A 288,358-nucleotide genomic window follows, 5' to 3' on the forward strand; every position below is an offset into this window, starting at 1 on the left:
TCAGCCTCTCAAGTAGCTGGGATTACAGGCATGCACCACCACACCCATTCAAATTTTGTGTTTTTAGTAGAGACAGGGTTTCACTATGTTGGCCAGGCTGGTCTCGAACTCCTGGCCTCAAGTGATCCACACGCCTTGGCCTCCCAAAGTGCTGGGATAACAGGCGTGAGCCACCACACCTGGCCTGTTTCTGTTTTTTAATTGGACCAAGTGAAAGCACATCATTTGAACTCTATCCATTGGTCATCTCTCATCCCCTTCTCCCATCACCATAGAAACACACATACCCACAAACTTGGTTCAAGAAGATTTATAATACAGGAGAAAACAGAAATGTTAATACTGCCTTGGGATTTCTAGGGCGGGGACTGCTCACCGACTCCCAGCTCTGAAAATATTTCCACTTTGGAGTCCCAGACAATTTATCTACACCTTCTCTGTTATCTCCTCCATCGACAAAATGGAAAAATTCCACCAGAGATTAATTCTTGCCTGCATGGCACTTTAAAGATTAAAATGCACTACATTAAAAAAGCCAAGTATAAACCATAGGGAGGAATAGACAAAATCACCAAGGGAAGAGGTAATAACAAGTGAATCAACCAGAAGGTAAGCCTTTACTAAAAATGAGCTACACGATTGCTATAAACTTAGATTTCCTGTCTTGATCCCTTGAGTATCTGTAGTTTGCCTGATTGAGACTTAACTGAAATCAAAATTCCAGGCAAAGATGTTGTGTTTATATAAAAGGAAAAGCCAGTTTTTTTAAATTAAAAAATCCAAGATAAGTTATTTCTTAGGTGAATATTGGGGCTCTCTCTCTTTATTTCTCTCTCTCTGTGTGTGTGTGTGTGTGTGTGTGTGTGTCTTTCTTTCATTTGTTGGGCCTCACACATTCAAACATGTCACAGTTGATGGCATCATAAGTCATGGATGGATACAGCTAAATGTCTACCCGTGAAAAGCTTTTCCTCTACTGCCAAAAATTTGAGAAAACACTATCAGGTACTAATATAGACTCTTGTCTATATTGGAATCACTGCATCTTTCCTGGAAGTCCTGCCCACCACAGGACCCAGAAGCTTTCCATGTATCTTTAAGCTGGAATGGACAAGTGCCACCAGGTGACACCAAACTGTGGCCAGGACCAGGATGGACGTAGACGGCACAGACCGTTGCATCTCCCAGATGGTTGGCTAGTTGGGCAACCTCACTCTAGTTATTTCATTAACATCAGATTTTAAGCCAGTGAATTTTCTGGATTATGCTTTTCTCATTATGGAGAGAGTTTTACTCTACTATTTCTTCTCAATTCTATACCATATTATTTTTAAATTTGTATGTTTTAACCCTCAACCAAATTGCAAGTCCACCGAGAGGAAGAATCATGCGTTCTGTGGCTCTTGCATACCTCAAGCCCAAAGCATCTAGTGTGGAATGGATAAAGGAGAGATACTCAACAGCTGCGGGTTTCATTGCTTGTTGAAGCTTTAGTGCACTATGCAGTATCTCAACACAGATTTCTTTAACTGCCCCGAAATAAACCTGTCTGCCACAGATACTCCTTCCTGAAATATACCCCTATATACACAGGAGGCTCTTGCAGTTAGCTCCATTATTGGCCAGACGTTCAGAATACAAGTAGTACATTCCTTTATCAGAGAAGTAAACAAAAGTACAAAATATCTTTGTGATTCAATTGCTTGGTTATAAATACAGGCATCAACTTTTTCTGATTATCTGGTTTTCCACATAGCTACTTATGAAACCTCTATTTATTTTTTCTGTCTATGCTAAGGGACTAGGGAAATAGAACATCCCCCGCACCACACCCCCCCAACACACACACTAGTAGTGTGTCCTTCTCAGGGGGAGCCACCAGCATAAAAGTCTGGAATGTGCTTGGCTTTGCACCCATCACAGCAAGGCATTAGAAATATTGGATTTAGTGTTGTGCGTCCACAGATATAAAATTAGGCCGACAGAAGTCTGGATCTGGGCCTCGCTCCATACTGCTAACTTGTAGAGCACCAGTAGCCAAAAGGGTTTGGAACGGTTGCCTCTCTACAGATGCTGCCATTCATTTCTGTGGGAACAAGACCACTTACATCTAATTACAGTTTCTGCTTAAATTAACAGGACAGATATGACAGCAAAAACTTCTTCAGACTAACTGGTGGGGAGACCTTTAGCTGACACAGCTTATGAAGTAGTTGGCTTGCAGCAAAGCAATGTCAATTTTTAAAAGTAATTTAGAATTCATATGATTCCACCCAGCAATTTGTGGCAGCCAAATACTTGGGGTGGGGAGGTGGGGCGGTAGGTGGGCAGGCAGGCACACACAGCCTTTTAGAAAGAAGAATAGACTATCTTACAGAGTAGATGATTTTAGAAAGATTGGGTTATTTTATATATTACCATTACACACTAATAAGTGGTGGAGCTGCCATTTGAACCCTGAGAGCTGGACGGCGGAGCTCTTGCTTTTAACCTTGACTGCCTCCAGGGATACCTCAACCCATAGCGCACGTTGAAAATGCCACTAACAAACAATTAAAGGAGATTCTGTGCTTAATACTGGTTTGATGACAGTTTTACCGGCGTTCATTCTGGCCAGTCCACTTTATTCTATGGAATCCAAGGTGAACTGGATCCCTCAGGAACCTACAAATCCCTAGAATGGGTCACTGCATAACCCTCAGGATAGTCATTATGAAAGCCTGCCTCCAGCCAGGAAATGGTGCCAGGGCACCTTTGCAAAGCGATATCCCAAAAGACATGAAATTCAGGGTTCACAGAATTTGCCTCTGAACTGCTCTCTTATCAGTATTATACCTTGTTCCATCTTCCTTCTTTCAGTTTGCTAAACCTCTCTTATCCATCTACCTAACTTGTCCATTTGATAGCCCTTACCAGACTCCAGTTCTTGCATTCATGACCTGGGCTGTGATTACCGTCTCTTTACTTTGATCAAACAACCAAGCAAACAACCACTTCGGCAGGGGGCAGTCTTAGCACGACAGATACCCACATGCTGCCCTGTGGACAGCTCTCACCTGGAGCCGACCAACTCTGGAATCAGACATATGGTGGATTTGGGATGTTTGTTTCACTTGGTGCCTAGAGAAGGACAAGGAGGGACCCAGTCTTGTTATTTGCGAATGTAGCTAACAAAAATAAAGTTTGCAAAAGTGATTATAGAGTTTCCAGCATATTAGACAGGTATATTTTCGAAGTATAGATAACTGTATACAATGGAGATATATACATAAACATGCACATATGTAATACATTTTTTATGAGAAACAAACCCCATTTAAAAGTTGTATTTTTAAACGAATCACTTAAAATTCTCTTAATCACTCATTCTAATTCCTAATTCAGGAGCAGGAAGTCTCTCTTTTTAAAGTATAGTTCTGGAGACTGAATCACAGGAGTCAGAGTTGTGAAGTGATAGCTTCTTGTCTACAGCTGACTGACCTTCATATTTTTCCTCCAGTGCAGAATAATGTAACAAATTTACCCGAAGAAATTCTTAGATTAGAAGTCAGCAAACCATGGCCCTTGGGCCAAAATCTAGCCCACTGCTTTTCTTTATAAATAATGTTTTACTGGGACACAGCCATTCTCCTTTATTTATATATTGTCTACAGCTACTTTTGCACTACAGTGACTGAGTTGAGCAGTTGTGACAGAGGCCTTATGGCCCGCAAAACCTAATATATTTACTATCTGACCTTTTATAGAAAAAGTTTGCTTATCCCTGTCCTAGATGAAAAATATGGGACAGAGCTTGCAACATGGATTTTTATTATCAAAAAGAAGCTTCTTAGTAGGTCTACTCTAAGCCTAACGAAAACACTACACTTGACGTACGGAACTCAGGACACACTGTTCTAAACAGTTGATTTTTTATTCCTGTACTTTAAAGTCAAATCATTGAAAACTCAACCTTGAACTTAGATACTAAGATATTTTTACCAGTTTACTTTCTCCAGAGTGTACTCAAGTCATAAGATCAAAGCATTCATTCTTCATTCCCACAGTCTCAGACTAGAAAGATTAATATTTTCCTGGTTGATTTAAATAATAAAAAATAAATGAAGAAAAGCAATTAACAGGTTAATATAAACCTTGGCTAGGCGCAGTAGCCTGTAATCCAAGTACTTTGGGAGGGTGAGGTGGGAGGATCATTTGAGCCCAGGAGTTCAAGATCAGCCTAGTCAACATGGTGAGGCCCAGTCTCTATGAAAAATTAAAAAATTAGCCAGGCATGGTGGTACACACCCGTAGTCCCAGCTACTCAGGAGGCTGAGGTGGGAAGATTGCTTGAGCCTGGGAAGTCAAGGCTGTAGTGAGCCCTGGCCGTGCCACTGCATTCCAGCCTGGGTGACAGAGTGAGACTTCAACTTAAAAAAAAAAAAAAAACAAAACTCCATTTCTTTGAAGGTGAAGATAAAATAATTGGGGAAAGAAATAGTGATAAAATTGATTCTTCCTTAGAGGAAAAAAAATACTGCTTTTGACTACTTTAAATAATTGCTCGTTTAAATAGCATTTGGCTATGTAATAATGAGACAGTTTAATGGTTTCCAATCCATTCCAATCTCTCCTGGACACAAAATAATTTCAAAACATTCTCAATAAACAAAATGAAACACATCTTTACCTATGAACTTAAAGAGGGTAACAAGGAGGACTTCCTGAGGTTGAAGCATACTGGGGTTGAAGAAGCAAAGCTTGGGAAGTTACAAAAGCATGTGCTGGGCTCATGGCCATGAATAAAACCATCTCTGAAACTTTGGGCACATACAAAATCTGTCATCTTTTGAGTCCAATTTATGTTTGTTATTTTAACAAGGTATTTCTGTTTTTATTAATGCTAGACCATTGTTTGGATTACTTCTTTGTGTGGGGGAAGAGAAAAAAATGGTCAGCATCTCACCTATATAACTGACATGCTGCCTGACATTCATTGCTTCAAGGTACAGGTCGAAAAGGATTTGGGCTAATCAAAAGCAGTGACTCTTATCTCCACTGCTGTCTTGCTGTGTGATCTTGGACAAGCCATTTGCCTATTCTGTGCCTCAGGTTCCTCATCTGAAAAAAAGGAGATCATGAAAACCGCCCCAACCCACCATCATGTAAAGCTGCAACAAGAAAATGAGGTAGAGAATAAATTAAAAGTTTCATGAAAATTAGAATTTTTCTTTCAGAAGTATGTTACTTGTATTTGCAACTCAATTTAAACATAACTTAAGCATTTTCTTACTTCTAGTTGTGCTAGCAGTCTAAATAGAGAAAGCCCTTATTAGTTCGAATATACCAGGATTGGCAATTGGGTCCTGTCTTCCCCCAGCTCTCATGCTCAGATGGGCCTGGGCAAAGTTCTTATGTTCCCTAGGATGAGGGTGAGGCCTCAGGGAAAAACTCTGGGAAGCAGGGACATAGAGAGTGGGACCCCACCTTCCAGGAGCCTCCCAGGCCAATCTCAGTACTGGCCGAAGAAAGGAGAGGCAATTATCTGGGAGAATTTTGGAATTGCTGTCATTGTCCTGTCAGTCCTAGACAGTCACCAGACCTAGAATGATTTCTATTGATAACATAAGCCAGAGTGAAAAAATCACCACAGGTGGTGCCAACCAAAGTTGGCAAAGGGATGGATTTAGATGTCATTTTTAGTACTCAGCAGCTAGTCGAACAAGCTTGCTCTGGCCCTTTTCTTGCAACCCTGTGACCCATATTTTAGCCAATTTATTTTTTTCAGCCCCCACTTGTCACATTATAATGGGTAATGATGACAAAAGAAAGGCTTAAAATGGGGTAAAAGCCAGAGATCACTGTCTCTCTCCCTTAAATATTTGTTGGCGAGGAAATGAAAGAATCTAGCATTTTCACTTTACCATTAAAACTTTGATACAGGGCTTGTTACCACACAGCAGAGTCTTGAGTTCATTATTAAATGAAGAGGGAAATCTTACTTAGTCTTGGACTTATCTCATAGAATCTTAGAGTTGAATAACATTCAGAAACTGCCTTTGAATTTGTGGGTCCTGAATATCTCTTTGTCTTATCAATTAGAACCTGAGAAACAATCTTTTAGGGCTCAAGAACGGTAATAAAGTAAGAAAAGTGTTTTTCCTATGCCTCCCTAATGTGACCAGTCAGATATTAATATCAGAGGGGTGATCATATGCAAAACAAGAAAACATACATTACTAGCTATTGCTAAAAAGTGCCATTTTACTCAGATCTCTAGTGCATTCTGAAAGCAGAAACTGACACAGAGCCCTACTTAGAGAGAGAATATGACCAGCAGTCCTTCAGATAGCCACTCCAGTGGGTAAAGAAAAAGTGATAGAAATGGAAATTTTAGCCTTCAGCACACTGGTACTATCCTCCTTCAGGCCACCAATATGCGTTATGATCAAAGGAAAGGCAATTTAAATTTGTTGGGCAGAATATTTTTTCCCAGCCTATGGGCAAGGCTGTTTTATTTGCTTGACCCTCTCTACTCCTAAAACTATTTATGGTCAGATATTACCAAACGTGTGAAGAGCCACAGAACAAAATTACATTTCTTTTAACCAAGGGTAGGGGAAATAAGTTAATTTCATGCTATTTCTTGAGGTCAGATGACAAAATGCACATTTACCCAGGAAGAGAAATCATAGGCTTTTCTTCCCAAAATTGTGAGTCCTGAAAGTAAAAGCAGCTGAACCCAGGAAGTTGATGAAACGACACTCTGAGAGAACCGCTCCTCAGATGGAGAATCCTATGGCAGCCAGTCAGGCTGCTTCCAGAGCACAGGGCGTTGATCACAGCTCCTTCATTGGCCATTAGGGCTCTGGCAGGCAAGCCGCGTGTGGCTCTGCGATGGATGTCCACTGCTGGGCCTCTGAAGGCTGCTGTGACAAGCCAACCCTTGGAGCCACCACACAGGACTGAGGGTCTTTGTGCACCTCTCGCCACATTTAAACATGATTCATTGTAAGAAAAAGGATGTGGTGAAAAGGTGAGATCAAATGGTTTGTGCCATTAAGAGGAAAGCAGACAACTGAGATGAGTACCAAGTGCTTTTGGGATATGGAGGAATTAATCCATGAACTTCAGAGCTGGAAGAGAGACCTGAGGGATCATGGAGTCAAACCCCTTTTTGCAATTGTGAGAACAAAGGTCCAGAGAGCTGCCTTGCCCACGATAGACAGCAAGCCTGTAGGAAGGCAGGACTAGAACACATGGCTCTGCACACAAGTCAGTCCTCTTTCTCCTAAGTTACATTGTCTCCAGTTCAGGGAGGTTAAAGTGACTTTAAAAATAAAGGAAATGCTTTCCATGTGTGTAACATTCTGATCAGAAATTAAACTCAACTAGGCAGGCTGTCCTGGTCTCTGTTCTTTACATGTCTAAACCTTGGAACTGAATCAAAATTATGACTCTATTGGTGGGAATGCCCAGGGCTGTTAATTATTAATATTCCTTACTGGGGGAAGAATTCAGCAATATTTCTCTTACCCGTTTTTGGTAATAAGAGAAATGTGGCTCTGTTCTGCCGGGCCCACAGGCAGCCAGACTTTAAGTTTATCTCCCTTGTTCCCTGAAAATCGCTGTTATCCTGTTCTTAAGGTGCCCAGATTTCATATTGTTCAAACACACATGCTTTACAAACAATTTGTGCAGTTAACGCAATCATCACAGGGTCCTGAGACGACATACATCCTCAGCTTACGAAGATGATGGGATTAAGAGATTAAAGTAAAGACAGGCATAGGAAATTATAAGAGTATCGATTGGGGAAGTGATGAATGTCCATGAAATCTTCACAACTTACGTTCTTCTGTCACAGCTTCAGCAGGTCCCTCTGTTCGGGGTCCCTGACTTCCCACAACAGGAATGTAAACTGCTAAAGCCATCGTGGAAAACTGTATAGATATTCCTCAAAAAATTAAAAATAGAATTATCATGTGATCCAGCAATCCCAATGGACATTTACCCGGAAGATTTTAAATCAGTATGTGGAAGAGATGCCTGCATCCCATGTTCAGCGTAGCACTACTCACAACAGCCAAGTTATGGAATCAACCTAAGTGTCCATCAACAGATGAATGGTTAAAGAAAATGTGGCAGATATAGACAATGCAATGCTATTCAGCCTTAAAAAAGAGAAATGTTATCATTTGCAACAAAATCGATGAAATCGGAGAACATTATGCTAAATGAAAAGAGCCAGGCACAGAAAGCTAAATGCCACATGTTCTCACTTACACGTGGAGTCTAAAACAATCAAACTCATAGAAGCAGAGAGTAGAATGGTGGTTACCAGGGGTGAGGGGATGGGGGAAATGGGGAGCGGATGGTCAAAGGGTACAAAGCCTCAGTTAGATATGATGAATAAGTTATTTTCTTTTGAGATCTATTGCATAGTGTGGTGAATTTCAAAATTGCTCAGAGTAAATTTCAAATGTTCTCATCACAAAAGTAATAAGTATTTGAAGTGCTGGATATGTTACTTAGTTTCACTTAATGATTCCACATTGTATTCATAAATCACAACATCACTTTGTACTGCATAAATATATACAACTATAAATTAGATCCATTTATAATAAAAATAAATTAACTAACTTAAAAAAACATTTTTTTTGAAACACAGTCTCGCTCTGTCCCTCCCAGTTCAAGTTATTCTCCTGCCTCAGCTTCCCAAGTAGATGGGATTACAGGTGCGTGCCACCACTCCCAGCTAATTTTTGTATTTTTGGTAGAGACAGAGTTTCACCATGTTGGCCAGACTGGTCTCAAACTCCTGACCTCATGTGATCCGCCTGCCTCAGTCTCTCAAAGTGCTGGGATTACAGGCCTGAGCCACCATGCCTGGCCTAAAAAACAATTTATGACTCTAATCAAACCAGTCCTTTGTCACAGCCAACTATCTAGGTAAACAGGACCCACAGCTTCTTACTTCTTCTCTGGCATCCCAATCATCCTCCCACTCCTCAATGGATTCATTCGTGAACTACAGAATTCCAGACAATGCGTCATTTTACCCTCCTAATACTGTCTTCCTCTCCCTCTAATACCAACCAGGCTGAAAGTTTTGCCCCGGGATTCACTGGATTAAAAGAATCGAGGTAGACTCTAAGAAAAGACATAGTTTGCAAATTCAAGTAGTTTACAACTTTTTATCAGTATAGTAGACAGCAACCAATATATTTCAAATAAAGCTTAATTCCCCAAGGGGGTGACTATAATGAAGGTACCTGAGAGAACCCCCTGAAGATCATCATCCCTACTTCTAAAGAACCAAAAGAAAACACAGGTGGCCACAGTTTCTAGATCAGTGCTTCTCAAACTTTAATAAGCATCAGCATCACCTGGACGGTTTGCTGAACACAGATAGCTGAGCCTTACCCTCAGTGTTTGTAATTCAAGAGATCTGGGGTGGGGCCAGTGATTTATTTGCATTTCTAACACATTCTCTTGATGTTGGTGCTGATGTTGATGCTGATACTGCTTGGCCTGGGCATCATACTTTGAGAATCACTGCTCTTTCAGATCAACACTAGGAAAGCCTTGGAATGGGAAAATATAAACTCCTGTTTCCTCCTGAATTGTATTTACATGTCAGATTCCATCACGTAATATTGATGAACAACCGCAAATCCTAACAATAAAGCTCTTGCTTGAAGTTTGCTTTTGATCGATGCCTTGGTAGACTCTCATATCCCCAGGGAGTTATATATCAAGAATGGGGTCCTTTAAGGGCTGAGAGATGAGTAGACTACAGCTAAGATGTTGATTCTAAGAGGAAACTCTGGTCCGACATCCTCAAAATCTACACAGCTCACTGTCTGATTATCACAAGCTAGACTGACTTAATCTAGAACCCTACCTAAAGTGAGATCAACAAAACCCAGTAGCCCATACAAATCTGATGCCAGATTCTGGGGCAGAGCATCCAGTGGATGATGTTCCCAGAGGCTGGTGCCAATGACCCATGAGCTGTGACCTCAGGCAAGCTAGAGGATGATCTCAGTAATTCTGTTCTGAAATGCTGCATAGACCAGGAGCTGATGCCATAAAAATATCCCCAAATAGTCTAGCCTTTTTCATGTGCTTCTGAAGAACTTTAACAGTTCTTCCCCATGGGATGGGCCAATGAAGGGGGAGAAAAATCCCTTGCACAGCATGCTGTGGTTGACAGAGTAATTTTCATATGTATTCTCATTCAATTCTTACAATTCTGTGAGTGTTAGTATTAGTATCATTCCCATTTTACAGATGAGGAAATGGAAATCCAATAAAGTTTGCCCAAGGTCAAAGAATCGAGATTCAAACCCAGGCCGCACAAGCTCGATGCATGATGCCACACTGCCTCTCAGAGGCCGAGGAACAGATGTACAACAGCAGCCCTGAGAAATGGTTCTGAACAAAAGTCAGGAGGGCAACCAACAAAACTCATTAAAATTCTTCATGCCAAGCAAAGTAACAAGACAACAGGGCAAGGGGCAAGCTGTTTGGCCAGCAAACGATGGAGAAGCAAACAAAAACAAGATATAACTGGAATGTTCTTTTTAAAAAAAAAAAAAACAGATAAGTTTACATAGTCATTTCACAATAACAGATTGAGACTTATTTCTCTGAGAGCACACTTGAAGGTTCTTACATAAACTATCCTGAGAGATCCTTAAGCAGAACACTCACCACTCTCCCAGAGACATATTTTAATTCTCCATCTTGCTAAATTTTTTATTTTAGAGTTATCCAGGAAGAACAAGTGCTATAGGAACTAAAACTGCTTTAGTTGAAGGTGGTCAGTTTCCAGTGTCGGAAACTCAAAGAATAATTAAGAGAATTCTTATTGAGAGACAGATTTAAACATGTATTCATGGCTTGGAGCAGGGGGTCAGTCCTGTAATCCCAGCACTTTGGGAGGCTGAGGCAGGTGGATCACCTGAAGTCAGGAGTTTGAGACCAGCCTGGCCAACCTGGTGAAACCCCATCTCTACCAAAAATACAAAGATTAGTTGAGCATGGTGGTGGGTGCCTGTAATCCCAGCTATTCAGGAGGCTGAGACAGGAGAATCACTTGAACCCAGGAGGCGGATGTTGCAGTGAGCCGAGATTGCACCATTGCACTCCAGCCTGGGCGACAGAATGAGACTCCCTCTCAAAAAAGAAAAAAAAATGTATTTATGAAGATGCACTTTTCTCATAAGCTGATTCTCCTCCTTGCTTCTTATCGCTATTATGTCCTGAGTCAGAGCCAGCCCTAGGCAAAACTGACAAATAAAAGTTTATTTTCAGCACTACCTCTCTTCCTAATCTCCACTTTCCCCATCTCCTATAAAAATCCCAGGTACTTCTTCCTACCTCCTTTTGGCTAAAGACTCAGTTTTCTTTCCTTCCCAATCAAAATCTGCCCTCCAGGAAGAATACGATGTTTTCCACACTCTAGACCAATGGATCCTAACTTTGGCTGCATATTAAAAATCACCTTAAAACAACAACAACAAAACAATGTCCAGGCTCCACCCTAAACTAGTTAAATCAGAATCTCTGACAGTGAAGCTCTAGCATCAGTATTTAAAAACAAACAAACAAAAACAACTCCTCTCCTCCAAGTGATTCTAACATGTAGCCAGGGTTGGAAATCACTATACATACATTCATGAGAAGGCTTATTACTCTTTCCCAAAATATTTGTATTTTATATCATAACAAGCCTTAGTAGTGGGACATTTAGGCAGGCTACATGATCGACGAAGAAAAGAGGAAGAGTTAGAGAGAGAAGAGAAGACTCCTTTGTTGAAATTACTCCCTGCAGAGGTGGATGTCATCTTAATTAGTGAGCTTCATGGGTTCAGCAATGAGGTCATTCAGACACCTGCATTTGGTTTAGAATCACTCTGTCTCATGGTTTCCCTTTCAGACACACCATCCTTTGACTGGTGTTCATGTTGGTGGCAAATAGATCCTTCAGTTATTTCTTTTTTCTCTCCATGATGGCAGGTTTTTTTCCTTCTTAGGTCTGACTAAATCCCTGTCTATAACTTTCAGCATTCAGCTAAGGGAGCAAAGTGCCCTGATTTATTTAGCAGAGCAAATGCTTTGGAGATGCTTCCCAGGTCATTCTTTACAAAAGATGACCTGGGATGGCTGTCCTTTTCTTGACAAGCCTCATAGGATGGCAATTTGTTAGGATCACTGAGAAAGCAAGGTCTGGTTCTCAGTTTTGCAGGCTCTGAACCAGAGTTTTATTACTGCACCAGAGGGTGATCAGGCCCTCATGAGCTGGCGCATACTAATCTACCACATAAATTATAACCCTGCCATACTCAGTTTTACTGAGATCTTTGACTGTCAAATGGACTACTTCTCTTGGCCAGCCTAACACCTTAGCTTACAAAGTCAGGAGCTCTCTTTGTGAGAATAAGGATGGAGCAAATGTACATATCAAAAAAGTGCCTCCACAAAATCTTCCAGAGGTCCCATCTAGAACTTCTAGGAAACCAGAGAGTCCTACATTTTAGCTGTACTCACTACACTCCCTTCTTCTTGCCTTTGAAACAGAGGTCTGCTTACTGAGAGTTAGGCTTCGAGAGTGGCAGAAAGAGCAGTCCTAGATGATACCTTCGTTGAAAGGAAATTGCCGAAAAGAGTCAGTTATTCCACGTCTGATGCAGTCTCTTCAAACAGACCAGTGGTTCTTAAACTCTTCTGCACATTAGAATCACCTGGGAGCTTTCAAGAGTCCTGATACCTGGGCCACACCCCAAATCAATTGGATCAGAATCACCAGGGATGGGAGCCCGTGGCATCAATATCTTAGGAATGCTAAAAATACCACAGAAATGTGTTGCCAATGAACTCAGATTATGGTTTTTGCGGATTAGTTTTTAAACTACCACAGGTGATTCCAATAAAAAGCCAAATTTGTGAAACCACTGAATAGGTCTCTGCAAATGATTTGCATAGCCACAGTCAGATTCTGCTCTCCCCCAGACAAGGCTGGAAATAAATCTTTACTGTCTTTTTCTATCTGCCATCCTAATTAGGGGGTTTCAAGGTAAGGAAGGTTTGTATTTATATTTATATGCCAGACACAGAAGAGGCCTGTATGTACTTTGTCTCCTTAGTTCTGGACACAGTCTTCTCATCCCGATTCATAGGACTGAGCTACTTTAAAGTACATGTGTCAACCACAACCCTCCAGTTCTCCTTAATCAGAAACTCTGAGATTGGATGCTGGGTATCTGAAGATTTTTTAAATTCCCCAAATGAGCTGATTCAAAACTAGGGCTAAGAATCTCTGAGCCAAGTAGATCACTGGCATTTGAGACATTTTGTGGCACTTGTCATAATATCATTCTTTATTCAAGGCCAGATTATAGGGTGGTTCAATCAGACAAATACCTGTGGCACTTATATATTAGAAATGCTCAAACAAACCAAAACAAAACAAAAACAAAAACCATGGAAATATGTTGTCAGTGAACTCAGTTCTTTGTCTATGCATCCTAACATAAAGGACAAAATATAACATGGTTCCATTTCTACTAAAGTAGATCACCTTTCAGAAGAGATTAAAATGGAGAAGGGAAAAGAAAAGAAAACAGGCCTGGCGCGGTGGCTCACGCCTGTAATCCCAGCACTTTGGGAGGCCGAGGCGGGTGGATCACGAGGACAGGAGACTGAGACCATCCTGGCTAACACGGTGAAACCCCGTCTCTACTAAAAATATCAAAAAATTAGCCAGGCGTGGTGGCGGGCGCCTGTAGTCCCAGCTACTCGGGAGGCTGAGGCAGGAGAATGGTGTGAACCCGGGAGGCGGAGCTTGCAGTGAGCCGAGATCGCGCCACTGTGCTCTAGCCTGGGCGACAGAGCAAGACTGCATCTCAAAAAATAAAAATAAATAAATAAAAACAAAACAAAACAAAGCAAGACAAAACATCCTTGCCAGTATTGATCACTCCTCACTAAACAAATGTTGAACCATGATTTTCAACACACTTGGTGCTTGCATATCTCAATCCAGCCCTAATACCATGTCTTATTTTCAGTGATGCTATTTGGATTGGTCATTCTGAGGGAGACCGTATGATAAAATAACAAAGCCAATAGCATTGCCATTTATTGAGCACTTGCTGTGCACCTGGTGGTAGGTGCTTACTGTAACTTCTTACTTACCATAGCTTCTTTCATAGAGGGGAAGCATTCATCCACTCATTCATTCAAGTATTGACTGCCTCCTATAGAAAATGGCAGTAGATTATTTAATATTGCCAAGTACATAGGCTTTGGAATGAGACAGCATGGGTTTGATGCCTGCCCTGTGAGCTATTGGTTGTTACCTCTTCTGTAAAATATGGATAGCAGTAAGATTACCATAAATGAGTGATTCATTAAAGCACTGAATGCAATGTCTGATAACTATTCAGTAAAAGTAATAACATCAGAGATGGTCATTGCTCCTATGTGTACTATGTGCTAGACACATGCTGGGTGGTGGGTACCCTTATCTCATGAGCAAATTCAACCATCCGTTTGTTTATTCATCTATTTTAGTAAGTCATTCAGTCAACAAACCATTTTTTAATGCTGTGCTAGACTGTGAGAGCTCACTAGACTACAGGTAAGGAGGAGACAGACAGTAAACAAATCATGGAAACTAGAGGTGATGAGAGCTGCGTGGAGGGGTGTGTGTGTGTGTGTGTGTGTGTGTGTGTGTGTGTAGTGCCCTGGCAGTGGAGAGGAAGGGGCCAGGACCTTGGGGAGGAGGCAGTAGCCAAAAGCTTCATGGAGACACTTGAGCAGTTTCTGGAAGGAAGAGCTGCAGTGCGAGACCTGAGGGTGGGAAGTAGGTAGGAGAAGAGCATTCCAGGCAGAGGAAAAACCGTGCAACAGTGTAGGTTTCTGGGATGATAGCCATCGCTGGCTGGAGAGAAAGGGCCTTGACTTTTCTCTGGATTTGACAGTCTAAGGGGTTAGGATTTGATTTTTGAGCTGCAGATTTAGATCCAACTACTATACTCCTCTATATCCAATCTTCATTAAGATTTAATGAATTACCTATGTAGTCCTTATGAATTAATTGAGCAAAGCTGTAGGCAAGTAGTGTTTTCACTGTAGCAATCACTCAGTCATTTACTGGCAAGAAACTATGAGTACAAAGGCAAAAACAAAATTTGGTTTGAAGAACTATTTTGCAATGAATGTATCAATAAAATTTTCCTACTATCTATCAGTTGGATTCATTAGCTTTTAAATATCAAATGCATGATTCTACAGCAAAACGGGCTTTTGAAATGTTAACAGAAAGAGGTATTATCAACATGCACTTATTAGGTTAGAGTATATTCTAAACACAAAGGATCCCATCCCTGGGGTTTTCATAGAAAGCTCTGCTGACACAGCTTACAAAATACAGACCAAACCTGTAGCAGGTTGTGTCACTCACCCGACTCCAGAGGAACCCACTTTGAATGCTTCTACACACTCCTAGCAGCCAGGATGTCTCCTGGGAAGTACATTTTAGCCCTTAAATCTAAATCCTTGCAACAAAATATAAGAAAAAAAATAGAAGACGATGCCCAATAGTGACTGTTGGGAATGAAGGTAATGTTTATTTTCTTTTCATACTTTTCTGTACTTTCCAAATTTTCTGTAATGAATGTATTTAACTTCTTAAACATTCTCCAAAAACTACATAATTTAAAACATCATGAGAATACAGGAAAGACACTTGGGCTTCACATGTAGTCTATTTCGCTTTGTCGAATGGAACTGTGACAAAGACATTGACCACAGTGCTTAAGTGCCTCAAAAAAATTACTCCTGTTTCTGCTGTAAAATTCGTTAACTTTCACTCCTGTATATTTTCCTTTCTTAATGACATCTTGTTTTGGAGTTTATGATTTAACTAATTTTATTTTAATGTGTGATTTTAAATCAAATGATTGTCACAGCTGATAAAACAATTGTAATATAATGGCTTAACATTGATCTATTCCTTAGAAAAGCTTTGCAAGAAACCTAATAGGAGCAAGAGACTTGGAGGTAATTCATTAAAATTTCTCCAAAGAACTTATACTGAAGCACATGAAGTCAATAATGACAACATTTTAATCATTTATAAATACCAATAGCTAATATCATAATTTGATAATCAAATCAGGATTAATATAATCTTACAGACTGCTTCTTAAGAAATGAAATTATACAGAAAAAAGTCATCTCCTGGTCATACTCTTACACAGCAAGAAATATTTTAATTGTAAATGTGCCTTTTAGAACCTTTAAATTTCAAAAAGATGAGGAGGAGGACAGATCCTGTGTACTTACTAATCTGTAAATAGAGTACCAGGCCAAGAATCAATTCTGAAATGCGGCATCAATTGCACAGGCTTCCACTTAGTTTTAGTTGAATAAAAGCCCTACTAGATACGCAAATAACATCAAACTTGCCGGATTAAAGAGAGGCCCCTCATACTCTAAATCATGATTGTCAATCATCACCCAGGATTAAGGGATATATTTTTAAAACCTAAAAGCAAGCGCTTCCTTTTAACTTCTGCCTACTGCGCATTTTGGATTATCGCCCAGAAATAGTATTACTTGAAACAAGACTGCCTCCCTCCTACCATCTATGAGAAGTGCATTGTTACCATCTGCTGTTGTCTATTTGGAATAAAACTCAGCAAGGCATGCAGCTTAATGTTCAGAGCCCTTCAGCAGACTATGCTTGTGTTTAGAACGCAACTTCACATTTAAATGGAGCCGATTTTCGATTTAGTCAGTGTTTTCTCAAATTGCTATCCTCCCCACCAGAAAGAAGCAAATTAGTCTAAGAACTAAGACGACCACAACATATTTACATTGTAAAGTGGAAACTTCCTTTAAACCCTGCAGTGACCAGTGAAGCTTTACTTGTAAACTCTCCAGGTTTATTCAGGTGAATAATTTCCCCATTTTGTATTTTCTCATTAGCATTACCCTCTCCAGGCATCCATATTACTTTCACTATTAGAAAATATTCTTTTAAAAAGCATGTGTTCTTAGGAAATAAGACTCAAAAGATGTAATCATCAAAGGGCCTTGAAACAGTTGAGGCCCTTGTAGGCCAGTAGTTAAGTGCAAATAATATCTCTAAAGTATCCACAACAAACTGATAACAGGTTTCTTCATCTAGAGGTAGGAGGAGACAGAAAGTTTGGAGGGGGAAAGACATTTTACTTGCCTCTTATTTTCTTGTGCTTTTTATTGACATGTAAATGTATTAATATTTTTAAATGTATTAAACCTTTTTTAGTTATAACCAATAAGAATATTTAAAATTGTGAAAAAGAAAGAAAATATATACTGGTTCTTTAAATTTAAAAAAATCACATTCCAGGACTAATCTTATCAAGAAATAACTTTTTAATAAGATTATTAAAACAAAGTATTAATTTCTGAAAAGTTCAGCATTCTATTAAAGTACTAACAAAACACTGAATTACAACCCAACAGGTTGCTTCATTGAATTCATTCATCTGCTCCTGGCAAAGACATTCCAAATTTGAACTTAATTAATATTCCTTCTCCTGGTTTCCATAGTTTCTTTTTAAACATGAGTACCAGCAGAAACTGGCGGTAACTTTACCCATATTCTCAATAATAACCCCCTCTGGCTGTCAATATGTAGGAAAAGGAAAATTTTTTCCATACCCAGAAGAGCCGCCATTTTCATGCCTTTTGTTTAAAAATATACTGGTAACATTTCTTTCTCTCTCTTTGTTATTTCACATATGCAGTTTGACATACTTAATTCTTTCCCTGCCTGTGGCTCACTCAATGCTCAGATAAACAATAAATACTTAAGAGTAGTGTTGCAATTCCTGGATCTGAACAACACCCTCCCATTCTACCTTTCCATACCCTCAGATCTGCAGGGGTCTGCAAAACTGGGGCCTGATAATTAAATGTCCTGGTTGGAATCAATATTATGGCTTGAAAGTTAGTTGGGTATGGAACATTTCTTTGTTTCTATTCTAACATCCGAATGAAGATTTTGGCCACCATAAACAAAGGAATAAATTGGTAAGAATAATATCTGTATGAGTAAATGACAGGTGGATTCACTAAAGTGATTGGTTTAGGCACCACTAAAACACTATATTCCATACATTTTCTCTAATGCTAGGTATTTTCTCCTAGCCCAGAGTGGATAGAGTCAGTCTCAGACCTAGTCTTGGGCTTCCCCTCTGTGCCTCTCCTCCTCTCGTATCCCTGCTTGTCCTACCCTGGCTGATTGCTTTCGTGAATTACTATGCTGGAGGGCTGTAGCAGCATACTAAGCATTTCTGTATCCACTTCATTTTAGTCTAGAATGTCCATGTCTTTCTGCCATGATGCTGTTGCTCTTATTTTTCATCTAGCTTTCCCATCTCTGTGCCTTGACACATTCTACACTGCCGATGCAAAATATTTCTGCCAAGTAAATGTGTCTGTTGTGGGTTACAATAAGGTTTACAGCCTTGATCTGGCATGAGCTCCATTTCCTCTGGTTTGCACAAATCAGGTCTGGGCCACACATCACATCAGCCTTTGTGGCCCCTGCTTGTGCTGCTTTTAGCATTCCCTCCTCACTGGCCATCAGTGTCAAAAGTACATATGTAGACCCCACCCAAGAGGCCACAAGGTCAGTGACCTCTCTGGTTACTTCTCTTTGGTCTTGCTGACAACCATGGCTATAAGAAGAAGTAACCACACAGGGTAGTCTGTTCTCACGGCCAGTACTGGCCTTGTCTTATCCATTGCTACTCTATGAAACTCTCTGATCCCTTTTCCTCTGAAAGGTTTTCAGTGAAAAAAATAAACTTGCAAGCAAAGGTCAATTAGAAAGACAACATGCCAGGAAACAATAGACTACTTTGTTTCTCATTGTATATTTCTCCAAAACTTTCTTTCTCCCCCTATGATTATATGTCAAAGGACAAAATGCCTGTTTTTAATATGAAAAAGATGGGGCTTGCATTGAAACAACTGTTTCCTAAAGTCCTAAGAATAAACCCAAATGGAATTTTTTGTTTATCAATTTAATTTATTATTATTATTATTATTTTGAGACAGAGTCTTGCTTGCTCTGTCACCCAGGCTGGAGTGCAGCAGTGTAATCCCCACTCACTGCAACCTCCACCTCCTGAGTTCAAGCCATTCTCCTGCCTCAGCCTCCTGAGCAGCTGGGACTACAGGTGCGTGCGCTACTGTGCCTGGCTAATTTTTGAATTTTTAGTAGAGACAGGGTTTCACCATGTTGGCCAGGATGGTTTCAAACTCCTGACCTCAGGTGATCCACCCACCTCAGCCTCCCAAAGTGCTGGAATTACAGGTGTGAGCCACCGTTCCCAGCCCCAAATAGGATTTAAATTCAAATAAATTTAAAATGTGCTTACCTTAAATTTTGAAAAATCTAAATAATATCACTGAAGAACATAAAACCAGATGAAAAGCTATACTATGTTCTGTGATAGAAATAACTTAATATTATAAAAATACCAATCTCCTCCAAATGAATATACCAATGCAATGTAGTTTCAATTAGAATGTCAGCCAACATGGCAGACATGCATACTGTGCATATCTCCTCTGCTTGCTTACATTCTTCATTGTCCCATCAGATTTCATTTAGCAGAACACAATTTCAAAGATAAAATTATCAAGAATTGCAAGACATTCAATTCTTGCAATTAATTCAGGGCATTAAACCAAATATAGACTCTTCTGGAGGCTAGTGAGCCCTGGGCAACTGCACAGGTCACACAAATATAAAGCTTACCCTGCCATTCTGGCCATCATATTTAAAACTGAAACTCTTTCTCATCAACTCTTCTTTTTCTCTGTTCCTTGATCTATTTTCCCCTCCCCAAACACTTATCACTTTCTAATGTATTGTAGAATTGGTTTATTAATTATGTTGATTGTCTGCTTTCAGCTGCTAGGATGTAAGCTCAGCAATGTCTGGAGTCTTGTTCATTGATGTACCTCACATGCCTAGGACAGTGCATAGTAGGTGCTCAATAAATATTTACTGAATTGAACAAATGACAAGATAAACCCTTGAACGCTAATTGGGCATCTATCCTAGGATAATAAGAACTTGTGAGGTAGAGTCTTGTGGTGATGGTTAACTGGAAATGTGTGCATTGACTTCTGAACTTTGGGCACCCTTCCATGGAGAGCAAAGGAGACACTGGGGGCTTTACACACACACACACACACACACACACACACACCTTGTTTTGTTGCTCATTTGCTGGTTTGTCAGATAACTGAGTAAAAGCAACCTTATACTAGGGCCAAGTTGTCATTATCACTCATCTTTAAACTTGGACCAAGCTTGAGGGTCTGGCAAACTAATAAAGCAAACTTCAGATCAGGCTCTGGGGCTGGCCTAGTCCAACATTCAGGCAACATTATTACCTACTAGCCCATTAATTCTTACCCACTAGCTCAGAAAGGGTGTACTCTCTAAGTAAGGAAAGGCTTACTCCCTAAACTCTACATGTTTGTGCAGGTGTTTCTAACCTCTGCTCATGCTATGAAGGGCCAACATTGGTATTAAACATGCTGCATATTTAAGCATGAAAAGTATGGATTTTCCAAGAGTAAGGAAGAGTTTTGGAAGCTATGTCAATCAAAATTTGTGGCACGACTAAACAGGGTTCAGCTCTGAGGGGCAGGATTATTGGGATTTTTCACTTTTAAAATTTTGTTTAAGTGATCTGCTTTTTAGGGGATTGCTGGATAGTTTGGGCTTCTGATAGTAGATACATCCATTATATTCTGAGAAGTTCAGTTTGTTTGAGGACACTTATCCAGAATAGGCTCTTTTGTTATACAAAATAAATTTATTAATTTCATCAGTTGATCTTGAAGGAATATGTGAAGTCACAGAAAATCCAAATCCCAAAATTACAATCTGAGCAACTGATTTTGCAAATGCAGCAAAGTGTTCAATAGAACAGGTGCCAATGTTTGACTGCCCATGTTCAATCCTCTACCTGGGTGGATTCGCATTGGGTTTTACCTTCTTGTACCTGGGTGGATTTGCATTGGGTTTCTCCATGCCTCAACTGATGATAATAATGTTTGCATCTACCTCATAGAATTTTTATGTAGATAGAATATGAAATCATTAAAATAGCATCTGGCACAGAGTAAATGCTCCATGAGTGTTAGCTGTCCTCATTAGGAGTTCCATTTAGTACCTGGATATGGAGTTGGCTGTGCTGGGCTCTTGAAGCTCTGGAGATGTGCTTTCCTATGTGTAGATTTAGATAGTGTTCCTATGTGGTGATATTAAAATGAACTAACTTGAGATATGAGAAACCCACTCTACTGTGACTGACCTTCTGGTCCCATCTCAATCATTTTAAGGCAGAAAAATGAACGGGTCTTGAAATCAGGACTAATGGGGTAGGGCAGAAAGAGCTTCTCTGAGTCTGGATTTGGAGCATAAAAGTTCTCAGAGAGTTATATTGGTGGGCATTAAGTTGACCTCAACATCTGGAGCCTGACAGAAACTCCAGAGGGTCCCTGATATTAAATTTGGGGCTGTTGAACCTAAGAAAAATCATTGCCAATGGCAAAGTAAATCACTTTGGAGGTATACTGTGGTTATCCCCCAAGCATGCAGTAAAACTTTATTAACCACTAAAACCTTAGGTTTAGGGGGAATTCAAGGTGTTGGATTGGAGTTGTTACAGTTTTAATATTTGTTTAAAAATTGACCTTTTATAGCCCAAGCCAATAAAGCAGGAATACACTACACTATCTATTTCTGGTTATACTATACTGCATATTTCTATAATGTTTGGAGTATTTATAGCATGTATAATGAAAGGATAACAGGAAAAAATATATTATTAATACAAAAATATTATATATACATATGTTTTAACCCGTCTACAGGAATTACTACAATAGTTCTTATGCTTTGAGGTCAAATTATGTTAATTATTAACAAGCAGTACAAGCTAGAAGTTGTATTATATCCAGAAAGTTCTAGAAAATGTGCCTTTAGGTTCTATAGTATTTTTTACAGCACCATTAATGGCTATGAATAAAAAACTGAAGTAGTTATGTTTCAGTTACTTTTTTAAAATAACCCTTTTATTAGAATGTAACTTAAATTAATAAGTGAACAAATTGTAAATGTATTATCAATGAATTATTATCAACTGAACACACTCATGTAACTCTGCTCAGATCAACAAATAAAACATCCTAGAAGCTACCATCTTGCCATCCTCAGACACCATCCTTCTTTTCAAAGGAAAGAGTGGAATTGCTGGGTATGCATATGCAGTAGAAACAAACATAGTTATCCAAATAGCAATATATCTATCTATTCTCACCAGAAACATATATGAGTTCCACTTGCTTCACATTTACAAACACGTGGAATTGTTAGGGCTTCTTATTTTTTGCCATTCTGGGGATGTGTAATGGCATCTCACTGTGGTTTTAATTTGTAATTCTCTGGTGACCAGTGAGGTTGAGGACCTTTTCATATGTCCATTGGGCATTGGATATTCTCTTTTGTGGATCAAGTCTCAAATGTTTTGCCCATTTTCTATTGGATTATATTTTTCTTACTGACATATACATTTTTCATATGTTTTGGATATGAATCTTTTGGCAACTATATTTTATATTGCAAATACTTGTTTTGCCTTTCAATTCTTAAACTCCTATCAACAAAACTTTTCAAGAGTCTTTATACCTCTAAATCCAGTTACCCAACCTCTTGGCCCCAAAGATTCAGAGGCTCTTTTGCTCCTACTTCTTCACTCTTAATTCCAAAGTCTATTCATTTTCTGCCTTAGGATAACTGGTAGTGGGAATATTTTTTTCCTTCCAGATGAAAGCTTCTGTCCTACCCACTCAGAGGGGGATCTGATTCCCACAGTCCAAACGGTAAAATTCTACCATAGCAGAAGGGATTTCTCAAAGCCCAGATAAGTCCACAAATTGATTTAAGCAGAAGTTCCTAATTTTAATTTAATTTACAGTTTTGTTGTTTTTGTTACCTATAAAGATATCTTTGCTTACACCATCATGAAGATATTTGCCTATGTCATCTTCTAGAAGCTTTATTGTTTCATCTTTCATATTTAAGTGCATTATTCACCTAGAATTTATTTTTGTGTATGCTATTAAGAGGGGTCAAGATCTAGAGTGAGAGACAGTAGACCATTTTTTAAAAACTGCCTCTCCCCCACTACTCTGCAGTGCCAATTATGTATGTCATAAATCAAGTATCTGTGCATTTGTCAGTCTATTTCTGGACTTCCTATTTTGCTCTATAGTTTTCTTTCTTTTTCCTTGGCCAACATCAAATTGTTTTAATTATTGTAACTTTTAAATAAGTGTTGGTATCCAGTGGCTATTATTGGACCTTTGCATTTTCATATGAATTTTAGAATCAGCTTGTCAATTCCCATGACGAACCTGCTGATTTTAATCAGGATTTTATTAAATGTTTGGGTCACTTGGTGGAGAACTGACTTATAATATTGAGTCTTTCAATTCATGAATATGGCCTTTCACTCCCTTAATTTCTCTCAACGATATTTTACAGTTTTTCACAAACCTATATATTTGATGTTTTGGTGCTTTTGTAATTGGTATTTTTTAAATTTTATTTTCAAATTGTTTATTGCTGGTGTAAAGAAATAATTAGTTTCTTGTATATTGATTCTGTATCCAGCAACCTTGCTAAATTCATTTAATAGTTTATCTTATATGAACTTCCTATGTACACAATCATACCTGCAAATAATGAGTTTTATTTCTTACTTTCTGCCTTATTGCATTGGCGAGGATCTTCAGTACATTGCTAAGCAGAGGTGATAGCAAGGATCCTTGCTTCATTACTGACTTCTGGAAGAAAGCTTTCAATATTTCACCATTATAATAATGTTTGCCATATATTTTTTGCAGATACTTTGGCATATTAAAGAAATTCCTTTTAATTCCTAATTTGCTATGTTTCTTTAAAATAATAAATGGATATTGAACTTCACTACCTACTTTTTTCCTGCTTCTATTGAGATGATTTTTTCCTAATTCTTTAAATATGGTAAATTTCATTGACTTTCAAGTGTCTAATCAACCTACTTTTGAAGTAAGTCTGATATGGTTGCAATGTATTCTCTATTTTACATACTACTGGGTTTGGGTTGCTAATATTTTGTTCAGGATGTTTACATCTATGTTCACGAGAGAGACTGTTCTGTAATTTTCGTTTCTTGTAATGTCTTTGTTAATTTTTCACATCAAGGTTATGCTGGTTTCATAAAATGTGTTGGGATGTTCTCTCTCCTTTACTACTTTCTGAAAGAGTTTAACAATATTGGTATTATTTTTCCCTTTAATGTTTGGAGGAATTTATCAGGAAAGTCATTGGAGCCTAAGTTTTCTTCATAGGAAAGTCTTTAATTATGGATTCACTATTTTTGACATAGACTGTTAATATTTTCTAGTTTTATCTTATATCGATGTTGGTAAATTAAACCTTTTTTTGAAATAAAATAACCACTTAATCTATTATTTATGTTTGGTGGCAAGAGTTGGCGATAACCTTTTTTCTTTTTAATATCTGTAGAACAAATGGAAGCTTCCATTCTTATTCCTGAGGTTGGTTGTGCTTTCTCTTTTTTTTTCTTGGTCAGTCTTGCCAGAGGTTTATCAGTTTTATTAGTCTTCACCAAAATAATAATAATAATAACCTTTGGTTTCTCCTTTCTATTTGTTTTTGTTTATATTTTATATTTGTTTATATTTTATTATTTTGTTCTAGTTTTTGTTTCCTTCCTTCTTTCCTTCCTTAATGTTTAATTTGAAAGTTTAATATTGAAGTGGATACTTAAATAATTGCTTTCAGCTTTCCTTTTTTCCTAATATATGCATTTTGCATCCCACAAGTTTTGATAAATTGCATTTTATAATTTTTTCAAATTTTTTAAAATTGAAATTCAAATTGAAATTGAAATTCAATTTAAAATTGAAAAATTCAAATATTTTAAAATTTCCATTGTAATTTCTTCACTCCTAGGTTAAAATTGCATTAATTCCCTAATTATAAAAAACTTCGGTAAGCTTTTTGTTATTTTTGGCTTAATTCCATTGCAGTCACTGGAACACTCTGAATAATTTCAAATTTTTAAAAACTGTTAGGACACTATGGTCCAGCACATAATTTTGTAAATTTCCATGTACACTTGAAATGAATGTGTATTCTGTGGATATGTGTGACATTTTTAGTTTTATATAATCTCCGTCACAGAAAAATAAAAAATTAAAATCTAAACATGTTTCTGTTTACTAACAAAAGTTATACATTAAAATTAAAATATTGACTAAATTTATTTTCAGAATTTTAATGAAGTTTGTATCTATAACTTTTAGCTATTAAAATATTCAACATTCTGTAAATGCTCTTTTGGTCAAAGCCATTAGTAATCACACCAAAAATTATTTCATTTTGTTGTATGAATATAATTCTTAAAGTAGAATAGAAACCATAGGCAATGTAAGAATGACAATGTGGGATATTTTCCAACTAGATCTGAAAATAAAATTACCTCCAGAGTAATCTGGTAATCCTTTGGTTAACTAGCAGCCTGCTTTAAATAACCTGATTATGTTAAACCTCTAAAGGATTTTTTTTTTTTTTTTTAGACAGAGTCTTGCTCTGTTGCCCAGGCTGGAGTGCAGTGGCGTGATCTCACCTCACTCCAACCTCTACCTCCCAGATTCAAGTGATTTTCCTGCCTCAGTCTCTGGAGTAGCTGGGATTACAAGTGCCCACCACCATGCCCGGCTTATTTTTCTATTTTTAGTAGAGGTGGGGTTACACCATCTTGGCCAGGTTGGTCTTGAACTCCTGACCTCATGATCCACCCGCCTCGGCCTCCCAAAGTGCTGGGATTACAGGCGTGATACATGATTTTTTTTAAGTGTACTTTCAAAACCCCTATCTGAAATCCATGAAGTCAAAGGAAATGAGTTTGTGGTATATCCATAATGTGTCATTACACTTCCCACATAATATTGCCAAGGAGTCATTTTGTTGACCTTACTGAGATAAACATGCAACCTATGGGATCACAGTTAAAATATAATGGCTGATAATTGTGTTCTAGATCTGCAGGGTCTCAAGGTCTGCAGTATCTTCCTGGAAGAGACTACTTGATGTCCTAAGTGATAAAGTGGAAGATTTTGGCTTAGAATTTGAATCAGAATGTAAAGCATTCCTAGCATGTGAATAATCCAACCAGAGAAAATCATATTTAGACCTTCCAGTGTACACTCTCTAAAGGACTGACATCAAAAAGGGCAACCGGTGTTATTCCATTTGAGTCTACCCATTATATTCGAGCACTAAAATGTTGGAAAGCTTCTTAATTCTTTTTTTTTTTTTTTTTGCTTTAAGTAAAAAACAATGCAAACAATTACATATAAAAATCAAATTACATACCATTAAAATTTAAAAATCATTCTCCTATTTTCAAAGCCATAGATGGAGTTTTTTTTCTCCTGCCACAACTTCTAGCAGATTATGAAGTTTAAATTTTTTGCATGACCTGAACCAAGTTCTGGCAAAAGAGATGTTCTTTCAGTAGTCAGTGGCATTCCTCCTAGACCTACTTTTCCTAATGTATATATTTTAAGTCCATAGTGTTGGTATTCACCAAGATATGTAAACTAAGAATCTCGGAATCATCTTTGATTCCTTTTCTTGCTTACCCCCCACATCTAATAAAGCAACAATTAATAAGTCCTATTGGTTTAATCTTCCAAATATTCCCTGAATCCATCACCTCCTCTTCATTCCTGTGCTACTCCCCCAGTTCAGCCTTTCACCAGATTAATGCAGTAGCCTGGTTTCTGCCCTCTTTTCTCCTTTAGTCCACTGCATACATTCTGACCAGTTATCTTTTTCTAAAACACAGAATTGTTCATGTCATTCACTTACTTAATTCTCAATAGTTTTCTGGTTTTATGATAAAGCCTAAATTAATTGGGATACCATTTTAAAGACTTTGTTTTTGAGACTAAGTTTTGCTCTGTCACCCAGGCTGGAGTGCAATGGCACAATCTCGGCTCACTGCAACCTCCGCCTCCTGGGTTCAAGCGATTCTCCCACCTCAGCCTCCCGAGTAGCTGGGATTACAGGCACCCGCCATTTGTATTTTTGTAGAGACGGGGTTTCACCATGTTGGCCAGGCTGGTCTCGAACTCCTGACCTCAAGTGATCCACCCGCCTTGGCCTCCCAAAGTGCTCGGATTATAGGCATGAGCGACCACGCCCGGCCTAAAGGCTCTAAATAAGCTAACCCCAATCCAAATATTCGTTTTAACTTGCCCTTTTTGATGGACCCCACACATTGAGCTCTACTCACACAGCAGTTTTTCCATTCAGTGATATACCAGTGACTCATGCCTCCACACCCTGCAAGTATAAGTTACTTCTGCCTAGAATTCCCCTTCTCCTCCACCACTGATGAAATGCTACTTGCCTTTTTAAAGCTCAGCTGAAATGTGACCTCTTTTATGAAATCTTCTTAGAGGTAACAGAGCAAAGTGGTTAAAACATAGGCTATAGAAGCCTAAGGATGTAAGTTTGAATTCTATTACTTTTTAGATATATAATTTTGGTGAAGTTATTTAACTTCTTTGTGCCTCCATTTGACTCCTATTTCACATTGTTTATTGTAACATCTATTATAATAGATCCAGCCCAGAGACTCCTTTCTCACATGAAGTCTATCCTTCTTAGCATATATATTTTTTAATGGCCTACAAAAACAACAATTGTATGATCATTTTTCCTTTGAACTTTATTAGTAAAAATATCCTATTGGTATTCAGAGCTTAATGGTCAGGTTTCCATTCATACAGTTTCTCTGATGCACTCTTATTAAATAGCAATTACAGTAGCAAGGAGATTGTATAATAGAAAACATACGGTATGCATTTCAAATTTAATTCTTTCAAAATGTAAGTTCTGTGTCTTGGGCATAACACTTTACCCCCTCCTCAATTCAGCTTTACTAATTTGCTCACTACATTAAAAAAAAAAAAAAAAAAAACTTCCACCAAAAATAGTTGTTTCTGCGTGATAAAATTGTAATTTTTAAATTTAATATTTTAAAATTTTTACATGATTTCTGCAATGACCATTCTTATTCCCTCAATTTGGTCCTAAAGCCAAAACTTCAAGAGCTATGTGAGATGAGGATGGTCTCCTCCTGAGAGAGGGGAAGCCCAGTATGGAGTATGGAAGCTCAAGTGAGGTGAGGAAGATGTTGCAGAGGGGAGCATGGGTGAGGGTGTATATTTAAAATAGGCGTGAGTGTGTGTGTGTGTGTATGCACACATAAAGCCCCCTAGCATTATCTATTGAGAAAGAGTAGGGTGAGACATCTCAATAATAATAAGCACATCTCATGCACAAATCTTGATTTCTAACTGCCAATTTCACTAAAAGGTGGAGGAATGGCTGATTCCAGAGCTGGGGCAAGGCAAGTACAAGATGAACTTGGAAAATCCTGTTGTGCCCAGAATAAAGTGCTGTAAAAATGATGGGAACATGCCAAAACGACACAGGAGACAACCTGAAGAGGCTACTTCTGACCAAATTTGGGATAATTTGAGATTTGGTAAAATGACAGATTATAATTAGTTGAACAGAAAACTATGAATACATAGTGATATCAAGAGAATTCTGATTAGTATATACACACACACGTGTATAAACACACGTGTATATACACACACATGTATATATATACACACACACCACACACATATACATATATTTTTATATATATTTATATTATATATATATATATATAAAGGATGGCTGGTTAAGGTGGCTCACACCTGTAATCCCAGGACTTTGGGAGGTTGAGGTGGGCAGATCACTTAAGGCTAGGAGTTTGACACCAGCCTGACCAACACGGCAAAACCCCATTTCTACTACAAATAGAAAAATTGGCCAGGCATGGTGGCATGTGCCTGTAGTCCTAGCTACTTGGGGGGCTGAGGTGGGAGAATCGCTTGAACCCAGGAGGCAGAGGTTGCAGTGAGCTGAGATCACGCCACCGCACTCCAGCTTGGGCAACAGAGCGAGACTCTGTCTCCAAATAAATAAATAAGGGGGACCTATATATGTCTGTATCTATTAATATGTATCTACCTCCAAAATATTTACAAAGGGAAAAGTAATAGTTTTAAAGTGGAGAAGCCTGGTAAATAGTACCTTAAGAAAGTGATAAAAATGAACATCATCAGAAATGGGGCAAATTGAAATTGTGTACTATGTGATAGGATGCAACAATAACAGAGAGTTGCATCCATGGTATGTCTGCCAAAAAGCACAACCAGAATCTAATTACGGGGAAACAGAAATCCAAATGTAGGGGTGTTTTACAAAGTAACTACCCTATAATCTATAAAAATGTCCAGAGTCACAAAAGTCAAGGAAAGACTGTGGAACTGTGTCAGAATGAATGAGACTAGAGACACTACAACCTAAAGCAACACATGATTTTGAACTGAGATCCTTAAAAGGAATTAGGACAGCTAGTAAAACGACTGGTGTCTGAGGATTAGATAGTAGTAATATGTCAATGTTAACTTCCCAATTTTCATGTATTGTAGTTATACTGAAGCATTCTTTCTTCTTGGAAATACAAAAGTATTGGAGGGTGATGCAGCATCATGACAGCGACTTATTCTCAAAAGGGAAAAATTTTATTTGTACAGTATTTACAACCCTTCTGTTAAGTCTGATTGTTTCAAAAATTTTTCTTTAAAAAGCAGAATGTAGAACACTAATCAGTAGATTCTTATTAGAGTTGATAAAGGAATTCAATGTGATATATAAGAAAACATAATGTTAATCATGGTAAACTTTGTTCAATTCCTGTGTCCACTGTGCACGTTCTTCAAAACTGTTTTGGTTTTGTTATTAATTTCCTTTGAAATTTTTCTCATGCAAGACTTTCAGAATCTTGTTTACACACATGCACACACACACACATAATTGGGATAGCAAAATGTTCATAGATGCTGTAAAGTTGTGTGAATTCTATTTTTAAAATAAAAAAACGTACATATTACTATAAAAATAACTTCTCCCCCTTGTGGCAAAAATTGAAAATACATTCTACTGGAGAACTGTAAGAGAGGCACTTAGGTATTATTCCTTATAAAATATTTTCACATAACTTCATGTGAATCCCCCATGTTATCCTCTAAATGGTACACAGTATTCACAAACAATATGCTTAGAGGTAGCTTCACAGTTTTCTTTACATCCAGCATTGTCCAGACTCTATTTGGATATTTTCTATAGCAAAAAGCTAAAGGTTATATTTATTTTTCTAAAAACAGGGACTCACTATGTTGCCCAGAGTGGTCTTGAACTCCTAGGTTCAAGTGTTCTTCCCACCTCAGCCTCCCAAGTAGCTGGGAAGCTGCAGACTTGATAAAAGTGCTACAATAAAAGGCCAGAGTTGAAAGGAACCAGTTACAGTATAAAGATTAAAATGATAGGCAGGCAAAGAGGGATGGCCTCACTTAGAGGCACCTGCCAATTTAAGATTACAGGGGCATCAGGAAGGCTTCTCACCTCTCAAAGTTTAATCTCAAAACTCTGGAAGTCCACCATTGGAGACTAATTTCTTTGTTAGTTCTATCCAAACTTCACTTAGTTTATTAACATAAAGATAACTGGAAGGGATATGACACTTTCTTCATTTAAGATTCCCAGTGGTGAAAACAAAGAAAGTCACTCATTGGAACTATAAATGAAACTTAGCTTTCTTATTCCAGGTTCCTACTTCCTTCCTTAACCCTCCATATTTCCTCCTATTAAGTCACTAGGCACTTATAATTCTACATTTTACTGACCTTTCACTGATTATAAAGTAATTTAAGTGATTTTTGAAAGTAAACTTAATTCCAGTTTCAGACTTATAAATTAAAAGTGGCTCAGTTGGATACTGTCTCTTAAACACAGTAATATAAATATTAGTATCTTGGCTAAAATGAATTATTGACAATTTTAATACATGTTGCACAGTACATATTAATATAGAAAAATACATGTTATCAGCAGCATAATGTTGACCATGTTCTAATCCATTCCACCTGCTCAAATATTAGTGCAAATAATTATATATTTGTAATGCATCACTGCTGTCTAGCAAAATCTATGCCTTCTGAATAAATGACTTTCCTCTGAGGTTGACTGCTGTGTGAAGCATGATGTGATATATTCCTATTTAAACTGGCTTTGTATGGTGAGGCAGACTGCAACCTTCTAAACCACTTAGAAAATGGGCGAGTGTGTTTAATTACTCATCTTTCCCCCCCAAAAGTCGATAATCACAAAACAAAGGTTAATGGTACCTATCAAATAATAATGATAAAATACCTCGGGTCTAGTTCAAAAATAGGAATTTTGTTAAGCCCAGGGGCAGCCTAGCTGCTCTAATTTGGCAATTAAAATTTCTGTTCTCTAAATGTCAGGTTTCTGTCCCCTATACATTTGAACAGTTGTTTCCTCCCTAAATTTGTAAAGAGAAATGATTGATCACTGGTAAAAATAAAAGGTAAGAGTTATGACAGCTTTTAAAACCCTTAACATGCAATTCTGATTACATGAAAATGACTATCTACTGTTAATATACTAAATATTTTGCCTTACATTTTCACTCCAGCATTAGTCATTTAAAAACTACCAATGTACTAAACAGTTAACACAATTGGCAAGCCTATGACATTTAAAATAGTTTTTGAACATAAAAACACTGATTTCTTCATATCTTCCAAGGTAGAGTTGTCATTTACTTCTATGTCACAAAATATAGTACAAAATATTTGGTCTCTTTCTATTGTGAAAATTATCAAGCTGGAAAAGTATATAAAATAACACCAATAAAGATTTGTGATAGACATATTTCTATTAGGTACAAACTTAACATTAAAATTTCATGACCACTTATAAAATTTAAAAAATCAAATTTAAAAAGTATGACCATACATTGAACATATTAAGAAAAACACAACAGTAAATTAGATATTGACCCTGTATGCCAACTTTGTAATATAAATACTACAATAAAAATCATATTGGAAGCAACGATTAAGCAAAACTAATGAACCTATCAAACTAAAGGATCTATTTAACGTTACGTAAGGAGAATAGCATATAGAACCTAAAAGTGAGTGAGAAAAGATTTAGGTTTCAATCTGAGCATTTTACTAGCTGTAGACCTTGACTGGTCTACTTACCTTTCTATGCATTAGGTTTTTCATCTGTCAAATGGAAATAATAGTACCCAAATCCTAGGGTTGCTCTAGAATCCAACAATATGTGCAAAGGACTTATTAGCACAGTGTGTGAGACTTAAATCAATACATGTAACTATAATTATCTTTATTATGCAGCAAAATTTTTTAAATTGCTAACTTTTAACTTCATGTAGAATTATTCAGTCTAACAATATGAACTGATCTTTTCTTCTAAAGTATATAATAATGTATTACAGGATAGATCAGAGAGAAATAATACAGAAACTGAATATAGTTAAACTAATTGAATGAAAGCACAAAATGCTTTGTATGTAAAATTCAACAATATATGGGTAATGTGCAGAATATTTTTGCGTTAAAAAAAGTTAATCTCCCAGATGTGAGCTTTGTTAGTCACCAACAAATCATGTACTGACTGAACTGCTGTCTCTCAAACACAGTTCAAGCATGCCTTAGCCACTACTTTAGGTACTTGACCACTTTAAGGGGTTTTGTGGCATTTCAAAAATCAAAATCTCTTTATCCAGATCCTTGTAAATATTCACCATTACAGGTAAGAAAAACGCATTTTAGGGAAGCAGTGAATTCTCCACTTGGAATCAATCTACTGATTGATAATTAAATTATTTCACTGTGAACCAGAAGGCTAGTACTTAGAAAGCAAAATATTTAGAAGTGAAAGAGGGGGAAAAAAAGAATGATCTACAATGTAATATAAATTAACCTAATTTAAATTAGATTTTAATTTAACCTACTTTGACAGTTTTTTAAAACAAGGAAGATCCTAAGGACTTGCAACTATGGCAATCCTCAAAATGGGACCAAAAATTGTCCTGGAATGGTCAGGTGGTCATCCATCTAAAGATCCATCCAGCTACTATTTAATAATTCTTCATAAGGACACTTCATCTACTCTGGTTGACTGTCATTTTCAACATCATAATTTACATAAGGTAGGCTTCCTTTATTAAATTCGTATTCTGTATTTCAGATATTTCTCAATTTTAGAAAAACAATGCACAGTGTGTTAAGAGCATATTTTCAACTTCATTCAATGCATTACCTAAATACTGCATATTAGCTCATGCGGTATTGTGTAATACTGCAAAGACCGTACTTACGTAAATGTTGGTTAAAGTTACCAATTATACAAAGCTCCACTCTCTACCTAAAATTTTACCATGTGCAAAACGAAAAACATTTTAGTTATTGATCATCTCTTCTGAGCCATACACTTTGGGCAAAATTTTGTGATGGCTATAAATATGAAAACACTTAAAAAATCAGAATACAAAGAATGCATATTGCCTCACATGACACATTTTTTTTTTTCCCTCAGAGAAAGATCATCTGTTTAGGATAAATTTCCAGTCTTGCTTATATAGTCAAGTATTTTTTGCTAAAAAAGAAAATGAGAAGACCTGTGCTGTGAAAAATTTTAAAAATCTCAAATTTTTAAATAAAAAATCATTTATAAAATTCAGGATGGATGGCTCTAAAATATAAAAAGAGTGAAATAAAAAAAACAACTGCAGGGAATTTGTTTATTGAGCATTAATGTTAACACTTTTAAATTAAGTATTCACTTACGAATTTTGTCACTGTCCTATCAACGGACATAATAGAAAATATTGCACAGAACTCAAACATGAAAATAATCAACAAAATAACTAAGCAACAAGTATATGCTTTACATTTTAAAAATTAATCCAAACAAAATAATTTGAAGCACTTCTCTGATTTGGAAGTCTTAAAATGTTATCTCATGTTTTATTTGAGATTTTTTTTCGTTTTTTCTTTTTTACAAATTGACACTGTACAAAGAGCTTAAATGGCCAGTAAAACTACTGCCTTAAAATTGTTGGCTTTAAGTAACAGAGGTAAAATTTGAATTCACATCAGAGCTTTCTAAAATGGCAATAGTACAAGCATATGACTTTCTCTAGTATCCAAAACCTGAGCTGGCTCTCCCTTGGCTAGAAACAAGACAGCCTTCTAAAGCTGCCATAATGTCCTAAAATGCTCTGAAAGAAGTTGGTATACTTCATTCCCTAGCTTACCTTGGTAACACTGGACTAAACAGAAAATGAAGAAAATTCAGTCAATAGTAACTTAAACAGTACTAAGTTAGCTCTGGACTTAGAAGGTTTGGTAAAGTTGATGACATTCAGAATAAGGTTCTCAGAAGAAAAGCAGTTTTCCAAAAATAGGCTAAAAAGCCTATATTAAAGAAAAAATGCCAAGAGTGAATTGAATACTTAAGTTTATCTGTTCCTAGAAGACTATGAACACCACAATGGGAGCTGAAACACTATATATAATTTAGAATGCATTCTCCCAGAGCAAGTTTATAAGGTTTATAGAATAGTAATAGCCTTTCTAAATTTTCACTTGATATTTAAAATTTTATAAGTGATTTATTATGTCATCAAATTAAGCCAATTCCATTAACTATATCCAAGTAGGAATAACTTCAGAAATGCTTTGAAAAAGGACAATGACAGACCTATAGACATGAAAAGCAAACAGCCTTTGCAAAGCTCATCTCCAAATCTATCAATTCTCAATTCTTCTTAAAATAAAAGACTAACCACATGTTCAGCCATTCCATCTTATTCAAGTTTAGCATTACGACAGAAATCTTAAAGGGCTGCATGTTGCTAAACACTGTCAGTATTTCTTATATGCACCATTTAGACTATACCTCACTTTTTTTCACTTCCCTTATATTAAAATAATGAATAAATATGGTCCTTTAGTTAAGGTCCTCCACCTTAAGTGAAATACAAAATAAGGTAGTTTTATTAATTTCTTACTAGAATTGGCTTAAAATCTATTTACCAAATAAGAAATAGTAAACTTTTAAGTTTTACCCAGAAAGCAGAAGTATTCCGATCCACTCCTAATGTCTACATAAAATATTTCATCATTTTAGTTCAGTTTATGACATTTTTTGGACTAGTATTAAGCTGTACCTCAGAAAAAAATCCAATCAACCAACTGCAGAAAGTATGCTTAATTGTTAACCTTTTGAAAGAGGCAAAAAAATTATTTACGAAAACCTAAAATAATCTGATTAACAATTGATGCTGAAAAGGTCATTAAAAACTGAGGAATAACAAATGTAGTTTTCCTGTATTTCACCTATTATTAATGGAAAACAGAATGGCAAAATTTCTAAATGGAATATGTTAAAAGTACAAGAACCGAAAACACTGGTAACATTTCCTTTGCCTTCTGACAGCAACATTTTCTAGGATAAAAACAGTGACATGTAGTTTTAGAGAATCTGAAATTTCTACATTCAAGAATGGAATTAAAATTCAATGTGAGGGGAAAAAAGCAAAATATAGCTAGTGGTATCCAAACTTTAAATAAAACCTCAAAGGTAAGTATGGCTGCTGTTTTGTTCCAGTCATTGTTTCACAAAATGTTGGCTGTGTCATAAGGTATCTCCTGTGCTTTCTATCAACCGAGGGCTGCTGAAGTATAAGACATTCCTCTGTAAAGGAACTGACACTGAATTCCTTTGTAAATTCAATCTCAGCTGAAGTGTCGAGCAAGGCGGGCAGATCTATAATCAGCACGAAGTTGTACGAAGGAGTGAAGTATATTCTTGTCCAGATTAGCAAGTTGTTCTCCTGAGCAGACTTGCTTTAAATTATCTGGGGCAACTACCAGAAGATTGCAAAGAGCATGCAGAGTATCAAAAAGATGTAATACCATTGGAATCTGAATTGAGAGAAGAAAAAAAGTAACATTGAAACAAAACAATTTCCAGTTTTACAATTAGCTTGTAACTTTTTACATACTGTCAGGTGGGACTTACTAGTGTGGGTGAAGTTCAACATATTAGAATTTTTTAAAGATCACAATGCATTAAAACTTAAAGATTTCAGTAGTTAAATAAACTTGCTATATTTCAAAAAGATTCATGTGTCAATTCTCTTCAATAGTAACAATCATATATACTTCGGAGGACTAAAACTAGTTATTAACATACAGCATTTTTCATAATTTAAATGTTACAGAAATATTCAGGGGGACATAAATGAAGACAACATTATTTTCCTAATGTGTGACATATATAACATTAGTCATGGATGTCAATAAGTCAAAGACTGTGGAACTGAAAATACACCATAAAGCAAAAATGGGTTTAATATTAAATATATGGGCCAGATGTGGTGGCTCATTCCTGTAAACCCAGCACTTTGGGAAGCTGAGGCAGCAGATCACTTGAGCCCAGGAGTAAGAGACCAGCCTGGGCAACATCATGAAACTCTTTGGAAAAAAAATAAATAAAAATTTAAAATTTAAAATTAAAAAAAATAATAATTGGAACAACACTGTTTCAGGTAGAATGTGATAATCTATCTCATACAATATCAACAAAAGTTATAAACCTTTCACTAATTATAAGTAAATAATGATTTTTAATAATCTGACTTATGCTCCTGGGCCTATTTGCAAGTTTGATGTTTTTGTGTACACCATACCTTGAAGTCTTTGGCACACTTCCTATATTCGGCTACATCACAAATTGCCAACATGCCACCCATACAACTGTAGGAATATTGTTGAAGATGCTCATAGATAAGTCGATGAAAACGTACTCCAAGTTCCATCAAAACTGTGTCCACATTCTTCCCATCCATGGAATTTTTAATCTTCTCCACTTGTTTTCTTACGTAAGCACAGACTTTTACACAGGCCTATAAAAGTTTTTCTACACTCATTACACAGGAATGTATACCAGCTTAGCTAAAGAGGAAATACAGTTTCTCATTAATCTTTAAGTATAAAAGAAAAAAATCTAGGGCACAGTAGGATACACCAATGAAAATGTTAACAAAGTATTAACAAACTGAATGATTTTACTCACATTAGTATATTGAATCAAAACATTGTTTTCATCTTCTGGCTTAAAATCTGTTTTCTTCTGTTCTGCAGCCAAAATATGCTTCATCTGTCCAATCATACAATTTAATGTCCTAGAGAATTGAGAATACAACATTCTTTAACCCATCTAACTTACTCTATGTTTATGTTTAATTATATTATTTATGCTAAATTAAATCAGTTATTTGATTTCCTATCACCATAAAACTCTTTTACTATTGGTAAACTTTAGATATTAGAAAAAGTCAGCTCTAGGTCTTAATACGAAAGAGCTCTTGGTTTTATTATCTGTCTGCTCAAAACAGAGGGCAAAAATTCTTTGTGCAATACTTCAAGATTCAAAGATCTCAGAAGTCTGTCATTAATTTAATTCCTTAACAACTAAGGATTTTCAAAGGCAAAACCATATACAAGTTGAGTATCCCTTTCTCAAAATTCTTGGGACCAGAAGTGTTTTGGATTTTGAAATTTTTCAGATTTTGGAATATTTGTACATACATAATAAGATATCTTGGGGATGGGACCCATTCTAAACACAAAATTCATCTATGTTTCATATATATCTTATACATGTAGACTGACAGTAATTTTATAAAATATTTTAATAGTTTTGTACATGAAATGTTTATGTTCATTGAGCCATCAGAAAGCATAGATGTCACTATCTCAGACACCCATGTGGACAATCCGTGGCTGTCTGGCATTTCCATCACTCCTGACTCTGAATTTATATGCTACCAATAAGCAATCATTTTCTTATACTCACTCACACATAAGTACTTAACAGTAAAAAAGATGACATGTCATTCATACAGAGAAAAAATAAGATATTTAAGGTAACCAAACAGCACAGTAACATCACCACAATACCTGTTTGCCTGTTAAACAACAACAATGTAGCAGGTTTTCAGTCTCCACCTACCATGCTGTGCTTTCATGAAAAGGTTACTCTATCCTATATTTTATTTTTTTAGGTGACAAGAAACAACAGAAGCAATTGAGAGACCAGAAAGCAGGACCTCTTTGGATGAGGAGATATTCTGCTGGATGGCTTCTTAAAAGTTTCCTCTGGAGTTATCTGCCTCATTAATAATGGTTTTTGTCTTAGAAGTCTCTGTTTGATTTTGTAAACTGATATGACTTATTGTTCTGTTATGAATGTACACTGCTGTACCTTTAATAAGTCCATTGCACATTTTCACCATGTAATCTATAGGCATTTTTTCTGCAGTGTTAGCAACGTTACCTTGTCACTATTATCACAGTCACCTTGATTTGGAACCATTTTGGCTATTTCACTACCAGTCCATGAATGAGCAACTGGAGTCTCACTGATGTTAAAAAATTCTTTTGATATTCACTTCATCCAACTTACTGATGGACTCTAAATGTATTATTTTTTGTATATGTAAGAAGTCAGACGTCACTTTTTTCTCACTTGAAATATCGAAATCTTCAAAGTCACCACCTTGTTCATCCTCTTCACTGAACATAGTTGAAGGCCAGAGGTTGTGCCAGGCATGCATAACTGTCTTTAGTCACTGTGTTCCAAGCATTGGCAACAGCATATACAGCATCTTTCATGCTCAGCTCATTCTGAAAACCTTCCATACTCCTGCCTCTGTTCACCGTTGCTAGTATGCTGTTCAAGAAAGTGTTCTAAGAGGCCGAGGTGGGAGGATCACTTGAGGGCAGGAGTTCGAGACCAGACTGGCCAACATGGTGAAACCCCGTCTCTACTAAAAATACAAAAATTAGCCAGCCATGGTGGTGGGTGCCAGTAGTCCCAGCTACTCAGGAGGCTGAGGCAGAAGAATTGCTTGACCCGGGAAGATGAAGTTGCAGTGAGCTGAGATGGCATCACTGCACTCCAGCCTGGGCAAGACTCTGTCTCCAAAAAAAAAGTGTTCTGAGACAGGGTCTCACTCCATCACCAGGCTGGAATGCAGTGTGATGATTGCTCACTGCAGCCTGGACCTACCAGGCTCAAGTGATCCACCTACCTCAGCCTCCTGAGTAGCTGGGACTACAGGCACATGCCAGAACACCTGTCTAATTCTTAAATTTTTTGTGTGTAGAGACAGGGTCTCACTATGTTGCCTTAGGCTGGTCCCAAACTCCTGGGCTCAAGTGATCCTCCTGCCTCAGCCTCCCAAAGTGTTGGGATTATAGGCCTGAGTCACCATGCCCACCCAAGAAAGTGTTTCTATATTTACTCTTCATTGATCTAAAGAAACCTTGGTCAGAAGACTGAATAAAGTCACATTGGGAAAGAGTATGACACGAACAGTTGTCAAGGAATAACAAAATCTTGTAGTTGTTATCCAGTCCAGCTTCCCTGCAGTATGTGTAAGCCACTAGTATAAAATGTTTGTAAAACCAATCAGAAAAGACATCCCTGGTTATCCATGCCTTTTTGTTAGCATAACGGTGGACCCAACAAGAAATTCCCTCCTTTGAAACAATGAAGATGCAAGCTTTAGCCTATTACAGCAAGCTTACACTTATACATGCCTGCTGCATTAGCACACTCTAGCACAGTTACTCTGTCCTTGGCATCCTCAATTTCTGTAGGAGCCATCTTATCACCTGTATTGTCAGTGTCTTCTTGGGGCAGTAATGCCAAAATAGTGGTGTTTCATCAACATTATAGACTTATTCTCACACCATATTTTCATCAGCAACAACCCTGGCAAACTCATTAAGGAATTTCTCTGCTGCTTCATGACCAGCAGATGCTTTATCACAACAAACCTTTAAAAACATAACGCTGTGTCTGTTCTTAACTTTTGGCAAACGGCCCATTGAACAGCCACGATTCCCTTCCATTTTCAATTCATCATGATAGATCTTTGCTTGTTTCATGATCACCATACCATTAAGTAGCAATGTATTCATTGCAATGCTGACAGATCCACTCTTTCGATACATAATCAAGACCTTCACTTTTAACTTTATGCAGTGTTTTTATATTTTTCATTAACTTCTGTTCATCACTTTCAGCACAGAGTTTCTCCTTCTGTTTCTTCAGGTAATATATGGTGGTCATTCCAATACCATACTCTTCTGTAAGACATTTCACACACTTACACCGCCATCCTGTTTGTCCAGCAGCTTTGATAAACGTAAGTGCTGCTAGGCATGGTGACTCACACCTGTAATCCCAGCACTTTGTGAGGCTGAAGTGGGAGGATCACTTGAGCCCAGGAATTCAAGAACAGCCTGGGCAACATAATGAGACCCTATCTCTACATATAAAAAAAAAATGGCTGGGTATGGTGGTGTGCAGCTGTGGTCCTAGCTACTCAAGAAGCTGAGGTGAACCCAGGAGTTCAAAGTTGCAGTGAACTATGATTGCGCCACTGCACACCAGCCTGGGTAACAGAGCAAGATCATATCTCTAAACAAATTTTTTTTTATTTTTATATATTTATTTATTTTTTTGAGACACAGTTCTGCTCCTGTTACCCAGTCTGGAGTGCAGTGGCGTGATCTTGGCTCACTGCAACCTCTGACTGCCAGGTTCAAGCAATTCCCCTGCCTCAGCCTCCCGAGTAGCTGGGATTACAGGCTCCTGCCACCATGCCCGACCAATTTTTGTATTTTTAGTAGAGATGGGGTTTCACCATGTTGGCCAGGGTGGTCTCAGTTCGAGACTGAGCCACTGTGCCTGGCCACCAAAAAAATTTTAAAGATAAACAGGCTGAGTACAGTAGTTCACGCCTGTAATCCCAGCACTTTGGGAGGCTGAGGTGGGTGGATCACTTGAGGCCAGGAGTTTGAGACCAGCCTGGCCAACATGGCAAAACCCTGTCTCCACTAAACATACAAAAAATTAGCTGGGCATGGTGGCGCGCACCTGTAGTCCCAGCTACTCGGGAGGCTGAGGCAGGAGAATCGCTTGAACCCAGGAGGCATGGATTGAAGACAGCCAAGATCACACCACTGCACTCCAGCCTGGGCGACAGAGTGAGACTCCACCTCAAAAAACAAAAACAAACAAAAAGATAAACATAAAGTTTCCTCTTGTTCTTATCACTGTTAACCTCAGGGGTATCTGTAGGCCTTTTTGAGATTCCACAACATCTTTATACCACAGAGCACAGAATAAGGAGAAAAAAAAGCACACACACAGGTCTTGGCTGCACGTGGGGCATTGTGAGCCACCTACCATTGGCATGTCCAGCCTACACACATGCCATTTTATTATTCTTTGTAGGCATGCTTGTTGTAGGGGGGGATTTGGACATGCACAGAAAATATTTATCACAGCTGAAGAGGGTTGGGTGGGTCTTTTTTCCCTTGTGGATACTCAAATAAACCGTGTGCTGTGCATCTGTATTTTGACTGTGCCCTGTCACATGAGGTCAGGTGTAAAATTTTCCACTTGTAGGGTAATGTCAGCACTCAAAAAGTTTCAAGTTTCAAATTTTGAAGCATTTTTATTTTGGATTTTTGGATTAGGGGTGCTGAATGCGTACAGAATGCTTCCGGTGGAGATAGGGAACTTATGAAGAATGGCCAAGGTTGGGAAAAACAGGTAGGAGCAACACTGAGTCTCACAGTGTAAGGACAATCAGAAGGATGGATAAGCAGTACTAAAGATCCAACTGAGAAATGAGAGCATAGATTTGCAGTGGTACCAATAACGTACATGTTATGTGATATTCTCCAACAGTGAGGAGTCAACCAGTTATGGGAATAAAAGAGACTGCATCTATCAGAGGTTAGGGTCTGTAAGACAGTTGTGATTGAAGGAAATGTACTTTAGGGTATTTCAAGAAAGTAATTCAAAAGATGGACCAAGTGATATAAGCACAATAACTAAAGAAATAAAGCTAGGAAAAGGATAATAGATTGGCATAAGATGAAGAGATTAACAGACAGAGGTCCTGCTGAAGTCAGAAAAATCCCAGGACCAGATGGCCTTACTAGTGAATTCTACCCAACATGAAGAGAAGAATCGGCTGGGCGCAGTGACTCACACCTGTAAGCCCAGCACTTTGGGAGGCTGAGGCGGGTGGACTGCCTGAGGTCAGGAGTTCAAGACCAGTCTGGCTAACACAGTAAAACCATGTCTCTACTAAAAATACAAAAAAATTAGCTGGGTGTGGTGGTGTGTGCCTGTAATTCCAGCTATTTGGGAGGGTGAGGCAGGGGAACTGCTTGAACCAGGGAGGTGGAGGTTGCAGTGAGCCAAGATCGTGCCACTGGACTCCAGCCTGGGCAACAGAGGGAGACTCCGTCTCAAAAAAAAAAAGAAGAAGAAGAATTAACACCAATCGTTCTCAAACTTTTTCAAACAATGGAAGAACTGATTACACTTTCAAACTCATTTTACAAAGACAGCATTACAGCGATACCAAAGCCAGAGAAGGACAATACAGGAAAGAAAATTACAGGCCAATATCCCTGATGAATAAAGATGTAAAAAAAAAAAACTAGCAAACTGAATTCAATAGCACACTGAAAGGATCATACACCATAACCAAACAGAGTTTATCCCTGAGATTCAAGGATGGTTCAGCATATGCAGATCTATAAATGTGACAGACCACATTAACAGAATGAAGGATAAAAATCACATAATTGTCTGATGATGTGAAAAAAAAAAACGCTTCTGGTAAAATTCAACACTCTTTCATGACAAAGACTTACAAACAAATTAGGTTTGAAGGAATATACCTAAAGATAATAAAGATCATATACGACAAGCCCACAACTAATATCAAAGTGTGAAAAGCTCAAAGTGAAAAGCTCAAAGCTTTTCCTCTAACATCAAGAACAAGAACAAGGATGTCCACTCTCACTACTTCTATTCAACACAGTAGTGGATGTCCCAGCCAGAGCAGTTAGGCAAGAAAAAGAAATAAAAGACATCTAAATTGGAAAGAAAGAATTAAAACTGTCTCTTTGCAGATGATATGATCTTAGATAGAGAAAACTCTAAAGACTCCATCAAAAAATAGAACTAATAAACAAATTTAGTAAAGTTGCAAGACAGAAAATCATCATACAAAAATCAGTTGTTTTTATACATTATCAGCAAACTATCCAAAAAAGAAAGAAAAAAAATCCCATTTACAATAGCATGAAAAAGAATAAAATATTTAGGAATTAACCAAGGAAGTAAAAGACTTATACACTGAAAACCATAGAACACTGCCAAAAGAAACAAGTAAATGGAAACATATCCCGTGTTTAGAGCTTGAAAGAGTATTGTTAACCTGTCCATACTACTCAAAGCAATTCAATGCATTCCCAATCAAAATTCCAAAGGCATTTTTCACAGAAATAGAAAAAAAAAAAAACACTAAAATTCTTATGGAACCAGAAAAAATCCTGAATAGCCACAGCAATTTTGAGAAAGAACAAAACTGGAAGCATCGTACTTCTTGGTTAGAAAATATATCATACAGCTACAGTAATTAATGCAGTATGGCACTGGCATAAAAACAGATACACAGCCCAATGGAACAGGATACAGAGCCCAGAAATAAATCCATCCATTTATGGTCAACTGCTCTTTAACAAGGGTGCCAAGAACACACAATAGGGAAAGGATAGTCTCCTCTATAAATGGTTCTGGAAAACTGGATATCTACACACAGGAAAATGAAATGACACCTTTATCTTATACTCTACACAAAAAAAACCAACTCAAAATGGATTAAATTTAATATAAGACCCACAACTATAAAACTAGTAGAAGAAAACGTAAGAAAAAAGTTTCTTGACATTGATGTTGGCAACGACCTTTTGGATATGGCCTCAAAAGCACAGGCAACAGAAACAAAGACAAATGAGACTGCATCAAACTAAAGAGCTTCCGCACAGCAAAGAAAACCATCAACAGCCTATGAAATGGAAGGAAATATTTGTAAACCATAAATCTCAGAGGTGTTTAACACTCCAAACATATAAGGAACTCAAACAACTCAATAGCAAAAAACTAAATGATCCAATGATTAAAGGCAAAGAACCTGAATAAAAATTTTTGAAAGAAGACATACAGATGGCTAACAGGTATATGAAAAGGTGCTCAACATCACTAGTCATCAGGAAAATGCAATCAGTTATCACTTCACACCCATTAGGATGGCTCTTTTCAAAAAGGCAATAGATAACAAGCGTTGTCAAGAATGCAGGTAAAAGAGGACATTTGTACACTGTTGATGGGGATGTAAATTGGTACAGCCATTAAGGAAAAGTACAGAAATTCCTCAAAAACTTAAAAACAGAGCTACTATATGATCCAACAACCCCATTTCTGAATATCCAGGCATACCTTGTTTTATTCTGCTTTGTTTGACTGTGTTTCACAGATACTGTGGTTTGTTTTGTTTTTTTACAAGTTGCAGGCTTATGGCAACGCAAGTCTATCCGTGCCACTTTTCCAACAGCATGTGTTCACTTTGTGTTTCTGTGTCACATTTTGGTAATCCTTACAATATTTCAAACTTTTTCATTACTGCTAAATCTGTTATGGTGATCTGTGATCACTGATCTTTGATGTTACTATTTTAATTGTTTTGGGGTACCATACCCATATAAGACAGTGAACCTAATTGACAAATGTAGTGTGTGTTCTGACTACTCCAGTTAATGGCTGTTTCCCTGTCTCTCTGCCTCTCCGTGGGCCTCCCTATTCCTTGAAACACAGTAACATTGCAATTAGGACAATCAATAATCCTACAATGGCCTCTAAGTGTTCAACTGAAAAAGTCACATATTTCTCACTTTAAATCAAAAGCTAGAAATGATTAAGCTTAGTGAGGAAGGCATGTTAAATGCCAAGATAGTCCAAAGTAAAAAACTTCAGGATCCAATAAAAACAACACTCTAATAAGGATGAAGGCAATATGTAAAAATAAAATCAAACGCAGCAATATGGTGGAATTAAGATAAATATTTTCCTTCTCTACAAAGTATTTTCATGCTGCTATAATATGGTGTTTTTATAATTTAAAAAAATGCAAGATACAAAACCAACAACTTGCCTATCAATGCCAGTATCCAATTTCATCTCCATTTGTTCAATTATTTCTTTTTTCTTCTGAAGGCATTCAGATAACTTAGGAGAAGAGCTATTGTATATTTAAAAGGGAAAAAGAATCATATTAATAGTCTAATATTTTCTAAAAGTTTTTCATACACCTATGTGTATTACATTATATACATTTATAAATATATCCATATATACACATTAATATTGTTAACAAATCCAAGAAGCATATAAGCAGCAAAGTAATTATTTAGCATTCACTATGCCCAATTCATTATAATAGACTAAAAACAACCGATTAAAAGGGAAGGAAGAGGACCACTTAAATTTGTTATTTTGATCTCTGAAGAGACATCTCTCAAGAATATAAATGTGACTTTAAAATTTTGGAATTATTTGGTTTTCTTTATAAACAAATATCTAGTGTAATACCAAGAAAAGTTATAGACTATCATCACCAGAGTTTTAAGAATACAGTAAATCATACTATAAAATTTGGAGGGTAACAGCCAATCCAGTTGTACTTTTAAAAACCAGACAACCATATTTGCCTTCTGAATGCTATCAGAATGTCAAAACATTCAAAATATTAAGAAATAGGCAACCCTAATAATTGTGTGAATTCTCTGCTTTGTGGCATAACAGCTCTTAAAAAGTAAATTTCCTTTCAAAGTATGATTCAGGGATTACAAGTGACTGTTATCTTTGAGACTGTTTCTGGACTAGTCTTGGCATATCAATGTTTACAACAAAATGTCAAAAAATTTTATATGAGTATTTTTCCTCTTACATAATAGTGTTAAACAGATAATTCTGTAAAGCACGTTCACATATACACCATCTTATTTAATTCTCAAATGCTTTATAAGTTCACATAAATTGATATGAAGATATAAACCAAACCTTACTCTAATGCCTCATTAAAATCTGTCCCATTAATCTCACAAAATTTTTTGTATGTATCTTTACATTATAACAAGTGGGTACATGGACTTTGTCTATCGGATCTTTTAAAAGATGTCAAATTTGCTGAGTTTCACTAAGCTGGAGGTCCTCTTTCACATGAGATTTCAGTTTTAGGTTTGTGACAGATTAAATCTTTTGAAATACACCAAAATTAATAATATAGTGGAAAGAGAAAACAGAAATGCAAGAAGAAACAGTATCTAATGTTTTATTTCCTAAGAACTTTTATATTTTTATTTCATTTCACTTGTCCAGTTTGACATTTTTTGTGAAAATGTACTTTTTAAATTTAATGAAAGAATATATAGATTATGTAGAATGCTATAATAGTCACTGAAATATCAATGAAAATCAGATAATTTGACTAACCTTATTAGTGGCATAAGGTGATCATTAAACTGTTTGTCAAAAAGATGAAAAATAGTATTGGCCTGTTGCACAACGTCCAAAAAATAAAGATTTGCATTCCTAGAATCTGAAGAGGGAATTCCTAAAACCAGAAAGCATACATATGTTAGAATCATCCTTGAAGAAATTCATCTTGGCAACAGAAAAAAAGAATGTGGTTTTTAAATCTGTAACATAAAATAAATGACACCACTATTTTAATACATCAATAATGACTTCTGTGGACAGAAGAGGAAAATCAAGCTTAAACTTATACTAGTAAAACTCATCCAAAGTTATTTTTATGCCCAGTGTTCACCATCTACTCAGCCTTCATGATTCACGTGAGCCATGAATACACCTCCACATATTTCTTATAACCAGGCCTCTTTATCTCTGATAACAGTTCGAATAATTTTCTCATTGGTCTTCCTCATTCAAGTCTCTTTACCTTTTATCCTAGATACTGCTGCCATAGTAATATCTCTAAACTGACACATTTCACTTACTGTGCTCTACACTATTTCCTCAAAAATACTCAAAATGTCCTATCTACAGATTACATTCCTGATTTTATTCTGGAATTTATTCAGAATAAAATAAAAAGGGAATCAAGCCACTCCATATTCTGACCTCAAAATGTCAGCTGACCTCTCTGGATTTCCATTTCCTCCTTTTTGTAAAGAATAACAGATGAACTCTAAGGTCCTAGATGTTTATGTTTCTAGCTAAAAGTAAAAGACTTAAGAGACTAAAGAAAATATGCATAGCTAATGAGAAAATACAGGCTTGACACATAGAGTTCTTTATAGAACAATGATTTTTTTTTTTTCTTAATAATGGAAAACAAAGGTGTTTCCCTCTGCCCCCCTGCCCCCGCAAGTAAAAGACAAGATTACCAACTGGTAAGAAAATTGAAGGCTTGAATAACAAATGAACTTTACAAGAGAAAAAAACAAAATCAATACATATGTAGAAAATATGAATCATTGTTATTAATGAAAGACATAAAAATTAAGGCAATATTGATGTACTTTTTTTCTTTATAGGCATCAGAACTCAGCTACAGTGTAAGTTTTTAACCACGAAATTAAAATTTTTAAAGAATATTCAATAATTACAGAAAAACTGGCACACACAAACAGTCCAGCAGCGGCATAAGTTACTGGGAAAAGAAACCTTTAGGAAAATAGCTTAAATCAAAACAAAAAATTCTTGGGAGGCTGAGGAGGGAGGATCGCTTGGAGCCAAGAGTTCAAAAACAGCCTAGGCAACAAAGCAAGACCCCAACTCTACAAAAAAAGAAAAAATTAGCTAGGTGCAGTGGCATGCACCTGTAGTTATAGCTACTCAGGAGGCTGAGGTAGGAGTATTGCTTGAGCCCAGGAGTTCAAAGTTGCCATGAGCCATGACTGTGCCACTGCACTCTAGCCTGGGTGACAGAGCGAGATTCTGTCTCAAAAATAAAAATAAAAATAGGGGCATATCAAAATTATTATATATACACACTTTTTTAAATTTTTTAATCCCTTACTCAGTTTTACTTTTCTTCATTGCACTTTCTAATCATTTGTCTATCTTCTCCATAAGAATATAAACTCCACAAGTACAGGAGTAGGCATTTAATAAGCATGTGTTAAATGAATGAATTCCGATGAGTGGTGGCAGACATTAACAGATAAAAATTTCATTGTGATAAGTGCTATAAAAAAATTTAATGCAATGAGAAGATAATAAGGATAACTGGGCTGGGAGAAGAGGGCTACTTTAGCTAGGGTGATGATCAGCAATGCCTCTCTGAGAAGACAACATCTTAGTTGAGATCAGATGACTGAAAAGCCAGCCATGAGAAAAGCTGAGGCAAAAGGATTTTGGGGATAGGGAAACACCAAGTGCAAAGAGACTAAGCAAGGAAAAACAATAAGGGTCAGAGTGACTGGGCAGTGAGAAGAAATGCAATGAGAGATGATCAATACATACCAGGCCAGATAAAAAGTCATGCTTCTCTACAGTTTGCTGTTGTTTTCCCCTTAAGAGTAATAGGAAACCACCACAGAGTTTTAAATAAGGAAATAATTAAACTGGCTGTTACACGAAGTCAGTAATGTGGAGAGGCAAGAATGTACACAGGGAGACCAGTTACAAGTAGACAGAGATAATGGTGTTTAAATTAGGGTGGCATCGGTGAAGATGGAGAAGAGTACATGAATTTGACTTATGCCTGGAAGTATACTGACAGGATTTGCTGATGGATTGGCTATCAGGATTGATTTCTGAAAAGGAGGAATTGAGGAACTCCTGGGTTTTGTTGAGGATTGAGCAAGTGGGAAATGGTAATGCCTTTTAAAAAACTGACATACAATAATCACGCATATTGGTAATGCCTTTTAATGACAAGGGAAGAATGGGAAAGGAACAGGTTTAGAGGGAAGATAAAGAGTTTCATTTTGGATATGTTAAGTTTGAGATGACCATTGAACAGGTGAAGTAGACAACTGAATTAATGAGACAGGACTCAGGTCATTATTATGCTACCAATACTAACTACTAAGACCAAAAGACCAAAAGCAAAATAAGAATTTTAATTTGAATCTATTTTTTCCAGACTTAGTTTTTAATACTTCTCTTTCTAAATTTTACATTACTCAATTCCCCAATCAGAATTGTTTTCGCCTTCATTTTGCTCCTCGACATTTTCTAACTTACAGCATTGTAAGACATTGTGTCATACATTGTAGTGACTTAGGTAGCTTATTATTCTATTATGCCATATGTAAACAATATGAGAGAACCATTCTGTATAGCTTTCAGCACCTGGCAAATCCTTGCATTATAAAAGCTCAAACTTCATTGCACTGAACTGAATTTGAGACACAGAGATGATTATAAGCAAAACAACATTATGCATATAGTTTAACCAAGCAGAATCAAAAGAATTTAACACAAGTGTAACACAAATATACTTACCAGCAAGTCCTGTTTCCAAAGCATAATCAATATGCTCAATACATAAAAATTCCACAAGAATGGTAAAAATTCTGAAGGCATTCCTTGGTAAGTCAGAAGGATCAGAGAGCTTAAAAACAAAAACCAAACAATATCACTCCTCAAGTCTACCTTTTGAAAATGCCAATTTTTTTTAAGCAATCAATTTTTTATAGGATGTAGTCAGTGTTTCAGGTATGAAAATAACTCACAGCTCCCCCCATACTGCGCGTGCATGCACAAATACACACACACACAATTACAATGCTCCATATTTATCTACAACTCTCCTGACTTAGAGCAATGTTTTTCAAACTTGGATTGCAATCCATTAGTGAAATCCAAGTATACTTTCATAAAATGTATACCCATATATATATATATATATATATATATATATATATACACCCCATATATGTATATATACACACACACACACACACATATATATATATATGTATACACACACACACACACACACACATACATACATACACAGGGCTAACATGTAAAATGCATTTCTTACTGTGGGCCAAAGAGGTTTGAGAGCCACTGATTGAGCAAAGAACAGTCTAGTAAAACTCAGAACAAAAAGAATTCTTTGTTTTACTGGGGAGTAAAGATGGAGAAATTAATAATGGATGCACCATAAAATATAACTGGTTCAAATAATGGTTTTACCATTTCCTGATTAAGTGAACCTTTGAGATGTTATTTAACCCCACCATGCCTCAATTTCTTCATTTGTAAGATGGGAATAGTATTAACAGTACTTACATTCTAGCCTTGAGGTAAGAATAAATACGAAAATAAGCATAAAGTGTTTTTAGCACAGTATTTGCACATAGTGAGCTTACAATATTCATTTTGGTGCTGCTGTTGCTGTTAAACTAGCTATTTAGTAAAATTATTAGTTATGCTGGGAAAATAAAATCCTTTTTTAACAGTCAGCAAATTACTCTTGACTTCTTATAATTGCTTTCTATATTATTTATACATTGATTTCTGCTTCTGTCAAACCTATTTGTAGTCTTAATTCATGTGTCCTCTTGGGGTTAATACTTATTATCTGATGTATCAAATTAGAAGTTGATAGGAATTCTATAACCCCCTTTGAATTCCCACTGATTATAAATACTGATTTGGTATTACTCAGCTTCCTTCCTGGTCTTATTAATACTACCCAACCTTTACCCCTCCCTCATCAGTCTCTCTACTCCAATATTCACCCTCCTCCTCTAATCACTGATGCTCAAAAAATGCTCTTACCTTCTTCACAAGCTATTCTTACATTCCTCCTATTTACATCCAAACATCCATGAATAATAGACAGAAGAGGCAGATGGAAAATTGGTAAGGATATAGAAGACTTGAACAACATAATCAACTAAGCCTAACTGACATTATACAATACTCCATCCAACAACATCAGGATATATATTTTTTTCAAGTGCATACAAAAAAGATGGACCATATTCTGGGCTAAAAAAACCACAAGTCTTAATAAATTTAAAATGGGTTCACATCATACAAAGTACATTCTCTGACCACAACGGAATCAAATTTAAAATCAGTAACAGAAAGACATCTAACAAATTCCTAAATATTTGGAAACTAAATAACATATTTCTAAATCACGTTTGGGCCAGAACAAATCAAAAGCAACATTAAAAGGATTTGAACTGAATAAAAATAAAACACAACATACAAAAATTCTGGGGATGCAGCTAAAGTAGTATTTACAGGGAAATTTGTAAGACAAAACACCCGCATTAGATTAGGAAAGAAAGTTCTCAAATCAATGACCTCAGCTTCCACCTTAGAAAACTAAAAAAACAGGGGGTTTGGGGTGAGGGGTGGGGATAAAACTCAAGTAAGCAGAATAACAGAAGTAATAAAGAGTAGAAATTGATGAATACAAAACAGAAAAACAACAGGTAAAAATTAATGAAACCAAAAGCTGGTTCTTCGGGGGGAAATAAATCAGTAAAATGAATAAATCTCTAGCCAGATTGATCAGAAAAAAAAATAACACAAATTACTATCATTAGGAAAGTGGTGACATCACTGTACGCATTCTACAGATATTAAAAGGATAAGAAAATATCATGAATATAATTTTATTCCAATAAATTCAACAACTTATGTGAACTACACAAATGCTTAAAACATACAAACTACCAAAGTGGACTTAAAAAGAAGTGGATAACCTGAATTGTTCTGTATCTACTAAAGAAGTTGAATTTGTAGTTTAAAATCCTCACACACACAAAAATTCAGGCCCAAATGACTTCACTTGTGACTTTTACCAAAGAAAGAAAGAAAGAATACCAATTCTACTCAAACTCTTCCAGAAAATTGAGAGGGGTGGTGGAAATATTTCCCAACACATCCTATGAGGCCAACATTACCCTGATACTAAAACCAGACAAAGACATAAAAAGGAAAAAAAGCTGGGCGTGGTGGCTCACACCTGTAATCTCAGCACTTTGGGAAGCCGAGGCGGGCAGATCACCTGAGGTCAGAGGTTCAAGACCACCCTGGCCAACATGGTGAAACCCTGTCTCTACTAAAAATACAAAACTCAGCCGGGCATGGTGGTGGGCGCCTGTAGTCCCAGCTAGTTGGGAGGCTGAGGCAGGAGAATCGCTTGGACTGAAGAGGGGGAGGTTGCAGTGAGCCGAGATCGTGCCACTGCACTCCAGCCTGGGCGTCAGAGTGAGACTCCGTCTCCAAAAAAAAAAAGGAAAAAAAAAAAAGGCCAATATCCCTCATGAACACAGATGTTAAAATTCTTTACAAAAGTTTAGCTAACTTAATCCAACAATATATAAATATGACAAAAGGTCAAAGGTCAATTGACCAACTGGAGTTTATCAAAGAAGAAATGCAAGGCCAACATTTGAAAATCAATCACTATAATTTACCATATTAACAGAATAAAAAAGTTTTGCATAACATCTAACATCTAATCCTCATAGAACCACTCAGCTAAGTAGGATAAAATAATTTTCTCAATCTGAAAAAGAACATCTATGAAAAACCCAATTAGTATCATACTTAATGGTGAACGATTAAATGATTTATTCTTAAGATCAGAAATAATGCAAAGTGTTCACTCTCATCACTTCTATTCAGCACTGTACTAGAAGTCTGGCCAGTACAATAAGGCAAAATAACAAATAAAAGACATCTATATTGGAAAAAATAAGTAAAACTGTATTTACGGGCTGATAATATGATAATCTACACAGAAAAGCCAGTGGAATCTACAAAAAAAAAAAAAAAAAGGCAAATAGAACTAATAAGTGAGTTTAGTTAGGTTGCAGGTCTGAACCCAAAAGTATCTGAGACAAGTCTCAATCAATTTGGAAAGTTTATTTTGCTAAGGTTAAGGACATTTCCATGACACAGTCTCAGGAGGTCCCGCCAACACATGCCCACCTAAGTTGGTAGGGGCACAGCTTGGTTTTACACATTTTTGGGAGACATGAGACATCAATCAATAGGTGTTATGTACAGTGGTTCTGTCCGGAAAGGTGGGACAACTTGAAGGGGTGAGAAGGTGCTTCCAGGTTACAGGCAGATAAGAGACAAACAGTCGTATTCTTTTGTCTTTGACCACCCTTTCACTGAATATACAATTTGCATATCAGAAGTGGGTAGAGGAATAATCACTTGTGCCTTAATCTGGCTCAGTGAATCTACATTTTTACATAAACAATAGGACAGAGGAAGCAATCAGATATGCATTTCTCTCAGGTGAGCTGAGGGATGACTTGAGTTCTCTCCTTTGTCCTGCAACTGTGAAGATAAGTTATAAATTTACATTGCCAAGGTGAAATTCAATAAAACTGTTTTAGGGGAAAGATCTTGAGGCCCACAAGGAATTCCTATCTTACTTAGGAATAAAATGGGAGGCAGGTTTGCCTGATGCATTTCCCAACTTGAGTTTTCCCTTTGGCTTAGTGATTTGGGGGTCCAGAGATTTATTTTCCGTTCACACAGGATATAAGAGCAATATATAGAAATCAACTGTATTTCTATAGACTAAGTTAAACTAGAAATTAAATATAAATCTTAAAAAGACCATTTACATATGCTTATAATGGCATCAAAATATGTGAGTTCTCCCCAAATAGAACTACAGAGTCAATGTAATTCCAATCAAAATCTCAGACTTTTTCAGAAACAGACAAGCTATTATAAGACATAATACAAAATGATTTATATAAAAATGTTAGAGGACTTAGGACTTACACTACCCGATTCAAGACTTATTATAAAGTTACAGCAATCAAGACAGTACAGTACAGGCATAAAGACAGACCAATGGAACACAAGAGTCCAGAAACAGACCCACATATAAATGGTCCATTGATTTTTGACAAAGGTTCTAGAGTAATTCAGTGCGGAAAGGATAGTCTTTTCAATAAATGAAACTGAAACAACTGGATGTCTAATTATAAAATTATGAACTTTGATCCACAATACTGTATAACTTAACTCAAAATTGATTATACATCTTAACATAAAGCCTCAAACTATAAAAGAAGAAAACATAGGAGGAAAACTTTGTAACCTTTGGTTAGGCAAAGACTTCTTATATATGACACCAAAATATATGACACCAAAATCACCATCGAGAACAGAAAAGTATTATTAAATTGGATGTCATCAAAATTAAGAACATCTGTCCTTAGAAATACTGATGAGAATAAAAAGATAAGCCACAGGCAGAAAAAAAATGTGCAAATCATATCTGATAAATTGTAACAATATAGAGTGCTCCAAAAATAAGAAAACACACGATTGATTTAAAAATGCACAAAAGATCTGAACAAACACTTCACCAGAGAGTATATATTGACGGCAAATAAGCACATGAAAAGATGCTCAACATGAATCATCATTGCATTAGGAAAATGAAAACTAAAACTATAATCAAATATCACTACACACTATTAGTTTGGCAGCTTCCTAAAAAAAAAACCATATGATTCAGTCATATCAATACTAAGTATTTTTGAGATTTATTCATGTTGACACATGTAACTCTACTTCACTCATTTAAATTGTTGTATAGTTTTCTACTGTATGAAAAACACCAGTTTAACAATTCTCTTTTTCATGGACACTGAGAGTTTGCTTTTAATTTTTCACCATGAAAAAAATGCTGTTATGATGTTATACATATCACATGAACCTATGAGTTTCTCTAAGAAACTGCCAAATTAATCCTCAAAATAACGGTACCAATTTCACTCCCATTGGCGGTGTGTGACAACTGCTTATTGCTCCACTTCCTTAACAACACTTGGTCATCAGACTTCTTAATTTATCCCAACCTAATGAATAAGTTGCATTTCCCTATTAGTGAGACTGAGTATTGTACTAGTGATTTACATTTTCTTTTTGTAAACTGCGTATGCGTATTCTTTGACTTGTTTTCTATTGATTTATATTCACATGTATAATTTACTGTCTCAATATAAATACAGATTATATACATCAACATAAATAATTAAGACTGCCTCAACTCTCAATCCACTACCTAAAATCCAAGTATCTCAGTTCTTTATTTGCAAACTAACAACCTCACAGGGTGGTTATATGATGAAATAAGTTTACATACATATATATATATATATACACACACACACGTATGTAAACAACATACAAACAAGATATATATACATACACACACACACACACACTTAAAATGCTTAGAAGAGTGGCACTTCTCAAAAGAAGACATTTATGCAGTTAACAAACATGAAAAAAAGCTCATCATCACTGGTCATGAGAGAAATGCAAATCAAAACCACAATGAGATACCATCTCACGCCAGTTAGAATGGCAATCATTAAACAGTCAGGAAACAACAAATGCTGGAGAGGATCTGGAGAAATAGGAATGCTTCTACACTGCTGGTGGGAGTGTAAACTAGTACAACCATTGTGGAAGACAGTGTGATGATTCCTCAAGGATCTAGAACCAGAATTACCATTTGACCCAGCAATCTCATTACTGGGGTATATACCCAAAGGATTACAAATCATTCTACTATTAAGACACATGCACACGTATGTTTACTGCAGCACTATTCACGACAGCAAAGACTTGGAACCAACCCAAATGCCCATCAATGATAGACTGGATAAAGAAAATGTGGCACATATATGCCATGGAATACTATGCAGCCATCAAAAAGGATGGGTTCATGTCCTTTGCAGGGACACAGATGAAGCTAGAAACCACTATTCTCAGCAAACTAGCACAGGAAGAGAAAATCAAACACCGCATGTTCTCACTCATTAAGTGTGAGTTGAACAATGAGAACACATGGACACAGGGAGGGGAACATCACACACTGGGGCCTGTTGGGGGGGTGGGGGACTAAGGGAGGAATAGCATTAGGAGAAATACCTAATGTAGATGAGGGGTTGATGGGTGCAGCAAACCACCATGGCACGTGTATGCCTATGTAACAAACCTGCATGCTCTGCACACGTATCCCAGAACTTAAAGCATAATTAAAAAAAAAAAAAAAGGAGTGTCTGGAACATATTATGTACTATAAAATTATTAGCTACTATTATTTGCTTCATACAATCTTTTGCTAGTAGTATCATTTACAAATACTTTATCACTCTGACTTATCTGTTTATTTTGCTAAACTGTGTTTATTAGAGAGGAAAATCTAAGTTTTAATGGAGCCAAATCTTCACTCTTTCCCTTTGATGTTGATGCTCTTAAAACATTGTTCTTTCCCTGATGCACCATTTCTTCATGAGAAAAGTCTAACTGTCCCTTTCACATCTTCATTTAATCCTACATAACAAAAATTTGATCTGCTAAACTTTAATTTAAAGTTATATTCACATTTATTCCTAATTTTAAAATTATTCTGTTCTCCAAAATAAAAATCCTATCTTTTATTACAAAAAATAGTTGTTCCTAATCAGAGTAAATTTATATCTTAGTAAAACAAGGTAAGACTTAAAATACAACTACATAGTCAATTCTCTCTATCTGTAAGTTCTGTATCTGTGGGTTCTGCATCAGCAGATTCAACCAGCCACAGATTAAAAAATATTCAAGAAAAAAAAAGAGAATGGTTGCATCTGTACTGAATATGTACTGTCATCATCCCCTAAACACTAAAGTTACAACTATTTACAGAGATTTACGTTGCACTAGGTAATGTAATAATATATATAAATAATTATAAGTAATCTAGAGATGAATTAAAGTATAAAGGAGGATGTGCATAGAATATATGCAAATACTACACACTTTATATAACAGACTTGAGCATCCACGATTTTGGTATCCTCGGAGGTTCTGGAATCAATTCCCCACAGATATCAAGGAACAACTGTATATGTAAAATAAATTTACAATCACTCTTACCCTATGACATCTTTCAAAGGCTTGTTTGGTTTCTTGTAAAAGATTAACCACCACTTCTTGGGATAGAAAAGTCTCCCCATGAGTATCGATACTTGGCCCAAGTGGTAAGTTGGTACGCTGTCTAATTCTTTCCTTCAAATCTTGAATACTAGTACATCATAAAGACAAGTGAAAAAAAGAAAACATTTTACTCAGATTTCAACTTTGAGTACTTCCAAACTTAGTATATATCAACAACAACAACAAAAATGGACCAATAGCCAAGAGACCTAATTTCTAATTCCAATAACTAGTTTTGTGAAATAAAGTTAGCCCTGATCTCTAAACGGAAGATTTTCATCTGATAAATGAGTAGATTTGGACTTCTAATTTCTGAAGTCGCTTTACAATTCAGCCTTACAATTCTGACTCAATAGTAAAACTTGCTGGGTTTCCTTAGAAAGTGAGCTATTCCAAATAGGTTGGCATTCTAAATAACGAAATAGTCCTGTTTAAAAAGAAACCTTTAAAAGTTTAACAATTTTAAAATATAGTCACTTTAAGATTATGCACATTTATTCATGATATTAAAGAAGATATATTAAACATAATTTAGCTATTCTTAATTACTGAGGGTCACCTGAAACACTTATATGGGGTATCTTTGGAAGGTTAAACTTTTTTTGCTCTTAGGATATGTAACTTGAGACTACCGTAAACACACACACACACACACACACACACACACACACACACACAAATTCCTATTATTCATTAGTTTTCCTCTTCCCTTCCTTGCTACTACCTTTCAGGTATTACCTCTTACTACTAATTTTAACTCTCTCTAATCATTATTTAATACACAACAAAATGGGAAATAAGAAAACTGGTTTCGATATATACGTGTGGGGATTCTGGACTTTGAGTCCACCAATGTCATTCTGTCTCTTTTTAGAATCTGGGTTCCAGGCAGTTAAAGCCTGGTAGCTAAGATGCCAACTATTCTTGGAGCAAGATATTTTCTTCTAGTCTGTAAATAATTGTAGGCATTAAGGTATTAATTTAATAGTTTTTTATGCTAAAGTCTCTGAACAAAACTCATCAATTCAAGGTACTTAAACTACAAACTATTTTCTATTTTTTTCACACCTGCAACAGTAACAAAAAAAAGATGCGTTTCCTGGTCAATAACCTGGAACTTATTCTATCTAGAAAAAAAAAAAATGAAAGAAACGATGGAACTTTTTATATTACTAGTGTTCTGCTCGATAGTTTTAAAACATTATTTTTTAATTGACAAATATCTGCTTTACTTTTTTTTTTTTTTTGACACGGAGTCTTGCTGTGTCGCCCAGGCTGGAGTGCAGTGGCGTAATCTTGGCTCACTGTAACCTCCGCCTCCCAGGTTCAAGTGATTCTCCTGCTTCAGCCTCCTGAATGGCTGGGATTACAGGTGTCTGCCACCACGCCCAGCTAATTTTTGTGTTTTTAGTAGAGATGGGGTTTCACCACGTTGGCCAGGCTGGTCTCGAACTCCAGACCTCAGGTGATCAGCCCATCTCGGCCTCCCAAAGTGCTGCGATTACAGGAGTGAGTTACCACGCCCGGCTTACATTTCAATCATGTTATGTTAGGTCATTTCAACATGTGGTTTAAGAACAAGATTTGATCAATAATATAACAATCTGGATTAAAAGAACTCTTCACAGAAAATTCTAATGATAGTCAACATTTGATAATTTGCCCAAATATAATGAAGTTATTAATGTCTTCAGTTTTAACAGAAGTGTTTAACAAAAATACTCACCCTCCTGTGCCAATGGATCTCTTTTGATGGTTTTTCGAATCATAATAGCGCTGTAGGATCATAGCACTTCTGCTTTTCAAATATCCAGTCTCCACCTCAATATAGTTCTCCAAATAGGAAATGAAAATGGATTTGATAAGCTTAGACAAGAAAGTCTGTTTATCAGTACCTAAATTAAATTCCATCAGCTTGCTGGAAAGATTGGTGGTTCTTTTCATGAAAAAGGGGGAGAAAAAGATTAATATACGTTTTAGGTATAGTAACAATATTAAGGAATACAAATTTTTACAACGTGACTTTCATGACTTATGTTAAGCCACCATTTCTTAAACTCTGGGAGAGTACTAATGATGCAGAGATCAACTCTACAGGGCTACATATAAATACAGTGAAATATTACGAACAACTTTACGGTTTTGAGAACTGTTATAAATTCCTAGGAAAAGAACTTGTGAGGCAATGAACTAGTCCAGAAATGGCGACAGTGGCAGATTGGCCTCAAGTATGTCTAATGCCATTCATCACATGGGACCCAAAACAGAGTACTGAGAGATCTACTGTCTGTTCACCCTCTTTTGTTTTGTCCTTGTGGACTTTCCCTCTAATTTTCTATTTCCCATTGCTGAAGATAGGGTCATAACAGTGTTGTTGTTGAGATGGACTTCCTCATTATGGTAACTTTGGAAAAACCTTCTCCCAAAATGAAGACACTGAAGAAGAGTAATAGGGTTGGGAAAAGTCAAGGAAAAAAAAAACCCCACAAGACTCCATATGAAGCTTCTGAGACAATCTCTAAGAGTAACACTGACATTTACAAAAGCACAAGACAAATTCCTACAGAAGATTTAGAGCTGAAATTGTCATTTGTTAAGATTACATCACTTCCTTTTGCAGTTTCTAAAGTTTTGACTGCAGATAAATGTAATTACACTAATGCTTAGAGAAAAAATAAAGCATAACATCCAATTCCTGACGTTAATGTATTAAGAATGTTGTACAATACAGTCTTGTACAATATAACTAGTCTATACAGCTAAGCATTTAATGCTAAAACGTAAACTGGCGACAAACTTATTCAAAAATACCTGAATACTTCCTTGTTTTTTATCAAAAAAATTAAAAAAATCTGTTATCTATTATTTTCTTAATCATTAAAAATTTACCTTGTATACAGATCATAGAGATTTTTGAGATATTGCTCTGCATCAGACTTCCTACATTCTTCTAACTGCTCTTTCACAAAACTCTAAAAGAAAAAGGTTAACATTCTGTTAATTAGGTAAATATTAAATTCTACAACTTCTCAACATATTTTTCTTTTAAAATTCACTCCACAGTTTTGAACCTTTCTGACTTACAATCCAATCAAAAAGGCAATGTACAGAAAACAAACCAATCATAAAATATTTTAAAACAGGTTTTTACATTTTACCACTTCTCATATTTACCTGTAGAGGATCTTTATCAGTCTTAGGAATAATACCTTTTCTGTTAAATTGGCCTATTCTGCTCTGTGAGGTGCATCAAAAAAACAAAACTGAGAGTACAAACAATAGAGTCAATTCCTTAAGGCAGCATCTCCCAAACTGAGTTCCAGGTAACACTAGTGTTCCTTCAGATGTCTATAGGCATTACTCCAAAACAGGGTTTCTTAGACAGTAAATGTGTGAAATGCTGTACATTACATCCCCACTTCTAGAGAATGACAATACTATCAAAATTCCTGAATTGTGTTAAAAAAAAAAAAAACAAACACTTATTGAATGTTGTTTAATCCAGTTGTAAACAGCTTAGGAAATGTTATCTGAAAGTACAGTGATATGGGGGTAAATTAAATTTCTGTGTTTTCCCTTTTCAGGTTAGTACCAAATTATTAAAAATTCTACAGACTGCTCTTGTAATTCTTGTTCAGTTTCACAAATGACATCTACTGGTGAAGGCAGGGACCAAAAAAAAGAAAAATCTTCAAGGCTATCTTACCACAATATATTATACTACTACTACGAATACTACACAAATTTCAAGCATGTTCTCTGATGATACTTATTGATTAGCACTTTCTTCTTGGTGAATACAAAACATTTTTTAAAAAGCATGAGGATTCCTTTCTCCTTAACTAGATTACTATTTCTAAGGTCATTACATAAGTAAACTAAATTTTAAAAATACTTTTAAAATATAGGGAAAAAATTACATATTGCCTTAAGAACTATTTAATTTGTTACTATTTAAAATTACCTGTAGTTTGATTTCAAATACATTTTGAATAAGTTTAGCCAGGACTGTTTCTGGATTACTGAAGATATCTCCAACTTGTTTGTTCACTCTTTGACAGAGTATTCCAGCATCTTCAAATATATCATTTCTCAAATAAGCACCCTAAACAGCAGAGACATTTTACACAGTGAACATATAATTTCTACATGATTTTAAAACACCAATTAGCATAAAATAATATCCAACAAAGTGTACTGTTATGTTACCTCCTGGCACTGCTTTATATAAACATCAACACAATGGGAATAACCCTACAAGGAAGAAACACATTGTTATTATTCTGATTCAATTATAATAATTATTATTTCAAAAAAAGAAGTGTTATATGTCATAAAGCTATGACTATTTACCAGTAAATGGCCAATAGCAACACCTGTTGGACTTAAATAAAATTAACTGCAGAAAACCAGTAACTTGATAAAGGTATCGTCTCCCTAGTCACTTTCTATGATAAAATTTATCAGTTGGTACATATCCTTGTTGAACTTTAGACTAAAACAAGAAAGATGAAGTATGTAACTGAGTTCTTTAGAGTAATTTTTGTCCTATGATCATCTAGCCATCTCCTTCAACTCCAAAACACACCCACTCACACCCACCCACACGCATACACACAAACACACACATACACAGAGAGTCAAGGTCTTGGGAAAAGGTTTTACATATATATATGTATGTGTTTTATATACATATAAAAATATTTATATATATTAAAAAGTGTGTGTATATATACGTGTGTGTGTGTGTATATATATATATGTGTATATATATATTTCTTTTTTTTTTTTTTGAGACAGGATTTCACTCCTGTCACCCAGGCTGGAATGCAATGGTGTCATCTTGGCTAACTACAACCTCTGCCTCCCAGGCTCATGCGATCCTCCTGCTGTAGCCTCCCGAGTAGCTGGGACTACAGGCACATGCCTCCCCTCCGGCTAATTTTTGAATTTTCTGTAGAGACAGGGTCTCACCATGTTGCCTAAGCTGATCTCGAACTCCTGAGCTAAACTGATCCACCCGCCTCGGCCTCCCAAAATACTAGGATTACAGGAGTGAGCCATTGCGCCTGGCCTTCTCTAGCATTTGGTTTTCCTTGCAAGAATCTGGACAGTTGTATTCAGCTGGTAGTTTGGAAATTTACTTTTTAAACTAAATGTATTTTAATAAAATGTGTTTAAAACAAACTGATTTGTCATTAAGCTCACCATAATGAGATTTTTGCCTATTAATAAATCATACATAAAAACCAGTAAGGAAAGCAATATAAAGTGCACTACTGTCTCAAGAGCCATTCTCAATACTCATTCAGATTTTACCAAAATGAAAAGTCCAACAAATAGCTTCCCCTTCCCTAATCTGATACAAATCAAAGAAACAGATTGAAGGAAGAACCATTTCTTTAAGCACTTTCTTTGCAGAAATATACTCCTACACAGGGATTCTCTCCCCAGTTCAAATTCTAGGAAAACAATTCCGTAATACAAAATTCTTTTGTATTACCTCCTGAGGTCCCCTGGATTTAAGTCTCTTACTAGTCATGTTCCATCTACTCTCTGGTTCCTATATCCTACAGATATTTACGGTCGCGTTTTCTTTCTTTTCACCTATATTATAATATGTGAAAGCAAAAAGGCAGACAATATGATTTTCTTTATCAAAGTATAAAAATTCATCAATATTTAATTGATCAATTAATTTTAATTCAATATTAATATTGAATATAAAACCTTAAATATTAAATATATAACATTCAATACCATTTACAGAGTATCAAATGTACAAATTACTCAAAACAGTGAAAATTATCACTGTGATAGTTACATAATGAATGCGGGAAATCAGAGACTATAATATATAGAACTTACACAATTTCCATAGCCTTGAACACTATTCATTTTTAATTCCTACTATTTACCTTAAAATGAAGTAAAACTGCTGCTACTTCTCTCATTCTGGAGATTTCACCTCTTCTTTGAGCACTGGTAAACTCCTGAATCAGCTGGCATTCTAAATCATGGTATTTACCTAAAAATAAAGTCATTCAGCTACACTGAGGCATACAAAGCATCCACGTTATTTAAGAGTATCTACATTATTTACAAATATAATGACTATGAATATAGCTTTCTTTTGAAGGAATTACAAAAACAAATGAGATTATAGGCCGTGAACCTAGCCCCTGTAATATACTGTGGCATATAAATCTATATTTTCAAGACAAAAAACTTCCAAACTGGCAAAATTACTGAGCTTTCCAGGGTCTGACTGTCATATGCCACTGTTACTTAAACCAGTAGCTGACTGGAAAAAATCCTCCAGATGCTATTTCTGATAGCAACGCACATGAAAAATCCTACACATGGAAAGGGTGAAGAGGACTACAGAACTCTTTACTAGAGTTCTGATGCCTCTACCTAGAACAATAGTGGACTGATGACTGAACACCAAATCTCATCCTGATAATATGCAGTATTTATATTTTTTTCATTTTCTTTCTTTTTTTTTTTTTCGAGACAGTTTCTCTGTGTCACCCAGTCAAAGTGCAGTGGCGCGATCTCGGCTCACTGCAACCTCCACCTGCTGGGTTCAAGCGATTCTCCTGCCTCAGCCTCCTGAGTAGCTAGGATTATAGACACCCATTACCACACCCAGCTAATTTTTGTATTTTTAATAGAGACGGGGTTTCACTATGTTGGCCAAGCTGGTCTCGAACTCCTGACCTCAGGTGATCCACCCGCCTCGGCCTCCCAAAGTGCTGGGATTACAGGTGCGAACCACCATGTCTGGCCCTATTCACTATATTCTTGAGGCTAGTATGGTTCTTAACGAACACCTGAACTTCAGACTAATCTATTGTGATCAAAAATATTCCCAGGAAGTCTAACTAGCTGTGTCATCCTTATTCTAAGACTTTTTGGGAATATAGGTGAATCTTTGAATCTTCTATGCAGTGGCCTACTCTAAATAGTGACCCCAGCTACCACGGAACCTGCAAATTTAGTGGTCTTTTCAAAAACCTAGAATGATCTAACCTAAACTAAAATCCGAGACTGGCAAGAACCAAACTAATCATGTAAGGAGTTAAATAAATACTGAAATGCTTATATAATCTTAAAAAAAAAAAAGAGAGAATCTTATTCAGAGATAGATGTATGGAAAGCACAGGATTTCCAAAATGCACTATTAAATTAAAAATGCAAGGTATAAAGCTATTTATATAGTATGGTAGCAATTATTTAAAAATAAATGAGGATAGAAGTACATATAAATATCTATACATACACATACATATGTACACACACACATATATAGAATTTATGTCTTATGCTTGTATATCCATAGATTATTCTGCAAGAATATCCAAAAAACTGGTAATGGTTGTTTTGAGGGAAGAGAAATCAAACTCAGGGATCTTCTATGCAGTAGCCTACTAGGGTAGGAAGATGACATTGTTCCTGCTTTTTCTCCTTTTGCTGTTTTATTTTTACACAAGTAGTTTTTTTACTTATTAAAAAAAAGGTAAAATAAATACATCACTTACTTGCAATTTTGGATTTAACTTCTGAAAATCTGAAAGACAAAAACCAACGATGAGGTTTGTTAGTTGTGACAAACATCCTATGGCAATGTAAGATGCTAACCAAATGGGAAACTGGGTGCAGGAGATACGAGAACCATCTGTACTATCTTTGCAACTTTTCTGTAAATCCAAAACCATTATAAAGTTAAAAGGTTATTGTAAAAAGAAAAAAGACAAAATCAGAGGAGAGAATTCTGATAGGAAGCATGCCAGGTGATAAAACTTAATGTAGGTAGGTAGCTGGTTCTCATTTAGGAAATTCACATTGAAAATCAATTCTCTTTTTAAAGAATCAACTGCTCTGCATAAGACACTAACAACCCAGCCAGTCCCAAAACTGACTTACTGTTCTTACTTTTATTTGCTGGTATTTTAAATACACTTGATTATTTGTCTCCCTCCCCATTCCCATGGTTGGTATTTTTAAAAATAAAGTTCCATCATTATTATTCAAAAGAAAAAGATGATCAAATAATATATTATATGATGATATATTAATGACAAATGATAAGACCCAGCAATGTGCCTAGCAGAGTAGCCATTCAATCTTTACAAATTAAAAAACTAAAATACCACATAGTAGAATTTTTTCAAATCTCAAATATCTAAGTGAAATGCATAGCATGAAAAAGAAATATTTTAAGATTGTGTGCAATTGTTTGAAGAGAGAGGAGAGTGGCTGGCAAAAGAGATGCCAAAGACAAATGAAGAAGGAAACAAAAATCTAGAGTGTTATACAAAAATGATGTATCAAAGTCACAGTAGATCAGATCACATATAAGGCCATATTAATCTGTGTGAAAAAATTGAATCTATTTAGGATATATATTCAACTCCACATATATATATACACACACACACACACACACACTCATATTCACCACCACTCGGGTACATACTTCTCTTATGGTTTTGTTTTGGCCTCTTCACCAAGCCTTGGAGTTGAATATATATCCTAATTAGACATATATATATACACACACACACACACACATATTCATATTCATATATATATATGTATATATGCATGTGTGTTCTGGAGTGGAAAAATAGGATGAAGATAGGGTAGGGGGATGCAGTCAATAATTATTATGAGCCTATTTTGAGCTAGACATTTTACCCATTTAAGTAAATAGTCCAATTCTGAAATGACATAAAGTTAAAGAGAAGTTTTGGTGGGTGACTTTAAAAAGTATTACAGTAAGTTAAATCATAATGCTGGGCAACTACCAGATTATTATTAAGAATGATAGATGATCATTATTGCTAATTCTTCATGATAATCAGAGTTGAGAATAAAATAGATACATTTTTAGGGGGAATTCATTACATGTTTGGGAGATAATGGTTAAGCTAAGTATAGCAATATATCCATATTTTACCTGTTCCTGAAGATCTTCAAGTATGAACAAAAATAACATATTATATGTCTATTACTATGTATCATTTGTAATATATTAAATCATATTTCTTTCAAATATTCACATGGAGGAAGTACTATTTTACCAACAGTTTATTAAAGAGTCTGACATTCCATACACTAGAAGAAATCATGAAAAAATTTCCTTCTCAGTGGATAGTTTATTTTAGGATGAAATCTAACTTAGTAATGGCTCTGGGGCCTTGCATTTTAAAAAAAAGGGGTTCTTAACCTGAAGTCCCTAGGAAGAGTTCTGTGGATAGGCTAGAGTCTAAAACTCCATGAAATTGTATACAATAATCTGTGTGTATCTTAATTTCCTGAAGAAAGGTGATAGCGTTCATCAGCTTTTCAAAGGTGTCCAAGGCCTCCAAAAGCCTAAGAACCTTCATCAGGAAATAGGAAAAGTGTTCTCTCTATCCCCTACCTGGTTCTCAAAGTCCAAAATATGAAAATCCAAATTTAACCTCAGTCGATTTCAAAATTCTCCTTCATCAAATTTTTTTTCAGGAGACAGGGACTGAAATTATTTCAAGGCCTATCATTAAATTTAGATATTAAGAAGAGACTGTATTTTTTCAATAAACTATTTTACACTGCATCTTGTACAAAGTGAATAAACTAGCAAGTAAATGAACCAGCAAGTGCTCAATAAATTTCCGTTTAATTAATGGGCAAAGAAAATCATACAGGAAAAGATACTATTTTATTTTATAAATTATACCATATATTCAAATTAGCTCTTGAGAAATGAACTTGCCTATCAAAAGGTAACTCTTGGGCAATTAGGTGCAACTTCTGAATGATGTCTGCTGCTTCCTTTATCTATGAAAAAATAAATAAAAGCAATAATTTAAAAAACTTTTAGGCATATCAAAAAATAATTATATATCTGAAATTAGTAATATCTCCCTGCATATGCCCACAGTCCCTTCCCTAAAAAAATTTCCTTTAAAAATCCACAACAAATAAAACTTTATGAGCAACAAGAATACATTTGGGGTGTTACCAATAATGAGTCAATAATAACATAAACATTTAGCTTTCTGGTACTGAAATTCTGTGATTTTTTTGATGCCACAATCCGTTCCCAATGAAACCTGTAGTTCAAGTTTATTCCAAAGAAATTTAAATCATTGCTTGCTGAAAGCCAAGTGTAAATCTCAGAATTCTAAGTTTATGAACCCGAAAAGGATAAACGAGATTTATAAAAATAATTTAGAGCATACTGCCACATATATCCTACTGTAAGTTAAATGCCTGTCATTACTGATCATATGAATTTATAACACTTGTTCTAAAAGAAAATATAAAGTTTAATGTAAAGCCCCATGATGAAATATAATATAGAAATGTGTATATTTCTTTTCTTTCTGTCTTTTTTTTTTTTGAGACAGAGTTTCACTCTTGTGGCCCAGATATCTCTTAAGGCCACAGATATCTTGTGGCCTAGATATCTCTTGTGTGTAAAGCACAGATATCTCTTAAGGCTGGAGTGCAATGGCGCGATATCTGCTCACTGCAACCTCCGCCTCCTGGGTTCAAGTGATTCTCCTGTCTCAGCCTCCCGAGTAGCTGGGATTACAGGCGCATGCCACCATGCCCGGCTAATTTTTGTATTTTTAGTAGACACGGGGTTTCTTTATATTGGTCAGGCTGGTCTTGAACTCCTGACCTTAGGTGATCCGCCTACCTTGGCCTCCCAAAGTGCTGGGATTACAGGCGTGAGCCACCGAGCCCAGCCAGAAATGTGTAAATTTATTCAAGTTGTGGAACTAAGGAACTTAGGCAAGAGTTCTAAAATTCTTTAATGCAGATATCTGTGCTTATTTACACAACAGTTCAGGGGAGTTTACAATGTTCATTTATTCTTTAAATCTAAAATTAGTTCTCAGTTTTACTTTGGCACAATTTTAATAATTCATTTTATGAAGATTCATTTTCTTTTACATTTGAAAAAACAGTGAGACTCATAAATATGAAGGAAGAGCTAAGAACATCAATATAGATTTTTTTTCTCTTTTTTTTGAGACAGAGTCTTGCTCGGTCACTCAGACTGGAGTGCAGTGGCATGATCTTGGCTCACTACAATCTCCACCTCCTGGGTTCAAGCAATGCTCATGCCTCAGCCTCCCAAGTAGCTGGGATTATAGGCATGCACCACCACACCCGCTAATTTTGGTATTTTTTTAGTAGAGACGGGGTTTCGCCATGTTAGCCAGGCTGGTCTTGAACACCTGGCCTCAAGTGATCTGCCCACCTTGGCTTTCCAAAGTGCTGGGATTACAGGCTTGAGACACCACGCCCTGCCCAATATAGATTTTTCTAAGTAGGCATGTGAACTCTGACAAGCAACTGTGAATAACAACAGCAGAGCCTCTTCTCCCTTCTTGCTCCAAATTATAGTGAATATAGCATTTCTGCTTCAATCATCCCTTTTCTCCTAGTCAGGTCACTGTCATTTTCAACTACCAAACACTCACTCTGTCCTCTTGTATATGGGCACAAATATCACTGCAGTATCTGTCCTCACCATGCCATTTAGTTGTATTAGCAAAATCCATCATTTTCTCCTCACCAATACCCCCTTCAGAAATAATATACTTGGCACACAGCCTGCTCTATGCTTCCCTAAGGAGTTTTTGTTCTTTTAAGAAGTCATCATCATCATTGTGCTATTGCAAACTTTGTTTAATGTACTAACTAGTATAGGGGTAAATGGCACTTGTTTATATTGAATTTCCATAGCAAATTATTTTATAAAAATTGTGTAAAGCACAGATATCTCTTAAGGTTACAATATACAACATTTAGTCAGTTAAAACATACTACAACAATAAGTAACAAAAGCTGGCAAAACTATATTCTAATAGTTATTGACATTTGGGGGAGGTGAGAGACTACCCTTGCTAATAGTGTTAAAGATAATCACAGTCATCAAGTATTATCCACATGAGCAACAATAAGCTGCCATTCTAGGTAAAAAAGAAAAACAGACCAGGTGCGGTGGCTCACGCCTGTAATCCCAGCACTTTGGGAGGCCGAGGTGGGCGGATCACGAGGTCAGTAGATGGAGACCATCCTGGCTAACATGGTGAAACCCCATCTCTACTAAAAATACAAAAAATTAGCCGGGTATGGTGGCAGGCGCCTGTGGTCCCAGCTACTCAGGAGGCTGAGGCAGGAGAATGGCGTGAACCCAGGAGGCGGAGGTTGCAGTGAGCCGAGATTGCGCCACTGCACTCCAGCCTGGGGGACAGAGCGAGACTCCGTCTGAAAAAAAAAAAAAGAAAAAAAAGAAAAAAAAACAAAAACCAACATATGTGTAAGGACAGAGGTAAACACATAATAGGGTTTTTTTGTTTTTGTCTTTGTTTTTGTTTTCAGAATATGAGAAGATTCTTTTTTTTCTTGAGACAGGGTCTATCTGTCACCCAGGCTGGAGTGCAGTGTGGCAGTCACAGCTCATTGCAGCCTCAACCTCTGGGGCTCAAGCAATCCTCCTGCCTCAGCCTCCTGAGTGCTAGGATCTATGGACATGTGCCACAACGGTCAGCTAATTTTTTTTTTTTTGGTAGAGATGCAGTTTCACCATGTTGCCCGGGCTGGTTTCAAACTCCTAAGCCCAAGCAATCGTCCTGCCTTGGCCTCCTAAAGTGCTGGGATTGCAGGCCTGAGCCACCACACCCAGCCAAGATGCCAAAAAAGAACAATTAAAAAAACAAAAATGACTAGGGGGAAAGAAGGAAAAGAATATGATGTGTTGATATCTTATCCCATTCTAATTCCTCCCACAATCACACACTGGTCTAGCTCTGTGGGTGCTTTTTCCTTTTCTTTCCATTGGGAAGGTGATTGGTACAGAGTCCAGAAATTGAGACAGCTAGGAGTTTATCTAATAATTGGCAATCTAATACTATATGAGTTCTTAAGGATGGCTAACTGGTAGAACTAGGCCAAAAATTAATTCAACTGCAAAGATATGGAACCAACCTAAGTGCCCATCAACCAACGAGCAGATAAAGATAAATATGGTACGTTTACACCATGGAAAACTACTCAGCCACAAAAAGGAACAAAATAATGTCTTTTGCAGCAACTTGGATAGAGCGGGAGGCCATTACTCTAAATGAAGTTACTCAGGAATGGAAAACCAAATACCATATGCTCTCATTTAAAAGCGGGAGCTAAGCTATGAGGACACAAAAACATACACAGTGATATAATGGACTTTGGGGGCTCTAAAGGCGGAAGTTGAGAGGGGAATAAGGGGTACAAGACTACATATTGGATACAGTGTACAATGTTTGGGTGACAGGTACACTAAAATCTCAGAATTTAACACTAAAGAACTCATTCTTATAACCAAAAAACCACCTGTACTTGAAAAACTAAATTTTTCAAAAACACCTTTTCTTTAGAGGAATTATCTGTACACACATAACTATTTTCCAAAGAACTCTAAAAATTATAAATTCTATAACCCTATAGAGTTCTATTAAAAAAAAGTGTTGCTTAATTCAAAGTGAGTGTCAATAATACTTAGCTTTTACATTCCACTATCTGAAATATTCTATGGAGTAAATCTGGAATAATTCAGGAAGACTGTATTCAATATGAGTGGACAATGTTGCTATGTACATACAAGATCCATAAGAATGTCCATTTTCTCGCACATTTTGATTTTTTTTTTCCCCTGAGGGGAAGAAAGTGAGCTAAATTACCTTCTTTCAAGATTGTAGAGCAGCCAATACCATGTACCCTTAGACCAGGAGTAAGTGACTAGTGCTATGAAAAGGATTAACATAAACAATTAATTCAGAATTTTTTTCAGCTCTCCTTGGTCCAAACTGCTTTAATTCTTTATAAGAGATCTTTATTCAAGTAATAAAAACCAGAAGTTCTGAATTCTTTATTGCTTTACAGAAAAGCATCTCAGCTTATCAATGATTTAGGTCAGACCACCCCACCACCACCCAATGGACTGTCACTATTTAAAAACTATAGAAATTCTGTTAATATTGAAAGAAATCTAAGGTAAAGAGATATTTATGAACACAGCTACCACAGCATTTTTAAGCCACAAAAAATTTCATTAAAAAAATGCCAGGAAACCCAATTAAACATCTCAATATTAACACTTCATCAGCAATCTACAAGAAACTGTATTAGTTTACATTTCAGAACAATAAAAACTTTTAATAAGTCAGCTACTCAGTGATTTGAAGTCTAACTCTGGAAAGCAATTATTGCAGCTCATAATTAGGGCACTGTTATTAATGCTGTGATTTGGTTTTATCCTCTGACAGCACTTACCTTTTCAGAATTTGTAAAAACATCAGATTTCAATTCTCCATCTAGAAACTCATTAAAGTATTTCATCAATTTCTGAGCCTCCACTGCCCGTTGTCTGGGTGTGTTTACCCCCTCTAACTGGTCTCCAAGGTGACAGACTTTAGTTGCTACATAGCTAATGTGCTCATCTAGCTCTTGGAAATGTTGGAAGGCAACCTAGGAAAAATGTGCATAAGCATAAAATACAATCAGTGTGCTCAGTTTATAATCTAAACTACTACTCTTATTGCTACTAACTAAAGATAACAGAAGTTATATATGAGATGATCTACAAAATTCATGCCATTAGTGTGACATGATCTGAAAATCTGTTAACCAAACTGCAAACTTTTATACCATTAACTATTAAAATAATATTTATCGTGAGTACATTAATCAACAAAAAAGCAAACAAAAAAAGCTGTTTACTCCTCATCCTGTTTTAAAAAAACACTCAACACCATTTAGCCCCAAATAATGATTCTGAAAACAATTAGCTAAGTATGAAAAGGACCAGACATCTAAAGAGCTCTCTTGCTACTAAACTGAAAAGAATAAAAAATATGTCAGTAGGAGGCCGAGGGAGGCAGATCACTTGAGGTCAGGAGTTCAAGACCAGCCTGGCCAACATGGTAAAACCCAATCTCTACTAAAAATACAAACATTAGCTGGGTTTGGTGGTGGGCCCTGCAACCCCAGCTAGCTGGGAGGCTGAGGCAGGAGAATCGCTTGAACTCAGGAGGCAGAGGTTGCAGTGAGCTGAGATTGCACCACTGCAGTCCAGCCTAGGTAACAGAGTAAAACTCTGCCTCAAAAAAAAAAAAAAGTCAGTGGTAAAATATACCAATTGATTTTAAATATTTAAAAAGTGATGTTTATATATAAAGTAAAATAGTTCTTTCCCAGTTTTGAAAACAGAAAAGTAGCAATTATTCTACTAAGGCAAAGGTATATTACTTTCTAGAATATTCTTTCCCTTCTCCCAGGGTACACTGATTGTCCTGTGGCATATGGAAATTGAATGCAATGAATGCCTTGTAATTGCCAACAGTGGAATTGCTGATAATCTAGTGTGGGACTTTTTTCCAACCTTAAACTGAGGTGGGGAAGAGCTCTAAACATTTATTAAGGACTTTCTCTGTGCTAGACTAGACACTGTTCTAAGCATATTACATGCATTTACTTATATAATTCTCTCAACAACACACTTTACAGATTAAAAAAAAACCTGAGCCATGAAAAGGTTAAATTGCTTGAGATTACAGTTCATAAGCGGCAGAGCTGAAACTCAAACTCAGGCAGACTTGTCCCAGAGTTTATTAGCTTAACTATTATTATTATTACCAAGGGAAAACTGCATTAAAAGTATTCAGAAACTGTCACCTTAACTCTTAAAAATGCATTCCTTATCTTAAATTACTGACTTCCTTATTTCTCATAGCCACATATGTTTAAGAAAAGGAATCTAAAAAATTGAAACTTTAGCAGCAATCAGTTTGCTAATCCCTAACACTAAAGAACTAATGATCCCTGGGAGGCAGCAAAGCTAAACAATATTCCAAACTACACTAAGGGCAATCAAGGCCAGGAGCAGTAGCTCACACCTGTAATCCTAGCACTGTGGGAGGCCGAGGCAGGCGGATCACCTGAGGTCAGGAGTTCAAGACAAACCTGGCCAACATAGCAAAATCTCTACTAAAAATACAAAAAAATTAGCTGGGTGTGGTAGCATGTGCATGTAATCCTACCTACTCGGGAGGCTGAGACAGGAGAATCACTTGAACTTGGGAGGTGGAGGTTGCAGTGAGCCAAGAACACACCACTGCACTCCAGCCTGGGCGACAGAGTAAAACTCTGTCTTAAAAAAAAAAGGGGGGAATCAAATTCCAGATAAGGCCCAGCCTGTGAATGGGATTCAGAGGTTCCAGATTAAGTCTAGGACCTAAGAGTGACTAAGAAGTTTGGCCTGCTTAGCCCCAGGACCAATCTAGTGATTTGGTTTTACTCCAAAACAGATCAAGGCAGTTTTTCCTACAGTTACACTAGAATTCTCATTGGAGCATACCCTCATGACTTTTGTGAAACTTCCCAGACCAGGTTTTCTCTAGGGAAAACCTAATTCAGACAATAGCTGCTTTCATATTACTTTGTTTTACGATTAAAGAGAAAGCAAATGACTACCTAAATATCCAAGCTAATAAAGAGTTCCTACAACTAGGGGTCTACTGAAGTGTCATTCTTCAAAGTTCGCATTGTTAGAGGAGAATCAAGGACCACACTAAACTGGATACCACTCTATCCTAAGAAGAGTACTGTGATCCTAAACCAACACTCTGTGGAAAGCCAATGCCAAGAGTACTTGATAACAATTCATTAACATTTTACCCCATGGGACTAAAGCAGTAGAAAGAAATCTTGACAGTTACTATCATCTGACTAGACTTTTTTAAGAGCTTAAAACTGGAAGAAAATAAAGATATTATAGCCTATATAAAATACCCATTTCTTAACAAAATGTTTACCTGATTGCTTTTCTGCAGCTCTTGTACCTTCTTGGCAAATTCCTTGGCTTCTTTCTGACATTGTTGCTCTAGTTTCTCTACTTTCCTCTGAATCCTTTCATCCATTATCTGGAGTTCCTGAATATGATTTACAAATTCTTCTAATAATCTAACAGAGGAAAGTTTGAATATGTATCAATCTACCTATTATTAATCCTTAGGAACTGACCAGTTAACTTATAATCATAGTCTTAATAAGAAGAGTTCCTTGAGCTTGAAATGATCATGTTAATTTTTTCTATAGCATCTTGTTAGAAATTTCTTCATCAAAAGATAAAGTCTTTCTGTAATTTCATAACTTCCTCATAGTTTTGTCCAGGCCACATGGCTTTAAAGCAAACATGACATTTGAAAATATAGCCAGGCTTTAACTATTGACTTTTTGGTGGATCATCTCAGAGGTGAATGAAAACCTCATCCAGAATCCCCAATAAACCCCTAGAATAGAAATACACTTTATAGCCTACTTAAAATAGTCAAGAAGGCAAATGTACTATATAAAAATAATAATATACATTCCAGAGTTCAGTGACTTTGTTCCCCCAATTTACAACTATATTTAAAACAATGTATTTAATGTTTTTATTTTAGAAGTATAATCATTTCTAGTTTATGACTCATTAGAAGAAATGTCAAATTCTTATACTCAATAAAATTACTTCCTGCATACCAGTTAAATTGCTTCTTTAAAAGAATGTCAAAGAAAAAACAAAATCTCAAACTTTTAATGCTCTGTTGTATTGTCTTTTATTGGCCAACTGTTAACTAAAATCCTTGTAGAGGAATGCTGAAAGCAATCTCAACAGTCATCTCTATTCTAACACTAATGTGTACCAGATTAGATCTGTGGGGAAAAAAATTTTTTTATTTCACCTTTTAGGATCAAAAGCTTCAGGTCCACCTCTAGAGCCTCCTCCTGGGGTTCTCCATACAAGACGTTCAATATATTCATCTGCCACAAAAGGCTCCTAGTTTACAAAAAAACACGCTTTAACAAAGTTTCATACACAAGTACTTAATATTACTTATAAAATTAAAACAGCTTCTACTAGGTAAAAACTTAAAATGAAATTACTAATTGTTTAAATACATCTATATTATTAAAATGTACAGATTTTTTCAATTAAAAAATCTTCAATAAACAAAACAAATTACTTAATGAAAATTGGGATATTAAAATACTAGAACAGTATTAATGACCAACTGGAACAACTCAACAGAAAAATGAGCAAAGTAAACAAACAAGTAATTTGTAGAAGAAATAAAATGGTCAAAAAAATTATTTTTAATGTACAGCCTTACTAGTAATCAAATAAGATCAAATTATCCTTTTTTAAAAATCTCACAAACTGACAAAGTTTTTTTTTTTTTAATTATAATGAGCAAGGCAAGAAAGGATAAACTGAAATTTATACTCTCAGTATTGTTAGAAATGTCAACAGGTACAATCTTTTTGGAGGCCAACAAGTAAGTATTAGGTAACATCAGTGTGTTACAAATGCTCGTATACCCTAACAGTAATTCCATTTTTAAAATCTAAGGGAAAAGCATATATGAATGCAAAAATCTCTGCAGAATGTTCATTGAGCATTATGTATATTACTAAGAAATTGTTTACATAAATATTCACAATGCCATAATTGACAAATTAGGGTAAACTTACAGGATGAAAAACAATGTTCCTTTTAAAATCATGATCATGTAAAAAGTTTAGAAATGAGAAAAAAGTCTAACATATGATAGCTGATGAAAAAAGCAGGATACAAAATCTTTTAATTTTCTTAAAAAAATTGTTTAAAAAAGGATATTAGAGAAGGCTCAATCAAGAAAATAAAATTTCAAATGTTCACCATCAACAGATAATACATTTTTTAGACTAATACACGCTAATTTACATACTTTTCATACTACCCTCTTTCATGTAAATGGATACCACATATTGCCTCCTACCTAGCATGTAACTTAAACTAGTTGGTGATTACAATTTGAACTTTTATATCTGCAAAGTTTTTTCTTAAACCTTTAAAGATATAAAGTGCTGACATGTTTGAGAATTAAGTCCCAAGGATGAATTAATATCCTTCAAAGTAAAAAATATGCCACCCTGAAATACAATGAACTCATTTAGCAACATATTTAGATAATCAGCCTCTAGTCTGCCTCACTTCTGTCGAAACAAGAGTGGATGCGAATCTAAAGATTTTTAACGTCATCTAAAATTGAGAAATATTGACTCAAGATGAACTTATATTTAGAGCTACTTAGAACTTTAGAAACTAAGCTACTTAAAAATTTTAGAAAACTTGACCATCACATGAAATACCCCTATATAATGAAATGGTGACGACAGCTAAAATGTTTTAAGTACTTACTATGTGCCAGGCATTGCCTAGTATTTTACATACTTTATCATATTCAATATGTACTATGGTAAGTAGTAAGTCTACAAGGTAGGTTCTATTAATACCAATTCAATTTACAGTTGTGAAATTACCTTAGGAAGTAGTCAGCCCTTTCAAATATCTACAGTACTTCCATTAAAAAACTTCATATAGTAATCATATCCCTTTCCCTATCATTTTCTTGGCATACACATTAGTATAAATACTTAATAATCTTAGTTCTTATGTGTTATTAATTTTATGTGTTAAGTAATCATAGTTTTCAATTAAACACGTTATACTGTTCATCAATTTTAATATATTAGTTTTATTAAATGACATACACTAAAGACTTATAAATAGCAGGTATTTACTGACAAAAAATTAAGGATTTTTTCATACAAAATATTTTCAATTACCTGAAAATATAGTATTCCTTCATTCAGCAAATATTAATTGAGGACCTACTACGTGCTAGAGACTATTCTAAATATCCAGGAAATAGTAAAAAAAGGAGGGAAAAATCTCTGCTCCTCTGGATCTAGTGGAGGAGAGTGACAGATAAACGAGCACAAAAAATGATACAGCAAGAAGAACCATGAAGAAAATGAAAGAGGATACAGAATGATGGATAAGAGTGGGATGATGATTGTTGCCCAGGCTGGAGGCATGATCTCGGCTCACTCAACCTCCACCTCCTGGGTTCAAGCAATTCTCCTGCCTCAGCCTTCCTGAGTAGCTGGGATTATAGGCATGCACCACTATGCCTGGCTAATTTTGTAGTTTTAGTAGAAACGGGGTTTCTCCATGTTGGTCAGGCTGGTCTCAAACTCCTGACCTCAGATGATCCGCCCGCCTCAGCCTCCCAAAGTGCTGAGATTACAGGCATGAGCCACCAGGCCTGGCCAGAGTGAGATTATCTTTGAAAGAAGTCACCAGGCAAGGCCTTTCTAAGAAAATAAATTTTGAGCAAAGATCTGTATGCAGCTAAGTAATAAGCTATCTGCGGGAGGTAGACTCTAAGCACAGGGAACACTCTTGGTATACAATCCATGAAAAGAGGCCAGTGTGACTAAAAGAGAGTGAATGCAGGGGAGAATAATTGTGGATGAGGTCAAGAGAGGTAATGAGACTCCAGAGTTTATACCAAAGTCTTATAGGATGTACTATGATATATTCCCTGTTATTGACTGAAGAAAAGGCCAGGTTCTCAAGAAGATAAGGTATTACCTTCTTCTTGGGAATGCCTATACACAATAATAATTCTCCTATTCCTTCTCCCAAAAGGAGCTACAACCATTTACTTTAGTACACTAAGGAAAGAAAAATATGCAAATATTTTGAAGTCTATTGGATATACGGTGCTAGTTGGCACTGGCACTTGATTGACCCAAAGCATCATGGACCGTGTCAGAGTGAGAACACACAGGGGCCAGGTAATAGATTCCTGGCCAAGATCTAGCAGAGTCAAACCAATATGTCCATGAGCATACCTAGTGGTCATTTCTGCAGTCTACAAATGTTTAACAGGTATAGACACACTTAGTGGCTGATACGGGTCTACAGAATAAGAACTATTATAATGAGGAAGCCCAGGTAAAAATCCTAAAGTCGCCCCTGTCCAGTTGAGGTAGCTAATCATGCAGGATGGCAAAAATTAATGCTACCCTTAAGAATATAAAGTAGAGATCTACAATGTTTTTCTTAAAAGACCAGATAGCTAGTATTTTAGGTTTGCAGACCGTACAGTCTCTGTTACAACTATTCAACTCTGCCACTGTGGTGCAAATGCAAACATACACAACACATGAATGAGCATGGTTGTGTATCAATAAAACAGACAGGATTCTGGGAAGATGGTGGAGTAAATCTGTCTCTCCATCTAGGTAACAACTGCACTCGCAGAATCTTTCTATTTTGGAACTCTGTAGGCTAGTGAAGGCTTATATCTTCCCAGGGGAAGGCTTAGACAAGAAAATGTGGTAATTTTGGTCAATTTCAGCTCTTAGCACAATAGCAGCTACCCAGGTCCCACCCTAGCCCTGTGGCAGAGTGCTGTCCAAAAATTCCTGGAACAACCTGCACACAGCTTGTAGGGGCCAGCATGTCCAAAAAGGACCCTGTCCTCCAAATATCTGAGATCCCTGCTCTGAGGGCTAATTGCTGCTTCAGACCACAGAGGCATAAAGAGGCTGGTGGCCTTTCTTGTTGCACCTTCCCCATTTTTGCAAGCTCCTCTCCCTCTGGATAAAGTGACTGTCAGAGGATTTAAGTAAATGGATCAAAGAAGAAATTACAAGGGAAATTATAAAATACTTATGAATGAAAATAAAAACACAACATACAAAAACATAGGACACAGTGAAGGCAGTGCTAAGGAGTAAATTTGCAACTAGAAACATTTATATTAAAAAATAAAGATCTCAAATCAACACAACTTTAAAACTTAAGTTATTAGAAAAAGAAGTATAAACTTAAGTAACAAGAAAAAAAAGAAAAACTAAAGCCAAAGCTGGCAGAAGGAAGGAAATAATAAAAACTGGAGCAGAAATTAACAAATTAGAGAATAAAGAAACAATAGGAAAAAAATTAATGAAACCAGAAGTTGGTTTTCCGAAAAGATCAACAAAATTGAAAAGCCTTTAGCTAAACAGACTAAGAAAAAAAGGGAGAAGGCTCAAATTACTAAAATCACAAATGAAAATGAAGACATTACTACCAATTTTATAGAAAGAAAAAGGATTATAAGACAGCATTACAAACAATTGCATACCAATGAATTTGATAACCTAGATGAAATAGAAAAACTCCTAGAAACATAAAATCTACCAAGGCTAAATCCTGAAAAAACAGATAAAATGAATACACCTATAGCCAGTACGGGGACTGAATCAGTAATCAAAAATCTCCCAACAGAGAAAAGCCCTGGAACTCATGCCTTCACTGTTGAATTTTGCTAAACATTTTACAAAACTAACACCAAGCCTTCTCAAACTTTTCCAAAAAACTGAGGAAGAGGAAACACTTCCTAATTCACTGTATGAGGCCAGCATTACCCTGATACACGAAAGCCATACAAAGACTGTACAAGGAAACTACAGACTAATATCCCTTTATAAACATTCATGCAGAAATCCTCAACAAAGTATCAGCAAGCCAAATTCCATAGCATTATTAACATGATTACATACAACCCACAGAACAGGAGAAAATATCTACAAACTATACATCTGATAAGGGGTTTATCTAAAATACATAAGGAACTCAACTCAATAGGAAGAAAACAACCTGGATTTTAAAAATGTGTGAAGGGCAGAAACAGACATTTCTCAAAAGAAGACACATAAATGGCCAACAAGTGTACGAAAAAATGCTCAACACCATTAATCATCAGGGAAATGCAAATTAAAACCTCAGTAAGGTATCACCTCACACCTATTAGAATGGCTATTATCAAAAAGACAAAAGATAAGTGTTGGTGAAAATGTGGAGAAAAAGGGAACCCTTGCACACTGTTGGTGGGAATGTAAATTACCACAGCCATTACAAAAAATGTTATGGCGGTTCCTGAAAAAATTAAAAACAGAAATACCATAATGATCCAGCAATCATACTACTAAATATATATCCAAAGGAAATGAAATCAGTATGTCAGAGATATCTGCACCACCATGTTTACTGCAGCATTATTCACAAAAGCTGAGATATGGAATCAATCTAAGCGTCCATCAGTGGATGAATGGATAAAGAAAATACAGCATATATTCACAAGGGAATACTACTCAGCCATTAAAAAGAAGGAAATCCCGTCATTTGCAAAAATATGGATGAACCAGAAGAACATTATATTAAGTAAAATAAGCCAGGAATAGAAAGACAAATACCACATGACCTCACTCATATGTGGAATTTTAAAAATTTGATCTCACAGAAGTAAGAGTGGATTGGTGGTTACCAAAGGCTGGGAAGGGTAAAGCGGAGGCAGGGAGCAAGAAGAGAGCCTGATTAACAGACACAAATACGTAGTTAGATACAAGAAAAACTGAAAAATTAGTTGCCATTTCTATATACTAACAATGAACAATCTAAAAAGGAAATTATAAAAACAATTCCATTTACAACAGCACCAAAAAGAACAAAGTATTTAGGAATAAAATAAGAATTAACAAAGGAGGCTAAAGACCTGTACAGTGCAAACTATAATACTTCGAAAGAAATCAAAGAAGTCACAAATAAATGGAAACACATCCTATGTTTACAAACTGGAAGACTTAATATTGTTACAACGTCAATACTACCCAAAGTGATCTACAGATTCAACTCAATCCTTGTGAATATCCCAATGACTTTGTTTTATTCAAAAATAGACAAACCCCGAAGAGCACAAAACAATCTTGAAAAAGAACAGAGCAGCAGGACTCACACCTTCTAATTTCAAAACTTACTACAAAGCTACACTGATCAAGACAGTATATGGTACTGGCATAAAGACAGACATACAGAACAAGTGAACAGAATAGAAAGCCTAGAAAAAAAACCCTCACATATTTGGTCAAACAATTTTTGACAAGGGTGCCAAGACCATTCAAAACAGAAAGGACAGTCTTTTCAGCAAATAATGCTGGGAAAACTGGGTATTCAAATGCAAAAGCATCCTTACCTAACACCAAACAAAAATTAACTAAAGACGTCTCAAAGACTTACTTGTAATACCTAAAACTATAAAACCCTTAGAAGAAAATACAGGGTAAAGCTTCTAGATACTGGATTTGGCAATGACTTCTTGAATATGATACCAAAGCACAGGCAACAAAAGAAAAAAATAGACCAATCAGACTTAATGAAAAATTTTAAATTCTGGACTAGAAAGAACTCCTAAAATTTAATAAAAACAAGTAATCCAATTCAAAAATGGGCTAAGGACTGAACAGATGTTTCTCCAAAGATATATAAATGGCCAATAAGCACATGAAAAGATGCCCAACACTGGCTGGGCGCAGTGGCTCACACCTGTAATCCCAGCACTTTGGGAGGCAGAGGCAGGCAGATCTCTTGAGGTCAGGAGTTCGAGGCCAGGATGGCAAACACAGCAAAGCCCTGTCTCTACTAAAAACACAAAAATTAGCTCGGTGTGGTGGCGAGTGCCTGTAGTCCCAGCTCTTTGGGAGTCTGAGACAGGAGAATCACTTGAACTCGCGAGGCAGAAGTTGCAGTGAGCCCAGATCACTCTACTGCACTCCAGCCTGGGTAACAGAGTGAGTGAATCTGTCCGAAAAAAAAAAAAATGCCCAACATTACTAATATTTAGGGAAATGCAAATCAAAACTACCATGAGATGCCACCTTACACAGGAAATGGCAAAGGGCCTAGCTATCAGAGAAGTAAGTTAAGATTGGAAGACCAAGGACAAGAAAGTCTGGAGTAGAGAGGCATATGGACTATACAATGAAAGAACTGTCCTCCCAAAATTCATAGGTTGAAGACTTAACTCCCAATGTGATGGTATTTGGGGATGGGACCTTTGGGGAGGTAATCAGTGTTAGATGAGGTCACAAGGTACAGGCACTCATTATGGGATTAATGTTCTTCAGGAAAAAGAAATCTCTCTCTGCACAAAGAAGAGATTCGTGAGCACAAAGTGAGACGGTGGTGCCTACAAGCTAAGAGAAGAGGCCTCAGCATGATAACTACCTTGCTGGCACTTTGATCTTGGACTTCTCAGCCCCCAGAACACTGAGAAATAAATTTCTGTTGTTGAAGCCATCCAGTCTATGGAATTTTGTTATGGAAGCCTGAGCTGACTAAGACAGACAGATACATGAAACTGGATGCAAAGTATGAAGTTCTTTGTATAACATGTTAGCACCAGAGAACATATACCATGAAAGAGGAACTAAGCAACCAAGTAGAAAAAATGACTTTGCTTGGCATTAGCACTCTGAGCACATGAACAAAGCAGACACAGTACAGACAACATGGCCCCAACTGCAAGGGGTCCTACTTACCAAGGCTGATCCAGCTACTGTGAAACCAAATATCTAGCCTAACAGTGACAGAGACCAACTCTAAGCCCCTAAAATAGCCCCATTCAAGACTAATCACATGGTTGGCAAGTTGACTACACTGGGCCCTTTCTACCCTAGAAAAAAGAATATTTTACTTTGATAGAAGGAGAAACATTTGAGTTGGATTTGCCTTTCCTCAGAGGCAGTGTTTGTTCCTCTGGCACAGGACTCCACATACCATATCACACCAAAGGACCCAGGCACCCAGTTTACAGCAAAGGAGGTAACCATGGGATTCACTGGTCATATCATAAACCACACCAACCAGAGGTAGGCAGACTAACAGAGCACTGGAACAGCCTGATGAAGGCACAGCTGAAGCACCAGTTCAGAGGGCATACTCTATTAAAATGATGCACTGATCGGGTGTGGTGGCTCAGGCCGGAGCTCAGGAGTTCGAGACCAGCCTGGGCAATACAGTGAAACCCTGTCTCTACTAAAATACAAAAAATTAGCTGGGTTGGTGGTGGGCACCTGTAGTCCTAGCTACTCGGGAAGCTGAGGTAGGAGAATTGCTTCAACCCAGGAGGGAGAAGTTGCAGTGAGCCAAGATCACACCATTGTACTCCAGCCTGGGCGACTGAGCAAGACTCCGTCTCCAAAAGCAAAAAAAAAAAAAAAAAGGAAGCACTATTCTCCAAGATGCAGTATATATTCTGAATTAAAAGGCTTTATATGATGCTGTGACTCCCATAGGAAAAACACATGAGTCTGGCAACAAGAGGTAAAAGCAGAAAGTGGGTTCACTTATCATGACTCCCAGTTTGTGCTTGGGATCCCTGTAACTCTAGGTTCTTCCGGAATAGTCTTGGTCCCCAAAGAAGGAACACTTTTGCCTACGAACATAGTAAGAGTGTCATTAAACTATAACTACAAGTACTGCCTGGTCATACTGTCTCTTTATATCTAGGGAATAAGAAGAGGAGTGATCATCTTTGGCTAGGGCAATCAACCATAATGATCAGGATGAGGCAGGGCTGCTAATACACAATGGGGGCAGAGAGCAGTATGTTTGGCACACAGATGATCCTCTCAGGGATCTCTTAACACCCCCTCAACCAATTCTGAAAATGTACGGACAAGTGTTACAACCCTGGCCTAAAAAGGGTATTATAACCAGTTAAGATACCAAGAACATCAGAGGTACCAGTTGAAGGTAAGGCAGAGTTACAATCGATAGTAGAGGTGAGAGACAGTGAATATCAGTTGCAACTCCGAGACCAGCTATAGCAGTGGGGGCCACAGTTCATCTCACTAGCCTTCTTCTTCTAATTTTCCTCCAGGATGAGACCCAACCAGAATGTCAGAAGAGCTGCTCCCCAAATGTATATGAAGAAGTAAAGTCTAATAGTGGAACAAGGGTTGTCTGTGGTGAACACAATAATGTGCCATCCAGATTGCCCTTCAACAAGGGACTTGCTCTAACTGCTAATAGTGCTGTCAACAAAAAGCCTTCATGGGCAGATTTTCAGGGACCTCATCAGATGCAAAGAGACACTTCACCCAATGTCATGTCTTTCCCAATGTGATCCATACCCAATGACTGATTAAGATGGGAGTATAAGGGCCAGACCACTTTGGTCCAAAGCAGGACAACTCTGACAGGTCATTTTAGTTTCAGACCCCCCCACAGGAGCCATCAACACTGCCACTGGACGAAAACTGTAACTCTACTTCTCCACATGCTCAATCTTGTATCCTTGCTCTGCCCCTCATAAATGTTCATCCAAGGTTACTTCCTAATAAATATTCTGCATACTAAACTGTCTCAAAGTCTGCTTCCCAAAAGACCCAACCTGCAACACCTTAGTAGTCCATTCAAGAGATGGCAGTGACTCAGATGAAAGTGGCAGTGGATGAGGTGCTGAGAAATAGGTTCATGACGTTTTAAGGCATGCATTCATATAAGTTGCTGATAGACTGGATATGTGGAGAAAGAAAAAAAAGGAATAAAAGATTACTCATTGAGGTAGAGGTTTGCAGCCAGGACAACTTTGTGAATGGTGGTGCTAATTACTGAGATGGGAAGATCAGGGAAGGAGATGGATGAGGGAGCAGTGAAACAAGAGTTTTGTTCCACATATGTTAAAGTGTAGACGCCTATTAGATATGTAAGAGAAATATAGAGCACATAGATGGAAAAACAAATTTTTACTACATGGAAGAAGCTGGAGCTTCACAAAATTTGAATCATCAACATGTAGATGGTTACTTAAGGACTGGTTGAGATCTAGGAGGAAGAAAGGCATGCCAAGATTTGGAGATAAGAGGAGGAAAACAATCCAACAAAAGAAAGCAAGAGGCACCAGTGTAGGTGGAAGAAAATAAGAGGTCAGTGTCCTGGAAGCAAAGTACACATTTTATCCTCAGAGACAAATTATCACAAGGGTTTACGAGAAGTCAGCAATTGATCCCCAAGGGATGGAAGTTCCAAAAAAGCAAAAAATAAAAAATAAATAAATAAATAAAAATTTAAAAATTCTGCTTATATAAGCAAATAAATCCTAATGCCTTGCTTTCTAATACTTTATCTTGCTGCAAAGGCGCTTACAGTGACAAAAAGCCAAATTAACAAATCCTAAGACCTCCAAATGACCAAGTCCTCCCAAAAGACTTCTCAAACAATTCCCTGTAATACAAATACCTGTAAAAAAATTTTTAAATCCTTCAGAATTTTATAAGGCTGATAAAGGTTTAGCTTCACTGTTTTGCTATAGTAATCAAAAGCAAAAATTACCAAGCCAAAACAAAAATCTAGAACTATGCACTAAGATACTATCATATGAAATTTAGCTTTACATAATTGGTTGTTATATTGCTCCATTAAACTGATTTTATATGCTTTACAAATGTTACCAATTGTAACATTAAAATATGATGTTTGTCATTGTGGGAGACAGTGTGGCGATTCCTCAAGGATCTAGAATCAGAAATACCATTTGACCCAGCAATCCCATTACTGGGTATATACCCAAAAGATTACAAATCATTCTACTATAAAGACACATGCACACGTACGTTTACTGCAGCACTATTCATAATAGCAAAGATTTGGAACCAACCCAAATGCCCATCAATGACAGACTGGATAAAGAAAATGTGGCACATATATACCATGGAATGCTATGCAGCCATAAAAAAGGATGAGTTCATATCCACTGCAGAGACATGGATGAAACTGGAAACCATCATTCTCAGCAAACTCACACAGGAACAGAAAACCAAACACTGCATGTTCTCACTCATAAGTGGAAGCTGAAAAATGAGAATACATGGACACAGGGAGGGGAACATCACACACCAGGGCCTGTCAGAGGGTAATGGACTAGGGGAGGGACAGCATTAGGAGAAATACCTAATGTAAATGAGGGGTTGATGGGTGCAGCAAACCACCGTGGCATGTGTATACCTACGTAACAAACCTGTACGTTATGAACATGTATCCCAGAACTTAATGGTATTTGTGGTCATTGCTACTGAAAAATCTCTTGGATGTCAATCCCTTGGACAGGAACATAAATCCCTAATTAAATAATGTTGCTTCCTTGACACAAATTCAATTTTTATATTTTCTTGTATCTCCATTCCCAAAAGCAGATCCAATACAATGTGTTGGAACCACCCAAAAACTCAAAGAAACTAGGATATTTCCCCCAGCCTAGGTAAAAAAAATAAAGTAAGTCTCAGATCGTTTCAGAGAGATATTTCTGTATCTTGTTAAACCAACTAACCCATCGGTTCAAAAGTACTGCCTATCATGTATTTTCCTTAAATTTATTATGGATACCACTGTCTAACAAATCATTAAAACACTACCTCCTTTTAGTGAGAAACTTCCCTATATAATTCCTACTACACTATCAAATTCACACACGCTTTTCTTTTTTTTTTTTTTTTGAGATACAGTCTCACTCTGTCACCCAGTCTGCAATGCAGTGGTACAATCTCGGCTCCGCCTCCTGGGTTCAAGCAAGTCTCATGTCTCAGCCTCCTGAGTAGCTGGTATTACAAGTGTGCGCCATCACATCCGGCTAATTTTTATATTTTTAGTAGAGATGGGGTTTTGCCATGTTGGCCAGGCTGGTCTCTAACTGCTGGCCTCAAGTGATCTGCCCGCCTCAGTCTCTGGAACTGCTCGGATTACAGGTGTGAGTCACCACATGCAGCCAAGTTCACACTCTTATATCTACCCTTTAGGGTTCTTATCTTGTACCACCTACCCAAATTTCTCTGTACCTCAAAACAAACAGCCACACTTCCGTCAGACTATTCCAGTCTTCTTTTCAAGCCCATGCTACTCCTGCTTCCTAACCTGTGGCCAGGTAACTCACCCCACCAAGTATGCCCTTTCTCCTCCAACAATTCAAACACTGCTATACCATTACTCGAAGCCTAGCTCTATTCCCGTTTATTCTTTGAAGGGTTCCTTCCTTACATGGTCTCCATTAATTTCTCCACTCTTAAACCCCTATGAAGCTTAAAAATTCAAATCCCAACACAGAACATTACTAATTGTCATTTTGTCATTTATTGATTTAGAATCATTTTCATAAGTTTCACTCTTTTCTCCATACTTAAATTGAAAGCAAGGGGACGCTGTGTCATACATTTCTCTTGCTTTCCAGCTGTAGTCAACAGAACAATGCTGAGCATACCAAAACACTAGCTAGTTGGGGCCATGGCTGAAACCCCTGCAGAGGGTCTTGAAAGTCATGCTCTTGATCCATACATCCAAAACCAAAAAGGCAGGACCACCACCCCACAACCCAGAAATAAAGAACAGGCATTACATGGTACTATCAATCGAAGATTCTAACAGAAACCAAATATGAGCCTAATACAATTCTGGCACTACAAAGAACCAAAAGAATTTTATAATATTCGGCCTCTACTTTCTAACCCCATTTTCTTTGATTTTTCAGTGAGATTCTTTACGTGTTTTCTGTATATTAATAAATAAGTTATATTTATTGAATACCGAGTTTTTAAAAAAGCACGACAAAATATTTTGTCTCAGGCTAGCAAAATGGATTTCAAAGGTAGTATGAAAAGGTAGAAAAATAAAGCTCATTAAGACACTAATATAACTAAAGCAAACTTTGAAAAAGTATTTTGAAAACTACTTGCACAAACACTACAAAATAAATAATTTTACTTTTTAAAATTAGTCAATGTTAACATTCAATCTTGAAGCCCTTTAAACTATGAAATTAGCCAATTAATCATGTTATCAAAATTGTTTTGAAGACTATTTAAACGATGGTAGTTTAGAATCTTACAAAATATTTTAGATTCTCTTAAGCAAAATATTTTTCCAGGATAGAATATATCTCATTTCGAACAGTAAAGTTATATATATTATGTCTACGTCCAAAAGGGAGAGGTAACAAATGTCACAATTCCTGTTACACTAGTCTCAGCAGAATCATATAATTAGATTTAAAATTCGTAATGCAAGAATGTTCTTTAAATATCATCACAGCCCAGCTCTTTCATCTCATTTTTATAAATAAAGAAACTGAGGAAATGAAATTTAAGTCTTATCAAGGTACTAAACCAGTATTCTAACCCAGATATTTTTCCCACTCTATTATAGTGCCTTTAACATTTACAGACTGTGAAATTACTTTAAATATTTAATAAAATCTGCCATTAGCATTTCAAATCAAATTAAGTGTATTGCCAAATATACACGTTAAATATTCTTACAGGCATTTAATAGACACCTTGGAAATGAAATTAAACAAGTGAAGGAATCATTTGCTTCTTTCGTTTATTATATCTTGAATAAGCAAAGATATGTAAATAACTATATTTTCTCATTTTCAAATTTCGGCTTCAAGGAAGTAACATCAGAAAAGTTTGCTAAGTTTTAAAAATATATACATACATAAACTATTGACAATCAAACTTTTAAATTATTTATCACTCAACTAGAACTTTTAATTTGTAGGTTATGTTTATTTGCACGGTGTTACATGAAATTGCAATCCACTTTTAAGAGAACAAGGCAATCAATCACTCTTTCAAATCTCTCTCACACATGTGGGCACACACACACCTCAACTATCTCATTTCCTGGGAACACCAGGGACTCAGTATTTTAGATTAATTACACACATGTGCAGTCTATAATACTGTCCTCAATTTAATGACTTGCTTATTCCAAAAGTTCACTTCCAAGTTGCTTGGACTGGAGAACTCCAAAGCATAAAATACTTAAATGGAACTCTATTACTCTTAAGCATCAACCTCTACCTCTACCACTGTCTCCACTAAGACCAGCAGAAGGCTATTAGATCTTGGTGCAGGTAAGAAATTGATCGGCCTCTGTTACAGTGATCTATTGCTGCCTAACAACCACTCAAATAGTTAGTGGCCTAAAATAACAATAATCATACTGTTCACAAATCTGATTGGAGGAGGGCTCAGCAGGGAAACCTGGTCTCTGCTCCACATGAAATAAGCTGGGGCTGCTCAACTTGGCTAGAAGATAGTCTTCCAAGATGGCAAGTTGGTGTTTACTGTTAGCTGGGAGTTCAGCCAGAGCCAAAGGGCAAAGGGCCTTGGTTCTTTCAAAGGGCTGCATGGGCTTTCTCTTGGCATGGCTGCTAGAGTCCAAGAGGTTACCTAACCTTGCAAATCACTACATAGCATCACTTCTATAGTCATAGGCCTGTACAGATTCAAGAAGTGAACATAGACCCTACTTCCTATGGGAGGGGCATAAACATCACAATGTAGGATGGCAGATCTTGTGACCATCCTGAAAAATACAACCTTCCACAGCCCCTTTTTGTAATCCTCTCCTACTATAATCTCCTACTTCTTGGATCATTTACTCTGAGTCAACTGAGACTGAGAAGGCTGAAGTGTTCCCTCCCTGATAGATCTCTAATCTAGTTCTCATCTCAATCCACTTAAATTGAAAGTGGCCGACACCTAATTTTTTAAAATGGATACTACTCTCTTAATAGTATGCTTCTAAGCAATTTAAATTTCTCAACTCAATTTAGTCATCAAAAAAACCTTCTGAAGTAGATACCATTATTTCCCCCATTTTACAGATGAGAAAACTGAGGTACAAAGAGGTTGGGTAACTTGCCAAGATCACACAACTAGTAAGAGGCAGAGCTGAGAGATGTCTTCCACCTCCTGGCTAAATTACCACCCACATAAAGTGATACTTCCTAAACTGCTATGTCTAACTGTGATCTCTTTCTGAGTTACTAATTCATATTTCCATTTGCCTTGTGGACTTCTTTACCAGGATGTCTTGCTAAAAACTCAAAGTGTAAATACGTGTGTGTGTGTGTGTGTGTATATATATATACGTATATATATACATATATATTAAGTATATATACATATATGTATATATATTAAGTATATATACATATATACATAAGTATATATACATTAAGTATATATGTATATACGTAATATATATACACACATATATATATACTTAATGAATATATTATTTCTTCCCCCTGCAAGGGTCCTTCTAATTTTCTCTGTCACAGTTAATGAATCACCAACCACCTACTTTTCAAAGTTTACAAATTTGGAATTTTAACTCCTCAGTAATCAAATTCTTTTAATTCTTCCTCCAAAATTCTTTTCAAATTTCTTCTCTGTTGCCATTGAATTAGGTTAGACTTTCATCTGACCAGATTAATCAGTCAACAGATAATTCTGGAACACTTACCAAATGACAAGAACTATGTCAGGTTGCCCACGATCCCTATTTTCCCAGCTAACAATTTCTTCCCCCATAGAAGGCGATTCTTCACACTAACGTTAAAATTGTCTGTCTCCCTGACCCTTACCCAAAAAAAGTAAGGTCAGCCCTCTTGCATGAGCTATAAAAAGCCTTCTTAGAACTTCCCCCAGGCTGGGCCCAGTGGCTCATGCCTATAATCCCAGCACCTTGGGAGGCCCTAGGTGGGAGGACCACTTGTGTCCTGGAGTTCGAGACTAGCCTGGGCAATACAATGAGACCCCGTCCCTACAAAAAATAAAAAATTAGCCAAGCATGGTGGCACATGCCTGTAGTCCCAGCTACTCAGGAGGCTGAGGTGGGAGGATCGCTTTTGCCTAGGAGGTCGACGCTGCAGTGAGCTGTGATTACACTACTGCACTCCAGCCTGGGTGACAGAGCAAAACCCTGTCTCAAAAAACAAAAAAACTGGCCAGGCACGGTGGCTCACGCTTGTAATCCCAGCACTTTGGGAGGCCGAGGCAGGTCGATCATGAGGTCAGGAGTTCGAGACCAGCCTGGCCAACACAGCGAAAGCCCATCTCTACTAAAAATAAAAAAATTAGCCGGGCATGGTGGCAGACACCTATAATCCCAGCTACCCAGGAGGCTGAGGCAGGAGAATCGCTTGAAACCAGAGGCAGAGGTTACAGTGAGCTGAGATCACGCCAATGTACTCCAGCCTAAAAAAAAAAAAAAAAAAGCAAAAAAACAAAAAAACTGCCCTCGAACTCCTATGGTCTCAATGCCTTGCCACCACTCCCTATTCTTAAAATATGCACATACACATCCTAACTCTTCTCAACTGCCTCACCTTACAACAAACTGGAGCCATCTTGTGTCTCTGCCTTGGAATGCCCTTCTCCTGTTTGAAAAATCTCTACTCATCCATCAACATCCAATTTCTATATGCCATTACTAAATGAAACCTTTCCTAATAATCCCTGGAAAAGATTCTATACTCCCACTGCGCTGTATTAATGTATTAACATGTCTGTCTTCCTCAACCAGATGCTTAACTCAACATCTTTTAACTCTAGTACCTGGAATGTCTGGCCTACAGATTCATTCAATGTTTGCAGAATGAATACATTCTATCATATCCATGATACTACAATTGGTAGCCAAGGTCTATAAACACTTAACAACTAATATGGTTAAAATAAATAGCATTTCAGCACCTTGACAGTAACGGGGTGCTCCTTACTTGTGTATCTCATGTTCGTTAGTATATACCTGGCTAGCTAATTGAACAAGAGACATCATTTTCAACAACTCTAACTAGCTTTTGTAATTTAGTTTGAAAAATTAAGAGACAAATAAATGTGGGAAAAGGTGTTCTTCAATATTCATACTCTAATTTGGAAGTCAAACAGCCATTGCTATCATAGCCAAATTACCTGACCTCAAGCACTATTATCAAGGAACCTATATTTACAGAAAGAAAAAAAAATGAATTTTTAATCCTGGCATTTAGGACCTCCAAAATTAAACCCCAATTTACCTTACATGCCACTCCTCCTCTTTATGTGTGCTATATATACTCCAGCCAAAATGAACGTTCCCCTTATCTCCAGGGCCTACAACCCTCCCTTTATGTCTTAGCTTTTATTGTCTGCTTTACTGAAAAGTCCCTCCATCCAGTTCCACAAACTCAAATCTAATTTATCCTCTGTAGGTAATTCAAATGCCACCTTCTAATCCTTTCTTTCTTCTAGAGGTAACCTTCCCATCCTCTCAACACCTATGGCACATCTAGACCTCTTTGAAACCATTTATAACCTTATTTTTAAGAGTATAGAATCATATATCCACCTTCTCTCCCTCTATTTGATAAGGACAGGTTCTATACTTAATTCTATTTTCCAAAATATGTACCTTGTAATTCACAAAATTAAGTTAACAAGCAGTAGAAAATAAGTCTCTTTAAAAAAGAAAGAAAACAGTCTCATGGTGAAAAAAGTTGGGGAAATGGACTTCTCATCATCTTTAACATATTAAGGCATACTGCAAATCTCCAACGAAACAGACTATGCTAATTTCCATAACTTACTTGGTCACTGAACCCTTTTTTTTTTTTTTTTTTTTGCGACACATCTCATAGGATTAATATTTCTACGGCATGCCCTTTGAGACATGCAGCCTCGTTAATTTCAGAACTTTATCTTGAACTTAATAAGTACTCAACAAATATTTGTAGAATGAATGAATAATTAACCCTAGTTACTAACCAAGAACTCTCCCATAATGGTAGCCCAAACAGAGAAAAGCGAAGATTCTTGAAGAATTATGGGGGAAAAAATTAAGCAAATGAGGAAAGAATGTCCTCAGTAGCACAATAAAAGGAGAGAGGAACATTTGCAACAACATAAAAAGAACTGGCGGGGCACGGTGGCTCACACCTGTAATCCCAGCACCTTGTGGGGCCAAGGTGGGCAGATTGTTTAAGCCCAGGAGATCAAGACCAGCCTGGGCAACATGGTAAAACCTTGTTTCTGCAAAAAATTTTTAAAAATCAGCTGGGCATGGAGGCAGGCACCTCTAGTCCCAGGTACTCTGGAGGCTAAGGTGGGCAGATGGATTGTGCCAGGAGGGTAGAGGCTGCAGCGAGCAGTGATTACCCAACTGCACTCCAGCCTGTGCGATAGAGCAAGACCCTGTCTCAAAAACAAAGAAAAGAAAATTTAAAAAGGAATTTCTGAGCCCAGCCACTTTGTATATGTAGAAGATACAATTTATCTACACCACATAAGAATCCTTACTCAGAATGTCTATCCTGAGGAGATTTAAAAACACTGTACATGGATCTTTTCAGAAAGATCTGTCAACAAAAGTTGAAACTAAGAAGGTATTCTGAGAAACTTCCAGGATATACACTATTACAATAGCCAAATCATCTATTACTAAATCATTTCGGTCAACTGAGGAAATATATTACAGTTTGATTTTGTTATATGAAGTTGTTTTCATTGAGAGTCATGGGACCAATAAGATTTTAAAAGAAGCAGAGTTAACATAATGAAATTTCATGGATTCAAAAGCTTAATTTTGTTTTCATTTAACTTCTCCTAACATGAAAAGTGAAAGCATAATTCTATTTAACAGTGCATGAAAATCAGGATGCATAAAAACCAAACATCCTTGACTACATCCTGCCTTCCGTTTTCCACAGTTCTCCAGCTGGGACTAAGAAAGGGAAGCAGGAGAAAAAGATACTTCCCGTGACTTGTACTACAACCTAGATGCTATGGCAGTAGCTACAGGAAACTGAGCAGTGACAGGATTTTTTTTCCTCCTCCCTCCAAGGCCAAGAGATCAACTTTTCACTTGGGGATGAAAACTTACTCAAGAGTAGAGTCCACTGTAGGGCTGGATTCATAGCAGTACCAGAAAAGATAAATGCACTTCTTAATTATAACTATTGAAACTTAATTGTAACTATTATACTTTTAATTATGATGAAGCAACAAGCTACATATAGTCAAGAAAAAAAGTCACGTCAGTTTTAAGATCTATAAATACGTTTAAATTTGTCTTAAAAACCCTCTGGCCTAAGGGTAGTCTAAGGGCTACTGTCTCTATTATCACAGAATCTTACTGGCTACCATGTAACTAGAGTCACTAAATTACGTTATATATATATATGTTATATATACTTATATATATGTGTGTGTGTGTATATATATATATATATATAAAACGTATACATATACTACTTAACCTAATGGCAGGATCCCAGAAAGCAAAATATATATTTCCCCACCTCCTCCCCTTCCCCGCTAGGGAGAGGGGAAAAAAAAATCAAACATATTTCCAAATAAGTTACTGAAATCATGTGGTCAAACATTTAAATAAAAATATACATAAGATGGTCCAAGGTACAACTGGAACTGTCAAGCAGGATTAACTCAAAGGATAATGTCTTATGAACCGTATGACAACATATATAACAGTTTTCAGTTAAGAGCTGGCTTGCCGGCAAATACCTTAATTAAAGATCTCATACAACTTCATCGTTTTCTCCCTTTTTAAGATGTGAAAAATAAAACAAGGAACCACAGCACTACTTAGTACCTAGGGACACAGTAAAAGTTCCTAGCAGGAAAAATGTCTCCCCGTTCTTGTGTCAATAAACAGATGGCACAATTTTGGAATTACAGAAATTAATGTAGCATATCTCCCAACACTTAAGTGAGAAAATACAATATCTCTGAAGTCTTTCTTGTAATTACAATCCTTCATTCACAAATTACTGTCTTATTACAACTTATTATAACAATAACATATATTACTCCTCTCAAAAAAAGCATTATCTATCCAAAAGCTGACTGATATGCAAAATATAGTAACAATAACAAATGTAAATTTCCATTTGTTATTAAAACTGTGGCATTCAAATTGTAAGCCACAAAAACTGCTGAATCTTACGCAGAAAAAGGATACCATTTTCACTTATGGAGAAGTTCCCTATTGTGGATTACAGTCTTCTCAATTATTACACTTTTGTTACTCAATGTGAAACACAAGCACACACACAAAAAAGGGGTCTTTCTTTCCTTTTTCTTATCCGTTTTCATTTCTTTCACACAAGGAGATGCTTTATACGTGTCATTGTTTTGTAGCCTAATTAGAGTTTTCCTATTCTATTATCTCAAACTTTTATCACAGCTTCTTACAACGGACTTCACGAAATTAAATTTTAAGGTTTAAATACTGTAAACGCTCGAGGAAAGACATTAGTATTCTCACTATTACATATTAAGGATTCTCTAGCTTGCAGTTAGGTGATTTTATAATACACGTAAATGCATATAATACACTTAAGGTGCATTATATACATGAAACGAAGTGTTCGTTTTATTTTATAAACGTTTTTTTATTTTATAATACACGTAAATGCCTCGAGTGTATTATTATGTATTACATGAAATAAAGTGTTCACTTGAATTTTGCCTCCCTTCAGTCTATCTCTCTTCAGTCGAAAGAGATAAGTAGGCCTTTATTGTCCAAAAAAAAAAAAAAAAAAAAATTGTCCCAGCCTTTTCAAATGTCAGGTTAAACTGGCAGTCCTATAAATGCCACCTGCAACCTTACTAATGGAATAATTATTCAAAAACGAGAAGCCCCCAAGAGTCCCGATCTCAAGTGGCTTCCTCCTATTATTCCCGCGAGGACCCCAGCGACAAGACTCGCCCAACCTGAGGCTCCTGGCTCTCTTTCCTCGTCCTGAGTCAGCTCTTCCCACTACTCATCCGGAGTAGACATCTTCCAACACCCGAACCTTCCAGACTTTCCCTCTTGCCCCCACAAACAAAAGCAACCCTCCTCCCTTGGGACACCCGGCTTCCCCTCTCTGCCGACCGGCCGCCCAGCCCACCTCGGCCCCAAGCACCCCTCCCCCATTTCACGCTCCGCCCGCGCTGACACGGAGCTGCCACCCCAACCCTTCAGTTTCGCACCTCTCTCCCGAGGGCTCCTCCTGGGCAGCCAGCAAACGCCCGCTCCTCGGCCCGCCCACCCAGCTGCCTGCAAACCCCGGGCCTGCCACTCCCTGTAGAGCCGCCGGGGCCCACCTCGAAGAGCTCGGCCGTGGTAGCCATCCCGGCCGGCTGAGAGGCTCGCCCCCCACTGGATGCCGTCTCCGCTTCACATGCTGCGCCTCAGAGGCGCGGCGCACAGGTCTCCGCTCGGCTCGCCAGCTCCGGCTCCGGGCCGCTGCGGGCTCCCCAGCTCCCCACAGATCCCAGGAGGGGCGGGAGAGCGGCCATGAAGCGAAGCCGCAAACGCTTGTCAGCTGCCTCCCGGCGCCGCCCGCGCTGCTCCCATTGTCACCGCCTCATACGCCGGAAGTGGAACTGCGCGCGCCAGGGAGGTTGTCGGGAGGGGCCGGCGAAGAAAACGAGCGGCGGGCGAACCGAAAAAAGGCTCGACGCTACCGTGTATGAGGAACTTTGATCCTTGCGGGCCACCATTCCGGAAGTAGAATTTAGAGGAAGAAAATACCGGAGTTGCAGGGTATAGGTAAATTTCTCAAGGTTATAGGTTGGGGTTCTTAGAACTTTTTGTGGTGTGTGTTGGCCTAGAGCGACTCAGAAGCGTTAGTGACTTCACCTAAAAAAGCTAACCTCTCTGCTGAGCGCGACCGGTGTGCGGCGCAGGATGAGCCTCAGGGCTTCTGTTAAGAGTCCGTCTGAGAAAGCCGGTCTGCGCTGTTCCTCGGTGGCGACCTTAATTATGAGATGAGCTAATGCTTTACTGACTTAACCATGGCGCAGCGGGCAGTGTGGCTCATAAGCCACGAACCGGGAACTCCACTTTGTGGCACCGTGAGATTCTCCAGGTAAATGCAAATCTGAATCCTCAGGGATGATGGATCAGAAGATCGATGAAGTAGCATAGTTTTGTGGTGCTTCGTGGCCCAGGTTTGCCACGAATAGCTGCGTGACCTTGGGCTAGCCAGTTAACAGACCTCTGTTTCGTCTGTTAAATGGAGATTTTAATAGTCCTACCTTACAGTGTTGTGAGAATTGAGTTGATGACTGGTACATATTATTTACGGTATATGTTTTCTATTAGTATTGTATTTTAAAATGACCTCCGTCTGCTTAGAATTAAAATGGAGATGACTAAGGGAACGGTAGAAAATTTACTGAGCACTAAACGTTTTCAGATTTTTCAACATGCATTGACAAAATCGTTCAAGAACATTTTAACTTATTCTACTGAAAAATCCATGCTAAGTTATATCAGACTTTTATTTTTTCGTTTTTATTTTTTTGAGACGGAGTCTCGCTCTGTTCCCCAGGCTAGAGTGCAGTGGTGCGATCTCCGCTCACTGCAAGCTCCGCCTCCCGGGTTCATGCCGTTCTCCTGCCTCAGCCTCCCGAGTAGCTGGGACTACAGGCACCCGCCACCACGCCCGGCTAATTTTTTGTATTTTTGGTAGAGAGGGGCTTTCACCGTGTTAGCCAGGATAGTCTTGATCTCCTGACCTCGTGATCCGCCCGCCTTGGCTCTCAAAGTGCTGGGATTACAGGCAGGAGCCACCGCGCCCCGCCCAGGCTTTTATTTTTATCTTGTTAATATGTGTCATTGGTAGAAATCATCAGTTTACAGTTCCTAATTGTTGAAGAAAATAGAAACCCAAAAAAACCTTAACACTTTTTCATATATTGTGTTAAGTTGATCTGGTCCCACTATTAGAATTTGCCCTGTGTAATCAAATTAGCTCTGTTAAGGGAATTGTACAGTAACTCATTGTAAAATGTTGGTGGCAATCGAGTGGGTCTATTTCACCTTTTATTCTCTGGCCATTGATAGTTCTTTTTTGTCACAATTCGTTCTTCCCTGAAGAAAGCTTATAGTGAAGTAGTACCATAGTAGAATTGAGATTGAGGCAGAAAAAAAAGATTTTAATTTTAAATGAAAATTGGTTGGCAATGGGGATATGAAAAATTCCTTCTTTGCAACCTTAACAGTTTTTGTTCCTGAGGGCATCAGAGTTGGAGTTTACCATTTCCCCCCAGGATTTCTGGCTGACACTAACCCCAACATTTGTTGTTGGACCTCAAATACAGGAGATTAATAATATTCTTTAGTACGTGGTTTTACCAGGCGCATCAGTCCGTACAAAGTATCTCTCATTTTACTTATATTCCCTTTGGTTACCTATTTCTAACTGCCGTTCCCTTCCCACTGACAGGTAACTCTTAACATCTTCGATGTTACTCTTTTTCATTGTATGCATTTTTCAAATTACATAATTAAGTGTGCTTTAGACTTCACTTCCTAATGTTACATTTGTCACATTTCTCGACACTATTTTAAAGAAACATCCATGATACTTTGTGTTCATCTAAGGCAGCATGTCCAATAGAATTCTCTATGATGATGGAAAGGAGAAATGTTCTTAATCTGTACTGGCTAATACTGTAGCCACTAGCCACAAGTACCTATTGAGCTTTTGAGCTGCAGCTAGCATAACTGAGGAACTCAATTGTTAATTTTGGGTAATGTTAATTGATTTTTATTTAAGTTTAAATAGCCACATGTGGGTAGTTCTACTATGTTGGACAGTGCAAATCTAGGCCATTGTTTCTTCTTGCTCTGTAGTACTCATGGTTCACATCCTACACATTTACCTGTCCCCTTTACCTAGTGATGACCTCTCCCAAATTTGCCTCCAAAGAACACTGCCAAAGTATGCATCCTCAAATCTGTCCATGGGGCATGTCTATGCCGATTTTGACTAAAGACTGCCAAATAATCTGCTCCACAGAATGCTTTCAGCCACCTACGCACTCACTAGCAGCAAGAAGGGGTTCCCGTATCTCCATTCTTTCCTAACATGTATTTTTGCCAATAAAGAACATCTTATTTTCGTTTGCATTTCTGTATGTAGCAATGATTGTTAGTCCTTTAAGTTTCCTCTACTGTGAATTGCCTGTACATGTCTTGTCCTTTTTTTCTTTGAAAGTTGCTTATTTTTTCCTCTGAATTTGTAGGAGTTTGTTTTGTATTCTTGGTATTAGTCCTATGTCATTTTTAGATAGTACAGATATTTTCTTTAATTTACCATTGTCAATTTATGTTGCCCTTGGTTAAACAGAAATCACTAATTTTGATGCAATCAAAGTAGTTAATTGCTTTTGGGAATTTGTTGAAGTTTTTTCTCACCCATATTTCCCAAAAATATCTTCCTACATTGTCTTCTCTTTATAATTTCATCTGCTACATTTAGGTCTTTAACCCATATGTAGTCCATCTTTGGATATGATGTTAAGTAGGAATCCCATTTCGGTTTTCTCTGTAGTGTGGGTCAGTTTTTCTGACATCATCTTTTAAGCAGTATGTCATGTCTTCATTAATTTGTGAGGCTACTGGTAGTGTTAGTTATGTCCCCTCATATAAATGTTGGTCTGTCTCAGTTCTAGTACTTTGTCTTTCTTGTACCAATACCATATCTGTTGCTTTGTAGCTTATCTTAATATTTCATAGAGGTGAACTTTTTACTGCTTAAGAAAATAAGTTTCTTAAATCCTAGTTTTCAGAATGTTTTTTCACTGTGTTCAGGATATTATTTCAGAATAAAAAGTCAGATATGTTTGGATGGGCTTTTCAATACATTTATGGAGGTAGCAAGTTGTGTTCAAATAATTTAATTCTGTATCATTGAATGACTTAGTTAAATTTTATTATATTTTCAGTTTTCTAACCTCTTGGGGGAGGTGTTAGAGCTACACAGATAGGCACTGACACTTTATAAGTGTCAGTAAGTGGCCAATATTTAAGATTTAAGAAGGCAAATGATGTTTTCTCTATCTAAGTACTTATTTCCTATAACAAAACTTGGTTAAGATTCTGGTTTAAAGGTTTGCTTTCCAGATAATAATAGCATCAGCTTACATCTGGCTTAGGTCGGTATCATACCCCATGGTTGTAGGCCCATTTAAGCCTTGAATCCTGTTTTAGAAAAAGCATATAATAAATTAGAAATGATAGGTTGAGTCATCCAACAAAATATTTATTGAACACATATTGGGGTGTTGTGTAAGTTCCCAGATTAACTTATCTTCAGAGTCAATTGTGAAATTTTTATACTTAAGAACTTTAATTACCCTCTGGAAAACTAGATAATAAGAGATTGGACTAGAGTTTAGTCCAGAGATCTCTACTATTCATATACAGAGATTTAGAGAAATAAATGGCATTTACCTGCTATGCCATGCCATTACTGGTGTGCTACCTGATTCTTCCCCTTTCTTAATCAAGAAAATGCATCAGAATGTAGGTGATATTTACCTACACATGGGTAACTGCTTTTGGGTTTTTTGTTTGTTTGCTTGCTTGCTTGGTGTTTTTCTTTTTGTTTGTTGGTTTTTTGAGATGGAGTCTCACTCTGTTGCCCAGGGTGGAGTGCAGTGTTACAATCTCGGCTCGGCTCAGCTCATTGCAACCTCCACCTCCCGGGTTCAAGATTCTCCTGCCTCAGCCTCCCGAGTAGCCGGGATCACAGGCGTGCACCACCACAACCAGCTAATTTGTGTATTTTTAGTAAAGTCAGGGTTTCACCGTGTTGGCCAGGCTGGTCTCAAACTCCTGCCCTCAAGTGATCTGCCCACCTCAGCTTTCTGAAGTGCTGGATTAGCCATTGCACCTAATCTACATATGGATAACTTTGAATACATTCTTACTTATATTTTTTTTAAATATTAGTAAACATCAGTATTTTTTAATAAAAAACTGTTTTAGCCAGGTATGTTTTTGACTGTTGGTAAAAACTGCTGATTTGTTGCCACCCCTTTATTTACAAACGAGAAAATAGGCAAAGGGAAGTTAAGTGATTTACTCAAAAGTTAACAGCTGATAAATGACATTGTTCTGGACTTTGGAGTGGAGGCAGAAGGAATGAGGAAAAGTACATATTTTGGAATTGAGAAACTGTGATCTAACAGATTTCTGTAAATAAGCAAAAGCATCTTCTGTTTCCAAGCAAAGAAAAGATAAATTAGTAACTGCTTACAGTTCAACTCAGAATATGCAAAAACATTCTGATTTTATTCTTTTTTATTATCTAAAAGTATCTTCCAGGGCCATAGAGATAAACCATTATTACTAAAATGATCTTCCATGTTTTTGTAGGGATTGGCAAGAAGACTCAGGGTACCTGTCATTCACTATAAGTTAAGTAGAATAGAACATTCCTTTTAAAATTGTACCATCTCAACTAATGAATCCAAAATTATGGAGGGTTAAATTGAACCATTTTGTTAGCCCTACTCTAGCTACTAAGATAGAATCAGAAGAAAAAAAATTCTTACAGATGCCTAAAACGGTTCAAGTATATACTCCTTGCTGACCAAGATGGTATCTGAGTGGCTGAGAGACAAGGATTTTGAATTAGAATCATGTACTCTACCTAAACTAGATAACTAAATTGAATTAAGCATTTTGAATAACAGATTATATACCAAATATGAAACAGTCACTCTAATAGTAACTTAATGGGCATTATAATTTTTTGGTTGTTGGCTTTTATGGATGTGTGTATATATTTGTTTCTCGTGTATTTTATTGTTATTACTGTTTGCCTTATATTTGAGAGTTTTAAAAAAATTCTTTCATCTTGATTTTACTTGGAAGAATCATTTATAATGTTTCTGTTTCCATAATGCAGACGGTATCCAACTGTTGAAAAACGAGCCAGAGTCTTCAATGGAGCAAGTTATGTGCCTGTTCCTGAAGATGGTCCCTTTCTTAAAGCACTGCTCTTTGAACTTAGATTATTGGATGATGATAAAGACTTCATTGAGAGTCGTGATAGCTGTTCACGCATCAATAAAACATCCATTTATGGACTCCTGATAGGAGGTGAAGAACTCTGGCCAGTTGTTGCTTTTCTGAAGAATGACATGATATATGCTTGTGTTCCACTAGTTGAACAAACTCTGTCCCCTCGTCCGCCATTAATTAGTGTCAGTGGAGTTTCACAAGGCTTTGAATTTCTTTTTGGGATACAGGATTTTCTTTATTCAGGTCAGAAAAATGACTCTGAGCTGAATACAAAATTGAGCCAGTTGCCTGACTTGCTTCTGCAGGCTTGTCCATTTGGTACTTTATTAGATGCCAACTTACAGAATTCATTAGATAATACCAATTTTGCATCTGTGACTCAGCCACAGAAACAGCCAGCTTGGAAAACTGGGACGTACAAAGGAAAACCACAAGTTTCTATTTCTATCACTGAAAAGGTAAAATCCATGCAATATGATAAACAGGGTATAGCAGATACATGGCAAGTTGTTGGAACAGTGACTTGCAAGGTGAGATTTTTCTCTGGTATTTGCTTTATCGTTTTATTTAACATATGGAGAAAAGTTAAATTTGCTAGTTGTATTTTAAATAACATTTTTTATTTTCATCTTAAGCAGCAGTTTTTAAATGGGAGAGTCATGTAAAATTTTATGTTATCTTTTTGCATTCCTTACCAATTATATTAGTTATCTGTGGCTGTGTAAAGAATTGTCTCATTGTCCCCAAAATAGACATTTATTATTTTCATAGTTTCTGTAGGGATTAGCTTAGCTGGGAACTTTCAGGGTAGAATCACTCATGAAGTTGCAGTCAAGTTTTCAGTTGAGGCTATAGTCATCTGAAGGTCTGACTGAGGCTGGAAGATCTGCTTGCAAGATGACTCATTCACATGGCTAACAAGTTGGTCCTAGTTATTGGAGGAAGGCCTTAGTTCCTTTCCACATGGACTTCTCAACTGGCTGCTTAAGTGTCCTCACACTTGGTGACTGGCTTCCCTCAGACCAGATGATGAGAGAGGGGTGGGGGGGGAGAGAGAGAGGAGAGAGAGAGAGAGAGAAGAGAGAGGAGAGAGACAGGCAGGCAGGCAGGCAGAAGCGATTATTTTTATTACCTAGCTGGGAGGTTACACTTCCACTACTTTCTGTTCATTAGAAGCAAGTCACTAAGTGGTCCATATTCAAGGGGCGTGGAATTAGGCTCCACCTATGAAAAGAGTAATGTCAAATAACTTCAGAACATATTTTAAAGTCACCACTGCTGTTTTCCATTTTCTTTAGAGGGATGAAATTGACATCTCTGACATATCTAAAATCATGTTGAAGGGCTCTTATTTAAACAAGTCGTTAGGTTAATATTGGGTTCTCTGTAGAAATAGAAAACAGGAAAAGACAATGTAAATAACAATACAGTTAGCAGTGATTAATGCCATGTTGAATAATGATCAAAAATAAAATCCTCCAGGTAAACTTCCTACAAGTTTATATTAATAGTATTCTCATTTCTTTATTTTTCTATCTTCCTTTATTCCCTGCAGTTACATATACTTTTTATATGTCAAATTTAATGTTGTGTGGCTATGTATAAATATTATAGAATAAAACTAGAGTTCAAGAGCAGAGAATTAGAACAGTCCTGACAGAAAAATTGGGTCTGTCTTTTTTTTAATCCTGTTTAACGTTAAAGTTACCTAAAAGTTTTTGTGTCTATTTTAAACTCATATCTATCATGGTCAAAAATATACTCCAGTTACTCACTTTATTAGAAATAACTATTGTAAATGGCTCCAAAATTGAGGTGTTCATGGATTATGTCATTCTTAAGTTTTAAAGTAGTTAAATCTTTTTTCTCCTAAGTTCAATGAAATGAAAATAGAAAAATATGGCCTGGCGCAGTGGCTCACTCCTGTAATCCCAGCACTTTCAGAGGCCAAGGCGGGCGAATCACTTGAGGCCAGGAGTTTGAGACCAGCCTGGCCAACATGGCGAAACCCTGTCTCTACTAAAAATACAAAAATCAGCCAGGCATGTTGGAGCATGCCTGTAATCCCAGCTATTCAGGAGGCTGAGGCATGAGACTCGCTTGAACCTGGGAGGCAGAGGCTGCAGTGAGCCACAATCATGACACTGCACTCCAGCCTGGGTAACAGAGCTACACTCTGTCTTAAAAAAAAAGAAAATAGGAAAATTCACCAATTCTGTTTTTTTTTTTTCATTCTGTAGCAATAAACAGGGAATATGTTATTTATTATATAAGCTAATTAATATCATGGCATTTAATGTCCCTGTTCATCGATAGGCTGACTCCAGTTTACTCTTAGGAGAATTTCAGATTGGTTCCTACTCTTAGTCCTGATACAGATTATCATGATGGACAACTTCCTTATTTAAAAAATGTTTTTAAGGGGGGAGAAAATGGGGCTATACCTTAACCTACATACTAAATGTTTCTTTAAGGTTGTATGTACATAGTATAACTGTTAGCCAAACATTCTTTAAGTACTTCAGAAAGTTACTGTTTAAAGGAATTTTATTGTGAAGCCCATTGTAAATGGAAATAATCATCTTCATTTTATCCTACTCGGTAGAAAACCAGAGCCAAAGGCCAGTGGTCCAAAGTTCTAGACCTCACTCTACCACTAATTTTCTATATGTCTTTAGAAAGTTACACAATTTTGTGAATCTTTTCTCATTTTTAAAATGAGATAAACTCTTAGGTGCCTTTTTTTTTTTAAATAACGTTTACTTCTAAAGTTGGGTTACATATGCCAGATTGGTTTAAAGGTAGTACACCAATTCCTTCTAGAATGGATGTTCTCAACCTATAGTAAATAACTGATGATCCGGCATTTTAAGTGCACAGATAGATTCATCGGCAGGTTCCATGATGGTTGATCTTTCTCTGACCCTTTACGAATGTTAAGAGATTAATTTGCTAAGTATAAACTGAATATTATTAAATTTTAATGGTATTTACTATTGATGTTTGCTTATTTTGTCTCCATAAATATCTATCAAAAGCAAAACTACTTTTCATTTATTCTTATTAGTTCACATATAGAAAATAGCAGATGGTTTAAAAGTTGAAACCCTAAAATTTTTTTTAAGTTTTAAAGTAAGATTATTTGGCATATTTATTATTAATGTGACTGACATTATTGTAATTGTCACTGACAGACCTTATAAAGGCACTAATTGTATATAGTACTCTTCGTAATGCCTGCCTGCTCTGTAAGTACTTACATTGTACAGCAGATACATAATGAATTCCCACACATGTCAAATAGTAGGTAAAACATTAAAAGTGAAACATTTCACATTAGAAATTGAAAACAAAAGTAGGTTTATAATTAGAAAAAGATAGCCACTCAGCAAACATTTTTTATTATTGTTTTCTACGCATAGAAATGTGTCAGGCACTAGAGATACTAAGAAAAATGTAACGATTCTTGCTTTCAAAGAATTTAAAGCTTGAAAAGAGAAATGGACCAGATACCTGTAGATAGTGGACAGTTAATGCATGGTGCAATCTAATATATGATAGTGCATTAGGAGCTAAGTGTTATGCTTTGAGAGTTCACTAACTCTTAAAATATTTCTGCTGAAACAGAAGATATCAATAATTCTTATGGGGCCCAGTTGGTCAGTTTGATCCAGGCTTTAATAGAGGTGAATTTCAAGATAGAGGTACAAAGACCCTGACCACCTACACAAACACAAGTAAAGTATATCAGTCTGGTTGGGCCAGAAGAAGCCCAACCAGATTTATGGGAATAAAGATGTCTAATATAGAAATTAGGGCTTATTCAAGAAGCACTGAGGAAATAAGTCTTTGATCCTCTAGCCGTAGCCTTTCAGAAACAGTCACTAAAGACTTCAGTCTGGAGACTGGAGGAGATAGACAAATCAAAAGTTCACAAAGAAGTCTGAGAAACTGCCATATCTGTCTGTTATGACCTCACAGTGGAAATTCAAGGAAAGGTCCGCAGAAGTGCAGCATCTGGCCACTTTGGCCTTAAAGTAGGAGCTCAAGGACAGGTTTGAGAGGCTGTCCTGTCTGGCTTCAAAGAACTTTCAAGAAAAATTACTTCCTTTTTTCTTTTCCCTTGTGAATCTCTCATGAGTACCTCTCATTGGCAAACTAACCCAGACTACATAGGGAAGAAGATCCTGGGCTTCTCTACATAGCAAAGGTAGGCTGTAGAGGTGATACAGAATGTAAGGCTTCACACATAGCATCTAATGAGCTAAGACATGAAGAATGAAAGCATTTACAGGGAGAAAAGAACATTGCAGCTGCAAGGAATAGCACATGCAAAGGTGCATTTGGAGGTATAAGACAGTATGATTTATTTAGGGAAATGCAAGAATCCAATATGACTACGTGTAAGTTGCAGGGTAGAAAATTTTTAAGCAGGTAGATGAAGAAAAACAACCCCATTAAAAAGTGGGCAAAAGGCATGTACAGACCCTTCCCAGAAGAAGACATACATGCAGCCAAAAAACATGATAAAAAGCTCAACGTCACTGATCATTAGAGAAATGCAAATCAAAACCACGATGAGATACCATCCAACGCCAGTCAGAATGGCTGTTATTAAAAAGTTAAAAAACAACAGGTGCTGGCAAGACTGCAGAGAAAAGGGAACACTTTTACCGTGTTGGTGAGGATGTAAATTAGTTTAATCATTGTGGAAGACTGTGGCGATTCCTCAAAGACATTGAGGCAGAAATACCATTTGACCCAGCTATTCCATTATTGGGTATATACCCAAAGAAATATAAATCATTCTGTTATAAAGATACATACACACGTATGTTCATTGCAGCACTATTCACAATAGTAAAGACATGGAATCAACATAAGTGCCTATCAATGATAGACTGAATAAAGAAAATGTGGTACATATACACCATGGAATACTGTGCAGCCATAAAAAGGAATGAGATCATGTCCTTTGCATGGACGTAGATGGAGTTGGAAATCATTATTCTCCGCAAACTAATGCTGGAACAGAAAACCAAACACCTCATGTTGTCACTTATAAGTGGGAGCTGAATGACGAGACCACATGGTCACAAGGGGGGAACAACAACACTGGGGCCTGTCAGTTGTGGGGGTTAGAGGAGGGAGAGCATCAGGAAGAATAGCAAATGGATGCTGGGCTTAATACCTACGTGATGGGATGATCTGTGCAGCAAAACACCATGGCCCACGTTTACATATGTAACAAACCTGCACATCCTGCACATGTACCCTGGAACTTAAAAGTTGAAGGAAAATAAAAAGGAGGTAGATGACAGTCAAACAATGAAAGGCTTTACAGGTAATACAGAATTGAAGTAGAATCACTGAAAGGATTTGAGCATGGAAAAAATATAATAAAAATTATGTTTCATTAAGATAGCTCTGGCATTAATGGAGGATTAGAGGACTGATTAGAGGAAAGCAAGTCCAGAAATATTTAGAAGGCTGTGGCAGAAATTGTAAGGGCCCATATCAATGTGTTTCAACAGGAATGGAGAAAATTCAGCAGATTTAAATTATCTTTATAAGAGCTTTAGAGATAAGCAATGGAGTCTATGAGGGCTCTCCTGGTCTCTGGCTTGGGTGTCTAAGAACATGATAAAACCATTAATAAGAACACAGAAAGCAAAGAGAACAATACCTAGAGAAAAGTGAGTTAATTGGGGAAAATGACTTTGATAAATTTTGAAAAGCCTCAAACAGACATTTGCTTCTGAGATTTTGGTGATAATCTTTCTGTTTGCATTTCAGTGTGATTTGGAAGGAATCATGCCAAATGTTACCATCAGCTTGAGTCTCCCCACCAATGGATCTCCACTTCAGGATATTCTAGTTCACCCTTGTGTAACTTCTCTTGACTCTGCAATTCTGACTTCTAGTAGTATTGATGCAATGGATGACTCTGCATTTAGTGGGCCTTACAAATTTCCATTCACTCCACCTTTAGAGTCATTCAACTTATGCTTCTACACTTCCCAGGTAACAACCCTAGAATAGTTGAGAGTTTGCTGATCTTTATATTCATAAATACTATTGATAAGTAGATAATTCATACTCTTGGTATGAGAACTTAGAAAAAGTTCTATTTATCAGACAATAATTGATGATTGAAGATGAAGATTTAGGCCGGGCACGGTGGCTCATGCCTGTAATCCCAGCAGTTTGGGAGGCTGAGGCAGGTGGATCACTTGAGGTCAGGAGTTTGAGGCCAGCCTGGCCAACACGATGAAACCTTGTCTCTACTAAAAATACAAAAAGTTAGCCAGGCCTGGTGTCGTGCACCTGTAATCCCATCTACTTGGGTGGCCGAGGCAGGAGAATCGCTTGAACCCAAGTGGCGGAGGTTGCGGTGAGCCAAGATCGCACCAGCGCACTCCAGCCTGGGCGACAGAGTGAGACTCCATCTCAAAAAAAAAAAAAGATTCACTTATTTGAATAAGATACCTCTTATCTTTGGTGTCGGTAACTATTTGTAAATAGCTTTCAAAATAATTGAACTTTTTTTTAATATTCCCTAAAAAGGAGTTCATGGTCATGGGATAGATTTTGGTATGATTTAGTCATGATTTTAACCATGAACATAAAATACCCCTCATCGCAGGCAACCTGAATTACAAATATATATTATGATCAATAGCTATTTATTGTTTATTGAATAATTGCTTGTGTGTCAGACATTGTCCTAAGCACTTTACATGTATTTTCTCTAGTACTGTAGTACCGCTAACAACCTTTAAACATTATCCCCATTTTACAGCTGAGGAGAGTCTCAAAGAAGTGAAATGACTTGTACCACGTCTATAGTTGATAAATGAAACTGCCTGGATTTGAACCCCAATTTTTCAGACTCCCAAACCTCGTTTCTACTATACCATTTATCTCTTGTCCTAGTTGTGAATGAGTAGGTTAGAAAAACCTACTCAAGCTAGCTTAAGTAGAGCAAATTTATTTTGAGAATGCAATAGGCAATCTCATTGCCATTTAAGGATAAGAAAAGAAGCAGACACAGTTCTTACTGGGACTAGAACCAGAAAATTAGTATCAGCCTGTACTCAAGGTCCACCCTGTCTGTCACATCTCTGCTTCTCAGTCTCCTCTTTCAACTGGCTTTCTCTGCTTACACATGACCTTACAGCTTTAGGGCTTGCCCTGTATAAGTAGTCTTTCTGTGTCTTACTTCACATGTACCAGAAATAATGATTGGCTCACCCCAGCCTACAAGTTGTTTCCTCTTCAGTCAGTCATTGATGACCAACCAAGTAAGTTACTGCTGAACGATGGGATTGGAGAACTCATGGGATTCAACTGGAGCAACAGGAGCTGAGGGCAGGTTGGCAGTAATCAGTATGCCTACTGCATGCCCTATGCGGCAGATCAGAGAACATGGAGACGGGGAGCCTGGACGAGCAAGTATAGGAACAAGAATGCATTGTACACCTTTGTAAAGCGCTTTTCTCATCTCTGAAAACAAAGAGTGAAGAATCCCTATCCTTAAGATGAATATAGATTCATCATTGCTGTTACCAAAACAACTTGGAATAATCTCCAAGTCATTAAAAGTAACTCTTTTCTCAGTTACTTTTGGTGTTTTAGACCCATTAACCTGAGAATTACATAGACATTTATGTTTCTTTTTAGGTCCCTGTCCCACCAATTTTGGGTTTTTATCAAATGAAGGAGGAAGAAGTACAACTAAGAATAACCATTAATTTAAAACTTCATGAAAGTGTGAAAAATAATTTTGAATTCTGTGAAGCCCATATACCTTTTTACAATAGGTAGGAATAAAATGCATATTGCCATAATTTCTGTCTTCCTTAATACATTTCCACTGTCCCACAGTAAATTGTCTCTGTCTTTTACCCTATTTTTAAGGTCTGAACAATTTTATTTTATTTAAATGAATGCTGATTTTCATGATATAGTCATAAAAATAATCTGTTTACCTTTAAATATGCCTTTATCTTTCTAGTTAAACTTACTAGTAAATTATACACTTAAGCCAATGTAGCTTCCTCAGGGATTATTTTTCTATCGGATTTATTTCTAGCAATTTTTCCATATACAAGTCAAACCAAACTATCAACAACCTGGTGAATTAGCCAATTATATCATAATATTACTTTATTATCAATTCTACTTTTAAATTTATTCTGCAGCATAGTTTTTTGTCAAAATATATCTACATATATAGTAAAATCATAGTCTTATTGTAGCAACCCATGTGACTGTATTAATACATTTCGTATGATTTCATAGTTGTCTTAAGGATTAATAATGAAATACACATCATCACCAAAAATGTTTATGTGTGCTTGTTGTTTTTCAAGATTTAACATTCATTATTTGTTCTATTCTGCAAACTTGAATACAGATCTGCTTTTATGCTGTCCTTGTATTAAGTAACAGTGGCCAAGTTTGACTTAGATCTCTTAAAACTGTTATATCTATGATCTTTTTCTATTTTATCCTTTTCTTTTTAAAGAGGTCCAATTACACATTTGGAATACAAAACTAGTTTTGGCCAGCTCGAAGTATTTCGAGAGAAAAGCTTATTGATCTGGATTATTGGTGAGCAAGTTTTATTTATTGATTTTTTTTCTTTTCATTTACTGTAGAATCTACTTAATTTAGAATTGTTTATTGGTATATTTGTGTTTTAGGCCAGAAGTTCCCAAAATCAATGGAAATTAGTCTTTCTGGAACTGTAACTTTTGGAGCCAAGAGCCATGAGAAGCAGCCATTTGACCCAATTTGTACTGGAGAAACAGCATATTTAAAGGTAAACATATTTATACAGCTGACTACAGTAGCACCCTTCTTTGTTTATAAATTGCATATTTCTAGTTGATTTTTAATGTTTTCCACCAATTGTTTTAGAATTCTGTTCTTTTAGTCTGGGATAAGTTCTCTTTTGGATTTTTGTTTGATTTTTTTGTTGTTGTTTAGTATTAGTCACTTCTATTTCACTTAATACTTGAACATTTTAAAAAGCCAGGCATAGTGGCGGGATGTCTGTAGTCCCAGCTATTGGGGAGACTGAGGTGGGAGGATCGCTCAAGCCCAGGAGTTCAAGGTTACAGTGAGCTAAATTGTGCCACTGCACTGCAACCTGGACAACAGAGTGCGACCAGATCTCTTTTAAACAAGGGTTTTTTTGTTTGTTTGTTTGTTTTTAAAGGGAACCAGCTAACCTAATACCCAACTTAGTCTAATTCTGCTCAGCTCTTGGTTATCAAATTTGAGATTTGGGCCAGGCATGGTGGATCCCACCTATAATCCCAGCACTTTGGGAGGCCAAGGCAGGTGGATCGCTTAATCCCAGGAGTTCAAGACCAGCCTGGCCAACATGGTGAGACCCCGCCTCTACAAAAAATAGAAAAATCAGCTGGGCATGGTGGTGCACACCTTTAGTCACAGCTTTTTGGGAGGTTCAAATAGGAGAATCACCTAAGCCTGGGGAGTTCGAGGCTGCAGTGAGCCATGATTGTGCCACTGCATTCCAGCCTGGGCGATAGAGTAAGACTCTGTCTCAAAAACAAAAAAATTGAGATTTGTATACAGAAAATAGAAGATGTAGTCGTTGCCCTCCAGGAATTTTTCAGTGTTGCACATCAACAATTTATCGGTGCTAACAGCTTTGGTATTTCAAGAAAAAGGTGCTACAGCTGAAGTTGTGGAAAGCTTTACAATGGAGGTGAAGTTTAAGCCAAACTCTGAGGCCTAGTAATGCATGAATATGAAGACTTGAAGATTGACTAACATTTGTTTAGGTAAAGAAATTACTTAAAAGAGTAAAGAAGAATAAACAAGGCATGCTTAGAAACCAGTGCTAAAAATAGTAGTACTATGAGAGACTGGATACATAATTTAGATTAAGATTATAGAGGGTTTGAATCTGACTTTTATTCCTTTGGTTGATGGTGTACTTTTTAAAGTAGGGGATAGTCTTTCACAAGTGATACTTTATGAATGTTAATCTGGAATGGATGTAAGGAAGGTGAGTAAAAAAATTAGAGACAAGCCATTCTGTAACATATTAATATTCCATATGAAAGGGTAATATTGTAATAAGTTAATAATGCTGAGTTAGTGTAGTGTCAACAGAAAGAGAAAAGAAGGGAGAAGGGAGAAAAATGAAGGGACTGCCGTAAAAGCTGTGATAAAATAAAGCCTTGACCACTAATTAAATACAGAGACAAGGAATGGTGTTGTTCCAAGATGATATTGTTTAAAAAAAAATGGAACTTAAACCAAACTTGACGCTTTTTAAGAGGGTAGAGACGTGAATCTCATTCATTCATTGTTTTATTCCAAATATCTAGTCCAGGACCTAACACATAAATATTTGCTGAATGGATGAATATACCTAAATTATTGATATGGAGAAAATTGGGAAGAAATGGGTTTCATATCATATTTTTTGCTGGTAATAGCAATATAGCCCATTGTAAATGTTCAGTGGGTAGCTAAAAATCTAAAGCTTGATTCTTAAGAGAAGGCTCAGCTGTATACAGGATTTAGGAATTAGCCACAGAGAAGAAATAGTTGAGGCAGTGGAAATAAATAAGATCAGAAAAGGATAAAATAATACAGGAAGATTAAAAAAAACAAATGAGGGAATTGAAGGAGTGATTAGAAAGGTAGCAAGAAAACATAAAAAATGTATTAAAGACATCAAGAGAAATACAGACAATTAGGGGAAGTGGTAGTGAAGTCAGAAGTATACTGATGATAATTCATTTCTTCTACCTTGGCTTCACTTATGTCCAGAAGCTTTGTTTCAAGGATTATTATAAAAATTCCTACTTCAGATACCTTTCAGAAAAAAATGTGGAATGTTACCACACATTCTATGTCCTTCAAAAGTAGGAATTACGATTTTTCTATTCATTCCCATCACCAACCAATTACACTCACATTGAAAGCATGTAGCACATATTTTTGTTGACTGAATGATCTAAGTGTGTTTTACAGTATTTCAGTTGTATGGAAATCAGTCTTGTCATAACTTCCAGCATTAAGAATTATACCAAAAAAGCAAGCAACAGCCTTTTATTATCAGAGATAATTTGGGTTGCAACAGGAAAAAAAAAATTGCTGAGAAGATCTGAAAATTACATTACATTCTAAATCACATCTTATGCATGTGATCAGTTAGTTTGGTAATTAATAGAGAAAGTTAGGAAATGGGAGAAATTTGCTGGGAATAGAGATAAGAGAAAAAATATATAAAAAGATATCAGGATACTGCTAGAGCTCCATGAAGCATAGATTTTTTCATAGGTCATGTGAATGTCATTGTAACTTAGGGGCACCCTGGCCACTGCACTGCAACCTGGACAACAGAGTGTGCTGTTTTCAGGGAAGGTACTAATGATTTACTCTGTTACAGTACAGTATAATAGTTGGCATTTGTAGTGATAGCCCCACATTGTCAGTGAAATCCAGGAATTATGGAGTATGTTTTAGAAAGGTTTTCTAGGTGAGGGAAAAGGTAATTCCTAAGCTTAGTTCTGTAAAAGTTAAATTTCACCCTTCTGGAAAATTAGCGCAGCTCATTCCCCCTAAACACAAGATAAACTGATGTTTCTGCTTTCAAAATTAAATTATATTTTATTAGAAGGTGTATACTTTCCTGCCTGTAAAAGACTTATGATCTAGAATATATCATAGCCACATAGTCCTAGGGATAGAAGAGAATATAGGGCATGCAAGACAGCAGCACAGGGGGAGACAGCACCAGCTTTTGGAGTCGGTAAGGTCTGAGTTCAAATGCCAGCTCTGCTGCTTACGTGCTGGGATACCAATTGCTTCCATCTTTGAACGTCAGTTCACTCAGCATACCTTGCAGTATGGATTATAGAGCTGTTAGTGAAGTGCATATTATGTGTTAAGTACTTCATAATGACAGCCTTACAAAAAAATGGCCCTAATGCAAACAGAAAAAAAAATTGTGTGTGTTTTTGTATATATATGTGTGCGCACACACACAATTCAAGTTTAGTACTTGTGGTTTTTATTTTGTGAACTGTGTAAAATAAATTCCCTAAGACTGGGTTAAGGGAAAAAATGTAACCATCCTTTTTACCAAATAATCACCTTAATTTGGTACATTTCTCTCTTCTTTCTAGCTTCATTTTAGGATCTTAGATTACACACTTACTGGATGTTATGCAGATCAGCATTCAGTTCAAGTTTTTGCATCAGGAAAACCAAAAATAAGTGCACGTAAGTTACACAGATTCAAACTAACTTAAGGGAATTAAAATGGTGTTTGCAGTTATTACCTAAGGTAAAATTTGAATGTAACAGAACTTAGAGATTAGAGAATAATCCCAATTTATAAAATTCTGGGCTGATTCTACCCCACATAACAGTTTGTGTACTTTACACTGCCCTCTGCCGCCTTCTTGTTTATAAAGTGGTCTGGATAAGCAAAGATTGGGATAGAGGGGAACTTCAGTGTAAAATTGGATTTGTTTTTCTCTGGTTATTCAGAGATGTGATTCACAGAGACTGTGATGTTGGACAGACAGGGCTTAAGCCTGGCTCAGCCATTTCATTAGCTGTATAACTTTGGGCAAGTTAGCGAACTTCTTGAAGTTTTAATTTTCTTGTGTATAAAATGGAAATAATAGTGCGATTTACCTCAGGATTGTTATGAGGTTTAGATAAGATTATATTGACTTAGTATGATGCTTAGCGTATAGTATAGATTTAGTAGATACTAGAGATGATTCTTGTTTAAAACTTTTAAATATCTTTAGCAAATGTTGCAATCAATAAGCATTATTTAGCACCTTCTCTATTTTATCAATAGGAAGACAATAAAAAAGACGTTTCCTGATTTTAGTATGTTTAATGGTTGGTAAAGTATAGATCTATATGTGTGTACACACACACATACACACACACACACACACACGAAACATGAAAATATAATGAGACAAAAAACAATTTATAAATGAATCAAAAGTATTTAATTCAGATCAAATAGAAATATGTAACATCGAATAGTAGCTAAAATGAGGTAGAGTTATCTAAACTTAAACAACCTTTTTGCCTCATACATTAAGGAGAATAAAGCTGTTATGTATGTGGATAAGAATAATCCCAATTTACACACATTTTTATTATTATAGTTAGATAAATATTTCTTAAACTAAGGATTAGGGTTCCTAAAATAGAAAGAATAGGAAAGGACTCTCCATGTACATTTCAAGAGAATTAGAGAACTCAGAACTACAGAATTCTAAGCAACTATTTGTGCATGTCAATATAACTTCTACTATGTAATGTAACCAGAATAAACCAGTATTCTTTACTTCCCTAGGCTTGCCCTGTGTTTTCTCTTACATCATTTTTTTGTTGTATATATGAGAGACTGAAAGCAAACAGACCAGTATTTTAGATTGTCTATGGGAAAATAATTTATTTATGTTAACTAAACATACTGCAGTAATTTCCAGAGAACATAATACAGGATAGGAACGTACCTGCTTCTTAATACAAAATATGTTGAATGAAAGAACTCATTTTAAATTAATATTATGACCCATCTTTTCTTTCCTGTTAGTTTCAGAATGTGACTTCCAGTTTGTGCAATTATGTAAAACTTTATTTTGCCATCATCTTGACAATAAAATCTATTTTCATAATATACAATTTAGTTTAAAAATAGTTTAGTAATAATAATACCAATTTAAATAATAATGGCTAATATTTATTGCTTACTATATGCCAGGCAAAGTTCTAAGTATTTTATGTGCATTGTCTCATTAATCCTCACAGCACCCTATGTAAGTGTTGTTATCTCCATTTTACAGATGAGGACACTGATGGAACTGAGAGATTAGGGTCCCATAGCTTGCAAATGGCAGAACTGCGAGTCAGATACTCAAGCATTCTGGCTCTGGAACCTGTCCACTTAACAGTATGCTGTCTTGCCTCTCATTGTTACTGCGTTCTCAAACTTTGAAGAGAACAAAAAAGACAATATAGTCTATATTCTTTTCATTATGAAGAAGGGCATGAAGAAGAAAGGTAGAACAGGCTGAATTGGATAATTATATTTAATTGGATATTTAATTATATATATATAAAAAGAATTTACATGTGTAACTCCAAATGAACATTATTATCTCAACTTTACATATCAGAAAACTTTAGTTCAAATAGGTTGCCATTTTTGTAGAGTTTCAAAGCTATTTTTAAAAAGGCTTAAATTGATCAGAACTATAATAAGAAACCAGTGAAGCAAACTATTTAGAATGTTGCTAGGAAGTTGGGTGTTAATTTATATCTCTGACACTTTGGGTAAAGAATAGCAAGACCCAGAATCAGGGCTATGGTGATAAGGTTATAGAAGATAAACCAATGAAAAATTTTTAATGTTTTTGCAGTCAGAGTAATGGTCCATACGAAAAAGATTTTAGAGAAAATGTGAAGATAAAATTGGCAGATTTGGCATAAATGAGAGATATTTCATGTAAGGTCAAAGATGAATTCTTCAAATATTTAATGAGTCCATATTTGTAAAATGGTAAAAGTTATAATAAAGTCTTGATAATATGAAATTAAAGTGAATATTTCAAAGTATTGACTTGAAATAACTGCATTCCACAATTTCAAAAATCATGACTTTGCTCTCGTTGAATTTTTGCTGAAATAGTCTTATCATTAATTTCTTTTTCTTTTCTTTAGACCGGAAACTAATTTCTTCTGATTATTACATCTGGAATTCTAAAGCCCCTGCTCCAGTAACATATGGATCATTATTATTGTAATAGTCTCATGTTTAAATGGGATTATATAATGATAACAGTTTAAAGAAAATCATAATCTTATATTTTTAATGTGGATGCATATAACCTGTGAGTGAAAAATCACTGAATGATTTAATTGTAAAAGTAGTCTTATGTAGTGTTTGTAGTCTGATAGAGCTTGAAAGGACGTTTTAAAAGCTAATGTCTCCAATTTTGTTAACCTTTGATTTTATGCCAGTATAATTCAGAACATAGAAAAGTAATGATTCACTTGGGCTCATTTTAGACTGGTCCTGGGTCACCCTGCCACACTTGTTTCCTAGTGTTTCTGTGGCAGACATTGCTAATCAATTACAGCCCTTTTCTGTACTGAGCCTTGGATAAAGGGTCAGGCTCCTTTTTAGTTCAGAGATTCAGGCAGCCACTCCCAGTGGGTTGTAGATAATGTGCAAGATAAAAACTATTTTCTCTTCCAAATCTAAGTACTAAGCTCCTAGTATAAGGTGTTGTTACAGAATACCAGAGACCATGTTAGAGACAACTACATCTCTTCAAAAAACAGCCAACAGAGACAAAGGAAAAGTGTTTAAATAGTAAGCTGTTCTTCTTAATCAGAACTATCCTATTGACTAATAAATAATCTGCATAATTCTACTTAAGGTGTGTAATCTCTGTTCTAGAGTTAGTTTTTAAGTAAGCTTGTTAATCTGCCACTTTGACATTTTGCTTAGGATGTCAGTAGCCATATTAAGATGTGTAGAATACCTTCAGAAGATGATCATAGTGTTTTGTAATCATTTAATGTCTGCAGCCAAATTTTTAAAGGTAATTTAGATCTAATACTGCTCTTGCTGTGTCTTATTAAGTTAAAATTAATGAATGAATTCTGGTAAAAATTCAAAAGGCACTCTGTGAGTAGAGAGTATCATTTAAGCTTATTTTAGTCACATGTAGTATATATCTCCTTAAAGCTGTCACTCTCACTTTCTTACCATTCTCTTGATTTCTTCAGAAACCATCTAGTCATCATCTTTATACTCTACCTGCTTCTGCAATTATATATCATATTATGTTTTCAGAGCAGTTCATTGTCAAGTTGGACTTTAAGTGACCATTCAAGAAAAGATGAAATCTCACAAACCTCAAAACTTCATTCATGTCTTTTTACAAATGAGAAAAAAAAATGCATTAAAGATTCTCAATTTGATTATATCTTGGGTTCTGTTTTTTAATGAGTCTTCTAAGGAAAAGCTTAGAAAAGCTGCTAACTCCTCAGAAGAAAGCATGATAGTTTAAAGGTATAGGGCATATAAATTTAGGATTTGAAATATGATTTTTTAATTAAGGTCAGTCCTACTCATAAACTCATTTTCTGCAAAGCATTATCATGGCATAAGGTTCTATGTTCAAAATTATCCCAAGTAACAAAGAAAAAAAGAATAACTGCCTGACCAGGACTTTAACTTGTTATTCTAGCTTAATCATAGATAATCAGCAGTGAAAACTTTCCTTTTGAAAGAAGAAAATATCATTCCCTATAAGTTATTTGATCTCTCTTAAACTCAAATAAAGCTTAACATTTCACTTATGTTGATAAGTTAATGGTAATGGAGCCATTTGGAATCTTGATTGTATAAATGTTTACCAAATACACTAAGGTAAGCAAGAGGCATTTATCTAGTGAGTAGGCAAAGATTTAATATAATAATCCCCTAGGCAAAAGTTTATAAGCAGTTAGAAAAATCAGTGAATCTTCTATTTGACATTTCTAGAAACCGGAGGAAAATCTAGGGTGTCCTGGAAAACTGATGAGGTGTTGGGGAACCTGATGCCATCTGTTGCCATTCCATTCTAACATAGTGCTACAGAACTGAACCAACTTAGGTTTTCATCCCATTGAGATCAGCTGGGCACACTGTGATGCTTTTGATTTTGTCTAGAAACCTGTCACTTCAGGATAATTTCTGAAGACAAAGTCTGTTTCCCGTTTGGTAGGTGACCTGTTTAATGTTTTCCCTGTGTCTGGGAACTCCTTAGTGTAATTAGCGACCTTTGAACTCCACAACTAATCCTGAGCTATTTTGTATTCCTTACTCATCTTTAAGGCTGGACCTTTCTTTTCTTCAGAGTCCGTTGCCACAATTAAAGAAGAAACAGCTGCATTTCAAAGGGATTCCGATTCCAGAAGCTTAATCGTGATTGACATGTTCTTATTCTAAGCTATAAGACACTCTTAAGAGTCCTTTCTTGGGTTAAAACTTCAATCATTTTCTAAAAAATTATCTCACTATGGATTTTATTCATTTTCTTTGATAACTATTCTTTGCATTTTTTAACTTGAAAGATGCTTTGCGTTTGCAGTGAATATGAGCAACTACTTCCAGTGAAAGATTTGGATAGTGTCAGACCTTCTCTAGATGCAAAATTGCTAAATTCCCTTTTAGTGCCAAAATATGATTATGAAATCTGATGTCTATCACATAGGTAATTATTCTTCAATAAACTCGAAACGTTAAAAAAAAAAAGTGTTAAATTTTTTAGAATGAACTCCAGAAAAGATCGTTCATGATTTTGTAAACCCTTCTTTTCTCCATTTTTTACTAAACAATATTTTAAAAACTTTTTAGAGCCAGCAATATAGTACTTAGGCAATACCCTTACGGTGGTGGCAATTTTTTTTTAACTTTTTAAGTAATTGATTCAAATGTCAAGTTTGAAGCAGTCTTGTCAGGAATTCTGATGACAATTATTTGTTTAAAAAAATTTTTTTATTAAACATTAGTCTGTCCCATAAAATCGTTTTCATTTTTTTCACACCAATTCAGTATTTCTACTAGGTTAAAATTATGGTGTTTTTATACATTGTATGATTTAAGATCTTTCAAGGCAGACATTTATACTTGGTAACAATTGCCAATTTTTTTTTCTGGTTTTTGTTGTAGTATTTCAAAATACTTCATAGACATTGATAGACTCCTACACTACCCCTGGGAGCTAGGTAGGTGGAATTATCATCCAGGCCTTCTGTAGGGACTGCTGCCACAACAGAGTGGTTGTTCCTAAGACAAAGGTCAAAAAAAGGGGTGTTAATAAACAGTCCTCAGGTTTAAGGGACTTTTTTAGGATTACATCTTAAATTCCAACAAATCAGATTTAGGAGTTACTGAAAGTGAAATTGATCCATCCCTCATCCAAACTTTGCAATACTTTCCTGTTCTGACATCATTTAGATAGTTAGCTGTATTATCAGATTAGAAACCATTGTACCAGGCTGCTGAAAGGAAAAGGAGGCAAAAAGCTAAACATGGGATGAATTCTGAACCTTTTAACCTGGCTGAAGTACGTTGGTCCCTGTTATGCAAATACCTTCAATCCTCTGCTAAGTTCAGTGGAAATAATTTTCTTGAATGACAGGTTTATTCAGCAAGGATTCAGTTGGTGATTAATCCCCCTTTGATCTAGGGTATTTCACTTAACTACCAGTTACCTCGTTCTGACAAAGTGCAACTGAGATTAGGGAGATCACTAGAACACTACCAGGGTGTGCGTTTATTCTCTATAACCTTTTAAAGCAAGGGCCAAGAATGCAATTTATTTTCAGTATTTGAAGATGTAAAGTCCTGTCTGCTAAGTTAGAAAGTCAATTGAATACCAAATGAAGTTTATTTCTTACGTAATAGAACAAACATTTCTTTTTGCTTCGCCTAACAATGATATTAGGAAACATAGGCTTTGAAGAAAGAAGAAACAAAGACTACATTCTAAGTATTGCTTCTAGTTTTGTTTCATGCACTAGAGTATACTTAACTGGCCCTGACATAACCAAAAATCAAAGCAGTGGCTACAACTTAGGCTGAGAAAATGCTTCTGTTTTATTAAGCTGCATGGTTTCTTCTCACCTTTCCCCCTACCACCACCACCACCATTAGAAAATGTCATACTGTGTGGTAAAGAAATCCAGTTGAGGAAAATGTGTTGCAGTACACAGTTATCCACCTTAAGACTAATGATTTCGAAGCTTTGTTAACTATTTCTTTTCTTGAGGCAAAGGAGCTTCTTGTGTTTCCATTATAAGAATAATTGCATTCATTTTCAGAATGCTTTTTTTAAAAAAAAAAGTGACAGCATTACCAAAATACTCGAGTAATTAAATTTTTTCTGCCTGCCTTTTTCTCAGTTATCTGAGTACCTCTTCTTCCATAATTTTAAATTTTGAAATATTATATGGAATTTTGCACAGTATTTTGAGAAAGAAAAGGTAATGTTTCATGGTAGGTTTCTCAATTTGCTGTTTAAAACTGTTTCAATAGCAATGTCAGTCTTTATCTTGTAAGATGTCAAATCAGGATTTATTCCTCCAGTATATTTTAAGACCTTTAAAAAAAAAAGTATAGTGATTTGTTACAAAATATGTTTTTAAAGATTAGATTTTGATTAATGATTTAGTTATATACAGCATTTTAATGCTTAGTAATTACTGTTCTAGTAGCATTTTGCAATACAAGGGATGTATTTAGATTATTATACTTTTTTTGGCTCAGACTTTTTGTGATCTAATTTATAAATTGAAACAATGACTCAAAGAAGTGCATACCTAACTTACGTTTGTGCCAAGCCAGCCTCCTCTAGTTTCAATTTAATAACTAGTTTCAAAATATATTTTGATAGCAAGTTCCTAAACCACAGCAAAATTGTGGATCAGGAAAAATATAAGATACGGCATTCTATAAAGATAGAGGGCAGGTTCCCATGGCTATGTTGCTAAGAAACTAGTGTTTTTAATCATTACACTCCGTGCAGTCATATTTATTCAATAAAACAGGATATATTTTGAAATTCACCATCACAGAATATATATATATACACACAACATATATATACAAGTATATGAATTTACGTAAATGTGTACAACACTAGTGTGTCTGACTTGGTGGGTTTCCCTGTGAAACATGTCAGTATCATGTAAGATGAAGAATATTTTAAGGGCAAATATTCAAATATCTTTCCTCCAAACACAGTATTAGTTAATAGTAATGAAAGGATTCATTAAACTGAAAATTGCAAAGGAACTCATGAGTTCCTTTGTGATTGAAACAAAGTGATTAAAACTCTTATGACCTGAAGGCTTTCCCACTAGCCTCCAACTGTCCGCACCAGCTGTTTCATGGATATAACATTAGTGTTTGTGTATAGCCTGGAACAATACAAGGCTGTACCTGTATCACTAGCTTCTTGCCTTATAAGCAGGATACTGCAAGGTCTGGTTGATTTCTCTAATGCCCTAGCTAATCTGCCTAATTGACATCAGTGTCATGTTAATGTATGATGCACAAGCATTTACAGATGGACAAATGCTCCACACTAAAAACCACCTGCTGAATTTTTTTTCCAGTAGGATGTGAAATTTTGAATTTCTAATCTGTTGAACATTTAAAGTCAAAACTACATGTTTCCTTTAAATGGCCTCTTTAAATGATATTTTATGTTTATAAATTTTGTTATGAAAAATTTAAAAATTAGTTATTCTTCTTAAATTTTTACTTTTTCCTTCAAAGGACTTGGGTGCCCTCTGCAGGTTATAAAGAGATAATTAGTGACTATATCTATTTTAAAACCCTGTGATTTTTCTCTTTCATACACATAGCCTGCTTACACCCAATTTCAAAGAAAGTGTGAGCTAATTTATTTATATTAACTCTTATTAATTTGCCAGTGGTTGAGGTTGTAGTTTCTTTTCTCCACTGGTTTTATAGGTGTGTTTAGTGTGAAGAATGTGATACCATTGAACTTCCAGACTACTTAGCTGGGGCTCTTTAAATGTTGGAACTATAGTAACACACATTCCCTCACAGAAAGGAGATTGGGAAAATAGCTATTTTGAAAGTTATTGCAGATGTAGGGAATAGCTTGTTTCCCATTATGTTTCTAGAATATTACACATTTAGAGTAAGCCTTGCTTTTTCAACATGCATCATGTAAAATTACATGAAAGAAAATAATTTGAAAATTACACAAGATTTCTCTTTCTTGATCTTGTTGATGATGATTGTGTTCTAGCTCAAAAAACAGACCTTCTTAGAATTTCTTATTTTTTAAAAAAGTGAGTACTAAACAGATAATACTTTGGTACTGCCCGTTGCAGACATGGGTCTACTAAACTAGAAAGAGTATTTGAAGAGCAAAAGGCAAAGGTTTCATCACCATCCTGTGGAAATACATGAGTTATTCATTTCAGTACACCCATACTTTCTCAACAGGTGGAGCAGATTTGTTTCTAAAGGACATAGGAGTGCATTTTTTATAGGAAACCAGAACTGGAGTGGTAATGGCACTTCTGATTCAATTAACTTACTTGGTGAAGCTGCCAGGGAAACTAAATATGATGAGAAGAAGAGGAATGACTGGATCAAATTAATAGAAATAGATCTTTTTGCAAGCAACATAATGATTCTGATCATCAACCTTGAAAAGTAAATTAGAACAAGCAAATTGCTGTTGAAAAATTCTTTCAGCACTCTGCTGTTGCTACTCAGCTAGTCATAGCTCAGCCAGAGGGAAGGAAAAAATGCACTCGGTTTTGCATTAACAAAGGAAACATTATTAAAGTGAATGTTTACATTGTGTTTATTGAAGTGTTGAAAGAATATTTGTTGCATCTGCAAGCAACCTGCTGCTCTCCAGACTGTTACAGTACATGAGTGATAATAAAAATGAGTCAGTCACTTGTACATTTTAGAAAATAAATAACTTTTAACATAGTATTTCTCAACTATGTTACTTCAAAATGTTTAAGTGCCAAACTTAATGTTACCTTCTCTGCTAAAGATTTTTGTCTCTAGGAAATATATTCCATTAAAAAAAAAAAAAGAAACTCATTTATTTATTTATTTGGGTATACCTTCCAGTTACTTCCAGATGCTTTATGTAACTTTCCTCCCAGAAGCTGCAATACATAAGAAATAATAAGCTGAAAATAATCAAAAAATGAAAACAATTGTGAAATTACTGAAATGAGTATGTAATTGAGTATGTAATATATGCATTGGAGAAATACCGGTTGATTATTGTGATAACTTTTGAGAGCTACAGTTATTTTGAACTACCTCGTAAAGACTACATTGAGAATGAAAAAGCCATTGAACAATAGATGTACCAATTTGACCTTTAAAAGTTCAATCTTTATTATATGCATTGATAAATGGGAAAGTTAGTAATTAAAACTTTAGAAAGAATTTTAGCCTTTACCTTTCTAAAATGAACAATTTAAATTACTCTTACACTTTAGAAATTGAAATATAGTATTTAACAGGGATTAAAATGTTTTACTTGGTCTCTTAGTGTTACTGAATACAAGTTTAGTATTCTGTAATCCCTTATGGATTGGCTGATTTTTGAAGAACTATTTTCTTAGATTTACCAACAGGACAAGTTGTCGGCCTTTTCCCACATTTCAACCTAAAAATGGTATCTATCACAGTTATCAAAGATTACCCCTTGCTAAAGGCTCTTAAGAAACTGTTAGCCTGTTACTTTATTACTTACCATTTCTATAACATGTACATTTATAGAGCATCATATATTTATTTTAAGTCTAGAATCAGTAAAAAGTTATGTCTTTGTCAATAATCAAAAAATGTTTAATCTAAAATAAAGTAGATGCCACGCTTCTAATTCTGCTTTTGCTAAGGCAATAATCAGTAGAAGTGGTTAGTAATATTTGTAGCTTGTTAACCAACTGGAGCAAAAGGACTTTTTAATATGAATAACAGTGGTCTCGTGTCATAAGTATTTCTCTCATACATATTAAAATAGCATGTTATTTTATTTAATATTGAAGGCCTAAACACAATTGAACATAAGGTATGGCTTGGAATTTAGAACTGCTGAGCAATATGGTTGAGAGGGAGACCTTAATTTAGTCAATAAAAATTCATAATTAATGTTAAGCTTTGTGCTCATATTATATGCCACTCTGGGATTAGACAAAAGACGAAAAACAGTTCCATATTTTGAACGATATATTCTACCTCCTGCAGTGTATTAGCATTGTAGCGTAGGAGACTATTTCTGTATGTTATTAGTACAGAAACTGCCCAAAAAGGTGATGGTTGAAGTTCACCAGCCAGTTAAAGGGCACACCGTGGGGGCAGCATATCTCCATGGGTCTATCTCTAGCAAACAGAATCCCAGAAACTTGAGCACCTGATATAGCAGAAGGAAATAAAGATTATAGTAAGTATATTCATGAGAGAGAATTTTTTTTGCCTCCAGATGTTTGGGGTTTGGATATGTAGGGTAAATATAAATGTCTAATGAAAGTAATTACTATTATATTTGATTTGATATTTAATTTATTATACTGAAATACTAAATTAAATACAAAAAAACTCCTACATACTAACTATACGCTTCTCCCACTGATTCCCCTCCTGCCTCCTTCACTGATTTCGAATGTGTGCTCAATTTGCTAGTATGAGATTTACCTCTGCCTTATCAGTGAAGAAAATATGATGTCTATATAGAATTATAAGGAAAATATATATGTGAAGAAATGTTAGGTGATCTAACATTTGTATGCTAATGTGTCTTAGATTTACCAACTATCCTAATGTGTAGTCAATTGATAAACTAAATTTTTCTTTAGGATAGTTCACATCCAGTAGAACTTCTACCTTGGAAAACATTCTTAGCCTTGTTTATTTTGAATGTATGTGTGTGTGTGTGCATGTGTGGAAAACAAGAAAATACAAGCTCTAGAGTAGTGGCCTCACATTGATTTATATTAGTGTGCCAGTCTTTCCCCTACCTCCCTAATATTTCAAACTTCTTGTGGACAATGACATTCATTTTCATACCTTTATATTTCCAGTGCCACCAGAAACACAAAAGCAGCTTAGTGTTGATTTAATGAAGTAGCAAAATGTTAAATACATAACAAAACAGATTGTCCTGTCACCTAAAACAAATTAGTGATGTTTGAGTAATTAGGGTTTTGCATGTGTATATAGAAAGGCTATTTTGCAAACAGTGGTTCAGTCTGTATTGGGCACAGGTGAATTCTGCCCTGCGATTGCCATCTTTAGCACTTTTCAGAGAATTTGTTGCCATTTATGACACTGATCTTCAGACACACTGTGTAGTGCCTTGGCTTAAACTGTCAGACTGGCAACAGCTGAGGCTGCCCATCATAGGACACATTCCTTGCAGTTATGCTTCAGTGAACTTTAAAACATTTGGCACTGGTATCTTAGAAATGTCCTTCCGAAACTCACTCTCCAACAGCTTTGTGGGCTCCCTACTATTTACTAGAGTCAATCCTGATTTTGTTTGGCATAATGAGACCTGATATGCTATGACTCTCCCTATCCTATAAAGCCACAGCTTTCAGCGGTCCCCGTATACTAATGAAATGGAGTCGCCAGTATCCAAAAGTTCCAAGTGATTATTTAGAACATTTCCATTAACCATAAAGGCAAAGTGGTATAGAGAAAATAATACAGTCTTTGAAGTCACACAGGCCTGATTTCAAATCCCAGCTCTGTCATTTACAAACTGGGTGGTCCTGGATAAATTACTTAACCTCTGTGGTCTTCAGTTTCCTCCCAACTTTGTAGGGTTATTGTGAGCATTGAATGATACCAAGTTATAAGTGCATAGGTATTCAATCAGTGTTCATTCCCTTCTGTATCAAAGACTTATAATGGCCTTTTCATGGAATTGTCTCTACCTATAATTATGTGACTGTGCCTTCAGATTATCAAAATTATATGAATTGTCCATGTGCCCTTGGTTTTGAATGTTCAATTCTGTATTGCAGGAATGCCTACTCAGTTGCTTGAATGGGTGTTTGGAGTTAATAAAATGGCTGTACAATTGAGTGGGTGTAAGTGTTTTATAAAGTTTGCTAAAGTTTAACAATTCATCATTATTCATGGAAAGAAGTTTTCTCAAAATTCACAAATTATAAGAAAACAGTTATATTCTACCCAAAGTGGGATTGAGTGAAAATAAAATTCTTCCACAGGAACATTGAACAAATGTGGTAATAATGCACAAACTATTAATAGAGCTCAATTAACTTCTGGAGGTCTTTTACATTGTCCAACATATGGTCCGTACCATTCATAACAAATTGCTGTTTGTGGAAGTCATTTCTTTTTAAGATGAACCATGATCAAACCTGAGTTGGATGTCTGGTAAAGAGATGAATATGTTCAGAATATTCTAACACACATTGCATAAAATACTGTACTGGGGCCTGTTTGGTGGTGGGGGGGTGTGGGAATGTACAATTAGAATAAGTACCTGCTTTCCTAAAATTTACAATCTAAAAGATGTAGAAATGCTTTGAGTACCAGCTGTTATCTCTTGGGGTTTCTTGACTTTTTTTTCATAAAAAAATAGAAAAATATTGACAACATAAAATGTTTTAATATCAGATTGTTTGATTTATTCATGTGGTGAAACATTTGAGTTGTCAAATTTTGCTTCCTGAAAATCTGAAGTTTCAGAACAAGGGCACTTAAATCTCAGTAATGCTAAAAGGAGTGGGAGATAATTTGTTCTCATCTCACAGAAAAGACACATTTTGTTTTGTTTTATTCTACCAGCATTTTGCCCAAATTTGCTCCATTGGATAAGGTATCCTAGGCTGCAGCTACACATTTCTGATGGCAGTGGGTATATTCCTTCATCTTCCCTGGGTTGCGTCTCTGCCACAATGCCAAGTTTCTCTCATGTTTGAAAAGAGAAAAGTAAATGACATTGAAGCCTGGATTTGATCCTCAGAAACTCCCGGAGACCACTCCCCTACACTCAAGGAGCTTCCTGACTTCCCAGTCCTGCATAGGAGGGCCCCCACCCTCCAGGGAGGCACAGTTGGTAGTGCCAGAGAGCTTCTTAGGAACTACACATATTCCCATCTTTTAATAGTTACTTCTCTTTGTGTCTTCTATTTCTGGCAAACACATTGGTTTTACATTTTTAATAGTGATTTAAAGTTCTCTTTAAATAAATTTAAAAGGAATTCAGATAAAGAAAATGAGTAAATCATTTGGGTAGAGTATAGCTAACATGAAGGTTAAAACTCAAATGAGTGCACAGTAATCTTGGGCCTTTGTGAAAACCAAAGATTGATGCTTAGGGAATCCAAAAGAAAGATAACTTTTTATTATCCTACCTAAGATAGTTTCTCAATAAAGCCTTTGGCAGGCTTAGTAAGCAATGTAGTCAGTGGAGAATATACTCTGGCTGTAGCATTAGGCAGGCCACAGTTCAAATGCCATCTCTGTTTAAGAAGATCTCCTGGGGCCCAGGGACCTCGTTTATAAAATAGGAACCTTACATCTTCAGATTGGTGTATGAATTAAATGATGTAGCACATACAAAGTGAATGCGACATAGGTGATGCCTGTTCATTCCCTTTGACTCCCCTCGAATATCAATGTCAGCTGTTTCTATTAATGACTTATGAACTGAAAATAGGTCATAATTATTTACATTCCAATTATTGTTTGTAATGTATTCTAGTATAATAGGGAAAAGCCAAGTATTAAATCCTCATGTTTACTGCAACACATAGAAATCAAAAGTTTATGTCAATGGCAGAGTCAGGTTTAGATTTTCATCTAGTTAAGCTAACCAGTGCCACCTCACCTACACACACACACATATTAGTATATATATGTTTTGTAACAGATTATTTTCCTCTCTGGTTTGGTAACTAGGAAACTGACAGCTGAAATTCTGATCTTTATTAGAGGTATGCAGAGGCTTTTCATGTACATGCTTTGTTAATAGCTTTGTATTGTCTTCATTTTTCTATTCTATCCTTATTTTCCCTTTGCCTCAATTTTTTTTTTTTTTTTTTTTTAGCTAGGGTCTTGCTCTGTCACGTAGGCTGGAGTGCAGTGGTGTGATCACGGGTCACTGCAGTCTCAATCTTCCAGGCACTGCATTCCTCCCGCCTCAGCCTCCCAAGTATCGAGGACTAAAGGTGCCTACCACCATGCCCAGCTAATTTTTAAAACCTTTTTTTGTAGAGATGGGGTCTCGCTATGTTGCCCAGACTGGTCTCGATTTCCTGGGCTCTAGCAATCCTTCCACTTCAGCCTCCCAAAGTGCTGTGATTACAGGTGTGAGTCACCTCTCCCACCCTCAATCTATTTTTTATGTTGCATCCTATTGTACTACCCTATCGTATTGTACTGATCTTTATTAATGATATACTACTATATCTCTTATAGTTTTCTCAAATCATTTTTGGAATAAGGCTGAGGATAATTATATATGCAAAATAATGTCAACCCACTGCTGAGTGATATTCTAGGCCAAATTTAGAAAAAAAGATTGGGGAAAATGTAATGTGATCCTGAAACTGATGTCAGATAATTCCCTGGTGGCTTCTAAATTTAAGCATTTCATTCTTGCCCACACACGGCTGTGTTATGCCACTGATTGTTGCTTTACATCAATAGCCATTAAAATCTATTTGACTATTAAAAGAAAAAGGAGGACTCACATCATTAACAACTCTACCAGTTCAAATACATGTCTTTCAAATTAGTCTCCTCTAGATATGATTCCAGTGTATCCTAGCTAGAAAAATATTCAGGGGACCTCTCTTGGAAAAGTCTTCGAAGCTAATTTAGAAGCTACGAAAGAAAAATGAACCTCGTAATTTCCTCTTTTGTTTAAATAAAAACCATTTTATCTAACATAATTAACCACCTTATATTCATGAGGCTCAATACATCAAATATTTGGAAGAATATGCTACATGGTTTAAAGGCCATTCACAAAGAAAAAAATTCCCAGAAAGATTTGGGACAATGGCAGAATCATTGGAATAAGTGTGTAGTTAAGCAAAGACGACTTGGAGGCTCAGTTGCAAGTTCTGATGTGTTTGTTTTTAAATGAATCTCAATAGGACACCCCATACAGCATAATCCTACATGTTTCTAGGGAGCCAAAATATTCTAAATATCAAGACTTATTTGGGTTTTGTTTGTACAAAGCATAAAGATAAATTATAAAAATAAAAACAATTATTTGGAAGTCTTTTGTAACAAATATTTTGACAGGAAAATTACAGCAATCGTAGCTGTAGTGTATAGTCTAGGACTGGGACTGCTTTGAATGAAGGGAAAATAAAAGAGTATTTGTATATGTGTTTTCATATTCTAATTTGAAATAGTCTATCAAGAGAAACAAAATTATGTTTTATAGCTCATTTTCACTCTTACGACAATCTTGGAATTATTTTTATTTAATGTTAAATATTTTCTGGCATTTTTACTTTAATTATTTTTAGCTATTCACCCACAAATGCAGTAAGGCTGACATAATTACCTCCTTTAATTCACAAAAGACATGTATTTACCTATTTGTTATAATGCTTCCTGTGCTAGCATGCTGTTACTATGACAAGACTACTCTGAACACACAGTAGGTAAAATAGTACCATATATTGCACAGCAACCCCAATAACTGAATGTTAATTTAACCAATCAAGGCAAAGTAACTGCAATAATAAGAATTCTTTTAACCGAATTAAACGGAGCTCAGATTGGTCTTAAGTAGCTCATTGTTTTAGCAATCACTAGAAAAATCAGCCAGTGAAGGTACAAAGTGTATTTGCAAAGCTGCAGCTAATTAAGAGCTCCGAGTAAAAGATCTCATTGTAGTACCAGTGTTGTAGGTATTAGTGTCATATCTAGAGTATTTGACACCTAAAGTGGATTTTTTTAATACCCATCTTCACAGGACAAAATTATTTTCAGTAATAATCATGAAAGGAACGAGAATGCTGGCTGAAAAAGGAGTGCAGATACTAAAAATGGTCTTTTATTGAAAATGTGTGTGTGTGTGCATAATAATCATGCCAGTACAAAAATTTTAAAAGGAAATATTACAGAATAAAAAATACCAATACTTTAAAATTACATTATATATCTCAAAAAGAGGGGAGAGTTTATACCTACATGTTAGTCTGTCTCAGTAATGCATACTAACATTACAGTAACTGGTAACTGAGTTTTAATAAAACCAAAACATCTGCAAAAGGTACAATTTAGACAACTAGATTACACCACTGACGTAACATTCTGTTTTCTTGAGTTATTCTTTAGTTAAAAAAAAAAAAATGGTTAGGCCAGACACGATGACTCACACCTGTAATGCCAGTACTTTGGGAGGCTGAGGTGGGAGGATATCTTGAGACCAGGAGTTCGAGACCAGCCTGGACAACATAGGGAGACTATGTCTCTAATAATAATTTTTAAAAATTAGCCGGGTGTGGTGGTGTGAGCCTGTGGTTCCAGCTACTTGGGAAGCTGAGGCAGGAGGATTGCCTGAGCCTGGGAAGTCGAAACTGCAATGAGCTGTGATTGTGCCACTGCACTCCAGCCTGAGCAACAGAGCAAGACCCTGTCTCAAAATTAAAAAAAAAAAAAAAAAAGAGTTAACAATAAAGTAATACTATTCAAATTTAGTAAAAGATGATGCTTGAAATAAAATTTGCACTTGTCAAAAACATTAAATTTACACTTGTGAAAAACATGCCTCAGACTTGGCATGCTGCTTCACTATTGTAATAAAAACTACACAGAATGACCTAATTGAAGTAACTCAGGTTCTGTTTCTTCATCTTTAAAATCACAGCGCTAAATTGTTAATTTCAACTATACTGCTTAAACATAGAAATTGGCTTCAAAGTGAGTTTCAGCACTTCACAATTGTTACTCTCAAAAAGAATGGGTATAGCAGAGCCCTTTTGTGGGGGATTAACTGTACAACTGGAAATTCTCCAAATTAATTTACATGTAGGATACAATGTTTATTAAAGGGTAAGTTATCAAGATGTGCTCATTTGAAACTTTCATATGTTTTATTTCAACTCAACCACAACCAGAGCAGTTGTTTAGAATTTAACACAAGGCAGTTTACAGGAGGATTATTTTATTATTTGCATAGTTTAGAATTGGTGGCACATAGTGATAATGAAAAGCAGACAAATTTTGGTCAGTTTTATTACTGTGTACTTCTCTACAGACATTGCATCCCCTTTTGCCTGCATCAGGAGGGGACTACCCTGCCCTCGACACATTACTGCATTCCCTCATTTCATCTCTCTCGACAAAAACGTGCTTTGTTTTGTGCCAGGGATATCCAACTGCAGAAAACCTTCAAAGATGTGCTGCACCAACCTCGAACGTTCTATGTTCATCAATATTCACTTAGTAAGAAGGAGATCCAAGGATGCTATCTATTAGTAAATTAACAATTCTCAAATAATTTTGTGTCAACCACATGCTTCCAAGGGCGTTTATACAACGTGATTAGTTCTGCATCATATTCCACCATTAACACTATGCAGGCTCGTTTGACCCATTTTACTGGGGAGGAAATTCAGAGCTGGCCTTAGGTGGGCAGTTGACCCTCAGCATTTTTGCTTTCTCTTTGAGTACATTACTAGTATCCACTTTGCCCCTTCTCCATACCTAAAATCTCAGTACTTCTGTGTGCCTAGATTTTGGGAATCACTTCCAAGTCTCTGTGTCCCCACTGAAGTATTAGCGACTTCACGTGCTCTAATATTAGAGGATTTGCTTTTCAGATAGAATGTTGCAAAGTGAGTAAAGCTGAGCAAAAAGGCCAATGGTGTGATTTCTGACATTGACAGTGTTCTGTATTTGGGGCTATAGGGCCTCCATACTGTTAGATACCTTTCAAACTATGCTACATCAGCACCTCCTTATTCATCCTACTCATGCGGTCCATCCACCTTGATAAAGGGACAGCCAAAATTATTACTTGTGATTGCAAACAGGGAATTAGGGCTCATGAGCTTATGGGAGCATCTATCCTCATGAGCACAGGTTATCAAATCTTTTTATAAAGTCACAGGGCTTTTCCATCTTAAAACTAAAACAACACTCCCCCACTCCCCAAGATCCACACAGTGCAAGTAGCTGTGCAATCACAATTATATCTATTTTCAGTTTCTAAATCTGAAAAATGTGGAAGCAAGACAAGATGATTAGATTATCTGTTTTTTATCCATCTCTTTTTAAATCTTTTAAAAAGTCAACCTCTTTTTTTTTAATTAGATCTCTTTTTAAATTAGTGTAGGTATCAAATTTTATTGTTAGTAGCCATGAGAGATGAGACAAATTAATAAGAAAAAGGTAATGATGACAATGATGATAGGGTTCATAGTTAAGGAAGCTGAGTTATAAAAATCTTCACCTATAATTTTGGAGGTTGGGTCACAATTTTAAAAATTAATACATTTTACCTATAGATAACTATTTGTTGAACATCTACTATGTGCCAGGCATTATTCTAGTCACTGGGGATCAGCATGAATAAAACAAAATCCCCTGATCTCAAGGAGCTTAACTACAGTAAGATGAGATAGAAAATAAAGATGTAAATAAGCAAAATACATAGTATATGAGGTGGTGATAAATTCTTTGGAGTTAAGAAAAGAGGGGAGGGGTAATCAGGACAAAGAGTCCTAGGAATGGAAGTGGGGTACAACTTTTACAACGTAATGTGTAATCGTCACAAAATGGGGGAGAGCCAGGTAGCAGGGGGCAAAAGTGAACCCTCTAATGATTGGGAAAAGAGAAGCAAGTGCTGTGAAAGGCAACATCCACACACCGGGAAAAAGAAGTGACCCAAGCTTAATCATCACAAGGACATCTAGGTGTCACAGGACAGGCAAAGGTATCATTGAGAAGTACTTCTATTTCTCAAACTCAGTATCTTGCTATTTTAAAAGATTTTTTTAAAAAACAACTGTTGTAGTTTCACAAAACACCTAAAGCCTAATTGCAATTGCCAACTACCTTCTGAAACATCAGTGTAAAATCCACAGGTATGAAAGATAATGCTTGAAATATTATATCCTAAGCAAGACTGTTTCTCAATAAGATAGTCTGCTATTTGACTTTTTAAAAAAACTTTCTATTAGTAACTATAATTGGAAGTCAGAGGTTGGAAATTTTCAATTCAGGAGATCCATTGAGAGTATTTTGAGCAAAATTATGGGGAGGGGGAACTGCATTCATGAGGTGACTGATCTAGAGTTGCTGAGGCCAACTGCTACCCTGGAGGATGTGGGGTATAAAAGAGAAAGAGGCGTACGTTAGAGCTGCACCATGGTCAAAGTCAGCTCCAAGGAAGAGAAGTTGGGCTTTGTCTAAGAACTGCTTTGTCTTGCCCAGAGAGATAGGCAGTAGACCACCTACTTTTCAACAGGCTGTGGTTGCTATAAGGGGCAAGAGAAGTAGTGGACTGGCGTGCTCAACATCAGTATTCCATTTAATTGGGTAAAGAAGTTGGACCAAACAAAAGCCCCTTGTGTTTTGGATAATGAGGGAAAAGTCCATTATTTGCCCATATTTATCCATATATTTATGATCAATTTGTAGAACAGTTCAGACATGTTACATCTCCAAATGGTATAAATATTCTGTACTACTTCTTAAATTGAGAGGATCTTAAGTAAACTATTTAATTACACCCAAGTAAAGTTTGAACATGGAAATTTTGCAAAGGAAATGTTGAGAGTATTCATTATCACACATATTTACTTATGCTATACAAATGCATGGTGTTGTAGGCTAAATTCTGAACCTAGATAATAATACCTAACATTTGTCAAGCACTTACTATTGATTAATCTCTATGGATTTTCTCTTTTAATCCTCCCCAAAACCGTGGAAGTTTGTTCTATTGGTACCTCCATTTTGCAGAGGAGAAAAATCGGGGCTTGATGAGAGTAAACGGTAGAGCCAAAATGTGAATACAGGGCAGCCTGTCTGGGAAGCCTGATTTCTTCTCCCTCTAATACAAGTCCTGCCAGGAGCAAACCTGACTCTTTGACAGTTGCAATGCCAGGACTTACATCTATTTTTATTCTTCAGTGGTCTTCTTTCTAACGCAAATAACACTAAAGCTGAAGTACTCACATTGATCCAGTTCATCTTTTCCCTAATTAGGTTGGTGTGAACATTTCTCTGCAGATCTTTCACCTTTCTTAATCCTCCCTTTTACTAACAGGGGCATTCAGTTGATGGGTGCTCTCTGGCAAGCCTGCCAATGATGCTTTGTAGTCATCTGTAAAAGAAACTTTTGCCCTGATGCCCTCCATTTCCACAAGCAAATGACTCAAATTTCAGAGGCAAGAGGTGAGAAAAATGTAAATGGGATTCCTTGAAATGTCTCCTTTAGGTTCAGAGACCATACCTTGCAGGGGCTAATTGTCAGAAAGTTTAATTGTTACCCTGGAACTTGAGCTTCCCTCCTGTGCTGGGGCACACCATGGGTGCTAATAGTGAGGAAATCTGTGGCTCTGCCGTGTTCTCTTCATTAAGCTAATGGAACATTTTCCTCTCATTTTCGCCCTAGGGTGGCTGTAGGAGTACAACCTTATAACTGTTACTCTTACAGTAATTGGAGGTAGTAGGAGTATATATAATCTTACTGTCTTTTCTATGTGATGGTAGTTTATTTATGACCTATTGATAATCCCCAGCCAGCAGCAGAAAACTCAGTGAGTATTACATTAGCATTCCCTCCTAGGAGAGTGACTACTAAACAAAGACTATTATTAACCAAAAGAACATATATGAGGGATGGCCCATCATCCCAAATATAAACTTCATTACTGCAAAGATTGACCCCTCTGGGAATCATGGGCGTTCATTTTTTCTGCTAGAATACATAAAGCCTTAATCTTGACCTTTCTTTAGATATATGACTAGGCTTCATGAATCATTTTGGGAGGCTCTCAAAGTCCACTGCACATTCTTCAATGTGGTAGCGTGTTCTGTTTTGCCATTAAAGTCCTTGGAGTATAATAGGCCAGGAGAAAAACATCAAAATTCACCATTCAACCCCCTGAATCAGAGCCACTGGGCCACGCTGAGTATAATTTTGGGCCAGCAGGACCCCCCCTAAAAGAAGGACACTGCGATGCCCTTGGAACCTGTTAACCTAAAGACAAATGGGGAGATGTGCTAAGGTACAAACACCTGTACTGCCAAATCTTGACCTCCTGCAGTGTACCTTGATGAATTAACCCTTTTATTGCCATCTATAAGATGGAACATTCTTTAGGACATTGAGTAACCTCTGAAAATTCTCCACAATCCATGTGGTACATTTGGTCTTCCTTATAGAGTAGCTGAAAAGAATGTGCGTGTTGGCAATTTTGCCGCTTAAAATAGTTCCATCCAAGGACTGCCCTTTATTTTTGGATAAACAATCTCTTTCAAGTACAAAGAGCTCATAAGTATAAAAAATTAGGTTGGTATTCATGGGAATATAATATTATATATTCTGCTCTACCAGGATATCAAACATCCAAAAATGTAAGGCTAGACAGGATGCATGGTCAAATATCTGAATTGATAAAACTTAGAAACTTAAAATCAGCATTAATCTAGTATCTAATATGTGGCAAGCACAGTGCTAAGAAAATTCACAGACATTATTTCATTTTCTACTCTGGTGGTAGGCAGAATAATGGTCCCCCAAAGATGTTCATATCCTAGTCACCAAAAACTGTCAATATGTTACCTTACATGGCAGATGTTATTAAGGATTTGATATGAAAGATTATCCTCGATTACCTGGGTGGGCCAGTGTAATCACAAGAGTCATTCTGAAAGGGAGGCACAAGGGTCAGAGTCAGAAAAGAAGATATAACCGTGAGAGACATCAGTGATATGGCCATGAGCCAAGGAATGTAGGCAGCCTCTAGAAGCTGGAAAGGGCAAGGAAATGGCTTCTGCCTCTAGAGCCGCCAGAAATAATGCAGCTCTGCCAACCCATTTTGGACATCTGACCTCCAGAACTGTGGATAATAATTCTGTGTTGTTTTAAGCTACATTTGTGTTCATTTGTATTGCAAATTACACAAAGTGTACAAATGCAAATTGTACAAATGCAGTACAAATTACCAAAAACATGGCCACCCAATTGACTAAGTAGGATACTGTCTTAATCCACTTGGGTGGCTGTAACAAACTCCTGTAGACTGAGTGGCTTACAAACAACAGAAATTTATTTCTCACAGTTCTGGAGGCTGGGAAGTCCAAGATCAAGATGCCAGCAGATTTGGCATCTGGTGAGGGCTGGCTGCCTGGTCCATAGGCAGATATCTTTTCATGTAACATCATGTGGCAGAAGGGAACAGGAACTCTCTGGGAGTCCCTTTTATAAGGGCACTAATTCCACTCATGCAAAGGTCCCAACTCCCAACACCATCACACTGGAGGTTAGGATTTCAATGTACGAACTTTGTGGAGAGATATAAACATTCAGTCTATAGAAGACACTAACGCAGCTCCCAACAATTTTATAAAACAAAACTATCATCTCAATTTTAAAGACAGAGAAACTGATATTTCAAGGGATTCAAGTGGCTTGATTCAGCCTTCAAGAGAGAATTTAGGTACACTCAAAAATAGCCACACCTTATGCATTGTGAGAGGAATCAGTCCTTGAAGCAAATGAGTTTTCCCCAGGTCCTGAAAAAGCTGCAGGATGCATAAACTAGCCAACTCACTGACAGGACATTCATTCTTTTGTCTTCAGTCATCAGACTAGATGACTTTTTAATGAACGTAGCTGAGTTTTTATTTTTGAAAAATCTGTCAAGTTGGTGAACATTAATTCATCATTTCTGAAATCTGAGCTTGCTGTATTGCTTCTTCTTTTCTCTCATCATTTTAGTTTGGGCTTTCAAACAATTTATACCTGAGTGAAATAAACAATCTCTGAGGAAAACGGGCTTACTCTGTTTCCTGGTATGCAAAATAGCAACTTTAATCAGGTAGGGGCCTAGGAAAAGATGTCATATTCTAGTCTCAACTTTGCAGCCTATGTAAATTGCGAGTGTATTTTTGGATGATTAATGGTCATTTTCCATGTACCTGGCATCTTGCAGCTCCCTGAGTTCTGCAGCAGGTCTTTAATAAAGATCTGAGCCACAGGGATTTAGAAGGGTTGCTTTAACTTTGAGCCCATTTGGTTCTATAATAGATTTGTGTTCATGGCCCATCACCCCTAGCTTTAGGGAATATCCCTGCCCTTTCTATGTGGTACAAGTGAAGACAAGCTAAATATCCCCATGTGACCTAAGCCTAGCCAATCAAAGTGCTCTACCTTCTGACCATAATGATTGGTTCAGGGATCAGGGATGGGTATGTAGCCTAAGATGATCCAGAGTTCTTTTTTGGACTTTATTACCAAAGAAGAAAGATATTTTCTCTTCCTCCTTGGCAATCTATAATAATAGATTGTAGCCACTGTAGGCATGTGACTCATACATCTTGCAACCATTTTTCCAGAATCTTAGGGGGCAGCATCTGCTGTAAGAGAATGCAGCCAACACCCTCAAACTGAGAGTTGAGAGTTAGAGAGGAAAGAAAACAAAAGCAAAAAAGTCCTAATTTATCCAGCCATGCCTTGTGCAGCTAGTCCTGCTCCTGGACTCTTCAGGTACATAGGGCAATACACCACCCTTTTCAAACTTAAGTTAGTTTGGTATGGATTTGTGATTAAAAGAGAATAGGTTTTTTTGTTTGTTTGTTTGTTTGTTTGTTTTTAAATTTGAGACAGAGTTTCACTCTTGTCGCCTAGGCTGGAGTGCAATGGTGCAATCTCAGCTTATTGCAACCTCCGCCTCCCGGTTCAAGCGATTCCCCTGCCTCAGCCTCCCAGGTAGTTGGGATTACAAGCATGCATCACCATGCCTGGCTAATTTTTTGTATTTTTAGTAGAGACGGGGTTTCACCATGTTGGCCAGGCTTGTCTCAAACTCCTAACCTCAAGTGATACGCCCGCCTCGGCCTCCCAAATTGCTGGGATTACAGGCATGAGCCACTGCACGTGGCTAAAAATAGAATAATTTTTAATGTAACTTTTCAAAAAGATGATATCATAACTCAAGGAAAAGGTATATAATGAACGCCTTCTCTCCAGTTTGTTCCCATCTGCCCATTTTCTTTTTCTTTTTTGAGACGGAGTCTCGCTCTGTCACCCAGGCTGGACTGCAATGGCGCAATCTCTGCTCAATGCAAACTCCGCCTCCCGGGTTCACGCCATTCTCCTGCCTCAGTCTCCCAAGTTGCTGGGACTACAGGCGCCCACCACCACGCCCGGTTAATTTTTTTTTGTATTTTTAGTACAGACAGGGTTTCACCGTGCAAGCCAGGATGGTCTCAATCTCATGACCTCGTGATCCGCCCGCCTCAGCCTCCCAAAGTGCTGGTATTAAGGCGTGAGCCACCGCGCCCGGCCATCTGCCCAGTACCCCACAGGTCGTTCCTAATTTTTAAAACGTAACCTTTTAGATTTTATTCATGCATATACAAGCAAATGGACAAATATGTCTCTATTTTCCTCTATTTTAACACAAAAAGTAGCACACTAGACATTGTTCCTCACCTTGATTTTTTTCACCTAAGAATATATATTGGCAGTCCTTTCCTAACAATGGATAGAGAGCTTCTTCACTCCTATATACAGCTGTACAGCATTGCAAGATCAATTCTGATCAGAGGCAGGGCGCGGTGGCTCACGCCTGTAATCCCAGCACTTTGGGAGGCCAAGGCGGGCAGATCACGAAGTCAGGAGATCGAGACCATCCTGGCTAACACGGTGAAACCCCGTCTCTACTAAAAATACAAAAAATTAGCCGGGCGTGGTGGCGGGCGCCTGTAGTCCCAGCAACTCGGGAGGCTGAGGCAGGAGAATGGTGTGAACCCGGAAAGTGGAGCTTGCAGTGAGCCGAGATTGCACCACTGCACTCCAGCCTGGGCGATGGAGTGAAACTCCGTCCCCCCCAAAAAAAAAACAAAAAAATTCAATTCTGATTAGAAGCACTGTGAAAAAGCTGGCGGGTTTTGAGAAATGGAGTCAAAACTCTTTGTGAAAAAATAGTGTAACTCTTATGGCAAACAGCATATAGAATTTTTGGCCCACTTTTTTAGTAAGTCAGAATCTCCCATTTTTGCATCCTGCTAAGCCTAATATTTCCAGAGATGAATATCAATCTTTGGGGCTACATTTGCCATGACAATTGTGAATGGCCCTATATAATCTTGAAAAATGAATCCAGGGCAAATAGAAGACTATGGCACAGGTTGCAAACTGGAGACCTACAACTCAGCCTGCTTCACAAATACATTTTCTTTGGCCTGCACAGTATTTTTTTTTTTTAAAGTTTAGCTACTTTTTAATGTTTAAAATGTTTTAATTGGGCTATTTCATATTAACATTTTAATATTTTGTTTTAATATCTTATTTTAAATTTTCATATTAAAAACACAGATTTCTGGTTTCCCTTGACAACTTGGATTGTTCATTTCCACAAGGCAGCAACAGGTTGAAGTTCAATAGCGAGGACCCTCTTTAAATAGGGTATGCCCTTTTCAGTTCTCCACAGTTCCTGCTGCTTTCTGTGGTCCCTCAACTCTAAGGTCAAGGGCCTTCTGCCATATATTATGTCTCTTGCTCTATTGCTTCTCTTTATTTACACCCAGGTAGCTTCTATGGACATTTGACTGTGTGACATCAAGTTTATTATATTTGAATCCTAGGGGACTTTAACACCCCTTCAAAGGAGAGTTATTTTCACAAGACTATCATGAAAATGCTCAGGGGGAAAAAAAAGTTTTTCTCTTTTTCATCTTAATTAGTTTTTTGGGTCGAATAGTAAAAGAAAAGAAGAAAAAAATTACTACAGCATATAGAAATCTCAATACATAAAGTACCTAAGGAAGGTTTTTCTTACTCATTCTAACAATTATTACACTATGTTTTTTCCATCTTTGATTTGACCTCAATCATGGGAAAATCAGCATCTTGAATTACTCAGTCTTTCCTAAGGCCAATTCTAAATTTCAGGTTAAAACTGAGTCCTGACAGTGATTCAATTTCATGACTCGAGGGAACATCTTTATATTCCCCATTGTTCCTAGCACAGTCCAGTCCATGGTAGGCCCTCTATAAAGACATATTGGATCACTATCTAAAGATGACAGGTTGAACATGTGCATGTCTTCTGTCAGCCTTAACAAAACACACAAAAATAACAGGAAAGGGTGTTTTTCTTTAAAAAAACAAAAACAAAAACACAAGAGGCACCCTCACGCAGTGGCTCATGCCAGTAATCCCAGCACTTTGCGAGGCCGAGGCAGGCGAGTCACCCAAGGTCAGGAGACCCTCAGGTCAGGACAAATAGAAAACATAAGAGTATTTATTTAAAAACCAGAGGAGAAATACAGGAGATTCAACACCTGAATAATGGGATAACAGGGAAAATGGAAAGGGGAAAGGTAGAAATCACCAACAGAAAACGGTCATGAGAATTTTCCAAAGTTGATTAAGAACATGACTTTCTGCACTCAACGAGCCTGGTATGTGTCCAGTCCAATAAATAAAAACAGACTTATACGTGGCTCATAATTTTGAATTTCAGAACTCAGAGAACAATGAGAAGATCCACAAAGTTTCTACAGGGAGAAAACGTTAGACATCAACAATCAAGATTCAGCATTGGATCAGACTTCTTAAGAGAGCACAGAAAACTAGAAGAAAGTTGAATAATGCTGCAAAATTCTGAGGGAAAATAATTTACATTCTAGAATTCTAGGCCCAATCAAAATATCACTTAAATGAGACATTTAGAGATTCAAGTTCTCCAAACTTTTCTTCCTTATGTATTCTTTTCAATGAAACTTCTAAAGGAGGTCCTCCATTAAAAAAAAAAGAGAGAGAGAGAGAGAAAGCCAGTTAAAAAAAACCTTAGAATTCAATAGACCAATAGAGTGGGGATGGAGCCTACACATTTGAGAGGCAAAGGTAATCCCCAGCACAACAGCAATTACAGGTGCCAGTCCAGGTTGTATCAGAATCACAGTTCTAGCCTATGCTAGATCAGGCAAATCCATCACATTAACCATTAGCTTAATACAAAACATGGACTTCTTCAAACCCAATTTCCAATATGATCACTAATATCCAGAAGGGTGGAAAGCTTTGGGAGTGGGTGTGGCGGGGAGGCATTTTTCACAAATCATGTATGCTTTTTGGAGACAGAATTAGTTCTTGTGTCATATTTTCCTATCCTCCATCTCCAATTTCCCCCCAAACCTATCAAGATCTATGTAACAGAAATGAAATATTAAATACCTTTTCTTTTTTAAACAAATTTTTAAATTTTAGAATCGTTTTTGACTCACAGAAAAGTTGCAATAACAGTACAGAGTTCTCTTATTATACCCCTCACCCAGTTTCTCCTGGCTCGTTTGTCACAACTAGGGAGCCAACACCAGTACATTACTATTAACGAAATTCCACAGTTTCTTCAGTTTCACTAATTTTTTTTTTCTATTCCAGGATCATATTTCCAGGATATCACATTATATATAGTCATCATGTCTTTTTAACCTCCTCTGTCTATGACAATTTCTCAGATTCTCCTGGTTAGATGTTTTGTAGAATGTCTTTCAATTTGGGTTTGTCTATTTTTTTTTTAAATCATGGTTAGTGTGTTATTCCATTCTCACACTGCTATAATGAAATACCCGAGATTGGGTAATTTATAAGAAAAGAGGTTTAATTGGCTCAGAGTTCCCCAGGCTGTACAGGAAGTGTGGTTGTGGAGGCCACAGGAAACTTAACGATCATGGCGGAAGGTGAAGGGGAAGCAGGCACGTCTTACATGGCTGGGGCAGGAGGAAGAGAGAAGCGGGGAGGTGCCACACGCTTTTGAACAACCAGATCTCATGAGAACTCTATCATGAGACAGCATGAGGGGGATGGTGTTAAACCATTAGAAATCACCCCAATGATCCAATCACCTCCCACCAGGCCCTACCTCCAGCACTGGAGATTACAATTCAGCATGAGATTTGGGTGGGGACACAGAGCCAAACCATATCAGTTAGACTGGGGTTATGAGTATTTGGGAGGAAGACAATGAAGGTAAAGTGCCATTCTCATCATAGCAAGAGAACATGCTATCAATATGGCTTTTCACTGATGATGTGTTGGAGCCAGATGATACATTTCTCCGCTGTAGTTACTTATTTCCACTTTCCACATTCTGCTTCTCGCAAGTAAGTCACCAAGCACAGCTCAAACTCAAGGGTTGGAGTGTTAAACTCTACCTACTTGAGGGGTGGTATTGAGCTTCTCCTATTTGTTTGTTTATTCAAGCTTTGACTCATGAATATTTATTTTATACTTTGGGTTATAATTTAATACTACCTTATTTATTTTGTTGCCCAAGTTATTCCAGGTTTGTCCACTGGCAGCTTTAGTTTGGCTCCTGTGTTCCTCTGACATGCCTCATTTTTTTTGTCTGTTTTTGTGCTTTGAGCACTTTCTTACCCTCTAGTTTTACAAGATGCTCTAGGTTCATGGTGTATATTCCCTGCATCAGTTCTATGATCAGTCATTTTTCTATGGAGCCTGGCTCCTTTAACTGGAGTCTATCATGTACCTCTTCTTTATTGCTGTTATTTTTTTAAGGCTTGACTCTTTCTGTAAAGTTAAGAGCTATTTGGAAGACCAGGGAAGGAGAAATATATTGATTTCTTTCTTCATGATTAATGTATAATTTATTTTAACATCTTAATCTAGCTTCCTACAAGACAGAGACAATATTAATTTCACTTATCCTAGGTAAACATTACTAGAAGTTGAAATTTTCATTCTTAACCTTATTCCCTTAGAAATATTATTAAATTGGCAATTTACAATCCATCTGAAGAATGCTAATCAGGTATTCTAAGAAATAGATTCTGTGTTGCTAAGTATCTTAAAGGCAAGGACCACATAAACATATAGGATAATTAATATTCTTAGACTTCACATTTTTATTAAGAATATCTAACAGACCAGCCTGGCCAACATCGCAAAACGCTCTACTAAAAATACAAAAATTTGCCAGATATGGTGGCAGGCGTCTTTAGTCCCAGCTACTTGAGAAGAGGCAGGAGAGTTGCTTGAACCTAGGAGGCAGAGGTTGCAGTGGGCTGAGATGGCACCATTGCACTCCAACCTGGATGACAAAGCAAGACCTTGTCTCAAAAAAAAAAAAAAAACTAACATACTTTACAAATTTGATACTCTGAGTCATTCAGTCTGTACACAGGTATTGTCATTTATTTTTTAACTTATCTTAAGGAAAAAAAAGATATCTTCATTCTACACATAAAATGAATGACCAAAACTAGGCCTAAACAATTACTTCATAAGGAGCAGTTAAGTTAAATTAATCTGAAATCTATGCTATGTAAATGCAAATTCAAAGTTAATTATATTTTTTCCCAAAAAGCTACATTTGCATTTACAGATACAGGGCTCAACTCAACTGTCTGTGTCAAATGACATAATCTGGTTATTAGACTTATGATGGGATTTAAACATTTTAGTGAGAGGAGAAAAATAAAATATTCTTTTGTTTAAATTAAGTTTGGAATTCAAAGGATTTGTTCATTTGGTTCTCCAAGTTTTAACTTTCAACATGAGAGAGTCTTGAAAGTAGTATCTTTGCTTCAAAGGCTTTTGCTTTCAAATTTAACTTTTACTTTGAAACTAACTGAAAAGGAACTAAGTGTATCAGAACCATACCTAATCCCCTAGGAGTCAGCACTGCATCGAGTTTATTAAAATTAAACACTCCTCTTTTTTCCTCTCTTTCCCAAATAGACATCTGGCAATAAAAAGCAAATCAGCTGGGCTAGGATAAAACAAGAAATGTTTTTCCTTCACTAGTTCATTTGGAAAAGTCACTTTGCTAATTGAGAAAAATTTTAATGAATTTTACTTGTATTAAAATAAAGGTGATTGCTTCTTGGCAACAATGTACTCATTTGAGAAAGTCATTACATTTATGTATTGTGTTGTCATGTAAATACTTTTGCCAAAATGTATTAACAAGAAATATAATATTATGGTTCATGGTTCATGTAATATCTGAAGAGAATAATTGTATAACTAATCAGTGAAAACAAAGCAAATGTTCCTCTTGGGTTTGTACAATAAAAATGGAATTAAAATTATTCAGGCTCAAAAATGCAAATATAACACATCTCCACCAGCAGAAAAATAAAATTTTAAAGGCAAAACTTGTATGTTCAATTCCTCTAAAAGTCTTAGTTTGATTCCCAAGCCTCATCAAAGTTCACTTCATGAATTTTTACAAAGTAATCAAATATTTCATTGTTTTAAAAACAATAAAATTATTATTCATTTTCCTGAACAAGCTCACTGATATTCAGAACACATTCTGGAGAAATTTAATGCTAATCAGTGCAGTGGCAGCAAGCAAAATGGCACTTTAATGTATTAAACAGTAGCATAAGATTAAATTCACAGTAAACTTAACAGGAAATAGCCAATATCAATTTAAACACATGAAATCTTGGGAAACGGTAAAGATTAGAAATGATCTGAAGTAATAACCAAATTCTCTTGCAAAGTATAGGCCTTATATTAGACAACAGCACCCCCTACCGGAAGCTTGAGTCTGCAGGGACTGATGGGCCGGGGGAAGGGAATCTGTGAGGCTGGCAGGTGGAGCCACCATGGAATTCAAGTGCATCATCAGTCCTAGAATCATTTCTTTTCTATTGTATAACCACAAACTTCAGGTTCATCACCTAGAACTTTCATTATTCCCTCAACTGTAAGTGGGCCAGAAATTGATTCAGAATGTTTTATTAGTAAATATTTGGTATGTCTTTTTATTTAAGAAGGCTAAAATTCTGTGATAAATACCTGACATTAAAAAAAGACAGACATCTGGTCATACAGTGATCTTGATTAGACTTCCTTGGAATTTCCCCACAGTGCTCAAAATTGTTTCTTTTCTTAGTAGATTATATATTTCTGAGGGTGCTTTGTTCTGATACCCCAACAAGCATGCATGGTGGCTATACTTACACATTTATATACAAATATTAATACATGCAAACACACACATACACACACACACCATATACACACAAGGTGCAACTATGGTTCAAAGTGGAACATAGCAGTTTAGAAGCCTCAGGAAAATGGAAAGTCTTTGCCATCAGTTTACCTTCCAGTGTTCAGGTTTCTGGCTTTTTTCTATGATATTGTTTGGGTGAGTACACGTCCTTAACAATCACTTACAAGAAGAAATATGAAAACTTCTGAGGGATGATAAAAGGCAGTCATCTGACAAACAGACTAGCCATATCTACAAAACACCCTCTTTAAAATATTAATATAAGCATAGGTGATCTTTAGACTGAAAAAAATACTAGTATGAAATGCCCAACAGTGTTTTGAATGCAGCAATTAAATAAAGCAAATATCTAAACTGGGTTATGCCCTATAACTAAAGGAAACCTCAGTCACGCTGACTTGCTAAACGTGTACATGCCACAAGAGTAAGCACAGTGATCAGAGAAATAAACTGAAGAAAAAAATCAGGGGGGATCATTTTTTAACAGATGTTGCAGATCAGTAGAGAGAATGGAAGAGGAAAATAGAAGCAAGCCTGAAAACCAAATTGGGCTTGAAGAGCAATCCATATTACTATGAAAAAAGATGGGAACAGCTCTGAGCTTTGCATTTTACTTTATGAACACCCACCCCCCACCTCCAGCACCAAATGCTTTAGTTTTGTGACTTTCATGTGAATGATTTTTATAAAAACACACCAAGGAGGCATAGTACCCAATGAAGGCAATCCAATCTCAGACCATGTTCATTCTCCTAGCCAAGTGAAAGGAGAAGCTTTCTTTTCCTTCCTCGAAAGTTTTAGAGTGCACAGAGGAGGCCAGAAGCAGCCAAATTGGAAGGTACTCTGTTTTTAACCCTCTTGCTTGAAATACAGAGTAAAATCATTTCAGAGAAAGGTTAAACATCTACTCAAAGTTGTCTACAGGTGGGAGTGTTTGTTTCCTGAGGTTAGAAGCACATCATGGTCCAGGCGCAGTGGTCCATGCCTGTAATCCCAACACTTTGGGAGGCTGAGGCAAGCGGATCACTTGAGCTCAGAGTTCAAGACCAGCCTGGGCAACATGGCAAAACCCCATCTCTAGCAAAAATACAAAAAATTAGCCGGGAATGGTGGCATGCACCGGTGGTCCCAGCTACTCAGGAAGCTGAGGTGGGAGGACCGCTTGAACCCAGGAGGCAGAGGTTACAGTGAGCTGAGATCATGCCACTGTACTCTAGCCTGAGTGACAGAGTGAGACCCCATAAAAAGAAAAAGCAGCTTATGCATTCCTCAAAGAAACACAATCAAAAGTATTTGCAATTACAGGTATTTGAGGGGCAGCCACGTAGTAGTTGGAAAAAGCAAGGAGTCAGGACACAGGGGCCCAGGATCCTGTCCCAGTTTGGCCCCACTATGTGCCCCTGCATGTCATTCCACTGCTCTGTGCCTTTGTTTCTTCATCTATAAAGATGAAGACACTTGACTACATTTCCGTCTCAGTCTTTGATGACAAAGAAGTTTTAATGAGGATTTAGTGTTCAGACAAGACATGATCTAACAGTGTATAACAGTGCTTCATAAAATGATCATGGTGCAAAAAGGGAGAGGCTTCACAGGATCAAAGAACTATAGTTATGATGGATCTTCCCTGGATTCACTCATTCATTTATCCTTCCGTGGGTGTTTATTAAGGGTCTAGTATGTGTCAGACTTCAAACCAGGCAATATAATACAAATTTGAATAAGACTCACTGTCTTCTCTCAACGAACTCACAACTTAATGGGGAAGAAAGACAAATCTATCTGTATTCACAATACAGGGCAGGGAGTTCTCTAGTAGCATATGCTAGAGTACTGGGGAGCAGGTCTGGAGGATCTCAAGCAGGGAGGAAAGGGTGAAAGCTGTCACTAAGGAATGCTTGGAGGAGGCAACCACAAGTCTGACCTTAAAGCACGAACAGGTGTTAGCCAGGAAGAAAAAAGAAAGGAGGGGCATTTTAGGCAAAGGGAGCAGTCTTTGAACTAAAGACTGGACCAGGGAGAAAATGTAGAAGATTCTGGCAACTTCAAGTAGTTCAGTGTGGCTTGACAGCAGGGTGTGTCCAGAGAAGCTGCTGCAGAGGGAGTGGGAGTGGAGGCTGAAGTACTGAAGGAAAAAGCTCATTCTACCCAGCATGGGGGTGGGGACAGCACAGAATAGACTGGAGGTTTTGAAGACTGGTGGCGAGAAGAGCAGAGTGGTAGAGCTTGTGATAATTATCTGTACCAAGGCCACAGCAGTGGAAATAAGAGAGTTGGAAAAGAAATTGCAAAATGTTTATAAAATAGAATTAACATGTTCAGTGATTGATTGTGTTTGAGTGAGGGAGAGGGAGATGTTGAGGATGACTTACGTTCAGATTTCTGGCTTGGATGGCTGGTGCTGGGACCAGCAAGGCAGGATGGAGATCGGATTGGGTGGAGAAAGGTGCAGAATTCTGCCTGGGCCGGGGATTAATGAGACATTCAGATGAAGGTGTCTTTAGGGCTTCTGGAGGATAAAAGAGTTTAGAGAAAAGCAACAAATATTCCCAACACCCTTCTACATACCATCCATTAGCTTCTGAATAAGAACTCATTCTCATGACCACATCATGAAAATGTATCACTCTGTACCTCCTCCACTGTTCTTGCAGATCTAAACACAGCCTTCTGTCATCTTGCGCCTGTCTCCAAAACTCCCAATCTTACACTCACACTTTACCTAATCTTCAACTTCATCCAGACTCCAGTTTGCAGGTTGCTGCACATTTTCTCAGCCCACCAGGCCCCTTCCAGCTTTACTTTCTTCCCTATCTGGAGAAGGGAATCATATTTGGTCTTATTGTGATACCATCTAGAATCACAAGAAACGCATAGGAGACACTCACCATGACCACACTGAATGATCTCTTAGACTCAGACCTCAATATTCACACAGTCCCTAACACGTCCTCCCACAAACAAACAGATTTTAGATGATGCTCCACTCACTTCCACACAACGACCTCTGCATTGTCCCAAACCAGGTATGGATTTTGTTTTTCGTTTTTCTGAGATGGAGTTTCTTTCTTACTGCCCGGGCTGGAGTGCAATGGCGCGATCTCGGCTCGCTGCAACCTCCACCTCCCGGGTTCAAGTGATTCTCGTACCTCAGCCTCCTGAGTAGCTGGGATTATAGGCATGTGCCACCACGCCTGCCTAATGTTTTGTATTTTTAGTAGAGATGGGGTTTCACCACGTTGGCCAGGCTGCTCTCAAACTCCTGACCTCAGGTGATCCACCCGCCTTGGCCTCTCAAAGTGCTGGGATTACAGGCATGAGCCACCGCCAAGTATGTTTTAAAGTGGCCCGAGACTGGATTCCTGGGCCGAATCCTCTCCCTTTAGAAAACTTAGAAGCTGCCTGGGAAAATCACAGTTTTAAAATGGCAGCTTCTCTGAGCCATTAGACAAATCTCACAGTTGCTAGACTTGATGAGTTACTCCTTTTATTTTTTCAGTAAGTACTCAGTGAATATTTGTTAAGCAAATGATATTTTCAGAGTATGTCTGTAGCCTTTAAAATTTGATTCTAGGCTGGGGATGGTGGCTTATGCCTGTAATCCCAGAGCACTTCGGGAAGCTGAGGCAGGAGGATCGCTGAGCTCAGGAGTTCAAGACCAATCTGAGCAAGATGGTGAGACCTTGTCTCTATTTTTTTTAATTATTCTATAAATATTTTAATAATAAAATACCTAAAACTTTTAGCTCTCTGCCAAAATGCCAACCCAATAGGGACCATTGATAAATATGATGATAAAGAGAAATAAAGGTACCCAGTTACCCCTGGAGAAACTATAGGTATCCACATATAATGAACGTGAACAGCCATCTGAGGAAGTAAACCAAGATTTCATTTATAAATATGTAACATAAACCCTTACAATTGGAACCCACACAATTCCAATCAAGATGACCTGGAAAGGATGTTTAGAAAGGAAAATCTTCTGTAGCTAATTACATGGTACCAAGACGGGAGATGGACTATGTGAACTCTCCTGGAAAGAGAGAAACCTATCTGAATGACAAGTCTGCATACACATTTAAATCATCTCTGATTCTGTCTGTTTGCAAACTTCTGATTTTCTTTTTGCTAGCTGTTTGACTACAGAAGAGGATATATTGGTTGTACAGATGGAAATGCACCATCTTCCTGGCAGTCATATATCATATTGCCAATTAATAAATTTGCATTAATTCAGCCATCTCTACTGGGTTTAGTTATGTGAGTTGCCATCTCCAAATCCTATGTAGGTGAATACACGTTCTGCAAACTGTAAGGTTTGAAAGCCATAGAAAAGTAAACTTCACCTTGTGAAACCCTCTGGGACAAGGCTTGCTAACCCCTCCAGCCATATACCTGAATGTGACACCTACAGGGCAACTTCTGTAATATGTGAATGGCAACCCCAATGGATAGTCAACAAATAGTTATTGACTTTGCTGCCCATATGTGTGGTTGTCAGTAATCATAATAATTCCTATTTGTCGAATGGCTACAATGTGTCAAGAATAGCTCTAGGTCCAATCAAAAGTATATAAAATTTTTTCCTTTAAATCTATTTTGAGCAATTGATGCTCTCTTGAAAAAAAGAAAAACAATCTTATTTATAACAGTGAAAAACTGGAATCAGCCTAAACATACAACATACAATAATAAAGAGGGATCTCAATTGGTGAAAACACATACATGAAAAGACTAAAGAGCTACACATCAAAAAGTTAACAGACAAAATCAGGTGTCTTTTTCATCATCGGCTTTGTTCTTTTATATATTTACATTTTTTTCTGCACTGAATATGTACTTTATAATTGAAAAGTTTTCATTCACTGCTAATTCACAAAAAGAAACTTCAAAATTATTATTTGTCTTCAGAGTCTTCTTTGGGTCTTATTTCAACGGAATGTGAGAGTTCTTTAAAAATTACATTGAATTATTAGATGAAGTACAATTAAATTGTCCCTTTGGTTTACTAAAGAGTTAATCTGCCATTATGCTTGCACATATTTGGCCTCTCATTCAAAGCAAACCCATAGAGCAATATCAGCCCAATTTTGCTTCATTACCATAGCAACATAATAATGACAAAAGCACACGGCTCCTTCCCTCCCTCTCACACATATGCCCTGTTACTGTTTCTCTTTCACCTATTTTCGTTCATTGCCATTTTCCTCCATCTATATATTTTTTTATCCTTTTTCCTATACTGGCTTCCTTCTTCCCAAAAAGTTTATGTGTGGCAAAAAAAAAAAAAAAAAAAGTGTATGTTACTAATCATAACTCCCTCAATTTAAAATGCCAGTTGGTTTTTTCTGTTTTGTACTCTTCAAGACTCTTCCTAGTCAACCTTAGGTAAGGAACAGTTATATTTTTTCCTGGGAAACTTCTCTAATCAATACTTTTGAATACAAATAATTTCAATATTCAGAACTTAACTCAAATGAGCTTTTAGATGGGAGGAAAGAGTGCATACTGGGGGAGCCACTAGCAGTAACTGCATTTTATTGGGCTTCTTCCAATTCTCTTTTCTCGTCTTCACACACATAAACACAATAAATCCACTATTGATTCTGGTAGTGTGGAGAGATGGGACAGTAACAGGAGCATCACAGGTAAACACTTCAATTGCACTTCATGAAATCAGGGACTCCATATAGAGGGTATGCAGTGACCGTGCCTGCCAAATCCACTCTACACCCCTCCTTCTTCTTTCCTGTTTTTTCTATGTCCTTTACTTCTTCCTAAGAATTCTGACTTCACCCAGGTACCTGCTCTTTTACTGGAAGTCATATCCTTCAGGAGAGGCTAGTCCCAATTCCAAGCTTAGATTGGGAGTCTTGATTGATGTAAGCTAATCATAATGGTACCTACCATTCCCTTGTCATGGTTGGCTTAGGCATGGGCATGCAATACTTTTCTGGCCAATAGGGCAAAAGGGGGAAGCCTGCCAATAGCTTCTTGAGACATGCAAGAATGTGGCAGTGACAGCTTGTGGTTCCCACTATACATGTTCCACCTATTCCACAGTAGCAGAGAAAGTTTGGTGGGGTATATGGACATCCAGAATGAAGAATAAATTTCTCAGCCTCTTCTGTTGCCCATGTGGCCTGATAAGTTCTGGCTAATGAGATAAAAGCAGAAGTGTAGTGTGGCAGCTCCTGAGAATCTTCCCTATTGGACAGCTGACAGGTGCTTCTTACCTACTTTTTTTTTTTTTTCCTCTGACAGGGTCTCATGTTGTTGTCCAGGCTGGAGTGCAGTGGCATGATCAAGGCTCACTGCAGCCGTGAAGTCTTGGGCTCAAGCAATCCTCCTCCTCAGCCTCCTGTGTAGCTGGGACTGCAGGCATGCACCTGGCTAATTTTTATTGTATTTCTTATAGAGATAGGGTCTTGCTGTTTCCCAAACTGGTCTTGAACTCCTGGCCTCAAGTGATCCTCCTGCTTTGGTCTCCCAAAGCGCTGGCATTACAGGTGTGAGCCACCACACTCAGACTTTTTTTACTTCTTTTATTCTGCTATGTGGATGTGGTAGTTGGAGGTAGAACAACCACCTTTGATCATGGATGATCTTAGGAATGGAGACTATGTATGGCAGAAGCAAAAAAAAAAAAAAAGCCACACTTAAGTGGCTGTTATTTTAGGTTTCTTGTCATTTATAGTCAAATCTTATACTAACTAATACAAAGAAAGAGATGGCCCATTTTCAGTCTCTAAATGTTGTTGTATCTAGAAGTTATGTCTGGAATGCTGCATCCATTTTGTAAGCATGAGGAGAACCAGCTCAAGGCCAACATCAAACATAAGGATGGCAGGGGATGACATACAGCTAGCATCAAACAGCCCTGCAACCACCTTCCAGAGGATTCTTTATTACGCGGGAAAAAATACTTCAATATCGTTAAAACCATTGAGTTGATGATTTCTGTTTCTTGCAGCTGAAAGCCCTCTAGTTGTTACAGATGTTAATAATTTCTTTCCTTTTTTTTTTTTTTTTTTTTTTTGAGATGGAGTTTCGCTCTTGTTACCCAGGCTGGAGTGTAACAGCGCAATCTCGGCTCACCGTAACGTCTGCCTCCCAGGTTCAAGCGATTCTCCTGCCTCAGCCTCCTGAGTAGCTAGGATTACAGGCATGCGCCACCATGCCCAGCTAATTTTGTATTTTTAGTAGAGATGGGGTTTCTCCATGTTGGTCAGGCTGGTCTCAAACTCCCAACTTCAGGTGATCCGCCCACCTCCCAAGGTGCTGGGATTACAGGCGTGAGCCACCACGCCCAGCCTTTTTTTTTCAGGCAGAGTCTCGCTCTGTCACTCAGGCTGGAGTGCAATGGTGCAATCTCGGCTCACTGCAACCTCCACCTCCCGGGTTCAAGTAATTCTGCCTCAGCCTCCCAAGTAGCTGGGCCTACAAGTGTATGCATGCCACCATGCCCGGTTAATTTTTTTTTTTTTTTTTTTTTTTGCATTTTTAGTAGAAACGGGCTTTTGCCATGTTGGCCAGGCTGGTCTTGAACTCCTGACCTCCAGTGATCTGCCTGCCTCGGCCTCCCAGACTGCTGGGATTACAGGCATGAGCCACCATGCCCGACCACAGATATTAGTAGTTTCTAATGATTATAAACTATAAGCTCCTTCAGAGAAGCTCAGCTAACCAAAGATTTGGAAGAAGCAGGATTAAACATGAAGGTTTGAGGAAGGTGTGTTATAAAATGTTTAGAAAATAGAAAATGGGAGAAAAAAATGACAGCAGTCCAAAATAATCATGATGATAATTTTGACTTTCTAGTCTTTAGAAAAAGTATTACATATAACTACACATATTTTTACATGTAAGTAATCACACTACATGTTTAACTTCGTCTCTCCCACTGAATATAGATAAAGACCACAGAATTCAAGAAGCAACTGCCTGGGAACTCCGAGAAGTATAACAAAGCAGTTTGAGGAAGAAATTCAAAACTCAAAGAATGGCTGCGCGAGGTGGCTCACACCTATAAGGCCAACACATTGGAAGGCTGAGGTGGGAGGATTGCTTGAGCCCAGGAGTTTGAGACCAGCCTGGGCAACATAGAGAGACCTTGTCTCTAACAAAAAAAAAAAAAAAAATTTTTTTTTAATTAGCTGGGCCTGGTAGTACATACTTATGGTCCCAGCTAGTTGGGATGCTAAGACGGGAGGATGGCTTGAGCCCAGGAGGTCAAGACTTCAGTGAGCCATGACAGCACCATGGCATTCCAGCCTGGGTGACAAAGGGAGACCCCCATCTCAAACAAAATAAAACAAAAACTGAAGAAAAACTGCAATGGTGTTAGTAATGGTGATCTTTCTTTCTTTGGGGGTGGGCAATTTTTGATTTGGGGCTTTTTTTTTTATTTTTGCTTTTACTGGAGGGTGGGTCACATCACAAAACTGCTTGGCAGATGCAGACGACAAAAACTGTCTGGCCAGAAGACTGGCAATAAAAACCACTGCAAACTGAAGAGTGCGGGGGAAGTCCCTGTTTTTCACCTTCCCCTTTTTCCTCTCCCTGACCTGACCTGAGGCCAATCATGCATCTCCGTGTCATGGCATGCATGTGGTGAAGGTTGTAGAGGAGTCTCCATTATTTTTCTCTCCACTTCTCTCTCACTCCCCCTCTGAGAGTAGGCCCAGTTGTATGGAACTGGGAGTTTCATTAGCACAGAGGTTAAAACTCTTAACGAACCCCATCTCTCCAGCCAGAGGAACCAGGAAAAGAGATCACTGGAAGTTAGACAGTGTGGAGGAAATCTGAGAGAGGAGAGATTTTGAGAATGAACCTAATTCTGTGAATGAACTGACACAAGTCCTAGCCTTACCTCCAAGCTGTGCATGGGGGAATACACACACATTCACACATACACACACACACACACACACACACAAGCATAGCAAAGGCTTTGATAACTGAACTAGTATTGGAACTACTGCTCAAAGAGAGAATTTGTAATCTCAACCTATGAGGGTTTTTGCCTGCTGAAACAAACAAAATGAACATTCTCCAGAGAATTTTAACAGGACTCAGAGACTCACAACATAATATTTAAAATGTTCAGGATACAATCCAAAATTACTTGATATGTAAACAACCTTGAAAATTGGATCAATTCTCAAGAGAATAAACAATCAACTAATGTCAAACCCAATGAATTAGTCAGGATTCTCTAGAGGGACAGAACCAATGGAATAGATTTATACATAAAGGGGGGTTTATTAAGTATTAACTCACACCCTCACAAGGTCCCACAATAGGCCATCTGCAGGCTGAGGAGCAAGGAGAGCCAGTCCTAGTTCCAAAACTGAAGAACTTGGAGTCCGATGTTCAAGAGCAGGAAGCATCCAGCACAGGAGAAAGATGTAGGCTGGGAGGCTAGGCCAGTCTTTTCACACTTTTCTGCCTGCTTATAGTGTAGCCCCACTGGCAGCTGATTAGATTCTGGCCATGAAGATTAAGGGTGGGTCTGCCTTTCCCAGCCCACTGACTCAGATATTAATCTCCTTTGGCAACACCCTCATAGACACACCCAGGATCAATACTTTGTATCCTTCAATCCAATCAAGTTGACACTCATTATAACCATCACAAGTCCACCCCTTGTTAACTTGAACCCATACACATCTCCTGAGATCATATATAATCTTCGAATAAAGACAATAATAAGGTCATAATTACACCTAACAATACAACTATCCCTCATACAACCAGAAATGCACCCATCCCCAATCCAAATACTATTACATAAAGTTAACAATACTTAAATGCTGATGTGAAGTCAATAAATCTTATGTCACATGATAAAGGAGAAAGGAAATAAAGTGAAGATATTTTCTTAGTACAAGTGTATACATGCACAAACATGTTTTTAACAAAAGAAGGAGGAAATATTCATGACAATTACAGTCCTGTTTCTGCAGCCGGACACATGGTCATAGCTGGTATTGATGACTACCTTCTACTACCCATTCTGTATTCCCTTTGCCTTCAGCAAGCACTTCAGCAGGTCATGGTTTTTTCCTGGTGGAGTGACCCAAACCTTCATTCCTGAAGGGTCTGGATCATTTGTAGTCCTGCCTGGATTGGGCTGTTGTAGTTTCCCATTGACCTTAATCATAGGGCATGGTAATACTAAGAGACGCCCTAATGGATCTCCTGTATTCCATGCACACTTTTCCTTACCTCCATTGTGGAGTGGTAGACTGATTTCACCTTGATAGTCCAGGTCAATCACCCCAGCCAACACTGTAATTCCCTTCTTAGCCTGTTGACTTAAAGGTAGGAGAAGCCCAAAGTCTCCAGGTGGCAATCTTAACTTCCAGTTTAATGGAATCGTTGTGTCTCCTGGTGGCAGCATTTCTCCCTCTGGAACTAAGACCTCTAGGCCACAGAACGTAATGTCGCAGGAAAAGGAAGCAAAAATTTTGCTAGTAGATCACTAGGGGTGATGGTGAGTGGTGCCACTTCCACTTCCACCCCTTGATTCCTGGACCTGTGAATCCTGGCTGTGGGAGAAACAATATCATATATTGGATGCTGATTCAGAGCATATGGGGCCTTCTGGAGAATTTTGCCCCAACCCTGCAAAGTACTCTCACCTAGTTGGCATTGTAATTGTGACTTCAAAAGGCCATTCCACTGTTGTATCAATCCAGCTGCTTCAGGATGATAGGGAACAGGGTAAGACCAGTGAATTCCATAAGCATAAACCCACTGCTGCATTTCTTTAGCTGTAAAGTGAGTGCCTCGGTCAAAGGCAATGCTGTATGCAATACCATGACGGTGGATAAGGCATTCTGTGTGTCCACGGATGGTAGTCTTGGCAGAAGCATTGCATGCAGGATAGGCAAACCCATATCAGCAGTAAGCATCTATTCCAGTGAGGACAAACCTCTGCCCTTTCCATGATGGAAGATGTCCAATATAATCAACCTGCCACCAGGTAGCTGGCTGATCACCCCGAGGAATGGTGCCATATCGAGGGCTCAGTGTTAGTCTCTGCTGCTGGCAAATTGGGCACTCAGCAGTGGCCATAGGCAGGTCAGTCTTGGTGAGTGGAAGTCCATGTTGCTGAGCCCATGTGTAACCTCTCTCCCCGCCACCATGGTCACTTTGTTCATGGGCACATTAGGTGATGACAGGGGTGGCTAGGGAAAGGGGCTGAGAGGTGTCCACAGAACAGGTCACCCTATCCACTTGATTATTAAAATCCTTCTCTGCTGAGGTCACCTACTGGTGAGCACTCACATGGGATACAAATGTCTTCACAGTTTTTGACAACTCATTGTGGTCCACCCACATACCTCTTCCCCAAATTTCGTTGTCACCAATTTTCCAATCATGCTTCTTCCAAGTGCCTGACCATCCAGCCAAATCATTGGCTACAGTCCATGAATCAGTATATAATCACACATCTGGCCATTTCTCCTTCCATGCAAAGTGCACAACCAGGTGCACTCTCGAATTTCTGCCCACTGGGAAGATTTTCCTACACCACTTTCCTTCAGGGATGTCCTAGAAAGGGGCTGTAGTGCTGCGCTGTACACTTTTGGGTGATGCTTGCATATCGTGCAGAGCCATCTGTGAATCAGGCCCTGGTCTTCTCTTCCTCTGCCAACTGATCATAGGGAACTCCCCATGAGGCCATCGGTGTAGGCTGGGGAAGAGAAGGCAGGGTGGCAGGAGTGGAGACCATGGGGATTTGAGCCACTTCCTCATGTAACTTACTTGTGCCTTCAGGACCTGCTCGAGCCCAATCACATATATACCACTTCCACTGGATGATGGAATGCTGCTGTGCATGAACCACTTTATGGCTAGATGGGTCAGAAAGCACCCAATTCATGACAGACACTTCAGGTCACATGGTAACTTGATGACTTATAGCCAAATGTTCAGTTTCCACCAAAGCTCAATAACAGGCCAAAAGCTGTCCTCAGAAGGAGAGTGGTTATCTGCAGAAGATGGCACAACCTTGCTCCAAAATCCTAGAGGCCTGTGATTTACCTATAGGGGCTTGCCAAAGGCTCTAAACAGCATCCCTATCTGCCACTGACATCTCAAGCACCATTGGATCTGCTGAGTCATATAGCTCAAGTGGCAGAGCAGCTTGCACAGCAGCCTGGACCTGTTGCAGAGCCTTCTCCTGTTCTGGATCCCACTCAAACTGGCAGCCTTTCAGGTCACTCAATAAATGGGCCAGAGTAACATACCCAAATGAGAAATGTTTTGCCTCCAAAATCCAAATAGGCCCACAAGGTGTTGTGTCTCTTGGTTGTAGGAGGGGCCAAATGCAACAACTTATCCTTTACCTTAGAAGGAATATCTCGACAGGCCCCACACCACTGGACCCCTAGAAATTTTACTGAACTAGTAAGTACCTGAATTTTAGTTGGATTTATTTCCCACCCTCTGGCATGCAAATGTCTTACCAATAAGTTCAGTGTGCTTGCTACTTCTTGATCACTAGATCCAGTCAGCAAAATGTCATCAATGTAGTGGACCCGTGTGATATCTCACATAAGTGAAAAGAGATCAAGTTCTCCCCAAATAAGATTATGACGTGAAGCCAGAGAGTTCATATACTCCTGAGGTAGGACAGTAAAGGTATATTTCTGGCCTTCCCAGCTGAAGGCAAATTGCTTCTGGTGGGCGTTATGGACAGGAATGGAGAAAAAGACACTTGCTAAGTCAATGGCTGCATAACAGGTACAAGGAGATGTGTTAATTTGCTCAAGCAATGAAACCACATCTGGTACAGCAGCTGCAATTGGAGTCACCACTTGGTTAAGCCTAAGATAACCCACTGTCATTCTCCAAGATCCATCTGTCTTCTGTACAGGCCAAATGGGAGAGCTGAACAGGGATGTGGTGAAAATCACCACGCCTGCATCTTTCAAGTGCCTGATGGTGGCACTAGTCTCTGCAATCCTTCCAGGGATGTGACATTGTTTTTATTTACTATTTTTCTAGGCAGAGGCAGCTCTAATGCCTTCCATTTGGCCTTTCCCACCAAAATAGCCCTCAACCTATCAGTCAGGGAGCCAATGTGGGGGTTCTGCCAGCTACTAGGTATGTCTATGCCACTTATGCATTCTGGCACTGGAGAAATGACCACAGGATGAGTCCCAGGACCCACTGGACCGACTGTAAGTCAAACCTGAGCTAAAACTCCATTAATTACCTGACCTCCATATGCCTCTATTTTAACTGGAGGACCACAATGACGTTTTGGGTCCCCTGGAATCAACGTCAGCTCAGAGCCAGTGTCCAGTAGTCCCCAAAATATCTGATAATTTCCCTTTCCCCAGTGCACAGTTACTCTGTTAAAAGCCCTGAGGTCTCCTTGGGGAAGGATGGGAGAAAGATTTACTGCATAAATTGTCAGTAATGTAGTGAGGTCCTTCCTCAAGAGGACCTGGCCGCCCCTTCATTCAAGTGGCTTTGGGTTTGTAAACTCACTCAAGTCTGGAAATTGATTGAGGGGCCATGATTCTGTTTTTATAATTCAAATTAGTCTTTTGTCCATTTGAGCTAGAAGTCTTCTGCTTGTATAAATTAAGTAGGAATGCAGTAGGTTTCCTATCAATTTCACTTCTAGGAACACAGTGATTAATTAACCAGTGCCAGAGCTCTACACAAGTCAGACTAATCTGATTGCCACTTTGCCTCTGCTGTCCATTATGGTAGTAGCTACGCCCACCTTGCCTTTGACAGTTGAGTGCCACCACTTGGCCCCTCCCACCTCAGGATCCAATTATTCCCATTGTATTTAAATTTTGTAGTTGACTGACTGTGGTTTCCACTGTTAGATCTGACATACAGAGAAAAGCAATTACAGGGCTCTTCAAAGATGCAGGTGCTGCCCTCACAAATCTATTTTGCAAGGCATTGGTCAAGGGTATATCTTCTGGACCCTCTCAGCTGGGATGAGTAGGTCTAAAGTGGCTAATCCACTCCACCATCCCAATCTCCCTAAGCCTTTGGATCCCTTCCTCTACATTAAACCAAGGGAAATCAGGCATTTCCAGCTCATTCACAGTGGGCCATCTTTTAATCCATATTTCAGCTAACCAAGCAAATAAATTATTAGAACTTTTTTGAACTCCCTGAGCTGCAACATTAAATGCAGATTCCCTACTTAGTGGGCCCAAATCAATAAATTCAGCCTGATCCAACTCTATGTTCCACCATTATCCCACACCCTTAATATCCATTCCCATGCCTGTTCTTCAGATTTCTGCTTATATAAATTAGAAAACTCAAGCAGTTCTTTTTGAGTGTAGTGCACCTCCCCATAGGTCACACTCTCAACCTCACCTCTAGGGGCCTGCCAGGACTTTAGTCTAGTTATATGTCTAGAAGCAAACAGGGGTGTTGGGGGTGGCTCCTGATGAGAATCAACATTATCTTGCCTGGAAACTGCCTCAGGGAAGCCCATCATTGTTGTCTCAGGCAGCGCAAAGTTTATCTCCTCAGACAAAGGTGGAAAGGCTGATGGCAGCATGGGTTGGGGAGGGGATGCTGCCACTACTGGGGATGGGGAAGCTGTTTGTTCTGGCAAAAAAGTTTCATCACAGTTGACAAACTCAGTGTCCCCAGTTTCATCAGGGTCCTCCCACACATCCCCATTCCAAGCTGCAGGGTCCCTTTCTTTTCCAATCAAGCCCTCACTTTAACAGTAGACACCTGGCAAGGCTGTACATTCACCTTTCATTGCAGGTCAGCCACTCTCATGCTTAGAGCTTGTGTCTGTTTTTTCACAATTTCAGCTCTTTCTCTACAGGAGATAAGACTCTCACTCAGGGCAATCTTAGCAGATTTCAGGCTCAGTATCTGCTTCTGAAGCTGGGAGTTAAAATCCCTGAGTTCATCATTTTCTTCCATCACTTTGTCCACTGGACTTAGGAGCCATCAACCAGCTTCATTGTGTTTCTTGGTTCTCCACATATGGTCAAAGGTATTATGTATACAGTCACTAAACTCTTTGCCTCTCATGAGTGGTGAATCAAGAGTGTCAAATGCATTTATTTTGCATAACTCTCTAAACAGTTCATGCCATGGACTATTAGTGCTCTCCATACTATTAGAAGTAGAGTCCTTTGCATTTTTGGGTCTAATCATATTAAGCAGCCAACTCCAGAAACGCCAAAACCAATGAAAGAACTCCATCCTTAATATTATTTTCCTCTAGAACCATTCCTGGTACCAAAATCTGTATTAGTCAGGGTTCTCTAGAGGGACAGAACTAATGGAATAGATATATATGCATAAAGGGGAGTTTATTAAGTATTAACTCACATGATCACAGGTCCCACAACAGGCCACCTTCAGGCTGAGGAGCAAGGAGAGCCAGTCCGAGCTCCAAAACTGAGGAACTTGGAGTTTGATGTTTGAGGGCAGGAAACATCCAGCACGGGAGAAAGATGTAGGCTGGGAGGTTACTTTTCTGCCTGCTTATATTCTAGCAGCACTGGCAGCTGATAAGATTGTGCCCACCCAGATTAAGGGTGGGCCTGCCTTTCCCAGCCCACTGACTCAAATGTTAATCTCCTTTGACAACACCCTTGCAGACACACCCAGGATCAATACTTTGTATCCTTCAATCTAATCAAGTTGACACTCAGTGTTAACCATCACATCCAAGATTATGCAAATGTTGGAATTACAATACAAAAATTTTAAAGCAGCTTTTATAACTGGTCTCTATGAGACAAAGGTAAAGCCTCTTGAAATGAACAGAGGGATAGATGATCTTAGCAAAGAAGTAAAAGCATTAAAAAAAGAACCAAATGGAAATTTTAGAACTGAAAAATATAAGAACTGAAATAAAAAATTCACCAGATGAGCTCAGTAGCAGAATGGCAATGACAGAGAAAAGGGCCAATTAACTTGAAGATAGACCAATATAAATTATCCAGTTGGAAGAAAGGGAAAAAAACAAAACAGATCAGAGCCTTTTTTTTTTTTTAATCCCCAAGATGGAGTGTTGCTCTGTCTCCCAGGCTGGAGTGCAGTGGTGCAATCTCGGCTCACTGCAACCTCTGCCTCCTGAGTTCAAGTGATTATTGTGCCTCAGCCTCAAGAGTAGCTGGGATTACAGACGTGCGCCACCATGCCCAGCTAATTTTTGTATTTTTAGTAGAGACGGGGTTTCACCATGTTGGCTAGGCTGGTCTCAAACTCAGAACCTCAGGTAATCTGCCCTCCTTGGCCTCCCAAAGTGCTGGGATTACAGGTGTGACGCACCGCACCCAGCCCTCACTAGCAGATTTTGAAAATCTGTGATCTGTGCTATGTAACCCCCATTCTCCATAGTGCATAAAATTCAATGCAAACTGTAAAGCTCATTAATCCTTTGTAGCATGTGTCTACTTCTAGAAAATAGGGCAAAATGGAGACTTACTTCAGCCTTGGGGAGGGTGAAACAAAGGCTGTCCTTATGTCCTGTGACTTCTGGCCATGTCTTCTTTCTCTTGACTCTGCTGCTGCTGCTGTTCATTCTCTTTCTGACCTTTCTCTAGCTCAGGAGTCAGCAAAATTTCCTGTAGGATGGCTATTTCAGAAAAAAATAAAAATAAAAAGCCATATTAAAACATTATGCTTTAGATAAAAAACCATCTAAAACTAAGCTTGGGCATTTCTTTAAAATTTTCCTTTCACTAATGTTTTTCTCTTTATTCGTTTGTCTTTTCTTTTGTTTCTTTTTGTTTGAAAAAAAAACACACTTACATATTGCAGTTATGCAATATACATTGGAATCCCTAATTATAATGCTTCTTCTTGAACACATTTTATTTTGACATCTTTTTGTTGTTCACCCTTGCTTGTTTTGCCTTTAATCTACAAAAGGCAAAACAGGCCTTTTCTGTCTCACTCAGGCCTCTAAAAATTGTATCTTTTAAATTTAGGAATAGAATGGAAGAAAGGAAAAAATTTTGTTAAGATTATATCTTTTTTTTTTTTTTTTTTTGAGATGGAGTCTTGCTCTGTCGCCAGGCTGGAGGGCAGTGGCGCAATCTCGGCTCACTGCAACCTCTGCCTCCTGGGTTCAAGCAATTCCCCTGCCTCAGCCTCCTGAGTAGCTGGGACTACAGGTGTGCAACCCCAAGCCAGGCTAATTTTTTTGTGTTTTAGTAGAGACGAGGTTTCACCATGTGGCCAGGATGGTCTTGATCTCCTGACCTCGTGATCCACCCACCTTGGCCTCCTAAAGTGCAGGGATTACAGGCGTGAGCCACCCAGCCTGGCCACGATTGTATCTTTTAAGACAAGACATTTTCTTTTTCATTTTAAACAAGTGGCAATGTCCGTAGTACCCAAGAAGTACTCCTCAATTAACTTATTTGAAACCATTAACATTATCAGTCATTTTTCTATATTGATAGCATCCACAGCAAGGATTTCCACTTTAGTTATACCTACATCCAGCCAATTTGGCCTCACAACCAGCAAAAAAATCGGATCCATTGTTTTTCAGGAGAGCATAGAAACACTGGTTGTTCAATGTAAGAGGTGAACCTGGCTGAGCTTGGTCATCCCTGGGCTATTTTCTCCCTTCTGTAAACCTAAGGTTTCCTGACTAAAGCTAATCATGATGGCCTCACTCTTACGCAAATGAGCAGAGAATGTGAAGAGAAATAATAACAGAGAAAATGACAACGGGTTTGGAGGAAGAAGACCAGGGTCATCTTTGCAGCTAAATGCTCATTGATCTCAGAGAGGGGGCCTAAGAAAGCAGGAAGCCCAGGCTACTCTGTGGGATGCTCATCTTTTTCCGAGTGGATTTCCTGATAATCACAACTCAGAAGAGTTTTTCCTTTAAAGTGACAGCATTGGGGTGCTTGTCTATAATCAGTCCTAAGTGATGCTTGCTTAAAGATTCCACAGTAGCACTGAAAATAAAATTGAAAATTCTTTCTGCCTTAAGGTGTATACATTATTGGTTTTTATATGTTTGCTGATTTAAAATAATCATTATTAAAATGATTTTTAATAAAATAATCAGCATTAAAATATGCTGATTCTAAAATAATCATTTTATCTATAATATGACAATTCAGAAAATTCTGATATTTAAATAATTCATGGTTCTTTGCATTCTGTTAGGTGTAAAGCATTTTTTTCTATTAAAAGTGCAAAAGCTTTTTTTTTTAGGGGAAACTAGACTTTCTTTTTTTTTAAAACTATTATTATACTTTAAGTTTTAGGGTACATGTGCACAATGTGCAGATTAGTTACATATGTATACATGTGCCATGCTGGTGTGCTGCACCCACTAACTCGTCATCTAGCATTAGGTATATCTCCCAATGCTATCCCTCCCCCCTCCCCCCACCCCACAACAGTCCCCAGAGTGTGATGTTCCCCTTCCAGTGTCCACGTGTTCTAATTGTTCAATTCCCACCTATGAGTGAGAATATGTGGTGTTTGGTTTTTTGTTCTTGCGATAGTTTACTGAGAATGATGACTTCCAATTTCATCCATGTCCCTACAAAGGACATGAACTCATCATTTTTTATGGCTGCATAGTATTCCATGGTGTATATGTGCCACATTTTCTTAATCCGGTCTATCATTGTTGGACATTTGGGTTGGTTCCAAGTCTTTGCTATTGTGAATAATGCCGCAATAGACATACGTGTGCATGTGTCTTTAAAGCAGCATGATTTATAGTCCTTTGGGTATATACCCAGTAATGGGATGGCTGGGTCAAATGGTATTTCTAGTTCTAGATCCCTGAGGAATCGCCACACTGACTTCCACAATGGTTGAACTAGTTTCCAGTCCCACCAACAGTGTAAAAGTGTTCCTATTTCTCCACATCCTCTCCAGCACTTGTTGTTTCCTGACTTTTTAATGATTGCCATTCTAACTGGTGTGAGATGGTATCTCATTGTGGTTTTGATTTGCATTTCTCTGATGGCCACTGAGGGTGAGCATTTTATCATGTGTTTTTTGGCTGCATAAATGTCTTCTTTTGAGAAGTGTCTGTTCATGTCCTTCGCCCTCTTTTTGATCGGGTTGTTTGTTTTTTTCTTGTAAATTTGTTGAAGTTCATTGTAGATTCGGGATATTAGCCCTTTGTCAGATGAGTAGGTTGTGAAAATTTTCTCCCATTTTGTAGGTTGCCTGTTCACTCTGATGGTAGTTTCTTTTGCTGTGCGGAAGCTCTTTAGTTTAATTGGATCCCATTTGTCAATTTTGTCTTTTGTTGCCATTGCTTTTGGTGTTTGAGACATGAAGTCCTTGCCCATGCCTATGTCCTGAATGGTAATGCCTAGGTTTTCTTCTAGGGTTTTTATGGTTTTAGGTCTAACGTTTAAGTCTTTAATCCATCTTGAATTAATTTTTGTATAAGGTGTAAGGAAGGGATCCAGTTTCAGCTTTCTACCTATGGCTAGCCAGTTTTCCCAGCACCATTTATTAAATAGGGAATCCTTTCCCCATTGCTTGTTTTTCTCAGGTTTGTCAAAGATCAGATAGTTGTAGATATGCAGCATTATTTCTGAGGGCTCTGTTCTGTTCCATTGATCTATATCTGTGTTTTGGTACCAGTACCATGCTGTTTTGGTTACTGTAGCCTTGTAGTATAGTTTGAAGTCAGGTAGTGTGATGCCTCCGACTTTGTTCTTTTGGCTTAGGATTCACTTGGCGATGCAGGCTCTTTTTTGGTTCCATATGAACTTTAAAGTAGTTTTTTCCAATTCTGTGAAGAAAGTCATTGGTAGCTTGACGGGGATGGCATTGAATCTGTAAATTACCTTGGGCAGTATGGCCATTTTCACGATATTCATTCTTCCTACCCATGAGCATGGAATGTTCTTCCATTTGTTTGTATCCTCTTTTATTTCCTTGAGCAGTGGTTTGTAGTTCTCCTTGAAGAGGTCCTTCATATCCCTTGTAAGTTGGATTCCTAGGTATTTTATTCTCTTTGAAGCAATTGTGAATGGGAGTTCACTCATGATTTGGCTCTCTGTTTGTCTGTTGTTGGTGTATAAGAATGCTTGTGATTTTTGTACATTGATTTTGTATCCTGAGACTTTGCTGAAGCTGCTTATCAGCTTAAGGAGATTTTGGGCTGAGACAACGGGATTTTCTAGATATACAATCATGTCGTCTGCAAACAGGGACAATTTGACTTCCTCTTTTCCTAATTGAATACCCTTTATTTCCTTCTCCTGCCTAATTGCCCTGGCCAGAACTTCTAACACTATGTTGAATAGGAGTGGTGAGAGAGGGCATCCCTGTCTTGTGCCAGTTTTCAAAGGGAATGCTTCCAGTTTTTGCCCATTCAGTATGATATTGGCTGTGGGTTTGTCATAGATAGCTCTTATTATTTTGAAATACGTCCCATCAATACCTAATTGATTGAGAGTTTTTAGCATGAAGTGTTGTTGAATTTTGTCAAAGGCCTTTTCTGTATCTATTGAGATAATCATGTGGTTTTTGTCTTTGGTTCTGTTTATATGCTGGATTACATTTATTGATTTGTGTATATTGAACCAGCCTTGCATCCCAGGGATGAAGCCCACTTGATCATGGTGGATAAGCTTTTTGATGTGCTGTTGTATTCGGTTTGCCAGTATTTTATTGAGGATTTTTGCATCAATGTTCATCAAGGATATTGGTCTAAAATTCTCTTTTTTGGTTGGGTCTCTGCCCAGCTTTGGTATCAGAATGATGCTGGCCTCATAAAATGAGTTAGGGAGGATTCCCTCTTTTTCTATTGATTGGAATAGTTTCAGAAGGAATGGTACCAGTTCCTCCTTGTACCTCTGGTAGAATTCAGCTGTGAATCCATCTGGTCCTGGACTCTTTTTGGTTGGTAAGCTATTGATTATTGCCACGATTTCAGATCCTGTTATTGGTCTATTCAGAGATTCAACATCTTCCTGGTTTAGTCTTGGGAGAGTGTATGTGTCGAGACATTTATCCATTTCTTCTAGATTTTCTAGTTTATTTGCGTAGAGGTGTTTGTAGTATTCTCTGATGGTAGTTTGTATTTCTGTGGGATCAGTGGTGATATCCCCTTTATCATTTTTATTGCATCTATTTGATTCTTCTCTCTTTTCTTCTTTATTAGTCTTGCTAGTGGTCTATCAATTTTGTTGATCCTTTCAAAAAACCAGCTCCTGGATTCATTAATTTTTTGAAGGGTTTTTTGTGTCTCTATTTCCTTCAGTTCTGCTCTGAGTTTAGTTATTTCTTGCCTTCTGCTAGCTTTGGAATGTGTTTGCTCTTGCTTTTCTAGTTATTTTAATTGTGATGTTAGGGTGTCAATTTTAGATCTTTCCTGCTTTCTCTTGTGGGCATTTAGTGCTATAAATTTCCCTCTACACACTGCTTTGAATGCGTCCCAGAGATTCTGCTATGTTGTGTCTTTGTTCTCATTGGTTTCAAAGAACATCTTTATTTCTGCCTTCATTTCGTTATGTACCCAGTAGTCATTCAGGAGCAGGTTGTTCAGTTTCCATGTAGTTGAGTGGTTTTGAGTGAGATTCTTAATCCTGAGTTCTAGTTTGATTGCACTGTGGTCTGAGAGATAGTTTGTTATAATTTCTGTTCTTTTACATTTGCTGAGGAGAGCTTTACTTCCAAGTATGTGGTCAGTTTTGGAATAGGTGTGGTGTGGTGCTGAAAAAAAATGTATATTCTGTTGATTTGGGGTGGAGAGTTCTGTAGATGTCTATTAGGTCCGCTTGGTGCAGAGCTGAGTTCAATTCCTGGGTATCCTTGTTGACTTTCTGTCTCATTGATCTGTCTAATGTTGACAGTGGGGTGTTAAAGTCTCCCATTATTATTGTGTGGGAGTCTAAGTCTCTTTATAGGTCACTAAGGACTTGCTTTATGAATCTAGGTGCTCCTGTGTTGGGTGCATATATATTTAGGATAGCTAGCTCTCTTGTTGAATTGATCCCTTTACCATTATGTAATGGCCTTCTTTGTCTCTTTTGATCTTTGTTGGTTTAAAGTCTGTTTTATCAGAGACTAGGATTGCAACCTCTGCCTTTTTTTGTTTTCCATTTGCTTGGTAGATCTTCCTCCATCCTTTTATTTTGAGCCTGTGTGTGTCTCTGCACGTGAGATGGGTTTCCTGAATACAGCACACTGATGGGTCTTGACACTTTATCCAATTTGCCAGTCTGTGTCTTTTAATTGAAGAATTTAGTCCATTTACATTTAAAGTTAATATTGTTATGTGTGACTTTGATCCTGTCATTATGATGTTAGCTGGTTATTCTGCTCGTTAGTTGATGCAGTTTCTTCCTAGTCTGGATGGTCTTTACATTTTGGCATGATTTTGCAGTGGCTGGTACCAGTTGTTCCTTTCCATGTTTAGCGCTTCCTTCAGCAGCTCTTTTAGGGCAGGCCTGGTGGTGACAAAATCTCTCAGCATTTGCTTATCTGTAAAGTATTTTATTTCTCCTTCACTTATGAAGCTTAGTTTGGCTGGATATGAAATTCTGGGTTGAAAATTCTTTTCTTTGAGAATGTTGAATATTGGCCCCCACTCTCTTCTGGCTTGTAGAGTTTCTGCGGAGAGATCCACTATTAGTCTGATGAGCTTCCCTTTGAGGGTAACCCGACCTTTTTCTCTGGCTGCCCTTAACATTTTTTCCTTCATTTCAACTTTGGTGAATCTGACAATTATGTGTCTTGGAGTTGCTCTTCTCGAGGAGTATCTTTGTGGCGTTCTCTGTATTTCCTGAATCTGAATGTTGGCCTGCCTTGCTAGATTGGGGAAGTTCTCCTGGATAATAACCTGCAGAGTGTTTTCCAACTTGGTTCCATTCTCCCCGTCACTTTCAGGTACACCAATCAGACGTAGATTTGGTCTTTTCACGTAGTCCCATATTTCTTGGAGGCTTTGCTCCTTTCTTTTTATTCTTTTTTCTCTAAACTTCCCTTCTCGCTTCATTTCATTCATTTCATCTTCCATCGCTGATACCCTTTCTTCCAGTTGATCGCACCGGCTCCTGAGGCTTCTGCATTCTTCACGTAGTTCTCGAGCCTTGGCTTTCAGCTCCATCAGCTCCTTTAAGCACTTCTCTGTATTGGTTATTCTAGTTATACATTCTTCTAAATTTTTTTCAAAGTTTTCAACTTCTTTGCTTTGGTTTGAATGTCCTCCCGTAGCTCGGAGTAATTTGATCATCTGAAGCCTTCTTCTCTCAGCTCGTCAAAGTCATTCTCCGTCCAGCTTTGTTCCGTTGCTGGTGAGGAACTGCGTTCCTTTGGAGGAGGAGAGGCGCTCTGCTTTTTAGAGTTTCCAGTTTTTCTGCTCTGTTTTTTCCCCATCTTTGTGGTTTTATCTACTTTTGGTCTTTGATGATGGTGATGTACAGATGGGTTAATGGTGTGGATGTCCTTTCTGTTTGTTAGTTTTCCTTCTAACAGACAGGACCCTCAGCTGCAGGTCTGTTGGGGTACTGGGCCCTGTGAGGTGTCAGTGTGCCCCTGCTGGGGGGTGCCTCCCAGTTAGGCTGCTCGGGGGTCAGGGGTCAGGGACCCACTTGAGGAGGCAGTCTGCCCGTTCTCAGATCTCCAGCTGCGTGCTGGGAGAACCACTGCTCTCTTCAAAGCTGTCAGACAGGGACATTTAAGTCTGCAGAGGTTACTGCTATCTTTTTGTCTGTGCCCTGCCCCCAGAGGTGGAGCCTACAGAGGCAGGCAGGCCTCCTTCAGCTGTGGTGGGCTCCACCCAGTTCGCGCTTCCCTGCTGCTTTGTTTACCTAATCAAGCCTGGGCAATGGCGGGCGCCCCTCCCCCAGCCTCGCTGCCGCCTTGCAGTTTGATCTCAGACTGCTGTGCTAGCAATCAGCGAGACTCCGTGGGCATAGGACCCTCCGAGCCAGGTGTTGGATGTAATCTCCTGGTGGGCCGTTTTTTAAGCCCGTCGGAAAAGCGCAGTATTCGGGTGGGAGTGACCCGATTTTCCCGGTGCCATCTGTCACCCCTTTTTTTGACTAGGAAAGGGAACTCCCTGACCCCTTGCGCTTCCCGAGTGAGGCAATGCCTCACCCTGCTTTGGCTCGCGCACGGTGTGTGCACCCACTGACCTGTGCCCACTCTCTGGCACTCCCTAGTGAGATGAACCCGGTACCTCAGATGGAAATGCAGAAATCACCCGTCTTCTGCGTCGCTCACGCTGGGAGCTGTAGACCGGAGCTGTTCCTATTCGGCCATCTTGGCTCCTCCCCCCGGGAAGCTCGCAAAAGCTTTTTTGTAGACACCAAGTACAATCTTTGTAAATGTAGTTGTCTCAAAAAACATCTGTCCAAACAATTCTTAAACTAAATATCCATAATATAGAAATATATAGGCAGATATAAAACTATTTTTAAACTTCGGTCATAGCAAACTGAAGATTATCTAAGTTTTAAAAAAGTTATTTTCAGCCTGTTTGCAAGATTATAGCTTTCTGTCTAGCATAAATATTTCTCCTAGTTTTCTGGAACAGATAGGCTAGAAAACATTTACAAACAAATAAAAATAAAGAATTTCAGGCAACAATAAAAGTTAAAAAAGAAAGAAGGCTGTTTAAAAAACCTTTACCAGGCTGGGTGCAGTGTGGCTCATGCCTGTAATCCCAGCACTTTGGGAGGCCGAGGCAGGTGGATCACTTGAGGTCAGGAGTTCGAGACCAGCCTGGCCAATGTGGTGAAACTCCATCTGTACTAAAAATACAAAAATTAGCCAGGGGTGGTGGCGCAGGCCTGTAGTCCCAGCTACTCAGGAGGCTAAGGTAGGAGAATCACTTGAATCCAGGAGGTAGAGGTTGCAGTGAGCTGAGATGGCGCCACGGCACTCCAGCCTGGGTGACAGAGTGAGACTCCGTCTCAAAAAAAAAAAAAACCTTTACCAGTTCCAATGCATTCATGCTGACACCACCATAACAAAGTAGTTGAAATGTTTGTTGTGATCAAGAAATTGCAAATAAATGAAAAGCCAGGTAGGTGACTAGAAATAGTTTACCTATACTACAGTAAGAAGAGGAAACTTACCATCCTGTGCAAAGAGGCAGCATGCAGGGCAGAAGGGCAGGAAGCCCAAGGGAGTCTGCAGTCAGGAACACTGAGTTGCCACCTCAGAAAAACATCCATCTCCCTTATTACCCCACGGTGCTTTTCTGCCACACATCAAACACCAGATGGACAGCCAGCTGTCAGAAAACGTTGTCTGCTTGCCTCATAAATGGGAATATAGTGTGTAGAAGGTACGGTTTTAGAGTCTTGTACTTTCATGTGGAAGTGCTAGTAAGGCAGCAGGAGCTCAGGGTAGGGGTTACACATTGCAAAAATGTCCAGAAACATCAAACACTGTGCTCTTTGCAAAAGGGTAGGCTCCAGCTTTAGCTGCTGATTCTTTTGGCTCAAGCTGAGTCAAACAGTACACAAAGAATAGACAAAAGCCTGCAAATGACTGGCAGTCGCCATGGGGTTCACCAAACCAGTGCTGGCTCACTTCAGACATTGTTCTTTCCCTGCGGAAGCGCGGCTGCACCTGCGCCCAGATGAAGCTTGGCCACATCTCCTCTGCCGGACCTCTGGAAAACTCTCCTTTAGCGAGAAGATGGGACTCAGGTCATTGAAGGTTTTTGTTTCTGTACAGGGTTGAATGCTTATTCATATGGAGATTTTTATTCCGGAGTCTTCACTTATTTTAAGCTTGAGGGTTTGTTTTATTTATTTATTTTTATTTTACTATTTTTTTTTTTTTTTTTGCTGGAGCGCAGTGGCGCCATCTCGGCTCACTGCAACCTCCGCCTCCCGGGTTCAAGTGATTCTCCTGCCTCAGCTTCCCGAGTAGCTGGGATTACAGGCGCCTGCCACCACGCCAGGCTAATTTTTGTATTTTTAGTAGAGACGAGGTTTCACCATGCTGGCCAGGCTGGTCTTAGAGCTTTTTTTTTTTTTAATGAACTATAAAATGAGGCATGACACAACTGTTAAAAACAGTTTCTTCTTCAATGACCAAACCCCAGTGCAGTTTCCTTTTTCTGGAGGCACATGGAATTAGCCACATCCCTCTAATATTAGCACTTATATTGCCTACTCAACCCTCTGACAAACTACCCACTCATTAATTGTCTGTTTTATTTTTGCCCTAATACCAATTCTCAGAGACCAATTTTTTTGAGTGCCTTCTGGCCATTGTCAGGGCATATCAACTTTTTTTTTATTATTACTTTTTTCTTCAAGAAGTGAAAAGAAAAATCATTTTCTTTCATTTAATATTATGGGTATCAAGAATAATGTGATATTTATGGATCTTAAGAACTGTCTGCCCATAGGGTTCATTTCTTAAATGACTATTTCTTAAATGTGTATAAAATATTCTATTACATGAGCAAGAGCCTCTTATTACTCTTTTCATTTTATAGAAAAGGAAATCAAGGGCAGTTACATGATTTTTTTTAGACAACATCTCACTCTGTCACCCAGGCTGGGGTACAGTGGTGCAATCACAGCTCACTGCAGCCTTGAACTCCTGGGTCCAAGCAATCCTCAGTTGTATGATTTCTGCAGAGCCCTACCATGCGGTGGAGGGAAAAGTTTATGATGAGAAACTTCAGGAATAATGATTTAAGCACTATTGTATTGTCATTTATCAGTGTGGGAACAGCATCAAGAAATCTGCACATTTCAGTCCTTTATAGAATGCAAAGGTGAGGAAAGAAAAAAACACTTCTCTCAACACTTCCTTTTTTGGATTTTCTCCTGTATCAGATATAGCATAGGATTGCTGACCAGTGTTCACAGCTCCAGTGGGATCCTGGGTATTTCTGAGACAGAGCCTCTCTGAGCAGGAGATGTCTACGGGTGGGTGAAGCAGTGGGCACGCTGAAAAAGCAGATCTCTCATGTTAGGCTTTCTTTCCTATTTGTAGTTATGTGGTTGAAAGATCTTTCTTTTGGTCAAGTATCTGTTTACTTCCACACAAGTATGTGGCTATTGTTATGTTCACAAAACGCTCTGTTCAAAAGTCGACCTTCAAATATCCTTGATGGTAGAAAAGCAAACAAATGTGTCATTGTTCAGTTAGATGACACAGGGCACCTCCCAATGTTTGCTCTAATCTGCTAATACCCTGTGGCAGGTGGAATCAGTTAAAAGAATTCCCACAAGAGCCATTTTCTCAGTTGAACAAGATGGAAATTGCTCTGGATTAAGTTCAAATATCATTTGTGACTGTAGCACATAAAGACATTAAAGAAGTTTATAACACTGTGATGACTACTGTTCAACCATTACTTTCTCTTAAGATCCATCTCTATAGCCTATTCCCAAAACTTAGTAAGAAAATATAATGTGAAAGAGTGAACAACATAGCTATTTCACAGTAGATCTAGTAATTCATATATGTTTAGTAATTCATATAGAGTCTAATTTTTAAAAATAAAGCAGGTAAAAATGACACTGATTGTTTCATTCGTGGTCAGTCACAGAATCCCCCAGTATGGACCATGACAAGCATCATGAGACATGCAAGAGGCACCAATATCCATGGTGGAAGCAAAGTCTCTGGAAGATACAAGTCAATCATTTGCCACAAATAATTTCCTGGGAAATTCATAACTGGGTAATTCCCATACAAGATGACTTCAAAAATGAAGTAGTGATCTGATTTCTGAGTCTGACTACACAACTGAACATATCAATAGAAAATGCACAAATCTTGAACAACAGGAGCCATAGTACTGATGAGATTATATATTCTTATAACCTGTATAGACAGTCCAATTGATTCAACACCAATGTTCTAAGATTTTATAAAATCAATAATTTTGAAGAAGTAACTGATATCACTGTTCCGTAGAAACGTCATAAAATTAAGGAAGACTTTAGCTTTGGCAGAGGGGCAAAGGAAAAAGCTAAATGAAGAAGCACAAAAATAAGACATGTTATCATCTTGGGAAGTCTCTGGTTTCATTTCTATTGCTGACTCACTCATTTTAATGACAATTCAGAAAATAGTATCTTCAGGATATTTCTATGTTAGCAACAAACAATTATTGATAAGTCTATATCGTTACATTTTTATACCTGCTTCACTCAAGAAGCAGTTGTAGTGAAACATAAAAATATGGAATATGATATTTCTGGTATCCTAAAATAAATTAGAATGAATAGATATAGCCTGTATTACCTAAGAGACACATTAATTTTAAACTTGTTTCCATATTAAATCTTTATTATCTTTGCTCTATGTTATATAGTGAATGAAAAGTACACACTGGGGAAATATGGAAAATATCCTGAGTAGTACAATATGTCTTGCAGCAAAACATTATGATCATTGTTATAATACATGTGCAGAGCTAAAGCCATTAATTAAAGTTTATGATTCTAGTTTTAAAAATACAAAGAAGCAACTTATACTTCTTTAAAAGTGTAAAAGCATGTTAATAGCCTATTTACTTTGCAAAAAAATCAATAACAGAATCTGGCCCCATTACAAAATTCAAGAGGTACTATACTTAAAAAAAAAAAAATCTATTAGTTAAGCAAATTCCATTACTTGAATGTGTTCCAAATAAAGAAGTTAATATTGATGAGAGACAGAACAAATTAAAGTATATTTAAAAACTCATAAAAATATAAATTAAAATATTGAAAATAACAGGAAAGAAAGTCTATGAATATTTTGGAAATTGTCATTAGGGAAAAGAGTGGCAATCCTTATATTAGTGTTCTATTTCTGTAAGAAACTACCATAAACTTAAAGGCTTAAAACAAAATGCATTTATTATCTCATAGTGTCTTTGGGTCAGGAGCCTGGGAAAAGCTTTTCTGTGTCCTCAGATCAGGGTTTCACACGGCAGCAATTAAGATGTCAGCTGGGCTGCATTCTCATCTGGAGAGTTAATTGGGGAAGAATCCACTTGCAAGCTTATTCAGGTTGTGGGCAGAATTCATTTCTTTCAGCTTTATGACTGAAGGCCCCTTTTTCTTTTTTGAGACAGAGTCTAGCTCTGTCACCCAGGCTGGAGTGCAGTCGTGCAATCTTGGTTCACTGCAACCTCCATTTCCCAGGTTCAAATTATTCTCCTGCCTTAGCCTCGCAAGTAGCTGGAAATACAGGTGCCCACCACCACACCCCAAATTATATAAAATTATACAAAAATATAATTTTTGTATTTTTAGTAAAGACAGATTTTCGCCATGTTGGCCAGGCTGGTCTCAAACTCCTGACCTCAGGTGATCCGCCCGCCTCGGCCTCTTAAAGTGCTGGGATTACATGTGTGAGCCCACCTCATCCATGAAGGCCCCAAATTCTTACTGTCTGTCAGCTAGAGGCCACCCTGATGTCTTTAAGGTCACTCACAGGTCCTTGCCATGAACGTCTCACAACATGGGGCAGCTTACTTTTTCAAAGTCAGTGGAAGAATCTCTCCCACCAGCCTGTTAGATATGGTCTTATATAATAAACATAATTGGAGCAGTGGCATCTTATCACATCTTCCATGTATTAATAGTATAACCTACTCAAAGGAGTTATACCCCCATTCTTTTGATTAAAAGCGAGTCACCCATTTCTGCACACAAGAGGAGAAGATTATATAAGGGTGTGACTCATTGGGAATCACTGGAAGGTGTGTTTGGCATAGTCCCTAGCATTTATCATGAATGCCTCCTTTCTGCAGGGTGCATTAACACTAGATGGTGATCTCTCTACCACCCTCTGGAACAAACACAAACTTTAAAAGATGGTCCCCATGTCCACTTCTGAAAGAAGGAAGTGTAGGCTTAAATAATCAGCAACTATTTTGCATTTTAATGTGGCTGTGCTTTAATAATTAGTAGTTAGAATCCAGAACATGTGAGAGACATACTTCATATCTCACCTTTTAAAAGGTGGAAATTAAAAAGAGGACATATTTCAATGAAGGGGAATCTATGAAGGGGAATGTTGTGAGGGAGACGCAAGAATAGAAAATAAAGCTCAACAAAAATAGTAACAAAATCTCCTAAAGAAATTTTCAGAGGAAGTTTGATTTTGTAAAATTGAATTTGAAGGATTTCAAAGAGCAATTTAAAAGATCCTTACAAGTTTAAGAAAAATTGAGACAAAACAAAAATGCTGGTATCTACAAACTTTTAAAGAGAGCAGGAATTTGTCCCCCAAGGAAGGATATGCAATAGTTACTGAGGAAGGCTTTAAGTGACCTGTTCAATGGGAGAAGGAAAGAAAAAGCAAAAGAATCCTGATGGTAAGGATAAAGATTTCCCCAAGATAGCAGAAGTATTTCAAAGAATAAAACATAAAAATAGAGACAGTGAAACAGGAGATGGTTAAACAAGCAACAGTTGAAAATTAACTTAGGTTAAAAAAAATTGGTGAAAGACCTCTGTAGATAACATTCAGTTGGGTTTTTTTTTTTTGACATTTGAAAGAGAGTTTTAGTTACGTGAATATATGTAAGGCATAAAATAATTCATTAATTTAAAATGGGAATAAAGTAATATAATAAATGTGAGAACACTTTGATAAAAATATACAACTACAAAGTGTATTATATTTTGCATTCATTAAGATGCTTGTCTTGCTATTGTTTTTGTCAATAATAATGTGATGATGTAGTTTATTGACAATAGTGAGGTATGCATATTTAAGTATACTTGCCATTGATGTCAAAGTCAATAAAAACTTAATTGTTCTATTATAATTCTTGAATAATCTTTCTTTGTGTATGTTTAGTTATGCACTTTAAGTTTTTTTTCTCAAAAAAGTACACTAATTTCAATTAGTCATTTTTTAAAACTATTTTTTGGGCTGGGTGCAGTGGCTCATGCTTGTAATGCCAGTTTGGGAGGCAGAGGTGAGAGGGTAGCTTCAGTCCAGGATTTTGAGAACAGCCTAGGCAATATGGCAAGACCTCACATCTACAAAATATGAAAAAGTAAGTTGGGCATGGTGGTACGCACCTATAGTCCCAGCTGCTTGGGAGACTGAGGCAGGAAGATCACTTGAGCCTGGGAAGTCAAGGCTGCAATGAGCCATGATCATGCCACTGTACCCCAGCCTGGGTGACAGAGTGAGACACTATCTCCAAAAAAAAGAAAAAAACAACTGTTTTTGGCCATCCACAAAAATGAAACTCTACAACCATAACCTCATTAATTTTCACATAATTCCAGGGAGGTTATCTAGCGTAATTTATTATATCCTTTTTTTATCTTAGGAAAATGAATAAAGGATAATTAGTATAAGTAATCTATGCCTATGAACAGTACCTCTGGCTGGAGGAAAGGAACTAGTTCATCTAGATGGTCATTTGAAAATTCAATATTTAAAAATTCAACTAACCGGCTGGGTGCGGTGGCTTACACCTATAATCCCAGCATTTTGGGAGGCCGAGGCAGGTGGATCACTTGAGGTCAGGAGTTCAAAACCAGCCTGGCCAACATGGCAAAACACTGTCTCTACGAAAAATACAAAAATTAGCCTGACGTGGTGCCAGGCGCCTGTAATTCCAGCTACTTGGGAGTCTGAGGCAGGAGACTCTCTTGAACCTGGGAGGCAGAGGTTGCAGTGAGCCGAGATTGTGCCACTGCACTCCAGTCTGGGTGACAGAGAGACTTTGTCTCAAAAAAAAAAAAAAAAAAAATTCAACTAACCAATTAGATAAACCTCATTGGTTTATCTAATTTATTTATCAAGTTTACGCGATAGAGACACGGGTATTTATGTTTTTTACTTTTGAGGTTGATCTTAATTAATATCATTGCATATTTTACCTCTTTGAGACTCCATGATTTCTTCACCTTTTTATCCAAGAAATAAAAGTATAAGAAGGATCTTATATATTAATAAATCTTAAATTTCTCATTAGTATGACTCCATTCTAAGCCCCATCTTACAATTTTTTTAATTTATGAAAATATAGAAACCATACCACCAAAATATACAATTTTAATACATTTACACATGCTTTTACTTCTAGGTGAGAAATAAAACAGTATTGCTGAGAAAATTATTAGAAATATGAACTACATCTCAGCTGTGATTACCTTAAAATCAATATTCCTTTATTTGAACAAGCAGCAGCAAAAATCATTAAGATGGGCCTTTAGCAATTTAGGTTAAATTACAGCTCAATCATGAATTTGTTAGATCATTTGGACAAATTGTTCCAACAATTTCCATTTCTGCCTCTTTTAAGTGTAATAAGCATAATCATCCTTGTTGGATACTATTATTTTGAAACCCATGTTTTTGGAAAAACTTTCAAGATTCTTAGATATCTAATATAAGAGAGGAAAGATACTATTACGAAAGTAATATCTGTCAAGGGGTAAGGTTTTTTTATCACATATATTTGAAATCATGTCCTTATTCATCCCCATGTGGGTGGTATGTGTGTTCACATACAACTCAGAGTAACACAGTATTTCATGAAATAAAATCCAGAACAGGCTTTAAAAAATATTAAGAATCCCGAGGAGTAAAGCAGGTGAATTGGTTTAAATGCCTGAATCCTGAGGACTCTTTTATCAATTCTACATAGCATCCAAAACATGTCAATGCTGTGGGTTCCTTTGTTAATCTGTATTTGAATTTCCCAAGTGAAAAACATACCAAAGAAACAAAATTCAATTTAGAACTAGCTGCAGAGAGCCATGGACGTGACTGGCTATGTTAAAACTCCAGCCCACCTCCACGGCGTGCACAAGCCATCCAGCTGCCCCTCGTAGCACCCAGCTGTCCCAGTGACGGTGTTTCCATGGCTATCACTACCACTACTCTGCCCCTGCCGCCTGTTAGACAAACACCCTTTGCTGTTTCTAAGAGTGCTTGCAGATCCACATAATTATCTTTTGTAGCTCTGATTCCCAAGGATTTGACCACTAGCTAAAACAACCATTTACCTGTTTTCATAAATCTTTTTTTCAGTTTTATTAATTTATAATGGTTTTTTATATTGTCACAGCCGCCACCCCTTCCTCCACAATGCACGTCCTTTTCCCGTTAGCTTTTCTCTAAGTCTCCCTTAAATCTCAGCTAACAAGATCTCCTATATATGACTAGCCATTCCTTTTCTTTGAATGTTCTTTAAAACAGACAAACCCCTATGATGACACACAGTTGGCTAAAAGTACATCATCAGGTGATCATACCACCGGTAGCAACTGTTAAGAAATCCCAGAGGTTAAAAGAGAAACCTGCTTTTCAGACCCAGTAAACTAAGAACTATCTTACAGTAGCACAGAATCAGCAGATGTTAAGCCTCAGGTCGTTGCTAGAGGACGTATTCCAAATTAGAGACCTTGGGGACCTCATCAAATTTGCCAGGATGTCTCAGTTTCTCCATTCTGCCTGGTGTATCCCTAAGAAAAAAATTAAATAGAGTTTAGTTTTGGAACTAAAAGAGATGTGTATATTCACAATGCTTTCCCTGTGTCTAATAGCTTTAAGAGGTAAGTTTTTTTCAAACATTATTATTGTGGGTGTTCAACAAGGCTAAATATGTTTGTTGTTGTTGGTTTTTTTTCAAACCAGATTTACTTTTAAAAAGTACAACATGAAATCTGTGGATTATCAGAACACTTTTTAAAATTAAAGTATTTCTTCTTTTTCTATATTTTAAGTATAAAAAAGCAAATGACTTTTAATTTGTGCCTTCAGCTACTCATGTTGCATTAATTTAAACTGTATTAAAAAGTCATTTCTACTTTCCAGGTATTATAAACTGTCATGCTCCTAATAAACAATTTTATATCACAGAAAATGTAATTTCCAAATTGCAATAAACAGCTTCTTTTCTCAGGTCCAGAGTCAAATATTGACTTTTTTAGCCCTGTTGGATTGTTCATTGACATAAATAACACTAGAGGATGAGCAATGAATTTTTCTGATTTATGCAACATTGTCCTAATATTTCTGGAGGATAAAAATAGTTACATGGGCCAGACACAGTGGATCACACCCTAACCCCAGCAATTTGGGAAGCCTAGGCGGGCAGATCACTTGAGCCCAGGAGTTCGAAACGAGCCAGGCCAACATGGTGAAACCCCATCTCTGCTAAAAACACAAAAATTAACCGGGCATGGTGGCACGTGCCTGTAATCCCAGCTACTTGGGTGTCAGAGGCACGAGAATTGCTTGAACCCAGGAGGTGGAGGTTGCAGTGATCCAAGGTCACAACACTGCACTCAAACTTGTGTGACAGAGCGGGACTCTGTCTCAAAAAAAAAAAAAATTAGCAGGGAGTGGAGTGGTGGCACATGCCTATAGTCCCAGCTACTACTTGGGAGGCTGAGACCCAGGACTGCTTGAGCCTGGGAGGTCGAGGCTGCAGTGAGCCGTGATCTCACCACTGCTCTCCAGCCTGGGCATCAGAGTGAGACCTTGTCTCCACGAAAAAAAAAAAAAGATAAACATAGAATTACCATATAACCCAGAAATATATAACCCAGAAATTCCATTTGTAGGCGTATATGCAAAATAGTTGAAAACAGGTACTCAAATAAATATTTATATGTGAATATTCATAGCAGCACTATTCACAATAGCCAAGAGGTGGAAACAAACTGAGTGCCCATATTATTTTATTTTTCTTGAGACGGAGTCTTGCTCTGTCACAAACCTGGAGTGCAGTGTCGCAATCTTAGTTCACTTCAACCTCCACCTCCCAGGTTCAAGCGGTTCTCCTGCCTGAGCCTCCCACGGAGCTGGGATTACAGACATGCACCACCACGCCCGGTTAATTTTTGTATTCTTAGTGGAGATGGGGTTTTGCCATGTTGGCCAGGCTGGTCTTGAACTCCTGACCTCATGTGATCCACCTGCCTCGGCCTCCCAAAGTGCTGGGATTACAGGTGTGAGTCACTGCACCTGGCCCAATGAAATATCACTTAGCCATAAAAAGAAATGGAGTACTGATTCCTACTACAACATGGATGAACCTTGAAAACATGTTTACTGAAGGAAGCCAGCCACCAAAGGCCACATACTGTATGGTTCTATTTATACGAAGTGTTCAGAAAAGGCAAATCTATAGAGACAGAAAGATTAGTGGTTGCAAGGGGCTGGGGGAAGGAGGAGAATGACTGCTAATGGTTTGGGGTTTCTTTTAGGGGTGATGAAAGTGTTTTAGTACCTTGTACTACCCACAAGTGTCCTTGCCTCTGTGCCCTAGAATTCTCTGAATCAATTCCAGCTTTCTACTTCTGATTTGGACAAGTTCAAGTGAAAGTTCAGAAATCTTATGGGCAAGCCCTATCTTTTATTGATCCAGTTCAACCTATAATTGTCCTAGGACTTAGAAATTTGAAGTCAAGTGTAGTTCTTTCTGAACCCAGTGCTTGAATTATTGAATTGTATTCTCTTCGGTGTAAGCCATGGTCCTCTTTGAAGCTCAAAGTCTATGTACAAAAACAAACAAACAAAACTAAATACAGAAAGAACTCAGACTCAGTGGTTAGCAGTATAACCTCAGGTCCCTTCCCTCCTAGACACTAAGCAGAGTCATGATGCAGATTACTATTCCTCAGAACACACTGGCTTAATGTGTTGGGACTTTGCTTTTTGTTTTGGCAGGTCTCAAAAGTTTCTTAATGCTCTGGGACCTTAACCCTAAGAAAAGCTATGAAACTATTGCTACCTCTGCGCATGATCATCTTCATGATACTCATGCTCTAATTGATCATGACACTGTGTCCCAGATTTGTCCTTAGAATCCTTTTCATCATGCTACATGTAGCCACTAATTTTCAGTTGCATTTGCTACAAGAGAAGCCCATTCAGCATGGTTTGTTCAAATGGGGGAGGGGGCTAGGAGGCTGGGAGGAGGCAGGGGTAAGGGAAGGGACTCATTAACAAGAGGGGACCAGGCACAGAGGAAGAGGGAGTCCTACAGGCATAAAGAATGCTAAATTTGAACAGAGCAAAGAGTTTTCAACACCATAAGAAAGAAAAAAAGTTTACCAAATCTGATGGCCTTTTTCCTTTCATAGTTACACCAATACTATACGTGTCATACTTAAGAATATTTGTTCTTATAAGAAAAGAACACAATAGACTTGAAGTCTGGAGATCGAATGTTATTCCTGTTTTACTTCAACTAACCACTCTGGTTGACCTGGTACTTTCCTTTGAGGTTTTCTTTTATGTATTTGTTTTACTGTATATTTAAATACACACATGTGTGTATGTATGTGTGTATCTGTTCCTGCTAACAAAAGCAATTTATTCTTATTTTGAAATTTCAACTATTAGTAAGACATATAATGGAAAAAATAAGTAAAGAGCCCCCATAATATCTCTCCTAGAGAAAAACCACTCAGTGATTTGGTGTCCATTCCTTCATTTTTTTTTTCTATTAACATTTAGTTTAGTCTTTTTAACAACTGCATAGTATTCCACTATCAGAATTCATCATATTTTATTTAACCACTACTGATGGACTTTTGAGTTGGGGACAGTATTGTCTTATTACAAATAGTGCTTTAGTAAACATCCTAATATATATGTTTTTGTGCATTTGTGCAAGTATTTCTCCAGAGAAAATTTCTATAAGTGAAATTGCAGGATTGGAGAGTATGCACACTTAAAGTTTTAATAGATCTCCAAATACGTCATATCAAGGTAGACTCTCAGTAGCAGTGTATTAGACTGCATATTTCTGGTTTGTTTTTTAAGGAACATGAAAACAATGAGAAAAAGTGTTTAAAGATTAGGCTCCTATATTCTTAGGCCACAGTACTTAATAGGCAAAAAATAATCATGTCTCCAAGGGGAGTAATATCACAGCTGTGGGTTGTCAGGACGTCACAACCAGTAACAAATCTCACAATGTACCTTCTTGTACATTTCATTGATTTCTGAGATTCCTCAGCATTATTGGAATGGAAGAATACAATAGTATTTATATGGTTTCACATTAAAAAGTGAGATAAAAGGAGGAAGGTAAAACTTATTTATGTTGTAATTTTTATTCCTTGCTTCATCTTCAGTTCTAACGCTCAGTCTCAAGATCAGGACAGCACATTATTGGTAATAATGTAATATAAAAATTTAGGTTCCTAAAAGTGACAACCTATTTTCTTCACCAAATATCAGTGTTTAAGAAAAAACAACTAAACAACAAATTTGGGTAGAAAAACATATGCCTCTTCAAAATTACTTATTGTTTTTAGTTTAAACACTTACAACACTGCCTAGCCTTGTGTGACTTTTGTATAAAATAGTGAGCAAGTGTGGCCTAGTGGACAATATACTAATTAATAGCTAATACTAATAACTACTACTATTTTTGAGTACTAACACAGGCACTATGTTAAGTGTTTTACAAGAATTATCTCATTTAATCTTCATTATAACCACATGACATGAGAACTATTATTATCCCATCTACAGATACAACATATAGTTTTTTCCTGATAAGCACTTTAAGCACAGTTACAAATACAGATGCTTTAGACAGTGATTTATAATGCTGGAAAGTGCCTTAAAGCTCATCTTTCTCTTATAACTCATTTTTCCCTTGGAAGGCGATACTGATTGATTACATCTTTACTTTTCCTACCTTCGGTATTGTGAGGATTAAACATTACATAAAAATAGGACATGCAATTCGTTCTGGATTTATTTGACAATGAAGGGGAGAACGGTGGATCCTCTCAGCTGGGATTGAGCAGGGATCTGAGCCAGCCTCAGAAGCTGGAATCCTGCCCATAGGGTGGCCCTGTTTCACTTCCTTGCTAATGCCCAGGTGGGCACAACATGGCTCTACTCTTCAAAAGTTATCTTAACACAGGAGAGGTCTCAAGCCAGCCCTCAACAAGCAATAGGATTAGATCCTTGATGCTCATGGATAAACCATCTTGAGGACAATTTACCTCATTGATGAATTACTGTTGGGCAATTTATGAGTTGTACTATAATGTGAAAGTGAGGGAGAAGAAAGCCTCAATGTACAGTAAACACAGAATTTGGCAGAAAAGGATCCATGTAGGAAAAGAAGCCCGCAAATCTTAGTAGGTACATGCTGGGCACAGCATGGGCAATAACTTTTGAGGTCTGTAGAAGAAAAAATTGTATCACTGAGATAAAGGAAAAGAAGAGAGAAAATGATGTGAATGCACAAAGAGGGATTAACATTCATTCCGCTTCAATACAAAAGCATATTGTGCTTGTATTGAAATATCAATTTTGAACAATACTTCATCTGCACCCCAGGCTATTCATAATAAAGATGTCCTCCTTGGAGCATAATGAAGAAGTCTCAGAAAGTTAGCAGTTAGAGGGAAGATGATAATCAATCAGCCTTGACGCAATTTGATCAAAAGTAATGAAAGAGATGGAGAGTAGGCGAGTGTTCTGAGCAGCAAACACTTAAGGAAAGAGCATTCGTTTTTACTGGTGTAACCTTCGGTATTTAATGCATTTACAAATGAGAATCTCATCTCTGCCTGCCATTCTTCTTTGTTTAAATATTGGTTGTTTATTAAACTCAATTCCTCAACAAAGTATTCAGTATCTGGTCATGCTTTCATGTAAGAAAAGATTCTCCAAAAAAGATATATTTTAGAAATTGATTTCTGAACTTTAGTTTTCACACTATCATCCCTTTCAGGGCCAGAAAGCAATTAGCTTTCTGTCAAACTGGGAAGTTAATCTGGAATGTTTTCAGGATGCTCAAGTTCTTGCAAGCTTTATACCTAAAGCAGATTCGCAGCTGTTCAGAGAACAATCTTTGAAGTAATCATGCTTTGCTAGCATCTCAGATGTTTTGCTTTGATCTGCAGGTACCATTTTTCCTAAAAAAAAACTTTCTTGTGATTGTTGTATTTCTTGTCACCAAGCATTTAAGTTCTGCAATGTCCATATTCCTGTAAACCAAGGTTGACATATATGGGCAAATATTTTGCCAGTTGTGTTGTTTTTGGTAATATACAAGTAAGAGAAACAATATCACTGAAGCTGTGTGTTTTCTTTTAAATTCTCATTAAAATTCATTTTGATTATATAGTAATTTTATATTTTCCTTTCATGTTCACATTCTGGAATTTGAATAAGAAAGATGAAGTCATTTATCTGCAAACTTTATGCAAAGTGAGAAAAAGAACAAACAATTTCTTAATGAGTTTCATTCCTATCATTGTTACAGCATAGGTTTTAGGAAGTTTTGTATAAAAGTATTTGATAACTAATATATGTTTAACAATTAATGAAATATTTACTAATTATCTTGCATATGAAATGGTATTTATAAAATGTGATGGAGAAGGAAAAAAGGAAAAGTGAAAAGGAAACAAGCAAGGAAGGGAGAAAAGGAAGAAACTCTAACAAGAGAAGATGGAAGTAAAAGAGAAAACAACTAAAGTCACGAAAGAAAACAAAAAGAAAGAAGATCAAAGAAAAGGAGGGAGACAAAAAGAAAAAAAGGCAAAATTGAAGTGATTATTTTCTACAAATCTCATTGAGTTATTGCTATTAATATATATTTCTATGTGTGTATAAATGTATATATACACATATATACATATACTTCTTTAAATAAATGTCTTTATTTCCTGAGTACACATAATACTAAGAAAATGCAGTCCCAAATGTTTTTCTTTCCTGTTATTACATTTTAAGGGAAAGAAGATCTTAAAAGGAATATTTCCCAACCTTCTTGAATGCAAGGATAATGCAGCATGGTTATTATTTACAGTTTTAAAAAGCATTGTTTCTGTAAATTTTCCTACCCTGATATTTGCTGTTAAGGCATTCATCTATTTGTTTATTTTAAAAAGATAATTGAATAGCTTATGGAACACTTTACCTCCTACCAACGTAAGGTGCTAAAAATGTTGAATAAATGAATAAACTGTAAATTAGTGTCTATAAAAGTCATTTAGATCTTAAAGTCAAATTACTCTCTGAAAAACTGGTATCTACTCTTCCAGAGGGCAATAAATACATGTGAGGTTAGACTTGATAACATTGCGTTTCAAAAATGTATTATAATCTAGCATCGCTAATCTTGATACAAACATTTTTAGCTTAGTTTTTATGTTTTGAATTCAGCTTTGATACCAGGACCACCTTGTGATTAGAAATCCTGTTTTGTCAGTTAGAATGTAGCCTGCTTCAGCTTATCTGGTCAATAGCTTTTCGCTCTGTTGCATATCTTGAGCATATGCATCAGCTACAATGTTTATAGGTAGCTGTATGGTGTTTGACACAGCACATGGCGTACCTTTAAAACAATTATAGCACTGGGATTTGGATCTGAATTTAAGTTGCCTTGTCAAAGTTTCCTCTTTGTAACATGGTAGCCTTTTAAATATTAGGCAGCTACCTGCAACACTGGGCATTCAGACTAACCCATCAGGCTTATGGCATCTTGCTCTTCTCGTTCCCTCTCTGTGTGTTGGTACATCATGTTAGGTTTATGCAGTAGACATAGATAGGAAGCAAGCCAATTGGCTACAGGGTATTGAAAGTCAATTGCTGAGAATGATAAAAGACAAGGATAGCCTTCTCTGCAAATAAGTGCTAAGAAGATTCTAAACGTATTCAAGGATCTCAAGAGAAACAGTCCCAGATAGCAACACTATTCAGTCTTAGACTATGGCTGATACTATACACTTCTCCAGCTCCTCTGCTCCTCAGAGCAGAAAACAGAAGATTTTGAAATGAGCACCACCCCTGCTCCTGAATACAATGGTACCTTTCATCTATTTCTGGTGACTTTTATTTTCTTTTGTTGCTGGATCCCCTACATAATTGTAAGCATATCGCAGGCAAGCACAATGGTAAACAGTGGGTGGACGCTTCCTCTGCAGATGCAGACAATATCTGCCTGGCCAGCACTGCTTAATTCAGCCATTAACCCACTTTTAGACGCTCTTTTGAAGAAAAGGTGCAGAAAAGCTCTTAAGAACTTAAAGGAGAAGACGCTTTTCAAATTTCATTTTCTGGTTCAAGATGTTTTGGTGAGTCTATCTGAAAATGCTAAGGAAAAAAGCAGAAAGAAAGGCCTTCCAAAGAGTCTTAAACAACCCCCAGGCCTCTTTTAGAACAAGCAACATGCGTAACATTTGGCAATGTGCAACACTGCAACTCATAAAGCAACCCAGTCTGATAAAGAAATACAGGAGTATATTTCAAACAATTTTTCTGATGGGGAAGAGAGATCGATCTGGATTGTGGGAATTTGCAAATCAGAAGCAAGCAGCCCTTTCATACCCCAGTGGTAGAGGGTCTGAGGATGAAGATGAGTGCAGACGACATAACTCACAGACTAGAAGTTCAAGGTTTGCTGCCTGACCTCTTGGAAGCAGCTACAGTAGTTTCCTCTCTGGTGCTCCTGCCTTCACTAGTTTCCCCATCCAATCCGTCATACACATAGCATAGAGTAATATCCTTAAGGCACAGTGATTAAACTATGCACTCTGATTGAAAGTTTCGGTGGTTGCCATTCCCCAGAGAGCAAATGGACACAAGGCCCTCTTCCACAGCCCCCTCACTTGCAACATGCTCTTGCTCACAATACTAGACAAAGTACTTGATATTTTCTGGACACGCCCTGTACTTCTTCTTGATAAGTCTTCATCTTATTCTTTTCTCCTAGAATACTTATGCTGCACCTAGAATACTTATGCCCCATTCTCTTTTATTGAAATCTTGGCTGGGCACAGAGGCTCCCAGCACTTAGGGAGGCCGAAATGGGAGAATTGCTTGAGCCTAGGAGTTTGAGGCTACAGTAAGCTGTGATTATGCCACTGCACTCCAGCCTGGGCAACAGAGCAAGACCCTGTCTCAAAAAATAAAAAATAAAAAATCCTACCCATTGTTATGGGTTGAATTGTGTTTTCCCGGAGATGCGTTGAAGTCTTAACCCCCAGTACCTATGAATGTACTTATTTGGAAATCCGGTCTTTGCAGATCCTTAATTTAAGATGAGGTCACTAGGGAGGGTTCTAATTCAATATGACTGGTGTTCTGATAAAAAGGGGGGGGCATTTGGACACAGACACCAACACGCACAGAGGGAAGATGATGTGAAGACAGCCATCAATGATGGAGGCAGACATTGGACCCATGCAACAGCAAGTGAAGGAGCAATGAGGATTGACAGCCACCACCGGAAGCTAGAGAGTGGCAAGGAAGGATTCTGCCTCAGAAAGTATGGCCTTGCCAACACTTTGATTTTGGATTTATAGCCTCCAGAACTGTGAGACAATGTTGCCAAACTGAACAGGGTCCACTTTCCTGGCACAGTAAAGCCAAACATCCACACCGAGGTTTTGTAGTGGGAGAAAGGCCGGCATTTATTTGCAAGGCACCAAGAAGGAAAATCAGGCAGCCCATGCTTAAGACCTGACCTCCTCAGTGACTTACAGGCACCGGTTTTTAAAGGCAGGAATACATTTCAGGAAAGCAGAAGTTACAGGCAAACTCGTAAATCAACACATTGAGGTTATACATTGGTTTGGCCTAACAAGGTGGGACATCTTGAAGTAGGGGTGCTTACAGGTAATAGGTGGATTCAAAGACTCTGATTTGCAATTGCTTATGGAAGCAAAGTTTTGTCTAAAAACTTGAGGTCAGCAGAAAGGAATGTTTAGGTCTGATTTGTGGGCATGACTTCCTCCAGGCCCCTCAGGAAGGAATTTAGAACAAAGAACAGTGGTCAGAGTTCAGTCGTCAGTTCCCCCTTATCTGAGATCTACAGGCCAGCAGATCCACTTGGTGGGGATCTGAGTTTCTGAAAAACAACTCAAGGACAAATGTGAAGATGTTATCCTTAGTTTAAGGAACAAAACATCTCGTGACTCCAACTTCCTTAGCTATTGTTTTAAGCTATTGTCACCTTCTCAACTTATCAAGTTGTTCATTTTCTTCTCAGGGCTAGCTAGATGCCTGAAATTTGCCTTGAAGGAACCCACAATTTTCCTTTATTTCCATGCTTGGGAAGGGGGTACCTGGCAGGCCCCTAAGAGGGGTCCCTGCTCCATCTCAACAATAAGTTTCAGCTATTTTAAGTCACCCAGTTTGTGGCATATAGGTTGTTACAACAGGCCTAGAAAACTAATACTCTATCCCTCAAGGACATATTGCACCTACTCTGTTAAGCCTTCCCTGTTCAATCTATTTAAAGTAATCCCTTGCACCTCTTGTGCTCCCCCACAGCCCTTATAATATTTTAAGAGCATGTCTTTTTGTTTACATTTTTCCCATTAAATTGTGAGCTCTGAGATAGACCCTTTATCCAGTTAATCTTTTTGTCCCTCCAAAGCCAGAATGTACAGCTCTGCATTTAGAAAGCTTCCCATAGATGCTTATTAAGTTAGAGGAAGGGAATCTGTGTCTTTAAAGATACTAATGACAAATAACTTATAAGAAACTAATTTTAGATAATGTCTTGTTATCCTCTGTTAACTCATTAACCATTTCTGGAAGAATGCTTAGGAAAAAACACAATGTAAAACTGGGAATGGACGGTAACAGGGAGTTTCCAGTTTCCAGTTTTCTAGTTACCATTTTTTACCTATAGATAAATTAAGAATTCCAGTTTGATAATATGCCATACTGACATAGATTTAATAAAACTAGCATTCCCATACATTAGTACAGTGAGGATGCAAATTAGTACAATGTCTTTGGTGGGTGATTTGAAACACATCTACCAAAACTTTTAATGTGCATAATTTTGGCTTAAAAATTATGTTTTTAGGAATGTATCTAATAGTAATAGTCACATGTGTTCAAAGATATATGTACAACTCTATTCAAGGCTGTGCTGTTTAAAATAGCTAAATAATTTTTGTTTTTGTTTTTTTTTGAGACAGAGTCTTGCTCTATCTCCCAGGCTATAGTGCAGTGGCGCAGTCTTGGCTCACTGCAACCTTCCCCTCCTGGGTTCAAGTGATTCTCCTGACTCAGGCTCCTGAGTAGCTGGGACGACAGGTGCCCACCACCACGCCCAGCTAATTTTTGTATTTTTTTAGTAGAGATGGGGTTTCACCATGGTGGCCAGGGTGGTATCAAACTCTTGACCTCAAGTTATCCGCCCACGTTGGCATCCCAAAGTGCTGGGATTATAGGCATGAGCCACTGCATCCAGCCTAAAATAGCTAAATAATTTTGGAAAACATATGTGTCAATGAATAGGGTACTAACTGAATTATGGTTCATCTATAAAATGGAATATTATGCAGTCAATAGAAAGAATGGAGTGAAACTACATGAATTCATAGGAAAAGAGCTCCAATATATATTATCAAGTGAATGTAAATAAAAAATACAATGGAATATATAGGATACTTCTATTTGGGGTGAAGAATGTATAATGTAATATATAACATACATATGCTTATATATAATAGGATTATTTTGAAATGATATGTAAGAAATCAATAACTGTAGTTATCTTTGGGAGGAAGATTGACAATTTTGGTTGGAAGGAAGATTACTTTTAATTCTATAAACTTTGGTACTATTGGAAATTTTACCAGATACATGTATAACTATTTACAATTTTAAAAGTTAATAAAAATTTATTAGCTGGGTGTGGTGACACATGCCTGGAGTCCTAGCTGCTCAGGAGGCTGAGATGGGAGGATCACTTGAGCACAGGAGTTCAAGGCTGCAGTGAGCTACCATAGCACCACTGTACTCCAGCCTGGGTGACAGAATGAGACCTTGTCTCTAAATAAAAAACTTTTTAAAAAGTTAATAAAAATTTTTCTTGGAGAAAAGCTACAATTAAATATGTACATAAGGATTCCTGGGCAAGATGGCCATATAAGAATAGCTCCTATCTGTAGCTCCCAGCAAGACCAACACAGAAAGTGGGTGATTTCTGCATTTTCAACTGAGGTACCGGTTCGTCTCATTGGGACTGGTTAGACAGTGGGTGCAGCCCACGGAGGGCGGGCCAAAGCAGGGTGGGGCATTGCCTCACCCAGGAAGCTCAAGGGGTCGGGGAACTCCCTCTCCTAGCCAAGAGAAGCTGTGAGGGACTGTGCAGTGAGGGACGGTGCTATCTGGCCCAGATACTACGGTTTTCCTATGATCTTCGCAACAGACAGACCAGATTCCCACAGGTGCCTACACCACCAGGGCCCTGGGTTTCAAGCACAAAACTGGGTGGCCATTTGGGCAGACACCAAGCTAGCTGCAGGAGATTTTTTTCTTGTACCCCAGTGGCACCTGGAACACCAGCGAGACAGAACCATTCACTCCCCTGGAAAGAGGGCCGAAGCCAGGGAGCCAAGTAAGTAGTCTTGCTCAAAGGATCCCACCCCCACGAAGCCCAGCAACCTAAGATCCACTGGCTTGAAATACTGGCTGCCAGTACAGCAGTCTGAAGTCAACCTGGGATAGCTCGCACTTGGTGCGGGGAGGGACGTAAGCCATTACTGAGGCTTAAGTAAGCGGGTTTCCCTTTGTTTTTTGTGTAAAGAAAGCTGCAGGGAAGTTCAGACGGGGTGGAGCCCACCACAGCTCGGCAAAGCCGCTGCAGACAGACTGTCTCTCTAGAGTCCTCCTCTCTGGGCAGGGCATATCTGAAAGAAAGGCAGCAGCCCCAGTCAGGGGCTTATAGATAAAACTCCCATCTCCCTGGGACAGAGCACCTGGGGGAAGGGGCAGCTGTGGACGAAGCTTCGGCAAACTTAAATGTTCCTACCTGCCGGATCTGAAGGGAGCAGAGGATCTCCCAGCACAGCACTCGAGCTCTGCTAAGGGGCAGACTGCCTCCTCAAGTGGGTCCCTGACCCCCGTGCCTCCTGACTGGGAGACACCTCCCAACAGGGGTCAATAGACACCTTATACAAGAGAGCTCTGGCTGGCTTCTGGTGGGTTCCCCTCTGGAACAAAGCTTCCAGAGGAAGGAACAGGCAGCGAACTTTGCTGTTCTGCAGCCTCTGCTGGTGATACCCAGGCACACAGGGTCTGGAGTGGACCTCCAGCAAATTCCAGCAGACCTGCAACAGAGGGGCCTGTTAGAAGGAAAACTAACAAACAGAATAGCATCCAAATCAACAAAAAGGACGTCCACACAGAAACCCCATCTGAAGGTCACCAACATCAAAGACCAAAGGTAGATAAATCCACAAAGATGAGGAAAAACCTGTTGGGAACAGGCCACCCAAAATCTGGCCATAAACTGGCCCCAAAACTGGCCATAAACAAAATCTCTGCAGCACTGTGACATGTTCATGATGGCCGTGACGCCTACGCTGGAAGTTTGTGGGTTTACCAGAATGAGGGCAGGAACACCTGGCCCACACAGGCCAGAAAACCGCTTAAAGGCGTTCTTAAACCACATACAATAGCATGAGCGATCTGTGCCTTAATGACATGCGCCTGCTGAAGATAACTAGCCAAACCCATCCCTTTATTTTGGCCCATCCCTTTTTTTCCTATGAGGAGTACTTTTAGTTAATCTAATATCTATAGAAACAATGCGTATCACTGGTCTGCTGTTAATAAACACGTGGGTAAATCTCTGTTCGAGGCTCTCTCAGCTCTGAAGGCTGTGAGACCCCTGATTTCCCACTCCACACCTCTATATTTCTGTGTGTGTGTCTTTAATTCCCCTAGCACTGCTGGGTTAGGGTTTCCCCGACCGAGCTGGTCTCAGCAAGCGGTGCCCATACGTGGGGGCTCGAATCCAGGTCGAAGGGTCACTGGAGCAACAGTTGGAGAATGTGGAACTAAGCTGGAGGACACCCGAGTACTCTTAAAGCAATCCCCGTGATGAGTAAGAAGGGGAGCTCGGAAGTGTCAGGGTAACAATGGGACAAGTGTGGGCTCTGGTTCATTCCACCTTGGAACTTTTTCACACTGATGATGAGGAGGAAGGAGAGTATAATGAAATAACAGAAGAGGTTACAGAGCAGGTTTGCCAGCTAAAGCTAAAGCTGCAAAGGAGGGAGAGGTTCATCGCTACCCTTCTGTACCCGCTCATGATTATTTTGAAGAAAAAGAGTGGCCTGACCCTCCAGATCTTCTTTTCCAGAGGACACTGGGCGAAAGTAGTTGCCCCAGTGACTATTTGAGCAGCGCCTTGAGCGACCACTCTCAGTTCTATTCAGGCAGGAATTCAGCAAGCTAGAAGAGAGGGTGATTTAGAGGCTTGGCAGTTCCCTGTTAGGATACACCCCCCAGATCAACAGGGAAATATTATAGCTACATTTGAGCCTTTTCCTTTTAAATTACTCAAAGAATTTGAACAAGCATGGTCATATTAAAAAAGAATGTAGAAAAAAATCAGCGAGTCAGGCCACCAGATAGGGGAAAAAAGAAAACTTCTGAGCCTGAAATATGTCCAAAATGTAAAAAAGGAGAACATTGGGCTAATCAGTGTCACTCTAAGTTTCATAAAGATGGGAACCCGATTTCGGGAAACACCACGAGGGGCCCGTCCCAGGCCCCATTCCAAACTGGGCATTTCCGGCTCAGGCCATTCCCTCACCCCTGTACAATGTCTGTCCCCTGCCACAGCCAGTAGTGCTGCAGTAGATTTATGCTGCACAAAAGCTGTGAGCCTTCTGCCTGGGGAACCCCCCGCAAAAGGTCCCAACAGGAGTCTGTGGACCCTTGCCAGCAGGGATGATAGGATTACTTCTAGGAAGGTCTAGTTTAAATTTTAAAAGGGTACAAATACATATAGGAGTCATTGATTCAGATTACAATGGGGAAATTCAAATTGTTAGATCTATGTCTGTTTCCTGGAAAGCAGAGCAGGAGAGTGTATAGCACGGCTCCTGATTGTGCCATATATGAGAATGGGGAAAAGTGAAATTAAATGAACAGGAGGATTTGGAAGCACAAATAAACAAGGTAAAGCAGCTTATTGGGTGAATCAAATTATGGATAAATGTCCTACCTGTGAAATAACTATTCAGCGAAAGAAATTTAAAGGTTTGGTAGATACAGGAGTGGAAATTTCAATCATTTCTCTACAGCACTGACTGTCTGCGTGGCCAATTCAACCCGCTCAATTTAACATAGTTGGAGATGGTAAAGCCCCTGAAGTATATCAAAGTAGTTATATTTTGCATTGTGAAGGGCCCGATGGACAACCTGGGACTATTCTACCAATTATAACTTCTGTACCTATAAATTCATGGGAAGAGATTTATGGCAACAATGGGGAGCACAAGTTCTAATTCCAGAACACCTAGATCAAAACCAAAATTATAAAATATGTATCAAAAGTTATCTGGTCATTCCTCTCTTGGATTATTTCATCAAAATTACAGCCAGAAATTTGCCTGCTAGCTAATTTGTGCATTCTGAAATTCCTCTAACACATTTTGGAACTACAAAAGTGAATAGGAGCTGGTACCATTCCTTCTGAAACTATTCCAAAAAATAGAAAAAGAGGGATTCCTCCCTAACTCATTTTATGAGGCAAGCATCATCCTGATACCAAAACCTGGCAGAAACACAACAAAAAAAGAAAATTTCAGGTCAAAATCCCTGATGAACATTGATGAGAAAATCCTCAATAAAATACTGGCAAACCAAATCCAGCGGCACATTAAAAAGCTTATTTACTATGATCAAGTGGGCTTCATCCCTGGGATGCAAGGCTGGTTCAAAATATGCAAATCAATAAATGTAATCCATCACATAAACAGAACCAATGACAAAAACCACATGATTATCTCAATAGATGCAGAAAAGGCTTTCGATAAAATGCAACACCCCTTCATGCTAAAAACACTCAATAAGCTAGGTATTGATGGAATGTATCTCAAAATTATAAGAGCTATTTATGACAAAACCACAGACAATATCATACTGAATAGGCAAAAGCTGGAAGTAGTCCCTTTGAAAAGCAGCACAAGACAAGGATGCCCTCTCTCACCAATCCTATTCAACATAGTACTGGATGTTCTGGCCAGGGCAATCAGCGAAGCGAAAGCAATAAGTATTCAAATAGGAAGAGAGGAAGTCAAATTCTCTCTGTTTGCAGATGACATGATTGTATATTTAGAAAACCCCCTTGTCTCAGCCCAAAGATTCCTTAAACTGATAAGCAACTTCAGCAAAGTCTGAGGATAAAAAATCAATGTGCAAAAAACACAAGCATTCCTATACATCAGTAATAGACAAACAGCTAAATCATGAGTGAACTCCCATTCACAATTGCCACAAAGAGAATAAAATACTCAGGAATACAACTTACAAGAGATGTGAAGGACCACTTCAAGGAGAACTACAAACCACTGCTCAAGGAAATAAGAGAGGACACAAACAAACGGAAAAATATTCCATGCTCACGGATAGGAAAAAATCAATATCATGAAAATGGCCATACAGCCCAAAGTAACTTGTAGATTCAATGCTATTCCCATTAAGCTACCATTGACTTTCATCACAGAATTGGAAAAAACTTCTTCAAATTTCATATGGAACCAAAAAGAGCCCATACAGCCAAGACAATCCTAAGCAAAAAGAACAAAGCTGAAGGCATCACGCTACCTGACTTTAAACTACACTACAAGGCTACAGTAACCAAAACAGCATGATACTGGTACCAAAACAGATATATAGACCAATGGAACAGAACAGAGGCCTCAGAAATAACACCAAACAGATGTCTACAGACATCTGATCTTTGACAAACCTGACAAAAACAAGCAATGGGGAAAGGATTCCCTATTTAATAAATGGTGTTGGGAAAACTGGCTAGCCATATGCAGAAAACTGAAACTGGACCTTTTCCTTACATGCATACAAAAATTAACTCAAGATGGATTAAAGATTTATACATAAGACCAAAACCATAAAAACCCATGAAGAAAACCCAGGCAATACCATTCCGGACATAGGCATTGGCAATGAAACACCAAAAGCAATTGCAATAAAAGCCAAAATTGACAAATGGGATCTAATTAAACTAAAGAGCTACTGCACAGCAAAAGAAACTATCATCAGAGTGAACAGGCAACCTACAGAATGGGAGAAAATTTTTGCAATCTATCCATCTGACAAAGGGCTAATATCCAGGACCTACAAAGAATTTAAACAAATTTATAAGAAAAAAACAACCCTATCAAAAAGTGGGCAAAGGATATGAACAGACACTTTTCAAAAGAAGACATTTATGTGGCCAACAAACATATGAAAAAAAGCACCTCATCACTGGTCATTAGAGAAATGCAAATCAAAACCACAGTGAGATATCATTTTATGCCAGTTAGAATGGTGATCATTAAAAAGTCAGGAAACAACAGATGCTAGAGAGGATGTGGAGAAATAGGAACACTTTTACACTGTTGGTGGGAGTGTAAATTAGTTCAACCATTGTGGAAGACAGTGTGGCAATTCCTCAAGGATCTAGAACTAGACATACCATTTGACCTGGGGATCCCATTACTGGGGATATACACAAAGGAGGATAAATCATTCTACTATAAAGACGTATGCACACATATGTTTATTGGAGCACTATTCACAATAGCAAGGACTTGGAACCAACCCACACACCTATCGATGATAGACTGGATAAAGAAAATGTGGCACATATACACTGTGGAATACTATGCAGCCATTAAAAAGATGAGTTCATGTCCTTTGCAGAGACATGGATGAAGCTAGAAACCATCATTCTCAGCAAACTAACACAAAACAGAAAACCGCATGTTCTCACTCATAAGTAGGAGTTGAACAATGAGAAAACATGGGCACAGAGAGGGGAACATCACACACCAGGGCCTGTTGGGGGCTGGTGGGCTAGGGGAGGGATAGAATTAGGAGAAATACCTAATGTAGATGATGGGTTGATGGGTGCAGCAAACCACCATGACACATGTATACCTATGTAATAAACCTGCATGTTCTGCACATGTATCCCAGAACTTAAAATATAATGAAAAAAATATATATGTGCATGAAATACGACTTAGTGATATCTATGAGACTGGTTTTGCTAGCTATAATAAATAATTCATCTAACATGATGTAATTAACTTTATTTTATACCTGGTAACATTTGTAATTTGCAAATGGATTTAAGCACCTGTTTTAGTATCAGACAGTTTTGAAATGTTTTACAATTTTATTACAAAAGCAATATATGATCACTGAAGAAAAATTAGAAAACAAAGACAAAAATAAATAAACATCCTTAATTTCCTAACACCTAGAGATAATCACATCACAATTCAAAGAATGTCTTTCCAGAATCTTTTCCATGCTAAAATATGTGCACACAAAAATGACTATGTACTTGAAAATTTTTCCTGATAATACATCATTAACAGATTGCCATGTTTATAAACAGAATTAGACTTTTAGAGCTAGAAGAAATCTTAAAATTACTTTAGAAGAGGATAACCAAAAAATGGCCCTACATATCACCACTCCTCCCTTGAATGCCCTTGATATTGCTAAGTCATCACAACGTTTGCTTGTAAAGCTCAGACATAGCCTCAAAATCCTCCTCAACACAATCCTACAGAAAACCACAACCAAAAGATTAATGTCGTCAAGCAAGTTGAAACTAATTAATTTTGACTAACCTAAACTAACAATGAAGAGTCAAATATTTCTGGACCACGGTCATACAATTAACAATATAAACTTCAGGCCCACAGTGGCCCTCTGATATTTTAGGAATAAGTTGGACATAGATCTCTAAACCCTGGCCCCAGTCTAGCTGGTTGAGCAAATGGTGACTTTCCAGAGCCTTTTCTGTAATGAGGATAGTAAACATCCCCCCTGCAAATGTGCTTTGAAGTAACTTTTAAAAAGCTAAAATACTGGATTTGTATACGTTTTAAAATATTATTTTATGGAATATACCTCAAAATATTAATGTTAAACACTGAAATTGGAATGAAAATGAGTTTTTAAAAGGCAAAAGTATGAAATAATAATTAAGTATAGCTAAATTTCTATATATTCTTTGTGCTTCTCCACATTTATACAATGTGGCCATTCTGCCTCTACTGTAGCACACTTCCAAGGAACACAAGAACTTTTCTACTTAATATTTTGAATTTTAATTTTTTTTGAGACAAGGTCCCACTCTGTCTCCCAGGCTGGAAGTTCACTGGCACGATCTCAGCTCACTGTAACCTCCCCATCCCAGGTTCAAGCGATTCTCGTGCCTCAGCCTCCTACGTGGCTGGAATTACAGGCATGTGCCACCATGCCCGGCTAATTTTTGTATTTTTAGTAGAGACGAGGGTTCACCATATTGCCCAGGCTAGTCTTGAACTCCTGGCCTCAAGTGATCTTCCCATCTCAGCCTCCCAAATTGCTGGGATTACAGACATGAGCCACTGCGGCTGGCCTGTGGCCAGATCTAAATGACCCTTTCCAGACACTTGTTTGTGAAAACCATCTAGGATTCTGAGCTCATGTGAGTCTCATGGTGTGTAGTTTGGAAATCTGACATAGAGGAATACCACCTCTACCCCTGGGTTTGGGGACTCTGGGAGAAGAAAACTATCTGTGCACAATTTAAATCTTCAGATTCCCAGATTCTTAAGGCAGGTAGGTGCCTGTAGCTTTCACCATGCTGTATCTAGTGGTGTCTTTCAGACAATCCAGCTTGACATACTGCACTAGCAATGAATTGTAGCCTGGAATGCACATCTTGGAACTGAATTCTACCACTGCTACCAATTCAAGATAATAAATACTGCCCGGTAGAGTCAACACTACATAACAAGCATTTATTCAGCACTTATTTTGTGCCAAGCTTATTTTGTGCCAGCCTCTGTTTTAGGTTCTGAGGCTACAAAGATTAGCCACAGTTCCCAGCCTGAAGGATCTCACAGTGAAATGGGGAAGACAGACATAAACAAGATCATTTTTTCTACTCTGGGCTATTTCTATGTTTCGTACTTATCCCATGGCTAAAGAAACAAGAGGTAATATTTATAAATCAAATCTGATCATCTAAGTAATGATCTATCTTCCCTTCATAATTTAACAAGTAAATTAGCCAAGTGTGATGGCTTATGCCTGTAATCCTAGCACTCTGGGAGGCCGAGGGGGGTGGATCACCTGAGGTCAGGAGTTTGAGACCAGCCTGGCCAACGTGGTGAAACCCCATCTCTACTAAAAATACAAACAATTAGCTGGGCGTGGTGGCAGACGCCTGTAATCCCAGCTACTCAGAAGGCTGAGGCAGGAGAATCACTTGAACCCCGGAGGCAGAGGTTGCAGTGAGCTGAGATCACGCCACTGCACTCCAGCCTGGGCAATAAGAGCGAAACTCCGTCTAACAAAAAAGACCAAGTAAATTTGTGTAAAATAGCAAGTTTTAAAACTTTTTTGTTCTTATTATACTCACAACATGTATTATTCATTTGTTATTATGTTATTTACTTATTATTTATTTTATTTATGACCTAGCTAGATAAAATGTGGACCTGGTAACACTGGTTATTTCAGAGGAGAGGTATTGTCTGCAATGGGCCAGAATGGAAAACCTTCATATTTATTTGCTTTTCTTGTTTGATTTTTACATGAAAACATATTATTTTATAGTTGGGGGGTAGGGTTGGGGTTTTTTGTTGGGGGCACACAGGGTCCCACTCTGTCATCCAGGCTGGAGTGCAGTGGTGCAATCGCGGCTCACTGCAGCCTTGATCTCCAGGCTCAAGTGATCCTCCCACTTCAGTCTCCCAAGTAGCTGGGACTAAAGACTCATGCAACCATGCCTGGATAATTTTTTAAATTTATTTTTGTCAAGATGAGGTCTCACTATGTTGCCCAGGCTGGTCTCAAACTCCTGTCCTCAAGTGATCCTCCCGCTTTGGCCTCCAAAAGTGCTGGGATTACAGGCGTGAGCTCCGCACCCACCCCTTTTTTCATAGTTTTAAATAATAAAAGTATTATAAGTAATTTTCATTATTTCAAGAATAGTGGAGTATTTTCTTAAGATCTTTTAAAATCATAAAGCAAACTCTTTAAGAGATTTAGCTAATGCTGAAACTCATGAATTGGTTTTTTTCTTATAAATCAAAACAGGCCTCCCCCACTCCCAGCATGTAGCATAGTAAGCATGTTTTGTGGTGATTTAACTATTTCTACAGTGCCAAGTAGGTGTTAGAAATACAAAAAGGTTTGACATATGTTTCTAACAACTTGTTAAAAGGGTTTTGTTGTACTGGACAGGCCATCTTTAATCATGCAGATAGTTTGTGGAGCTCATCCTATTCCAGGCAACTTCTTGAGGTTCATCTGAGTCCATGTCATCTCTAAGGGGCACGAAACTAGATGAAAAGCTGCAGTTGCATCTGATAGTGTCCTCATATACTGAGGACAAAAGCTCAATAGAATCATATAAAGTTATTGTACCATGAGCAGCACTATCCTCCCATACTCTCCTTTTATTCATGTTTTTACAGGCTAATACTGGATACATCAAACCCTCAATATAAATGGGATACCAGAACAACAACAGCAATAAAAAATTAATAACAATGATAATAATGATAATACTGTATTCCTTACATGCAGAAAATATTGTGGATGACAGTAAAACAACTATAAGGTAGCTGGAAGAGGTAAAAAGATTGAGTGTGGAAATAAAAAGTTAAGAAAGGAATTTTTTTAAAGGTTTTAGCTTTATAACAGAAACAATACTGATACACATTTATAATCTACAAGGCATAAGGCATCTAGATGGCTTATAGTATTTTTCCCCAACTTTTCACTGAGTCTGTGTGTGTGTGTATTTTTTATTTTCATAAGATACACATAACATAAAATGTACCATTTTCACCATTTTTAAGTGTAGGATTCAGTGGCATTAAGTACCTATACAACGTTGTGCAACCATTACAATTATTCATTTCCCAATCTTTTCCATTATTCCAAAGAGAAACTCTGTACCCATAAATAATAACTTTCCATTCCCTTCTCCCCTCAGCCCCTGGTAATCACTATTCTACCTTCTGTCTCTATGAATTTGATTATTCTAAGTACCTCATGTCAGTGAAATCATACAATATTTGTCCTCCTGTGTCTGGCTGATTTCACTTAGCATGACGTCTGCAAGGTTGGTTCATGTAGCATTTTTAAGTACTTCATTCCTTTTAACTCGGAATAATATTCCGTTGTACATATATACCACATTTTGTTTATCCATTTGTCTGCTGATGGACATCTGGGTGGTTTCTACCTTTTGGCTATTATAACTAATGCTGCTATACATTTTTATTTTTATTTATTTATCTATTTATTTATTTTTAGAGACAGGGTTTCACTCTGTCACCCAGGCTAGAATGCAGTGGTGGGATCATAGCTTACTGCAACCTGGAACTTCCAGGTTCAAGGCCAATCCTTTGGCCTCAGCCTCCCATGTAGCTGAGACCACAAGTGTGCACCATCACACCCAACTAATTTTTAAATTTTTTGTAAAGACCCCCTATGTTTCCCAGGGTGTCTTGAACTCCAAAGCTCAAGAGATCCTCCTGCCTTGGCCTCCCAAAGCACTGGGATTATGGCCTATAAATGTTTATAACACTGCTGGGTAGCTGTTTCCTGCTACTTCATTCTCAAGTTACAGGACTTTGATGAGCGCATACATTAACTTCCTAGTGGTTTATTGTGTTTTTGCCAGGAGTGTTTGTAGGAGGGCACTAAGGAACCCACAAATTCAGAGGCTTTGACTAATGACGTTAACGCCTAGTGAAAGACAGAACTCTCCTAGGCTGAAAGAACACTGAATTTATATATAACTTAATAGGTATTATTAGTATATTTAAAGAAAGAATGTGTCGAGATTTGGAAGTGGCTTGTATAAAAGTGTAGAAAAAGTTGAAGTGGAAGATGCAATTTGAAGTTAGAGAACCTTGATATGCAGACTGTAAATTATAAGTCACTGGAACAGACACATGCATTTTGGAGACAGACACAGAAAATGATTACAGCATGATAATGCATATTTAACTAAACAGACAAAAAGGCCAAATTATAAACTTTTTAAACAAGCCTTTCCAATAATCTGCTTGAGGGTCATGCCTCATCATTTCCTCCTAGCTCCCAGAACTTTTTTGTTCAGAGTTTAATGTAATAATTAGCTGTACAATTATTTGTTTAATGTTTCGCTCCTTAAACTCAATGAGGATAGGGATAATGTTTGTCTTTTGCATAGTGCCTGCTACATATAAACATGAGTCTCTTGTAAATTTGGTTGCTCTAATACATTCAGATCACAACCTTGAAATTATGTGCCAGAACCTGGAAAGTTAAAGCTGTCAACTCTAGGTAATCCACTAAAATAAAACTGTGTTATAGTAAAGTCAATCAAGCAGCCTTTCCTGGTAGACTTTCCAGCACGTTGGGCTTCTCTCAAACTCCAGCAGAACTCAGGATTGCTCAAGATAGGAAGATACAAAGATATGAAAGAAATTTTCATTGATATTCCAAAATGATCTCTGTGGAAATGTGCACAAGCACTTCATTTACTATAATGATTCCTTCCTAGCAAGATATTTCAAGATTTTAACCATTTTATCTAAAGTGGAAACTAAAATATAGATGGAATAATGCAAAACAAAAGTACAACATAGTTGGCAGGGCTCAGTGGCTCACGCCGATAATCCCAGCATTTTGGGAGGCCGAGGCAGGTGAATCACCTGAGGTCAGGAGTTCGACACCAGCCTGGCCAACATGGTGAAACCCAATCTCTACTAAAAATACAAAAAGTTAGCCAGGCATGGTGGCACACACCTGTAATCCCAGTTACTCAGGAGGCTAAGGCACGAGAATGCTTGAACCCAGGAGGCAGAGGTTGCAGTGAGCCGAGATCGTGTCACTGCACTCCAGCCTGGAAAACAGAGTGAGACGCCGTCTCAAAAAAAAAAAAAAAGAAAAGAAAAAAAAGTACAACATAGTTAATAGTTTTTTTAATGACTAATTTACCTTTTCACTCAGATTTTTCAACCAACTTAGAAACGATGATAATAGGGATGAGAAATTTACCCAAAGAAAAAACAGAGAATCCAAACAAAAAACAGAATCCTTTGCTTGTTCTCAGAAAGTAGCAATGGCAGCTGGAGGAATAGAACTCATATGTCCTGGATTTCCAGTTTCAGGACTTTTCTTCCTCAAAGAAAGACTGTTTTGTGAACATGAAAGTGACCTGACTGAGCTATTTTCCAGTGCCAGCCATATTCCATATAGCAGAAATAAGCTTTGCTAAGCAACTCCCTCTGTTAAGGTGCTGCTTCTCTCATTTGGCCTCCCAGAAAACCCATATCCTAACTCCACTGTTCAAATAAGACCCATCAGTTCAGATGCTGTCAATAACAGTACTGGACCTTCAGAGCTCTTTAATGAAGAGTTTTATGAGAATTAAACAAAAGTACTTTAGAATGACTTTTTTTTTAATAGTGGAGGAAGAAGCAGGTATGGTTTTCTACACAGTCAACATGAGCAAAATTCTCGCAGCATTCGATAAGTTGCTGTTGGTAATCTTAAATTTCTTTTCTTGAGGGACTGTGGAAAACGTCTGGCCAAGTGTAGCTTGAAAAAGGATGGCTATAATCTGAACTTTTCTTCTTGTAGCTCTAGCTAATGCTCTTTTGCATGTCCCACATGGTTCCCACACCTATATTTCATATCCTGATATCTGGGTTCTTATTTCCTTTAGAAATTTTCTTAGGCTGTCTTGCATAACAGCAAATATTTACAAAAAGTTTACCTTGTACCAGACGCTGCTCTAAGCATTTATATGTCTCACAACAAACCTTATGAGATGGGTACCATTATAATTGCATTATACAGATAAGGAAAATCAGGCACAGAGAGGTTAAGAAATTTTCCAAAGTCATATAGTTAGTATGTGGCAGAAATTAGGGATTCAAACTCCATGCAGTTAACTACTATTCTATATTGCTTTTCTAAGTACCAGGTACTTGATCACAGAATTCTTAAGGCTCACTTTCACCAGCATGCTCAGAAAAAAGCCTATTTCTATTACCTTCCCTTTTTATTTCCTATGCTGTTTGGCACAGAAACTCCAAATTCGTTTGAGTTGCAAGAGAGCAATGAGAGATGGTAAGAAAGACTACACAGATACTATCTCTGTTATATCGAGATATATGTGATTTTGCACATACAAAGATGCTTGCAGTTGCCTTAAACCTACTATTTTTTTGTGCCTGTAATTTTTAGGACATCCTGAGCTGACTGAAATTACAATTCTATTAAAGTGTCAGGAAATTAAAGCATGTAAAACATCATAAATATTCCCCCTAATATTATAATTACACCATGCTCTTCCTTTAGCAAGTTACTGTTTATTTTTTAAAAAAATATTCTTGGCCGGGCACGGTGGCTCAAGCCTGTAATCCCAGCACTTTGGGAGGCCAAGGCAGGTGGATCACCTGAGGTTAGGAGTTCGAGACCAGCCTGGTCAACATGGTGAAACCTCGTCTCTACTAAACATAAAAAAATTAGCCAGGCGTGGTGGCATGTGTGCTTGTAATCCCAGCTACTTGGAAGGCTGAGACAGGAGAATCACTTGAACCTGGGAGGTGGAGGTTGCAGTGAGCTGTGATCATGCCACTGCACTCCAGCCTGGGCAACAGAGCAAGACTCTGTCTCAAAATAAACTAAACTAAAATAAAAAATTCTCTTTCATTGATATTTAATGGATTATGCATTCCTAATCAGAAAAAAAAAATGAAACTACTTCCATTTTGAAAAATACGTATAGTAAATCCTGGAGAAAAAAAAATGGTGTCACCTATTTCCTTGTTTTTCCACAAATTAAAACCAGGCCATATATATATATAATGGATGCCATTTCTCAATGGAGAATAGATTCACTTTCCAGGATTAAAAAACAAACAAACAAACCACACACACACAACTCAACTACATGGCAATATTCATTGTGTGAATGTCAACACTAGATTTCCTTGACACTAAATTTTCTTGCAACTATTAATATAACTATTAATAAAAAGATAATACTTACTGACAAGACCTTACATTTCTTTTATTGAAAATATCACAGTTGATTAAAAATGTTGAAATTTTTTCTTATGCAAACATATTTTATTGCTGTGCAAGATTGCCCTCTTGTGTTTTCTCTAGTTAAGTCATTATTTTTTATTGATTTAATATTAGCTTTTAACTTTTCCATCTAAAATTAACTCATTACTAAATGAATTTCAAAGCCTTTTATTCCAAACCACACAGATCAGAAGTTAATATTAGTGTTATGGTTTGTGGTATATAGTGTACTTTTTTAAATATATGAACTAACTTATAAAATACTACGGCCTAAGAGTAAGTAAAAGCAGAGTCAAACAGAAGTAAATACATAAAGAAAAATTTAGAATAATGTCAAGGAATTCTAAAGCCCTGATACTAACTTCCTACATTAATGATACAGCCAATTAGTCTATTAGTATAGGTCTAGCTTAATATCTTTGCGGTCTATTTCTTCCTTTGCTTATTTAATTACTATAGGTATATAAAAACACAATAACATTCTTTATTGTTTTGAAATTTTTTCCTTGTGTATTAAATTAGCATTTTTCTTTTAAATATTGCCTAACTAAAACAAGTATTCTCATATGTTGTTAGTGGAAATGTAAATTTGGTACACTCTCTTTGTAAATTAAATCAGCAGTATATATTAAGAACCTTAAAAAATAATTATGGGCCGGGCATGGTAGCTCACGCCTGTAATCCCGCCACTTTGGGAGACCAAGGCACGTGGATCACATGAGGCCAGCAGTTCGAGACCAGCCTGGCCAACATGGCGAAACCTCGTCTCTACTAAAAATACAAAAATTAGCCGGGTGTGGTAGCACGTGCCTGTAATCCCAGCTACTCGGGAGGCAGAGTCAGGAGAATCGCTTGAACCCTGGACGCAGAGGCTGCAGTGAGCCAAGATCACACCACTGTACTCCAGCCTGGATAAGAGACAAGACCCTGTCTCAAAAAAAAAAAACCAGGTTTGCTTCTAGGAATTATTATTATTATTATTGAGACAAAGTCTCGCTCTGTTGCCAGGCTAGAATGCAGTGGTGTGATCTCCACTCATTGCAACCTCCACCTCCCAGGTTCAAGCAATTCTCCTGCCTCAACCTCCCAAGCAGCTGGGACTACAGGTGCACGCCACCATGCCCAGTGAATTTTTAAATTTTTAGTAGAGACGTGGTTTCACCATGTTGGCCAGGATGGTCTTGATCTCTTGATCTCATGATCCGCCCGCCTCAGCCTCCCAAAGTGCTGGGATTACAAGGCGTGAGCCACCACACCCGGCACTTCTAGGATTTATCTTAAAAGCATAATCCTAAGCATTCAAATAATGTTATGCCTAAACTGCTCATCATAGCATTATTTATAGTGCAAACATTAAATAAACATTATAGTGCTGCTTTCCCTTCCGACACTTTATTATTTGGAGGAAGAACAAAATAGAGTTAGGCGATGAATTCCTTCACCATAACCTAAGCATGGTCCTGTGTTAGATTAGACTGGAATGCAATCATACAGTGAAATCTTTTGCAATGAATAGAATTTTAAGGTAATATTTAAAATAACACAAACTTTTAAAGTGCTATGATGTTAAGTTTAGAAAAATCAGGATATAAATGTGTATGTATATGTGTATGTGTGTGTGTGTATCGTAGTAATCTAAAAGTAACCCTCCTGAAACTACACACAAAGACTAAAATGTAATGTTTCAAAATATTACTAGTGGTTGTCCTTTGGTTGTGGTATTATGTTGGGGTTTTCTTCATTTTTCACTTGTCTACATTTTCCATGTTTTTATGTTGAACATGTATTACTATTAGAATAGATGAAATTCCCATGTTCTTATATTGGCAGAATTGAGGTACTGCTCCTCTTTATACAGATCAGGAATTCTGTGGGCTGTACAAGCTCAGAAAACTTCTCTAAAGAAAACCAAAGCTTCAGGCTGGGCCTGGCCAGGGCTCACGCCTATAATCCCAGCACTTTGGGAGTCCGAGTCAGGAGGATGAGGAGTTCAAGACCAGCCTGGGCAATGTAGTGAGACCCTGTTTCTACAAAAAATTACAAAATTAGCTCAGCATGGTGGTGCACACCTGTGGTCCTAGCTACGTGAAAGGCTAAGGTGGAAGGATCACTTGAGCCTTGGAGATTGAGGCTGCAGTGAGTCATGATTGTGCCACTGCACTCTAGTCAGCGTGACTGGGTGACACAGTGAGACCATTTCGAAATAAAGAAAGAAAGAAAGAGAGAAAGAAAGGAAGGAAGGAAGGAAGGAAGGAGAAAGAAGAAAGAAGAAAGAAAGAGAAAGAGGAAGAAGGAAAGAAAGGAAGGAAGGAGAAAAGGGAAAGGAAAGGGAAGGCAAGGAAGCATCAGCAATTAGCTCAGATACAGCATCCAATTGAATGGCTGTAGATAAGTGGGGTGCCCCTACCCCGCTAAAAGAGTGGGGAAGGTCCTTTCCTTCCTGATACTTTCCCTCTTAATACTTTTTTTTTGGACAAAGAGCAAAATAGAGTTAGGTGATGGATTCCTTCACCAAACAAGTAAAAGAGCAAACAAAGCAACCATTTATTAAGTACTTAATGCATGCTAGGTTGGTTGAAAAGGGTCAGAAGCTAAATGTGATGAGAGGCTGAACAAAAAGAAGGATGATTACAGAACTTAAGCCATCTTGTAGGACCTCAGCTTACAGCTGAAGAATTGGTTTTACTTACTGCCTGCAATTTTGCAACAATCCTTCTTTCCCTTATCTCTCATCCCCACTGCCAACAGCAATCCCTTTTCCAGACTGCAGCTAGAATGATCTTTTCAAAGAGCAAATCTTCAACAGATTCCAAGGGTACCTTGGGATAAAATTTAACCCCCTTGGGGTGGCTGACAAGGCCCTTTGTGATCTGGTTTCAGCTTTCTCATCTTACAGACATTCTGATCTTCCCAGGCTTCATTTCTGGTATTCCAGCTTGGAATGACCTCCCCTGTCTTGTTTGTCTAGCTAACTTCTGCTTACCCTACATGTCTCAGATTAAATATTGCCTTCATTGGGAAACCTTAGCTGCCCTTGCCATGTGCATCCATTGTAGTCACTACTTTCTCTATCATAGCCCTTTCTGAATGTTACTTAAATCTCTGGTTTAATTGTCCTTCTCCTCATTGTGACTAGGATCTGTGATGGCAAGTGCCAAGTCTGTCCTGTTCCTCATGGTACCTATACTGCCTAGCAGGCGAGCAGCTATTGTTCATTGAATGAATGAATAAGTGGGTGATTAAGTGAGTTAATCTGACCATATTTAACTTCTCAAAAACTTTCTTTCTTTGAAGAGGTACTCGAATTGATGCAAGTGCATACCAAACTAAAGATGATATACATTTTGGGATGGTGGTGGTCTTGGGGATACTGTGAGTACTTCATTCAGCACTGAAGTCCTAAATCCTGTTCCTTGTTCACGGATACATAGTAGTCCCCCTCTATCCACGGTTTCACTTTCCATGGTTTCAGTCAATCACAATGTGAAAATATTAAATGCAAAATTCCAGAAATAAGCAGTTCATAAATTTTAGGATGCACACTGTTCTGAGTCACATGATGATATCTTACACCATCCCACTCTGTCCCACTCAGGATGTGAATCATCCCTTTGTCCAGCATATCCGTGCTGTTTGTGCTACATGTCTGTTAGTCACTCAGTAGCCAGCTAGGTTGTCAGATTGCAAAAAGAGTATATATAGCACACTATCCATGGTTTCAGGCATCCCCTGGGGACTTTGGAACACACCCCCTGCAGATAAGGGGGGGCTACTAATTGCATATGTGTGTATAGACTTTAAGGATTTCTAAAATTAGTTTTTCAAGTCCCTGTGGGAAAAAATAAACATCGTGATACATTGATGGATTGTTTTTAATCCTGAAAAAAAAGGCCTCTTCAACTAACAATAGGGGATATTCATTAAATGTTCATAAAAAATCTTTACAGACACCAGAAAACATTTGTATAATATTAAGGTTTTTAAAAGTACACAAATTACATGTGCAGAAAAAGCTGATCTCTCCTATATAAAAAGAAATGTACATCTATTTACATAATAAAAAGATTGGAAGTACATAAAAGTGTATATTGTAATTATTTCTGAGGGTCATCTTGTGTAAAATACTTTTCTTTTTTACACTTTTCAGTGTTTCTCTGTATGAGCATGTATTACTTTTGTTAAAATACCAACAGTTATATAAAAAAAAAACATAATAAGATGAATTCCTTGATATGTAGGCAGCAGTTTCAAAAAATGTTTTAAGACTAAAGAATAGCCTAGAGGCAGTTAACCAATTGCAGTTACTTGAAGTGAATGAGGGGAGAGGCTAACTTGGGCTGGACCATAGAATTAACTCTTGAAATAGGCCATAAGCAGTAGTTCAGACAGCTGGTCAGGGAACGTCCCTCACCTTTACCACCTATCTCAATAGATCTAGGAAGTGGCTTTTTCTTTGCTTAACAATAGGTCCAGTGATAAGCAGAACTGCCCTCCTTCAAAGCTCCCTGAAGTGCAAAAAGACTAAGGAAGATCAAAGGAACCATTAGGCACTCCCTGAATTTCAAAGGTTTCTCCTATGGGAACTCTGAGAAGCAGCTGTGTGTTTGTACATTACATAGAAACTTCCATTACTGTGCATAAATATAACATGACAAATATCTTGGTCACTTTATCCTTTCCATTTCCTTACTATGGTTGCATTTTTGGGTTGACAGTTTTGTTAACACATTAAAATGAGGAACACATCAAAATATATTAGGAATGGAGATCTACATTCCTAATAGTAAGCACTATCCTATTCTTAGCATATCATGTTTGTCCTTTCTAAGCCTAGTTTTTAAAAGTCTTTGTTTCTATATTTTCTCACTCAGAGACAAAATAATGAAATAAACATTTTGTTTCACATAACTTGTGTTTTAATGCAATATTCAGGCATTACAAAATCATTTTCCTTTCCTGGACTGGCTTCACAGAATCAGTCCCCATAATGATGGAAAATGTCCCTTCACCAAAACATGTGATGCACGATGTAGTGAGCTAAAGCCAAAATAATTCAGTCAACTGTGTGTATGTAGACTGTTGTATTGTTATTGAACGCATTGCCTCAAAGTGTTCATTTTAATAATAAAAAATGCATCTGGGGCCGGGCGCGGTGGCTCATGCCTGTAATCCCAGCACTTTGGGAGGCCAAGGCAGGTGTATTGCTTGAGCTCAGGAGTTCGAGACCAGCCTGGCCAACATGGTGAAACTTCGTCTCTATCAAAAATGTAAAAAATTAGCCAGGTGTGGTGGCACATGCCTGTGGTCCCAGCTACGGAGCAGGCTGAGGTGGGAGAATCACCTGAGCCTGGGAGGTGGAGGTTGCAGTGAGCTGAGATTGTGCCACTGCACTCCAGCCTGGGTGACAGAGCAAAACCCCTGTCTCTAATAATAATAAGAAGAAGAAGAAGAAGAAGAACAAGAAGAAGAACAAGAAGAAGAACAAGAAGAAGAAGAAGAAGAAGCATCTGTGATTATTTTAAGTAAAATAATCTTAAGACCCAAGTATATCATATATGTGATGAGAAGTTCTATATAAGTAAATTTAGTTAAAGGCATATACACCAAGAGTGAGATCTACATTCTGAAAAGGTATAGAACAAGATCAATCTTTCATTCTTGTATTCAAAATAATGTATTATGTATATACCAATAAAAAGAGGAATAAGACATAATTCCTACCCTTAAAAGACTTCTAGAAGAAGCAACAGAAAAACAACGATCACAGAAGTCTGCAGCACTCACAGAGTAGGTAGAAGCCAGTTTTGCGAGAGGTGGGGAGGTGTGTGTGGTGTGTGTGTGTGTGACAGAGAGAGAAAGAGAAGAGAGGGAAGGGGGGTGCATTATGAGGGGTGATGATTCCAGGGACCATCAGCACAGACACAGAGGCCAGAAATCATCTTGTACATTTTGGCAAGTGCAAGTTACTTGGTTCAAAGGTCATTCATTTATATACACAATAATTATTAATTGAATATTTTGGGTTGAAGCTGTGAATGGCAAGAAGTAACTGCTGCTTCAAGGTAAGATCACCAAAAGGGCTTTGTTTATGTAGTGAACATAAGTGGTTGCCTTAACAGCATCCACTCCACATTCTTCTTCCTAACACAAACCCAATTTTGTTTAGTATACATCCCTTTTCCACACACCCATACACCTCCAAGGAAGCTCACCTCACTCTTAATCCCCTTCCAGTGATTGACTCAGAAATAGCATGTGATATATTCTAACCAAGAACATAGCCAGAGAAGTTGGTTAGAGGTTTCTGGAAAAGTAAATCTGCGAGTTACTGAAAGCCTCTCCCTTCCTCTTACTGGGCATGAATAAAGAAGCACTTAGCCCCAAACACTTTTGGCAGCCATATTATAACAATGAAGGAAATCAGCATTAGGATGGAGCTGATTCTGTGAATGGAAGGAGAGAGACAGAAACTTGGGTTCACAATGATATCATGAAACAACTAATCCCGAACCTTGCTCTGCCTCTGACTGTCTCATTTCCTTATTTTTTTTTAAAGCCAGATTGAGCTTGTGGCCAAAGCACCCTAACCAAAGTTTAGATTTGATTATTAGGCTACGGGAGTCTCTGAAGAGATTTAAGCCAGGGAGTGACAAAATAGGTTTGTATTTTGTAAGGGTGGCAGTGGTAGAAATGTTGAGGATGGATGGGTGGGATGGGAGATCAGCTAACATTTACGGGGGCTTCCTATATTCTCTGTATTAAACACTTTACATATAATAATTCATTTTACCCTTCCAAAACCCTACAAGGCATGTAATATTATCCATATCCGATATGAGGAATCTGAAGCCCAGACACATTAAGTTGTCAACACCACACAGCCAGTAATTGGCAGAGCCTGGATCTGAACTCCAATTTTATTTAGATACTCCTTCATCCCCCAGCCACATACATCAGGAGAAGCTCACCTCATACTCCATCTCAGACAGGCCTGATTGACATAAGAGTAAATCCAGCCCCTTTCCAGTGTCTGGCTCAGGAATAGGCCAGTGATCCAATTCTGGTCTGGCTTCTGACCACCAATTCATAGGGTTATCATAAGAACTAAACGAGCTATTATTTATAACATGCTTAATACATGGGAAGACCACAATAAATGGTAGCTATTGTTATTATTAAAAGCTTCTATTATCAAGAACAACTGAGAAAGAATGTCCAAAGGAGGGCAAGAGAGAGTGGAGAAGCCAAGGGAAGAGTTTCTGGAAGGACACGGCAGGATGAAATGCCACGATGGAATAAAGTGATGTGAGAACTGGAAGAGTCTAGTTAGGACATAACAGGTGATTTTTTGCCAGAGTGTTGTTTGAAGAAGGGCTGAGATTGAAGCCAACCCACCATTGAAGAGTGAATCTGCACCTGAGTAGAGACAGTGGATACCTATTGCAGATTAGGAGTTTGTGGTGAAAAGGGGGCAGGAAAAGGATGGTAGTGGGAGAAGTCTCTAAATGGGGCATGTTTATAAACTTTGAGGCAGTAGCTAGCAAAGGTAACATGGAAAACTCAGGAGAGAGAAACAATGATGGGACAGGTTCTAAAGGAGACTGAAAGAGAAAGCATCAAGCCCACAGGTAGAGGGAGGTATTAGTCATGAAGAATTGATCCATCTTCCACCCTCTTAAGACTGGGAGGGAGGAGGTAAGGGTAAGTTCAGATACAGATGAACTTATAGGTATGGCAGTAGAAGGCACACCTATGAAATAGTTCACTTTTCTTAGTGAAATGGAGGCAGGGTTATCTGCTGAGAGTGTGAAGCAAGTAGTGGTTGAGGATAGTTGCTGTTGGATGAAGCTGGCCTTGGAGACAGGTTAAAACAATTCTAGACAGCTGAAGGCATAGCTAAATTAGAGACCAAAAATTTTTTGGCTCTAATATGTAGGAATATATGATTCTCTCCAACATGTCTCACCAGCCCAGGTGTATCTGTGAGAATCACCCTGACCATGTCTTCAGGCAGGTCATGAAGAGTTAGTGTGAGGTTGAAAGTAATGGAAATGGGGACCATTTGACCACAACCCTCTCTGGTTCTTCATAGTCCTCTGAGGCCTCAGTTCTACAAACAAAATTGATGCCTAACTACAACTGGGACTGCCATCCACTACTGGCAAGGGGAAAGAAGTTTAAAGAACAGACTGTCATTCCCCAGATTCGAAGGGAAGAATCAAATTGTTAGCCTTTTACCTGGGCATCTCAGAGTGTTCTAAGATTACAGGTAATACAACAATATACTAATATTCATCCTTTGATTAAGTTCTTCAGCTCTCAAATTTGATGTATGTTCTTTCTTTCATTCAAGATGAAACAAAGTCAAGGACATTCATTTTCAGGGCTTTATGTATAATAGATAGGATTAGTGGGATTAAGAACCACATGACAGGTAAAATAAAACTACACAAATATTTAAATTATTTAGTATGTGTGCCTATGGCACATAACAATGTCATCCTGCTGTGTCAAGGGAACTTAAAGCATCTTTCCATTATTCATTCCCACAGTTACCTTTCAGGTAGGTTTTCTCTCTAAACCTAGCCAATAAGAGAAAAATGCCTCACTGTTAGAAAGAATTAAATAGAAATTTTTCTCCTTCCAAGCTGATTTCAAGAAATTGCTTCAGGATGTTGTTTTAAAATTGCTATTGGTTATTTTAATTGATTTAATGAGAAGTTTTTTTTCTTCTAAAAAATTAAGGCATGTTCTCTTCTTCCTCAAGAGAACAACAATAGTAAAAAAAAAAAGAAAAAAAGAAAAAAAAAGAAAAAATGGCTGTTGCTTCATAGGATATTACAAAACAATGAAAACATCAACTAACCACACAGAAGAGTATCACTGCTACACTCACCTTGCTCTGAGCCCATTCTTTCCTATGAAGTATTGCTCATGGAGGTAGTTGTTTTTTCAGAGTCTCATAATAGTAAATATGTCTAAAGCATTAGAGTGAACTAATCCTATTTCTATGCCTAAAATAGTGCTATCATCCTATCAAGTAAACATGAATCAAATAGAAAAGATTTCATAAGTTATAAAGATAATTTTTTTTAGAGATGTCATCTGATTTAGAAGGCCAACATTGTAATTTTAATAGTGGGATATAAAGAAAAATCACTGGGGCTGAGACATTAGAATTACCCCACTAGTTATTGAGGACGTCAGAATTTACTTTGTCATTATAAGCATTCTAGGTTACTGAATGAGAGACTGGTGTACTTCAGTCAAAAAGCTTAACAATTTCCCTTTTATGTGTTTGATATGTGAATACAAAGTGACTAACATTTACTCCCTGACCTCAAGAAGGTCCTTACAACTCTTGACTTTCTGAAAACCACTTTGAGACAACATCTGGTCAGCTCCTCAGTGTGACAGAGCTCAATGCCAAGTTGCAACACAGAAAGAACAGGAAGGCCTGCTGCCATTCATTCACTACAGTGAAGGTACATGCTTTTTAGGAAGGGCTTACATTTAAAAGTAAATTACTGAGAGGTATTTTTCTAAGTAAAATTCACCCTTAAACATCTCTTATGGAATTATCTGGTGCCTCTTGGGCCAGTTTTTCCACCATGATTTGAACAGATCATTGTTTCATTGGCTGACTACCCAGGTTACACTTAGAAACTTTGAAAAACATGTATCTTTAAACAATGTATGCACATTTGGAAACATGGTTTTGTTTTGTGCTTTTTAAAAGACAGAAAAGGGATCACGCTGTACTTATACATCTCATTTATATCCCCCACACATCAAGGTGTTTAGGAGGTTTTCAATGTATCTGTAGCAAGTTATACATTCTGAAAATGGCCACAGCAATATTTCTGGTCCCACATGCTCTTTGAGAACCTCGCCTCTCTCCACCAAGAGTAGAGTCTATTTCCCCTCCTGTCAAAACTGGATATAATTTTGTGTCTGCCTAGATACAATGCAGCAGAACTGACACTACATAACTTGTTTTTTGTTTCTTTTTCATGAGAGGGAGTCTCCCTGTGTTGCCCAGGCTGGAGTGCAGTGGCGCAATCTCGGCTTACTGCAACCTCCGCCTCCCGGGTTCAAGTGATTCTCCTCAGCCTCCTGAGTAGCTGGGACTACAGGCATGAGCTACCACGCCCGGCTAATTTTTGTATTTTTCGGCAGAGATGAGGTTTCACTGTGTTGGCCAGGCTGGTCTCGAACTCCTGGCCTCAAGAGATCCTCCCGCCTGGGCCTCCCAAAATGCCAGGATTACAGGCGTGAGGCACCGCACCTGGCTAGAGACTACATGACTTCTAAGGCTAGGTTATAATGGGTAATATGCTTCTGATTGACTTTCTCGCACGATACTTGCCGTGGAACCCAGCCACCAGGCTGTGACAAAGCCCAAACCAATCAATGCTAAAAGACCACCGGGAGAGGTCTACATGGACTAGAACTGAGGCCTCCAGCCTTTATCCTGCATCAACCATCAGCGGTGAAAGTGAAGTTTTCAAATAATTCTACTCCTCAGCCTTGGAGTCTTCCAACTGAAGCTCTACGCATAATGGAGTAGAGAAAAGCCATCCCAGTTGTGCTCTGTCTGGATTTCAGAGGCACAGAATCTGCGAGCATAATAAATATTTTATACATAGAGTTTAGATTACGGCAAAAAGTTGCAAACGTGTTCCGTCATAGAATTATATATTGAAAACGTCCATCTGCGGCACACCAGACCAGCTCTATAAATCAGGTTTTTAACAAAACCGAATTTGTTCAGTGAGCGGGTGAGTTACACTACCTGTCTCAGCTCAGACCTGCCGGGAGTCAATTGTGGACTGGAGCAGAAGGCGCCCAGCCACAAGCTCAAGTTCTATCCCCTTTGCACTCGATAGGCAGATCCCCTGGGAGGATCAGGCCACCTGTTTACCAGTGCTTCCTAACCTATTTGTGTCACAAGTTTAGGAGTGTGCTTCTTAGCCCTGGTCACTCTCTTTCACCACCTCTCTCTAACCCTTCCCCAGGTGTGCTAGCAATTGCCCAACACCTGTCAGTCACTTTTGCCTCCAATTTTACTGGGTGCGAGGAGCAGAGTAAGGAGGGAGAGGAAGAGGGCTGACTCCCTTGCCTCAAAGTGGCAAGGGCCAGCTGAACTTAATTCACACTGCAAACCACCACGTTTCGACAGCCATCCCCGTATTTTCACAGCTCAAATCTTCCTTTCTTTTTCGGTCGGCTTCTCTGATTTGCTCCATTTTTAATCGCTCCTCCCCCATCCTCCTTGCCCCTGGTCAGGGCAAACATTAAACGCTGTGCAGCTTTAAAAGGGCATTTTTAGGTGACTTGTAAACGGCTTGTTCCACAGGCCCCGAATTGGCGAGATTCGCTACAGCTCGGAGTGCGCGGTAGACTTTAAGCAGGGAGCGCCTGCCCGGTCCATCCCTCCCCGGCCCCGCGTGGCAAGCAACGCAGGTTGAGGCGCCCCTAAACCGAGGAAGAGGGTTTGGGAGCCTGTGACTCCAAAGCCCTCTGCAACTTCCCGGCCCCACAGCCCCACCCACTAGCACGCGGCCTTCCCCGCAGCCCGCAGGAGACACCTTTGTCCCCGCCCCTCCACAGGTCACCTCCCTCCACGCCCCTCTCTCTTGGCCCGGGCAGCCGGCAGGCAGGGAAGTGTCGTAAAGCCAGGCCCAGGAAACTTTACCCGGGGTAACAGCTGAGGCGCTTTACGGCGACGGCGGCTGAGTGAGAACCTTGGCGGCTGTGGAGGCTGCCGCGGCTGCGAAGGAGGCGGCGGTGGTGGCGGAGGAAGAGGAGTGGCGGCAGCGGCGGCGGGGACCCGTGCGGGGTGAGCCGTGAGGAGGGGCTGCGAGTGACAGGGCTGGCGGGTGGGCCCGGGCGGACGGGGACGGTGGCCGGCTGAGCAGCTGGGCGGCGCTGAAGAGCGGGGGGGGTGGCGGGGAATTGGGGGGGCAGCTCCGTGAGGGACGGTTTCTGCCTTTGTTCCCCCCACCTCGGCCGCCCCCCATCCGTCGCCCCCTGTTCTCCGCGCTCCTCGGCCGGGTTTCATGGCCTCCCCTCTCGGTCTGTGTCGCTTCTAGGATGGCGGAGGTACCGCCTGGGCCTAGCAGCCTCCTCCCACCACCAGCACCTCCGGCCCCGGCGGCGGTCGAGCCCCGCTGTCCCTTCCCGGCGGGGGCCGCCCTCGCCTGCTGCAGCGAGGACGAGGAGGACGACGAAGAGCACGAAGGCGGCGGCAGCAGGAGCCCGGCGGGCGGAGAGTCGGCGACGGTGGCGGCCAAGGGGCATCCGTGCCTCCGCTGCCCTCAGCCGCCGCAGGAGCAGCAGCAGCTCAACGGATTGATTAGCCCCGAACTGCGGCACCTCCGGGCGGCCGCCTCCCTCAAGAGCAAGGTCCTGAGCGTAGCAGAGGTGGCCGCGACCACAGCCACCCCTGACGGAGGCCCCAGAGCGACTGCAACAAAAGGAGCCGGGGTACACTCGGGCGAGAGGCCCCCTCACTCCCTCTCTAATAATGCAAGAACTGCGGTCCCCAGCCCGGTGGAGGCAGCGGCGGCGAGCGATCCCGCGGCGGCCCGCAATGGACTGGCCGAGGGCACCGAGCAGGAGGAGGAGGAGGAAGACGAGCAGGTGCGGCTGCTGTCTTCGTCCCTGACCGCCGACTGCAGCTTAAGAAGCCCTTCGGGCAGGGAGGTTGAGCCTGGGGAGGATCGGACGATACGATATGTCCGATATGAATCCGAGCTACAAATGCCCGATATCATGAGACTGATCACCAAAGATCTGTCCGAACCCTACTCCATTTATACCTATAGATATTTTATCCACAACTGGCCACAGCTGTGCTTCTTGGTAAGTGGATAGAATAAAAAGAGGGTGAACCCAGCAGTGATCGAGACTGTGCGGGGCAGGGAGTGAGGGCCCAGAATGTGGCAGTGGATATCTCCTGCTGCGTATCATAGTACGTTATATGATGTCAAGTGCTGTACACATTCCTAGTTATTTAATGAAATTGTTTTGAAGGTAAGACTTCATGATTCGGGTTAACGTGATACTAGTGTAACTGCAGCAAGCCTGTATGGTGGCGTGTTTCACTGGGGTGGGTGGGGGTCTTGTGTCTTGTTTACATTAGATTATAATCGTGTTTAACCGTCTTTAATTACCCGCCCGCATCCTCAAACACTTTACAGTCATTTAATTTGAACATGGTTCTGTTCAGATACAGGCCTTATTAGTCTCTCGATTACAACCATAATCAGGGAAGAGTGTATGCATAAACATGTTGTGGTGAACATGGATGTCAGCAAACTTGGTGTGGTCATATTGGAGAATTAAATCTTACAAGCATTTTCGGTAATTATGGAGATGTTTCTCTTTACTTCAACTGGACAATTAACAGTTGTAGCCAGCCTGCTTTCTGGTACTCCATTCCAGAAAGTGCTACTAACACTTCTGGTGGCTGAAAGACTCCTGAAACTTGAACAAAATACCCTTTTGTGGAATGTAGAAAACTTGTGTGAAATTGTTACCGATCTGATTTTTTTTTTTTAATTTAAGAAACTGGTTGTAGATGTGGCCAAACACTAGTAACACTGGCTTGTGTAGAGTATAATTGACAATAATATTACACGTAAGTGAAAGACTTTTGGACGGTTTTTAAAAATTAACATAGTATTGGCAGTACCAGTAATTTCTTCACAATAATATTGACCCATTTCAGTCTGTATGAACCCTTTAACTTAAACGTTGACTGCAGGTGTATGCTTTGTATCATGTGCTCACAAGCATGTTGTTTCTGTTGAATTTTACTACAGAAAGATGACATCCTTTTAAGGAATATTTTTTAATATGTGAAGGGAAAAGCCACCATTACTTAATGTTTTAGCATTGGCTTAGTTTCACTTGGTAATTCCCTGCAAGATATTTTGACAATACTTATCTTTTTGATTCTCTAGCTTGGTGATAATTTGAAAATGTAACCTGGGTATCGTAGATAATGGTAGTTCTATTTTCTGTCTTAACTTGCTTAAACTTCAATTCAGTACATTTGTTAAAACTGTGGGTACTACTTTATATTCTTGAAAACTGCTCTTTCAGTATTCTAAGCATTGTATCAGAATAGTTCTAAGACATGTCTGTGTCAATGAATATGAGAAAATGATTTATAGCACTATTATAAATGTCATATCAAATGCCACTGTAATTGCTAAAAATTGTAGATTTAGTTGTAAGTTAACCCACAGAAGTAGATGATTGAGTCACATTTCAAGTTGAAATAGATGTTTTTCTGTCAATTCCAGGAAATAGTTGTGTATATGATATTTAGTCAACTTTGAGTCCTGGTAGTTACCTAAGCCTCTCTCAACTTGTCTGCTATTTTAGACTCTGGTCAACAATATCAGTAAACTTTAGATTTGATTTTATGTAGAACCCTCCCAATTCACCAGCTAATGTGTATGTTAGCCTTTAGTAGCTCAAGTTTGTTTAATATTCTGAGTATCTAGAATTGCGATATGCACAAGTGGTTGACCTATAAGATTTACTGGTGCAAGTATGAATCAGGAGGTATTAAACAATAATAAAACAGTAAAAAAACAACCAGGCCATTTAAAACTGAAGCCTTTATCTTGGCATACTTTTAAATTTAAGTTTCCCGTAGGAACTATTTTTTAAAAAATACAGATGCGTAAATGTCTGTTTATTTTAAATCATATCCTTTTAGAACTGAAAGCCATCCTAGAGATAATCTAGCCCAACTTAGGTTTTGTTCTGTTTTGTTTTTTGATTGAAAAAAAGTTAAGAACCAAAGTGACTTAAAATGTTTCAATCTCCAGATATTTACTGACAGAGGGGTAGGTTTTGTTTTGTTTTTTGATTGAAAAGAAGTTAAGAACCAAAGTGACTTAAAATGTTTCAATCTCCAGATATTTACCGTCGGAAGGGTAAAGCTAGAACCCAGTTCTCCTGGCCCCTCATTATGGTAACAAACAAGAACCTGAAAAATGACATACCCTTGATCCATTCAGTGAAGATTATTGTGTCACCAAGTTATCTTCACCAAGGGACAGTTGCCCTTACATCAATCTCAAGAGATTAGAAACCTCCAAAATGTTCCGTTTTCTGTGGATAACCTGTAATGGGTCAATGGAATATATGGGGTTGAACCTTACAAAATTGCCAATACTTGATTAATAAAAATGATAGCTTATTATGATTCTTCCTAATTGTAAAAGATGTAAAAAAAAAAAAAAAAAAAGGACAAATGTGAGACACTTTCAGTTACTCTGTACTTAACCATTTTATCTTTACCTGTTTTCATAGTAACATTTTCAGTTGTTGGTATCTTTTTGAAGTTCTTAAACTTACTCTCAGCAAATGTAACATAGTACTTCGTTTATTTGTTTTAAATTTAACTTTTTGGCTTCCTCCAGTTTTCTATTTGTAGTGTTCTAGAATTTGGGAATCTCTCACTTTATTTTTTTCATAGTTTTATAGACTGACAACCCTTTGGCCTTGTAGTGTTAAGTCTTAATCTTGCCGGGGATTTTTCAGTTCCCATCCTTGAAAAAATACATTTAATAGCGTGAATTCCAAATGTATATGCAGAGCTTTTATTTGGAAAAATTGACAAGCAATTTAGTGATTCCTGTAAATGTACCATATATTCATGAGTAGTTTATCAGGAAAAAAAAAATGCAGCATTGGTCTTCACTACTAATGTCATCGTAATGGTGTATGATATATTGGGCTTTTTAGATGATGTATACAGCTTGATTTTTGCTCCTACAGATTCTAAATTAGGAAGAAATCAGGTCTTAAGAATGAACTAATTCAATATTTTGTTTGCTTATTCCATGCTCAAAGGACAAAGATTTGTTTGAAATTCCTGTTCAGATTGAAAGTACTGTCCAGTTGTATTGTGTTTAATGGTTTTAATTTTTCCTCATTTTTGGATAATTTTATATAAGGTGTAGCTATTCTGAGGTTTGTATCATCAATCTAATACAGGTTTTCATTTCACCTGAGCCTGGCTTATGAGGTCAGGCCAAAATTTTTTCTGGCCCTTTTAAATATACCATTTGGTCTGTGATAATTTTATGTATGTGTATGTATGTATACGTGTCTATATACGCACATATATTTGAAGTGAGTTTCAAATCAGAAAAAGCTTTCAGAGTTGGTCGAGGCGATTTTTGTGCATACTTCAGGTCTTTGTTTAAAAAATTTTTTTAAAAGATTGATGTATTGTGAGGGAGAAAATTAGAAATAACAATTTCAGAGGTTTATTGACCCAAAATAGTTTTGGAATGTGTGATAAACCAGAAATGAATTAGCGTGGGTTGTTGAATTTCATATTCCTTCAAAAGGATTTTTCCGACCTAGTTTAGGTTTGCATGAAATGGATTAGAATTATCTTGCTGAAAAGATTTCTCCACAGTTAAAAAAAGGCCTTTTAATCAATTTACAGAATGACAGACTAAAAAAGTCACAAATTTAAAATATGTATTAATTATAAATTGGACGTTACTTATTAGTTTTTTGACTCATTTCTGCTTTTGTTGAAATAGTTTCTTCTGGAAAGTTAATTTATGGAAAACAGACTTCTTACTGACACATTATTTAAACAGTTGGAGATACTGCCCTATTTATATTTACCAGAAATACTGTGTTACTAGAACTTTTTATCAGCATTGGAATTTTTGAAAAACATTTTCAGTGGTAACACTAGAAATCTTAATGAAAATGGGGGATGATTAGAATTTAACATGTAGCTTTTAATACTCTGGAAAGCTGTACGTTTTTATTAAAATAGAAATTTCTGTAAAATTAAAGCTTTTAACATAAAGCTTTGATTTTGAACTATAAATATTCTGAGAGCTTTATGACAGTTATCCACACTGTCAGGAGTATCCTAAAAATGAGACTATGCTACATTTACATATATTAACAAAAATCTCTTGGGTATGGTCTAAGCAATACCTTATAAACTGTGCTTTTTCTGAAAATTGTTAATTTTTTTTTCTGATCGAAATCTACCATTCAGGTGTAAATATGTATTATATCTGGCTTTCACTAGAACTTTATTATTAAATTTATTTTCATTTTTTTCTTTTATTGAGATGGGGTCTCACTCTGTCACCTAGGCTGGAGTGCAGTGGCACAATCTCAGCTCACTGTAGCCTCTGCCTTCCTGGCTCAAGCCATTCTCCTATCTCAGCTTTCCAAGTAGCTGGAACTACAGGTGCATGCCACCACACCTGGCTAATTTAAGTATTTTTGGTGGAGACAGGGTTTTGCCATGTTGCCCACGCTGATCTCAAATCCCTGAGCTCAAGCAATCTGCCTGCGCCTGCCTCCCAAAGTGCTGGGTTTACAGGCGTGAGCCACAGCACCTGGCCATTATTACTAAATTTAACTGAATATATTTAAATTTACATTCTGCTGATGGGCAAGTTTTAACAATATTTTATGTCCTAATGAATAGATTTTTTCTTTATAATCGTTTTTTTTTTTTTTGCATATTTCCCCTTCCAGAACCTTAGGTAGGTCTTTGTTGCAAATAATTGTGATTTTAAGCACCTCATATGTAATCTTATAAAGTACTTGAATGTTTACCTTGTGGAATCTTGTCTTTTTTCCCTAGGCTTTAATAGTAAGCATAAAAAATTCATGTTCTAAAGAATATTGAGAAATTTTAACACTAGAACATTTAAAGGAATTAGGGGATTTAGATTTCTGAAACTTCTGTGACTGCTGTCTTGCAAGAGTTCCCATTATCTTCCCCTGTCGAAAATGCTTACCAATGGTTGGTTGTTGTTTTCTCTGGATAATTGTGCAGTACCTGATGGCAATGTATTCTTCATAACTGTTTGTTTATTTTTAAGGCCATGGTAGGGGAGGAGTGTGTAGGTGCCATCGTTTGCAAGTTGGATATGCACAAAAAGATGTTCCGCAGAGGTTATATAGCCATGTTAGCCGTGGATTCCAAATACAGGAGAAATGGCATTGGTAAGAAAAATATTATTTTATGGAAAGAATGCCTAAGCTATTTTCATTTTTGTTGTGTTTTGAAATAAAAGACTTAAATGTAAGTATGTAGAAATGAAAGAAACTAAGGGAAGAAAATTAAGGCGGGTTTTAATTTTTAATTTCAAAATGGTATTTTTAAAAAGTTCTTAAAATGAATTTTTTTCTTTATTAACGTTTTGTTTGACAGTTTTTCTTTTTAACAAGTAGCCGATCATCAGCTTTCACCTGCAGATTTTTTTAAATCACATTCAAAATGCTTTGCATTATGCTAAGTACCACAAGAAATACTGCAATTTATAATTACGTTATGATGGTCCTTCATCCCAGCCTTCAAGCACTTGTCTGTATTTGGGTTAAGTGGACCTCAGTCAAGCCAAAATTATGGACAAATTGTTACCATTACTTGGTGCTAGTCATCAACTATATATTGCAATTCAGGAAAGATCAGGAGATGAGAATTGATTGTTTCTTGTAATTCCCAAACTTAATTTTTTGTTGGGTCTACTTTTCCTGACATGTTTAGTTAATCTTAACACTCATGATTTATAATGATCATTAGAATCATGTGGGTGGTTTAAAAACACGTATTTGGGCCCCTCACCCTGAGACTCTTGTTTGTCTTGTCAGAGGTGGGGCTGAAGCTTCCCTAGGTGACTGTGATGTAAGCCTGATTAAGAACCACTCTTCTATGGCTGGGTTAGATAACTTTTGTCATTTAAATGACGCCATAAAACTCAATAGGCCACCAGGTGCCGGGTGCGGTGGCTCACGCCTATAATCCCAGCATTTTGGGAGGCCAAGGCAGGTGAGTCACTAGGTCAGGAGTTCAAGACCAGCCTGGGCAAGATGGCGAAACCCTGTCTCTACTAAAAATACAAAAATTAGCTGGGAGTGGTGGTGGGCACCTGTCATCCCAGCTACTCAGGAGGCTGAGGCAGGAGAATTGATTGAACCCGGGAGGTGGAGGTTGCAGTGAGTGTGCCACTGCACTCTAGCCTGGGTGACAGAGCAAGACTCCGTTTCAAAAAACCACTCTTCTATTCTCTAGGACGTAGTGGCTCTTTGTTCACAGTGGAGAATTGGGTAGACAAGCATTTGTCTAAGCATGTCAAATTTTGTGATGTGCTTTAGCTGAGTATTCATAAAAAAAAGTTTAATACCTGTACTAGTATTTAATCATTAGCAGTTTTTTCACTTTTATGTTTTTAAAAAACTATTAAGTGTTATTGTCCAACCTAAGACTCACACACGGTCCTAGGTATCATGAGAAGTAACTATAAATAGGTTTACTTAATATGTTAGGTTTAGCCAACTTTATTGCAGTGTTATAGCTTTCCACTAAGATTTTTAATGAATTGGGCTTGTTTTATGGACTAAGTTTGAGCCTTTGATGCATTAAAAAGCACTGATAAGGACTCATGATAAATTATAGCCAATTGTTTGGCTAGTTTGGAGGGCAGAAACCAGTGGCTTTTGGGTTGCATCCTGGCCTTCAGACATACTTTGTTTGGGCCATAAAATGCGTGCATACTTGTATGCATGGCTTGAAAATTAAGAGTTTTTAATTTAATTTTATTATTTTTTGAGACAGAGCTTTGCTGTATTGCCCAGGCTGGAGTGCAGTGGTGTGATCCCAGCTCACTGCAACCTCTAGCACCTAGATTCAAGCAATTCTTGTGCCTCAGCCTCCCAAGCACCTGGGACTACAGGCACACACCACCATACCCAGCTGATTTATTATTTTTTTTTTAATTATTTTTTTGAGATAGTCTCACTCTGTCGCCCAGGTTGGAGCGCAGTGGCATGATCTTGACTCACTGCAACCTCCGCCTCCTGTGTTCAAGTGATTTTCCTGCCTCCGCCTCCCAAGTAGCTGGGATTACAGGCACCCTCCACCTGTAATGCCTGGCTGATTTTTTATTTTTTAGTAGAGGTGGGGTTTCGTCATGTTGGCCAGGCTGGTCTTGAACTCCTGACCTCCGGTGATCCGCCCACCTTGGCCTCCCAGAGTGCTGGGATTATAGGCTGAGCCACTGCACCCAGCCAGTTTTTTGTATTTTTAGTAGAGATGGGGTTTTGCCATGACCTCAGCCTCCAAAATGCTGGGATTACAGGCGTGAGCCACCACGCCTGGCCAATTTTTTGTATTTTTAATAGAGACGGGGTTTCACCATGTTGGCCAGGCTGGTCTTGAACTCTTGGCCTCAAGTGATCCACCTGCCTTGGCTTCCCAAAGTGCTGGGATTACAGGCGTGAACCACTGCGCCCAGCCTAAGAGTTTTTAAATAAAATTTGTCTGTCTGCTCTTAAAATCAGATTTGGCAAATTTTTTCCCTTTTAATATACCAATTATATTTGACCCTAAACTAGGATACATTTTGCTAGACATTTACAGACACACCACTGACGTCATTGGGAGTGCCAGACTTGCCAGACTTCATCGTGCTCACTGTAAAGTTTATAGGAACCTACTGTGGGTAACAGCAGTTCTGATGAGGTTGTCTTGTCCCTTGTGTCCAGGGGAGTTTGAAGGATCTTTGGTGAGATCAGCTCGGGTTATGCAGTAAATTCTGGCCAACTCGTGGGGAGTTCCTGGGTTGTTCTGGCCATACCATATCTTGTCTTTTTCTCTTTCGCTTTCCTACTGCTTTCAAACACAATAGAACAAACTCCTGCTTGTGGCAAATAATTATGTCTGAGAAAAAGGAGTATATTGGGAGATAGGTCTTTCAAGAGGAAACATACTGTTATGTATAGGTTCTGTTGGCTTCTCTTAGCTTATAGCTAAAATTTTTCCCATTTAATTTGAGGTAATCCGTGTATCTGGATTCAAGATAGAAACTAGCATTTGACATTTCTGTGCTTACGAATATTATAATTTAGGTTATCTTTAAGAAATACATTTTTCCTTCATTAATACTCAGATCTATATTCTAGGTACTAACTTGGTTAAGAAAGCTATATATGCCATGGTTGAGGGAGACTGTGATGAGGTAAGTCTTTAAAAATGTTTAATACTTTTTATCTGGGCATTATTCTTACTGGGTATTTTTAATAAATATTTTATAATTTATTGCAGATTTCATTGCAGTGTTACTATACAAATGCAGCTTGTGGGGAAAATTATATTCCATTTAAAAACACATGAATTTTTGACCTAGAACAAATTTTAAAATGGAGCTAAAATTTCTTCAAAATGTGTGGGGGGAATCTTAGACATTTTCAGTACACAATTTTGGTATTCAGAGGCTTTATCATCAGTTATTTAAGGTAGCTCTTATTACAGACTCTGTTATAATTTGCTTACATATTGGCCTTAGTTTCTGACAATGGGAAACTGTCAGTCTATATGGAGGACATTTCACACTTGAAAATAATCTTTTCAGAATTAAATAATGACAGTGTTGGCTAGGGGGAAGACAACCACTTTTAAAGAGTAGAGCTATCTGCGCATTAACATAAGAGCATTTTCTCTCTTCAGCTTGTTTGTAAGGTCTGATGGCAGATATTTCTTTGTATCCTACTGCACGGTGTTTCTACATATAGTAGGTGCATGATAAATATTGGTGATGATTGGGAATGTTAGCATTTACTGTTGCACAGAGTGGAAGGGAACAAGTATAAACTAGAGAAGTGTAGATGTCTTTAACATAGCAGTGGTGACTAAGGAGGAGCAGAGTTGTACTAGTACTTTTATGAGTAATAGAAGTAGCAATTGTCTTTATTATTAGAGGTCAGATGTGCCTTAGAGAATTCTCAAAATATGTGAAATTGGGTAAGTTTTTTTAAAAGGTTGACCTTAATACATAATTTGTTTAGTGACTTAAAAGAAATGGAGTGTTTTGGTACCAAATTTATACACAGTCAGCATATATGATATATGTATGCATGTGTTTTTGTTAACAAAGTCCCTTCTACCATTCTCATGCTTTTCAACTCTTTATCCATCTTTCCATTGATAGCTACTGTTTTTTGTTGTTGTTTGTTGTTGTGGGGTTTTTTTTTTGTTTTTTTGTTTTTGTTTTTGTAGAGATGGGAGTCTTGCTATGTTGTCCAGCTGGAGACCACTCCAGCTCCTGGCCTCAGGTGATCCTTCCACCTCAGCCTCTCAGGTGTTGTGATTACAGGCATGAGCCGTTGCTCCTGGCCTGTTGCTACTGTTAACTGTTTGAAATGCTTTCTCTCATTTTTTAAACACACCTATGTGCAAATATATAGTTTTTAAAAATACAAATGAAGTAATTCTTATTCAGTAATTATTAGCAATAATAATTGCTTTTTTCTTTTAACAATATCTCATGAATGCATTTCCATGTTAGAATATAGAGATTTACTGCTGAGCATTCTCAGGCTTCTTGTTCACATTAGGCTCTATTCTGACAGATCCACTCTAAGTGGTGGTTATATGAGAAGGCCTACAGACATAGTGGGTGGCACAGTGAAGTCATCCTGGGATTTAAAAATATCTAATTTTACTCCAAAGAAATAATTCACAGGTGTTGAAGGATCTCACATTGTTCACAGCTTTTAATATTATAATGCAAAGGGTGCAGTCGCCAAAGCTTTACATGACTGGTAACTGAAATTTCGAGGAGAGGATTGGATCAGATATGTTCATGAGTATAGGTCCATGTTTGGACCATAGCCACACTGCTTGTCAGCTCATCGAGAAAAGTCAGGTTTCACAAAAGTTGCTTAACAGCTTGGAGAAATCTTCAGGATAATATATCATGTTTTGATCTTCCACAGATCCAGTGAACAGGGGTGTTAAGAGCAGAGAGTATTATGTTCCCTATGATTAAACCTTTTCTGAGTTATCCTACTTGCTATCCTAAGTTACTACTTGTGAGGCAGGCTGTGTGCTTTTGTTTAACTGTTCAAAGGTTTGGATAGTGTTGGCTTTTCATTTAAAGATGTCAGGAATGATATGAAGATTTTTATTGTTTTGGTCTCAAGGTTAAATTCTAAATTAATGATATATTTTATGGTAGAAAAACTTCATTTCCAGCCTAAAAAGCTAATGCTGATTCATTCATTTTTTCTTTTGAAACAATGAATGTTACTTAATCTTTAGGCTGACATCAGGGATAGCTTTGTGAACTTTCTTCTTTTGTATGATTATGGTTTTTGCAGTTTGTGAATACCTCTGTCTCTGGATTAGATAACTTTTTCTTGGTATAAAAATTTTGCTTATCTGTGTCCAGCGTTATTCAGATCGAATAATTTGCCATATGAACTCTTGTTTACTCTTTAGAAGATATGGTAGCTATTTGGTTTTCCTTTGCTTGTTAAAATACTTTAGTCTTTAAGACCCAATTCAAATACCAACAACTCCTTTAAGTTTTTCTTGATCCTTCTGGACAGAATCCATTGCACTTTTCTGTTATTTTTGCTACTCTTTTTGTAATTATTGCACTTAATTTCACTTGTTCAGTGCCTTAGCACAATGTAGGACAGAGATGCCTTCTCTTGTTTGTTGCTGTATTCTTAGTGCTTAGTGTGACATTTGTGATAGAGTACCTGCTTCGTAAATATTTTTTGAATGATCAGTTCTGTGCTTCCAGCATGATGTTTGTAATCCCTCTCTCTTCTTGTTTAAGCACTTTTAAATTTTGACTTGTATTGTTGTTAACTTGTCTTTCTCTCTGAACTTTCTGTATGCTTTCTAAAAACACCAATTGTCTTATTTTTGTTCATAGTAGGATTTTTTTTTTTAAAAAGGCATCTTCAGGGTTAACCAAGTTGTTAAAATGCATTTGAAATGATAAATCTCCAAAATTACAGCGATTAATGAAAAGGCAAATAAACATGTGCTTTCACTTTCATTAATTTAGACCAACCTTCCTTTCTTTTAAAGGGTTTAGACATTTTGACAAATTATCTGAAAATCTGTGAAAGACATTTCAGAAGGGTTTTAAATTAGATTTTCTACTACTTAGGTTATTCTGCTATTTTTAAAATTCTTACAAAGATAGAGATTTTAAAATCTGTGAACCTTTTAATAGAGGTACATTTGGCCAGGCACTGTGGCTCACGCCTGTAATCCCAGCACTTTGGGAGTCCAAGGCTGGCGGATCACTTGAGGTCAGGAGTTCGAGATCAGCCTGGCCGACATGGTGAAACCCCGTCTCTACTAAAAATACGAAAATTAGCTGGGCGTGGTGCCACACGCCTATAATCCCAGCTACTCGGGAGGCTGAGGCAGGAGAATCGCTTGAACCCGAGAGGCGGAGGTTGCAGTGAGCCAAGATTGCACCGCTGCTCTCCAGCCTGGGAGACAGAGTGAGGCTCTCATAAAGAAAGAGATACATTTGGAAATCTCCGTGAAACCTTACTGTGCACATCAAACAATTTTTACTTTCTATTCTGTATACAGAATTTGTGACCTTGAGTCGTGTTTATATTGTTCTTTGTTGTTACTAGTCATTTTAAGCTCAGAGTATTCAGCCAGAGTTATTAGTAATCACAGAATTGAAAGGTAGATGTTTTTCTCCAAATAATGCTGCACTGTTCCTAGTCTAATTGATGTTTTCATTTTGTCTTACTGTAAGTTTCCCAACTTTTCATATCAGAATTAGACATATGTTAAAACAGTATAGCTAAAAATTTTTTTCATTTTCTATGTATTTGGAGCTGACTAAAAAATTATAGTATCAAAACAAGAAACAAGTGGATTTGTTACTTGATGAGTAAGAAATATATTACCAGTATGCTGATCTGGCTTAAATTTGTTTACACCCCCTGCACGCTCTGGCTGCCAGATGTGTAGTGGCTAGGACAAGTATCTCAGGTTCATGTTTCACAATAGAAGAAAGAATAAGATAAATACATATAGAATGAATGAGTTTTCTATGATGTAGATTTTAAAATAGGATCTGTGTACCTAAAATCAACCTACTTGGTGGCCATTTACATTTATGTACTTTTTTTCCTGAAGTAAATTAGAATATGGGCAGGTGATTGATCAGTATCAGTATGATGAATAGTGCCTTGATTTTTAAGCCATTGATATCCTTAAAATCTTAATCTCTGAAAACTTCAAGGTTGTTTTTGTTTTGTTTTGTTTTGTTTGTTTGTTTTGTTTTTAGAGTTTTAGGCTGAGCACGGTGTCTCACGCCTGTAATCCCAGCACTTTGGGAGGCCAAGGTGGGTGGATCACGAGGTCAGGAGTTCGAGACCAGCCTGGCCAATATGGTGAAACCCCGTCTCTACTAAAAATATACAAAATTAGCCAGGTGTGGTGGTGCGTGCCTGTAATCCCAGCTACTGGGGAGGCTGAGGCAGGAGAATCACTTGAACCCAGGAGGCAGAGGTTGCAGTGAGCCGAGATCGCGCCATTGCACTCCAGCCTGGGGGCCAGAGCAAGACTCCGTCACACACACACACACACAAAGAGTTTTTAGGTCGATTACTGTGAATATGAATAGCCAGAGATAACTGATCAGAATACAGTGGAATTAGGATTTCTTAATGGAATTTATAGTATCTTAAAATATTTTTAGTTGAAAATCACGTCATCTAATTTTTGCTTATTTATATTAAAGACATTTTTTCCATTGAAAAACCGTAATGAACATTGCAGAAAACTTGGGAAACAGAAGAGAGTTCACTACCTACCTTTCTAGCACGTTGTATTAGTCCGTTTTCACATTGCTGATAAAGACATACCTGAGACTGGGCAGTTTACAAAAGAAAGAGTACCACGTTGGATTTACAGTTCCACATGGCTGGGGAAGCCTCAAAATCATGGCAGAAGGCAAGGAGGAGCAAGTCGCATCTTACGTGGATGGTGGCAGGCAAAGAGAAGAGAGCTTGTGCAGGGGAATTCCTCTTTTTAAAACCATCGGATCTCGTGAGACTTAATTCACTCACGAGAACAGCACGGGAACGACTTGCCCCATGATTTAGTTACCTCCCACCAAGTCCCTCCCACAGCACATGGGAATTCAGGATGAGATTTGGGTGGAGACACAGCCAAACAGTATCACACATCCAATTTGGTGTTTTCTTTCCATTCTTTTTTTGTTGCGTACATTTATTTTTACTAGACAGTTTCTTCTGTAAATAGTATGCCATGTAACTTGCGGCAGACTGTTTACAATCTGCTATTCAAACCCATGACTTTCCCTACAACCTGATTTGCTTGACCTACTTAATGCTACTTATTTCTAGCAATATAAAGGTAATGCAAAAGACATTTTGGTAAATTTTAGATAATATAGTAGCTGACTCTATTTTGTACAATTAAAAGAATAAAATAGATCACATTAGCACTAATGAGTAAATTAGATTATTAGGAGCCAAGGAGATCTAAGTTATTTTTTGAAATAACTTATACTTTTCTAAATTAGAAAAGTCCAACTTAGAAAAGGTACAGTCATTCTTTTTCCCCCATTATAAAAGATTACTTTTTATCTTTTTAATTAGACTATATTTATTGTGTTTATTATGTATTTACTAATTATATATATGTGTATATATATAAAAAACATCTTTAGTTTCACTGGAAACATTATGCTATGTGATAGAGCCTGCAAGGTAAAGAACAGAATACAGTGGGGTTAGTTAAGCTGCAAGGATTTTGGGTGAGTAGTTTGGCCTAATAACTGATTATGAGACACCTGGTTTCCATATTTATCTTCTGTCACTTGGCAGTTGTGTGATTGTAGGCAGGCCATTTAACTTTTTCTGGTCTTTCTCTTTGTCTATGCAACATGATGTTAATTCTGATCTTAAAGATACGTTGTGAAGAGCAGTACTGTTTGTTGTTCATTCAGCAAATAGCAGTGGAAGGGCTTCTAGGTGCCAGACAGTGTGGTAGTGCTAAAGTTCTAGCAGTGAACAAGCCTGCTCTCCAGGAGCTTCCAGCCTACAGTATTAAAAAATACTATCTTAAGCAGTAATGTTTTGTAATGGTTTGGCTTATCCTGATAATGGTCTGTTACTGTTGCTAAGAGGATCGGTGGAATTTCACTGTAATTTTTTTTTCTGTTAGGTAGAATTCAACTCTGTCAAGTTTCTTTAGGACCAAAATAACTTCATTTTATGGTGAATTTCTAATATAAATCCAGATATTCTTTTAATATGTTTATAAGAATTTAAGAATTAAAAATTAGTTACTTTATCCTGGCATTTTTCTGTTGTGTCAAATAATTTTCTAAAGAAAGAATCTCTTTGTTTAGAAAATATGAGTGTGCCAGGAGAATCTTTACATTTTGACTAGATTAGACATTGGTGTAACTTTTTTCTATGTAATTGAGCTTCATTTCATTAATATATTAGGATGCAAACAAACTTGAACTCAGTTCTTAACCACACTTTAAGTGTGTATTTGTGTAGTGGTGGTAGCCTCAGATGTGTTTGGAATATTTTAGATTGCTAAATATTGATGGTGGACTTAAAATCCCTTTCATCTTGTCTTAAGTAGGTTAGATTTCCCAGTCACTGCTTTGCTTTACTTTGGGAAATGAGGGGGAGGTACAGTAGAGTAGTTACTATTAAGCTTTAGTTCATAATTGGACTCTGTTCTGTCCTTGCTCTATTGGTGGCCTTGAGTTTTATTCATCTGTAAAATGGATAACCACATCAATTTCATAGGGTTATTGTGAAAATAAAGCTACATAATACATATAGAATGCTTTACATTGCACATAGTACAGCTCCAATAAATATTAGCTGTCATATTTTAAAATTGTCACTTTTTATTTACGTGAAATCAATTCCAAGTTTTGAGTTGTTGTGACTTTAGTGTTTCTCATATTAAATTGCTTTGATTTAACATTTTAGCTATAATTAGGTGCCGGACCTCATAACAATTGCAGGAATTACCCAAGAGAATTGTTAAAAACTAAAAACTTGCATTGACCAGACTGTGGTGTTACAGACTCTAGTATGACATACGTTACTGGAAATTTAATTATGTCTGTGTGTGTATGTGTGAGTATTTTAATTTGTTTTTTGAGACAGAGTCTCGCTCTGTCACCCAGGCTAGAGTGCAGTGGTGCACTCACAGCTCACTGCAGCCTCAACCCCCTCGGCTCAAGTGATCCTCCCACCTCTGCCCCTCCAAGTAGCTGAGACTATAGGCACACACCACCACACCTGGCTGATTTTTAAGGTTTTTTAGACATGGGCTTTCACCACGTTGCCTAACCTGGTCCCAAACTCCTGGGCTCAAATGATCTGCCTTGACCTCCCAAAGTGCTGGGATTATAGACATGAGCCACCAAACCTGGCCAAATTGTGTTTTTTTTAAGTGCAGAAAGAAATTGACGTTTACTTAAACCAATTTGTTTGCTGTACAACTTGTATTTTAGGTTTTCTTAGGAGCGTGTTTTCTTGATCCTGAACTGTTAATTACTTCATTTTAGATCTTTTAAAGGTTTAGATTTAGCATTGGTCCCTGCTGTTGTTGGGCTTACCAGCTAGGAGAGATGACATACCACTCATCAAATGTTGAATAAGAATGTGTCATAGGAACGGTGCAGAATGTTGCTGGGTGATATAAAAGGAAAGGGGCACTGTACCCAATCTGGAAGTGACAAGGTAGGGCCAAAAGAGAGGAGGATAGGAAGAGCATTCTTCTAGACAGAAAACAGTTTATTTGAATGTTCTAAGGTGGGAAAGATCATGGTGGGTTCCAGAAACTGAAAATTCAGTGTTGAGCATGGAAAGCAAGAAGAGAGAGACCTAAAGCAAAGCTGAGGCCAATATATTGATGGACTTTTTATGTCTCTTGATATTATTTTTAGATTGTGGACTTTCTCTTGAGGACAAGAGGGAATCAGTAAACGGTTTTAAGTAGAGAATTAACAAGAGCATCACCCTAACTCTAGAGAGAATGGGAGACCTCTTGAGTTAGGAGGCTCTTGTAATTATAGTGAGAGTTAATGGCAGCTTGGACCGTGGTATATCGAGCATAGAAAGAAGAGGACCACTTAGAGATTTAAGAGGGAGAATTGACAATAATCAGTGCTTGGATGCATATAGGTGGTTGGAGAGGAATGAGGTTCAAAGATGACTCCTGGGTTTCAGGTTTGAGGCATTGGTGTGGTGGGGGGTGATCCTGTTTACTGAGATATGGAATTGAGGAGGAAGAGCAGATTATGAGTTCAATTTTGGATATAAGTTGAGGTACTGTCTTTTCTCTATTATTTGCATCAGTTGTTTGCATTCTTGTCAGACTTTTTGATAGCTTGAGAAAGAACAGGAAGAGACTTATGCTTCACTTGGGCCTTTGTTTAATTATACTTTGCCATTTCCCCCCCACCCACTCCAAACACTTGAGGGTTATGACACCCAATAGTAACTGTGGCTCACTGTGTTGATAGTTCTCAATGAAATAAGTTGAGAAACAATTGAAAAGGCAAATAGAGCTACGTGTGTAAAAGTTGGGAAGATGGGGTAGAGGGTGTTAGAGGGAGGTAAAAATAAAATCGCAGTTTTCAAAAATACCAGTTATTCATTGTCAGGGCCACTGGCTCGGTAATATTTCAAAAGACTTAAATGAAAGTTAATACTATATGTTCCTCTGTTAAGCTTTGCTATATAGACCAGTGGTTCTCAAAATGTGGTCCCTTGACCGCAGCAACATCATCATCTAGCAATTTAAAAATATTAAAAATGCAGATTCTTGTGTCCTACTGCAAACGTACTCATAAACTCTGAGGGTGGGGCTCAGCAATCTATTTTAACAGACCCTTCAGGTGATTATGATACACTGTAACATTTTGAATACCTCTTGTCTGGATTCAGCAAACTTTCTTGGTAAAAGGCCCACTAGTAATTATTTTAGGCTTTGTGGACCATAGGTCTTTGTGGCAACTGCTCAGCTCTGCCCTTGTATTGAGAAAGCCACCACAGACATCATGTAAACAAATAAACATGGCTGTTTGACTAAAACTTTATGTACAAAACAGCAGGCACATTTGGCCCAAAGTCTATAGTTTGCAGACTCTGGTCGAGACTCCAGACAAATATGGTAGTTACTGCCAGAATAAATGACATATTAATGAAAATACGGAAGTTGGAAGTCAATCTGAATAGCTGCTTATAATAATATAGCTTATTATTTTAAGGAAATAAACCAGCACTTTTGATTGTTGATTTTATTTTCATCTTTAGTCATTTTACCTTTCCCCACAGGGAAATAATTAATCTTTGTTTTAGTATAAAACATACTCTCATTGCTAAACATTTCAAACCACACAAATCAGTAGAACAGAAGATAAATCTGCAGTGGTCCTCCAAGCCCTTGACCCAAATATAATATTACAATCTTGATGACTGTTTTTGAGTTCTTTCTGTATATTATTTATTGTTTTCACTATCAATTTTTAAAATAATGTATGATTTTTTAAAAAATTGTTTAGTTGGTAAATTATTTTTTAAATTGTGTAATTATAACTTAGTTTTTTTCTCATTTCTTTGAAGGTTGTTTTGGAAACCGAAATAACAAATAAGTCCGCTTTGAAACTTTATGAAAATCTTGGTTTTGTTCGAGATAAGAGGCTGTTCAGATACTATTTAAATGGAGTCGATGCACTGCGACTTAAACTGTGGCTGCGTTGAGAAACTGACATCAAGGAACAACTTTCATCCACACAGAATCGACCTTTGCATGCAATGCAATTTGTACAGAATTGCTTTGCAGGTGGATTTAGTAATTTCCATGCAGCTCTTACCTGTCAGTGTCTCATTGAGTGTCGCACAATATTTGTTGCACTTTGGCATGGCACATTTGTTCTGAATTAAAAGATTGTTTTAAACTTCAGGAGTTCTTTTGGTACCAACAAGATGTGCCAGTTGATAGCCAAGATTTATGTGTTCATTTGCAAAGTCTGCTGACAATGTTATTTACACAGTGATCATTTTATCACAGAACCAGTAAGTGGAACATAATTTTTGTTCCTTAAAAAAGCCAATGTGGATTGTAAAAGTCTTTAAGTATACTAACATTTCACACAAAACCTGCCCTAGTTTTCTGAAGTGGGTGAGGGAGACGCTTCAGTTTTAGGTTTTATTTTTTCAATATTAAATTTTCCATTCTTGAATATTGGTACCTCAGTGATTAGTGAATGAAAAAAATGTAGGGTGGATATGTCTTACAATGAGTAAAGGTAACAATTAAATTTTGTCTGCCAGTGCCTGTGTAGATAAGTATATTTGTCTTCATCTCTAGTTTTTGAATGCATGCTATCTTTTCCTTTTCTTTAAGGCCTTTGCAAGCAAACTTTTGTTTTTATTTAAATTCTAAATTTGATAAATTATTTCAGATTTTTATAATTTGGATACTTTTTTCAGGTGAATGAAAGAATGGTTTACTTTAGAAGTCCCTTTTTCCTTACAGTAACAAGTTGAATCTACTTGGAAAATTGAGAAATGGCTCAAAAGAGATAAGAAAAGTTGATGGAGCCGGGAACTGCTGGGGTTTAGATGCACTTTTTCTTTTGAGAGTAAGGGAAGTTTTGGAAAAGAATAGAAAATTAGTGTAAATTGATATGATTTTATTTAATCAAAATTACTGCTACGCTGCGAAGAACAGCTTTTACAAAGTAGCTGAATTTGTTTTTCCCACTTGATTTGGATTCACATTGCTTTCATTTCTTAAAATGCTTCACTTCAGGTTCTTGGTCTTGGAAATAAATTTCAAGGTGCATTGTATCCATTTTAAGCTGCTTTATTTTATTTTCACTTGTATGAGCAAATTCTTGGGGGAGCTTTGCTTTTCTTCTGCCAGAAAAACAAAAGGGGGAAATGAAAATCTTTTTTGGAATGAGTTCTGTGGGTTTTCTTAACAGCCACCATGTTTATTAGTTACATTGTGTTTTGGCCAATCAGTGCAATGTAACAAATTTTACAGTTAATTGCTTTCAATTGAGTCAGTAAACCTGTGATAGATAATTTAACTGGAAAACCTAGGTACCCATAAGAAAAAAGATTCATTCTCTGTGAAAACTGTAGGAATCTGTTGTTGTTTTCATTTGAATATGCTCTACTTCTGCTCTAGTATTTGGTTTGGAATATATTTTGTGGCTCTAATTACTGTATTTTTAAAAACCCTACCTCCATTAACAGTTGGTAAAGGCCCCTTTTCAGGAAAGTTTGTTGCCTTTTTTTTTTTTTTTTTAAAGGAAAGCTGCTCTTTGCTCAGTATAGTGTTTTGAAAGTGAACATAGTAACAAATACTTTAAAAATAAAGATACACAATTTATATTTGAAAATAAAAACTTTCTGCTGGTGGGATTATTTATAGTTCTTTATTTTTAAAGAAAATGTTTTCCTTTTTATATTGCTCTTGAAAGTTTAATGGGCAGAATACAATACTGGTTATAATAAAAATATGGTAACCACACAGTACTCAGCCTTTCAATATGTTTTTGGTCAAACTTCATTTAGGCACTAGCATTTAGAAGAATACCAATCATAGTGATGCTTTTGTTATTTAATATGAAGGAAATGGAACTAAAACATTTATGTCATCAAATTTTATTTCACTTCTTTATATTTGACTTGCTGGTTGATACATAATGGTTGATGAACATATATTTGCTTAAATCACTAATAGGGATGGTTGTAAAGTAGATAGATCATTGGTTCAACCATTTTAGTGTTTTTGCCAGATTGTCAATGAAACCATCATACTGACCTTTTCCTCCAAAATTGCCAAATTGACTGAACTGGTTGGGTGTTTGTAAAGATGACGTTAACTGTGTGACTAAAAAGTCAGATGGTTGCCATATTGTTTGGTATATGTTGAATGTCAGTGTATGCCTTATGTCTTTAACTGGGTATGCAAAAAAATTTTTACTTAAGTAGATTAAAATTTTAACCTCTAGCATGAAAACCCAGCACCAACACTGAAAGACTCCATTCAGGTTGAAGTAGCCTCAAACAGTAATTTACTTTTTGATAATAGGCTGTTGTTTTTCTTAAATAAGCTTAAAACAATTCTATCTGAAATTGGTAGCATGGGTTCACTTGGCTACAACTGAGCAAAATAGATGCAACTTTCTTTTAATGGGGTGCTGCCTCTTTAGGACTGACTGTACTATCCACTGACACTGGTTTGGCAGTTGGTACTGCTGAACATTTTTATACATGCTACCATGAAGCTATATATGTTAGTATTGAAGAAGCTAACGGGTATACTATCATTTTTGATGTGTGGGCTGATTATAATTTCCTGTATTTCCTGTACATTGGGATGAAACTACTTTAGCAAAGTCCACAGATCAGAAACCAGACGGTGGTTTTTGAAGTTGAAACCAGCAAAATAAGAAAAAACAAAAAATCGATTTTAATATTTTCTGCCTCTTTCCCAAATTACCCTTCCCACTTGCTCGACAAATCTATGTAAAGCAGTTTGTTTTTTCATGTTTTAACTTTACCTTGCCCTGTGTTATGGTACTGGCTGACATGTCTAAGACTGGATGTGTATATTTATTATGGTGTCTAAAAATCATGAAGTTCATCACTTTTCAGGAGTATAGATGAAATCAAATTGGTAGTACATCAGAGTTACTTTTCAGTGCACCATGACATCACTAAAATGAGTGCTGTAATGTTACAGGGCTTTCAGGTTTGTAAAAACATAACCATAAATTATATTGACGTCAGATATGAGTTGAGTATCTATAAAATATCACGTGTATCTCAAAATATTGGACTGCTGTTTGACTGGATATTGCTGCATAATTTTCTTCTATTGTCCCATATCCTTTTGGAGAGAGATTTAATGGGATTTGAAATGTGCAAGCTGTCTAAATAAGATGCAGTCAAATAAAGTATGGTTAAGTTGTGTTTGCATTTTTCTTTTAGATACAGCTGTGTGCATTTTATGATTGGGTTGTTTTGCTTTTACCTACTAAGTAAAACAGCAACAAACAATATATTGTTTCCCGCTTCCTGCCTTTCTTCTAAGAGTTACGGGGAAGAAGTATTACATAATTGTCATCACTGTTGTGTGTTCTGACAAAGTAAATTTGAAAATAACATGAACTTGATTTTCCTAAAAGTACTCAGTCAACTCATATGTCAGTTATCGGTACATTTTGCATGTGTTCAGTCGAAAGTTTATCTTTTTAGTCTTTTTCATAGCAGTTTATTTCTAAGACAGTTTTTATTTTAATTTACTTTTTTGTCTGTACACTGCCACTCTGTAATGTTCCCCCCACCCCATCCCACCCTTGGTAAGACACCAAAGTAAAATAGAGCAATATCCAAAGAGCTTTTTGCCCCTGTCTTGTGAGGAGCTTTAAATAGCTGTGAATACTTCTGTATGTCAAGATTTTCGGATTTTAGTGGAAGGATGAAATGATCTGTTTTAATCATTTAACTGCTAAATTACTTTTATCATGCATGCCAAATCTTTACATTATTCTTTAGAGTAATACTGTAAAAGTATCTGAGTTTGTTTTATTTGGGCCTTATGTGGAACTCGAAATACTTCATAAATTCACTCTAAGGTCTAAATAAGAACCAGAAGGTTGATACCATTTTTTCACACCAGTGAACACAGATCAGTATTAACCTGTAGCCCAGAGGTGTTAGATTTATTTTTTGAGACAGAGTCTCACTCTGTTGCCCAGGCTGGAGTGCGGTGGCACAGTCTTGGCTCACTGCAACCTCTGCCCCCTGGGTTCAAGCAATTCTTGTGCTTCAGCCTCCTGAGTAGCTGGGACTACAGGTGCATGCCACCACGCCCAGCCAATTTCTTGTATTAGTAGAGACAGGGTTTCACCATGTTGGCCAGGCTGGTCTCAAACTCCTGACCTCAAGTGATCTGCCCGCCTCGGCCTCCCAAAGTGTTGGAATTACAGGCGTGAGCCACCACGCCCATCCTATGATATTCTTTTTATAAGCAACTTTTAAAAAGTTTTTTAAAAGATCTCATAAGCATGTAGCACTGCTACACTTCAGATCACTACTGTCCAGTCACACTTTATATAAGGATAGATGTGTCCTTTTCACTCCCCAGTATGGTAGTTACTAGTCACATGTGTAGCTACTGAGCCCCTGAAGTATGGGTGGGATGATTGAGCTGAATTTGTAATTTTAATCAAAGTTAGCCACATGTGGCTTGTGGCTACTGTATTGGACAGCAGAGCTTTAGATAAGCAGTAATAACAGGAAGGGAGTGTTTGTATAGGTTGAAAGATAAAATGGAAGGATCACAGTTAGGCCAGATGTGGTGGCTCATGCCTATTATCCCAGCGTTTTGGGAGGCTGAGATGGTAGTTTGCAACCAGCCAGGACAGCATAGCAAGACTGTTGCTGAAAAATCTTTTAAAATAACACAACTAAAAATTACCTGAGCAAGAGTATAGCTGAACTGTTTATACTGACAATATATTTCATTAATACAGTATTTGACCACTTTCCACCCCACCAACCACTGCCCTTGTTATGTAGCCTTTCTGAGAAAAGCAGCCCTTTCAGATTTTATTGTTGGAAGTTCCTTGGGTTGCAGAGATGCAGATTCAAGTGCCAAAAGTTGTTTCTGATGAGACTTACCTTTTTAGCCTTAAAATATTTGTATAGTTGGCCCTAATAATTTCTCATTTTTGATGAATTTGAAATCATTTCACTTCTAAATGAGATTGGTCATCTCATGAGTGGTCAAGTTGGAACATGGAGGTCTATCATGTTTTTAACCTCCAAGATCCACTTATGGGGATGAGGCCAAAGGCCAATGTTACTTCTAGAAGAACCAGATTAATTTTTCTGCCTTCCATCACCGCAGTGTATTACCTTTGACCCTCGCTGGTCATCTGGTAAGTGTAGTTCATCAAAAGAGCAGAAATAGGCATAGTAAACACCTGGACACAAAGACAGTGCCAGGCTTGGTACAACCTGTTAACACTGTTGAGGAAAGAGCTCAAAACATGCATTACTTTGGGGATTAAGTCAATGTTTAATCTCAATATGAAACAGACCTAGAAATAACAAAGACCACTGAAGTGCCAAATTTATCTTCTAATACTACTATTTAAACTATGCAATATGGGGGTTATAATGAAATAGTTTTAGTCTAATTATGTAAGGTTTTTATAATGCTAAGAAATAAGCTTATTTTTAGATATGGATTTTTTATGACTACCTCTTTGCTGTATGAATATCTTAATTTTCTGATACCTCAGTTTCATGAGAACTGTATGTACATTTTTGTAAATAAAATAATTTACCATATACTAGGAGAAGGACCTGCTTTTAAAGAAATTGTGTAAAGACATTTGTTATTGGATGTGTTACATAGTAAATCAATTTGAAATTTCTTAAAAACGTTTATAAGACTTTTCTGGTCTCCTTGACCGAGGGATTTTAGTATAAGTATTTAGTGAGATTTGTATTCTAGGAAGTGTGTGCCGTCACTTGTTCATTTACAACTGCAAAGATTTGTATGTCTCCTATGTTTTCCTTTCATGCCAAAGAAACTCACCCTTTTTAAAAGCCAGCAGGTTGCACAAACCAAAAACAAAATATTTTGCCCCTTAAATAGGCATTTTAAGAAGTTTTATTTCCTGGTACTTAAATATTGTATAGAGGGAAAGCTAGTTGTAATAATTTGTAAAAATGCATGTATTTTTAGGAATGCGCTAATTCCAGTAAGGGAAGTATTGACATTTTTAAGGAACTGTGCTGCATTAAAATCCACAGTTGCATGAAACTTTTAAAAGTTTAAGATATAAAGTAATTGCTCAAATTTGTGAACTACTCAGAGGACTCAGTGCCCTAACATGTAGGGGATTGATCATTGCGATGTTTAGGCCAGGATTTCTCATGATTGTATATGGTTATTGATCATTTTTAAGGGGCTGAACCTGCTGCCTTTATACTTTTGACACCTCCCTCCCTCCCTCCCTCCAAACTGTGGCTGTAAACAGTGACTCTGCATAGTCAGCGTTATACTTGATTTCTTTGTGAATGCAAATAAAATAAAATTTGTAAGTCCACCAAATATTGACTTAACTAGGTAAATGTAAACTGATTTCAAATTTGTCTTTGGCCAAGTCTACTTAATAGCTTATAATTTGGAAACGAAGTATATCAGTATGGATGTGGGCATTGTGTTTAAGTCATTGCGGGATATTTTCTTCATATTAGGAACTAATAATGAACGTTCAAAGTTTATTTTTATCCTGATGATAGTGGGCAAGTTTCTTAATTTCTCTGGGCTTTTAGTGATAACTACCTGATGAGCTAATTGTGAAGAATAAATGGAATAATTTATGTACATAAATTACCTTAATGCCTAGTAGCCTAGTACATCGTAAACAAATGGTAGCTATTAATAGTATATATAATATAATTTATATATAATTTTGTATTTTGCATATTGAGTTTTTTGGTTTTTAGTTTTTGTTTTTTGTTTTATGAGACGGAGTCTCTTTCTGTTGCCCAGGCTGGAGTGCAGTGGTGCGATCTCGGCTCTCTGCAACCTCCACCTCTCAGGTTCAAGGGATTCTCCTGCCTCAGCCTCTCGAGTAGCTAGGACTGCAGTCAAGTGCTACCACGCCCAGCTAATTTTTTGTATTTTTAGTAGAGATGGGGTTTCAGCGTGTTAGCTAAGCTGCTCTCTATCTCCTGACCTTGTGATCCACCAGCCTCGGCCTCCCAAAGTGCTGAGATTACAGGCGTGAGCCACCGTGCCTGGCTGTCTATTCAGTAGAGTTTTATAGCGTTATTTAAAGGACAAAAGTTATCTAAATATTATGTTAGATCTTACAAGAGTAGCCCAGACTGTAGCAAATGAAGAGAAAAATCTTTTTGCATTTGTAATATGGAGAATATTAACATAGGTAAATAGAAAAGTATAATGAACTCCCCGTATACTTATAAATCAGGGCCAATGCCGTGACTAATCTGGCCCTGTTCATCTCCACCTACCCCATATTATTTTAAAACAAATCCCAGAGATTATATTTTATCCATAAGTATTTCAGTACTTAAATGGTAAAGTCTCATTTTTAAAAAACATAAACCATGATACCATCTCACACTAATCCTTAATCATCATATAACCAGTTAATGTTCCAATTTCTAGGAAATTATTTTTAATAACATTGGGTTACATTCATGGAGAGTAAATATGAATACAGAGGAGTTACTCTTAAGTATATAAGATAATTAAAGGAAATGATTAAGTGGAAAAGTAGAGGTGAGGTTGAGAGTAGGTGTTGTGTCTTGCATATCCCAAGTACCTAATGTTTTCCTATGGATATAATAAGACACTTATTGGGAGAAAAATGGAGCTGACAAATATGGTGAAATTACCAACAGTGACTAAAGAATGACTTTTAGGAGAAGGTGTTGGGTTTTGAAATATACTCAGCAAGGCGTGGCAGAAAAGATAATTGGGTGAGTGGGAGAGAAAAAGGCAGTCATATATGCACAGAGTTTTAATAGAGATGATTAAGCAAGTGAAGACAGTTTAGGTGAAAACCTAAGATGCAGCAAAGATAAACACCCTATCATCAAATACTCCAATTATCATGGTCAGAAAGTAATCAGTGGAGGATAATTCAGAATAAATTTACTACAACCATTATCTGAATTTAAAAAGAAATCTGAAACCATATGGCTGACTAGAGTTGCCAGAAATGAATAAAATTAAGAGATGATTTTATGAGTTCATTGTACCGCAACTACACTAAATATATTGAGTATGAGCCACAGAGTCATTCTCAAACTAGTGAGCCCAGTTTGTTGTTGTTGTTGTTGTTTACAAGAGCACCCAACTAGAGATGCAGAATACCTTTGTACCACCTAATAGAAAGAGTTCACTATGGTCTGGCATGATTTTATAGGATCCTTGCAGCTGTTGGGATATTAGTCCCTCACTTTGGGGTGGCGAGAGCTCTGATTAAGTTTCTCTATTACCAGGAGGGCAGTTGAGTAATAGTAAAAATAGCACACAGCGAGATTGCCTTCTTACAGTTTTCAAGGTACTTTCACCTACTTTTACTCAGCCTTTAGATGGATCTTTAGAGATGGAAAGATATTTTCATTTTGCAGATTAAAAAACAATACTCAAGGTGTTTAAATGACACCTTTAAGGTCACACATCAGTGATGTGACTTGAGCCCAGCCTTCCTGAGTCCCATAGGTCTAGTTTTCTTGCTACCACACATGGTGCTTGATGAAACCCAAAGAAGATAGAGCCCAATATGTTTTGTTGGGTAAGTTATAACATTAATGAATCCTATAAAGTTAGTTAAATATGGTTTTATTCAGCATAAAATTTAAGTGCTCTCAAAATGTTTAATACGTCTGATTTGTAAAATCCATTAAAGGATTTAGGATTAAGTGATTTTTCTTAATATCTAGTTGGTTTCCAGTGATTAGGTCTATAATATCTTTCAAGGAGACTGGGATTTGTTTCTTTTTCAGAACAAACTTTCCTTATATATTGTCTTGTTCTATGAAAGTTGAAATGAATAATCTTTATTACATATTTATATTTAATTTAAAATTTATAAATATTATACTCTAGCATGTAACATCATTTTTCAGGTAAAATTTTACTTGGTCAAATTTCAAGTAAGCCCGTGGAAATAGGTTTGTAAGGGAAATAAAAGAGTTACATGGTGGGGGTGGGGGGAACCTATCTTGATTATTCATCATGTTTGAAGTCTAATTAAAATATATAACAATACTTAACACTGTGCAAAATCAGGTCATATTAATATCTTCTTTCTAATAGGCCTATAAACATGAAAACAGGAAACAAGTGTCTGTGTATATGTGTGTATATATATATTTAAAATTTTTTGTTTGTTCTCTTTTGAGATGGGAGTCTTATCCTGTCACCCAAGCTGGAGTGCAGTGACGTTATCTCAGTTCACTGCCACCTCCTCCTCCTGAGTTCAAGCGATTCTCCTGCCTCAGCCTCCCAAGTAGCTTGAACTACAGGCATGCGCCACTATGCCCACCCAATTTTAGTGTTTTTAGTAAAGACGGGGTTTTGTCATGTTGGCCAGGCTGGTCTTCAACTCCTGACCTCAGGTGATTCGCCTGCCTCGGCCTCCCAAGGTGCGGGATTTCTAATCCCACGGTGGCCTGAGCCACCCTGCCCAGCTGTATATATATATATATTTTTTTAATGGACCCTTTTCCTGTTGGTGAAAACTTGCTTAACGTACAACTGGTATGACACAATGTTAAATGATTGGATTGGTCTTCTGTAATTATAGTTGGCTTCAATTACAGTAGGCATATGCAAAGCCTGTGCCACTTAACCACTGGATAGGCAGGGATCTCAAGCATACTATGAGAGAAAAACTTTGTCATTTCCCTACTCACAAAAATGAGTGTCAGATCAATATTTGTCTTTTAGGGTAGTGATGTAGATTCGCTGGAGTGTAACTCCATGAGAGTAGGGAAATTGTTCATGGCTGTATTTGTTCACTATCTAGAACAGTGCCTGGAATGTATTAGGCATAAAATAAATACATTGGTTTTATGCAGACAAAATCATTTTATGATGCAGAATGCTCTTAAGTTGCACAACAGAAAGGAGTTCTCGGACTTAAAATCCTCCGACGTATCAAAGGTGTTAACTGGCAATCTCCATATTACCCTCCCTTTCTTCCTCCTTCTTTCCCTGTTATTCATGAATGTATACTACTTCTGCTAATGTTCTTTACCTTTACATCATAAGATCATCAGAGATTATTTTCTGCCATGAGGCAGTTCTGTTCAGTTATTTATTCAACAATTATTGAGTCCCTGCTCTGGACCGGGCATCTGTGCTAGGCACAGAAAACAGAGCCTGCTGAATGGCTGTTGGGCTCACAGATCTACCTGAAGTTTGATGTGATATGCAGAGGTGATCACTAAATTGTTTTTTAGGATCCTAGAGATGTTGACATGACAAAAACTTGGGAGAATTATTAAGAAAGGAAGATATTTTTCTTTCTGAATACTTTTCTGACATTTTACAAACATTTGTGACATTTTTAAAAGAAGCAAAGACCCGTTGTATTTGTTATGAATATAAAGATTTTAAAAATCATGTCAGACATTTAATTGCTCAGACACATAAAATCCAAATACAATTAAATTACCCTGATTTATAAAAATTAGACCTAAGAATTTGAATAAAGTTTTACAGAAATTGAGATGTTTAATTTATATATTTTATCCCAAACAAAATCATTTTTTATGAACCTAATGCAGCTAGACACTTTATTTTACAGTTTATTTGTACATACCTTTAATTATGAGGTATAACTTCAGTTCTTTAAAACTAAAAGTGCTTTTAAAAGTTTACAGTGTCCCTCCTCAAGTTTTATTAATCTGTAAACTAAATTTTCCCAGTCCTTGGCCACTTGATACTCCACTTCTGTCTCCCCCACCCAAGGAACCTTGCCAAGTTAGCTATAAAGTTAATTTATTGGCAAAGCCAAGAACACGAATGCACCTTTTCAGTCAGAGCAGCCTACTGATAGCAGGGCGAATCCGGGCCAAAAAGCAGGGACATTTTAAAATGTAGGCAAAGATAATCCACTAGCTCAGGCTAAGAGTTTGGTTATTTAAACAGGCAGGAAAAGGTGAAGAAATATTTGCAGAAATTTTGTGAATTGAAGTAGGGGCTTCTGAATCTTCATCTAGAATGATTTTATTTTTACAAAGAGCAGTTTTTAAATGTTATAGGTACCTTTTTTGCTAAGTTTAGTTTGCCTTTACCAAGGGAGGATTATGGTTGGGGGCTATGTGTGTGTGTGTTTGACTTTTAATTGCAAAGTATCGAATTCTCATTGAACAGTTATGTAACTGTGTAAGCCTCAACTTTTTTTCTTTTCTTTCCCACTGCCCGCCCTCAAGGATTAACTAAATTAACTACCAGATTATGTATCTGGATATCTGGGCAGAGGGATGCCTGAGAAGTAATCTTAATCCTTTTGGTTCTAAGTCAGCATAACTTCTGGAAAATGTTTTGGGTAAATAAAGGGAAACCATAGCACAAATACTGGAAACGTTTGCCAGCATCAAAGGGGAAGTTTAAACTCCTAACTGGAAGACACCATTTAGTCACCTCGCTGACTGATACTTATTGAGCACTTACTATGTGCCAAACGTTACACCTGGCACCGTAGAAGGAAACAGACACCTCCGCTCTTGTAGCATCAAATAGTCTCTGAGGTCCAAGAGAGCAGAAGTTTGGGGAAGCAAACATAAAGTACTAATCGAAGACCTGTGAGGCCCTGGAGAGAACTGTATTCTTGAGCAGACAGCAGTCTCCGAATTCTCTTGGGAACCTAGGAACACTTAAATAGGTATTCAGATGTGCAGTGAGTCAGAACTATGGAAGGCAAATTTTGAAAGATGAGTTAGAAAGCAGGGGATAGTTCATCTTCCTAGTAAGCATTTTAAAACTTCTTAACTGTATAATTAAACTAATGCGAATGTGATTGGATCTTTTCAGCAGCCTAATTCTCTCTTTCAGGTCAGTATTTTGTAGCATGTCTCTGTCCCTTCTCTTAAAAAAGTTCTAAAGGCATTGGTGTGTGCTGTGGATTTTACGTGTGTGTGTGTGTGTGTGTGTGTGTGTGTGTGAGTGTGATCCCCTTGAAATAGTCTGTTCCCCCTTCAGGAATGAAGGCCTTAAAATCTGCCCACTGCTGGGATGGGAGTGCTACTGGCAGACAATCCTCAGGCATCAGCCCCTTTAGGAAGTACACCAGCCAATGACAGCTGCTTTGCTCAATGTTATGCCCTTAGTCAAGGCCTGGTTGATGTGGATGTGTAAAGGCTCGGCTCCCTCACAATTCTGAAGGGGCATCCAGTGCCAGAACTCCCTAAGGGATTGGCTGAGCCTTCACTGAGATTACATCTTAGTTCAGCTTCCCTTTCTTCTCTACCGTGTTTCCTATGAGTACTTCCTAACAAAACTAAGTGCATGCTGATCTTCATCTCAGAGTCGACTTCCCAAGGAGCCCCACTTGCACCATATAGCATACACAGAAGACATAAGGGATTTGTAGAGAGGAGGAGGTCCTTTTCATGAATAGCTTCAATAAGAGCTATCTTTGCATCTCTTCCCATCAGGGACTGAAGGGATATAGGAGGACTGTGGCAGGTAAACTAGAGCTGCTGTCAGGGTCTAGGCTTAGGACAAGGGCAATGAAAGGTCTCAGCCACATCAAAACTAAGTCTTAGGGTTAAAAGCACTACTTGGGAGTCGGAGAGATTTGAGTACAAATCATGTCTGACTTTTGGATGAGTTATTTAAATACTTTAAACCTCAATGTTCTCATCTGTAAAATAGGAGTAATAAAATTTACTTCACGTATTTCTGGTGATGATTAAATAGCATTTGCTATGACATGATTGAGTGCTCAAATTTATTTTCATTGGCATTTTAGTTATTAAAAGCTTGTATATTCAGAGCCTATTTCACACAGAGCAACCGAGAGAAGAGCTTTGAGGTGTCATCCAGCTGTCCAGCTCTCTGGGGTCTGACAATGCAAGGGCAGAACCCACAGTAGTGGCTGCCACCTGGGCTGAGAAACCTATCCTGGGATCCTGTTATACCTTGACCCTTATTCTGTCTTCCTTGAGTCAAATGTGGCTACCAAAGTTGGGCCACCAGGGCCTGGATGAAAACACTCTACAGCTGGAAAGAGTCCTGTATGTTCTTTCTTTTTTCTTTTTTTGAGACAGAGTCTCGCTCTGTTGCCCAGGCTGGAGTGCCGTGGCGCAATCTTGACTCATTGCAACCTCCACCCCCGCCGCTGCCGCCCCACTGCTGCCTAGGGTCAAGCCATTCTTGTGCCTCAGCCTCCTGAGTAGCTGGAATTACAGGCGTGAGCCACCATGCCCAGCCCAGACCTGCTTTCAAATTAAAGGACTATTTCTCCACTGCCATCTTAGGCAAGAGTGGAGACTTTGTAGGGTCTAAAAGGTTTCTCAAAAAGCATTGCTGAGCAGAGGATCCTAGAGATGGAGCCTAAGCCATGTGCCCAGCAATTCTAGAGGGCAGGCTGAGGGGTCTGTGACCTTCGTATCAAAGACCATGGACCCTCATGGAAAACAACATCCCAGGAGAGTAGAGAGTATGGTCAGTTAAGAAATCTGGTCTAAGGACCAGTGGTGGAGGAGGGTCACCTGATTTCAACACAGCATTATCATGTGGTCCTTCTCCAACTTTTGCAAGGATTGGTTTATGATCCACAAAGAAGAGGAAATAGAAGGAATCTACATCGAGCATATAATTTCTTCTGTCTCTTACATTTAACAAATAGCCATTATCTATGTGATTTTTGCATTCTTCTTGATATGTCACAATCATTTACCATTTAAATGGCTTAACTATTTCATTCTTGCCCTCAAATCTAGTAAAATGTAGGCTCCAGAAGGTTTTGCCATCTATACCCGTGGTCTCTCTCTCCCCAGCAGCACACCGTCTTGAATCCTTGGGGAAGCAAATGCTCCAGTTTGAAGTGCACAGACTTAGTGCATGCTCTTACTCATTGTTCTCAGTGTAGCACTTATGGACTTGTGTCCAAGAAAGAGAAATGGGACTGATTATTCACATAAAACAGCTGTTTCACCAAAGTATCCATTCCTTAAACTGAGGGCACGAGGGCTTGGCAATGAGTAGCCCTGCCGTATTGGTGCTGGTAAAGCGTTCTTGTTCCATATCACCTTGAGAAGTTAGAGACCACAGGATGCAGAGGCAGCAGAAAGTGGTGATGGCAATGCAGAACATCTAGAAGCACAAGCAAGACAGTCTGGGAAACCCCTCATTCTTACAGGGAGTAACACAGAAGGGATATGGAGCTAGAGTTTACATTATGCTGCAGATTGCTAGGGTGGACCAGAGACAACCTGTTTTGTGAGATATTCTGGTGATCCTTTGTGCCTGCCCTTTCCCCAGGATGTTAAGACTTGAGCACGTAGCACCCTCAAGCTCTTGGATGCTTCCAACTTGTTTCAGTGGAAACTATTCAGAAGTACCTATTTGACATATTCACAAATTCATTTTAGGACGAAAACTTGTTGATTAGCCAAAAATCTCAATGTGAATGCCTCTCAAGCATAGCGGCAACTAAATATTGGAATATATGAAGGCAGTAACAGAGTCCAGTGTAATGTCAGGCCTTCTACTTGCTGTTTGGGGGCATTCTGGGAGCAGAGAAGGGATCTTAAAGAGAGTGGCTTCCCAAGCCCTGTTCCCCACATTCCAGTTCTCGCCATTCCTGTCTCATAGCTGATGAGGGAGAAGATAGACTTTATAAGTATAAATTCTTGGGCTGGAATGATTTCTAACAGGTTTCTCTGCCTCTGCCACCCTTCTCTCAGATCTACTATGGTGGGGATTTAGGTAAAATGAAATAATTGCAGTAGAAGAGGGGGAAATGCAATAGCCCTAAAAGGAAGCAACAATCAAATTTAACCTGTGGGCAGGCATGGTGGCTTAGGCCTATAATTCCAGCACTTTGGGAGGCTGAGCTGGGAGGATCAGTTGCTTGAGGCCAGGAGTTCACCAGCCTGGGCAACATAGCAATACCCCGTCTCTACAAAATAAATAAAAAGTAACAATTTATCTTAGAATATATACAAATAATATGAATTTATCCAGAGGTACTTGTGACTTGTTGCTGTTGATAATTGACACATGAAAGTTTGCAAGTGTTTAATAAATTAGAGTCAACAGCATCCCTATAATAATGTCACTTGAGCTGACTTGATTCTGATACCCTTTCCTATTTGAAAGAGAAATGGATAAGGTTCCAGCTGACCCTCCAGAAACTTAGCAAGGCAGTATGTCACACCATAACAATTATCCGTTGAGTATTGAGGCAGAAAAAATTCCTGAGAGCTCCTGGGACTGAACTGGGAAGCAAGGATCATGATTTTTCTTCTAGTCTGGTCCTGGCTCTTAGATGCTCCCATTTTATTTTTGGAGACATTGTTCAGGAGTAGCTATTTGACGTATTTAAAAATTCAATTGAGGAAGAAAGAATATTGATTGAGTCAGGAATTCCTAATTAAAAACATAAAGGAAAACCAAAATTGGAGATTAGTATTTTTCAGGGTCTTTTCTAAACAACCTGTTTCTTCTGCCCTTTAACCAAAATAACAACTAAGGGTAATGAAACACTTACCAGTTTGCCACAGCAGTGAGGCAATCAAGGGCAGTATGCAATGTGATGTGAGTCAAAACTATGGCCCAAGATATCTTTTATTGGCAGAGCAGTTCTCCTCTTTCTTGGTTTTGTATTTAGATGGCTACCTTAAATGGTTTTTGATCTGGGTACCTCAGATTTTTTTTTTTAACTGACATGGTGTATTTGTTAAAGGATTTTGACCCTACATTATTACTATAAGCCAGAGGCTAGAAGGAACCACAGAATGTGGAAGCATAGTACAGCATCTTACATAGTAGTTAATAACATAGGCTTTCGCATTAGAAAGTCTTAGTTCAAACTGTGGTGCAGTCACTTAACAGCTTTGTGATCCTGGAGAGTTTAATCGCTCAGGGCACTGGTTTTCTTTTCTTTTTTTTTTTTTTCTTTTTTGAGATGGAGTTTCACTCTTGTCACCCAGGCTGGAGTGCAATGGCACGATCTTGGCTCACCGCAACCTCCGCCTCGCGGATTCAAGTGATTCTCCTGCCTCAGCCTCCCGAGTAGCTGGGGTTATAGGCGCCTGCCACCACGCCCAGCTAATTTTTGTATTTTTATTAGAGAGCGGGTCTCGCCATGTTGGCCAGGCTGTCTTGAACTCCTGACCTTGGGTGATCCACCCGCCTCGGCCTCCCAAAGTGCTGGGATTACAGGTGTGAGCCACCGTGCCCGGTAGGGCACTGGTTTTCTTATCTGTAAAATTAAGAGAATAATAACTGTCCTTACTTCATAAGAAAATGGAGATGATTAAATGAAACAGTGCAGGTAACATCCTTAGAAGAGGATGTGACCCAGAGTAAGTATTTCATACGTGTGAGTTGCTTGTATTACTATTATACGTGGAAAATATCAGCACTTTTATTTTGCAAAATAAAAAACAAGGACTTATTATTTTAACTTGAAGATCTGAACATTATGTTAATTTCCAAAATAGGAATTTGGGCAAGAAAATTGGACTTTGGACATGAGGTCATCTTTGCAATGGATACCAACTCAGAATTTGTAGAGCTTTTAGCTGACGTGGTTATCCTGCACTCTCAGCCTGAGATCTGTTGTCTGACAGGAAGGGCTACATTTCTTATTGAAGAGCTCTAAGGATCCTAGTTAACACGCTTGCTCCACCTGGATTGAGTTACTAATGTTCCCTACAGGGCTCTCTTCCTCAAGTTAGATGCTTACTACTCATTGATGGAAATGAAATATTTCCTTCTACATTTATTTCGCCCTTCAGAGTTAGAACCTCTTTAAAAAAGCAAATGGCTGGCAGCTTTTTAAAAAATTACGTTTCTAGTTTATGAGGATGGAGTGTGTATACCTTTTAAAATTTTTTACTTTGAAGTAATTTCCAATTTACAGAAAATTTGCAAAAGTGGTACAAAGAACTATATGTCCTTCACTGAGATTTGCCTATTGTTAACTTTACCACTTTTGCCTTATCATTCTTTCTCTCTCTCTGTATTATTTTTTTCTGAACCATTTGAAAGTTATAGACATGACACACATTGCCCCAATACTTCAGTGTATATTTCCTAAAAATAAAGACTCTTTGTTACATAACCATAGGAAACTAATGTTGAACAATACTATTACCTAACCCATAGATCACATTAAAATTTGTCCTAACATAGCTTTTATAGGTCCAAAATCCAATCTAGGGTCATAGGTTACTTTAAAATGTCATTTCTCTTTAGTCTCCCTCATTTTTTCCTTATCTTTTATGACATTGACAGTTTTTAAAATTTGCTGTGTGAAATATTCTTCAATTTGAAATGCAAATCAAAACCACAATGAGATACCATCTCACACTAGTAAGAATGACTGTTATTCAAAAAACAACAGATGCTGGTGAGGCTGTGGAAAAAAGGGAACACTTATACATTGTTGGTGGGAATGTAAATGATTAGTTCAGCCACTGTGGAAAGCAGTTTGGAGAGTTCTTAACTTAAAACAGGCCAAGCATAGTGGCTCACACCTGTAATCCCAGCACTTTGGGATGCTGAGGTAAGAGGATCACTTCAGCCCAGGAGTTCAAGACCAGCCTAGCCTGAGCAACAAAGTGAGACCCCCCACACCACTTTACAAAAAAAAAAAAAATTAGCTAGGCATGGTGCCATGCACTTGTAGTCCCCACTACTTGGGAGGCTGAGATGGGAGGATTGCTTGAGGTCAAGGCTGCAGTGAGCCATGATTGCACCACTACACTCCAGCCTGGGCAATAAAATAAGACTTTTTCTCAAACAACAACAACTACAACATCAACAAACAAACAAAACAGAACTACCATTCGACCCAGCAATCTCATTACTGGGTATATACCCAAAGGAGTATAAATCCTTCTACCGTAAAGAAATTTGCATGCATATGTTCATTGCAGCAGTATTCACAATTGCAAAGACATGGAATCAACTTAGGAGCCTATCAGTGGTGGACTGAACAAAGAAAATGTGGTAGACATATGCCACAAAATACTATACTGACATAAAAAAGAACAAAGTCATGTCCTTTGCAGCAACATGGATCTAGCTGGAGGCCATTATTTTAAGCGAATTAATGCAGGAACAGAAAAGCAAATACTGCATGTTTTTATTTATAAGTGGGAGCTAAACATTGAGTACTCATGGACATAGAGATGGCAACAGTATAAACTGGGGACTACTGGTGGGGGAGGGAGAGAGGAGAGCAAGTGTTGAAAAACTACTGGGGACTATAATCAGTACCTAGGTGACAGGATCATTGGTACTGCAAACCTCAGCATCATGGAGTATACCCAGTCATCATACCTGCACATGTACCTCCTGAATCTAAGATAGAAAAAAACAAGGGTGGAAATAATGAAAATAAAATATTCCTCAATTTGAGTTTGTCTGATGTTTTCTGATGATTAGATTCAGATTATGCATTTTTGGCAGAAATACTACAGAAATGATGTTGTGCACTTCAAAATACATAATATTAGGAGGCACATGATATTCATCCCCCTACTGTCATTGTTCACTTTTATTACTTTGTTAAGATGATGTCTGCCAAGTTACTCTAATATAAAATTAATAACAATTATGTACATATTTATTAATAAGCAATGAATAAATATATTGTGGAGAGATTCTTTAAGAGTATATAAATATCTTGCTCCTCATCAAATTTCCACTCATTAGTTTTAGCATCCATTGATGATTCATGACCGAATCAATTGTTACTATGAAAGTTGCTAAATGGTAATTTTTTAATTCCTACATTATGATTTGGCATTTTCTGGTAAGGTAGAGTTTTCCTTTTCCTCCCATTTCATTATATTTTCATTCATTTATTTATATAAATATGGACTCAAGGATTTTTACCTTGTTCAATGTGTATTACCTGTTGGTATTATTATTTATTAGCCTCTTTGAGCTGGCTCATATGTCCTTTTGACATGTCCCCATCATTCTTTGAGCACTGACTTTCTGGTACAACAAGAAGTTCTAGTCTTATTGGCCATTTCCCTATCAAAGCCCTGGATTCAGTCATTTGTTTAGAGTTCTGGCTCTTTTTAGTGAAGAACGTTATTTATAAGCCATGATCTCGGTGTTCATTGCTATTGGGGTGTCATTGCTTTTAGGCCTTCTCAGAAGACTAGAAAACATATTTATACACACACACTCACACGCACTCACATACATACACACATACACATCTTTCTGTATCCATCTATCTATCTGTCTTTGTTAAAAACTGATACCTTCAATTCCAATCCAATATCACAGGGTTTATCTTAGCCTCTTTTACCTACTTATAACTTCCTGGTTCCGCACTGAAAAATCTGGCTCCCATTAGCCTCAATACATTTATTTAGATGACGGATACCAACGTCCCGAGGATGCAGGCTGCCTCTTTGGCCCCGGCCCCACTGACCATGCTAAATATGTTGGCCAAATTTTTGCCCCAATTAAGGGAAGTGGAAGGGGAAAAGATGGTGTATACATTTTTCTTTAATTGAGCCTGAAATGGAAGTTCTGCTGCTCAGTGTAATGTAAAGTATTTTTCCTACTTACCTCCAATTCAAAGTTCAAAACAGACAAGTAAAACACCAAAATGAGATGTTCACATTCAATTGTTATAGCTAGTGATTGACTTGGCAAGTGATTATCTACTGTGCTTATTCTTATTATCAGAGACTGATATAATACCTACTCTACTGAAGCCATTAAAGTCAATCATTTTATTGCATAATGGACAGATCTACCTATTTTAGTGCAACCAATGCACTTGATTAATGTGGGTAGTTGCTTGATGACTTGTGATATGGGGGAAAAAAATTTTTTTTTAATGTGGTTAGAAATCCAAAGCAAATTTTAAGGTCTTTTGCTACCAGGTTACAGTTCTTAGGTTGCACTGCCTTTTTAAAGTTATAACTAATATTTGAGAATTAAGCATTTCAATATACTTAAACATCATCCTGGATGGAAGTATTATCTCTTGTATATAGTTCTTGAAGCCTTTAGTACTTTGGATGATAACCTTGAATTTGCTCAACCAGCCCTCACTTTTGTGATCAAGAAAAAACCTGTAGTGCTTGTTAACAGTGCTGATCTCTGGGCCCACCCCCAGATTCGGATTAAGTAGCTCTGGGGAAAGTCTGCATTTTAATGAGATCCTCAGGAGGTTCAGGAGCAAGTGGCCAAGGGACCACAGCGAGAAACACTGGGTTAACATATTTTCAATCAAACCCAGAAGAGTTCCAAAGCTGTGGTCAGTCATTTTTGGTCATATGCAAGGTTGAATTGGTCATTAAGACCCAATAAAGCTTTCAAAATTTAGCAAATCAATGTGTTGACACTTGGCTGCCAAAGCCTGTAATTATAGGACAAATGTGTTGGTTTGTTCATCAACTTTCATGTGTCAAGGCTGTGCTAGTGTGTCTTGAAGGGGTGGCACCAAAGTTAGAACTCTGGTAGACCAGACAGAGCTAGTAGCAAGCTGTCTCCCAGGGTGCCAACCTGATGGGCCAAGCCTTCAAGCAGAAACATATTTGGGTTTGACTGGCTAGTGTGCTTATTAAGTAGGACTGAGAAGTGACTAGGGACAGACTGAGGACATGTGCACCACAGTTGCTGGTGAAAGTCTGTTTTCTTCTTCATAGGATAAGGACAGATGACTGAATAAATTATACTCTTCTGCAGAAAGAAAGCAAATGATTAGTCAGCTCTTACTTAATCGGCTACGCTAAGTGCTTTCACAGAGTACTGCATTCGATCGTAATAAATCACCTGGTGGATAGGTGCCTTTATCATCAATCCCACAGATGAGGAAAGGGGAGGGTGGAGCAAGATGGCAGAAGAGAAGGCTCCACAGATTGTCCCCCACCCCCTCTGCAAGGACACCAATTTAACAACTACATACACACACACACACACACACACACACACACACACACACACAAAACACCTTTATCAGAATCAAAAATCAGGTGACCACTCAGTACCTGGTTTTGGTTTGTATCACTGTATGAGGCACTGAAGAGGTGGAAAAAACAGCCTTGAATCACCGATGCCACCTCTTCCTCATCCCCTGCGGTGGCAGCATGTGCAGAGAGCATCTCCAGGTACTGGGGAGAGAGAGCACAGCGACTGTGAGGCATTGAACTCAGTTCTGTCCTGTTAGAACAGAAAGGAAACTGGACCAAACTTAGCTGATGCCTGCCCACGGAGGGTGCATTTAAACCAGCCCAAGCCAGGGGGATTTCTGATCCCAATGGTATGAACTTGAGTTCCCACAAACCTTGCCACCAAGGGCTAAGGTGATTAGGGGCTCTAAAAAAACTTGAAAGGCAGTCTGAACCACAAGAACTGCAACTTTTAGATGAGTCCTAGTGCTGAACTGGGCCCAGAGTCAGAGGACTGAAGGGGCACGTGACGTACTGAGACATCAGCTGGGGTGTCTAAGGGAGTGCTGGCATCACCCCTCCCCAACCCCAGGCTGCATAGCTCATGCTCCAAAAGAGACCCCTTCCTTCTGCCTGAGGAGAGGAGAGGGTAGAGTGGGAGGACTTTGTCTTGCATCTTGGATGCCAGCCGAGCCACAGCAGGATAGGGCACTGATCAGAGTTTGAGGCCCCCGTTCCAGGCTCTAGCCCCTGGATTACATTTCTAGACACACCCTGGGCCAGAAGGGAACCTTCAAGGAAAGGTTCCTTGAAGGAAAGGACCCAGTTCTGGCAGAATTCACCACTTGCTAACTGAAAAACCAGCAGCGATACCCAGGTACTACATCGAGGGCCTTTGGTGGGACTCTGAAACTTTCTGGCTTCAGGCGAGACTCAGCACATTCCCAGCTGTGGTGGCTCTGGGGCAAGACTCCCTCTGCTTGAGGAAAGCAAAGGGAAAAGTAAAGGAGACTTTGTCTTATACCTTAAGGTACCACATCAGCCACAGCAGGGGAGAGCACCAAGTGGGCTCTTGGGGTCCCCAATTCCAGGCCTAGGCTCTTGGATGGCATTTCTGAACCTGCTCTGGGTAGGAGGGGAGCCCACTGCCTGGAAGGGTGAGTTCCAGGGCAGGCAGCATTCACCACAAGCTGACTGAAGAGCCCATGGACCTTAAGGGAACATTGGTCTTAGTCTGGCAGTAGTCCTCATGGGCCTGTGGTGGCGTCCAAGGGGTGAGGCTCCTCTACCATTGGAAAGACAAGGGAAGAGGGGGAAGAACTGTCTTGTGGATTGAGGGCCAGCTCAGCCTCAGTACGATAGAACACCAGTTAGGCTTCTAAAGTTTTTGACTCTAGTCCCTAGCTCCCAAATGGCACCTCTGGACCTACCTGGGGCCTAGGTGAACTTGCTGTTTTGAAGGGAAGGACAGAGGCCTGGCTTTGCCATCTGTTGATTGTAGAGTCCTAGGGCCTTGAGCAAACATAGGCAGTAGCAAGAGAGTGGTTACAGGAGGCCTTGGACGAGACCCGGTGCTGTGCTTGCTTCAGGTCTGACCCAGCACAGTCCCAGTGGTGGTGGCCACAGGGGTGTTACAGCTTCAAGTGGCTCAAAACAGGGGTTAGGAAGGAGAAGGGGGCAGCTCCTTGTTTTGGAGAAAGTAAAGGGGGAGAATAAGAGTCTGCCTGGTAATCCAGAGAAATCTCCCAGATCTTGTTCAAGACTATCAAGGTGGTACATCTATGAGTCTGCAAGGACCACAGCATTGCTGGGCTTGGGTCCAGCTTAGATCACAACACTCAAGTTCTTTCAAATATCTAGAAAGCCTTCCCAAGAAAGACAGGTACAAATACGCCCAGACAGTGAAGACTACAATGAATACCTAACTCTTCAGTGTCAAGACACAGACGGACATCTACAAGTATCAGGACAATCCAGGAAAACATGGCCTCACCAAATGAACTAAATAAAGCACCAGGGACCAATTTTGGAGAAACAGGGATATGTGACTTTTCAGACAGAGAATTCAAAATAGCCATTTTGAGGAAACTCAAAGAAATTCAAGATACCATAGATGAGGAAAGGGAAATGAGTGTGAAGTTTGCATGTGATCGTGTGATCACACAGCTAATAAGTATCATGAAGAGCTTTGACCCTTGGTCTTTTGTCTTTAAATTCAGTACTTTGTGCAATAAACACTATACTGGGAAACATCTTGTATTTTGACTTTGTTTTTCCTCCCCAGAGATAGCTATTCAGGAAAACCGAGACACTGTCTTATATGAAGGTGTAAAGCTAGGTAGACCTGTGACATAAGCCTAACAATAGCCTGACTCCTTCTATGACTTGCCACAACTTAAATAGAATCCCATTGAGATATCGATTCACAATATTCTTCTGCCTTGTTTGGGATACAGAGGGACAAAATTGTCTGTAAATTGCATGTATTAAGGCAAAATAGTGATTTATAGCTACTACATGTATCCTTACTTTGCTGCAGAAAAATCATTACATGCCAATAACAGAGGGTCTCAGACTCCAGGTAGGAACTTCTTCTGAATTAAATTTATATTGAATAAGCTTACTCCATGGGGCTGAGAAGATGAAATGAGATAATCCATGTAATATGCTTGGCATGATGGCTGGTGCAGACTAAGTAATTGACACTAATATTATCAATAGTAATATTATCAATATTAATGTTAGCCATAATTGTTTTTAACATGTTATTATCACTAAAGAATGTAAAAATACATTCTCTATACATTATTTGGTTTATTAAAATGTTTCTTTTCAATTTTTTATTTTTGTGCATACAAAGTAGGTGTATATATTTATGGGGAACATGAGATATTTTGATACAGGCATACAATGCATAATAATCACATCAGGGTAAATGGAGTTCTCATCACCTCAAGTATTTATCCTTTGTGTTACAAACAATCCAATTGTACTCTTAGTTATTTTAAAATATACAATAAAATTATTATTGACTATAGCACCCTGTTGTGCTATCAAATACTAGATCTTATTCATTGTTTATCTTTTTGTACCCATTAGCCATTCTCACTTCCCCCGGACCCCTCACCTTTCCCAGCCTCTTATAAGCATCATTCTACTCTCCGTGAGTTCAGTTGTTTTAATTTTTAGCTCCCAAGAATAAGTGAGACCATAAAAAGTTTGTTTTTCTGTGCCTGGCTTATTTCACTTAACATGATGACCTCCAGTTCCATTCATGTTGTTGCAAATGACAGGATATCATTCTTTTTTATGGCTGACTAGTACTCCATTGTGCATATGTACCATGTTTTCTTTATCCATTCATCAGCTGATGGACACTTAGGCTGCTTCCAAATCATAGCTATTGTGAATAGTGCTGCAGTAAACATGGGAGTGCAGATATACTGATTTCCTTCAATATACTGATTTCCTTTCTTTTGGGTTTATATCTAGGAGTGGGATTCCTGAATCATATGGTAGCTCTATTTTTAGTTTTTCGGGGAAACTCCAAACTGTTCTCCATAGTGATTGTACTCATTTACATTCTCAACAACAGTGTACGAGGGTTCCCTTTTCTCCACATTCTTGCCAGTATTTGTTGTTGCCTGTCTTTGGATAAAAGTCATTTTAACTGGGGCGAGATAATATTTCATTGTAGTTTTGATTTGCCATTTCTCTGACCAGTGATGTTGAGCACCTATTTACATGCCTGTTTGCCATTTGTGTGTCTTCTGAAAAATGTCTATTCAGATCTTTTGCCCATTTTTGAATCAGATTATTAGATTTTTTTTCTATAGAGTTGTTTGAACTCCTTATATATTCTAGTTATTAATCCCTTGACAGATGGGTAGTTTGCAAATATTTTCACTCATTCTGTGGGTTGTCTCTTCACTCTGTTGATTGTTTCCTTTGCTGTATAGAAGCTTTTTAACTTGATGTGATTGCATTTGTCCATTTTGGCTTTGGTTGCCTTTGCTTGTGTGGTATTACTCAAGAAATCTTTGCCCAATCCAATTTCCAATGTTTTCTTGAAAAAGTTTTATAGTTTGAGGCCTTAGATTTAAGTCTTTAACGCATTTTGATTTGATTTTTATATATAGCCAGAGAATAGGGGTCTAGTTTTATTCTTCTGCATATAGATATCCAGTTTTCCTGGCACCATTATTGAAGAGGCTGTCCTCTCCCCAATGTATGTTCTTGGCACTTTTGTCAAAAATGAGTTCACCTTAGATGTATAGATTTGTTTCTGGGTTCTCTATTCTGTTCCATTGGTCTATGTGTCTGTTCCTATGCCAGTACCATGCTGTTTTGATTACTATAGCTCTGTAGTACAATTTGAAGTCAGGTAATGTGATTTCTCCAGTTTTGTTTTTGCTCAAGATAGCTTTGGCTATTCTGGGTCTTTTGTGGTTCCATATAAATTTTAGGATTGTTTTTTCCATTTCTGTGAAGAATGTCATTAGTATTTTGATAGGTATTGAATCTGTTGATTACTTTGGGTAAAATGAACATTTTAACAATATTGATTCTTCCAATCCATGAACATGGAATATCTTTCCATTTTGTTGTGTCTTCTTCAATTTCTTTCATCAGTGTTTTATAGTTTACATTATAGAGGTCTTTCACTTCTTTGGTTAATTCCTAGGTATTTAATTTCATTTGTAGGTCTTGTAAATGGTACTTCAAAAAATTTCTTTTTCAGCTTGTTTGCTTTTGGCACATAGAAATGCCACTGATTTTTGTATGTCAATTTTGTATCCTGCAATTTTACTGAATTTGTGTATTAGTTCTAATAGTTTTTTTTTTTTTGGTGGAGTCTTTAGGTTTTTCCAAATATGAGATTATATCTCCTGCAAACAAGGATAATTTGCCTTCTTCCTTTACAATTTGAATGCCCTTTATTTCTTTCTCTTGTTGGATTGCTCTAGTCAGGACTTCCAGTATTATGTTGAATAACAGTGGTGAAAATGAGCATTCTTATCATGTTCCCGATCTTAGAGGAAAGGCTTCTAGTTTTTCCCCATTTGGTACGATACTAGCTGTGGGTCTGTCATATATGGCTTTTACTCTGTTGAGGTATGTTTCTTCTATACCCAGTTTTTTTTTTTTTTTAGGGTTTTATCATGAAGAGATGTTGAATGTTAACAAATGCTTTTTCAGCATTGATCGAAATGATCATATGATTTTTGTCCTTCATTCTGTTGATATGTTTTATCACATGGATTGATGTGCATATGTTGAGCCATCCTTGCAGCCCTGGGATAAATCTGACTTGGTCATGATGAATGATCTTTTTAATGTCTTGTTAAATTTGGTTTGCTAGTAGTTGCTGAGAATTTTTGCATCAGTGTTCATCAGGAATATTAGCCTGTAGTTTTCTTTTCTTGATGTGTATTTGTCTGGCTTTGGTATCAGGGTAATACTGTCCTCATAGGATAAGTATGAAAGTATTTCCTCCTCTTGTACTTTTTTTATAGATTGAGTAGGATTCATATTCTTCTTTAAATGTTTGTTAAAATTCAGCAATAAAGCCATCAGATTCTGGGCTTTTTTTTTTTGCTGGGAGACTTTTTATTATGGCTTTGATCTCATTTGTTATTGGTCTGTTCAGAGTTTGTATTTCTTCATGGGTCAGTCTTAATAAGTTGTATGTGTCTAGGAATTTATCAATGTATTCTGGGTTTTTCAATTTATTGACATGTAGTTGCTTATAGTGGCCTCTAGTGATCTTTTGAATTTTTGCCTTATCAGTTGTAATATCTCATTTTTAACCTGTGATTTTATTTATTTGGGTCTTCTCTCTTTTTTCCTTAGTTGTTTGGGCTAAAGGTTTGTCTATTTATCTTTTTAAAAAACTAACTTTTTGTTTTGTTGATTTTTAATTTTAATTTTATTTATTTTTGCTCTGATCTTTATTATATCTTTTCTTCTATTAATTTTGAGTTTGGTTTGCTCTTGCTTTTCTAGTTCTTTAAGATGCATGGCTCTATTGTTTATTTGAAGTTGTTTTACTTTTATATGTATGTGCTTATAGCTATAAATTTCCCTCTTAGTACTGCTTTTGCTTTATCCCATAGATTCTGGTATGTTGTGTGTTCATTATCATTTATTTCGAGAAAATTTTGTTTTCTTCTTAACTTCTTCATTTACCCACTGGTCATCCAGGAGTATATTGCTTTAATTTCCATGTGTTTGTATACTTTTCAAAATTTTTTGTTACCGATTTCTAGTTTTATTCCATTGTGGTCAGAGAAGATACTAGGTATGATTTCAATTTTTTAAAATGTTTTAAGACTTGCTTTGTGGCCTAACATGGGCTATCCTTGAGAATGATCCATGTGTTGAGGAGAAGAACATGCATTCTGCAGTCATTGGATGAAATGTTCTGTAAATATCTGTTAGGTCCATTTGATCTGCAGTGTACATTTAGTCTGATGTTTCTTTGTTGATTTTTGGTCTAGATGATCTGTCCAATGCTGAGAGTGGGGTGTTAAAGTTTCTACGTATTATCGTATTGCCCGGCTAATTTTTATATTTTTAGTATAGACGGGGTTTCACCATGTTGGCCAGGCTGGTCTAGAACTTTTGACCTCGTGATCCATCCACCTCGGCCTCCCAAGGTGTCTTGTATTGTATTGTATTGGGATCTATCTCTCTCTTTAGCTTTGATAATATTTGCTTTATATATCTGGGTGCTCCAGTGTTGAGTGCGTATATATTTATAATTGTTATATCTTCTTGTGGAACTGACCTCTTTATCATTACATAATGTTTGTTTTTATCTCTTTCTACAATTTTTGTATTGAAATCTATTTCATCTGATATAAGTATAGTTACTCCTGCCCTTTTTTGGTTTCCATTTGCCTGGGTTATCTTCTTCCGTTCCTTTATTTTTAGTTTATGTATGTCTTTATAGGTGAATTATGTTTCTTATAGGCAACAGATAATTGGGTCTTATTTTTTAAAATCCATTCAGCCGCTATATGTCTTTTGATTGGAGAGGTTAGTCCATTTTCAGTCAATGTTATTGATAAGTAAGGACTTACTCCTGCCATTTTGTTATTTGTTTTTGGGTTGTTTCCTAGTCTTCTCATCCTTCTCTCCTTCCTTCCTGTCTTCCTTTTAGTGAAGGTGATTTTCTCTGGTGGAATGTTTTAATTTCTCACTTTTTACTTTTTGTGTATTGATTGTATGTGTTTTGATTTGAGATTACTGTGAGGCTTGCACATTTATATTTTATAACCCATTATTTTAAACTGATGACAACTTAACACTGATTGCATAAAAATAATAAAATCTCTACATCTTAACTTCCTCCCATCACTTTTTAACTTTTTGTTGTTTGTATTTATAAATTTTGTACTGTTTGTCTTGAAAAGTTTTTGTATTCATTATTTTTGATAGGTTCATCTTTTAGTCTTTCTACTCAAGATAGGAGTTTACATACCATAATTACAGTATTATAATGTTGTGTGATTTTTTTTGTGTACTTACTATGACTAGTGAGTTTTGTACCTTCAGATGATTTCTTATTGCTCGTTTTCTTTCAGAAAAAAAATTTCTTTCTGAAAAGAAAGAAAAGTATTTCTCCTTTTCTTTCAGACTGAATAACTCCCTTTAGCATTTCTTGTAGGACAGGTCCGATGTTGATGAAATCTCCCTCAGGTTTTGTTTGTCTGGGAAAGGCTTTATTTCTTCTTCATGTTTGAAGGATATTTTCACTGGATTTTCAATGCTAGGGTAAAAACAACTTTTTTCCTTCAGCATTTTATATATGCCATACCACTCTCTCCTGACCTGTAAGGTCTCCACTGAAAAGTCTGCTGCCAGACATGTTGAATCTACATTGTATGCTATTTGTTTCTTTTGTGTGTGTGTGCTTTTAAGATCGTTTCTTTATCTTCGACTTTTAGGAGTTTGATTATTAAATGCCTTGAGGTTGTCTTATTTGGGTGAAACCCACCTGGCGATTTGTAACCTTCTTATACTTTAATATTGCTATTTTTCTCTAGGTTTGTGAAATTCTTTGTTATTATCCCTTTGAATAAACTTTCTACCTTTATATCTCTATTTCTTCTTTAAGGCCAATCACTCTTAGATTTGCCCTTTTGATGCCATTTTCTCAATCTTGTAGGCATGCTCCATTCTTTTTTTGTTCTTATCTTTTGTCCCCCCGGATTATGTGTTTTCAAATAGCCTGTCTTCAAGCTCACCAATCCTTTCTTCTGCTTGATCAATTCTGCTATTAGAGACTCTGATGCATTCTTTGGTATGTCAGTTGCATTTTTCAACTCCAGAACTTCTGCTTGATTTTTTAAAAATTATTTCAATCTTTTTGTTAAATTTATCTGCTAGGATTCTGAATTCCTTCTCTGTATTATTTTAAATTTTGTTGAGTTTCCTCAAAATAGCTATTATTATTTTTTGGGTGGGGGACAGAGTCTTGCTATGTCGCCCAGGCTGGAGTGTAATGGCGCCATCTCAGCTAACTGCAACCTCCACCTCCCTGGTTCAAGTGATTCTCCTGCCTTAGTCTCCTGAGTAGCTGAGATTACAGTTGCATGCCACCATGCCCAGCTAATTTTTATATTTTTAGTAGAGACGGGGTTTCGCCATGTTGGCCAGGCTGGTCTAGAACTTTTGACCTCGTGATCCATCCACTACGGCCTCCCAAAGTGCTGGGATTGCAGGCATGAGCCATGCGTCCCATCAAAATAGCTATTTTGAATTCTCTATCTGAAAAGTCACATATCCCTTTCTCTCCAGGATTGGTCCCTGGTGCCTTATTTAGTTCTTTTGGTAAGGTCATGTTTTCCTGGATGGTCTTGAGGCTTGTGGATGTTCATCAGTGTCTGGAAATTGCAAAATTAGGTATTTATTGTAGTCTTTGTAGTCTGGGCTTGTTTGTATCTATCCTTGTTGGGAAGGCTTTCCAAGTATTTGTAGGAACTTGGGTGTCGTGATCTATGTTTTTGGTCACTGCTGCCACATCTGCATTAGAGGGCACCCCAAGCTCAGTAACGCTGTGGCTCTTGCAGACTCTGGCAGGTGGTTTTGGATAAGATCTGGATGAATTCTCTGGCTTACCTGGCAGATACTCTTGTTTTCTTCCCTACTTTCTCCCAGACAAATGGAGTCTCTCTCTCTCTGTGCTGAACTGCCTGGAACTGGTTGAGGGATGACACAAGCAACCCTGTGGCCGTGATCACTGGGACTTAGCTGGGTCAGATCTGAAACCAACACTGCACTGGGTCTTACCAAAGCCCACTGTAACAACTCTCTGCTCATGTTCACTCAAGGCCCTAGGGCTTTACAAACAGCATATGGTAAAGCCAGCCAGGCTTACGTCCTTTCCTTTAGGGTGATGAGTTCCCTCAAGCTCTGGGTGGGTCCAGAGATGTTATCTGAGAGTCAGGGCCTGGAGTTGGATATTTTAGGAATCAATCTGGTGCTCTATTATACTGCAGCTGACACCCAAGCCACAGCTAAAGTCCTTCCCACTCTTCCCTCATCTTTCCACAAGCAGAGGCCACCTCTGTGGTCACCACTATCACAGGGCCATGGGAGTATTGCCAGGCTACTACTGATGTTCACTCAAGGCCCCAGGGCTCTTCAGTCATCTTGTGGTAAATGTTGTGAAGCCTCAGACTCACCCTTCAGGGCAGTGGGCTCCCTTCTGGCTCAGGGCAGGTCCAGCAATGCCACCCAAGAGTCAAGGCCTAGAACTGATGACCCCAAGAGCCCACTTAGTGCTCAAACCCACTGTGGTTCAGCAGGTACCTATGCTGTAAGACAAAGTCCTCTTTGCTCCTCCCTCTGCTTTTCTTAAGCAGAAGAAATCTCTCCCAGTAGTCACCAAAGCTGGTAATATGCTGGGTCATGCTTGAAGCAAGCACATCTCCGAGTCTTACCGCAGGCCAACAACATGTACTACCTGGCTTTTGGGGCTGATTATTCAGGGCCCAAGTGTGTTTTCATCAATAGCAGATGATGAATCCTTCCAGGACTGGGACCTTCTATTCAAAGCAGTGGGTTCCCTTATGGCCCAGAATGTGTCTAGAAATGTCATCTGGAACCTAGGGCCTGTATTGGTTGCCTCAGGACTCTGCCTGGTTCCTTACCCTACTGTGGCTGCGCTAGTATCCAAGTTACAACACAGAGCCCTCTTTGCTCTTCCCTCTCCTGAAGCAGAAGGAAGGAGTGTCTTTTGGAGTAGAAGCTGTTACTGGGGTTGAGGGAGGGGTAGCATAAGCACTCCCTTGGCTGCCCCAGCTGGTATCTCACTAGGTTGTGTGACCCCGATCCGCTGGCTCTGAGCCCACTACAGCACTAGGACTTGCCTAGGAGTTGCAGTCCTTGTGGCCCAGACTGCCTTTCAAGTTTATTTAGGACCCCATTGCACTTTACCCCATGGTAGCAAATTCTGGCCACTGGGCTGGACAGTCCCTCTGGCTAGGTGGTTTAAATGCTCCCTTCAAGGACATTGGCTGAGTTCTGCCTGGTGTTGCTTTCTTCTGTGACAGGGAAGCAATGAGTTCCCCTGAAAAGCCCCGCAATCACTGTTCTTTCTCTCCCCTAAGTGCACAGATTCTCTATGCCATGTGGCTACTGCTGGGGGATGTGGGAGGGGTGGCATTTGCAATTCAAGACTGTCTCTCCTACTCTCTTCAGTGCCTCTTTCAGTGATATGAAGTTGAAACCAGGTACTGTAATTGCTTACCTAATTTTTGGTTCTTATAAAGGTTTTTTTAATGTGTGTGTGTGTGTATGTATAGATAGTTGTTAAATTTGGTGTTCCTGTAAGGAGGACGGTTAGTAGAGGCTTCTAGTTGGCCATCTTGCTCTGCTTCCTTCTCAGACAGAAAAAATTATGTTTGATTATGTTGTTACATCTATCTTGCTTGGACTCTTTCCCAATCCCCAACTCCACCTCACCTGCCATTTCTTCTCTTTCCACATTATAGTCATTACAGAAAACTTAGTAGATTGTTGCTTACTAGAACCCTGGATCTTTCCCTCTGTGGGTGGGGAGGTAATCAGGTTTTGGATAGACAAATTTAAAGCAAAGACACTCTTTTGAAATAGAACTACATTCTTTACATTTGTACAATAAAAAGTACCATTTGCATGATTTCACAAGAAGAAGGGACCAGCCTTCCCTCAAAGCAGTACTGTAGGGCTCATCACTCCCAGGTGTAAACTGCTCTCACCAGCTTCTTCTCCTTCAGATTTCAGCCCAGGTACCCTATTAAGGAGTCAAGAGTCTCTGTTCATGGTCCTTGAAGGCAGCTTGAGTTCCCTGACTCAGAAACTTAAAAATGACCAATGTCTCTCAGCTTGTAAGAGTCTAAAAGCAAACCAGATCTTTGACTTCAGAAAATTCCTCTTTGCTCAGGGGCTGGGCAGTAAGTTGGAATGTATTTGTGTGTATGGATAGAAGTGGTGAGATGCTAGAAAGCAGTCCCATTTCTCTCCTCACAATTTTTCCATCTTCATATAAAATATTTAGCTCAGTCTTTCTTTAGGACCAGCTCGTGGTAACTTTTCCTGGCACCCTACAATCAATTCATCCAGTCATATACTGACAAAGCAGCCCCCCAAATATTAGTGCTTTAGGTGTATAGTGCAGAAATAATACTGAGTACAATAAGAAACATGCAAACTCATTATCATATCTAATCCATTACCAAGTCAGGTCAGTTTTACTGCCTAAATATCTCTCCAGTGGTTCACATCTCTCCATCTCCACTGCCACCATTCTCATGTAAGCCACCATATCTCTAATGTGGCTACTGCGAGGGTCTCCTAGTCTCCCTCCTTTGTGTACTCTGGTGCCCCCTTTAATACGTTTTCCTTTCTGCATGCTGAGCTCAAGGCCTTCATCTTGACTGTCCTAGAACAGTTCTCCCTAGGTTCCTGTACTTAGTTAACATCCACTTACACTTTAGATCTAAGAGCCACTTCCTTAGGGATGTTGTATTTGCTTCCCAAAGTTGTGTCATTTGCCCTTATGGAAATATCTTCTTTTACTTCCTTCACAGGATTAATCTCAATTGATAACTGAACACTCATCCGTGTGAACATTAGATTAATGGGTGTCCCATCCACTAGACTATAAATAAAAGAAAGGGACACATATAAAAAAAGAAGGGGACACATCTTTTTTGCTCATGTTCTTTGCATCTCACACAGTGCCCAATGTGTAAGAATTTGTTGAAATAATATATAATGATAAGAGGAATTTAAAAGGACACAGGAAGAAAACTGTAGCTAAATTTTGCCTCAAATAGATGGAGTGAGACCTTGGGGAAAAATCCAAGGCAAATGCACCCTCGTGTTTGTTTTTTGTTTTTATGACAAAACTCAATCTCTCTCTTGCTCTCCCGTCAGTTTCCCTCTCTGTTTCTTTCTATTTTGCTATCTCTCCTACAGTTTTTTTTTTTTTTTTAGGTGGAGTCTCGCTCTGTCGTCCAGGATGGAGTGCAGTGACACAATCTTGGCTCACTGTAACCTCCGCCTCACTAGTTCAAGCGATTCTCCTGCCTCAGCCTCCCGAGTAGCTGGGATTATAGGTGTCTGCCACCACACCCACCTAATTTTTTTTGTATTTTTAGTAGAGATGGGGTTTCACCATGTTGGCCAGGCTGGTCTCGAACTCCTGACCTCAAGACATCCGCCTGCCTCTGCTTCCCAAAGTGCTGGGATTACAGGCATGAGCCACTGCACCTGGCCTCTCCTACCTTTTTTAAAAATAGAAACCCATAAATTTGTTTAAGTTCCTTGTAGATTCTGGATATTAGCCCTTTGTCAGATGGGTAGATTGCAAAAATTTTCTCCTATTCTATAGGTTGCCTGTTCACACTGATAATAGTTTCTTTTGCTGTGCAGAAGCTCTTTAGTTTAATTAGATCCCGTTTGTCAATTTTGGCTTTTGTTGCCATTGCTTTTGGTGTTTTAGTCATGAAGTCTTTGCCCATGCCTATGTCCTGAATAGTATTGCCTAGGTTTTCTTCTAGGGCTTTTATGGTTTCAGGTCTTAAGTTTAAGTCTTTAATCCATCTGGATGAAGCTGGAAACCATCATTCTCAGCAAACTAACACAGGAACAGAAAACCAAACACTGCATGTTCTCACTCATAAGTGGGAGTTGAACAATGAGAACACGTGGACACAGGGAGGGGAACATCACACACTGAGGCCTGTCGGTGGGTGGGGGCTAGGGGAGGGATAGCGTTAGGAGAAAAGCTAATGTAGATAATAGGTTGATGAGTGCAGCAAACCACCATTCCACATGTATACCTATGTAACAAACATGCACGTTCTGCACATGTATCCCAAAACTTAAAGTATAATAAAATAAATAAAGACAGGAAGATACCCTCCCCCCCCAAAAAAAAAATAGAAACTCTATCATCTCAATGAAAAATGTAACAAAGGGAAATAGAAGTTATTCTGTTTTGAAGGTCGGGCTTCAGAAGGTCTGAGATGCTCCACTAGAGTATGAATGAAAGCAACTCCACCAGGGGCCCTAGGACCCCTATGTTTATAATTAATTCTCTCACTTTCATTTGGATCTTTAAACAAATTCTTCTACAGTTTTATTTATTTATGAAACTTTTTAACAGAAAATTTCAAAATTATATAGAAGAAAATAGTATTTTAAACTTTTATGTATTCATCACCCAGTTTTAATAATTAATAACATTTTGCAAAGTTTGCTTTGTCTTTCTACTTCTCCTTTGGTTGTTGTTGGTGGTACTGAAGTAATTTAAAGCAAATGCCAGTGTCATATTTTATTCATAAATAGTTCAGTAACTAACTTGAACACACAGGATTTTCAAAAACATATAACCCTAATGCCATTTAACCCCTAATAATAATAATAATAATAATAATAATATTTCTCTCGTATAATTTTAATGTTACCTAATTCCCTGCCCATGTTGAATCTTTTCTTTTGTTTAAAACTTGTCCTAAATTCGCTGCGTTAGGTTAGAATCAGACAAGGACTGCACATTGCATTCTCAAGTCTCTTTTAACCCATAACTGTCCTTTCTTCTCCCATCTTTTAAAATTTCACCTTTTTGATGGAGGAACTGAATCATTTATCCCATACAATTTCTGTTCAAGTTGTTCTTTATCCCCTCCATTTTCTATAAACTGGTAGCTAGATTTCTAGACTTGATTAGATTCAGATTCACCCTCTTTGGCAAGGATCACCTCTGGGTGGTTATGTGGACTTCTTGTTTATCACATCAGGAGACATATGATGTCTGGTTGCTCCATTTTTACTGATTTTAAGATTGGTCCGCTGATTAGATCATTAGAAGACAATTCTCCATGGGGCTGTTGTGTTTCTCTTGATCTTACAAGACAAGGCTCTAACTGTCTGTTGTCTGGATTGTCTTTTCAAAGATGTTTGTATAGTCAATGGTGTTGGAAGAAAGTGATAGTGTCTCCCTCTGGAGCAAAGGGCAGGCAAGCTTCTTAGCGTATAAAAGTATTAGAATTACCTAAGCTCAGAGTTTCTTTCCTCAGATGCAACCCATTATGTGTACAGGGTCATCTGTCCCTCTTTGTGTTGCTCTGTTAGAACTGATTCTTGGGAAACCAGTGCAGAAATGATGATACTCTGGCTACTGCTATTGCTATGAGTAATAAACAGTCCTTGGTCTCTGTATCTTAGTTTGGGTTCTCCAGAAAAGCAGAACCAATAAGATATATCTATATGAACCATATATCTATATCTATATTCATACCTGTATCTTTCTGTATATCTATCTATTTAGAAAGTCAAATGTTGTATATAAAAGTTACTGAAATAATTATTCTCTGTAGTTATGTCACCAATTTGATAGTTAGGTTACTTTGTTTTTAATATTTAGTAACTGATTTTTTAAATTAATAAACTTTATATTTTAGAGTGGGTTTAGTTTGCCAGTAAAATTGAGCAGAAAATAAGTGAGTTCCCGTATACCTCCTGTCCCCATACATGCACGACCTCTACTGTTGACATCCTGCATCATTTACTACATTTGATGGTACACTTACTACAATTGATGAGCCTACATCAGGACATCACTATCACCTCAAATCCATAGTTTACATTAGGGTTCATTCATGGTGTTGTAAATTCTATGGGTTTGACAAATGTATAATGACATGTATCCACCATTGTAGTATCATACAGAATAGTTTTATTGCTCTAAAAATCATCTGTGCTTTGTATTATTCCTCCTTTCCCCAGCCCCCAGTCCCTGGCAAGCAGTTATCTTTTCATTGTGTTTATAGTTTTATCTTTTCCAGAATGTCATATGGTTGGAGTCATACAGCATGTAGCCTTTTCAGATTAGCTTCTTTCACTGAGTAATATGCATTTAAGTTTCTTCCATGTCTTTTCATGGCTTCATAGCTCATTTATTTTTAGTGCAGAATAATATTTTATTGTCTGGATGAAGCACAGTTTATTTTATTTTATTTTATTTTATTTTAGACAGCATCTTGCTCTGTCGGCCAGGCTGGAGCACAGTGGCATGATCTTGGCTCACTGTAGCCTCGACCTCCCAGGCTGGAGCAGTCCTCCCACCTCAGCCTCCTGAGTAGTTGGAACTGCAGGTGCGTGCCACCACACCTGCCTAATTTTTTATTTTTATTTTTTGTAGAGACAAGGTTTCACCACATTGCCCAGGCTGGTCTCGAACTCCTGGGCTTAAGCAATCCACCCGTCTCGGCCTCCCAAAGTGTTGGGGGATTACAGGTGTGAGCCACTGTGCCCAGCAAAGCACAGTTTACTTATTTGTTTACCTACTGAAGAACGTCTTGGTTGCTTACAAGTTTTGACAATTAAAAATAAAGTTGCCATGAACATCTGTGTGCAGATTTTTGTGTGGACATAAGTTTTCAGTTCATTTGGGTAAATACCAAGGAGGGAGACTGCTGGATCATATGGTAAGAATATGTTTAGTTTTTTAAAAACTGCCAAACTGTCTTACGATGTGTCTCTTCCATTTTGCTTTTTCACCAGCGATGAATGAGACTTTCTATTGCTCTGTATCCTTACAGGCATTTGTCGTTGTCAGTGTTTTGGATTTTGGCTGTTGTAATAGGTGCGTAATGATATCCCATTGCTGTTTTCATTTGCAATTCCCTAATGACAAATTACACTGAACATCTTTTCATATGCTTACTTGCCATTCATGTATCTTCTTTGGTGAAGTGTCTGTTAAGGTTTTTTGCCCACTTATAAATCAAGTTGTTCATTTTCTTATTATTGAGTTTTAAGAGTTCTTTGTATATTTTGGATAATAGTCCTCTATCGTATGTATATTTTTCAAATATTTTCTCCCAGTCTGGCTTTTCTTCTCATTCACTTGACATTGTCTTTCACAGAGCAGAAGTTTTTAATTTGAATGAAGTCCAGCTTATCAATTATTTCTTTTATGGATCATGCCTTTTGTTTTGTATCTAAAAAGTCAGTGGCATATCCAGGGTCATCTAGATTTTCTCCTATGTTATCTTCTAGGAGTTTTATAGTTTTGCATTTTACATTTAGATCTGTGATCCATTTTGAGTTAATTTTTTGAAGGGTGTAAAATCTGTGTCTAGATTCATTTTGTTGCATGTGGATGTCCAGTTGTTCCAGCACCATTTGTTGAAAAGACTATCTTTGCTCCATTGTATTGCCTTTTCTCCTTTGTCAAAGATCAGATGATTATATTTAGTTGGATCTATTTCTAATATCTCTATTTTGTTATATTTATCTCTTTGTCAATCTATTTTTCTTTTTGCCTATGCCACATCGTTTTGATTACTGTAGCTTTATATTAAGTCTTGAAGTTGGGTAGTGTGAGTCCTCCAACTCTGTTCTTCTGCTGGGATTTTGATTGATATTGTATTGACTCTATAGATCAAGTTTGGAAGAATTGGCATCTTGACAATATTGAGTATTCCTATTCATGAGCATGAACTATCTCTCCATTTATTTAATTCTGCTTTGATATCATTCAAAAGAATACTGTAGTTTTCCTTGTATAGATCTTGTATATATTTTGTTATATTTATTCCTAAGTAGTTCATTTTTGGGGTGCTAATGTAAATGATAATGTTATTTATTTATTTATTTTTTTCTGAGATGGAGTCTCACTCTGCCGCCCAGGCTGGAGTGCAATGGCATGATCTCAGCTCACTGCAACCTCCGCCTCCAGGGTTCAAGCAATTCTCCTGCCTCAGCCTCCTGAGTAGCTAGGATTACAGGTGTGCATCACCACATCTGGCTAATTTTTGTATTTTTAGTAGAGACGAGGTTGCACCATGTTGGCCAGGCTAGTCTCAAACTCCTGACCTCGTGATCTGCCTGCCTCAGGCTCCCAAAGTGCTGGGATTACAGGTGTGAGCCACCATGCCTGGCTGATGTTATTTTTATTTCAAATTCCACTTGTTTGTTGCTGGTATATAGGAATATGATTGACTTCGGTACATTAATCTTGTATCTTGCAATCCTGCTATAATTGCTTATGAATTTCAGAAATTTTTAATCAATTCTTTTGGATTTTTTACATTGATGATCATGTCACCTATGAACAAGGACAGTTTTAGTTCTTCCTTTCCAATCTATATACTTTTTCTGCATTAGCTAAGACTTCTAGTATGATGTTGAAAAGGAATGATGAGAGGGGACATTCTTGCCTTGTTCCTAACCTTAGTGGGAAATTACCCCCCTTCTTTTTTTTATTTTTTTAATTTCTTTTTTTACTTTTTTTTTGAGACAGCGTCTTGCTCTGTTGCCAGGCTGGAGTGCAGTGGTGTGATCTTGGCTCACTGAAGCTTCTGCCTCCCAGGTTCAAGCGATTCTCATGCCTCAGCCTCCCGAATAGCTGGGACTACAGGTGCCCGCCACCATGCCCAGCTAATTTTTGTATTTTTAATAGAGATGGGGTTTCAACCTGTTGGCCAGGCTGGTCTCGAACTCCTGACCTCAAGGGATCTGCCCCCCATGGCCTTCCAAAGTGCTGGGATTACAGGCGTGAGCCACCGCGCCCAGCGAAGAAGTTTCCCTTCACTCCTGGATTGCTGAGAGGTTATTTCATGAATGGATATTGGGTTTTGTCAAATGCTTTTTCTGCAGCTATTGATATATTCATGCGATTTTTTTTTAGCCTATTGATTTTTGAATGCTGAACCAATCTTGCATACCTGGGATAGATCCCACTTGGTCATGAGGTATAATTATTTTTATGCATTGTTGAATTCAATTTGATAATAATTTGTTGAGAATTTTTGAATCTATAATCGTGAGAGATATTGCTCTGTAGTTTTCTTGGAATGTCTCAGTGTGGTTTTGTTCTTAGGGTAATGATGGCCTCAGGATGAGTTAAGAAGTATTCCCTCAGATTCTATCTTTTGAAAGATTGTAGAGAATTGATGTAATAACTCTCTTAAATGTTTGGTAGAATTCACAAGTGAACCCATCTGAACCTTCTGCTTTCTGTCTTGGGGAGTTATTAATTAGTATTTCAATTAATTTAATAGAAATAGTGCTATTCAAATAGCCTATTTCTTTTCTTTTCTTTCTTTCTTTCTTTTTTTTTTTTTTTGAGATGGAGTCTCGCTCTGTTGCCCAGGTTGGAGTGGAGTGGCGCGATCTCGGTTCACTGCAACCTCTGCCTCCTGGGCTCAAGTGATTCTTCTGTCTCAGACTCCCAAGTAATTGGGATTACAGCTGCCTGCCACCATGCCTGGCTAAATTTTTTTTGTGTTTTTGGTAGAGACAGGGTTTCGCCATGTTGGCCAGGCTGGTCTCAGACTCCTGACCTCAAGTGATCCACCTGTTTTGGCCTACCAAAGTGCTGGGATAACAGGTTTGAGCCACCACGCCCAGCCTCAGATAGCCTATTTCTTATGTGAGTTTCGACAGATTATGTCTTCAAAGTAATTGGTCCATTTCAGCTTGGTTATCAAATTTGTAGGCATAGAATTGTGTATATTATTTCTTTTTTTCTTTTTAATGTCCATGATTTGCAGTGATGTCTCCTCTTTCGTTTCTGATATTATTAATCTGTGTCCTCTCTTTCTGTCTCTCTTTTTTTTTTTTTTTTGCTTAGACCAGCTAAAGGCTTATCCATTTCATTTATTTTTTCAAAGAACTAGCTTTTGGTTTTATTGATTTTCTGTTTTTAATTTTAATAATTTTTGCTCTAATTTCTATTAATTCTTTTCTTCTGCTTACTTTGGATTTAATTTGCTCTTCTTTTTCTAGTTTTCTAAAGTGGAAACTTAGATCATCGAGTTTAGATTTTTCTCCTTTTCTAACAGATGCTTTTAATGTAGAAATTCTCCTCATGGCATCCCCCAAATTTTGATATGTTGTGTTTTTATTTTTATTTAGTTCAAAATATTTAAAATTTTTTCTTGAAGTATTTTTCCGCATGTGTTATTTAGAAGTGTGCTGGTTAATCTCCAAGTATTTTGGGATTTTCCAGCTATTGTTTTATCAACTTCTAGTTCAATTCCATATGGTCTGAGAGCATGCATTGTATAATTTCTATCTTTTTAAATTTGTTGTGTTTTATCACCCAGAACGTGTTCTATTTTAGTGAATGTTTCATGTGAGCTTCAGAAGAATATGTATTTTGCTGTTGTTGGATGAAATAATCTTAGATGTCCATTGTATCCTATTGATTTATCATGCCATTGAGTTCAATTATGTCCCTGCTGATTTTCTGCTTCCTGGACCTGTCCATTTACGATAGAGGGGTTAGTGGATTCATCTACTTCTTCTTGAAGTTCCATCAGTTTTTGCCTCATGTATTTTCTGTTGTTAGGCAGATACCCATTAAGAGTTGTTATGTCTTCTTGAAGAATTGACCCCTTTATCATTATGTAATGCCCTTTTTTGTCCCTGATAACTTTCCTTGCTCTGCAATTTCCTGTTTCTGAAATTAATATAACTACGACTTTTTAAAATTAATGTTAGCATAGTGTATTTTTCTTCAGCCATTTACTTTTAATTTATATGTGTCTTTATGTTTAAAGTTTGTTTTTTGTAGGCAACAGATAATTGGATCTTGTTTTATGATCCACTCCGAAAATCTCTGTCTTTTAATTTGTCCATTTCGACCATTGACATTCAAAGTGATTATTGATATCTTTGGATTAAGATATACTATATTGTTACTGTTTTCTATTTGTTGCCATTATTCTTTGTTCCCATTTTTGTCTTCTACTCTTTTTCCAACTTTTGTAGTTTTTAACTGAGCATTTTATATGATTCTATTTTCTCTTCTTTCTTAGCTTATCAGTTATACCTCTTTTTTCATTTTTTAAGTGGTTGCCCTAAAGTTTGCAATATACATTTATAACTAATCCAAGTCCACTTTAAAATAATACTCCCTACTTCTTCAAATGTATTATGAGTATCTTATAATAATAAAAATAATTCTAATTCCTTCTTCATGTCACATACATCATTACTGTCATTCATTTTACGTACACATACACATACATATGCATATCTGTCTATCCAAATAATCAAATACATTGTTGCTCTTATTATTTTGGACAAACTGTTTTCATTTAGATTAATGAAGAATAAGAAAAATAAATGGTTCTGTTTTTTATTCATTCTCTGATGCCCTTGCTTTCTTTATGTAGACCCAAATTTCTGACCTATATCATTTTTCTTCTCTCTGAAAAACTTTTAAACATGTGTTTGCAAGGTATGTCTACTGGCAACAAATTCCTTCCAAGTTTGTTGGTGTGAGGTTTTTGTTTCTCCTTAACCTTTGAAGGATAATTTCAGAGTGTAGAATTCTAGACTGGTGGTGTTTTTCTCTCAACAGTTTAAATATTTCATTCCACTGCCTTCTTCCTTTCATGGCTTCTGAGAAGACATTGGATGTAATTCTTATCTATGCTACTCTATAGGTAGGCAAGGTATATTTTTTCTTGGTGTAAGGTGTTTTTTTTTTGTTTGTTTGTTTTTTGTTTTTTTGCATTTATTCTGCTTGGTGTTCTCTGAGCTTCCTGAATCTGTGGTTTGGTGTTTGGCATTGATTTGGGGGAAAGTCATTATTGCTTCAAATATTGCTTAGTTTCTTTGTCTCTTTCTTCTCCTTTTGGTATTCTCATTACATATACTTACACCCTGTGTGGCTGTTACACAGTTTTTGGATGCTGTGTTCCATTTTTTTTTTTCAGTCCATTTTCTCTTGGCTTTTCAGTTTAGGAAATTTCTATTGTCATATCCTCAAGCTCAGAAAATCTTTCCTTAGCTTTTCAATTTGCTAATGAGCATATCAGAGTCCTTCATTTCTGTCACAGTGATTTTCATCTCTGGCATTCCTTTTTTATTCTTTCTTAGAATTTTCATATCTCTGCTGACATTATCCATCTGACTTTGCCTGTTATTTGCTTTTTCTATTAAAAGTCTTTGCATGTTAATTACAATTCTTAAAAATTCCTGGTCTAATAATTCTAATTTTCTGCCATATATGACTCTGGTTCTGGATGCTTGTTTAATCTTTTCAAATTGTATTTTTTACCTTTTAGTATGCCTTTGTAGTTTTTGTAGAAAAGCGGACATGATATAATGGGTGAAAGGAACTGCACTAAATAGGCCTTTAGTAATGTAGTGGTAAGTTGTGGGGGGTTGGAAAGCATTTTATAGTCCTATCATTAGGTCTCCATCTTTTGGTAAGCCTGTATCTCTGGACTGTCAACTTCACCGGCACTTTGCAGTCCCCTCCACTCCTTATGTGGGACAGGATGTGTGTCCCCCTTAGGTGGGACAGGATGGCTATAGGAGGCTGGAGTTAAGTATTTCTTTTCCCCAAGGTTGATAAAACCCCATTAGTTTAGCTTCTAGTAAAATAGTTTCTCCTAAGAGCAGGTGTTAATAACGGAATGCTCTGGTGTATTGAAATGTATCAGAAATACATTTTGCAAATGATTACTTTTTCCATCCTCCAACTGGAAACATGAGGAGATTTTTCTCTGATATTCCTTGTGAGGACCTCATGGAGTTTTATAGGTAAAACTCACAAAAATGTGGATATATCCTTATGACTGTGTTCCCTCTGGAATTCTTATCTCTCAGACTTGTCTACACTGAGCCTCCAGCAATTCGTCAATTGTAGTTTAGGTTCTCTTACCCTGGCACTGGTTCCTGCAGAGGTTTCTGCTCTGGTGTCATAATTTTCTGTATTTATTTTGTCTGTCTCTCCAATTTCCAAGACAATGATTTGTCCTGTGACCTCATTTCTCTGATGGATCCAAGAAAAGTTATTAGTATTTCAGTTTCATCGTGTTTTACTTGTTGTTAGGAGAGGGTAAGGAATTCTATGCTGTTTACATGGGAAACTCAGAACTGTAATTCTCAAGATTACTTTTTCATATTTGATTTAGTTTCATTTTTAAAATATATAAAACATTTATACAGTTTCAAAACCTGTACCTTATATGCCAAGCTTAATCAAAACTTGAAGTAGCATATTCATACCACATATTCATTCATTCATTTATTCAACAGATATTTGTGAAATACCTGTGCTAGGCCAGTGCTGGGTCTATAATATTGAACACACAGGACAGAAATCTTTATCCTCATGGAGCTTGCATTTCAGTGTGGTGTTTGGACACACAACTCTCTTGACAATCTCTGCAGGTCTCCCTTACTCCTTTCCTCCTGTACCTTTTTGCTTTTCTCCTCTTGTTCATGGACTTCTCTGTGAAGCAGAAGTTAAAATTGGTCTTGGGTGGTTAAGAAAAATGAAAACTACCTCCCGCTTCTTTTTCTAATTTCTCGATATCCACATTATGTTGGTCAAGTTACTTAATCTCTGAGGCTGATTCTTCACATATAAAAAGTAGGGGAAATTTTTATAAATAGAAAAAATAACTACTATTTCAGAGAATTTTGAGAAGTAAATTACATACATGCCATGCCCTGTTATATGTGAGGGGTTGGTTCTAGGACTTCCCCTCTGCTCCTACACAAACCAGAATCCCCATACAGTCAAGTGTCTCAGCTGGCCCCGTGGAAGGAGCTTTTAGGAAAAATCAGCCCTCCAGATACTCTGGTTTTGTATCCTGCAAACACTGTATTTTCCATCTGCATTTGGTTGAAAAAAACTGTGTATAAGTGGAGCCTTGCAGTTCAAACCTGTGTTGTTCAAGGGTCAACTGTGTATATATTTATATATATGACAAATATATATTACCCTTAAATCTCTGACCAGAGACAGTGGGTTTCTGTTTAGGGTTTCTTCATGTACCTGTGTTTCATCAAGGATTTCTGTTGTCTTACCATTTAGACTAGGAAACGTTGGCAGAGAATCACCTATATTCAAAAATTGCTGGCTTTGACAATATTTTTCTTCTCTATATCTGTTGCAATCTCCCTGTTCCTGGGCTTTGAGACTCCGTGTAGTTTTGCTAATGTAGTTTTATTATCACAATTATACCCCTCCACAAGTGATAGTTCTTTTTAGGCCAGTCTTTATTAACCAGTTTGCATTTATCAGAAGACTTTCAGCTCATTTATATCTGTGCTAATATTTTAAATAAACTCTGCAGTGGGTTGATTTATCACCATAGAATCAGATGATCACAAAGGATTTCAGAAATCCTCTAGTCTTGCCCTTGCCCCACCATAGTAGTTCTGTCATAACACCATCCTTGATATATGGAAAGTTATTTTAATATTTTCCAATATTTACAGGGAGGATTCTAGGCTACAGAGTAAAGTGAAAGAGATGCAGAGTAGCCCAACAGATTCTGCAGAGGAAATAGGAAAGGCAAAAAGATTAAAAATGGGAGTAAGGAAGGGAGAATAAGTTGTGGGGATAGACTCTGCTATCAGAATTTAGTGGACAGTATATCTTGTCCTGATATATTCACAACCTAGTCTGTAGAGGATCACCATGTAATAACTGGGCATGGCTTTTGGTGCCTACCTCCAATTACTCTATTAGTAATTAGGCATTATTTTGAAGACTCAGTATGCCTTTCATAGCCTATATTTCGGGCGCCCTGTAAAACATTAAGTCAGGAAATATGTCATAAGCTAGATAACAGGAACTTTGCAAATAATAATGGAAAAATTTGAAGCCAGCTCAGAACTAGACAGGTCAGGGCCAGATTTACCAAAGTTTTCTGAGAAAGGGTAATAATGAATGCCTGGCATCTGACTCAAACCCCAGGGAAGAAAGCAGGCAGGGAAAGAAATGATGGAGTAGGGGAGAGAACTAGAAGCAGAAATGTTAGAGAAAATGTATTCACTGTTCCCAAATTTTTGTGATTAATTTTATTATTATTATTTTTAAAACCTAGAAGTACATATAATGAGAATGATCAGCAGAGAGCCTTCAAATGAATATGAATGCTGTTAAATATTTCATGTAGGATCTTTGAGCTTTTGGTTTTCTTTCATAAATATACATATACATATATACACGTACAAATATATATATACACACACACATATATAAAGTACTTTGAGTTGCTGTTTTACCTATAGTTTTTTTTTAAGAAAAAAGAAAAAATTTACATCTTATTGGAAAATAGTTGCAAAAGGCTACAGAACTCAATCTATGTACTGGCATTGATTTATAATTATTAGCAATATTTCATGGAGAACAAAATACTTCAGCAAAAAGTCAGTAGATGGCAAACTTCTACAACCCTTAGGTTGAAGAAGTCCTGTAATATGTACTGGGGGTTCTTGTTTCTTTTGGGGTATGAGTGGTGGTTGACTTATGTGTGTGTATGTGTGGTATGTTGCAAAACACACTGATTGAAAAATAAGTCCTTTTTCAAATAGCTATGAAGACATTTACCAATTAAGCTAAATAAGTATGCATTAAAATCAGCTGGTCAATCAATCTTTCTTGAAGATCCCATGTAAGTGCCGTGGTTATCTCAGTCCCTGAGGAAGGGAGGTTGAAATAGAAGCTTCTTAAATTCCTCTTCAGTCCTAGTAATCTGTGATTTGAGGTGTTCCATCTTGACCCTGAGTCTTACTTTTCCTTAATAAGCCTCCCAATGTATTATGAACTGGAAGTAGATTTAGAAGGTTCCCAACTTTACACTGGTGGGGTAATGCTTGAATTTTATTTTTGGAAGAAAATTTTTAGGGAAAATGTTGAAGGATAACAGGAACATTTGAGTAAGTTCATTGGAGCACAAGTAATATAATACTGTAAAATCACCTTCTGTGTCTTTACTGAAAACCTAGATTTGATGTTGACATCTTTTTTTTTTTTTAATTCAAGGAATCCCAAAATGTAGAGTTTATGCTAATAAATTATCGGGCAAAATTATTTCTTCATTTATTCTCTTAGAAAGTAAAATAAATTATCTCCAGAGCTAATAAGCACTGTAAATGTTCTCCTCTCAATCTCCTCCATCACTGTCACATTATTCTTTGATAGGACCGCACCATTACTGTGCTTCGCACGTGTGATGTGTTAGAGAAGTAGCCAGTTCCTTAGTATCCATTTGCTAGTGGACATTTGTCTTTAGTCAGTGTCCTTGAATCCCTTCTTTGAGAAATGACCATTTGTAAATCCATGTGATTCTGGCCAGACTCAATCACGTGGTCCTGCCATCGCAAAGGGTGGGGATATGACTCTTCATGGCTATCAGATTCCTTTTCAGGGGTTTATTTTCATGCTGGGGGTCGGGGGCATGAAATGTACCTTTTATTTCTGTTCTTCCTAAATTGGAAGGATATATAACTTTGGCTGCTAATGACAATCATGGCTGTTATATGTTCTTAAGTTTATTTTGTCTAGTATTAATATGCTCACTGCAGCTTTTTTGGGATTAGTGTTGGCATGTTATATCTTTTTCTGTTTTTTTCTTTTAACCTATTTGTGTTTTTACATTTAAATTGTGTTTCTTATAGATAGCATATAGCTGCTTCTTGCTCTTTTTTCCAATTCAACCATCTCTGCATTTAAATTGTGTTTTTGACCATTTACATTTAATATGATTATTTATATAGTTGAGTTTTGTTTTATTTTGTTTTTAATTTTTTTATTTTAATAGAGACAGAGTCTTACCATGTTGCCCAGGCTGATCTTGAACTCCTGGGCTCAAGTGATCCTCCTGCCTCGGCCTCCCAAAGTGCTAGGATTATAGGCTGAGCCATTGTGCCTGGCTAATATAGTTGGGTTCAAATCTGTCATCTTACTATTTGGGTTTATTTATTTATTTTTATCTCTTCTCTTTTTTCCACTCTCTTCCACTTTTTCTGCCTTTTTTTGGATTGAGTATTTTTTATGATTTGATTTTGTCTCCTCTTATTAGCTTATTAGTTATTAGCTATGCCTTTTTTTAAGTGGTTGCTATAGCATCTGTAGTATACTTTTTAAGTGTATTACAGTCTATATTCAAGTAATATTATATCACTCATGAAAGAGACAACCTGCAGAATGGGAGAAAATAGTTGCAAATATATATCAGATAAGGAGTTAATAGCCAAAATATAGAAGGGACTCAATAAACTCAATAGCAAGAAAACCTGATTAAAAAATGAGAAAAGAACATGAGTAGACATTTCTCAAAAGAAGACATGTAAATTGCTAACAGGTATATGAAAAAATGCTCTGTATCACAAATCATCAGTGAAATGCAAATTAAAACTAAAATAAGATATTACCCTATACCTGTTAGAATGTTTGTTATCAAAAAGACAAGAGATAACAAGTGCTGGCAGGGATCTGATGAAAAGGGAACACTTGCACACTATTGATAGGAATGTAAATTAGTATAGCCATTATGGAAAATAGTATGGCGGTTCCTCAAAAATTTAAAAATAGAACTACCTTATGATCCAGCAATGCTACTACTTGGTATATATCCAAAGTATATGAAATCAGCAAATCAGTATGTTGAAAAGATATCTGCACTCCTATGTTCACAGCAGGATTATTCACAGTAACCAAAATGCAGAATCAACCTAAGTGTTCATCAATGGATAGATGAATAAAGAAAATGTGGTTTATATACATGATGGAATACTATTGAATCTCAAAAATAAAGGAAATCCTGAAAAGACATTATGTTAAGTGAAATAAGCTAAGCACAGAGAGACAAACACTGCATGATCTCACTTATGTGTGGAATCTAAAAAGGTTAAACTCCTAAAAGCACAGAGTAGAATGTTGGTAACCAGGGGCTGGGTGGAGGATGGGGGTTGAGAAGATGTTGGACAAAGGATAAAAAATTTCAGTTAGATACGAGGAATAAGTTCAAGAGATCTCTTGTACAACATGATGACTACAATTAATAACAATGTACTGCCTTCTTGAAGATTGCTGAGAGTAGGTTTTAAGTATTCTCACCACAAAAAATGATGTGAGGTAATAATGCATATGTTAATTAGCTTGATTTAGCAATTCCATGTTGTATACGTGTTTCAAAACATCATGTTGTGTACAATATATACATACATTTTTAATTTGTCAATTAAAAAATAAATTTTAAAAAGATTGTCCTAGCAATGTGTGGTATAAAAGTCTTATAACAATATACTTCCATTTCCCTCTTCCTGGCCTTTATACTATTGACATACATGTTACTTCCACATATCTATTATAAAACTCATAATAAATTGTTAGTTTGCTTTAAACAGTTAATTAGTATCATGTGTACCCCATAAATATGTACAACTTTTATTTATCAGTAAAAAAGTTGAATCAACTTTATTGAGGTGCTATAGTGTAGATATCCTATTATTTTTCAATCATCACTATAGGTTAACATTAATGTTAATTCAAATTTCTATTTTAAATAGAAAAGTATTTACCCACATATTTGTTATTTCTAGCGTGCTTTATTTTTTCTGATATCATTTTCATTCTGTCTAAAGATCTTTGCTTACATTATTTCTAATGCTGGTTGGCTGTTAATGAATTATTTTAGATTTTGTATGTTTAGAAAAGTCTTCACTTTGCCTTATTTACAAAACATACTTTCTCTACGTGTGAAATTCTAGGTCGATTTTTTTTTTTTTTTTTTTTTAGTACTTTAAGGATATTGCCCTATTGCCTTCTATCTTCAATTGTTTTGATGAAAAGCCTGCTATCATTATTCTCTTTGTTTTTCTGTATATAATGTCGGTTTTCTAAAGGAGGGAATTATTAGATAAGCTTTTCATGGTTTACTCCTTTCTTTCAAATTCTTGGAGATTTCCTCAGACAAGTTTTTCAGCTCATTAATTACTCCTTAGTTTATTTCCCCAAAAGGTAAAATTACTCCTGCAATCACCCATCTATCCCTTCATTTAAAACAATGGTAATTGAGTTTATGTTGCATCTGGCATATGGCAGGAATATCTGTTTTGCTATACCTTTTTAAAATCACTGAATATTACTAATTTAAAAAAAACGTCATTACATGCTATAGTATTTAATTATTCTCCAATATAGTTCTTTAGGATTTTTATTTTATCCCTTGCATTTAACTCAGTAATTTATTTGGAGTCTATTTTGCTAGCTGAGTGAGATAAAGTTTCTACTTTAAAATTATATTTTTCATTTTCAAAACATCTATTGGTTTTTTTTGACAAATACATTTGTTAAACTATTTGTGGTTCTTCTAACTCAAATTATAATTTTATGCATATAAAACTCTATTTTACCGTTAGTTATTCTTAGTTTTTTTTTTTTTCTTTTGGACGGAGTTTCACTCTTGTTGCCCAGGCTGGAGTGCAATGGCACCATCTCAGCTCCCTGCAACCTCCACCTCCCAGGTTCAAGCGATTCTCCTGCCTCAGCCTCCTGAGTAGCTGGGATTACAGGTGTGCACCACCACGCCTGGCTAATTTTGTATTTTTAGTAGAGACAGGGTTTTTCCATGTTGGTCAGGCCTGGTCTCAAACTCCAGACCTCAGGTGATCTGCCTGCCTCGGCTTCCCAAAGTGCTGGGATTACAGGCGTGAGCCACCGCACCCGGCCAGTTATTCCTAGTATTAAGCTAACTTTTAGTTCTTGTCTTAATATCAAAAATTATCTTCATTAATTCATTTAAAATTATTTTGTCTTATACATAGGCAATTCCTGCACATGATACGAAACTCAAAAGGCACAGAAGGATTTTGTATGAAAACATAGTCTCCCTCCAACTTCTCCCCTGACTTCCCAGTTTTCCTCCTTGGAGCCAATCACTATTATCATTTTCTTGTATATTCCTTTGGGGAAATTCTGTGTGTAAACAACCATATATGTCATATATTTTATAGATGATATAGATTATTTCTCTTTTCCTCTTTCTTTTCCGCAAAAGTGTATGCTATACCATATATATTCTCTGCAAGTTGTTGTTTTGCTCAAAAATATCTTTGCTTATCTGCATTGTTTTATTTTTTACAGCTATATTGTATTCCATTGTATAGTTGTTTATTTAACCAGTTTCCTATTGATAGATATTAGGATTATTACCAATATTTTATGATTACAAAAAATACTGCAACACGTATCTTTGAATAAATGTCATTTTGTTCATGTGGATATATCTGTAGGACAAATTCCAAAAGCAGAATTACTGGGGCAAAGAGTACTTGCCCTTAAAATTTTGATAGCTATTTCAAAATATTTTCCATAAAGGATTAACACATTTATGTAGTTCCAATAGGTAGGTCAAGTCCCCTCATCATTATTTCATTATTTCTTTCCATAATGTTTTTATTAATCTACCTGTATATGCTCCTAGATGAATTTGGAATTCTTGTTTTCAAGCTTCACCCTCTCTCCAGTCCCACTGGGAATTAATATCCTGCAAATATTCTAAATTTCAAAACCCAGGAACTAGTTTTTCTTTTCATTTATTTTAATATTTATTTGTCTTTCTTAACAATGTCTTGTAGTTTTCTTCACATAAGTTTTATACATTTTTGTTAGGATCAGTTCTTTGTTGTTATTATGTAGGATGTATTTTATGCTCTTTTTTTTTTGAGACAGGGTCTCACTCTGTCACCCAGGCTGGAGTGCGGTGGCCTGATCTTGGCTCACTGCAACCTCCACCTCCTGGTTTCAAGTGATTCTCCTGCCTCAGCCTCCCGAGTAGCTGAGACTGCAGCTGAGACTGCAGGTGCATGCCACTACACCCAGCTAATTTTTTTTTTTTTTCTTTTTTTTAGTAGAGACGGGGTTTCACCATGTTGGCCAGGCTGGTCTTGATCTCCTGACCTCGTGATCCACCCGCCTTGGCCTCCCAAAATGCTAGTATTACAGGTGTGAGCCACCGCACCTGGCCATTTTATGCTTTTTCATATGACTGATTATTGTGGGCCATTTTTGTGCATCTTTTTGCTATCTTATGCATTGGAAATTCAGACACATTTTCTTTGAGATGGCTACTTGATTTGTGGGCTTGTGTTCAGTCCAAACCTAAGTGCCCATCAGTGGATGAATGGATAAAGAAAATATGGTATATATACACAGTGGAATACTATTCAGCCATAAAAAGAAGAAAATTCTGTCATTTTGCAGCAACATGTATAGGACTGGAAGACATTATGTTAAGTGCAATAAGCCAGGCTCAGAAAGACAAATATTGCATGTTTTCACTCATATGTGGGAGTTTAAAAAGTTGATCTCATGGAGGCTGAGAGTAGAATGGCGGTTACCAGAGGCTAGGAAAGTGGGAGGGGGATGAAGAGAGGCTGGTTAATGGGTACAAAAATACAGTTAGATAGAAGAAACAAGTTCTAGTGTTTGATAGCACAGTAGGGTGATTATTTGTTAACAGTAATTTATTGTATATTTCAAAATAGCCAGAAGAGAAGATTTAGAATGATCCTGACACAAAGAAATAACAAATGTGTAAACTGGTGAATATCCCAGTTATCTTGATTTGACCACTGCACATTGCATGGATATATGATAGTATCATGTGTACCCCATAAATATGTACAACTTTTATTTATCAGTAAAAAAGTTGAATCAACTTTACTGAGGTGCTATAGTGTAGATATCCTATTATTTTTCAATCATCACTATAGGTTAACATTAATGTTAATTCAAATTTTATGCTGCTGTAATTAACTTGCAACCCTAGTTTCCAATAACAAAATTCAGGCTCTTGAGGGAGAAGAAGGCTTTTGCATTTTAAAACCTTCTCTTTAGATATTAACAGCCACAGCCTGGAAGTCTGAGAACACAGAGGACATAGTGTTTATGTTGTAAACGTAGGGCAAAGAGGTGGCAAGATGATGACTCACGAACAGGCTTCCTACCACACCAAGAAGAAATAATTTCTTCTTGGGTTGGAAGAAACTGAGAGAAGAAAGCAAGAGAGCTTTGAAGCTAATGTGGAACCTGGCCTTTCCTTTGGTTCAAAGTCCAAGAGGAGGAGCTTATCTTGATTCAGTAAGTTAGGTTTAGAGGACCATGCTGGAGCCATTGATTGGTTGCCGCCCATGCTATGAGTATAGTTAAATATTTTGACTATCGCTCCTGCCCTTAGGAATATTTGTTGATCTAACAGCAGAAAAGCTTCTGTCTCTGACTGCAAGCTGGACAGAAACATATGTTTTCGAGTGTCTTCTTTAAGAAAAAGTGTAGGCCAGGCATGATGACTCATGCTTGTAGTCCCAGCACTTTGGAAGGCTGAGGCAGGAGGATTGCTTGAGCCCAGGGGTTCAAGACTAGCTTGCGCAACATAGGGAGACCCTCATGTCTACCAAAAAAGAAAAAAAGGAAAAAAGAATAAAAATTCTGAATATAAAATTGGAACTGAAAGCAATATTTATTATGAGAAAAAAGTTTTGTTTATAAATTTTACAAAGTTGACAAATACCACAAATGTCACAGAAAACAGAAAAACAATATAGTATTTCTATTAATTAACTGCCCGATGTACCACAGACTGACTAGCTTTTGGCATTGCATATTTAGAACTTCATCTCCCCTCCACTACTTCCATACTTCCAGTGCCAGGTGCTGCAGGGTACGTTCATATTGCAACACAATCCCTGGTCTCACATCTCTGGATGAGTCAGTGGGCAGCTGGGGTGTGCCTCCAAGCCATTCCTTCATCACAATGGTTACAGATAACAACTACACATGGAAGGGACTGGGAATCACGTAATATATCCCACTATACCCCAACTGAGTATAGCCCCCATTGGACTTCCCTTTGGCCAGATTCTGAGAGCTGCTGGTACTTTTCACATACTACCCAAGGGGAGGGAAGTGTGACAGAGGGGAAATTGGAGGGGAAAACATGATAGCCTTTATAAACCAAAATTTTTTATTTTTACTAGACTTTTTTTGGAGTAGTTTTGGTTTTATAGAAAATTTGAGACAAAGGTACAGAGATTTCCCAAATATCCCTGCCCCCACGTATATACAGCCTCCCCTGTTACCAACATCTCCCACCAGAGTGGCATATTGGTTACAACTGATGAGCCTATGTTGACACACAATGCTCACTCAAAGTCCATAG

General features: G+C 37.8%; 4 protein-coding genes across 16 annotated transcripts; 2 read left to right on the forward strand and 2 right to left on the reverse strand.

Moving 5' to 3' along the window:
- Window positions 1–33,903: 33,903 nt before the first annotated feature.
- Window positions 33,904–96,066, reverse strand: EXOC5 (exocyst complex component 5). 7 transcript variants are annotated; one of them, XR_010150956.1, is made up of 18 exons: window positions 95,774–96,066; window positions 74,866–74,960; window positions 73,954–74,101; window positions 71,414–71,608; window positions 66,858–66,922; window positions 64,639–64,667; window positions 63,013–63,122; window positions 61,304–61,348; window positions 61,059–61,199; window positions 59,984–60,066; window positions 58,821–59,030; window positions 57,035–57,182; window positions 49,601–49,709; window positions 46,616–46,736; window positions 45,276–45,362; window positions 37,259–37,367; window positions 36,873–37,137; window positions 33,904–36,105 (listed from the first exon to the last, which is right to left on the reverse strand). XR_010150956.1 is itself a non-coding variant. In XM_509969.7 (18 exons), the coding sequence occupies exons 1-18, from the start codon at window positions 95,798–95,800 to the stop codon at window positions 35,917–35,919; spliced, it is 2,127 nt and encodes a 708-aa protein (XP_509969.2). In that variant the 5' UTR covers window positions 95,801–96,066; the 3' UTR covers window positions 33,904–35,916. The 7 variants fall into 7 exon arrangements, 5 of the variants coding, with proteins under 5 accessions (XP_509969.2, XP_009426128.1, XP_016781620.1 ...); XR_010150955.1 differs by having other exon boundaries at window positions 95,660–95,992; XM_509969.7 differs by having other exon boundaries at window positions 36,873–37,088.
- AP5M1 (adaptor related protein complex 5 subunit mu 1) lies at window positions 95,777–117,517 on the forward strand. 2 transcript variants are annotated; one of them, XM_001163834.8, is made up of 8 exons: window positions 95,777–96,540; window positions 101,377–102,022; window positions 107,289–107,516; window positions 109,176–109,315; window positions 110,023–110,108; window positions 110,201–110,319; window positions 113,672–113,768; window positions 116,244–117,517. In XM_001163834.8, the coding sequence occupies exons 1-8, from the start codon at window positions 96,467–96,469 to the stop codon at window positions 116,324–116,326; spliced, it is 1,473 nt and encodes a 490-aa protein (XP_001163834.1). In that variant the 5' UTR covers window positions 95,777–96,466; the 3' UTR covers window positions 116,327–117,517. The 2 variants fall into 2 exon arrangements, with proteins under 2 accessions (XP_001163834.1, XP_016781621.1); XM_016926132.4 differs by having other exon boundaries at window positions 96,399–96,540; window positions 115,367–117,517.
- On the reverse strand, window positions 102,022–216,433 carry LOC104002047 (basic proline-rich protein-like). 6 transcript variants are annotated; one of them, XM_063792932.1, is made up of 7 exons: window positions 216,031–216,433; window positions 178,590–178,717; window positions 170,390–172,387; window positions 169,445–169,603; window positions 161,788–161,937; window positions 147,704–147,840; window positions 118,967–119,364 (listed from the first exon to the last, which is right to left on the reverse strand). In XM_063792932.1, the coding sequence occupies exons 1-2, from the start codon at window positions 216,394–216,396 to the stop codon at window positions 178,670–178,672; spliced, it is 414 nt and encodes a 137-aa protein (XP_063649002.1). In that variant the 5' UTR covers window positions 216,397–216,433; the 3' UTR covers window positions 118,967–119,364; window positions 147,704–147,840; window positions 161,788–161,937; window positions 169,445–169,603; window positions 170,390–172,387; window positions 178,590–178,669. The 6 variants fall into 6 exon arrangements, with proteins under 6 accessions (XP_063649004.1, XP_063649002.1, XP_063649005.1 ...); XM_063792934.1 differs by lacking the exons at window positions 118,967–119,364; window positions 147,704–147,840 and adding an exon at window positions 102,022–102,876; XM_063792935.1 differs by lacking the exon at window positions 147,704–147,840 and having other exon boundaries at window positions 169,489–169,603.
- NAA30 (N-alpha-acetyltransferase 30, NatC catalytic subunit) lies at window positions 216,033–238,176 on the forward strand. Its single transcript, XM_001164011.6, has 5 exons — window positions 216,033–216,174; window positions 216,428–217,199; window positions 222,233–222,356; window positions 225,315–225,370; window positions 234,810–238,176. Exons 2-5 carry the CDS (start codon window positions 216,429–216,431, stop codon window positions 234,945–234,947), a joined length of 1,089 nt encoding a protein of 362 aa, XP_001164011.1. The 5' UTR covers window positions 216,033–216,174; window position 216,428; the 3' UTR covers window positions 234,948–238,176.
- The last annotated feature ends 50,182 nt before the right edge of the window (window positions 238,177–288,358 follow it).

This window comes from Pan troglodytes, chromosome 15 (assembly GCF_028858775.2).
Source record: "Pan troglodytes isolate AG18354 chromosome 15, NHGRI_mPanTro3-v2.0_pri, whole genome shotgun sequence".
Lineage (NCBI taxonomy): Eukaryota > Metazoa > Chordata > Mammalia > Primates > Hominidae > Pan > Pan troglodytes.

Bases quoted from the DNA above. Each gene is read 5' to 3' on its own strand.
- EXOC5 (XM_009427853.5), bottom strand. From the start codon at position 95,800: ATGGCTACCACGGCCGAGCTCTTCGAGGTGGGCCCCGGCGGCTCTACA. The intron at 63,123-64,638 runs GTAAGTGATGTA...CTTTATTTTTAG, and splicing joins AGTTAAATCCAAAATTGCAA to GTAAATACCATGATTTAGAA. The intron at 57,183-58,820 runs GTGAGTATTTTT...ATGATGTACTAG, and splicing joins AGATCCATTGGCACAGGAGG to TATTCAAGATTTGAAGGAAA.
- AP5M1 (XM_016926132.4), top strand. From the start codon at position 96,467: ATGGCGCAGCGGGCAGTGTGGCTCATAAGCCACGAACCGGGAACTCCA. The intron at 102,023-107,288 runs GTGAGATTTTTC...TTTGCATTTCAG, and splicing joins TTGGAACAGTGACTTGCAAG to TGTGATTTGGAAGGAATCAT. The intron at 113,769-115,366 runs GTAAGTTACACA...TCCATTTTACAG, and splicing joins AAAACCAAAAATAAGTGCAC to ATGAGGACACTGATGGAACT.
- LOC104002047 (XM_063792934.1), bottom strand. From the start codon at position 216,396: ATGAAACCCGGCCGAGGAGCGCGGAGAACAGGGGGCGACGGATGGGGG. The intron at 178,718-216,030 runs GTAAAGTTTCCT...TTTTTTTCTTAG, and splicing joins CGCCTCAGCTGTTACCCCGG to GGATACACCAGGCAGAATGG.
- NAA30 (XM_001164011.6), top strand. From the start codon at position 216,429: ATGGCGGAGGTACCGCCTGGGCCTAGCAGCCTCCTCCCACCACCAGCA. The intron at 217,200-222,232 runs GTAAGTGGATAG...TTTATTTTTAAG, and splicing joins GGCCACAGCTGTGCTTCTTG to GCCATGGTAGGGGAGGAGTG. The intron at 225,371-234,809 runs GTAAGTCTTTAA...ATTTCTTTGAAG, and splicing joins TTGAGGGAGACTGTGATGAG to GTTGTTTTGGAAACCGAAAT.